Source organism: Pseudophryne corroboree, chromosome 3 (assembly GCF_028390025.1).
Source record: "Pseudophryne corroboree isolate aPseCor3 chromosome 3, aPseCor3.hap2, whole genome shotgun sequence".
NCBI lineage: Eukaryota > Metazoa > Chordata > Amphibia > Anura > Myobatrachidae > Pseudophryne > Pseudophryne corroboree.
This window is the reverse complement of record NC_086446.1, coordinates 125,073,189-125,361,546: the sequence shown is the minus strand read 5'-3', so window position 1 is coordinate 125,361,546 and position 288,358 is coordinate 125,073,189. Positions and strand designations below refer to the sequence as shown.

Here is a 288,358-nt window from a genome sequence, read left to right as displayed (position 1 = left end):
CAGACTGCTACAGTAAGCTACTATAGTAGTATGTATAAAGAAGAAAGAAAAAAAAAAACACGGGTAGGTGGTATACAATTATGGATGGACGAGCGACTGCCGACACAGAGGTAGCTACAGCCGTGGACTACCGTACTGTGTCTGCTGCTAATATAGACTGGATGATAAGGAGATGAAATTAATATATATATATATATATATATATATATATATAATATCACTAGTACTGCAGCCGGACAGGTATATATATTTATTATGTAATGACTGATGACGGACCTGCTGGACACTGTCAGCTCAGCAGCACCGCAGACTGCTACAGTAAGCTACTATAGTAGTATGTATAAAGAAGAAAAAAAAAAAAACCACGGGTAGGTGGTATACAATTATGGATGGACGAGCGACTGCCGACACAGAGGTAGCTACAGCCGTGGACTACCGTACTGTGTCTGCTGCTAATATAGACTGGATGATAATGAGATGAAATCAATATATATATATATAATATCACTAGTACTGCAGCCGGACAGGTATATATATTTATTATGTAATGACTGATGACGGACCTGCTGGACACAGTCAGCTCAGCAGCACCGCAGACTGCTACAGTAAGCTACTATAGTAGTATGTATAAAGAAGAAAGAAAAAAAAAAAACACGGGTAGGTGGTATACAATTATGGATGGACGAGCGACTGCCGACACAGAGGTAGCTACAGCCGTGGACTACCGTACTGTGTCTGCTGCTAATATAGACTGGATGATAATGAGATGAAATCAATATATATATATATATATATATATATATAATATCACTAGTACTGCAGCCGGACAGGTATATATATTTATTATGTAATGACTGATGACGGACCTGCTGGACACAGTCAGCTCAGCAGCACCGCAGACTGCTACAGTAAGCTACTATAGTAGTATGTATAAAGAAGAAAGAAAAGAAAAAAACCACGGGTAGGTGGTATACAATATTATATATATATTATATACAATTATATATATATATATATATATATTAAACTGGTGGTGACTGGTGGTCAGGTCACTGGTCACACTATCAGCAACTTGCAAGTAGTACTCCTAAGCAGACAATCACAATATATATTATACTGGTGGTCTGTGTGGTCACAATGGCAGTGTGGCACTCTGGCAGCAAAAGTGTGCACTGTACGTTATATGTACTCCTGAGTCCTGCTCTCAGACTCTAACTGCTCCCCACTGTCAGTGTCTCCCCCACAAGTCAGATAATATACAGTCAACACTATCTATCACTTCAGCAAGTAACTAGTACTCCTCCTAATGCTCCCCAAAATTACTACTGTGTCTCTCTCTACTGTCTCACTCTCTTCTCTATAAACGGAGAGGACGCCAGCCACGTCCTCTCCCTATGAATCTCAATGCACGTGTGAAAATGGCGGCGACGCGCGGCTCCTTATATAGAATCCGAGTCTCGCGATAGAATCCGAGCCTCGCGAGAATCCGACAGCGGGATGATGACGTTCGGGCGCGCTCGGGTTAACCGAGCAAGGCGGGAAGATCCGAGTCGCTCGGCCCCGTGTAAAAAAACCTGAAGTTCGGGCGGGTTCGGATTCCGAGGAACCGAACCCGCTCATCCCTAGCGATTACATCTCATATACGATGATCCATACTGAATAGGGTCCATAGAGCAGTACATTTTAATCTAAACATGCAGTTTTTTGTTAAAAAGAATAAAGGTATAAAAAAAAACACATATAAAATATAAGCATTCCACAAGATGGCGTGAATAAAGGTACAATTGCCGACTGTGCATGAGAAGAACCAATGTAAATTAGCTCTCTGTATAGATAGATAAAGAAATACCAGCGGGTGTCCCGGATCACAACCACGGCACAGCTCCCAGTCAGGCAATGTCTCCAGAATCCTTCACCATCTACCGTATAGTCCACACAAATGTCACCGCGTTTCAGTCACATTCTGGGATCTTTTTCAAGGCCAGTAATAGTGAAGAGTGATAGAGAGTGATGGAGAGTGATACAATGGAGAGAGAGAAAGTAGCAGCCAGTCAGCTCCCAAGTCCAACTGTCATTTTTTTCAAACACAGCATGTGACATGGTAGTTAGGAGCTGATTGCTGATTGGCTGCTTTTTCTCTCTCCATTTTATCACTCTCCAAGCGACGATGCATCTAGCCCAGTGTGCTATCCTCATCTTCTTCACAGAATTACATACCAAATCTAACCAATCATCTGTCAGTATAGGTCATTTCGCTATAACAACACACCTGCCTATACAGGGCTTCCTCTCAGTGTGGCACATCCCTGCACCAATCATGGCTACTTGATACTCTGTACAGTGCACCTGATTGGTTACCTTATACATCACATCTGGTCAGGGCACTTTTGCCAGGTTACCTTCTAAGTCCCAATACGTCATCTCCGGGACAGGGTCACGTTGCCAAGGAGTGGACATCTCTCAATGGCAGTGTTCTGTTTCCGGTTGTAGGGGACAACCGTCTCCAAGAGATCGTAATTATAGTTTCCATATCTATCTATCTATCTATCTATCTATCTATCTATCTATCTATCTGTCTGTCTGTCTGTCTGTCTGTCTGTCTGTCTGTCTGTCTGTCTGTCTGTCTGTCTATCTAACTATATCTATCTATATATCTATCTATATATATATATATATATATATATATATATATATATATCTGTCCGGCGCCTATTTTGGATTGAAAACAATGATCCTTTGGAAATACAGAAAAAGGCAGATAAGAAAAACTCCACCATGTAAAAGACTTTGATATTCTAATCTAAACATATTTAACAAGTTCCTAAAACAGTAGCATAAATAAACAATTGTAAAACGGAGATTCCCATTTATCTCCAGTGGCATCAGAAGGGGGGTGCGGCCCGTACCCGAGTGTCACCCTCAGAAGGGGTTACACCAAATGCAGGGGCGTTTTAAGAGAGGAGGAGGCCCGTGTTCAGCCTCCTCCGTTCGGGCCCCCTCCTCTCTGCCCGGAGCGCTGTAGAGTCTGAGCACTAGAGGGCTCAGACTTTACTGCGCATGTGCAGATCTCCGGGAAAATGTCGGGTGGCCATTTTCCCTGAGATTTCTCTACTGCGCATGTGCAGGTCTCCATGAAAATGGCCGCTGAGCCATTTTCACTGTGTTCTAACAGCGCTGCGGATGCCGGCGCTGAACTTCGGAGGGGTGAGTATTTTAAAAATGGGTGCAGTTTGTCCGGTGGGGCCCCCTCTGGACTCAGGGGCCCGTGTGCACCGCGCACACTGCACCCATTATAGAAATGCCGGCTTCTACATAGTGACAGGAACCAGGTGCTGCAGTGTAACATTCTCCTGCAGCACCCATCTCCTGTTATAGTGGAGGAGCCCATATCATATTTGTTGTGGCTTAGGCCAAAACAGAAAGAAAATTCCTTGTGTGGAGCACTCTGTTATGTTTTGTTAACGTAATGAAGTCATTTAAAATCTAACTTTTATTCTTAACTTCCTTTACAATTGGTGCGTGTATAATTTTAAGACAAATTCTATGTTATTAACTTATTATACCCCTATGCCAGTAAAAATAAATATAAATAATAGACGTGAAATTCGCCCTGGTACGGGTCGTTGGATAGACACAACTTAGGTCTACAGTCATTAGGTCGACCATGGAAGGTCGACACACATTATGTCGACATGGACAATAGGTCGACGTGATCATTCGGTCGACATGTACTAGGTCGACTGGTCAAAAGGTTGACATGGGTTTTTTGACTGTTTTTGGCGTCGTTTTCTTCGTAAAGTGACGGGGAACCCCAATTAGTGCACCGTGTCCCCTCGCATGGCTCGTTTTGCTCGCCATGCTTCAGGCAAGGTGCCTCGCTCAGCTACCGCTTCGCTCGGCACAGGTTACTGTTCCAATCGTAGTCCACACGGATCGTTAAGAATAAAAAAAATCCAAAAATGAATTAAAAAAAAACACCTCATGTCGACCTTTTGACCTGTCGACCTAGTACATGTCGACCAAATGACCGTGTCGACCATGTTGACCTAATGCATGTTGACCTTCAGTTGTCGACCTAATGACTGTCGACCTAACGACCGTATTCCATTCGTCCTGTGGTGAAAATATTAATGAGGGATTTTCATCCACTGTTGTATGGATTTGTTCTCAATTTTTAATTTCAAGACAATTTATTTTACCATAGTCATAATGGGGCTCATTCACAAATGGACTCATATTGGCCGCAGCTGCATCTGCTGTGTGTGTGTGGAACTAAGAGCCTCATTCAGCATGGTTCAGAAATGCATTGCATTTGCATTCTCCCGACCTGTGCCGCTACTGCGTATGCGCATCAGCTGCACTGCAACCGCAATATCATTGACAGTGGCAGGCGTTGGGTGAGTGGCGGTGTGGCATTGGGGGGGACGTTTCAGGAAAAACATAGGTGTGCCCTGAGCATTATTGGGGTGGCTGCTTGACATCATGCAGAGCCGCTCCGATATAAAAAATGGCAGCGGTGCGCAGGCAAGGGGCTACCCTTAAACTTGAGGGACAGCGATGCGGTCGCAACTGAATTGCAATTGCATCACTGGCGGCAATTAACATGCATGCTGGCTGCCGTGTGTGGTGCTAGGCAGCCCCCAGCATGTGATCGTCAGCAGTTGCAGTTTTGCTTTTTTATCAAAACTGCAACTCATGCTGAATCTCCTGTATAATTGCCCAGATCTGTGACTTTGTGCCTGTGTGTATAACGCTGGGCGTGGCTAGGAGCTCTCATTGGGTTAGTGGCAGATCTATCACACCCAGTCCACAGCTGATTGGGTGAGAAATGCCCTCCCACACAGGTTACATCCAATGGGAGGCTCTACTCTTTGCCTGCTGTGTTTTCACAGACCAGGATTAGCAATGGGACTGATGGAGCTGCAGCTCCAGCCCCACATCCCAAAATAGGCCCACTGCATCTGCAGCAACATACCCTCCAACAATTTACACATAAAAATGTATACAAATTCGAAAAGGGGGTGTGGCCACAGGTACAGCCGCGTGGCCACACCCCTTTTCCTATACTTTCAATGGAAGCTTGGAGAGTCAAAAATCGGTACAGACCATAAAAAAAAAGGTCCTGTACCTGCCAAAAAGGTGCAGCTGGAAAGTATGCCACTGCATATGCAGCAAGTCTCTGCGCTGCAGATAGGTGGAAAAAATCCTTTTACTGCACCGGCATCAACAATCCCCACTCCCTAGCCACAGTGCAGGTGGAACAAAAGCTGCTGCGGCCACCGGCATAGATGTGTATGAAAGCGGCGCAGCAGAAGGCTTTCATAGCCCTCCCTATGCCGCATACTGTCTGAGCCCCAGAGCCTTCTCTGCATGTGATGTTACAGAAGTGCCTCCCCGCCACAAACGCGCCCAGATCCCCAGAGGCCCTGACTCCGCAACACAGCACCTGGGCTGCCGGCCTGGAAGCCCCGAGATGGCTAATGTAATGGATAGAGTGGGTGATATCGCAGAGGCTAATGTCTGGACGCTGAATCAATGTAAAAGGTGACAGTGCTGTGCATTGCAGTGGGTGTGCAGTCTGGGCCGGTGCTAGGGTGTTCGGTGTCCCCCTGCAAACTATAAATTTGCACCCTTGCATACTTTACAAAGGCACAGCGCACATAATACCCCCTGTAGTAGAGACACTTACACAAGTAACGCCCCCTGTATCAGTGATGCTTACACACGTAACGCCCCCTGTACCACATGTAACGCCCCCCCCCTGTACCAGTGACGCTTACACACGTAACGACACCCTGTACCAGTGACGCTTACACACGTAACGCCCCCTGTACCAGTGATGCTTACACACATAATGCCCCCTGTACCAGTGACGCTTACACATGTAACGCCCCCTCTACCAGTGCCGCTTACACACGTAATGCTCCCTGTACCAGTGCCGCTTACACACGTAATGCCCCCTGTACCAGTGCCGCTTACACACGTAACTCCTACTGTACCAGTGCCGCTTACACACATTATGCCACAGTCACACATATACACACACAACAGACACATATATATATACAAACACACACACATACATACTGTACATATATTACACACATACACAGTCACACATATATACAGTATACACAGACACTACACACACACACACTCACTCTCTTTCCAGACACTTACCTAATGAAGTCCGGCTGGCCGAAGCTGTAGCAGCTGATCCACCTGCTGCAGCATGGTCCCATCTAGCGCCACCCCTTATTCCCATCTAGCTCCGCCCCCTTTGGCTCCCGCCTGGCCACTGAATGTCACACAGGGGAGCGGGGGGAGAGAGGAGGCTTTGTGCTACCGGCGCCGAGGGGGAGAGGAGGCTTTGTGCTGCTGGCGCCGCTGCATGTGTGACAGCAGACGGCAGCAGCAGCAGGGATGGCAGCAGCAGCTCAGCACAGGGATGCAGAGCAGGGAGAACATCTCTCCTTCCTGGTGCCTCCGACCCCTTAACCATTGCACGCCCTTTGTCCGTGCAATATTTAGCCACTCACACAATTATGATTGGAGGTAATACTCCATATAATAAAAATATTGCACGTCACAAGGGTGTGCAAGGGTTAAGGGGGCGTAGCCCCTTACGACTGTGTGAAGAGCGCCCGTAGGGCGCAATGAATCACCCAGTAATTTACTAAATGCGGATATATGTTTGCATGCCGATTTGTAAACATCTATGCCATCAAACTCACACATCAACTCGCCCTCTGTACATTTAGCCTAGTTAGAAATGTCCTGCTGCCAGCCAGTTATGCCTCAACTGAGTTGAGTACCACACCGAATAACCCATAAATGTATATGCATGGCTCCAACGCCTGCGCGGCGCAAAGATTCAGAGGAAGAAAAACCTGCCAGGCTCGTATGCAAATCTGCATCAGCTCCAGCGTACGTTTGCGCCTTCTCGGCCCAGATGGAAAATGCCTGTTGTGAAAAGAGCGAGTGTGGGGGGTTATTCTGACCCGATCGCTCGCTGCACTTGTTCACAGTGCAGCGATCAGGTCGGAACTGCGCATGCGCCGGTGCCGCAGTGCGCCGGTGCATGCCAGATGGCCGAAGGCCGTCATTCCATAGCAATCACCTCTGCCTGATTGACAGGCAGTCGCTGGGCGGGAGGGGGCAACACGGCGGTTGTTTTGGGGGCACAGTCCAGCCAACGCAGACCATGCAGGAAGCGGGCTGCAGCGACTGTGTGATGTCATACGCAGCCGCTGCGACCAGGGGCAGCGATGAGCAACTCCCGGTCAGCCGCAGGAGCTGCGCTGGCTGGGAGTTACTCAACAAGTACAAAAGCATCGCCACTGTGCGATGCTTCTGTACTTGTGCGGGGGGGGGAGGGGGGCGGACAGACATGCGGGGCGGGCTAGCCCTGTGCTGAGTGTCCCCCCGCATGTCTGGGAACATGATTGTAGCTGTGCTAAATTTAACTCGGAATGACCCCCATGGGTCGTTTTGTCGACGGTCGACAGTCAATAGGTCGACCACTGAAGGTCGACATGTACTAGGTCGACAGGTAAAAAAAAGTCGACATGAGCTTTTGGGCTGTTTTTGGTGTTGTTTTCTCCATAAAGTGACCACTGAAGGTCGACATGCATTAGGTCGACATGGTCAATAGGTCAACATGATGTCACAGTGATTGCAACTTCTGATTGGTCCTCCTGCTCACACCCCCTGTGCAGTGTCACACAGTCTCGGTTATCTGCTGACTGTGAGAAGAACGTTGAAGCCCCGAGAATATGACGCTGAAAGCATCGGCTCCCGGGCACTCTGAATAAAGCACATAGGGGGTCATTCCGAGTTGATCACTAGCAAGCTACTTTTAGCAGCTGTGCAAATGCATAGTCGCCGCCCACGGGGGAGTGTATTTTCGCTTTGCAAGTGTGCGAACGCCTGTGCAGCCGAGCTCTGCAAAAATAGTTTGTGCAGTTTCGGAGTAGCTCTGGACTTACTCAGCCCTTGCGATTACTTCAGTCATTTTGGTGCCGGAATTGACGTCAGACACCCACCCTCCAAACACCCGGACACGCCTGCGTTTTCCCTACCACTCCCAGAAAACGGTCAGTTAATACCCATAAACGCCCTCTTCCTGTCAATTTCCTTGCGATCGGCTGTGCAAATGGAATCTTTGTTAAATCCATCGCTCAGCAACGATCCGCTTTGTACCCGTACGACGCGCGTGCGCAGTGCAGTGCATGCGCAGTAGAAACCTGATCGCTGCGCTGCGAAAATCGTCAGCGAGCGATCAACTCGGAATGACCCCCATTGTGTATACTAACCGGTGGTATACATGCTTTCATTGACACACTCACAAACTGGAACTCCTTTGGCTAGTGGTTCACAAAAATGTTTTGAGTCATGACGCCCTAGAGCAGTGGTTCCCAAACTGTGTGCCGTGGCACCCAGGGGTGCCGCGGGACAGTTGCAGGGGTGCCTCAGGTTGGTGCTCCAGGACCAATTCAAACTATTTATTGTCAATGTAATAGGCAAAACTAGTGCTTGTGGCTGCCAATCATAAAATATGTGAACAAACAGAAGTGAATCTTGTCCTTTGCCACAGAACTGAACCTAAGGATGACATCTAAACATAATTTACTTAATTTAATATTTCTTTCTAAATTTCTCAATAAGAAATGTTTGGCCTAGGGGTGCCGTGAAAAAAAATCTGTTATTCTAGTGTGCCGTGATTCAAAAAAGTTTGGGAACCACTGCCCTAGAGTATTAGAATGTTTTCACGGCACCCCTACAACAAAAGTTTCTTAATGAGAAATTTAGTAAAAAAATAGGATTTTTATACCTACCGGTAAATCTTTTTCTCCTAGTCCGTAGAGGATGCTGGGGACTCCAAAAGGACCATGGGGTATAGACGGGATCCGCAGGAGCTTGGGCACACTATAAAGACTTAAACTGGGTGTGAACTGGCTCCTCCCTCTATGCCCCGCCTCCAGACCTCAGTTATAGGAACTGTGCCCAGGAGAGACGGACATTTCGAGGAAAGGATTTTTGTTTAAACTAAGGGCGAGAAACCAGGGCCGAAACTAGGATTTCTGTCACCCGAGCAAGGCAGTAATTTGGCGCCCCCCACCCCACCCCACCAAAATAAATTTTAAATAAAAACATAAATAAATAAAATAATACATACAAAACACAGAAAACCCCACAACTGTACACTTTGCCCTTTCTGACATCTTTCAACCATGAACGATGGCCCTTCTGACATAAATGTAATATCCATCCCTTAAAAATATTGAGTGAGGTTTCTTAAATAACACCATCAAATATCCAAATTGTTTTATTCAAATTACAATTATTGAAATAACATAATATTTATAATCAGTGGCGGTTGCAGTGCCGACCATATAATGCAGGGGGACAGTGGCGGAACTAGCGAGCGGTGGGCCCAGGTGCGACAAAATGCTTTGGGCCCCCCCACCCCACATCCCATCCAAGTCCACCCCCTCACCTCTGGAGAGGATCTGGTGAGGGAGACCTGTTCAGGGCCAGAGAAATGGATACCTAGCAACAGTGCCGTAACTAGACATTTTAGCACTGTGTGCAAGAAACGGCATCGGAGCCCCACCCCTGCATGCAAAACAGGGGCAGTGCGTGCCGTAGGCGCGCGCAAAAATACATAGTGGCGTGGCTTCGTGGGGAAGGGATGTGGCCACAAAATAATACCAATTCATAAAACGGGGCACAGTAGTCTCCATTCTTCAAATTACGCCGCACAGTAGCACCACTACACCAGGTAGAGACCCTTTTACACCTTACAGCGGACAGATTCCTCTTTTTACACATTACGGCAGACAGCGTCCCCTTTTTACACATTACGGCAGACAGCGTCCCCCTTTTTACACATTACGGCAGACAGCGTCCCCCTTTTTACACATTACGGCAGACAGCGTGCACCTTTTACACATAACGGCAGACAGCGTGCACCTTTTACACATAACGGCAGACAGCGTGCACCTTTTACACATAACGGCAGACAGCGTCTCCTTTTTACACATAACTGCAGACAGCGTGCCCTTGTTACACATAGCGGCAGACAGCGTACACTTTTTACACATAACGGCAGACAGCGTCCCCTTTTTACACATTACGGCAGACAGCGTGCCCTTGTTACACATTACGGCAGACAGCATCCCCCTTTTTACACATTACGGCAGGCAGATTCCCCCTTTTTACACATAGCGGCAGGCAGATTCCCCATTTTTACACATAGCGGCAGGCAGTCCCCCCTTTTTACACATTGCGGCAGGCAGATTCCCCCTTTTTACACATTGCGGCAGGCAGTCCCCCCTTTTTACACATTGCGGCAGGCAGATTCCCCCTTTTTATACATTGCGGCAGGCAGATTCACCCTTTTTACACATAGCGGCAGGCAGATTCCCCCTTTTTACACATTGCGGCAGGCAGATTCCCCAGTTTTACACATTGCGGCAGGCAGATTCCCCAGTTTTACACATTGCGGCAGGCAGATTCCCCAGTTTTACACATTGCGGCAGGCAGATTCCCCCTTTTTACACATTGCGGCAGGCAGATTCCCCCTTTTTACACATAGCGGCAGGCAGTCCCCCCTTTTTACACATAGCGGCAGGCAGTCCCCCATTTTTACATATAGCGGCAGGCAGTCCCCCATTTTTACACATAGCGGCAGGCAGTCCCCCATTTTTACACATAGCGGCAGGCAGTCCCAACAAAGAAAGAAAGAGACAGAAAGAAAGAAAGAAAGAAAGAAAGAAAGAAAGAAAGAAAGAAAGAAAGAAAGAAAGAAAGAAAGAAAGAAAGAAAGAATTATACTTACCCTCTCCGCTGGCTCAGGCTCCTCGGTGCAGCGTCAGACGATTCCCGGGCTGGAGAGAAGGAGGAGGACGGAGGTGAAGGAGGGAGCCGCAGCAGCGCTTTGTTACTGGTGGAGGCGCTGCTGCTGCTGCCCCTCTGCTTCACTATAGGCTGTTCTCGGAAGACAGCCTATAGTGAAGCAGAGGGGCAGCAGCAGCAGCGCCTCCACCAGTAACAAAGCGCTGCTGCGGTTCCCTCCTTCACCTCCCTCCTCCTCCTTCCCCCGTCCGTGCCGCTGCTCCTCTCCTCTCCGGGTGGCTGTGCGCTGCGGGCAGCGGTTGCCCGCAGCGCACAGCGGCATGTAATGAGTCGGTTTGACTCATTACATGCTTGGGCCCCTGGACAGAGGCGGGCCCCAGTGCAAAGCACTGCTTGCACTGCCGGTAGTTCCGCCTCTGCAGGGGGAACTGCTTAGCAGAAGTAAACATACATTCAAGCCACTACTGGTTACAATATAAAACACAGATGCACACAAAAATCAATTAAAGCTGTACTCTCCTAGCTTTTTTCGCAGCAAATATTTTTATAATGTCTTCATAGCAAAGATTGGAGGCTCTCTTGTGTTCAATTGAAATTATGCTGAGGTTTGTCAGCCTTTCCTGACCCATGGTATTCCTTAGGTAGGTTTTAATAAGTTTTAATTTACTAAAACTCCTTTCCCTGGAGGCGACAGAGACTGGAAGTGTTAGAAAAATTCGAAGTGCTGTAGTGATATTAGGATATGCCTCTTCAAGCCTATGTTTGTAGATAAGGGTCAAGATGGTCGCTGGAGGGGATGATTTCATCTTTTCGTCGACTTCCAATGCATGAAATTGAAAACTCTCGATTTCATAGAGGAACTCTTCTTCATTTATATCTTCCTTGTAAATTTGTGCCAGTTCCTTTGCTTGTGTTTTCAGATGCTTTGTTTCCGATTTCTGTAGTTCCATTCCATGTAGGAATCCAAATTTTTCATTGATTTTTTCTAGTGCTAGAAATCTCTTATTAAGTACACTTATTATTCGATCAATAATTTCCAATAGTGAGATCCTAAACAATTTTTCCTGTGAGATGTTAGATGCATCATCACCAGGAGTTTCACTTTCATCAAACATCCTCTTTTTCTTTCTTCTTCTTTTTTCTTTAAAATCAGTTGTAAGATTGTTAGTGTGTGCTATATCTTTAGCCTCAGTTATAGCTTCGGGCACAGCACTCTCTCTTGCTGACTGAATCAGGTTTATCAGCCCACGTATATTTCTTACTGCCTTGTCAACTGTTACATCATCTCTCTGTAGATACTGACTCACACGGTCAATCTTTCTTAGGATTCCATACCAGAAACAAGTGATGATGATAAATTCAAACTTGCTTATGTGTTTTAACAGAGAGTTTGCCTCTGACTTAGTTTCTGGAGAAGACAGAGGGTTGGTCCCCAATTCTTCCAGGGCCTTCATAACTTTATCTAAATGTTTGTATACTGCCTCAACAGCTTCCACCTTCGCTGACCATCTCGTCTTACTTTGTGATCTTAGTGAGGTTGGGACATGTTTCTTCAAAATTTCCCATCTTGAAGTTGATGCTGCAAAGTACAGATAGAGAGAGTGAAGTGTCCCAAAGAAAGTCTGTGCTTCAGGAGATATATCAGCAGCATGTACTCCTACTAAATTTAGTGAGGGTGCCGCACAAGGCACAAAATATGCCAAATCGTTTTCTTGGAGTATTCTTGCCTGGACGCCTTTATAAACTCCAGCCATGTTTGCTCCATTATCATATGACTGACCTCTGCAAAACTTCCTGTCTAAATCATCATTTTGGACTTTCTTGAGGATTTCTTCACTCAGACCCAGGCCTGTCTTGTTAGAAACTACAAAAAAAGTCAATAAAACTTTCTAAAATTTCTGGGCCATTTTCACTTACTTTGACATATCTAATTACCTCTGTCATTTGTTCAAGTTTGCTCACATCTGGAGTGCAATCAAACATGAGCGCAAAATATCTAGCTTCTTTTATTTCATTCAGTATATCTTGTCTTACTTTTCCTGCAATTATTTTAAGGAATTCATCTTGAATCGCTGAAGAAAAGTAGCTCACTTGGCCTTTCTTGTGCCGTTCTATGTGTTCACGCAAAGGAGCGTGGTAGTGTGATATAAGGTCTATGGTGTTTAGAAATTTGCCACTGTTGGGATTCCCAAAATCACTACTTTCTTGAGATCCTCTCAAGGGACTCCCCTGCTTGGCCAAGAACATAATAGCATCTATAATACAATGCAAAGAAAAACAATAGAGCTGGCGCTAGGTGTTTCTCCAATAATAAATAATTAAATAACTGTGGATGAATGTAAAATCACAATTTGGTTTATTAACTAAAAATCACGTACTAAAACCATGAATAAAAATTCACATATACACATGAAACTTAGGGCATAAATTGAGCTATGAATAAAATGAGAATGGCTGCTGATGAGTGTCCACAGAGGATCCCGGACTAAAACAATGGGCAAAGTTCCCTGGGGAAAAGAAATGAGTACAGCTGGTGTTACCCGTGACGACGGAGACTTCCAGAGGCTTGAAAAGTAACAGCAAGCAAGCTGTGCCATTTGTGTAGAAACTGGGTCTCTCCAATCGGTGCTGTAAAGTCAAAATCCCACAGAGAAAGTTCCAAGGCAGGTTTTCCAAGGCAGATTTTACAAGTCCATATCGGGATCCTTTAGAACGTGAAACACTTGTAGTAGTAGTAGCAGCTTTTACACTTAACGCGTTTCCCTAGGCTCGGTCACCTAGCTTCTGATGATAAAGGATCCAGATATGGACTTGTAAAATCTGCCTTGGAAAACCTGCCTTGGAACTTTCTCTGTGGGATTTTGACTTTACAGCACGATTGGAGAGACCCAGTTTCTACACAAATGGCACAGCTTGCTTGCTGTTACTTTTCAAGCCTCTGGAAGTCTCCGTCGTCACGGGTAACACCAGCTGTACTCATTTCTTTTCCACAGGGAACTTTGCCCATTGTTTTAGTCCGGGATCCTCTGTGGATACTCATCAGCAGCCATTCTCATTTTATTCATAGCTCAATTTATGCCCTAAGTTTCATGTGTATATGTGAATTTTTATTCATGGTTTTAGTACATGATGTTTAGTTAATAAACCAAATTGTGATTTTACATTCATCCACAGTTATTTAATTATTTATTCTTGGAGAAACACCTAGCGCCAGCTCTATTGTTTTTCTTTGTTAAAAATTCCCTTGGGACTGACAATCCCTTGCTGGCAGCTGTGACAGCGCGTCTGTCTCAGCTTTCTCTCTTTGATAATACAATGCAAGACTACTCGCCAATGTTTTTCTTCCTTAGCTATCTGGAGTTGCAGTTCTCTGTCTATACCACCAATTCCGAGGGAGGTTTCAAGAGTTTTCCAATTACAAAAACGTGATTTGTGATGTAGTGAGTTCTCGTGGTCTGGGATTTTGTCACTGAGCTTTCGCCACTGAGTTAAACCTTCCTCTTTAGCCAAATAGGGCAGTGTTGTCTCTGATGAAGCTTGTGAAAATAGCCTACATGGAATGCAGAACAAAGCATTTTTTGTTTGGCTATAACCTAGCCATGATCTGTTTACTTTTTGACCATTTGGTAGTTTTTTGAAAAACCACTCCTTTGTGAGATGTCTTCCGTCTCTCAAGCTTCTGCTTAGATCAGGATTATGTTGGGTCCCTGCTCTCATTCTTGTGATGAAACATCTCTCAGGATCAGAAATTCTACTTGGCCATGTACCTGGGTCATTGAAATCAAAAGCAAAATCCATGCAACTAACACCTTGTGTGCCTGCTGAGGTTCCAGAAATGGTGTCCTGGTTGTGAATGTCTGTAGAAATGGTACTGCTTGAAATATCTTCCTGCTGATCCCTAATCTTCTCTTGTGTCTTATCTGCCTCCAAATCACAGCTCTTTTCCATTTCACCTGAAAAAAACAAAATAATATAAAAATATAATATTTTACAACTTACTACTTCACCTGAAGCATTTTAATGTAGTCTTATTATAAATGCATATTTTTAATGTACCTTTGTTGGAGCTTTTGTCACTCAGCCATGATGACATCAAGGACGATGATCGTTGTGCTGCTTGTTCTCTTTCCTTTGCCTTCTTCCGGCACTCTGCTCCCGATGGTTTCTTTGACATCTTTGCAATCTTTTTTCAGTTTATGCAAATTAAAGTCCCTAATTTTTGTTTAAACCCACCCCCCATTCCTCCCTGCTAGGTACAGAGCAGGAGTATTTTCTTACCTAATGTATACGGTGGTTTCTCTGCAATGGGGAACCTGCGAATAAATGGATCCACAATAACTTCAGTCAGTATCCACTCATAAAGGTGATCACATGGTTTAGAAGAAGTCTGTTTATGTAGGAATATAACCAATGTCACCATCATACAACAGAAGTAATGTTTGTTTGTTTGTTTTCTTAATTTTATTTGAATTGGTGTCTTAATAAATATTATTGTGCCCCATCCCCTTCTTTCTACACTGTCTCACCCCAACAGTCTCATCCCACTGCATCTCTCCGTAACCTTAGCTTCCTCCCACCCAGTGTCTCTCCAGCAGCCTCAGCTTGCCTCCCCATCCTATGTCTTTCCATTGTCTCAGCACCAGAAGGCTAATCAAACATTGTTCTACTAAGCAGGACTGAAGTTTAACGGGAATGGGATCGCCCTGCACAATCTGTACTGCACGTTTAAATAAAAAATGACACTGTCTCCCCTCATTCACTGACTGCATTAAATATTAGTGTCCTCCCCTCACTGAATGCACCATTCCCCCCCATCCCCTGAGGGGAATGAGGCAGGGGTGTACTGTGTATTAGAGGGGATGGAGTGATCCGTCTATCTATCTATCTATCTATCTATCTAGTTGTAAATTATTCAGGCACTCATCCTCTTTGTGGTCAAGCAAGGATCGTTATATGTAGGTATACTCAGGTGCTTGTGGCATTTAGTGCTTTACTGAGCAGCTGCCTCATCCTCTATGTGGTATCTTACGTGCTAAGGTGCAGTCTCTACGGTATTGCGGCTGTACATGTGTTTGTAAATGAGGCGGAACTCACAAGTCTTTCAATACAAACATAAACATATATATATATAATAGATTGCAAGCTCGCAAGAGCAGGGCCTTCTTTTCTCATGTGCCTTTCCTTTTCTTATTTACACTATCTTATACTCCATACTCCCTTTGATGGCAACTAATCGCTGGTTTTCCATACCTGTCCAATATTGTCATGAACTGTAAGTGCTGTTTTCTTGTTTGCTCATTTGATTATTTACTGTGTAATGGGCGCTGCGGATTCATTGTGGTGCCATATAAATAAAGCATAATAATAATAAAATAATAATAATAATTTTAAATATATATATATATATATATATATATATATATATATAACAGCCTGACTCCTTTCCTTCTTTACTCGCCGTGAGTGCCGCCTCCATAGATGTTGTATATATATATATATATATATATATATATATGGGGAATAGTGGAAAATAGCGCCTACGTATACCTGGTCAGGCACCCTGGTATGAAAATACAAAAGGATTGATTTCTGATAGTCCTTTTTAGTGAACACGACACACCTCATACATAAGTGAGTGGCAGCTCTAAAACAGTATATAGGTAAAATTTAAGAAAATGGAGTAAAAAAAGCGCCTAACAGTGTCAGTCAGAGAAACCTTTGTGGGTTCAAACGTAGTGATAAATTTAAACAATAAGTTGTTGCTTATTGTTTAAATTATCACTACGTTTGAACCCACAAAGGTTTTTCTCACTGACACTATTAGGCGCTTTTTTTACTCCATTTTCTTATATATATATATATATATGTAACAAACAGCAGTAGGCGGCACTCACGGCTCGAAGAAGAAATAAAGGATTCCCTTTGAACGTGTCAACGTTTCAATGTTTATAATAAAACATTTTCGTCATTATAAACATTGAAATGTTGACACGTTCAAAGGGAATCCTGTATTTCTTCTTCGAGCCGTGAGTGCCGCTTACTGCTGTTTGTTGTATTTTTGGAGACTTTGCCTCCAATGGAGGGCACCGGCCATAACTGGATGTCTATTTCTACACTATATGGAGTGCCGCTGACTATGTATTGCTATATATATATATATATATATATATATATAGTCCTTGGTGTCCGTCACCCCTAAACAATGGTAGCAATGGCCCACGTGCCCTCTGTACTAAATAGTATATTGCCAGGTGTCACATCATATAAGCCAATGTTACGAGGCCCGTAGCCCAAAGGGGCAAAGGAGAGGCTACGGGCCCCGGAACATTGCTTGTTTGATGTGACACCTGACAATATACTTGTAACACTTCAAAAGACCTGCTTGAGTGCCGATATATTTATATATCTATATGTGTATAATATATATTTATATAAATATTATATATATATATATAGCAAGCGGATGGAGGCAGCACTCAGAGACTTTTCAATATTAAACGTGAACAAGTTTAATGGTGCATGTACGTTTCGGAGCCGTAGCCCCGTCGGCTCCGAAACGTAGATGCACCATTAAACTTGTTCACGTTTAATATTGAAAAGTCTCTGAGTGCCGCCTCCATCCGCTTGCTACATTGGGGGCTATTGTGTCCATGAGGAAGGCACCGTGAGCACATCAGCATTTGCAGCCGAGGGCCTGCTGGAGTGCCGGATCATTCAGTATGTATATATATATACATATGCATATACATATATACACATACAGTATAATATATATACATATATATACACATACTGTATATATAATATAAAATATATTTTATATATATATATATAATATATTAAAAAAAAAATATATATATATATATCAAGACAAAAGGGGGGGTAACCCTTAGCGCTGTGTGTATATAGAATGAGCTGCACACCAGAGTGAACCTCCTGTTAGATGAAGTCCAATATAAGGTATGAAAAAAAGGGGGGGGATCTGGGTGCGCTAAAATTGCACTGTCATCCACAACCATGAAAAATAGAAACAGTGATCCAGAAATTTGATATTTATTACATAAAAACAGGGGATTTTTCCCTTCACATAAAAACCGAATGGTTCTTGCAGGATTTTCAGACAATACAATTCATACCAATACACGATGAACAGTGTACATTCAATGTTAATAAAACATTATCAAACAGACTGTGTATGATGGTGGAAACAGTACTTGTGGAAATCCAACGCGTTTCGTCCCAATCAGGGACTTCTTCAGGGGTGTTTATCAAGTGCCAGACTTGTTTATAGAATATCCTGAAAGGACGTATATCGCATTAAAATTGATAAAACAGGTATAAACCCAGAATTGGTAAATGGCGGATAATCCGTCAATAGGTTTCCGTATTTAAAAACGGACCATATTTAACAGAACATGGAAAAATTACCAGCCATATAATCAAGATAAATATACTCTGGCTCTATGTGAAGAAGACTAACGCCCAACCTCAATTTAATATTTCTTCACAGTGAATGAAACTAGATGAGCATGTAGTGGTTCTCTCAAAGTCCAGAGTGTAACACTTCAAAAGACCTGCTTGAGTGCCGATATATTTATATATCTATATGTGTATAATATATATTTATATAAATATTATATATATATATAGCAAGCGGATGGAGGCAGCACTCAGAGACTTTTCAATATTAAACGTGAACAAGTTTAATGGTGCATGTACGTTTCGGAGCCGTAGCCCCGTCGGCTCCGAAACGTAGATGCACCATTAAACTTGTTCACGTTTAATATTGAAAAGTCTCTGAGTGCCGCCTCCATCCGCTTGCTACATTGGGGGCTATTGTGTCCATGAGGAAGGCACCGTGAGCACATCAGCATTTGAAGCCGAGGGCCTGCTGGAGTGCCGGATCATTCTGTATGTGTATATATATATATATGCATATACATATATACACATACAGTATAATATATATACATATATATACACATACTGTATATATAATATAAAATATATTTTATATATATATAGAATATATTTAAAAAAAAAAAATATATATATATATATATATATATATATATTAATGTGGGATACTGGTTTAAAAAAAATGTCACATGTCAGTGAGCCAGTCAGTGTATATTTATTAACTAAGTCCCCAGTGCTGTGTACTCTGCAGCCAGCAGTGGTCCACACTGTGGAGGTAGCCGCCCGCCCGCAGCACGCACCTACTTTTTTTGTGCGCATGCCATGTAGCCAGGATTTGCTATTTTAGCCGCGGCCGCCGGCGCCAGAGACTCCCGCCTCCAGCTCCATGCTCTCTCTAGCCGGGTGCGCGCGTCACGCCACATGCACGTGCGCGTGCGACGCCATGACGTCACACGCGCGATGTGCCTGCGCCCGCATCCCGGAACACAGAGGAGCCGCGTCTAGTGCTGCTGGCTCCCTACAGCAGGTCAGTAGCTGTCAGGGAGCTAGCGGAAGCTAGTATTCAATTCATACAGACGAACTGGGCTCATTAGTGCCGCCTACAGCCCAGCACCCGGGGCACGTGACCCCCTAGCCCCCCCCCCCCCCCCCCTAGTTTCGGCCCTGGAGAAACATACCAGCCCACACCACAACATACCGTACAACTGGAGTAGCATAAACCCAGATAACCGTATGAATTAACAACAGCAACAAGCTAAATAAACTAAAACACAACCCATGTGTAACAAATACAACCAGTAATACTACAACTGCAAGCAACAGTCCGCACTGGGATGGGCGCCCAGCATCCTCTACGGACTAGGAGCAGGGCCATTTCTAGCCAATTTGGTTCCCAGTGCGAGATTTAAATATGCGCCCCCCCATTCACATAAACAAAAAATGCGCCCCCCCCATAGATATAAAGAGGAAAAGCATGCGCGTGCTCCAGACAAGGGGCGTGGCCTCGTTAAAATGGGTGTGGCTTTGTTAAGGTGGGCGTGGTCTCATCTGATCTCATCATCACAGCCACCACAGGGTAAAAAAAAAAGTCCTCATTTTACACATTACAGCAGGCAAGCGACCCCATTTTACACAGCACGGCAGGCAAATGTCCCCATTTTACACAGTATGGCAGGCACGTACCCCCATTTTACACATTGCAACAGGCACGTGCCCCCATTTTACACAGTACAACAGGCAAGTGTCCCCATTTTACACAGCACAGCAGGCAAGTGTCCCCATTTTACACAGTACGGCAGGCACGTGCCCCCATTTTACACATTGCGGCAGGCACATGTTCCCATTTTACACATTGCGGCAGGCACGTGCCCCCATTTTACACATTACGGCAGGCACGTGCCCCCATTTTACACATTACGGCAGGCAAGTGTCCCCATTTTACACATTGCGGCAGGCACGTGCCCCCATTTTACACAGTGCAGCAGAAAAGTGTCCCCATTTTACATATTGCGGCAGGAAAGTGTCCCCATTTTACACATTGCGGCAGGCAAGAGTCCCCATTTTACACAGCACGGCAGGCAAATGTCCACATTTTACACAGTACGGCAGGCACGTGCCCCCATTTTACACATTGCGGCAGGCACATGTCCCCATTTTACACATTGCGACAGGCACGTGCCCCCATTTTACACAGTACAACAGGCAAGTGTCCCCATTTTACACAGCACGGCAGGCAAGTGTCCCCATTTTACACAGTACAACAGGCAAGTGTCCCCATTTTACACAGCACGGCAGGCAAGTGTCCCCATTTTACACAGTACGGCAGGCACGTGCCCCCATTTTACACATTGCGGCAGGCATATGTCCCCATTTTACACATTGCGGCAGGAAAGTGTCCCCATTTTACACATTGCGGCAGGCAAGAGTCCCCATTTTACACAGTACGGCAGGCAAGAGTCCCCATTTTACACATTGCGGCAGGCACGTCCCCCATTTCACACATTGCGGCAGGCACGTGTCCCAATTTTACACATTGCGGCAGGAAAGTGTCCCCATTCTATGCAGTACGGCAGGCAAGTGTTAAGTGGGGGGGGGGTGGAAGGGAGAGGGAGAGAGATGAACAACTTACATGTCTGGAAGATCTTCCCGCTCCTCGCGCTGGCTGCCGGTGCCTTCCCTTAACAGCTTGGCTCCCCTCCTCCCTTTTCCTGAGTACTCCTGCTCGGGGGGGCGGAGTTTCGTGGATTGACGCGGTTGCGTCGTGACTTCACAACGCAACCGCGTCATACCGCGAAACTCCGCCCCCCGAGCAGGAGTACTCGGGAAAAGGGAGGAGGGGGGAATCTGGGACCCGTAAAGTGCAGCGGCGGGCGCCCCGTACGGATGCACGGCTCGCCCGCTGCAAGAAACGGCACTGACTAAGAGAAAAGGATTTACCGGTAGGTATTAAAATCCTATTTTCTCTTACGTCCTAGAGGATACTGGGGACTCCAAAAGGACCATGGGGTCTATACCAAAGCTCCAGACCGGGCGGGAGAGTGCGGACGACTCTGCAGCACCGATTGAGCAAACATGAGGTCCTCATCAGCCAGGGTATCAAACTTGTAAAACTTAGCAAATGTGTTTGAACCCGACCACGTAGCTCAGGCATTCCCAACCACGGTCCTCAAGGCACACTAACAGTGCAGGTTTTAGTGATATCCAGGCTGCAGCACAGGTGACATAATTAGTAGCTCAGTTATTTTGATTTAACCATCTGTGCTGCAGCCTGGATATCACTAAAACCTGCACTGTTGGTGTGCCTTGAGGACCGTGGTTGGGAATGCCCGACGTAGCTGCTCGGCAAAGCTGAAGTGCCGAGACCCCTCGGGTAGCCGCCCAAGAAGAGCCCACCTTCCTAGTAGAATGGGCCTTTACCGACTTCGGCAATGGTATCCCAGCCGAAGAATGAGCCTGCTGAATCGTATTACAAATCCAGCAAGCAATAGTTTGTTGAGAAGCAGGATTTCCAATCTTGTCGGAAGCATACAGGACAAACAAAGCTTCTGTTTTCCTGGTACGAGCCGTTCTGGTGACATAAATTTTCAACGCTCTTACAACATCAAGAGACTTTGGAACCGCCACAGCATCCGTAGCCACAGGCACCACAATAGGTTGGTTAATGTGGAAAGAAGAAACCACCTTCGGCAGAAATTGTTGACGAGTCCTCAATTTCGCTCTATCAGAATGGAAAATCAAATACGGGCTTTTGTGAGACAAGGCCGCCAACTCTGACACTCGCCTGGCCGACGCCAGAGTCAAAAGCATGACCACTTTCCAAGTGAGGAACTTTAACTCAACCAAAGGTTCAAACCAGTGAGACATAAGGAACTGCAAGACCATTTCAAGATCCCACGGCGCCACCGGTGGCACAAATGGAAGGTGGATATGCAACACTCCCTTCACAAAAGTCTGAACCTCGGGAAGGACGGCCAATTCTTTCTGAAAGAAAATAGATAAAGCCGAGATCTGCACCTTTATGGAACCCAATTTCAGGCCTGCATCTACGCCAGCCTGTAAAAAATGGAGAAACCGACCCAAGTGAAACACCTCCGCCGGAGCTGCTTTGGTCTCACACCATGAAACATATTTCCTCCAAATACAGTGATAATGTTTTGCCGTAACCTCCTTCCTAGCTTTAAGGAGAGTGGGGATGACCTCCCCTGGGATACCCTTCCGAGCTAAGATTTGGCTCTCAACTTCCACGCCATCAAACGCATCCGCGGTAAGTCCGGAAACACAGGGTCCCTGCAACAACAGGTCCTCTCGTAGAGGAAGCGGCCAGGGATCTTCCACAAGTAATTCTTGAAGATCCGGATACCAGGCCCTCCGTGGAACAACGAGTATCGCCTGAACCCCTGTTCGTCGAACAATCCTCAGCACCTTCGGAATGAGAGGAAGTGGAGGGAACACATACACCGACTGAAACACCCACGGAGTCACTGGGGCATCCACTCCACTGGCTTGGGGGTCCCGTGACCTGGAACAATAGCTCGGAAGCTTTTTGTTGAGGCGAGACGCCATCATGTCTATCAGAGGAATTCCCCAACGCCTTGTCACTTCTGCAAATACCTCTTGATGAAGGGCCCACTCTCCCGGATGGAGATCGTGTCTGCTGAGGAAGTCTGCTTCCCAGTTGTCTACTCCCGGGAGGAAGACTGCTGACAGAGCGCTCACGTGCTGTTCCGCCCAGCGTAGGATTCTTGTGGCCTCCTCCATAGCCACCCTGCTCCTTGTTCCGCCTTGGCGGTTTACGTACGCCACTGCTGTTATGTTGTCCGACTGGATTAGGACAGGGAGACCCTGAAGAAGGTTCTTTGCTTGCAGCAGGCCGTTATGAATGGCTCTCAACTCGAGAACATTTATGTGGAGACAAGATTCCTGGCTTGACCATTTTCCCTGGAAATTTCTTCCTTGCGTGACTGCACCCCAGCCTCGGAGACTTGCATCCATTGTCAGGAGGATACACAAGGTGGAAAGCTGCTCAATCAGATTGTAATGTCACTCAGGTGCTAAAAGGGGAGGGGTAATTCTGTGTAGGAAAAAAACTGTGTTCCCTAATGCACACCGAGTGAATAATATTGCTATATAATAATGGTCAGATAATACGGAGATCTTAGTTGCGTATATCTGCAGATATAGGGTTAAGCCCCCAGGCCGATCGACAAGGCTTCTCCGTCACTGGGGGTCCCTAATACTAGGTATGGGCCCGGGGCGCAGGACCCCACAATGTCGGCACAGGTCGGCCACCCCAGGTCAGCACACAGGTGAAAATTAATAGGGGTTAATAAGAAGCACAGAAGTGCTATGTAAGTGGTGTGATTAAAATAATATATACAAAGTGATAGGAAAAATAATAAGTGTTAATAAAGTGTTAGGGTGTGCCGACCTGCAGCAGCCCACCCATACCGACACAGGGGCCACTGCACCCCACACCCACCCCATAAATAATTACATATATATATCTGGGTTAAATTCCCAGTGTAAGGCCACATGGTAATGGCACCTACAGCATCTGAGAGCCAGCTTACCAGGGGATACCCCTGGCTTCCCCTATGGCACTACTAGAGTCAGCAATCCCTCCTAATGCTGACCCATTTGTGCCTCTCTATATACAATACACAAGGTGGAAAGCTGCTCAATCAGATTGTAATGTCACTCAGGTGCTAAAAGGGGAGGGGTAATTCTGTGTAGGAAAAAAAAAACTGTGTTCCCTAATGCACACCGAGTGAATAATATTGCTATATAATAATGGTCAGATAATACGGAGATCTTAGTTGCGTATATCTGCAGATATAGGGTTAAGCCCCCAGGCCGATCGACAAGGCTTCTCCGTCACTGGGGGTCCCTAATACTAGGTATGGGCCCGGGGCGCAGGACCCCACAATGTCGGCACAGGTCGGCCACCCCAGGTCAGCACACAGGTGAAAATTAATAGGGGTTAATAAGAAGCACAAAAGTGCTATGTAAGTGGTGTGATTAAAATAATATATACAAAGTGATAGGAAAAATAATAAGTGTTAATAAAGTGTTAGGGTGTGCCGACCTGCAGCAGCCCACCCATACCAACACAGGGGCCACTGCACCCCACACCCACCCCATAAATAATTACATATATATATCTGGGTTAAATTCCCAGTGTAAGGCCACATGGTAATGGCACCTACAGCATCTGAGAGCCAGCTTACCTGGGGATACCCCTGGCTTCCCCTATGGCACTACTAGAGTCAGCAATCCCTTCTAATGCTGACCCATTTGTGCCTCTCTATATACAATACACAAGGTGGAAAGCTGCTCAATCAGATTGTAATGTCACTCAGGTGCTAAAAGGGGAGGGGTAATTCTGTGTAGGAAAAAAACTGTGTTCCCTAATGCACACCGAGTGAATAATATTGCTATATAATAATGGTCAGATAATACGGAGATCTTAGTTTGTATATATTATTTTAATCACACCACTTACATAGCACTTCTGTGCTTCTTATTAACCCCTATTAATTTTCACCTGTGTGCTGACCTGGGGTGGCCGACCTGTGCCGACATTGTGGGGTCCTGCGCCCCAGGCCCATACCTAGTATTAGGGACCCCCAGTGACGGAGAAGCCTTGTCGATCGGCCTGGGGGCTTAACCCTATATCTGCAGATATACGCAACTAAGATCTCCGTATTATCTGACCATTATTATATAGCAATATTATTCACTCGGTGTGCATTAGGGAACACAGTTTTTTTCCTACACAGAATTACCCCTCCCCTTTTAGCACCTGAGTGACATTACAATCTGATTGAGCAGCTTTCCACCTTGTGTATTGTATATAGAGAGGCACAAATGGGTCAGCATTAGGAGGGATTGCTGACTCTAGTAGTGCCATAGGGGAAGCCAGGGGTATCCCCAGGTAAGCTGGCTCTCAGATGCTGTAGGTGCCATTACCATGTGGCCTTACACTGGGAATTTAACCCAGATATATATATGTAATTATTTATGGGGTGGGTGTGGGGTGCAGTGGCCCCTGTGTCGGTATGGGTGGGCTGCTGCAGGTCGGCACACCCTAACACTTTATTAACACTTATTATTTTTCCTATCACTTTGTATATATTATTTTAATCACACCACTTACATAGCACTTCTGTGCTTCTTATTAACCCCTATTAATTTTCACCTGTGTGCTGACCTGGGGTGGCCGACCTGTGCCGACATTGTGGGGTCCTGCGCCCCGGGCCCATACCTAGTATTAGGGACCCCCAGTGACGGAGAAGCCTTGTCGATCGGCCTGGGGGCTTAACCCTATATCTGCAGATATACGCAACTAAGATCTCCGTATTATCTGACCATTATTATATAGCAATATTATTCACTCGGTGTGCATTAGGGAACACAGTTTTTTTCCTACACAGAATTACCCCTCCCCTTTTAGCACCTGAGTGACATTACAATCTGATTGAGCAGCTTTCCACCTTGTGTATTGTATATAGAGAGGCACAAATGGGTCAGCATTAGGAGGGATTGCTGACTCTAGTAGTGCCATAGGGGAAGCCAGGGGTATCCCCAGGTAAGCTGGCTCTCAGATGCTGTAGGTGCCATTACCATGTGGCCTTACACTGGGAATTTAACCCAGATATATATATGTAATTATTTATGGGGTGGGTGTGGGGTGCAGTGGCCCCTGTGTCGGTATGGGTGGGCTGCTGCAGGTCGGCACACCCTAACACTTTATTAACACTTATTATTTTTCCTATCACTTTGTATATATTATTTTAATCACACCACTTACATAGCACTTCTGTGCTTCTTATTAACCCCTATTAATTTTCACCTGTGTGCTGACCTGGGGTGGCCGACCTGTGCCGACATTGTGGGGTCCTGCGCCCCGGGCCCATACCTAGTATTAGGGACCCCCAGTGACGGAGAAGCCTTGTCGATCGGCCTGGGGGCTTAACCCTATATCTGCAGATATACGCAACTAAGATCTCCGTATTATCTGACCATTATTATATAGCAATATTATTCACTCGGTGTGCATTAGGGAACACAGTTTTTTTTTTCCTACACAGAATTACCCCTCCCCTTTTAGCACCTGAGTGACATTACAATCTGATTGAGCAGCTTTCCACCTTGTGTATTGTATATAGAGAGGCACAAATGGGTCAGCATTAGGAGGGATTGCTGACTCTAGTAGTGCCATAGGGGAAGCCAGGGGTATCCCCAGGTAAGCTGGCTCTCAGATGCTGTAGGTGCCATTACCATGTGGCCTTACACTGGGAATTTAACCCAGATATATATATGTAATTATTTATGGGGTGGGTGTGGGGTGCAGTGGCCCCTGTGTCGGTATGGGTGGGCTGCTGCAGGTCGGCACACCCTAACACTTTATTAACACTTATTATTTTTCCTATCACTTTGTATATATTATTTTAATCACACCACTTACATAGCACTTCTGTGCTTCTTATTAACGCCTATTAATTTTCACCTGTGTGCTGACCTGGGGTGGCCGACCTGTGCCGACATTGTGGGATCCTGCGCCCCGGGCCCATACCTAGTATTAGGGACCCCCAGTGACGGAGAAGCCTTGTCGATCGGCCTGGGGGCTTAACCCTATATCTGCAGATATACGCAACTAAGATCTCCGTATTATCTGACCATTATTATATAGCAATATTATTCACTCGGTGTGCATTAGGGAACACAGTTTTTTTCCTACACAGAATTACCCCTCCCCTTTTAGCACCTGAGTGACATTACAATCTGATTGAGCAGCTTTCCACCTTGTGTATTGTATATAGAGAGGCACAAATGGGTCAGCATTAGGAGGGATTGCTGACTCTAGTAGTGCCATAGGGGAAGCCAGGGGTATCCCCAGGTAAGCTGGCTCTCAGATGCTGTAGGTGCCATTACCATGTTGCCTTACATTGGGAATATAACCCAGATATATATATGTAATTATTTATGGGGTGGGTGTGGGGTGCAGTGGCCCCTGTGTCGGTATGGGTGGGCTGCTGCAGGTCGGCACACCCTAACACTTTATTAACACTTATTATTTTTCCTATCACTTTGTATATATTATTTTAATCACACCACTTACATAGCACTTCTGTGCTTCTTATTAACCCCTATTAATTTTCACCTGTGTGCTAACCTGGGGTGGCCGACCTGTGCCGACATTGTGGGGTCCTGCGCCCCGGGCCCATACCTAGTATTAGGGACCCCCAGTGACGGAGAAGCCTTGTCGATCGGCCTGGGGGCTTAACCCTATATCTGCAGATATACGCAACTAAGATCTCCGTATTATCTGACCATTATTATATAGCAATATTATTCACTCGGTGTGCATTAGGGAACACAGTTTTTTTCCTACACAGAATTACCCCTCCCCTTTTAGCACCTGAGTGACATTACAATCTGATTGAGCAGCTTTCCACCTTGTGTGTTGTATATAGAGAGGCACAAATGGGTCAGCATTAGGAGGGATTGCTGACTCTAGTAGTGCCATAGGGGAAGCCAGGGGTATCCCCAGGTAAGCTGGCTCTCAGATGCTGTAGGTGCCATTACCATGTGGCCTTACACTGGGAATTTAACCCAGATATATATATATATATGTAATTATTTATGGGGTGGGTGTGGGGTGCAGTGGCCCCTGTGTCGGTATGGGTGGGCTGCTGCAGGTCGGCACACCCTAACACTTTATTAACACTTATTATTTTTCCTATCACTTTGTATATATTATTTTAATCACACCACTTACATAGCACTTCTGTGCTTCTTATTAACCCCTATTAATTTTCACCTGTGTGCTGACCTGGGGTGGCCGACCTGTGCCGACATTGTGGGGTCCTGCGCCCCGGGCCCATACCTAGTATTAGGGACCCCCAGTGACGGAGAAGCCTTGTCGATCGGCCTGGGGGCTTAACCCTATATCTGCAGATATACGCAACTAAGATCTCCGTATTATCTGACCATTATTATATAGCAATATTATTCACTCGGTGTGCATTAGGGAACACAGTTTTTTTCCTACACAGAATTACCCCTCCCCTTTTAGCACCTGAGTGACATTACAATCTGATTGAGCAGCTTTCCACCTTGTGTATTGTATATAGAGAGGCACAAATGGGTCAGCATTAGGAGGGATTGCTGACTCTAGTAGTGCCATAGGGGAAGCCAGGGGTATCCCCAGGTAAGCTGGCTCTCAGATGCTGTAGGTGCCATTACCATGTGGCCTTACACTGGGAATTTAACCCAGATATATATATGTAATTATTTATGGGGTGGGTGTGGGGTGCAGTGGCCCCTGTGTCGGTATGGGTGGGCTGCTGCAGGTCGGCACACCCTAACACTTTATTAACACTTATTATTTTTCTATCACTTTGTATATATTATTTTAATCACACCACTTACATAGCACTTCTGTGCTTCTTATTAACCCCTATTAATTATCACCTGTGTGCTGACCTGGGGTGGCCGACCTGTGCCGACATTGTGGGGTCCTGCGCCCCGGGCCCATACCTAGTATTAGGGACCCCCAGTGACGGAGAAGCCTTGTCGATCGGCCTGGGGGCTTAACCCTATATCTGCAGATATACGCAACTAAGATCTCCGTATTATCTGACCATTATTATATAGCAATATTATTCACTCGGTGTGCATTAGGGAACACAGTTTTTTTCCTACACAGAATTACCCCTCCCCTTTTAGCACCTGAGTGACATTACAATCTGATTGAGCAGCTTTCCACCTTGTGTATTGTATATAGAGAGGCACAAATGGGTCAGCATTAGGAGGGATTGCTGACTCTAGTAGTGCCATAGGGGAAGCCAGGGGTATCCCCAGGTAAGCTGGCTCTCAGATGCTGTAGGTGCCATTACCATGTGGCCTTACACTGGGAATTTAACCCAGATATATATATGTAATTATTTATGGGGTGGGTGTGGGGTGCAGTGGCCCCTGTGTCAGTATGGGTGGGCTGCTGCAGGTCGGCACACCCTAACACTTTATTAACACTTATTATTTTTCCTATCACTTTGTATATATTATTTTAATCACACCACTTACATAGCACTTCTGTGCTTCTTATTAACCCCTATTAATTTTCACCTGTGTGCTGACCTGGGGTGGCCGACCTGTGCAGACATTGTGGGGTCCTGCGCCCCGGGCCCATACCTAGTATTAGGGACCCCCAGTGACGGAGAAGCCTTGTAGATCGGCCTGGGGGCTTAACCCTATATCTGCAGATATACGCAACTAAGATCTCCGTATTATCTGACCATTGTCAGGAGGACCCAGTCCTGGATTCTGAATCGGCGTCCCTCTAGAAGGTGAGAGCCTTGCAGCCACCACAGGAGAGAAATCCTGGCTCTGGAAGATAGAGTTATTTTCCAGTGCATGTGCAGGTGAGATCCGGACCATTTTTTCAGCAGATCCCACTGAAACACGCGGGCATGAAACCTGCCAAACGGAATGGCTTTGTAAGCCGCAACCATCTTCCCTAGTACCCGAGTGCATTGATGAATCGACACACTTGTCGGCCTCAGGAGCTCCCTGACCATGGTCTGGATTTCCAGAGCTTTGACCTCCAGTAGAAACACTCTCCGTGTCCAGGACCATGCCCAGGAAGGGCAGCCCGAGTGGCCGGGATCAACTGAGACTTTGGCAAATTTAGTATCCAACCGTGATGTCGCAGAACCGACAAAAGAGATCCACATTTCTTAACAACTACTCCTTGGACCTCGCCTTTAGCAGGAGATCGTCCAAGTACGGGATAATTGTGACCCCTTGCTTGCGCAGGAGGACCATCATCTCTGCCATAACCTTGGTGAAGACCCTCGGGCCGTGGAAAGCCCAAACGTCAATGCCTGAAATTGGTAATGACAATCCTTTACCGCGAACCTCAGGAAGGCTTGATGAGCAGGGAATATCGGGATGTGCAAGTAAGCATCCTTTATGTCGACTGACGCCATAAAATATCCCCCGTCGAGGCTGGAGATCACCGCTCGAAGAGACTCCATCTTGAACTTGAAAGTTTTCAAGTATGGATTGAGGGATTTTAGATTCAGAATCGGTCTGACCGAACCGTCCGGCTTCGGCACCACAAAGACGCTTGAATAGAACCCTTTCCCCCGATCTGACAGGGGAACCGGCACCACGACCCTCTGTTGACACAACTTTTGTATCTCATCTCTTACCACCCCTCTTTCGGGAAGAGAAGTTGGCAAGGCCGACACGAAAAACCGGTTGGGGGGCATCTCCTGAAACTCCAGCCTGTACACTTGGGACACTATGTCTAAGACCCAAGGATCCAGAGCCGAACGAACCCAGACCTGACTGAAGAATCGGAGACGGCCCCCCACTGGTAGGGACTCCCCCAGGGGAGCCCCAGCGTCATGCGGTGGACTTGGTAGAGGCAGGGGAGGACTTTTGGTCCTGGGTGCCCAGTACTGCAGGCGACTTCCTTCCCCTACTCCTACCCTTTGAAGCGAGGAAGGACGAGCCCTTACCTCTTTTGTATTTATTAGGCCGAAAGGACTGCATCTGCTGATGGGGTGCCTTCTGTTGTGTGGGAACATAAGGAAGAAAAGATGACTTACCCGCCGTAGTGGTCGACACCAGGTCAGCCAGGCCTTCACCGAACAAGACACTACCTTTAAAAGGAAGAGCTTCCATATTCTTCTTGGAGTCAGCATCAGCATTCCATTGGTGAATCCACAGCGCCCTCCTGGCCGAAATCGCCATGGCATTGGCTCTTGATCCCAAGAGACCAACATCCCTCGCCGCATCCTTTAGGTAATCTGCAGCGTCCTTAATATAACCAAGAGTCAGAAGAATATTATCTTTATCAAGAGCATGCATATCAGAAGCCAAATTTTCAGCCCACTTTGCAATAGCACTACTCACCCATACCGACGCCACAGCAGGTCTGAGCAATGCACCAGTATTGACGAAAATGGACTTCAAAGTCGTCTCCAGCTTGCGATCCGCCGGATCCTTGAGGGCAGCCGTGTCGGGAGACGGAAGCGCCACCTTCTTGGACAATCGGGATAGAGCCTTGTCCACATTTGGAGATGACTCCCATTTTACCCTATCGTCAGAGGGAAAAGGATATGCCATCAAAATTCGCTTGGGAATCTGCCACCTTTTTTCAGGCGACTCCCAAGCCTTTTCACAAAGCGCATTAATTTCATGAGAGGGGGGAAACTTTACCTCAGGTCTTTTCCCCTTAAATAAACAAACTCTTGTGCCAGGAACGGCAGGTTCCTCAGATATATGTAAAACATCTTTAATGGCTATAATCATGTACTGAATACTCTTGACAACCCGCGGATGCAAAGAAGCCTCATTTAAATCGCCATCGGAGTCAGAGTCTGTGACGGTACCTGTATCTGCCATCTGGTTAAAAGCACGTTTCTGTGACCCTGAGACTATTTGTACCTGAGACAATGCGTCCTCCACCGACTGTCTCCATGTTTGTGTCTGAGAATCAGATTTATCCAGTCTCTTTGACAATAAAGCCACATTTGTATTCAGTGTACTCAGCATAGTCATCCAATCAGCCGTCGGCTGTGCCGACAGACACATACTTAAATCTTTTTCTGCAGCCCCCATAACTTCCTCCGAGGAGGAACACCCAGGCTCAGACATGTCGACACCTCGTGCCGACACACTCACACTCACACAGTCCACAAACCCGGGGACAGACCCACAGAGAAGCCCTTAGGGAGAACACAGAGAGAGTATGCCAGCTCACACCCCCAGCGCCCATACACTAACCGAAGCCAGTAGTATGCTTAGCGCCGGCAAAATAAATTGAAAAACACCAATTTTATGTGTCCACCCCCCGTTTTTCCTCCCCATGTACTTGCGGGAGCTTGGAGGTCCGGGCAGCATCTCTGCATCGCTGTAGAGATAGGAGAAAATGGCGCTGGTGAGCAATGTGCAGCTAAGCCCCGCCCCCTTCCCGGCGCGCTGTAGCCCGCTAAAATTTGAATCTGAAAACTGGCGGGGGTACTCTATACAGTGATCGTACACTGTATAGCCCTTCTTTTGCCAGCCAAAACCTCGGTAACTGCTGCCCAGGGCGCTCCCCCCTAGCGCCCTGCACCCTGTGAGTGCCGTTGGTGATGTGTGTGGGAGCATGGAGCGCAGCGCTACTGCTGCACTGTACCTCCGTTACTGAAGTCTTCTGCCGTCACTGAAGTCTTCGGTTCTTCTAATACTCACCCGGCTTCTTTCTTCTGGCTTCTGTGAGGGGGTTGACGGCGCGGCTCCGGGAACAAGCAGCTAGGCGAACCAAGTGATCGAACCCTCTGGAGCTAATGGTGTCCAGTAGCCTAAGAAGCAGAGCCCTTGAACTAAGAAGAAGTAGGTCTGACTTCTCTCCCCTCAGTCCCACGATGCAGGGAGCCTGTAGCCAGCAGGTCTCCCTGAAAATAAAAAACCTAACAAAAAGTCTTTTAGAGAAACTCAGTAGAGCTCCCATAGTGTGTGTCCATTCACTCCTGGGCACAAAGTCTAACTGAGGTTTGTAGGAGGGGCATAGAGGGAGGAGCCAGTTCACACCCAGTTTAAGTCTTTATATTGTGCCCAAGCTCCTGCGGATCCCGTCTATACCCCATGGTCCTTTTGGAGTCCCCAGCATCCTCTAGGACTAAGAGAAATATAAAATTAAGTAAATTGTGTTTATATGGCATCCTTAGGGACAGTTGTGTGATGAGGGACAGGAATTGCTTCTGTTTGTCCACATATTTTATTTAATTTACTAAGATGGGATGTTGCCCATAGCAACCAATCAGATTCCAGGTACTATCATCTAGAAGGTGCTGGATAAATGAGAAGTAGAATCTGATTGGTTGCTATGGGCAACATCCCATCTTAAATAGAAGTCCCATCTTTGTAAATTTACCCTTATGACTGAAAAGGTTTTCACCTTGACAAGGGGCAAGTTAGTCCTGAAACGTTGGTCTATGTAAGTGACCTGTTTTCTACAAGCTTTTTTCAGTTGAGTGCCGCTGTCTGTTTGTTTGCTATTACGTTCTCCAGAGGGCTCCGAGACAGATATTTAAGTTTTTGGTAGAGTGGGGACCTTGATGAAGCCTGAGTGACGAAACGCGTTGGCCCAACCCTATTGACTTCTGACTAAGACATGAATATCTTTCTACTTGTCTTGTAGGAAAATTAATATTATTATTTTTTTATTATCCCCCTTTATGCTTTTATATCCATATGTATTGTTATAAATAAATAGTCATGTTTTATTGGATATCTGATCCGCTTTTTATTCTAAATAGAACTCCCATCTTAGTAAATTTACCCCATTGAGTGATACTGCATGTTTGTTTGGATGTTCCAAGTGGCAGAATCTGAATTTATGAGATTGGCTGCAGTGTTATTAATAAAAGTACAATATTTGTATGAGATATGATCTGTTTCTCGGCCAAAAACTGATTCGCAGAGAGAACTATGTGGACTGGTGTGTTTTCCTAATGGAGGATGAAACCATTTTTACAACTCTGGCCTTTTTCTTCTGATAGTTTCAATAGAACGTCCGATATATCGGCCAGTGTGTACCCAGCATAAGCAGGGTTGGAGTGGCCCACAGGGGTACAGGGAAAAGCCCCGGTGGGCCACACTATCTGTGGTCCCAAGCCTTCCTCTAGGTTCAGGTTCCAGATTTTGCACTTGAATTATATTTTATACATATGTTATATTATACTGCACATGACTATGGTGCATTTTCTACAGTGCATTGCTGTTATTAATCTGGTATATTATTATGCATGCACTAGCAGTATTTGCTATATATATATATATATATATATATATATATATATTTATCAAGGGGCCCAGCCCAAGCACTAATGGTTAGCCAAGCCTCTAAGCACCCCTACCACTGCAGTTTCCCGGTGGGCCCTTCATGTCCCAGTCCGACACTGAGCTTAAGAATCAGAACCTTATTGTTCTTTGTGCTGGCTTTTACTGCTGCTGTTAGTAATACATAATAAATCAGACTTTTTAAAATGCTTAATCAGCAGTTTTCACTTTGTATTAAGGGGAAATATGATCATTTAGTTTTGTCTTGGGCGCAGAGCAGGGCCACCAGTCTCTCTGCCCACTCTGCAGGGGGCCAGAGTCCCGGGCCCTGGTGATTAGTCATGGTTTCCCCTCCAGGGCTGATTTAACAACAGGGTAGGTGGAGCTGCAGCTCCAGCCCCCCATCAGAATAGGCCCACAGGATCTGTACTGCAGTGCAGGGAGAAAGACTTTTTCCTTTCACCCACCAACAGCATTCCAAAGCCCCGCCTATTCACCGTCCAGCTGCCCAAAGTATTTCCCATCACTCCCACGATCAGTCTAAGCCCCACCTCCCCCGATGCTGAATGAAGCTCCGCCCCTGGGCCATCCAAAGCTCTGTTCCTGGGTCGCCTGAAACTCCGCCTCCTGCCCATTCACCCCCCAACATCTCCTTCGGCAACTGAGTTGGCTGGCAGCAGCCAGGCACTGAATTATGGAAACAAATCAATGCTGCATGGAGAAGTGGTGCAGAGGCATACCTGCTTAGCAGAGGAGGGAACAGGTACAATAAGTTGCACTGTACTATGCAGCCCTGGTGATACTCCAGTATATAAATGTATTATGTAACTAGTCCATTTCCGTAACTTTATTCTCCCCACTGTCCTTAGTAATAGAGGTGACTGATGATGGTTCATGCAGGGTCCACAGATAAAGTGCATGGGGTCATGTTACCTGACTGGTAAACTGATATTATTTACTGAAAGCCAGTAGATGCTATATGTACAGCCAGCTAGACACTCATAAATGATGGGACTAGGCATACTCAAATTCTGTTATCCCTTCTTCCTTTAAGATTGTCTACTGTTTAGGTCTAATGTATACATAGCTGGCCCTAACCAATTTGATGCCCTAGACCAGTGGCTCTCAAACTTTTGTAAATCACGGAGCCTTAAACTAATGGAATTTTTCTCTAACGTCCTAGAAGATGCTGGGGACTCCGTAAGCACCATGGGGATAAACGGGCTGCGCAGGAGACATGGGCACTTTAAGAAAGACTTTGGATCTAGGTGTGCACTGGCTCCTCCCTCTATGCCCCTCCTCCAGACCTCAGTTTGATACTGTGCCCAGTGGAGACTGGGTGCTTTCAGAGAGCTCTCCTGAGTTTCCTGTCAGAAAGTATTTTAGTTAGGTTTTTTATTTTCAGGGAGCACTGCTGGCAACAGACTCCCTGCATCGAGGGACTGAGGAGAGAGAAACAGACCTACTTCTCTGAGTTTCAAGGCTCTGTTTCTTAGGCTACTGGACACCATTAGCTCCAGAGGGATAGGTACGCAGGATCTCACCCTCGCCGTCCGTCCCAGAGCCACGCCGCCGTCCTCCTCGCAGAGCCGGAAGATAGAAGCCGGGTGAGTATGAGAAGAAAAGAAGACTTCAGAGGCGGCAGAAGACATCTTGATCTTCATAGAGGTAATGCACAAGAGTGAAGCTGTGCGCCATTGCTCCCATTCACCTCACACACATCTGTCACTGTAAGGGTGCAGGGCGCAGGGGGGGCACCCTGGGCAGCAATATAAACCTCTCATGTGGCAAAAGTACATATATACATGTACAGCTGGGCACTGTACATGTATATAAAGAGCCCCCGCCATGTTTTTAAGAATTTTGAGCGGGACAGAAGCCCGCCGCCGAGGGGGCGGGGCTTCTCCCTCAGCACTCACCAGCGCCATTTTCTCCACAGCACAGCGCTGAGAGGAAGCTCCCCGGACTCTCACCTGCTTACTCACGGTGACAGAGGGTTTTCAAGAGGGGGGGGGGGCACATAATTGACGCATATACATACATTATTACTGGGTAAACATTCTGTGTTTTTCCTGGGTCATATAGCGCTGGGGTGTGTGCTGGCATACTCTCTCTCTGTCTCTCCAAAGGGCCTGGTGGGGAACCTGTCTTCAGAAAAGAGCTTCCCTGTGTGTGTGTGTGTGTGTGTGTGTGTGTGTGTGTGTGTGTGTGTGTGTGTGTGTGTGTGTGTGTGGTGTGTCGGTAAGCATGTGTCGACATGTCTGAGGTTGAAGGCTCACCTAAGGAGGAGGGGGAGTGTATGAATGTAAGGTCTCTGTCGGCAGCGCCGACACCTGACTGGATGGATATGTGGAATGTCTTAAGTGCTAATGTAAATTTCTCTAACGTCCTAAGTGGATGCTGGGGACCATGGGGTATAGCGGCTCCGCAGGAGACTGGGCACATCTAAAGAAAGCTTTAGGACTATCTGGTGTGCACTGGCTCCTCCCCCTATGACCCTCCTCCAAGCCTCAGTTAGATCTCTGTGCCCGAACGAGAAGGGTGCACACTAGGGGCTCTCCTGAGCTTCTTAGTGAAAGTTTTAGATTAGGTTTTTTATTTTCAGTGAGACCTGCTGGCAACAGGCTCACTGCATCGAGGGACTAAGGGGAGAAGAAGCGAACTCACCTGCGTGCAGAGTGGATTGGGCTTCTTAGGCTACTGGACATTAGCTCCAGAGGGACGATCACAGGCCCAGCTTGGATGGGTCCCAGAGCCGCGCCGCCGGCCCCCTTACAGAGCCAGAAGGCAGAAGAGGTCCGGAAAATCGGCGGCAGAAGACGTCCTGTCTTCAACAAGGTAGCGCACAGCACTGCAGCTGTGCGCCATTGCTCTCAGCACACTTCACACTTCGGTCACTGAGGGTGCAGGGCGCTGGGGGGGGGCGCCCTGAGACGCAATAAAAACACCTTGGATGGCAAAAAATGCATCACATATAGCTCCTGGGCTATATGGATGCATTTAACCCCTGCCAGAATACATAGAAAAACGGGTGATAAGGCCGCCGATAAGGGGGCGGAGCCTATCTCCTCAGCACACTGGCGCCATTTTCCCTCACAGCTCCGTTGGAGGGAAGCTCCCTGGCTCTCCCCTGCAGTCACTACACTACAGAAAGGGTTAAAAAAGAGAGGGGGGCACTAATTAGGCGCAGTATTAACTATACAGCAGCTATAAGGGGGAAAACACTTATATAAGGTTATCCCTGTATATATATAGCGCTCTGGTGTGTGCTGGCAAACTCTCCCTCTGTCTCCCCAAAGGGCTAGTGGGGTCCTGACCTCTATCAGAGCATTCCCTGTGTGTGTGTGCTGTATGTCGGTACTTTTGTGTCGACATGTATGAGGAGAAAAATGATGTGGAGACGGAGCAGATTGCCTGTAATAGTGATGTCACCCCCTAGGGGGTCGACACCTGAGTGGATGAACTGTTGGAAGGAATTACGTGACAGTGTCAGCTCTGTATAAAAGACAGTGGTTGACATGAGACAGCCGGCTACTCAGCTTGTGCCTGTCCAGACGTCTCATAGGCCGTCAGGGGCTCTAAAGCGCCCGTTACCTCAGATGGCAGATATAGACGCCGACACGGATACTGACTCCAGTGTCAACGGTGAAGAGACGAATGTGACTTCCAGTAGGGCCACACGTTACATGATTGAGGCAATGAAAAATGTTTTACACATTTCTGATAATACGAGTACCACCAAAAAAGGGGTATTATGTTCGGTGAGGAAAAACTACCTGTAGTTTTCCTGAATCTGAGAAATTAAATGAGGTGTGTGATGATGCGTGGGTTTCCCCCGATAACAACTGATAATTTCTAAAATGTTATTGGCATTATATCCTTTCCCGCCAGAGGTTAGGGTGCGTTGGGAAACACCCCCTAGGGTGGATAAAGCGCTCACACGCTTGTAAGGGCTCTACCTTCGCCTGAGATGGCCGCCCTTAAGGATCCTGCTGATAGAAAGCAGGAGGGTATCCTAAAAGGTATTTACACACATACTGGTGTTATACTGCGACCAGCAATCGCCTCAGCCTGGATGTGCAGTGCTGGGTTGGCGTGGTCGGATTCCCTGACTGAAAATATTGATACCCTAGATAGGGACAGTATATTTTTGCCTATAGAGCATTTAAAAGATGCATTTCTATATATGCGTGATGCATAGCGGAATATTTGCCGACTGGCATCAAGTCTAAGCGCGTTGTCCATTTCTACCAGTAGAGGGTTATGGACACGTCAGTGGTCAGGTGATGCGTATTCCAAACGGCATTTGGAAGTATTGCTTTATTAAGGGGAGGAGTTATTTGGGGTCGGTCTTTCAGACCTGGTGGCCACGGCAACAGCTGGGAATTCCACGTTTGTACCCCAGGTCGCCTCTCAACATGAGAAGACGCCGTATTATCAGGCGCAGTCTTTTCGTGGACAAGGTTCCTCATTTCTGCCCCGTGACAGAGGAAAAGGAAAAAGGCTGCAGAAATCAGCCAGTTCCCAGGAACAGAAACCCTCTCCCGCCTCTGCCAAGCCCTCAGTATACGCTGGGGCTTTACAAGCAGAATCAGGCACGGTGGGGGGCCCGTCTCAATGAATTTCAGCGCGCAGTGGGCTCACTCGCAAGTAGACCCCTGGATCCTTCAGGTGATATCTCAGGGGTACAAATTAGAATTCGAGACGTCTCCCCCTCGCCGTTTCCTAAAGTCGGCTTTACCGATGTCTCCTTCTGACAGGGAGACAGTTTTGGAAGCCATTCACAAGCTGTATTCCCAGCAGGTGATAATCAAGATACCCCTCCTGCAACAGGGAACGGGGTATTATTCCACACTGTTGTGGTACCGAAGCCGGACGGCTCGGTGAGACCGATTCTAAATCTAAAATCTTTGAACACTTACATACAGAGGTTCAAATTCAAGATTGAGTCACTCAGAGCAGTGATTGCGAACCTGGAAGAAGGGGACTACATGATGTCTCGGGACATCAAGGATGCTTACCTTCATGTCAAAATTTACCCTTCTCACCAAGGGTACCTCAGGTTTATGGTACAGAACTGTCACTATCAGTTCAGACGCTGCCGTATGGATGGTCCACGGCACCCCGGGTCTTTACCAAGGTAATGGCCGAAATGATGATATTCCTTCGAAGGAAGTGAATTTTAGTTATCCCTTACTTGGACAATTCCCTGATAAGGGTAAGATCCAGGGAACAGTTGGAGGTCGGTGTAGCACTATCTCAGGTAGTGTTGCGGCAGCACGATTGGATTCTCAATATTCCAAAATCGCACCTGGTTCCGACGACGTGTCTTCTGTTCCTAGGGATGATCCTGGACACAGTCCAGAAAAAGGTGTTTCTCCCGGAGGAGAAAGCCAGGGAGTTATCCGAGCTAGTCAGGAACCTCCTAAAACCGAGCCAAGTCTCAGTGCATCAATGCACAAGGGTTCTGGGTAAAATGGTGGCTTCCTACGAAGCAATCCCATTCGACAGATTCCACGCACCAGTGGGACCTGCTGGACAAATGGTCCGGGTCGCATCTTCAGATGCATCAGCGGATAACCCTGTCACCAAGGACAAGGGTGTCCCTCCTGTGGTGGTTGCAGAGTGCTCATCTTCTAGAGGGCCGCAGATTAGGCATTCAGGACTGGGTCCTGGTGACCACGGATGCCAGCCTGCGAGGCTGGGGAGCAGTCACACAGGGAAGGAATATCCAGGGCTTATGGTCAAGCCTGGAGACATCACTTCACATAAATATCCTGAAGCTAAGGGACATTTACAATGCTCTAAGCTTAGCAAGACCTCTGCTTCAAGGTCAGCCGGTGTTGATCCAGTCGGACAACATCACGGCAGTCACCCACGTAAACAGACAGGGTGGCACAAGAAGCAGGAGGGCAATGGCAGAAGCTGCAAGGATTCTTCGCTGGGCGGAAAATCATGTGATAGCACTGTCAGCAGTATTCATTCCGGGAGTGGACAACTGGGAAGCAGACTTCCTCAGCACGACCTCCACCCGGGAGAGTGGGGACTTCACCCAGAAGTCTTCCACATGATTAAAAACTCGACAGGTATTGCGCCAGGTCCAGGGACCCTCAGGCAATAAGCTGTAGACGCTCTGGTAACACCGTGGGTGTACCAGTCAGTGTATGTGTTCCCTCCTCTGCCTCTCATACCCAAGGTACTGAGATTGATAAGATGGAGAGGAGTAAGCTCTATATTCGTGGTTCCGGATTGGCCAAGAAGAACTTGGTAACCGGAACTTCAAGAGATGCTCACGGAAGATCCGTGGCCTCTACCTCTAAGAAGGGACCTGCTCCAGCAAGGACCCTGTCTGTTCCAAGACTTACCGCGGCTGCGTTTGACGGCATGGCGGTTGAACGCCGGATCCTGAAGGAAAAAAGGCATTCCGGATGAAGTCATCCCTATCCTGATCAAAGCCAGGAAGGATGTAACCGCAAAAACATTATCACTGCAATTGGCGAAAATATGTTGCGTGGTGCGAGGCCAGTAAGGCCCAACGGAGGAAATTCAACTGGGTCGATTCCTACATTTCCTGCAAACAGGAGTGTCTATGGGCCTGAAATTGGGGTCCATTAAGGTTCAAATTTCGGCCCTGTCAATTTTCTTCCAAAAAAGAACTAGCTTCAGTCCCTGAAGTTCAGACGTTTGTAAAAGGGGTACTGCATATACAGCCTCCTTTTGTGCCTCCAGTGGCACTTTGGGATCTCAATGTAGTTTTGGGTTCCAAAAGTCACATTGGTTTGAACCACTTAAATCTGTGGAGTTAAAATATCTCACATGAAAAGTGGTCATGCTGTTGGCCCTGGCCTGGGCCAGGCGCGTGTCAGAATTGGCGGCTTTATCCTGAAAAAGCCCTTATCTGATTTTCCATTCGGACAGGGCGGAATTGAGGGCTCGTCCTCAGTTTCTCCCCAAGGTGGTTTCAGCGTTTCACCTGAACCAACCTATTGGTGGTGCCTGCGGCTACTAGGGACTTGGAGGCCTCCAAGTTGCTAGACGTTGTCAGTGCCCTGAAAATATATGTTTCCAGGACGGCTGGGGTCAGGAAATCTGACTCGCTGTTTATCCTGTATGCACCCAACAAGCTGGGTGCTCCTGCTTCTAAGCAGACTATTGCTCGTTGGATTTGTAGTACAATTCAGCTTGCACATTCTGTGGCAGGCCTGCCACAGCCAAAAATCTGTAAATGCCCACTCCACAAGGAAGGTGGGCTCATCTTGGGCGGCTGCCCGAGGGGTCTCGGCTTTACAACTTTGCCGAGCAGCTACTTGGTCAGGAGCAAATACGTTTGTAAAATTCTACAAAATTGATATCCTGGCTGAGGAGGACCTGGAGTTCTCTCATTTGGTGCTGCAGAGTCATCCGCACTCTCCCGCCCGTTTGGGAGCTTTGGTATAATCCCCATGGTCCTTACGGAGTCCCCAGCATCCACTTAGTACGTTAGAGAAAATAAGAATTTACTTACCGATAATTCTATTTCTCATAGTCCGTAGTGGATGCTGGGCGCCCATCCCAAGTGCGGATTGTCTGCAATACTTGTACATAGTTATTGTTACAAAAATCGGGTTATTATTGTTGTGAGCCATCTTTCAGAGGCTCCTCTGTTATCATGCTGTTAACTGGGTTCAGATCAAAGGTTATACGGTGTGATTGGTGTGGCTGGTATGAGTCTTACCCGGGATTCAAAATCCTTCCTTATTGTGTACACTCGTCCGGGCACAGTATCCTAACTGAGGCTTGGAGGAGGGTCATAGGGGGAGGAGCCAGTGCACACCAGATAGTCCTAAAGCTTTCTTTAGATGTGCCCAGTCTCCTGCGGAGCCGCTATACCCCATGGTCCTTACGGAGTCCCCAGCATCCACTACGGACTATGAGAAATAGAATTATCGGTAAGTAAATTCTTATTTTATTGCACAAAAGATTAGACAAAGCTGAGGCTAGGGAACAGTCAGGGAGTCAAACCATGTCTGTCCCAATGTCGCCGGAACCTTCGGGGTCTCAGAAGCGCACACTATCCCAAATAGTTGACACAGATACCGACACGGATCAGACTCCAGTGTCGACTATGATGATGCAAAATTACAGCCAAAAGTGGCTAAATGTATTCGATATATGATTATTGCAATAAAAGAAGTTTTGCATATCACAGAGGAACCCCCTGTCCCTGACACGAGGGTACACATGTATAAAGGAAAGAAGCCTGAGGTCACCTTTCCATCCTCACATGAGCTGAACGAATTATGCGAAAAAGCTTGGGAAACTCCAGACAAAAAACTGCAGATTCCCAAAAGGATTCTTATGGCGTATCCTTTCCCGCCAAAGGACAGAATACGGTGGGAATCCTCCCCTAGGGTAGACAAAGCATTGACACGCTTATCAAAAAAGATAGCGCTGCCATCCCAAGATTCGGCTACCCTCAAGGATCCTGCTGACCGCAAGCAGGAGGTTACCTTGAAGTCCATTTACACACATTCTGGTACGATACTCAGACCGGCAATTGCGTCGGCCTGGGTTTGTAGTGCTGTAGCAGCATGGACAGATTCCTTATCAGCGGAAATTGAGACCCTAGATAAGGATACCATTTTAATGACCCTAGGGTTTATATATGAGGGATATATATGAGGGATGGTCTTATATATGAGGGATGCTCAAAGAGACATTAGTTTACTGGGTTCCAGAATAAACGCTATGTCTATTTCTGCTAGGCGAGTCTTATGGACCCGACAGTGGACAGGTGATGCCGACTCAAAGAGGCATATGGAGTTTTTACCTTACAAGGGTGAGGAATTATTTGGAGAAGGCCTCTCGGACCTCGTCTCCACAGCTACGGCAGGTAAATCGAATTTTTTGCCTTATGTTCCCTCACAACCTAAGAAAGCGCCTCATTATCAAATGCAGCCCTTTCGTTCAAATAAAAGCAAAAGAGTACGTGGATCGTCCTTTCTTGACAGAGGTAAGGGCAGAGGGAAAAATCTGCACAACACAGCTAGTTCCCAGGAACAGAAGTCCTCCCCGGCCTCTGCAAAATCCACCGCATGACGCTGGGGCTCCCCTGAGGGAGTCCGCTCCAGTGGGGGCACGTCTTCGACTTTTTAGCCACATCTGGTTTCACTCACAGGTGGATCCCTGGGCAATAGAAATTGTTTCTCAGGGATACAAGCTGGAATTCGAAGAGGTGCCCCCTCGCCGGTTTTTCAAATCGGCACTACCGACTTCTCCCCTAGAAAGGGAGATAGTGTTACATGCGATTCACAAATTGTGTCTTCAACAAGTGGTGGTCGAGGTTCCCCTGCTTCAAAGAGGGAAGGGATACTACTCAACTCTGTTTGTGGTCCCGAAACCGGACGGTTCGGTCAGACCCATTTTGAATTTAAAATCCCTGAACCTTTACTTAAAACGGTTCAAGTTCAAATGGAATCGCTCAGAGCGGTCATCGCCAGCCTGGAAGGGGGAGATTTTATGGTATCTCTGGACATAAAGGATGCATACCTGCATATTCCCATATATCCTCCTCATCAGGCGTACCTGAGATTTGCGGTACAGGATTGTCATTACCAATTTCAGACGTTGCCGTTTGGGCTTTCCACAGCCCCGAGGATTTTCACCAAGGTAATGGCGGAAATGATGGTGCTACTTGGACGATCTCCTCATAAAAGCGAGATCACGGGAGAAGTTGCTGAACAGTGTATCACTTTCACTGAAGGTGTTACAGCAACACGGCTGGATTCTCAATATTCCAAGTCGCAGCTGAATCCTACGTCTCGTTTGACCTTCTTGGGCATGATTCTGGACACAGACCAGAAAAGGGTTTTTCTTCCGTCAGAAAAAGCTCAAGAACTCATGACTCTGGTCAGGAACTTATTGAAGCCAAAACAGGTGTCAGTGCATCACTGCACTCAGTGGCGTAACTAGAAATTTTTCTCCCCCAAGCCAAAAAATTCTACGGCGCCCCCCCCCCCCCCCCCCATAATTGGCACTAGTAAAGGGACAAACATTCGGCGCGCTGCCAAAAAGGGGGCGTGGTTTCGTTTAAATGGGCGTGGCTTCGCATAAAGGGGCGTGGCATTGCAGGAAAAAACTACCTTATACCCCAGTTTTGCAACCTGCACGCCCAGACGTTAGCCACCACAGGAAAGAAAAATAATCCTGATTCATGCCCCTTACATTATTTGTCATTTTTCCTAATGCCCAGTAATGCCCAGTATACATTATGCCACATACTGCAAAGGCCCTCAGACATTATGCCACACACAATAATGCACACACCGTAATGCCCCCGACACATTATGCCACACACCGTAATGCCCCCGACACATTATGACAGGAATCGCAATGCCCGTTATACATTATGCTACACACTGCAATGCCCCTGATACATTATGACACACACTGCAATGAACCTGAGACATTATACCACATACCACAATGCCCATGATATAGTATACCACACACCGCAATGTCCGTCATACATTATGACACACACCGCAATGTCCGTGATACATTATGACACACACTGCAATGACCCTGAGACATTATACCACATACCACAATGCCCATGATATAGTATACCACACACCGCAATGTCCGTGATACATTATGCCACACACCGCAATGTCCGTGATACATTATGACACACACTGCAATGAACCTGAGACATTATACCACATACCACAATGCCCGTGATATAGTATACCATACACCGTAATGCCTGTGACACATACCGCAATGCCAGTTATACCCTATGCCACACACCGCAATTCCCGTTATACATTATGCTACACACTGCAATGCCCCTGATACATTATAACACATACAATGTCTGTGACACATTATGCCACACACCGTAATGCCTGTGACACATTATGCCACACACCGTAATGCCTGTGACACATGACAGGAATCACAATGCCCGTTATACATTATGCTACACACTGCAATGCCCCTGATAGATTATAGCACATACAATGTCTGTGACACATTATGCCACACACCGTAATGCCTGCGACACATTATGCCACACACCGTAATGCCTGTGACACATGACAGGAATCACAATGCCCGTTATACATTATGCTACACACTGCAATGCCCCTGATAGATTATAGCACATACAATGTCTGGGACACATTATGCCACACACCGTAATGCCTGTGACACAATATGCCACACACCGTAATGCCTGTGACACATGAAAGGAATCACAATGCCCGTTATACATTATGCTACACACTGCAATGCCCCTGATACATTATAACACATACAATGTCTGTGACACATTATGCCACACACCGTAATGCCTGTGACACATTATGCCATACACCGTAATGCCTGTGACACATGACAGGAATCACAATGCCCGTTATACATTATGCTACACACTGCAATGCCCCTGATAGATTATAGCACATACAATGTCTGTGACACATTATGCCACACACCGTAATGCCTGCGACACATTATGCCACACACCGTAATGCCTGTGACACATGACAGGAATCACAATGCCCGTTATACATTATGCTACACACTGCAATGCCCCTGATAGATTATAGCACATACAATGTCTGTGACACATTATGCCACACACCGTAATGCCTGTGACACATTATGCCACACACCGTAATGCCTGTGACACATGACAGGAATCACAATGCCCGTTATACATTATGCAACACACTGCAATGCCCCTGATAGATTATAGCACATACAATGCCTGTGACACATTATGCCACACACCGTAATGCCTGTGACACATTATGACACACACTGCAATGACCCTGAGACATTATACCACATACCACAATGCCCGTGATATAGTATACAACACACCGTAATGCCTGACACATTATGACACACACCGCAATGTCCATGATACATTATGCCACACACTGCAATGACCCTGAGACATTATACCACAATGCCCGTGATATAGTATACAACACACCGTAATGCCTGACACATTATGACACACACCGCAATGTCCGTGATACATTATGCACACACTGCAATGACCCTGAGACATTATACCACAATGCCCGTGATATAGTATACAACACACAGTAATGCCTGACACATACCGCAATGCCCGTTATACATTATGCCACACTGCAATGACCCTGAGACATTATACCACATACCACAATGCCCGTGATATAGTATACAGACACCGTAATGCCTGACACATTATGCCACACACCGCAATGCCCGTTATACATTGTGCCACACACTGCAATGACCCTGAGACATTATACCACATACTACAATGCCCGTGATATAATATACCATACACCGTAATGCCTGTGACACATACCGCAATGCCCGTTATACCCTATGCCACACTGCAATGCCCCTGAGACATTATACCACATACCACAATGCCCATGATATAGTTTGTCACACACCGTAATGCCTGTGACACATTCTGACACACACCGCAATGTCCGTGATACATTATGCCACACACCGTAATGCCCATTACACATTAAGTCCTACAGTAAGGCTTCTAATTACTTTTAAATTACCTGCTCGTTGCCAGGGGTTTCATGCTCTTGGTTCCATGCACGGTGCCAGGGGTTTTCATGCTCAGGGTGTCATGCTCGTTGCCAGGTGTTTCATGCACTCGGTGTCATGCTCGTTGCCAGGGGTTTCATGCACTGGGTGTCATGCTCGTTGCTAGGGGGTAGTGCTTGTTGCTAGGGCTGTGCTCCCAGTGCCACATATGTCCTCAGTGCCAGATATTCCCCCACGGTGCCAGGTACTCACATGCCCCCAGTGCCAAATATAGCCTCTCCCCCCAGTGCCACATATGCCCCCAGTGCCAGATATTCCCCCACAATGCCAGGTGCTCACGTGCCCCCAGTGCCAAATATAGCCCCCCCCCCATGTGCCAGGTACACATACAGTGCCATATATGCCCCCTCAGTGCCCCCCCAGAGCCATATATGCCCCCTCAGTGCCCCCCCAGTGCCATATATGCCCCCTCAGTGCCATATATGCCCCCTCAGTGCCCCCCAGTGCCATATATGCCCCCTCAGTGCCATATATGCCCCCCCAGTGCCATATATGCCCCCCCAGTGCCATATATGCCCCCTCAGTGCCATATATGCCCCCTCAGTGCCATATATGCCCCCTCGGTGCCCCCCGCAGTGCCATATATGCCCCCTCAGTGCCCCCCAGTGCCACATATGCCCCCTCAGTGCCCCCCCAGTGCCATATATGCCCCTCAGTGCCTCCCCAGTGCCATATATGCCCCCTCAGTGCCATATATGCCCTCTCAGTGCCCCCCCAGTGCCATATATGCCCCCTTAGTGCCCCCCCAGTGCCATATATGCACGCGATGGGGGGGGGGCAGTTGGAAGGCTCCTACACTCACTGCATAGCAGAGCAGTAGTGAATAGACGCTGTGCGCATGCGCACAGCGTCTATTCAGCGCAGACAGTGGGAGAGAGGGCATGCCAGCAGCTCACAGAGCGCTGGGCATGCCCCCTCAGTGACGAAAACGGGGGCATGGCCCGCGATCGCGGGTCCTCCCGCGAAGTCACGCCCCCTTTTCATAGACCACGCCCCCGACACGCCGGAGACTCAGAGGGACACGGGAGAGGCGCGCGCGGTGCCCTCCGTGTTCCTACTTCGCAGCGGGGGGCTAGTGACAACAGATTGACATGCGGACGCTCGTCCGCATGTCAATCTGCTCTAAATCAGTGGCGGCGCCCCCGCAGCCCCTCGCCCCCAAGCCACCGCGAGGGCTGCGGGGGCAGTAGTTATGCCACTGACTGCACTCGAGTCCTGGGAAAGATGGTGGCATCATACGAAGCCATCCCCTTCGGCAGGTTCCATGCGAGGACTTTCCAATGGGACCTACTGGACAAATGGTCCGGGTCACATCTACACATTCATCAGTGGATCACACCAGTGCCGTAACTAGGCATTTTAGCGCTGTGTGCAAGAAACGACAGTGGCGCCCCCCCCCCCCCCCCATGTAAGATAGGGGCAGAGCGCGGCGTAGGCGCGCAAAAAAATTCTAGGGGCGTGGCTTCACGGGGAAGGGGCGTGGCCACAAAATAATAGCAATTCATACTACGGTGCACAGTAGTCTACATTATTCAAATGACGCTGCACAGTAGCGCCACTACACCAGGTAGAGCCCCTTTTATACATTACAGCAGACAGTGTCCCCCTTTTTACACATTGCGGCAGCCAGTCCCCCTTTTTACACATTGCGGCAGATAGACCCTTTTTACACATTGCGGCAGCCAGTCCCCCTTTTTACACATTACAGCAGCCAGTCTCCCTTTTAACACATTGCGGCAGCCGGTCCTTCTTTTTACACATTGCGGCAGACAGCGTCCCTTTTTTACAATTACAGCAGACAGCGTCCCCGTTTTTACACATTACGGCAGACGGTGTCCCCCTTTATACACATTGCGGCAGCCAGTCCCCCTTTTTACACATTGCGGCAGCCAGTCCCATTTTACACATTGCGGCAGCCAGGACCCCATTTTACACATTGCGGCAGCCAGTCCCCATTTTTTACACATTGCGGCAGCCAGTCCCATTTTACACATTGCGGCAGCCAGCCCCTTTTTTTACACATTGCGGCAGCCATCCCCATTTTTTACACATTGCGGCAGCCATCCCCATTTTACACATTGCGGCAGCCAGGACCCCATTTTACACATTGCGGCAGCCAGTCCCCATTTTTTACACATTGCGGCAGCCAGTCCCATTTTTTACACATTGCGGCAGCCATCCCCATTTTTTACACATTGCGGCAGCCAGTACCATTTTTTACACATTGCGGCAGCCAGTCCCATTTTTTACACATTGCGGCAGCCAGTCCCATTTTTTACACATTGCGGCAGGCGGTGTCCGAGAGAGAGAGAGAGAGAGAGAGAGAGACAGAGACAGAGACAGAGACAGAGACAGAGAGAGAGAGAGAGGTGGGGGGGAATATACTTACCTTCTCCCCGCTGACAGGCTCCTCGTGCTGCTCCCTCGGTGGCGGCAGTGAGATGAGAAGGAGGAGGAGGGAGGGGGAGCAGGGAGCCACAGCAGCGCTATGTTATTGGTAGTAAGCGCCGCTGCAGCATCCCCCTCTCCTTCTGTATTGGCTGCCGGGCAGCCAATACGGAAGGAGAGGGGGATGCTGCAGCGGCGCTTACTACCAATAACATAGCGCTGCTGCGGCTCCCTGCTCCCCCTCCCTCCTCCTCCTTGTCCGCTGCCTCCGGCGCTGGTCTCTCTCCTCCAGCACGGCGCACACAGAGGCGGCATGTAATGAGTCAATTTGACTCATTACATGCCGCTGGCCGTGCGCCCCCAGGGCAACTGCGCTGTGTGCCAAGCCCCCTTGGCACACACGTAGTTACGGCTCTGGATCACACTGTCCCCCAGAGCCAGGGTATCTCTCCTGTGGTGGCTGCAGAGTGCTCACCTCCTAGAGGGCCGCAGGTTCGGCATTCCGGACTGGATCCTGGTGACCACGGACGTGAGCCTCCAAGGTTGGGGAGTAGTCACACAGGGAAGAAATTTCCAAGGTCTTTGGTCAAGTCAAGAGACTTGTCTCCACATCAACATCCTAGAACTGAGGGCCATATACAACGCCCTACGTCAAGTGGAGGCATTACTTCGTGACCAACCAGTTCTGATCCAGTCAGACAACGTCACCGCAGTAGCTCATGTAAACCGCCAAGGCGGCACAAGGAGCAGAGTGGTGATGGCGGAAGCCACCAGAATTCTTCGCTGGGCGGAGAATCATGAAAGCGCACTGTCAGCAGTGTTTATTCCGGGAGTGGACAACTGGGAAGCAGACTTCCTCAGCAGACACGACCTACATCCGGGAGAGTGGGGACTTCATCGGGAAATCTTCGCGTAGATTGCAAGTCAGTGGGGACTGCCCCAAATAGACATGATAGCGTCCCGTCTCAACAAAAAGCTATAAAGGTATTGCGCCAGGTCAAGAGACCCTCAGGAGGTAGCTGTGGACGCCCTAGTGACACCGTGGGTTTTCCGGTCAGTCTATGTATTTCCTCCTCTTCCTCTCATACCCAAGGTGTTGAGAATAATAAGAAAAAGAGGAGTGAGAACAATCCTCATTGTTCCAGATTGGCCACGAAGGACCTGGTATCCGGATCTGCAGGAGATGCTCACAGAAGATCCGTGGCCTCTTCCTCTAAGACAGGACCTGTTGCAACAGGGGCCCTGTCTGTACCAAGACTTACCGCGGCTGCGTTTGACGGCATGGCGGTTGAACGCCGGATCCTAGCGGAAAAACATATTCCAGATGAGGTCATTCCTACACTTATAAAGGCTAGGAAGGACGTGACATCAAAACATTATCACCGAATATGGCGAAAAAATGTTTCTTGGTGTGAGGCCAGGAATGCTCCTACGGAAGATTCCATCTGGGCCGTTTTCTTCACTTCCTACAAACTGGAGTGAATTTGGGCCTAAAATTAGGATCTATTAAGGTTCAGATTTCGGCCTTATCCATTTTCTTTCAAAAGGAATTGGCCTCTCTCCCAGAAGTACAGACGTTTGTGAAGGGAGTACTGCATATTCAGCCTCCTTTTGTACCTCCGGTGGCGCCCTGGGACCTTAACGTGGTGTTAAGTTTCCTTAAGTCACATTGGTTTGAACCACTTAAAACGGTGGAGTTGAAATATCTCACTTGGAAGGTGGTCATGTTGTTAGCCTTGGCTTCGGCTAGGCGAGTTTCGGAATTAGCGGCTTTATCACATAAAAGCCCCTATCTGGTTTTTCATACGGATAGGGCGGAATTGCGGAACCGTCCTCAATTCCTACCTAAAGTGGTCTCATCTTTTCATATGAACCAACCTATTGTCGTGCCTGTGGCTACGCGTGACTTGGAGGATTCCGAGTCCCTTGATGTGGTCAGGGCTTTGAAAATTTACGTGGCCAGAACGGCTAGAGTCAGGAAGACAGAAGCACTGTTTGTCCTGTATGCAGCCAACAAGGTTGGCGCTCCCGCTTCAAAGCAGACTATTGCTCTCTGGATCTGTAACACGATTCAGCAGGCGCATTCTACGGCAGGATTGCCGTTACCAAAATCGGTTAAGGCCCATTCCACTAGGAAGGTGGGCTCTTCTTGGGCGGCTGCCCGAGGGGTCTCGGCACTACAGCTGTGCCGAGCTGCTACTTGGTCGGGGTCAAACACCTTTGCAAAGTTCTATAAGTTTGATACCCTGGCTGAGGAGGACCTCCTTTTGCTCAATCGGTGCTGCAGAGTCATCCGCACTCTCACGCCCGTTTGGGAGCTTTGGTATAATCCCCATGGTCCTTACGGAGTCCCCAGCATCCTCTAGGACGTTAGAGAAAATAAGATTTTAAACCTATCGGTAAATCTTTTTATCGTAGTCCGTAGAGGATGCTGGGCACCCGTCCCAAGTGCGGAGTACTTCTGCAAGACTTGTATATAGTTATTGCTTACATAAGGGTTATGTTATAGTTTCATCGGTTTGGACCGATGCTATGTTGTTTTTTCATACTGTTAACTAGATAGTATATCACAAGTTATACGGTGTGATTGGTGTGGCTGGTATGAATCTTGCCCTTGGATTAACTAAAATCCTTTCCTCGTACTGTCCGTCTCCTCTGGTCACAGTTTCTCTAACTGAGGTCTGGAGGAGGGGCATAGAGGGAGGAGCCAGTGCACACCCAGATCCAAAGTCTTTCTTAAAGTGCCCATGTCTCCTGCGGAGCCCGTCTATCCCCATGGTCCTTACGGAGTCCCCAGCATCCTCTACGGACTACGAGAAAAAGATTTACCGGTAGGTTTAAAATCTTATTTTTTCAAGGCACCTCAGGGCCAAAAGTTTCTTATTGAGAAATATAGAAAGAAATATTAAATTAAGTAAATTGTGTTTATATGTCATCCTTTTGTTCAGTTGTGTGGTGAGGGACAAGATTTTCTTCTGTTTGTCCACATATTTTATGATTGGCAGCCACCAGAACTGGTTCTGCCTATTACATTGACCATAAATAATTTGAACTGGTCCTGGACCACCAATCCAAGGTGCCCCTGCAAGTGTTCCGAGGCACCCTAGTTTGAGAACAATGCCATAACTAAGTGTGTGCAAGCGGTGCTGACACATAGCGCAGTCGCCCTGAGAGCGCAACTGCCCGCATCCCCGTTCCAAGGGACCTAGAGTCCGCTCCATCCTGGCTCCCCCTCCGCTTCAGTAGCACGGAGCCATCACCTCACCCGGCCCCCGCCGTACCTGCTACTCTGCTTTCCCTTCCACAGCGGAGGCCTCACAAACATCTTCCTGCCTCGCAGCGTATCGCCCAATCAGTGATCAGGATGCAACACGTCCAACCAACTAGAATGCGCCACTGCTCTCAGCCAACCAATCATGCCGGAGAACAGACTGTCAATCAAATTAGCAGCCTGCAATATACAACATTAATTATCTTCCAACCCAACTCCTCCATCAGCCAATTAGTTGCTGTAGTAGCCCAGCTCAGTCAGTCGCTGTGTGTGATATAGTATATATATGGTACTGCTCACACTCTACCGCTGTCACTCACTGCAGCTCCGCTCCGCATCAATGAAAGCCCCAGGAGCTGTCAGCCACCGCCGCTAGTCCCACCACCCAGCTCCTATCAGAGTCAGACTAGCAGCTGGGAACCCCTGTTGTGTGTATAAACTAGTGATGTGCACCGGACATTTTTCGGGTTTTGTGTTTTGGTTTTGGATTCGGTTCCGCGGCCGTGTTTTGGATTCGGACGCGTTTTGGCAAAACCTCACCGAAATTTTTTTGTCGGATTCGGGTGTGTTTTGGATTTGGGTGTTTTTTTCAAAAAACCCTAAAAAACAGCTTAAATCATAGAATTTGGGGGTCATTTTGATCCCATAGTATTATTAACCTCAATAACCATAATTTCCACTCATTTCCAGTATATTCTGAACACCTCACACCTCACAATATTATTTTTAGTCCTAAAATTTGCACCGAGGTCGCTGGATGGCTAAGCTAAGCGACACAAGTGGCCGACACAAACACCTGGCCCATCTAGGAGTGGCACTGCAATGTCAGGCAGGATGGCACTTCAAAAAAATTGTCCCCAAACAGCACATGATGCAAAGAAAAAAAGAGGCGCACCAAGGTCGCTGTGTGACTAAGCTAAGCGACACAAGTGGCCGACACAAACACCTGGCCCATCTAGGAGTGGCACTACAGTGTCAGGCAGGATGGCACTTCAAAATAATTGTCCCCAAACAGCACGTGACATGATGCAAAGAAAAATTAAAGAAAAAAGAGGTGCAAGATGGAATTGTCCTTGGGCCCTCCCACCCACCCTTATGTTGTATAAACAGGACATGCACACTTTAACGAACCCATCATTTCAGCGACAGGGTCTGCCACACGACTGTGACTGAAATGACTGGTTGGTTTGGGCCCCCACCAAAAAAAGAAGCAATCAATCTCTCCTTGCACAAACTGGCTCTACAGAGGCAAGATGTCCACCTCATCATCATCCTCCGATTCCTCACCCCTTTCACTGTGTACATCCCCCTCCTCACAGATTATTAATTCGTCCCCACTGGAATCCGCCATCTCAGGTCCCTGTGTACTTTGTGGAGGCAATTGCTGCTGGTGAATGTCTCCACGGAGGAATTGATTATAATTCATTTTGATGAACATCATCTTCTCCACATTTTCTGGAAGTAACCTCGTACGCCGATTGCTGACAAGGTGAGCGGCTGCACTAAACACTCTTTCGGAGTACACACTGGAGGGAGGGCAACTTAGGTAGAATAAAGCCAGTTTGTGCAAGGGCCTCCAAATTGCCTCTTTTTCCTGCCAGTATACGTACGGACTGTCTGACGTGCCTACTTGGATGCGGTCACTCATATAATCCTCCACCATTCTTTCAATGGTGAGAGAATCATATGAAGTGACAGTAGACGACATGTCAGTAATCGTTGGCAGGTCCTTCAGTCCGGACCAGATGTCAGCACTCGCTCCAGACTGCCCTGCATCACCGCCAGCGGGTGGGCTCGGAATTCTTAGCCTTTTCCTCACACCCCCAGTTGCGGGAGAATGTGAAGGAGGAGATGTTGATGGGTCACGTTCCGCTTGACTTGACAATTTTCTCACCAGCAGGTCTTTGAACCTCTGCAGACTTGTGTCTGCCGGAAAGAGAGATACAATGTAGGTTTTAAATCTAGGATCGAGCACGGTGGCCAAAATGTAGTGCTCTGATTTCAACAGATTGACCACCCGTGAATCCTGGTTAAGCGAATTAAGGGCTCCATCCACAAGTCCCACATGCCTAGCGGAATCGCTCTGTTTTAGCTCCTCCTTCAATGTCTCCAGCTTCTTCTGCAAAAGCCTGATGAGGGGAATGACCTGACTCAGGCTGGCAGTGTCTGAACTGACTTCACGTGTGGCAAGTTCAAAGGGTTGCAGAACCTTGCACAACGTTGAAATCATTCTCCACTGCGCTTGAGTCAGGTGCATTCCCCCTCCTTTGCCTACATCGTGGCCAGATGTATAGGCTTGAATGGCCTTTTGCTGCTCCTCCATCCTCTGAAGCATATAGAGGGTTGAATTCCACCTCGTTACCACCTCTTGCTTCAGATGATGGCAGGGCAGGTTCAGGATTGTTTGGTGGTGCTCCAGTCTTCTGTACGCGGTGGCTGAATGCCGAAAGTGGCCACGCCCCTGTCGTTTTTTTAAATAATTCTGCACCACCAAATTCAATGTATGTGCAAAACATGGGACATGCTGGAAGTTGCCCAGATGTAATGCACGCACAATATTTCTGGCGTTGTCCGATGTCACAAATCCCCAGGAGAGTCCAATTGGGGTAAGCCATTCTGCGATGATCTTCCTCAGTTTCCGCAAGAGGTTGTCAGCTGTGTGCCTCTTCTGGAAAGCAGTGATACAAAGCGTAGCCTGCCTAGGAATGAGTTGGCGTTTGCGAGATGCTGCTACTGGTGCCGCCGCTGCTGTTCTTGCTGCGGGAGGCAATACATCTACCCTGTGGGCTGTCACAGTCATATAGTCCTGAGTCTGCCCTGCTCCACTTGTCCACATGTCCGTGGTTAAGTGGACACTGGGTACAACTGCATTTTTTAGGACACTGGTGAGTCTTTTTCTGAGGTCTGTGTACATTTTCGGTATCGCCTGCCTAGAGAAATGGAACCTAGATGGTATTTGGTACCGGGGACACAGTACCTCAATCAAGTCTCTAGTTGCCTCTGAATTAACGGTGGATACCGGAACCACGTTTCTCACCGCCCAGGCTGCCAAGGCCTCAGTTATCTGCTTTGCAGCAGGATGACTGCTGTGATATTTCATCTTCCTCGCAAAGGACTGTTGAACAGTCAATTGCTTACTGGAAGTAGTACAAGTGGTCTTCCGACTTCCCCGCTGGGATGATGATCGACTCCCAGCAGCTACAACAGCAGCGCCAGCAGCAGTAGGCGTTACACTCAAGGATGCATCGGAGGAATCCCAGGCAGGAGAGGACTCGTCAGACTTGCTAGTGACATGGCCTGCAGGACTATTGGCTTTCCTGGGTAAGGAGGAAATTGACACTGAGGGAGTTGGTGGTGTGGTTTGCAGGAGCTTGGTTACAAGAGGAAGGGATTTAGTGGTCAGTGGACTGCTTCCGCTGTCACCCAAAGTTTTTGAACTTGTCACTGACTTCTGAAGAATGCGCTGCAGGTGACGTATAAGAGAGGATGTTCCGAGGTGGTTAACGTCCTTACCCCTACTTATTACAGCTTGACAAAGGCAACACACGGCTTGACACCTGTTGTCTGCATTTGTGTTGAAATAATTCCACACCGAAGAGCTGATTTTTTTTGTATTTTGACCAGGCATGTCAATGGCCATATTCGTCCCACGGACAACAGGTGTCTCCACGGGTGCCTGACTTAAACAAACCACCTCACCATCAGAATCCTCCTTGTCAATTTCCTCCCCAGCGCCAGCAACACCCATATCCTCATCCTGGTGTACTTCAACAGTGACATCTTCAATTTGACTATCAGGAACTGGACTGCGGGTGCTCCTTCCAGCACTTGCAGGGGGCATGCAAATGGTGGAAGGCACAAGCTCTTCCCGTCCAGTGTTGGGAAGGTCAGGCATCGCAACCGACACAATTGGACTCTCCTTGGGGATTTGTGATTTAGAAGAACGCACAGATCTTTGCTGTGCTTTTGCCAGCTTAAGTCTTTTCATTTTTCTAGCGAGAGGATGAGTGCTTCCATCCTCATGTGAAGCTGAACCACTAGCCATGAAAATAGGCCAGGGCCTCAGCCGTTCCTTGCCACTCCGTGTCGTAAATGGCATATTGGCAAGTTTACGCTTCTCCTCAGACGCTTTTAATTTTGATTTTTGGGTCATTTTACTGAACTTTTGTTTTTTGGATTTTACATGCTCTCTACTATGACATTGGGAATCGGCCTTGGCAGACGACGTTGATGGCATTTCATCGTCTCGGCCATGACTAGTGGCAGCAGCTTCAGCACGAGGTGGAAGTGGATCTTGATCTTTCCCTATTTTTTTAACCTCCACATTTTTGTTCTCCATTTTTTAATGTGTGGAATTATATGCCAGTATCAATAGCAATGGCCTACTACTATATATACTGCGCACAACTAAAATGCACCACAGGTATAGAATGTAGATGGATAGTACACTTAATGACGACACAGAGGTAGGTACAGCAGTGGCCTTCCGTACCGTACTGCTATATATAGTATACTGGTGGTCACTGTGTCAGCAAACTGCAAAACTAAAATGCACCACAGGTATAGAATGTAGATGGATAGTACACTTAATGACGACACAGAGGTAGGTACAGCAGTGGCCTTCCGTACCGTACTGCTATATATAGTATACTGGTGGTCACTGTGTCAGCAAACTGCAAAACTAATATGCACCACAGGTATAGAATGTAGATGGATAGTACACTTAATGACGACACAGAGGTAGGTACAGCAGTGGCCTTCCGTACCGTACTGCTATATATAGTATACTGGTGGTCACTGTGTCAGCAAACTGCAAAACTAAAATGCACCACAGGTATAGAATGTAGATGGATAGTACACTTAATGACGACACAGAGGTAGGTACAGCAGTGGCCTTCCGTACCGTACTGCTATATATAGTATACTGGTGGTCACTGTGTCAGCAAACTGCAAAACTAAAATGAACCACAGGTATAGAATGTAGATGGATAGTATACTTAATGACGACACAGAGGTAGGTACAGCAGTGGCCTTCCGTACCGTACTGCTATATATTATATACTGGTGGTCACTGGTCAGCAAAACTCTGCACTGTACTCCTCCTATATAATATTAATTATACTGGTGGTCCCCAGTCCCCACAATAAAGCAGCACACTGAGCACAGATATGGAGTGTTTTTCAGGCACACAACGTATACTGGTGGTCACTGTCAGCAAAACTCTGCACTGTACTCCTGCTATATAATATACAGCTGCTCCCCAGTCCCCACAATTAAGCAGTGTGAGCACAGATATATATGCAGCACACTGAGCACAGATATGGAGCGTTATTTTTCAGGCAGACAACGTATACTGGTGGTCACTGTCAGCAAAACTCTGCACTGTACTCCTGCTATATAATACAGCTGCTCCCCTGTCCCCACAATTAAGCAGTGTGAGCACAGATATATGCAGCACACTGAGCACAGATATGGAGCGTTATTTTTCAGGCAGACAACGTATACTGGTGGTCACTGTCAGCAAAACTCTGCACTGTACTCCTCCTATATAATACTGCTGGTCCCCAGTCCCCACAATAAAGAAGTGTGAGCACAGATATATGTAGCACACTGAGCACAGATATGGAGCGTTATTTTTCAGGCAGAGAACGGATAACTGGTGGTCACTGATCAGCAAAACTCTGCACTGTACTCCTCCTATATAATACAGCTGCTCCCCAGTCCTCCCCACAATTAAGCAATAATGCACAATCAAGTTCAACATAAACGGAGAGGACGCCAGCCACGTCCTCTCCCTAACATTTCCAATGCACGAGTGAAAATGGCGGCGACGTGCGGCTGCTTATATAGAATTTGAATCTCGCGAGAATCCGACAGCGGGATGATGACGTTCGGGCGCGCTCGGGTTACCCGAGCCATACGGGAGAATCCGAGTATGGCTCGGACCCGTGTAAAAAGGGTGAAGTTCGGGGGGGGTTCGGTTACCGAGAAACCGAACCCGCTCATCACTAGTATAAACCAATGCCACATAAACAAGCAGTATATGCAGAGATCACTTTTAATTCCATCAGAGTGCAGCGTGAGCAGGACGGGCAGCCATGTGCGCTGCCGTCCCCTCCTCAGTCTGCTCGGGGCTTTCTCAGCGCCTAACAATTGGCATCCTCTGAAGGAATGCTGTGGGGGGAAAAAAGCGCCACATTTTAGCAATACATATGTAGCAGCAACAGCCACTAGATGGCACATCTAGTGGCTGTTGCTGCTACATATGTATTGCTAAAATAAGTTGCCATGCCTCCTATACATGCTGTATATCATCCAGGGCCTTAACTAGGTGGCACACAATGCATATGCCAGTCGCAATGTGTAAAAGGGGTACTCTACCTGCCATAATGTGTAAAAGGGAACTTTGCCGGCCGTAATGTGTAAAAAAGGGACTCTGCCTGCCGTAATGTGCAAAAAGGGGATCTCTATCTGCCGTAATGTGTAAAAAGGGTACTCTGCCTGCCTTTTATGTAAAAGGAGACTCTACCTGCCGTAAAGTGTAAAAGGGGACTTTGCCTACCGTAATGTGTAAAAAGGGACTCTGTCTGCCATAATGTCTAAAAAGGGGGACTCCACCTGCCGTAATGTGTAAAAGGGGCTCTACCTGGTGTAGTGGCGATACTGTGCGGCGTAATTTGAATAATGGAGACTACTGTGCAGCGTAATATGAATTTGTATTATTTTGTGGCCAGACCACTTCCCCATGAAGCCACACCCCTATATTTTTGGTGCGCGCCCATGGCGCACACTGGCCCTATTTTGAATAAGGCGGGGTGCCGATGCTGGTTCTTGCACACAGCGCTAAAATATCTAGTTAGGGCACTGTTTGAGAACCACTGCCCTAGGCAACAATTTGGCTGGTACCCCCTAGCACCGCCACTATTTCTGCCTCTGACGCATCACCCATCTTTGAGAACAGCACCCATAACCCAGCAGCACAGATCACAGCAGCAGCCAGCAACACCTATCACCCCTCACCCATAGCAATCCTCATTTTGATACCCTTACCAGCAAGAGTATTAGTGCCCCCACCCTCTTCATTTTTAATAGGTAGAGTGCGCACCGAAAGCCACACAATAGTAGCCACAATTCAAATTACACCACACAGTACTGCAAACTTATTCACATTATATCTCACAATACGTCACACCGTATTACTCCTTATTCACATTACACCATATCGCAACTTATTCACATTACACTACACCATATCACTCCTTATTCACTTTAAACTGCACCGTATGACTCCTTATTCGCATTACACTGCTCCATATCACTCCTTATTCACATTACACTAGACCATATCAATCCTTATTCACATTACACTACACCATATCACTCCTTATTCACATAACACTAGACTGTATCAATCCTTATTCACATTACACTACAACTTATCGCTCCTTATTCACATTACACTACACAGTATCACTCCTTAGTCACATTATACAACAACATATTGCTCCTTATTCACATTACACTACATCGTATCACTTCTTATTCACATAACACTGCACCGCATCACTCCTTATTCACATTGTACCGTATCACTCATTATTCACATTACATTGCACAATATTGCTCCTTATTCACATTGCACTGCACCATATCACTCCTTATTCACATTACACTATACCATAAGGTTCCTTATTCACAATATACTGCACCGTATCCCTCCTTAATCACATTACACTAGACCGTATTGCTGCTTATTCACATTACACTACACCGCATTGCTCCTTATTCACATTACACTACACCGTATTGCTCCTTATTCACATTACACTACACCGTATCACACCTTATTATCTTTAAACTGCACCGTATCACTCCTTATTCACATTACACTGCACCATATCACTCCTTAATCACATTACACTGCAACGTATCGCTCCATATTCACATTACACTACACTGTATCACTCCTTATTCATATTACACTACAACGTATCACTCCTAATTCACATTACACTACAACGTATTGCTCCTTATTCACATTACACTACACTGTATCACTTTTTATTCACATAACACTGCACCGTACCACTCCTTATTCACTTTGCACCGTATCACTCATTATTCACATTACACTGCACCGTATCTCTCCTTATTCACATTACACCGCACTATATTGCTCCTTATTCACATTACACTGCACCGTATCGCAACTTATTCACATTACACTATGCCATATCACTCTTTATTCACATTACACTACACCGTATCGCTCCTCACTCACATTACACTGCACAATATTGCTCCTAATTCACATTACACTGCACCGTATCACTCCTTATTCACATTACACTATACCATATGGCTCCTTATTCACATTACACTGCACTGTATCTCTCCTTAATCACATTACACTAGACCGTATTGCTGTTTATTGACATTACACTACACTTTATTGCTGCTTATCCACATTACACTACACCGTATTGCTCCTTATTCACATTACACCACACTGTATTGCTCCTTATTCACATAACACTGCACCGTATCGCTCCTTATTCACGTTACACCGTACCATATTACTCCTTATTCACATTACACTCCACTGTAACGCAACTTATTCACATTACCCTACACTGTATCACTCTTTATTCACATTACACTACACTGTATCGCTCCTTACTCATATTACACTGCACCATATTGCTCCTTATTCACATTAAACTGCATAATTTCACTCTTTATTCACATTACACTGCAGCATATCACTCCTTAATCACATTACACTAGACCATATTGCTGTTTATTCACATTACACTACACCGTATTGTTCCTTATTCACATTACACTACACTGTATTGTTCCTTATTCACATAACACTGCACTGTATTGCACACAGATGGTTCAGTACGGCCTATTCTAAACTTAAAGTCTTTGAACCCTTATCTCAGGGAGTTCAAATTCAAGATGGAATCTCTGAGAGCGGTCATCTCAGGACTGACGGAGGGGGAGTTCCTGGTGTCGCTGCACATCAAGGATGCTTACCTCCACATTCCCATTTGGTCGCTGCATCAGGCATATCTCAGGTTTGCACTGTTGGATGATCATTATCAGTTCCGGGCGCTGCCATTTGGCCTCTCCACAGCACAAAAGGATCTTCACCAAGGTGATGGCGGTGATGATGGTTCTCCTCCGCAAGCAGGGGGTGAACATAATTCCATATTCTGGACGATCTCCTGATCAAGGCTTCGTCCAGGGAGAGGTTGTTGCGATCCATCGCGCTCACAACACAGCTGCTCAGGAAGCACGGTTGGATCCTGAACCTTCCAAAGTCTCATCTGGAGCCGACAAGGAGGCTGTCTTTCCTGTGAATGAGCCTCGACACGGAAGTGCAGAGGGGTTTTCTCCCGGTGGAGAAAGCATTGGTGATTCAAACAATGGTCCAGGATGTCTTAAAGCCTACAAGGTATTGGTTCAACATTGCATCCGCCTTCTGGGGAAGATGGTTGCCGCCTACGAGGCTATGCAGTACGGCAGGTTTCATGCTCAACCTTTTCAGCTGGACCTGTTGTACCAGTGGTCGGGTTCTCACCTACACATGTACAAGAGGATACGCCTGTCTCTGAAAGCCAGGATTTCACTCCTTTGGGGGCTACTACTTCCGCACCTTCTGGAAGGCTGAAGGTTTGGAATTCAGGACTGGATCCTTTTAACCACAGATGCAAGTTTAAGAGATTGGGGAGCAGTCGCTCTTGGGGAAACCTTTCTGGGAAGGTGGTCGAATCAAGAATCCCTTCTCCCAATAAACATCCTGGAGCTAAGAGCCATGTACAACGCCCTTCTGCAAGCAGCACACCTTCTACAGGATCGGGCTGTTCAGGTGCAGTCGGACAACGTGACCACAGTGGCCTACATAAACCGACAAGGTGGAACGAAGAGCAGAACTGCCATGTCAGAGGTGTCAAGAATCCTCCTCTGGGCAGAAAGACACGCAGTGGCGATGTAAGCAATCTTCATTCCGGGAGTAGAAAACTGGGAAGCAGACTTCCTCAGCCGCCACGATCTCCATCCGGGAGAGTGGGGCCTCCACCCGGAGGTGTTCGAGGAGGTAACCAGTTGGTGGGGGGTTCCTCACATAGACATGATGGGCTTCCGCCTCAACAAGAAGCTGGGGAGGTGCTGTTCCAGGTCAAGAGACCCGCAGGAAGTGGAGGACGCATTGGTAACACTGTGGGTGTTCAAGTCAGTGTATGTGTTCCCTCCACTTCCTCTGATACCAAAGGTTCTTCAGCTGGTGAGAAGAACAAAGGTTCTGGCAATCCTCATTGCTCCGGACTGGCCAAGGAGGGCTTGGTACGTGGATCTGCTGGATCTTCTGTTCAAGGATCAAAGGCCCTTACCTCTTCGGGAGGATCTGCTACTGCAGGGGCCGTTCGCTAATCAAGACATACCACGGCTACATTTGACGGCATGGCGGTTGAACGCCAGATCTTAGCTCGGAAAGGTATCCCGAGTGAGGTTATTCCTACCCTGATACAGGCTAGAAAAGGGGTAACGTCTAAACATTACCATCGTATTTGGAAAAAATATGTTTCTTGGTGTGAATCCAAGAAATTTCCTGCGGTGGAGTTTCAACTTGGATGTTTGCTCCTTTTCCTGCAAGCAGGTGTGGATATGGGCCTAAGATTGGGCTCCATCAAGGTCCAAATCTCTGCTTTGTCAATCTTCTTCCAAAAACAATCGGCTGTCCTCCCTGAGGTTCAGACGTTTTTGAAAGGGGTTCTGCACATCCAGTCTCCCCTAGTGGCTCCAACGGCACCCTGGGATCTGGACGTGGTGCTGCAGTTCCTGCAATCTGCTTGGTTTGAGCCTCTGCTGGAGGCTGACATCAACTTTCTCACGTGGAAGGCGGTCACTTTGTTGGCCTTAGCTTCTGCTTGACGCGTGTCTGAATTGGGGGCTTTATCTTGTAAGAGTCCCTATCTGATCTTCCATGAAGATAGGGCGGAATTTAGGATTCGTCCACAGTTTCTACCTAAGGTTGTATCGGCTTTCCATATCCACCAGCCTATTGTGGTGCTGACTCCTCAATTGCTTCAAAGGCCTTGGATGTTGTGAGGGCTTTGAAGATTTATGTGAAGAGGACAGCTCGTCATCGAAAGACTGACCACTTGTTTGTCCGCTATGATCCCAAGAAAATTGGGTGTCCTGCTTCTAAGCAGTCGATTTCACGCTGGATCAGGTTCACCATCCAGCATGCATCCAGCATGTATATTCTACGGCAGAATTGCCGTGTCCAAAATCTGTAAAGGCCCATTCTACTCGTAAAGTGGGCTCTTCCTGGGCGGCTGCCCGGGGTGTCTCGGCTGTACTACTTTGCAGAGCTGCTACTTGGTCTGGATCAAACACATTTGCCAAGTTTTACAAGTTCGATACTTTGGCCTCTGATGACCTCAAGTTTGGTCAAGCAGTCTTGCAGGATCCTCCGCGCTCTCCCACCCGTACTGGGAGCTTTGGTACATCCCCATGGTACTAATATGGACCCCAGCATCCTCTAGGACGTAAGAGAAAATAGGATTTGAATTACCTACCTGTAAATCCTTTTCTCGTAGCCAGTAGAGGATGCTGGGCGCCCGCCCAGCGCTTCGTTTTCCTGCATTGGTTTTATAGTTCAGTACTGCCTGGTTCCTAGGTAAGTTCTGCGTTATTTACTGTTTCAGTACTGTTTCAGCTGTTGCTGAGTTGTTCTGGCATGTTGGCCGGATTTGAGTGTTGTGTGAGCTGGTATGAATCTCGCCACTATCTGTGTAATTCCTTCTCTCGAAGTATGTCGTCTCCTCGGGCATAGTTTCTAGACTGAGACTGGTAGGAGGGGCATAGAGGGAGGAGCCAACCCACACTATTAAACTCTTAAAGTGCCAATGGCTCCTGGTGGACCCGTCCATACCCCATGGTACCAATATGGACCCCAGCATCCTCTATGGACTACGAGAAAAGGATTTACCGGTAGGTAATTAAAATCCTATTATAACACTTTATTTTATTATTATTATTATTATTATTATTATTATCCTTTATTTATGTGGCGCCACACGGGTTCCGCAGCGCCCAGTTACAGAGTGCATAAACAAATAATCAAAACAGGAAAACAGCAACTTACAGTTGACGACAATATAGGACAAATACAGGGTAAATAAACATAGCTACATCAGCAGATGACACTGGAATAAGTATCAAGGTGGCAGAAGACTGCTGGATTTGGTGCAGTTGAAGATTATTAAAGTAAGAAAAAGGATAAGCACATGAGGGAAGAGGGCCCTACTCATGAGAGCTTACATTCTAAAGGGTGTAACTTTGACAGGGAAGGAGGGCCCCATCTCAGCTCTGTGCCCCATAGCAGCTGTACTCCCTGCACCTATGGTAGCTACGCCCTTGTATATAACACATGTAACTGTGACAGGGAAGGTGGGCCCCTCTCAGCTCTGAGCCCCATAGCAGCTGCACTCCCTGCACCTATGGTAGCTACGCCCTTGTATATAACACATGTAACTGTGACAGGGAAGGTGGGCCCCTCTCAGCTCTGAGCCCCATAGCAGCTGCACTCCCTGCACTTATGGTAGCTACGCTCTTGCCCTTGGTATCATCTTTGACTCCACTCTCCACATTCAGGTCATCTCTCAATATTGCTGCTTCCACCTCCCAAATAGGGAAATGGTGAATGCCGTACTGGATCAGCTCCCTGCAGCGACCTCTGCAACTGAGGAGCTGTGTAAGTGTGTCCCCATACGGGGGGTATGTCTGTAACAGCCTGTCACCTGGGAGGGAGAGGTCACTGCCAACTTCTCGTACGAAGATGCTGCTGCTCCCGGACTGATAGGAGGCTGTCAGCGCCGCTTCACGTGCTCTACCGAATATGGGCATGCTGCATATCATTTAAATCAGCATAGAGATGAGACTAAGATCCATTTTAATGGAAAAAGTAGCACATAAAGACGCTCTGTACTACTGAGTCATGCCACGGCATGGCATGACTAGAAGGGCTGTTTAATCTGACTGCAGGAAGGATGTAGTAGGACAAATCTGTAGGTGTTGGAACAGGGTGCAGACCACCTGAGCAAGCTTGTGTCTTATACCTGTGTACCATACTTGCCCAATCTTTCAGAACAGCCAGGAGGTGCCCGTTCCGGCACACGGAATGGCTATCTACGGTGATCTGCTGCCTAGTCCGGCACCCGGATTGGCTGTGTAATGTGGTCTGGATTTTGTGCACCTATTTCAAGCACCCGGAATGGCTATCTAAGGTGGTCTGCGGCCCATTCCGTCACCCGGAACAGCTATCTAAGGTGGTCTGCACTAGAGATGAGCGGGTTCGGTTCCTCGGAATCCGAACCCGCCCGAACTTCAGTTTTTTTTACACGGGTCCGAGCGACTCGGATCTTCCCGCCTTGCTCGGTTAACCCGAGCGCGCCCGAACGTCATCATCACGCTGTCGGATTCTCGCGAGGCTCGGATTCTATCGCGAGACTCGGATTCTATATAAGGAGCCGCGCGTCGCCGCCATTTTTCACACGTGCATTGAGATTCATAGGGAGAGGACGTGGCTGGCGTCCTCTCCGTTTATAGAGATTCGAGAAGAGAGTGAGACAGAGAGAGACACAGTAGTAATTTGGGGAGCATTAGGAGGAGTACTACTAGTACTTGCTGAAGTGATAGAGAGAGATAGTGTGACTGTATTATCTGACTTGTGGGGGAGACACTGACAGTGGGGAGCAGTTAGAGTCTGAGAGCAGGACTCAGGACTCAGGAGTACATATAACGTACAGTGCACACTTTTGCTGCCAGAGTGCCAGCCACACTGCCATTGTTTGTGACCACACTGACCACCAGTATAATATATATTGTGATTGTCTGCTTAGGACTCAGGAGTACTACTTGCAAGTTGCTGATAGTGTGACCAGTGACCTGACCACCAGTTTAATAATCACCACCAGTTTATGAGTTTAATATATATTATATATATATATATATAATTGTATATAATATATATATAATATTGTATACCACCTAGCACCTACCCGTGATTTTTTTTTTTCTTTCTTCTTTATACATACTACTATAGTAGCTTACTGTAGCAGTCTGCGGTGCTGCTGAGCTGACAGTGTCCAGCAGGTCCGTCATCAGTCATTACATAATAAATATATAATATATACCTGTCCGGCTGCAGTACTAGTGATATTATATATACATATATATTGATTTCATCTCATTATCATCCAATCTATATTATCAGCAGACACAGTACGTTAGTCCACGGCTGTAGCTACCTCTGTGTCGGCACTCGGCAGTCCATCCATAATTGTATACCACCTACCCGTGGTTGTTTTTTTTTTTTTTCTTCTTTATACATACTACTATAGTAGCTTACTGTAGCAGTCTGCGGTGCTGCTGAGCTGACAGTGTCCAGCAGGTCCGTCATCAGTCATTACATAATAAATATATAATATATACCTGTCCGGCTGCAGTACTAGTGATATTATATATACATATATATTGATTTCATCTCATTATCATCCAGTCTATATTATCAGCAGACACAGTACGTTAGTCCACGGCTGTAGCTACCTCTATGTCGGCACTCGGCAGTCCATCCATAATTGTATACCACCTACCCGTGGTTGTTTTTTTTTTCTTTCTTCTTTATACATACTACTATAGTAGCTTACTGTAGCAGTCTGCGGTGCTGCTGAGCTGACAGTGTCCAGCAGGTCCGTCATCAGTCATTACATAATAAATATATAATATATACCTGTCCGGCTGCAGTACTAGTGATATTATATATACATATATATTGATTTCATCTCATTATCATCCAGTCTATATTAGCAGCAGACACAGTACGGTAGTCCACGGCTGTAGCTACCTCTGTGTCGGCACTCGGCAGTCCATCCATAATTGTATACCACCTACCCGTGGTTGTTTTTTTTTCCTTTCTTCTTTATACATACTACTATAGTAGCTTACTGTAGCAGTCTGCGGTGCTGCTGAGCTGACAGTGTCCAGCAGGTCCGTCATCAGTCATTACATAATAAATATATAATATATACCTGTCCGGCTGCAGTACTAGTGATATTATATATACATATATATTGATTTCATCTCATTATCATCCAGTCTATATTAGCAGCAGACACAGTACGGTAGTCCACGGCTGTAGCTACCTCTGTGTCGGCACTCTGCAGTCCATCCATAAGTATACTAGTATCCATCCATCTCCATTGTTTACCTGAGGTGCCTTTTAGTTGTGCCTATTAAAATATGGAGAACAAAAATGTTGAGGTTCCAAAATTAGGGAAAGATCAAGATCCACTTCCACCTCGTGCTGAAGCTGCTGCCACTAGTCATGGCCGAGACGATGAAATGCCAGCAACGTCGTCTGCCAAGGCCGATGCCCAATGTCATAGTACAGAGCATGTAAAATCCAAAACACCAAATATCAGTAAAAAAAGGACTCCAAAACCTAAAATAAAATTGTCGGAGGAGAAGCGTAAACTTGCCAATATGCCATTTACCACACGGAGTGGCAAGGAACGGCTGAGGCCCTGGCCTATGTTCATGGCTAGTGGTTCAGCTTCACATGAGGATGGAAGCACTCAGCCTCTCGCTAGAAAAATGAAAAGACTCAAGCTGGCAAAAGCACAGCAAAGAACTGTGCGTTCTTCGAAATCACAAATCCACAAGGAGAGTCCAATTGTGTCGGTTGCGATGCCTGACCTTCCCAACACTGGACGTGAAGAGCATGCGCCTTCCACCATTTGCACGCCCCCTGCAAGTGCTGGAAGGAGCACCCGCAGTCCAGTTCCTGATAGTCAGATTGAAGATGTCAGTGTTGAAGTACACCAGGATGAGGAGGATATGGGTGTTGCTGGCGCTGGGGAGGAAATTGACCAGGAGGATTCTGATGGTGAGGTGGTTTGTTTAAGTCAGGCACCCGGGGAGACACCTGTTGTCCGTGGGAGGAATATGGCCATTGACATGCCTGGTGAAAATACCAAAAAAATCAGCTCTTCGGTGTGGAAGTATTTCAACAGAAATGCGGACAACAGGTGTCAAGCCGTGTGTTGCCTTTGTCAAGCTGTAATAAGTAGGGGTAAGGACGTTAACCACCTCGGAACATCCTCCCTTATACGTCACCTGCAGCGCATTCATAATAAGTCAGTGACAAGTTCAAAAACTTTGGGTGACAGCGGAAGCAGTCCACTGACCAGTAAATCCCTTCCTCTTGTAACCAAGCTCACGCAAACCACCCCACCAACTCCCTCAGTGTCAATTTCCTCCTTACCCAGGAATGCCAATAGTCCTGCAGGCCATGTCACTGGCAATTCTGACGAGTCCTCTCCTGCCTGGGATTCCTCCGATGCATCCTTGAGTGTAATGCCTACTGCTGCTGGCGCTGCTGTTGTTGCTGCTGGGAGTCGATCGTCATCCCAGAGGGGAAGTCGTAAGCCCACTTGTACTACTTCCAGTAAGCAATTGACTGTCCAACAGTCCTTTGCGAGGAAGATGAAATATCACAGCAGTCATCCTGCTGCAAAGCGGATAACTGAGGCCTTGACAACTATGTTGGTGTTAGACGTGCGTCCGGTATCCGCCGTTAGTTCACAGGGAACTAGACAATTTATTGAGGCAGTGTTCCACCGTTACCAAATACCATCTAGGTTCCACTTCTCTAGGCAGGCGATACCGAGAATGTACACGGACGTCAGAAAAAGACTCACCAGTGTCCTAAAAAATGCAGTTGTACCCAATGTCCACTTAACCACGGACATGTGGACAAGTGGAGCAGGGCAGGGTCAGGACTATATGACTGTGACAGCCCACTGGGTAGATGTATGGACTCCCGCCGCAAGAACAGCAGCGGCGGCACCAGTAGCAGCATCTCGCAAACGCCAACTCTTTCCTAGGCAGGCTACGCTTTGTATCACCGCTTTCCAGAATACGCACACAGCTGAAAACCTCTTACGGCAACTGAGGAAGATCATCGCGGAATGGCTTACCCCAATTGGACTCTCCTGTGGATTTGTGGCATCGGACAACGCCAGCAATATTGTGTGTGCATTAAATATGGGCAAATTCCAGCACGTCCCATGTTTTGCACATACCTTGAATTTGGTGGTGCAGAATTTTTTAAAAAACGACAGGGGTGTGCAAGAGATGCTGTCGGTGGCCAGAAGAATTGCGGGACACTTTCGGCGTACAGGCACCACGTACAGAAGACTGGAGCACCACCAAAAACAACTGAACCTGCCCTGCCATCATCTGAAGCAAGAAGTGGCAACGAGGTGGAATTCAACCCTCTATATGCTTCAGAGGTTGGAGGAGCAGCAAAAGGCCATTCAAGCCTATACAATTCAGCACGATATAGGAGGTGGAATGCACCTGTCTCAAGCGCAGTGGAGAATGATTTCAACATTGTGCAAGGTTCTGATGCCCTTTGAACTTGCCACACGTGAAGACAGTTCAGACACTGCCAGCCTGAGTCAGGTCATTCCCCTCATCAGGCTTTTGCAGAAGAAGCTGGAGACATTGAAGGAGGAGCTAACACAGAGCGATTCCGCTAGGCATGTGGGACTTGTGGATGGAGCCCTTAATTCGCTTAACAAGGATTCACGGGTGGTCAATCTGTTGAAATCAGAGCACTACATTTTGGCCACCATGCTCGATCCTAGATTTAAAGCCTACCTTGGATCTCTCTTTCCGGCAGACACAAGTCTGCTGGGGTTCAAAGACCTGCTGGTGAGAAAATTGTCAAGTCAAGCGGAACGCGACCTGTCAACATCTCCTCCTTCACATTCTCCCGCAACTGGGGGTGCGAGGAAAAGGCTCAGAATTCCGAGCCCACCCGCTGGCGGTGATGCAGGGCAGTCTGGAGCGACTGCTGATGCTGACATCTGGTCCGGACTGAAGGACCTGACAACGATTACGGACATGTCGTCTACTGTCACTGCATATGATTCTCTCACCATTGAAAGAATGGTGGAGGATTATATGAGTGACCGCATCCAAGTAGGCACGTCACACAGTCCGTACTTATACTGGCAGGAAAAAGAGGCAATTTGGAGGCCCTTGCACAAACTGGCTTTATTCTACCTAAGTTGCCCTCCCACAAGTGTGTACTCCGAAAGAGTGTTTAGTGCCGCCGCTCACCTTGTCAGCAATCGGCGTACGAGGTTACATCCAGAAAATGTGGAGAAGATGATGTTCATTAAAATGAATTATAATCAATTCCTCCGTGGAGACATTGACCAGCAGCAATTGCCTCCACAAAGTACACAGGGAGCTGAGATGGTGGATTCCAGTGGGGACGAATTGATAATCTGTGAGGAGGGGGATGTACCCGGTGATATATCGGAGGATGATGATGAGGTGGACATCTTGCCTCTGTAGAGCCAGTTTGTGCAAGGAGAGATTAATTGCTTCTTTTTAGGTGGGGGTCCAAACCAACCCGTCATTTCAGTCACAGTCGTGTGGCAGACCCTGTCACTGAAATGATGGGTTGGTTAAAGTGTGCATGTCCTGTTTATACAACATAAGGGTGGGTGGGAGGGCCCAAGGACAATTCCATCTTGCACCTCTTTTTTCTTTAATTTTTCTTTGCGTCATGTGCTGTTTGGGGAGTGTTTTTTGGAAGGGCCATCCTGCGTGACACTGCAGTGCCACTCCTAGATGGGCCCGGTGTTTGTGTCGGCCACTAGGGTCGCTTATCTTACTCACACAGCTACCTCATTGCGCCTCTTTTTTTCTTTGCGTCATGTGCTGTTTGGGGAGGGTTTTTTGGAAGGGCCATCCTGCGTGACACTGCAGTGCCACTCCTAGATGGGCCAGGTGTTTGTGTCGGCCACTAGGGTCGCTTATCTTACTCACACAGCTACCTCATTGCGCCTCTTTTTTTCTTTGCGTCATGTGCTGTTTGGGGAGGGTTTTTTGGAAGGGACATCCTGCGTGACACTGCAGTGCCACTCCTAGATGGGCCCGGTGTTTGTGTCGGCCACTAGGGTCGCTTATCTTACTCACACAGCTACCTCATTGCGCCTCTTTTTTTCTTTGCGTCATGTGCTGTTTGGGGAGGGTTTTTTGGAAGGGACATCCTGCGTGACACTGCAGTGCCACTCCTAGATGGGCCCGGTGTTTGTGTCGGCCACTAGGGTCGCTTATCTTACTCACACAGCTACCTCATTGCGCCTCTTTTTTTCTTTGCGTCATGTGCTGTTTGGGGAGGGTTTTTTGGAAGGGACATCCTGCGTGACACTGCAGTGCCACTCCTAGATGGGCCCGGTGTTTGTGTCGGCCACTAGGGTCGCTTATCTTACTCACACAGCTACCTCATTGCACCTCTTTTTTTCTTTGCGTCATGTGCTGTTTGGGGAGGGTTTTTTGGAAGGGACATCCTGCGTGACACTGCAGTGCCACTCCTAGATGGGCCCGGTGTTTGTGTCGGCCACTAGGGTCGCTTATCTTACTCACACAGCTACCTCATTGCGCCTCTTTTTTTCTTTGCGTCATGTGCTGTTTGGGGAGGGTTTTTTGGAAGGGACATCCTGCGTGACACTGCAGTGCCACTCCTAGATGGGCCCGGTGTTTGTGTCGGCCACTAGGGTCGCTTATCTTACTCACACAGCTACCTCATTGCGCCTCTTTTTTTCTTTGCGTCATGTGCTGTTTGGGGAGGGTTTTTTGGAAGGGCCATCCTGCGTGACACTGCAGTGCCACTCCTAGATGGGCCAGGTGTTTGTGTCGGCCACTAGGGTCGCTTATCTTACTCACACAGCTACCTCATTGCGCCTCTTTTTTTCTTTGCGTCATGTGCTGTTTGGGGAGTGTTTTTTGGAAGGGCCATCCTGCGTGACACTGCAGTGCCACTCCTAGATGGGCCAGGTGTTTGTGTCGGCCACTAGGGTCGCTTAGCTTAGTCATCCAGCGACCTCGGTGCAAATTTTAGGACTAAAAATAATATTGTGAGGTGTGAGGTATTCAGAATAGACTGAAAATGAGTGGAAATTATGGTTTTTGAGGTTAATAATACTTTGGGATCAAAATGACCCCCAAATTCTATGATTTAAGCTGTTTTTTAGTGTTTTTTGAAAAAAACACCCGAATCCAAAACACACCCGAATCCGACAAAAAAAATTCGGTGAGGTTTTGCCAAAACGCGGTCGAACCCAAAACACGGCCGCGGAACCGAACCCAAAACCAAAACACAAAACCCGAAAAATTTCAAGTGCACATCTCTAGTCTGCACCCTATTCTGGCACACGGAATGGCTATCTACGGTGATCTGCTGCCTGTTCCAGCACTCAGTATAGCTGTGTAATGTGGTTTGAGTGTTCTGCAACCCGTTCTGGTACCCGGAAAGGCTATCTAAGGTGATCTGCGCCCTGTTCCGACACCCGGAATGCTATCGACGGTGATCTGCTGCCTGTTCCGGCACCTGGAATGGCTGTGTAATGTGGTCTGCATTTTCTGCACCCAGTAACGGCACCCGGAACGGCTATCTAATGTGGTCTGCGCCCCATTCCAGCACCCGGAATGCCTATTTATAGTGGTCTGCAGCCTGTTCCAGCTGTGAAAGGTGGTCTTTGTGTTCTGCACCTCCTTCCATCACACGGAACGGCTATCTAAGGTGGTCTGTGGCACGTTCCGGCACTCGGAACTGCTATCTAAGGTGGAATGCGCCAAGTTCCGGCACCCGGAATGGGTATCTAAGGCAGGGACGTGCAGTCAGGGGAGGCAGGGGAGGCAGTGCCTCCCCTGTAATTCATGATTAAAATAATACAAAGAAGATACTTATGACACATATTCTGTGTCATAAGCATCTGTTTTAGCCTCTATATTATTGTAATCATTTTTAGCTTTTTAAAAAAAGTTTTAATAGTGTTTTGGAGGCACCGGGAGCGGTGCCTCCCCATGTCAGTAGTAAAGGAGCGGAAGCGGGGGGCGGGGCCTAACATCGGGCAGTAAAAGCCCATTCAAAAAATCAATGAAAGCGGCACTAGTACTAGTGCCACTTTGACAGGGGCGTGCTTTCATCCCATATGAAAGCACGCCCCTGTCAATAAGAAAGAAGTGATTGGGCAGTGGCAGCTTTGGGGGAGACACCAAGGCAGGTGTCCACCCTGTCATCTTTTTTTTTTCCCCTTACCATATGCAGGAACCGTCCCCGCCTGCCCGCCCGCCAGCCCTCCGGTCCATTCCGCAGGCCGTCCCGTGCACTGTCCTGATAAAGCCTAAATATTTATCTTATTTAAAATACTCTAAAAGGTTAAAGAACACAGTACGCAATTGACGTATGGAATACCGTAAGAGTACGCACGTAGCGTAACAAACGCTTAGCCGTGGTCGAGACGCACGAGCGGCACGTTCGCTCACGGCTTAGAGCGTACAGGCAAGCACGCTATAGGCTGCCGACTAACGTAATGATACGCTATCAGCGTAGCGGACGCTCGAGACCACGAGGAGATCACGAGCGGCGCAGACGCTCCCAGTGTTAAACCTTTATAACTATACCATAAACAATGTACTTATACTGTAAACCCTTGTGCAGTGATAAGGTGTAAATGCAACACAGTGTAACCTTGTTAGTTTAAAAGCTGTATGAGCGTATGTGACGCTCAGAGAACCCCTTAGCAATATAATAAACACTCAAATACCGGTCTAAGGGTCTAACGCCTTTTAAGGAAATGAATGAACGTTCAATCGCAAAAGAATAATACACTACCAAAATAACATAGAATATCTAACCAAGTAACTACACATACAATACAATAAAGATACAATTACTTTTAAAGGGGGAAGGAGAGAGAGAGAGAGAGAGAGAGAGAGAAAGGGCCATATTCAATTAGCAGTGATAACGGACTTTTCACATGAAAAGTCCGGTTTTCGGGTGAAAAACCGGACTTTTCACGTAAAATGCAATTACAGCCTATTCAATTATCCTGGAAAATTTATCGGTGATCATGTTTTCACTAATTTCACTTCACCTTCTCTGAAGCAGGTGAAAAGTTGGGAAAAGTCACTATTTTAAGGTAAAAATGTTTGGATATGGTACAGAACTCCTGGGACACCCCCCTTTATGACTAATTAGGCACGTTGAAGTTTTTAATTATTTTTAATTGGCCAATAATGACATGTCATTTTTGGGGTGAAAAAGTAAAAAGTGATGGAAATTGGGGTTCAAGGTATGGGACAGGTATATTGGGGTGCTTTATGAGTGGGACAGGTGTTTTTTAGGCTTGCAGATGGGAGTAATCGGTCTGTTTCCACTTTTTTTTAAAGTACCCTAAAATGACCCAAATATATACTTATACCCATTTTCATGTACCCAAAATTTAATGAGAGCATTTATTTTGGTCAAAAAAACTTGCTTTCTATAATTTTTTTGCATTTAAAAAAAAATGCATATAACCGCCATTTCACACAATTTAAGTCCCCAAAAACTCTCTAATGTGATCTCTAATACACTTCTCTTCTGTTTTCCTATGTTAGTTTAGCATTTTTTGGGGTACAGGCTGATTTCCCCATTTTCACCTGCACTTTTCACTGCAAGAATTTTCACGTGAAACCCGGTCGGAATTGAATAGGTCGAAAAATGGAGCGTTTTCGCGGCAATTTTCGGCCGATTGCCGCGAAAAATTGCCGCGAATTTGCGAAAAATTGAAAAACAGCGTTTTCGCAGCAATTTTCGGACGATTGCCGCGAAAAATTTTCGGGCTAAAAATTGCCGCGATTTTGCGGATAATTGAATACCCTAGAAAGTGAGAGAGAACGAGAGAGAATGGCTTATAACAATGAAGACAATATGATTGCAGAGAAACTTACGCACAAAGGGAAACAATCGCATGCGCCTTCTGGATATCCAGCTCCCGATTATCAGTGATGAGAACCATTGAAGAGAATAGGAAGCTGGCCCAGATCGGCTTGTCCTTTTATACACTACACACAATACAGTACAATGGTCCCTATATTCTTATTGTTCATTGGACACAGGAATTCGTCTTCGCATTATAACAAAAGGTCATAGGTTGATTCATACAGGTGGGCTGTGACTATTCCTAACTGCTCAGGTGGGTGGGAAACTGGGTTTCCCGCCGCATGGGTAATAAAGTGCAAATACAGTAAATGTTCATAAACTTCTTATGTCCATAACTATTCGCACGAGCGATTAATCCGCTTCAAACCAACACCGGAATATTGCTAATTAAATACTCTTCCGATGGATACTAAACACCACTGTATAACCCCTGTCTGACCCTTCGTATCAAACAAAGAGGGATCTCTTTGTCTATGAACATGCTACATTAACTAAACTTTCAGATTCTATCAAAGGGACCATGATCTACAAAATACATTATATGGTTAAAATATGTTACGATTGAGTCGCCCGCTAGATGAACATAAACTCTACCGTAAATGCGCATACCGCGCGCCTGCGGGTGCACGCAACTGAGAGTATGCACACGCACGGGAGGGCTCATGCACACGCAGCAGGCACTCGCATGAGGTGCATATATGGCAGTGTGTAGCGTGATATTTTTCTGACTTTGACAGTCCATACGCGAACGCAGGGGGGGGTTCGAGTACCTAGAACCCCCCCCCCCTGGCAGTCGATCCGGAGCTCCGCCTCGCCTGCGGCTCAGGCTGGTGCGTAGAGGGAGCAGCTCTTCTCAGGCTGCTCTTGTAGCGTGCGGTGAGAGGTGCTGGCTGGTGCAGCAACATTAGCAACACTATAACAACAGTATAGCATCACTCCCGGCCAGCGGACAGGCACAGACTCCGTGGAGCAGGGCAAGCAGGTGAGACATATGCTGGGGGGCAGGCGCCGGTACTCTTGTAATAGGTAAAAGTTTGACCAGGGGGAATGACAGTACACATGTGCTGTCCGTCTATGAAGGAGGAATGATGCTGCTACGCTGTCTGTGGGGAGGGGAGAATGTTGGAGCTCATTGTGATGTCTGTCTGTTGGGGGGGGGGGTATATTGCTGCTGTGTCTGTTTATGGAGGGTAGGGGGGTTGCTGTGGGGAGCAATGGTGCTGTGTCTGTTTATGGGGGGAAGGGGGGTTGCTGGGGGGAGCGATGGTGCTGTGTCTGTTTATGGAGGGAATGGCATACCCTCCAACTGTACCTTTTTAATAGGTAGTACCTTTTTTAAATGGTCTGTACCTATTTTTGGCTCTCCAAACTTCCATTGAAAGTATAGGAAAAGGGGGCGTGGTCACGCCCCCCCTTTTCCCTTGGCCACACCCCCTTTTCTAATTTGTACCGATTTTTATGTGTACAATGTTGGAGGGTTTGGAAGGGTGGTTGCTGGGGGGAGCAATGGTGCTGTGTCTGTTTATGAAGGGAAGGGGGGGTTGCTGGGGGGAACGATGGTGCTGTGTCTGTTTATGGAGGGAAGGGGGGGTTGCTGGGGGGAGCAATGGTGCTGTGTCTGTTTATGAAGGGAAGGGGGGGTTGCTGGGGGGAACGATGGTGCTGTGTCTGTTTATGGAGGGAAGGGGGGGTTGCTGGGGGGAGCAATGGTGCTGTGTCTGTTTATGGAGGGAAGGGAGGTTGCTGGGGGGAGCGATGGTGCTGTGTCCGTTTATGGAGGGAAGGGGGGGTTGCTGGGGGGAGCGATGGTGCTGTGTCTGTTTATGGAGGGAAGGGGGGGTTGCTGGGGGGAACGATGGTGCTGTGTCTGTTTATGGAGGGAAGGGAGGTTGCTGGGGGGAGCGATGGTGCTGTGTCCGTTTATGGAGGGAAGGGGGGGTTGCTGGGGGGAGCGATGGTGCTGTGTCTGTTTATGGAGGGAAGGGGGGGGTGCTGGGGGGGAACGATGGTGCTTTGTCTGTTTATGGAGGGAAGGGAGGGTTGCTGGGGGGAGCGATGGTGCTGTGTCTGTTTATGGAGGGTAGGGGGGTGGTTACTGGGGGAACGATGGTGCTGTGTCTGTTTATGGAGGGAAGGGGGGGTTGCTGGGGGGAGCAATGGTGCTGTGTCTGTTTATGGAGGGAATGGGGGGGTTGCTGGGGGGAACGATGGTGCTGTGTCTGTTTATGAAATGAAGGGGAGGTTGTTGGGGGGAACGATGGTGCTATGTCTGTTTATGAAATGAAGGGGAGGTTGCTGGGGGGAACGATGGTGCTGTGTCTGTTTATGGAGGGAAGGGGAGGTTGCTGGGGGGAACGATGGTGCGGTGTCTGTTTATGGAGGGAAGGGGGGGTTGCTGGGAGGAACGATGGTGCTGTGTCTGTTTATGGAGGGAATGGCATACCCTCCAACTGTACCTTTTTAATAGGTACAGTACCTTTTTTTAATGGTCTGTACCTATTTTTGGCTCTCCAAACTTCCATTGAGAGTATAGGAAAAGGGGCGTGGTCACGCCCCCTTTTCTGTGGCCACACCCCTTTTCTAATTTGCACCAATTTTTACGTGTACAATGTTGGCACCCCCTTTTCTAATTTGTACCGATTTTTATGTGTACAATGGCCCTCATTCCGAGTTGTTCGCTCGGTATTTTTCATCGCATCGCAGTGAGAATTCTCTTAGTGCGCATGCGTAATGTTCGCACTGCGCATGCGTCAAGTAACTTTACTAAGAAGAAAGTAATTTTACTCACGGCTTTTTCGTCGCTCCGGAGAACGCATTGTGATTGACAGGAAATGGGTGTTACTGGGCGGATGTACGGCGTTTTAGGGGCGTGTGGCAGGAAACGCTACCGTTTCCGGAAAAAACGCAGGCGTGTCTGGAGAAACGGTGGGAGTGCTTGGGCGAACGCTGGGTGTGTTTATGACGTCAGCCGGGACCGAAAAGCACTGAATTGATCGCACAGGCAGAGTAAGTCTGGAGTTACTCAGAAACTGCTAACTCGGTTTTGATCGCAATATTGCGAATACATCGGTCGCACATTTAAGATGTTTAGATTCACTCCCAGTAGGCGGCGGCTTAGCGTGTGTAACTCTGCTATAATCGCCTTGCGAGCGAACAACTCGGAATGAGGGCCCATGTTGGAGAGTATGGAAGGGGGGGTTGCTGGGGGGAGCAATGGTGCTGTGTCTGTTTATGAAGGGAAGGGGGGGTTGCTGGGGGGAACGATGGTGCTGTGTCTGTTTATGGAGGGAAGGAGGGGTTGCTGGGGGGGAGCAATGGTGCTGTGTCTGTTTATGGAGGGAAGGGGGGGTTGCTGGGGGGAACGATGGTGCTGTGTCTGTTTATGGAGGGAAGGGGGGGGTTGCTGGGGGGAGCGATGGTGCTGTGTCTGTTTATGGAGGGAAGGGGGGTTGCTGGGGGGGGAACGATGGTGCTGTGTCTGTTTATGGAGGGAAGGGAGGGTTGCTGGGGGGAGCGATGGTGCTGTGTCTGTTTATGGAGGGTAGGGGGGGTTGCTGGGGGAACAATGGTGCTGTGTCTGTTTATGGAGGGAAGGGGGGGTTGCTGGGGCGAGCAATGGTGCTGTGTCTGTTTATGGAGGGAAGGGGGGGGTTGCTGGGGGGAACGATGGTGCTGTGTCTGTTTATGAAATGAAGGGGAGGTTGTTGGGGGGAACGATGGTGCTATGTCTGTTTATGAAATGAAGGGGAGGTTGCTGGGGGGAACGATGGTGCGGTGTCTGTTTATGGAGGGAAGGGGGGGTTGCTGGGGGAAACGATGGTGCTGTGTCTGTTTATGGAGGGAAGGGGGGGTTGCTGGAGGGAACGATGGTGCTGTGTCTGTTTATGGAGGGAAGGGGGGGTTGCTGGAGGGAACGATGGTGCTGTGTCTGTTTATGGAGGTAAGGGGGGGTTGCTGGGGGGAACGATGGTGCTGTGTCTGTTTATGGAGGGAAGGGGGGAGTTGCTGGGGGGAACGATGGTGCTGTGTCTGTTTATGGAGGGAAGTGGGGTTGCTGGGGTGAACGATGGTGCTGTGTCTGTTTATGAAATGAAGGGGAGGTTGCTGGGGTGAATGATGGTGCTATGTCTGTTTATGAAATGAAGGGGAGGTTGCTGGGGGGAACGATGGTGCGGTGTCTGTTTATGGAGGGAAGGGGGGGTTGCTGGGAGGAACGATGGTGCTGTGTCTGTTCATGGAGAGAAGGGGTTTGCTGGGAGGTATGATGATGCTGTGGCCGTCTGTCTATGGGGGGAGGGAATGATGGTGCTGTGATGTCTGTCTGTCTATGGCGGGCGGTTGCTGGGGGGGGAATGATGTGCCTGTGCTGTCACACAATTGAATAGCAGGTTGCACTCATTGCAGGAATAATCAGGCAACAAACGAAGGGTTCATCAACGTTTCAATGTTATTCAGTTCAACATTTCATCAAAGTGAAATGTGAACAAGGATTTACCTATATATACTCTATTCAGACTGTCCATGGCGCCATCTGCTCACAGGTTCCTGGCGTAGAATGACATCACATGGGGAGGCCACAATCAGCATCACGGAGGGAGCTGGACCACCTAATGTTAAATTGAATAAAATTGAAATGTCGGTGAACTCTGATTATTCGTGCAGTGATTTCCGCCTGCTATTTAATTGTATATTCTGGAGTCGCCACGCTGGAGTTATTAATGATGGCATCTGCACTTACATTATATTATATACTGAGAGAAGTGCTACTTCATAAGGAGATAAGGAGATATACACACACACACACACACACACACACACACACACACACACACACACACACACACACACATCAGATAAGAGCTACTGTACTTGGCCCATCTAGTCGGCTCATGCACACACCTGCACACTAGGGTTATTTGTCTTATTGGGAGCCAATTAACCTACCAGTATATTTTTGCAGCCAGAGAGCCCCCAGTCCCAGAGTCGGCCCGAGCCACTATGCTGATATACGGACCTGCTGAAAGGCAAGAGGTGAGCGGGGAAGGGGATGGGAAGGAGACCGGCTGTGCCTGTGCCGCTGGGATGCGATGGGAGGGGGAAGCAGAGGGGGCTGCTTATGCCGCTGAGACGGGTCATCACCTGTGACTGCGAGGGGGGGGGGGGGTCTGCCTGTGTAGTGTGAGGCATTCCCTGTGACTTGTGGGGGTAGTAGGCTATCTGTGCTGCTGGGATGCCCCCTATGATGGGATGGGGGGGTTGTTTGAGGACCCTGGTTGTAGTGTACCCTGTCACCCACTATCTCCCTGTCACCCTCTATCTCCCTGTCACCCTGACCATGTCACCCACTACCTCCATGACCCACTATCTCCCTGTCACCCTTACCATGTCACCCACTATCTCCCTGTCACCTCTATCTCCCCGTCTCCCTGACCATGTCATCCACTACCTCCATCACCCACTATCTCCATGTCACCCTGTCCCAGTCACCCACTATCTCCGGGGGGGGGAATCATCAGCAAGAATATTGCCAAGGGCATCAAAATAGTCGGGCCGACTCTGCCCAGTCCTGTACCTTGCGCCCACCTCATTTTCAATAAATGTCTCTGGCCTACTCTGCCAGGCTCCGTGGAAGCCCTATACAACAAAATTGCATTCATGACCTCCTTCCACTCCCTCCCCAGTCCCAAAGACTAGTTTTTATTTTAATTTATACAAATTTACAATATATTAGCTACCTGCTCATCACAAGTTTGATGAGCAGACAGGCTGCAGGCATTGGCGGCGGTGGCATCGGACTGGTACTGTATGCGAATTAGTGGCAGGGGACCGGGGCATTTGATGGTGGGTGATTTTGTAATCCATTGGTGGGGGTGGTGTCCATTAGTGGCAGGGGTAGCGGGCATCAGGGAAGGTGACAGTAGCAGACATCAGCTAAGGGGCAGTAGTGAGCATTGGCTCGGCGGCGGTAGGGATCATCGGCGGGACTCGGCGGACATTATGGCTGTAGTGCCTCACCAGCCACTGACCTCACCGCATGCCACTGATCTAAGGTGGTCTGCATCCTGTTTCGGCACCCGGAACGGTTGTCTTAGATGGTTTGAGCCCTGTTCCGACACCTGGAACAGGTATCTAAGGTGGTCTGCGCCCTATTCCGGCACCCCTAACAGCTATCTAAGGTTGTCTGGGTGTCCTGCACACCACTGCGACACCTGAAACAGCAATCTAAGGTGGTCTGCATCCTGTTCTGACTCCCGGGGCAGTTGTCTAAGATGGTCTGCGCCTTGTTCCGGCACCCGGAACAGGTATCTAAGTTGGTCTGCACCCTATTCCGGCACTCTGAACAGCTATCTAAGTTTGTCTGGGTGTCCTGCACACCATTCCAGCACATGAAACAGCTATCTAAGGTGGGCTGCATCCTGTTCCAGCACCCGGAACGGTTCTCTATGATGGTTTGAGCCCTGTTCCTGCACCCAGAACAGGTATCTAAGGTTGTCTGGGTGTCCTGCACACCATTCCGGCACCTGAAACAGCAATCTAAGGTGTTCTGCATCCTATTCCGGCACCCAGAACGGTTGTCTAGGGTGGTCTGCGCCCTGTTCTGACACCCGGAACAGGTATCTAAGGTGGTCTGCACCCTATTTCGGCACTCTGACCAGCTACAGTATGTAAGAATTTCTGGGTGTCCTGCACACCATTCCGGCACCTGAAACAGCAACCTAGGGTGGTCTGCATCCTGTTCCGGCACCCGGAACGGTTGTCTAAGGTGGTCTGTACCCTGTTCAGGAACACAGAACGGGTATCTATGGTGGTCTGTGCCCTATTCTGGCACTCTGACCAGCTATGTAAGAATTTCTGGGTGTCCTGCACACCATTCCAGCACCTGAAACAGCAACCTAAGGTGGTCTGCATCCTGTTCCGGCACCCAGAATTGTTGTCTAAGCTGGTCTGTGCCCTGTTCCGGCAACCGGAACAGGTATCTAAGGTGGTCTGCACCCTATTTCAGCACCTTGAACAGCTATCTAAGGTTGTCTGGGTGTCCTGCACACCATTCCGGCACATGAAACAGCTATTTAAGGTGGTATGCATCCTGTTCCGGCACCCGGAACGGTTGTCTAAGGTGGTCTGCGCCGTGTTCCGGCACCCGGAATGCTATCTACGGTGATCTGCTGCATGGTTCGGCACCCGGAATGGCTGTTTAATGTGGTCTGGATGTCCTGCACCCCGTTCCGGTACACTAAATAGCTATCTAATGTGGTCTGCGTCCCGTTCCGGCACCCGGAACGGCTATCTAAGGTGGACGGCGCCACGTTCCGGCACCCGGAATGCTATTTATGGTGATCTGCTGCCTGGTCCGGCACCCGGAATGGATGTGAAATGTGGTCTGGATGTCCTGCACCCCGTTCCGGTACATGAAATAGCTATCTAATGTAGTCTGTGTCCCGTTCTGGCACCCGGAATGGCTATCTAAGGTGGACTGTGCCCCGTTCCGGCACTCGGAATGCTATCTACGGTGATCTGTTGCCTGGTCCGGCACCCAGAACGGCTATCTAAGGTGGACTGCTCTCCATTCCGGCACCCGGAATGCTATCTACGGTGATCTGCTGCCTGGTTCGGCACCCGGAATGGATGCGTAATGTGGCGTGGGTATTCTACACCCCGTTCCGGCACCCGGAATGGCAATCTAATGTGGTCTGCGCCTCGTTCTGGCACCCGGAAAGGCTATCTAAGGTGGACTGCGCTCCGTATCGGCACCTGTAATGCTATCTACGGTGATCTGCTGCCTGGTCCGGCACCCGGAATGGCTGTGTAATGTGGTCTGGATGTCCTGCACCCCGTTCCGGTACACGAAATAGCTATCTAATGTGGTCTGCGTCCCGTTCCGGCACCCGGAATGGCTATCTAAGGTGGACTGTGCCCCGTTCCGGCACCCGGAATACTATCTACGGTGATCTGTTGCCTGGTCCGGCACCCGGAACGGCTATCTAAAGTGGCCTGCGCCCAATTCCGGCACATGGAATGGCTATCTACGGTGATCTGCTGCCTGTTTTGGCACCCGAAATGGCTGTGTAAAGGGTTTGGGTATTCTACACCTCGTTCCGGTACCCGGAATGGCTATCTAATATGACCTGCACCTCGTTCTGGCACCCTGAATGGCTGTGTAATGTGGTCTGGGTATTCTACACCCTGTTCCGGCACCCGGGATGCTAACTATGGTGATCTGCTGCCTGGTCCGGCACCCGGAATGGCTGCGTAATGTGGCGTGGGTATTCTACACCCCGTTCCGGTACCCGAAATGGCAATCTAATGTGGTCTGCGCCTCGTTCTGGCACCCGGAACGACTATTTAAGGTGGACTGTGCCCCGTTCCGGCACCCAGAGTGCAATCTACGGTGATCTGCTGCCTGGTCCGGCACCCGGAATGGCTGTGTACTGTGGTCTGGGTGTTCTGCACCTCTTTCCTGCACCCGTAACTGCTATCTAAGGTGGCCTGCTGCCCATTCCGGCACCCGGTACGGCTATCTAAGGTGGTCTCTCTGCCCTATTCTGGCAACCGGAAAGTGCTCCCACTTTTCTGGGTTTTTTAATGGTCCCCTCCTCTCCTGTCTATTTTTTGGTTACAGTGCCAACCCCTGTACCTCTGCCACGGACCCCTTGCCTCCATCTCTCAAAATCTTGCAGCCTTCTGTCTTCTCCCGGCTCTTTTGTCAGGCAGCATTGTGTCTTCATTATAGCAGATGCACGACGCTGCCGGGAGCCAGGAACTGTTGCTGCTATATCACTGCTTATTTCTGCAGGGGCAACGGCAATACACCACTGGCTAGTATGTGGGACATACGAGGGGACAATGTGGCCAGTGGCCAGCTCCGACCATGTAAGCAAGCCCGCCAACTGACTCCTCTAGCACATACCCCACATTTATTACGCCCCTAATTGCTGTAGGCTGTGGGGGCTATTCAGAGTTGGTCGCAGAATTTTTTCACACGCAGCAAAATCTGCGACCATAGACTTACATGTTGGGGGCTGCCCAGCATAGGGCAAGGCCGCCCAGCATAAGTGGCGCCAAACTGCGATGAGCTCGCAATTTAATTGTGAACGCATCGATTAGAGGCCGACCCCTGCTTGTGCAGCCTGGCTGCGTAGACAGGGGCACCGCAACCATTTTTCCATAAGCAGGAAATGCAGGCAACATCATAGACCTGCCCCCAAAACGTCCATGACACACCTGCGTTTCCCGATGTCCTCTCCCCCAATGCTGTGTCGCTGCCCATCAATCACCTAGTGTTCGCATCCTTCTGAGTGAAGGGTTGCGCACGCGCATTTTGTCTGTTGTGTATGCGCAGACCCTATGGACACGGCTGCAGCATGCGAATGAAGCGACTGCGCCCATCTCTGTGTAAGGCCCAGTGATCAGTCATAGCGGCCCGGGGGGGAGTGGGGGGGACCACATCCTGGTGACCCCCGTGCTATAATGGAAGTAAAAAAAAAACAAAAAACTTTCTAAACGAAATGGGGGTGGGGCGACTACATGTACCTGCGTGCCCCCCTCCCCCTTCAATGGGCAAGGGGTAATTCATAATTTAACATATATCATACTGTATTTCAGACAGTACATGCACCCCCCCCCCATATGCAGCAAGTGGCTAAATATGATCTGTATGCAGCACAGCACCAGTATCTCCACGTGCAGCTCCCCCCTCCCTCCCTCTGTCCGGGCAGGCAGCAGCAGCGGGGTAGGAGGCTGTAATGTCTCCCCGCACACAGCAGCGCACGGACCCGTCCGCCCGTCCGCTGTGTGCAGGGCTAACAGTCTCCCGGGATCAGCAGCCGCAGCTTCGTGAGGGGAGTCGGCTCTAAGCTCTCGCTCTTGTCTCCCCGCTGACAGCCTGTCAGACACGCCACCCGGACGGACACACGCATACAAAACTCCTCAGCGGCAGGGGTCGCTGCAAGGAGCGGTTCTCGTCCGGCATTCCGGAATCTGGTCCGGTCCGGCTTTCACCGAATCCCAAGGTAATGTGAATATGTGAATATTGCATCCAATGCATGTCATGGTCTGTGTTTACCCATGTTTTTCTGCTGTTCTGTGTATGTCACCCAGTGTCCTCTGTCCTGTATGTTAGTCTGTGTGCTCTGTCCTGTCTGCTGTCCTGCATGTCATTTTGTCATTCTGTGTGCTTTGTTCTGTCTGCTGTCCTGCATGTCGCATCCAGCGCATGGGTCATTTGTCATGCATGTGGCCTCCTATGCATGGGTGTTCTCTGCATGTAGCTTCCTGTGCATGGGTCTTCTGTGCATGTGGCATCCTGTGCATGGGTCTTCTGTGCATGTGGCATCCTGTGCATGGGTCTTCTGTGCATGTGGCATCCTGTGCATGGGTCTTCTGTCCTGCATGTGGCATCCTGTGCATGGGTCTTCAGTCCTGCATGTGGCATCCTGTGCATGGGTCTTCTGTCCTGCATGTGGCATCCTGTGCATGGGTCTTCTGTCCTGCATGTGGCATCCTGTGCATGGGTCTTCTGTCCTGCATGTGGCATCCTGTGCATGGGTCTTCTGTCCTGCATGTGGCATCCTGTGCATGGGTCTTCTGTCCTGCATGTGGCATCCTGTGCATGGGTCTTCTGTCCTGCATGTGGCATCCTGTGCATGGGTCTTCTGTCCTGCATGTGGCATCCTGTGCATGGGCCTTCTGTCCTGCATGTGGCATCCTGTGCACGGGTCTTCTGTCCTGCATGTGGCATCCTGTGCACGGGTCTTCTGTCCTGCATGTGGCATCCTGTGCACGGGTCTTCTGTCCTGCATGTGGCATCCTGTGCATGGGTCTTCTGTCCTGCATGTGGCATCCTGTGCATGGGTCTTCTGTCCTGCATGTGGCATCCTGTGCATGGGTCTTCTGTCCTGCATGTGGCATCCTGTGCATGGGTCTTCTGTCCTGCATGTGGCATCCTGTGCATGGGTCTTCTGTCCTGCATGTGGCATCCTGTGCATGGGTCTTCTGTCCTGCATGTGGCATCCTGTGCATGGGTCTTCTGTCCTGCATGTGGCATCCTGTGCATGGGTCTTCTGTCCTGCATGTGGCCTCCTGTGCATGGGTCTTCTGTCCTGCATGTGGCATCCTGTGCATGGGTCTTCTGTCCTGCATGTGGCCTCCTGTGCATGGGTCTTCTGTCCTGCATGTGGCATCCTGTGCATGGGTCTTCTGTCCTGCATGTGGCCTCCTGTGCATGGGTCTTCTGTCCTGCATGTGGCATCCTGTGCATGGGTCTTCTGTCCTGCATGTGGCATCCTGTGCATGGGTCTTCTGTCCTGCATGTGGCATCCTGTGCATGGGTCTTCTGTCCTGCATGTGGCATCCTGTGCATGGGTCTTCTGTCCTGCATGTGGCATCCTGTGCTTGGATGTTCTGTGCATGTAGCATCCTGTGAATACTATCCTATTCTCACACCAGCGATCAGGTCTGAATTAGGCCCCTTATCTGCTCCCTTGTTGGGCTGCAGTTTGACATGAATATATAGGGAGTTATTCAGTAAGGATTGCAGATTCTGTTAAAAATCTATTGCCTGATGAGTGGCCTGGCCAGCAGCTGTGACTGCTATTTAATTGTGGTCGCAGCAACTGTGGATGACACCCTGCAGCCACAGCTAGGCTGCATATGCAGGCGGACGCCACCATTTTTACCATCGGCAGCTGTGTGTGATGTCACACAGGCTCCCAAAAATGCCAACGACCGCTCCATTTTCCTCGCACCGCCCCCGCTACAGTCCGTCGCCACCAACCCTGCAAACACCTCTGCCTGTCAATCAGGCATTTGCGTTTGCACCCACTGCGAGCCGAACGCATTCGGCGGCCACGCACACGCAGGGCGGTACCTGCGCATGAGCACTGGTACCTCCGATGGGGTTATTGTGATCGATGCATCCTGAATAACCCCCTTATAGTCATGAGATATATCCAATAGGAGAATCTGCTCTTTGCCTTACTAGGAACTTTAATAAAGCCTCTGCTCTGAACTATGCCTCCTCTTATCTGGCATCTGTTTGGTAAATCAATAATTTTAATGCTGAGCTTATCCATTCTTCTATACTGCTTTCAGCTTACTGTTTTTCAGTTAGTAACAGTGACAGGACCCTTTTACTGTCTTTCATAGGGGGCTATTTACTAAGCATTGGACGGAGATGAAGTACCAGCCTGTTAGCTCCTGAGATGTCACCGTACCCTCCAACATTTTACACATAAAAATCAGTACAAAGTAGGAAAGGGGGCGTGGCCGTGGGTATACTTTCAATGTAAGTTTGGAGAGCCAAAAATCGGTACAGACCATAAAAAAAGGTACTGTACCTGCCAAAAAGGTACAGCTGGAGGGTATGTGTCACAGGTTGTATTTGAAAAGTGACAGGAGCTGGTTGGTTGGGACTTGACTGTAACAGGCTCTAATAGGAAGGTATAGTGAAGGATGTCATAGTGCTTCTGCTTTATTACTGAGGTAATTTTGTACATAACAAGTCCTGGCAGATAGTGTGTGGTGTTATGCTGCTAGTGCACAATCTCATGATGCCTGTCACTATCTGGGGCCTATTTCTCAACAAGTTTTATCATATGCAACGAGTTTTAAAACTCACTACGTATGATAAAATAAGAATTTACTTACCGATAATTCTATTTCTCGGAGTCCGTAGTGGATGCTGGGGTTCCTGAAAGGACCATGGGGAATAGCGGCTCCGCAGGAGACAGGGCACAAAAAAGTAAAGCTTTTACCAGATCAGGTGGTGTGCACTGGCTCCTCCCCCTATGACCCTCCTCCAGACTCCAGTTAGGTACTGTGCCCGGACGAGCGTACACAATAAGGGAGGCAATTTGAATCCCGGGTAAGACTCATACCAGCCACACCAATCACACCGTACAACTTGTGATCTAAACCCAGTTAACAGTATGATAACAGAAAGAGCCTCTTAAAGATGGCTCCTTAACAATATAACCCGAATTTGTTAACAATAACTATGTACAGTATTGCAGATAATCCGCACTTGGGATGGGCGCCCAGCATCCACTACGGACTCCGAGAAATAGAATTATCGGTAAGTAAATTCTTATTTTCTCTATCGTCCTAAGTGGATGCTGGGGTTCCTGAAAGGACCATGGGGATTATACCAAAGCTCCCAAACGGGCGGGAGAGTGCGGATGACTCTGCAGCACCGAATGAGAGAATTCCAAGTCCTCTTTTGCCAGGGTATCAAATTTGTAGAATTTTACAAACGTGTTTTCCCCCGACCACGTAGCTGCTCGGCAGAATTGTAATGCCGAGACCCCTCGGGCAGCCGCCCAAGATGAGCCCACCTTCCTTGTGGAATGGGCCTTAACAGATTTAGGCTGTGGCAGGCCTGCCACAGAATGAGCAAGTTGAATTGTGTTACAAATCCAACGAGCAATCGTCTGCTTAGAAGCAGGGGCACCCAACTTGTTGGGTGCATATAGTATCAACAGCGAGTCAGATTTTCTGACTTCAGCCGTCCTTGAAATGTATATTTTTAAGGCTCTGACAACGTCCAACAACTTGGAGTCCTCCAAGTCGCCAGTGGCCGCAGGCACCACAATAGGTTGGTTCAGGTGAAACGCTGATACCACCTTAGGGAGAAAATGCGGACGAGTCCTCAGTTCTGCCCTATCCGAATGGAAGATTAGATAAGGGCTTTTATAAGATAAAGCCGCCAATTCAGATACTCTCCTGGCGGAAGCCAGGGCCAGTAACATAGTCACTTTCCATGTGAGATATTTAAAATCCACCTTTTTCAATGGTTCAAACCAATGGGATTTGAGGAAATCTAAAACTACATTTAGATCCCACGGTGCCACCGGAGGCAACACAGGAGGCTGTATATGCAGTACTCCTTTAACAAAAGTCTGTACCTCAGGAACTGAGGCCAATTCTTTTTGGAAGAATATTGACAGGGCCGAAATTTGAACCTTAATAGATCTCAATTTGAGACCCATAGACAATCCTGATTGTAGGAAATGTAGGAAACGACCCAGTTGAAATTCCTCCGTCGGAACACTCCGATCCTCGCACCACGCGACATATTTTCGCCAAATGCGGTGATAATGTTTCGCGGTGACTTCCTTCCTTGCCTTAATCAAGGTAGGAATGACTTCTTCTGGAATGCCTTTCCCTTTTAGGATCTGGCGTTCAACCGCCATGCCGTCAAACGCAGCCGCGGTAAGTCTTGAAAGAGACAGGGACCCTGTTGTAGCAGGTCCCTTCTCAGAAGTAGAGGGCACGGGTCGTCCGTGACCAACTCTTGAAGTTCCGGGTACCAAGTCCTTCTTGGCCAATCCGGAGCCACTAGTATTGTTCTTACTCCTCTTCACCGTATAATCTTCAATACCTTTGGTATGAGAGGCAGAGGAGGAAACACATATACTGATTTGTACACCCAAGGTGTTACCAGTGCGTCCACAGCTATTGCCTGTGGATCTCTTGACCTGGCGCAATACTTGTCCAGTTTCTTGTTGAGGCAAGACGCCATCATGTCTACCATTGGTCTTTCCCAACAGTTTATTAGCATGTGGAAGACTTCTGGATGAAGACCCCACTCTCCCGGGTGAATATCGTGTCTGCTGAGGAAGTCTGCTTCCCAGTTGTCCACGCCCGGGAAGAACACTGCTGACAGTGCTATTACGTGATTTTCCGCCCAGCGAAGAATCTTGGCAGCTTCTGCCATTGCACTCCTGCTTCTTGTGCCGCCCTGTCTGTTTACATGGGCGACCGCCGTGATGTTGTCCGACTGAATCAACACCGGTTTTCCTTGCAGGAGTGGTTCCGCCTGGCTTAGAGCATTTTAGATTGCTCTTAGTACCAGAATGTTTATGTGAAGAGACTTTTCCAGGTTCGTCCATACCCCCTGGAAGTTTCTTCCTTGTGTGACTGCTCCCCAGCCTCTCAGGCTGGCGTCCGTGGTCACCAGGATCAAATCCTGTATGCCGAATCTGCGGCCCTCCAATAGATGAGCCTTTTGCAACCACCACAGAAGATATACCCTTGTCCTTGGCGACAGGGTTATTCGCAGGTGCATCTGAGGATGCGACCCTGACCATTTGTCCAACAGATCCCTTTGGAAAATTCTTGCATGGAATCTGCCGAATGGAATTGCTTCGTAAAAAGCCACCATTTTTCCCAGGACTCTTGTGCATTGATGTACAGACACCTTTCCTGGTTTTAGGAGGTTCCTGACAGGTCGGATAACTCCTTGGCTTTTTCCTCGGGAAGAAAAACCTTTTTCTGAACCGTGTCCAGAATCATCCCTAGGAACAGCAGACGTATCGTCGGAAAACAGCTGCGATTCTTGGAATATTTAGAATCCAGTCGTGCCGTCGAAGAACTACTTTAGATAGTGCTCTTCCGACCTCCAACTGTTCTCTGGAACTTGCCCTTTTTAGGTCGTGCAAGTAAGGGATAATTTAGATGCCTTTTTTCTTTGAAGAAACATCTTTTCGGCCATTACCTTGGTAAAAAGGCCCGGGGTGCCGTGGATAATTCAAACGGCATCGTCTGAAACTGATATTGACAGTTCTGTACCACGAACCAGAGGTACCCTTGATGAGAAGGACAAAATTTGGACATGGAGGTAATCCTTGATGTCCAGGGACACCATATAGTCCCCTTTTTTCCGGTTCGCTATCACTGCTCTGAGTGACTTTATCTCGATTTGAACCTTTTATGTAAGTGTTCAAAACATTTTAGATTTAGACTATGTGTCACCAAGCCGTCTGGCTTCAGTACCACCATATAGTGTGGAAAAATAATACCCTTTTCCTTGTCGTAGGAGGGGTACTTTGATTATCACCTGCTGGATATACAGCTTGTGAATTGTTTCCAATGCTGCCTCCCTGTCGGAGGGAGCCGTTGGTAAAGCAGACTTCAGGAACCTGCGAGGAGAAGATGTCTCGACTCTCCAATCTTTACCCCTGGGATAATACTCGTACGATCTAGGGGTCAACTTGCGAGTGATCCCACTGCGCCCTGAGACTCTTGAGACTACCCCCCCACCTTGAGTCCGCTTGCACGGCCCCAGCGTCATGCTGAGGACTTGGCAGACGCGGTGGAGGGCTTCTTTTCCTGGGAAAGGGCTGCCTGCTGCAGTCTACTTCCCTTACCTCTATGTCTGGGCAGATATGACTGGCCTTTTGCCTGCATGCCCTCATGGGAAAGGAAAGATTGAGGCTGAAAAGACGGTGTCTTTTTTAGCTGAGATGTAACTTGGGGTAAAAAAGGTTGGATTTCCCAGCTGTTGCTGTGGTCCCCAGGTCCGATGGACCGACCCCCAAATAACTCCTTCCCTTTATACAGCAATACTTCCATCTGCCGTATGGGATCTGTATCACCTGACCACTGTCGTGTCCCTGACATCTTCTGGGAGATATGGACAACGCACTTATCTTGATGCCAGAGAGCAAATATCCCTCTGTGCATCTCACATACATATATATAGAATGCATCCTATTAAATGCTCTACATGAATAAAATATTTTCAGTCAGGGAATCCGACCAAGCCAACCCAGCACTGCATCTCCAGGCTGATGGCGATCGCTGGTCGCAGTATAACCACCGTATGTGTGTATATACTTTTTAGGATATTTTTCCAGCTTCCTATCAGCTGGCTCCTTGAGGGCGGCCGTATCTGGAGACGGTAACGCCACTTGATAAGCGTGTGAGCGCTTTTATCTGATTCAGGAAAAACTACAGGTAGTTTTTTCACTCCCACATAATACCCTTTCTTGTGGTACTTGTAGTATCAGAAACACGTAACACCTCCTTCATTGCCCTTAACGTGTGGCCCTAATGAGAAATACGTTTGTTTATTCACCGTCGACACTGTATTCAGTGTCCGTGTCTGTGTCTGTGTCGACCGACTGAGGTAAATGTTTTTAAAACCCCTGACGGTGTTTCTGAGACGCCTGGACCGGTCCTAATAGATTGTCGGCCGTCTCATGTCGTCAACCGACCTTGCAGCGTGTTGACATTCTCACGTAATTCTCTAAATAAGCCATCCATTCCGGTGTCGACTCCCTAGAGAGTGACATCACCATTACAGGCAATTTCTCCGCCTCCTCACCAACATCGTCCTCATACATGTCGACACACACGTACCGACACATAGCACACACACCGGGAATGCTCTGACAGAGGACAGGACCCACTAGCCCTTTGGGGAGACAGAGGGAGAGTCTGCCAGCACACACCAAAAACGCTATAATTATATAGGGACAACCTTATATAAGTGTTTCTCCCTTATAGCATCTTTTATATATATACAATATCGCCAAAATCAGTGCCCCCCCTCTCTGTTTTAACCCTGTTTCTGTAGTGCAGTGCAGGGGAGAGCCTGGGAGCCTTCTCTCCAGCTTTTCTGTGAGAGAAAATGGCGCTGTGTGCTGAGGAGATAGGCCCCGCCCCTTTTTCGGCGGGCTCGTCTCCCGCTATTTTTGAAGTTAGGCAGGGGTTAAATATCTCCATATAGCCTCTGTGGGCTATATGTGAGGTATTTTTTGCCTCTAATAAGGTTTTTATTTGCCTCTCAGAGCGCCCCCCCCAGCGCTCTGCACCCTCAGTGACTGTTGTGTGAAGTGTGCTGAGAGGAAAATGGCGCACAGCTGCAGTGCTGTGCGCTACCTTTATGAAGACTCAGGAGTCTTCAGCCGCCGATTTTGGACCTCTTCTCTCTTCAGCGTCTGCAAGGGGGCCGGCGGCGCGGCTCCGGTGACCATCCAGGCTGTACCTGTGATCGTCCCTCTGGAGCTAGTGTCCAGTAGCCAAGCAGCAAATCCACTCTGCACGCAGGTGAGTTCACTACTTCTCCCCTAAGTCCCTCGTTGCAGTGATCCTGTTGCCAGCAGGACTCACTGTAAAGTAAAAAACCTAAGCTAAACTTTCTCTAAGCAGCTCTTTAGGAGAGCCACCTAGATTGCACCCTTCTCGTTCGGGCACAAAATCTAACTGGAGTCTGGAGGAGGGTCATAGGGGGAGGAGCCAGTGCACACCACCTGATCTGGTAAAAGCTTTACTTTTTTGTGCCCTGTCTCCTGCGGAGCCGCTATTCCCCATGGTCCTTTCAGGAACCCCAGCATCCACTTAGGACGATAGAGAAATGGTGCTCCAGCCAATCAGCTCCTACCTGACATGTGTTTGAAAAATGACAGTTAGGAGCTAATTGGCTGGAGCACCATTTATCATACTCAACGAGTTTTAAAACGTGTTGCATATGAGAAAACTTGTTGATAAATGGTTCCCTAGAGTCTGTGTATTATCTGTCTTTGCAGTAAATGATGTATTTTGATATTACTGTATCTCTAGGACCCATAAGATCCAGCTGTCTTCATGCTTTCCCAGGCCCTCTCCAATAGCAGTGCTGCCTGGTTACACCGTCCCCCCCGAATATTTACTAGGAGGCGTTCAGTGTCACAGATTCCAGCCTTTAAGCAGAGCCTGTCTGTCCACCCCTCAGACTCCAGCGCTGACTCAAGAGGGGGCAGCTCGCAGACCGAAGTGCCGAAGGAGGGTTTGCCTGCCTGGCCAGACTCTCTTCACTTTCCGGCAGACAGGGAAAACTGAGTGCAGCCAGGAGCTGAGGTAACTGCCCTACTCTTGCAGACCTGTCACTCCTCCCTATATCTCTCTTCTCTCCTGTCCTGAGTGCAGGAGTGCTTATATAGAGTCCCCTGTTAGCCCTGGAAGTGTCCAATCAATCACATACTGCACTCAGACTTTCCAAGAGATCCCAGACTTTTAAAATCATTAACCCATTCTAACCCCATGTTGTTCACTGTGAAAAATACCTTAAACATCAAATATATTACACATTCTGTAAACACTTATTTCTCATACGTCCTAGAGGATGCTGGGGACTCCGTAAGGACCATGGGGTATAGACGGATCCGCAGGAGCTTGGGCACACTATAAAGACTTGAACTGGGTGTGAACTGGCTCCTCCCTCTATGCTCCTCCTCCAGACCTCAGTTAGACTTTGTGCCCAGGAGAGACTGGACACACACTAGGGGAGCTCTCCTGAGTTTCTCTAAAAGACTTTATGTTAGGTTTTTTATTTTCAGGCAGACCTGCTGGCTGCAGGCTCCCTGCATCGTGGGACTGAGGGGAGAGAAGCAGGACCTACTTCTTCTTAGTTCAAGGGCTCTGCTTCTCGGTTACTGGACACCATTAGCTCCAGAGGGTTCGATCACTTGGTGCGCCTAGCTGCTTGTTCCCGGAGCCACGCCGTCACCCCCCTCACAGAAGCCAGAAGAAAGAAGCCGGGTGACTATGTGAAGAACAGAAGACTTCAGTGACGGCAGAAGACTTCAGTAACGGAGGTACAGCGGTCGCGCTGCGCTCCTTGCTCCCACAATCCAACGGCACTCACAGGGTGCAGGGCGCTGGGGGGGGGGGGGCGCCCTGGGCAGCATATTACTGATTTCTTATTGAGGCTGGCATAAAAGCGTTTCAGTGCCTGGGCACTGTGTCTCATACCCCCGCCAGCATATCACAGCGCGCTGCGCGCCATTGTTCCCCCGCCGCCGGCTCCCACGGGTGCAGGGCGCTGGGGGGGAGTGCCCTGGGCAGCATTCTACAGTTCTTGGTTTCTGGGCTGTGAGACGTTACACTGGCAGTGCCGGGGCTCCGTGGCCCGGACCCCCGCCAGCATGTTATAGCGCACTGCGCGCCATTTCTCCCCCGCCGCCGGCTCCCACGGGTGCAGGGCGCTGGGGGGGGGGAGCGCCCTGGGCAACATATTATGGCACTTTTTGAGCTTAAACTGGCGGTGCCGGGGCTCCGTGTCCCGGACCACCGCCAGCATGTTGTAGCGCGATGCGCGCCATTTCTCCCCGCCGCTGGCTTCCATGGGTGCAGGGCGCCGGGGGGGGGGAGCACCCTGTGCGGAATTTGTTTCTTATGGTATATAGTGTCTTTACACTATATACGGTGCCAGACTGGCTTGTGTATTTATATATATATATATATATATGTATAATGTTTATACTATTATGAGCGGGCTTAAGCGCGCCGGGAAGAGGCGGAGCTTAGCCATCACGAAGGAGTCAGCGCCAATTTCCTCCGGTCCCCGACAAGACTTACTGTATAGTAGGAAGATGGGGGGGGGCACAGTGGTTTTTTAATGCTATATGGGTGTCCTTTAGCATTATGTTGATAATGGTCGCACAATCCTTGTTGTAATACATCAATTCACTGTTTCCCGGTTTGTACCCACTATTGGTTGGTCGACAGGTGTGAGGGTTTTGTCACAAACTACTGTGGGGATAACGGTCGGCTTCGCCGGCGCTTGGCGGTACTTGATTCGGAAAATTGAGTATTAGCAAATTGGTGTTTGTGTGCTTAAAACAGTAAACACGATAGGCGAGAGACACTTGTTTGTGGATGCCCTGTCGGCATCAACGGTATTTCCTGGGTAAAGATGTTATCATGCGGTTATTGCCTGGTACAGGTTGAGTATCCCTTATCCAAAATGCTTGGGAGCAGAGGAATTTTGGATATCGGATTGTTCCGTATTTTGGAATAATTGCATACCATAATGAGATATTATGGTGATGGGACCTAAATCTAAGCACAGAATGCATTTATGTTACATATAAACCTTATACACCCAGCCTGACAGTGACGTGCGGTGAGGTCCGGGCCTGGGGAGGCACTGCAGCTAAACACCCCCCCCCCCCTACCCGGAAAAAAAAAGTGCAGTCCCCCCACACCACTAAAACCAGCACCAGGCAGAACCAGCCAGGGAGGATAATGCCATAGCAGGGGAGACACTCAGTGTGGGGTCCCCCTGCCATTAAACACCCCCCAAACCAGTCAGCCCAGGGCTGGAATTCCTCGGAAAGTGGGACCCCCAAAAAATCTAAACGGGGTCCCCCCTCCCGAGCAACAACCAGCACTGGGCTGATAGCCCAGTGCTATGCCCCGCACCCCTGGTGGCGGTGGGTGCGGGGTTCATTGTATGCTAATTCTGTTCTTTACAGGTGGCCTACAGATCCCAGCAAGCCTGCCCCAGCATGCTGGCACTTGGAGAACCACAAGTGCCAGCATGCCCGGACATAAAGGGCCCGCTGGCACCTGTAGTCCACCTGCAAAGAATAGTAATATTGTTCTTGTAAGGATTATATCTCTGAACCACCTCGATTTGATGACCCCTTAGGTACCCGGAGAGTATCTCTTAACACAAAGAGTAAGCACGCAGCTGTAGTTAAGAATCACTCTGTTTATTGATTGTTTAACATTGGTATAAAAAGAGAACACATAAGGGTGTAACTGACAAGTGTAAAAGAGCTCATTGGCTTAGGGGTGGTGCTTGGGTGGGGTACGTGTGGGTGGTTGCATACTTGGCATAACATAATTGGATATAGCAGTTGCTAAGCAGATGTTATATACATTGCATCAGACGGAACTTCATATACGGGTTTTCTGCAAGCGTCTCAAGCATCTATGAAAGTTTGTAACACAGGATATTTAGTAACACACAGAAGTAATAGAAACAGGTTTGATCTGGTATGGAACTGTCCTTGAAGATAAGACACAAACAAGCCTTGTATTGTATGAACAGATAAGGGTATCCTGTAGAGAGTGCGTACGTGTCTATTCAAGCACATAACAGTTCATATAGCATGTTTAACCCTTCAATCCCCTCTTAGAATCATATATTTATATAACATGATTCTTTACATGGAGCTTTTTATTTCTATATTCAGTTAGGTATTGCTTATAGGCTGCAGGGGAGTTAGGAGGGATTGTAAGGACGGCTTCATACATAAGCGAGTTTTCAATACCTTTTGTGGCGAGTTTTCTGCAGCAGGGTATAATGCAAAAGAAAACAACACAAAAAATTGCTATCACAATCAATATGTAGATTCCTAGTTGAACAAGACCCTGTTTCCAATTTTCAAACCAACCAAAGTATTGGCTCCATGGGTTATCAATACCTGAATTCTTTTTTTTAGCTCTATGGATAAATTCTCTAGTTTGTTTATAGCAAGAGTGATTTTACCATTAGGGCCAGTGTTATCAGGTATGTAGGTACAACATCCTTCTACCTTACCTATATAAACACAAGTACCACCTTTCTCGGCTAACATCATATCAAGGGCCATTCTATTTTGGGATGTCATCTGGGAAGTGGCTTCCAGTTGCTCAGCTATACCTTTAAGGGCATCCTTGGTATCATTAACAAATCTCTGTTGGTTATAATAAATATAGTTAATCCAAGCAACATTTTTGTTCACAGTAATTATAGGGATCAGTGATTCAAAGCCTGCAGCTACTTCATCTCTAGCTTTAAACTCGTCTGGGACCCCTCTTGGGACCCCTATGGCATCAATATATACATGTGGATCAAAACTACCTCCTGGGAGTTCCCGCTTCTTTCTATTAGTGGGGACATCGGGGGGAGGTTTAGGTTGATCGTCTGGGAGAATGTGAAGTGGCATTATTATTTTGGCTAGGGCACATTCACCTTTCCAGGGTGTATCTAACTTGGTTCTAAGTTTCATATCTCCACATATGTAATAAATGTCACCTAATGATTTAGTTTGGTTAACTAGGACAGTGGTTCTTGTTTCTGCACAATATCCTGGTGGGAAGGTTTTCAAATCTTTTCCTGAGGTAGCATTAGATACATAACAAGTGTAATTACCGGGGTATATGGTTATGGTATTACCTGGGTTAGGGTTTTTTGACAGTATGGGGTATTCCTTTTTCCACATTTCACATTGGCTGTCATTGGTTTTGGTGCCGTTGTAAAGGCTGAAAAAACAACTTTCCTGCTCTAGGGGTATATTAAGGGGCACTGTGCCTAGGTGAGGCCTAGATCTGCCACAAACATAGCAGTTACTTTTATTATGTTTATTGGCGCTATATTTCATCCATTCTAACCAGAAATTGATGTCAGAGAAACCAGTTTCAATAGCTAGGATGTCTTCAAAGGTGGGATTGTTAATGGCTATCATATCCTTGAAGGTAGCTATATGAGGCCTTAGGGGTTTACCTTGGGGGATAGCCTTAGACTGATACGCTGGATTGTTAAACATGTCCCATAAATGAAAGCTTTGCCTTTCGCTATAGTACCCTGTTCCCCACCATGAATCAGTAACACAAATATAAACTGTCTCAGATATTCCTGATTTTCTTTTTTTTGTGTATAGAGTGTTTTGCTTCAGCAAGCTTGGAGAACAGAAAGTAATCTAAGACATAGGTGGCTACGTGTGTGTTGGAGGAGTTATACCATAAGGTGGTCACCCCTTCCTTTTGTGAGATGTTAACCTCAGTTCTACAGGGAAGTGTTAGGACTGTGATGAGGGTTAGGATAACACATGCCCAGCGGGGTCCGTGGTTCACAATCATCTTCTCCATGTGTGAGGTCATCTTGGTTGGAGGTCAGGGCTGTCTGCCCCCGTTAGTACCTCTCCTGGACTTGCTTCGCGGTTTGGGCTGGGTATCTTCTTTACTCGGGATGCATGGATCCAGGTGGGCCCCTCCTCAGTAAGGACAGCTGTTCTGGTCACTGCTACAACGTCTGTCTCTGGACCATAGGCAAAATCTCCTGGACCTTTGTTCCTGGGGAGCACTTTCACAATGACCTTGTCTCCGACCTGGAAAGGATGTGCTGGTTCCTGTGGGTTAGAAGGATTTTTACAAGCAACCTTATGTTCAATCTCATCTAGTTTTGTTATGAGGGACCTGACGTATTCTTCCCTTATGAGCTCTAAGTCTCCTTCCTGTACTACTAATGGTTTCTTAGCCCAGGGTGTGGGGAAGGGTCTTCCCATGAGTATTTCAAAAGGTGAATAACCTAGGGTTTTCTGGGGAGTTATTCTGATTTCTGCTAGTATGATAGGGAGGGCTTGCTTGAGGTATACATGGTTTCCCCTCTTTGCAGATTAATCCTGTTTTAGGATTCTTCTGCATTATTGGAAACAACCAATCAGCTAAATCTTTGGGGGAGGCAGAAACTTGGAGTTCAGTAAATAGATACTGATCATCTATCATGGGTGGGGTTATGACGGCCATGGCTTGGTATGTGGAGTCATTTGGTCTAGCACAAGAGCCGTCAACAGAAACATGGTCAGAGCCAGGAACAGGTATGGGGGACATGTCCAGTCTGGGAGATGTCTCAGTCTCTATGGTCAGACAGCAGTCATGGTCGTCGGGCAAGTCATCTTGGGGACCTTTGAGACCAAGAAGAGCGTTTAGAATAGGGGCAGGACCTGAAGTTGTATTAGCATACTTGATGGTGAGGGAGGGATTTCCCAGCAATTGTACTTCATAGCCACTAAGGCGTTGGGCAGACATGTGTTGTGTATGTAATCCTTTAAGAATGGCCAAAACATCATGGGTTGTGTGAAGTACAGTGGTGTGTCCTAGGGTGAGTGTAGTTGCCATTTCAGCTACCATTGCACAGGCCGCTAGTGCCCGAAGACAGGCAGGCATACCTTGGACCGACACAGGCATTACTTTGGAAAAGAATGCCACGGGGCGCAGCTTGCCTCCATGAAATTGAGTCAGTACCCCCGCCATGGTTTTACAGTTGTCCCTTGCATATAAATGAAACGGCAGTACATAGTTTGGGAGGCCCAGTGCCGGACTTTTTACCAACATACATTTTAGACTTTCATATGCAGTTAACATTTCTTGTGACCATTGAATCTGTTTAGGTTTGTCATTGAGAGTGGCTTGTCTCAAGATATTGTCATAGTAGGAACAATCAGATATCCACTGTCTGCAATAATTCATGCCCAGAAAGGATAGCATTTCCTTCTGAGTAGTTGGGGTGACCAGGCCCAATACAGACTGAATGCGTTGTGGACTGATTTTCCTTTCTCCCTCTGTGAGTACAAAACCCAAATAATCGACATGCTTTTTACACCATTGCATTTTCTGTTTTAGACACATTCACAGAGCCAGTTTAACAGTGATATACCATCCTCTCGGCAGGCCTCCTCCGTTTGACTACAGAGAAGCAGATCATCTGCATACTGTAGCAGGACAGAACCATAGGGGGGGTGCCAGGGAACTGCTTGCCCTCAAAAGAAAAAGCAAAAAGTAATTGTGTCTGAGGGTCCACTGGTATGCTGAAAAATGCATTTTTTAAATCAATTACTGAGAAAAATGCAGCGTGTACAGGGATGGCTGAGATGAGTGAGTTTACATCAGGTACAATAGGTGCAATGGGAACAATTAGCTGATTAATTGCCCTAAGATCTTGTACAAACCTTATAGTCCCATCTGATTTAGCTACAGGGTTAACTGGTGTGCAGTATGGGGATACTACATGTTTGAGAATGCCTTGCTTTAAGAATTGCTCTACCATGGGCTTTAGACCATCCATTTTTTCTTTAGACAATGGATATTGTTTCTGGTAAACGGGGTGTACATCAGGTTTCAGTGTGGCCTTGTAGGGGGTACAAGATATCAGGCCTGTGTCGAAGGGACCTTCTGCCCACACAAGGGGGTCTATTGTATCTAGTTCAGTGGTCTCAGTGAGCACGGGGAAGTGTGGTGAGGTTATGTCCATACCCCCACCAGTAGGGGTGATGGTTATCTGTAGTTCAGTAAGGAGGTCTCCTCCCAGCAAGTTAACTGGACAGTCAGGTATGACAGTGAAATGAGTGAGTCCCTATGTAATGTCCCCGTGGTGTGTCAATAGGGATAGGTACAGTGGAGTAAGCTTTTGTGGGTATCCCATTGATTCTCATTGAAGGAGCGGACTTTCTCAGGGGCCCATGGTACTGGTCCCTGCACAGAACACTGGTGGTGGCCCCGCTGTCAATCAGGAATGGGACACTTGTTCCATTGACACCTAGATTGATCATTGGGGGTTCCTTCCAGTGTTCTGTGAGCTGCATGAAAGTCGGGACACCCTCCTCCGGGCCCCGTCAGCGGGGCTGTCCCTACCAGTCAATCTGGAACCTTGGGGGGTCCCTGGGAACGTTGCTAAGGGGGGCAGATTCAGTTGATGGCTGCCTAGGTTTGTTAAGGGGGTAGGGGCAGTCCCTAGCCCAGTGTCCATCCTTGCCACAGTTAAAGCAGGATGTATGTCATCTGTTTGGAGGTGCAGGGGGACCCCTATTATGTGGGGTGTCCCGCTGGGGGCGAGGGTTCCTGTGTTGCCTCCGGAGGTTCTGAAAACTGTGGGTCAGTACGTTTTGAGTAGTCTTTTTAATGTCAAAACAGCCTGCTGCTTCCTTCTCATATAAATGTTTACTGAATTCCTCAATGTTGTCTGAGGTCCAACTAGAAACACTTTGTTTTACTGTCAAGGTCACAGAAGGCAGCAGGTTGTTTATAAATGTGGAAATAAGTAAGCTGTCAGTATTTACTAGGGTGAGACCTGCTTCCTCTGACCAGCATTTTTTTTAGATCTCTTCCAGAATTCAGTCACATTCTCACTAGGTTTCTGTTTGCAAGCTACTGCTAGGGACGAGCGGGTTTTAAACACTGCGTCCAGATGTTCACTCAGTTCATCCCACTAAATTGTCTAGCCAGGGGTTAACAAGGTAGTAATTTGTAGGGGAGACACGAGCAACATATTCCTTGCAGGTCTCTCCCGGGAGGGGAGGGGGGTATTCAGTCTCTTTACTCTGATCTGATCCCATATTACCAATAAGTAACTAACGTGTCTAAACTGAATTAATAACAATCTTTATCATAAAAAAAAAACATAGATTGTTCCAAACACAGTGTCATATAGTGCGTGTACACTTACCACCCACGCAATATATTTCTAAAAGAATTCACAAATAACAGGGAAGGGGAACAATAGTCTATGTATGCATTCAGCTGATCTGATCATAGATCATTGGTAACATGTGGGAGTGCATATTCCCTACACAAACTACCGGGAACAGAAAACAACAACAGTACAACTTGTGATACCAAATGTACGTACACTTACCACCCGTACAATTAATATCTCTGCAATCGTGGACAATGTTATTTGTTACAAATCAACTTTCAAATGTACTTAAAATCACTGTAAACAACAATGTCCTCTGGCACTCAGCGTCCGTGCACTTACCACCCGTTCACTGAGTGTCCTTAATAAAAAAATTACAATATGAGTACTTATAAGACAGACATACAAATATTTAGGTGATCAAATCGAGGAGGCGTTGTTATTTGGACCCCTGGTCCATCTATGGTATCCCGGATACCTGTGCCTTTATTATATGGACCCCTGGTCCTTCTATGGTATCCCTGATACCTGTTTTATGACGCCTTAAATACGTGGACCCCTGGTCCTTCTATGGTATCCCTGATACCTGTTTATGACGCCTTAAAAAAAATCCTTTACATAAAACTACGTAACATTAAGTCCCGGACTTAAATATTACCTTGTCACGTGTTCCCGGAACACGGAGTGAGTTCAGATCCAGTAGATGGTCGCAATCCCTTAGCGGACAAGACAGACAACAAAATTCTCTATCCTACCGATCAGGGGACGATCAGCTGGATCCCGGACGAGCCCCCAGACTGTAAGGATTATATCTCTGAACCACCTCGATTTGATGACCCCTTAGGTACCCGGAGAGTAACTCTTAACACAAAGAGTAAGCACGCAGCTGTAGTTAAGAATCACTCTGTTTATTGATTGTTTAACATTGGTATAAAAAGAGAACACATAAGGGTGTAACTGACAAGTGTAAAAGAGCTCATTGGCTTAGGGGTGGTGCTTGGGTGGGGTACGTGTGGGTGGTTGCATACTTGGCATAACATAATTGGATATAGCACCTGTAGTCCACCTGTAAAGAAAATATTGAAAAAAAACAAGACACATTCTTTAAAAAAATCCTTTATTAAACTGGGTCTTCACCTGGGGGCGGCGGCCTTTAAGCTCTTTTGCATGGCCGCCGCCTTCCCAGGGCTTCCGGCATCTTCACCTGGGGGGGCGCCACCTCCCCAGGGCTTCTGGGGTCTTCCTCCGGCGTCTTCACCTGGTGTGCGGCGGCTGCTAAGCTCTTTTGCATAGCCGCCGCACATCCAGGACTTCCACGACGTCTTCACCTGGGAGGCGGCGGCCTTTAAGCTCTTTTGCATGGCCGCCGCCTTCCCAGGACTTCCAGCATCTTCACCTGGTGGGCGGCGGCTGCTAAGCTCTTTTGCATAGCCGCCGCCCATCCAGGACTTCCACGGCGTCTTCAGGAGCTCTTCTCCGCTCCTCCTCCGCCGTCGGACTGACAGCCGCTGCCTCGCGCTGACTTATATAAGTCAGCGGGAGGGGGCGGGGCGATGACGCGGCGAGCCATGATTGGCTCGCGGCGGCCATCTTGAATTTAAAAAATGACGCTGAGGCGCCATTTTTGAAATGGGTACCGCTTCCGCTGCCAAACTCTGCACAAGGGGTCTGAATGCCGCGTCCCGCCGCCGCTACCGCCGCTCGCCTCTCTGCCGCCAGCACCTCCGCTGCCCGGCCCGCCGCATCCCGCATCTCCGCCGCCCGCACCTCCGCAGGTACCGACGCCCACACAGTGATTGACAGCGGATCCAGTGACGGATCCGCTGGCCAATCACTGTGCCTTCACTCACAGGGACGTGCTTTCATAGGATGAAAGCACGTCCCTGTAGGAAAGCGGCACCACTAATGGTGCCGCTTTCCCATGTTATTTCAATGGGCTTTTCCTGCCCATTGCTAGGCCCCGCCCGCGCCCACCCCCGCTCCCCATACCTTTCCTAATCACTACGGGAGGCACCACGATCGGTGCCTCCCAAACTGATTTTCACATAGGTATAATAATAAAGAAGATACTTATGTGTCATAAGTATCTTCTTTGTATTATTTTACTCATTAATGACAGGGGAGGCACTGCCTCCCCTGCCTCCCCTGACTGCACGTCCCTGCAGCCTGAAGGTAATTTTAGCCAATATTTTTTATAACTTTGTGCATTAAACAAAGTGTGTGTACATTCACACAATTAATTTATGTTTCATATACACCTTATACACACAGCCTGCAGGTCATTTAATACAATATTTTTAATAACTTTGAGTATTAAATAGGGATGAGCTGGTTCGGTTCCTCGGAATCCGAACCCGCCCGAACTTCATGTTTTTTTACACGGGTCCGAGCGACTCGGATCTTCCCGCCTTGCTCGGTTAACCCGAGCGCGCCCGAACGTCATCATCCCGCTGTCGGATTCTCGCGAGGCTCGGATTCTATCGCGAGACTCGGATTCTATATAAGGAGCAGCGCGTCGCCGCCATTTTCACACGTGCATTGAGATTCATAGGGAGAGGACGTGGCTGGCGTCCTCTCCGTTTATAGAGAAGAGAGTGAGACAGTAGAGAGAGACACAGTAGTAATTTTGGGGAGCATTAGGAGGAGTACTAGTTACTTGCTGAAGTGATAGATAGTGTGACTGTATATTATCTGACTTGTGGGGGAGACACTGACAGTGGGGAGCAGTTAGAGTCTGAGAGCAGGACTCGGGAGTACATATAACGTACAGTGCACACTTTTGCTGCCAGAGTGCCACACTGCCATTGTGACCACACTGACCACCAGTATAATATATATTGTGATTGTCTGCTTAGGAGTACTACTTGCAAGTTGCTGATAGTGTGACCAGTGACCTGACCACCAGTCACCACCAGTTTAATATATATATATATATATATAATTGTATATAATATATATATAATATTGTATACCACCTACCCGTGGTTTTTTTTTTTTTCTTTCTTCTTTATACATACTACTATAGTAGCTTACTGTAGCAGTCTGCGGTGCTGCTGAGCTGACTGTGTCCAGCAGGTCCGTCATCAGTCATTACATAATAAATATATATACCTGTCCGGCTGCAGTACTAGTGATATTATATATATATATATTGATTTCATCTCATTATCATCCAGTCTATATTAGCAGCAGACACAGTACGGTAGTCCACGGCTGTAGCTACCTCTGTGTCGGCAGTCGCTCGTCCATCCATAATTGTATACCACCTACCCGTGGTTTTTTTTTTTTTTCTTTCTTCTTTATACATACTACTATAGTAGCTTACTGTAGCAGTCTGCGGTGCTGCTGAGCTGACTGTGTCCAGCAGGTCCGTCATCAGTCATTACATAATAAATATATCTACCTGTCCGGCTGCAGTACTAGTGTGATATAATATATATTGATTTCATCTCATTATCATCCAGTCTATATTAGCAGCAGACACAGTGCGGTAGTCCACGGCTGTAGCTACCTCTGTGTCGGCAGTCGCTCGTCCATCCATAATTGTATACCACCTACCCGTGTTTTTTTTTTTCTTTCTTCTTTATACATACTACTATAGTAGCTTACTGTAGCAGTCTGCGGTGCTGCTGAGCTGACTGTGTCCAGCAGGTCCGTCATCAGTCATTACATAATAAATATATCTACCTGTCCGGCTGCAGTACTAGTGTGATATAATGTATATTGATTTCATCGCATTATCATCCAGTCTATATTAGCAGCAGACACAGTACGGTAGTCCACGGCTGTAGCTACCTCTGTGTCGGCAGTCGCTCGTCCATCCATAAGTATACTAGTATCCATCCATCTCCATTGTTTACCTGAGGTGCCTTTTAGTTGTGCCTATTAAAATATGGAGAACAAAAATGTTGAGGTTCCAAAATTAGGGAAAGATCAAGATCCACTTCCACCTCGTGCTGAAGCTGCTGCCACTAGTCATGGCCGAGACGATGAAATGCCAGCAACGTCGTCTGCCAAGGCCGATTCCCAATGTCATAGTACAGAGCATGTAAAATCCAAAACACCAAATATCAGTAAAAAAAGGACTCCAAAATCTAAAATAAAATTGTCGGAGGAGAAGCGTAAACTTGCCAATATGCCATTTACCACACGGAGTGGCAAGGAACGGCTGAGGCCCTGGCTTATGTTCATGGCTAGTGGTTCAGCTTCACATGAGGATGGAAGCACTCAGCCTCTCGCTAGAAAAATGAAAAGACTCAAGCTGGCAAAAGCACCGCAAAGAACTGTGCGTTCTTCGAAATCCCAAATCCACAAGGAGAGTCCAATTGTGTCGGTTGCGATGCCTGACCTTCCCAACACTGGACGTGAAGAGCATGCGCCTTCCACCATTTGCACGCCCCCTGCAAGTGCTGGAAGGAGCACCCGCAGTCCAGTTCCTGATAGTCAGATTGAAGATGTCAGTGTTGAAGTACACCAGGATGAGGAGGATATGGGTGTTGCTGGCGCTGGGGAGGAAATTGACAAGGAGGATTCTGATGGTGAGGTGGTTTGTTTAAGTCAGGCACCCGGGGAGACACCTGTTGTCCGTGGGAGGAATATGGCCGTTGACATGCCTGGTGAAAATACCAAAAAAATCAGCTCTTCGGTGTGGAAGTATTTCAACAGAAATGCGGACAACATTTGTCAAGCCGTGTGTTGCCTTTGTCAAGCTTTAATAAGTAGGGGTAAGGACGTTAACCACCTCGGAACATCCTCCCTTATACGTCACCTGCAGCGCATTCATAATAAGTCAGTGACAAGTTCAAAAACTTTGGGCGACAGCGGAAGCAGTCCACTGACCAGTAAATCCCTTCCTCTTGTAACCAAGCTCACGCAAACCACCCCACCAACTCCCTCAGTGTCAATTTCCTCCTTCCCCAGGAATGCCAATAGTCCTGCAGGCCATGTCACTGGCAATTCTGACGATTCCTCTCCTGCCTGGGATTCCTCCGATGCATCCTTGCGTGTAACGCCTACTGCTGCTGGCGCTGCTGTTGTTGCTGCTGGGAGTCGATGGTCATCCCAGAGGGGAAATCGTAAGACCACTTTTACTACTTCCACCAAGCAATTGACTGTCCAACAGTCCTTTGCGAGGAAGATGAAATATCACAGCAGTCATCCTGCTGCAAAGCGGATAACTGAGGCCTTGGCATCCTGGGTGGTGAGAAACGTGGTTCCGGTATCCATCATTACTGCAGAGCCAACTAGAGACTTGTTGGAGGTACTGTGTCCCCGGTACCAAATACCATCTAGGTTCCATTTCTCTAGGCAGGCGATACCGAAAATGTACACAGACCTCAGAAAAAGAGTCACCAGTGTCCTAAAAAATGCAGCTGTACCCAATGTCCACTTAACCACGGACATGTGGACAAGTGGAGCAGGGCAGGGTCAGGACTATATGACTGTGACAGCCCACTGGGTAGATGTATGGACTCCCACCGCAAGAACAGCAGCGGCGGCACCAGTAGCAGCATCTCGCAAACGCCAACTCTTTCCTAGGCAGGCTACGCTTTGTATCACCGGTTTCCAGAATACGCACACAGCTGAAAACCTCTTACGGCAACTGAGGAAGATCATCGCGGAATGGCTTACCCCAATTGGACTCTCCTGTGGATTTGTGGCATCGGACAACGCCAGCAATATTGTGTGTGCATTAAATCTGGGCAAATTCCAGCACGTCCCATGTTTTGCACATACCTTGAATTTGGTGGTGCAGAATTTTTGAAAAAACGACAGGGGCGTGCAAGAGATGCTGTCGGTGGCCAGAAGAATTGCGGGACACTTTCGGCGTACAGGCACCACGTACAGAAGACTGGAGCAACACCAAAAACGCCTGAACCTGCCCTGCCATCATCTGAAGCAAGAAGTGGTAACGAGGTGGAATTCAACCCTATATATGCTTCAGAGGTTGGAGGAGCAGCAAAAGGCCATTCAAGCCTATACAATTCAGCACGATATAGGAGGTGGAATGCACCTGTCTCAAGCGCAGTGGAGAATGATTTCAACGTTGTGCAAGGTTCTGCTGCCCTTTGAACTTGCCACACGTGAAGTCAGTTCAGACACTGCCAGCCTGAGTCAGGTCATTCCCCTCATCAGGCTTTTGCAGAAGAAGCTGGAGACATTGAAGGAGGAGCTAACACGGAGCGATTCCGCTAGGCATGTGGGACTTGTGGATGGAGCCCTTAATTCGCTTAACAAGGATTCACGGGTGGTCAATCTGTTGAAATCAGAGCACTACATTTTGGCCACCGTGCTCGATCCTAGATTTAAAACCAACCTTGGATCTCTCTTTCCGGCAGACACAAGTCTGCTGGGGTTCAAAGACCTGCTGGTGAGAAAATTGTCAAGTCAAGCGGAACGCGACCTGTCAACATCTCCTCCTTCACATTCTCCCGCAACTGGGGGTGCGAGGAAAAGGCTCAGAATTCCGAGCCCACCCGCTGGCGGTGATGCAGGGCAGTCTGGAGCGACTGCTGATGCTGACATCTGGTCCGGACTGAAGGACCTGTCAACGATTACGGACATGTCGTCTACTGTCACTGCATATGATTCTCTCCCCATTGAAAGAATGGTGGAGGATTATATGAGTGACCGCATCCAAGTAGGCACGTCACACAGTCCGTACTTATACTGGCAGGAAAAAGAGGCAATTTGGAGGCCCTTGCACAAACTGGCTTTATTCTACCTAAGTTGCCCTCCCACAAGTGTGTACTCCGAAAGAGTGTTTAGTGCCGCCGCTCACCTTGTCAGCAATTGGCGTACGAGGTTACTTCCAGAAAATGTGGAGAAGATGATGTTCATTAAAATGAATTATAATCAATTCCTCCGTGGAGACATTGACCAGCAGCAATTGCCTCCACAAAGTACACAGGGAGCTGAGATGGTGGATTCCAGTGGGGACGAATTGATAATCTGTGAGGAGGGGGATGTACACGGTGATATATCGGAGGATGATGATGAGGTGGACATCTTGCCTCTGTAGAGCCAGTTTGTGCAAGGAGAGATTAATTGCTTCTTTTTCGGTGGGGGTCCAAACCAACCCGTCATTTGGAGAGAGAATTGACTGCATAGGAGAGGAATGAGTTAAACATCCTGTGAGGGGTGGACCTGACTGTGAGGAAGTACAGCCCTTAGGAAAAGGGGAGGGTTAGGATATATATGGCCAGGAGTGGCCATTTTGGGTCTCTTTGATAGTGATTTGTCTTGGGGTAAGTGCTGCTGTGCAGAGAATTTTTATTACCCCTTTTTCAAATTTGCTTTAAGTTAATTGATAGTGATTTGCCTTGTGAATGGGTGAGTCCTGCAGTGCAGAACTTTCCCATTTTCAATAGTCTTGACTTAATTTAATATTTCTTGGTCTGTTTATGCCCCTCTCTGCATACGAGATCTGCCCTGCTTAGGAATGGCTTCCCAACCCCGGCGTTCCGCCGGGACACCAGGCCGTTGTCGGGCATCAGGCGCTGGGTCTGGGCCGGAGGATGGCCTAGCTGGCCCTGGGGACGGCGTCCCGTCCCCTGGGACCTTCAGCGGATCTGACAGCGGGCCGGAGCAGAGTGCGGGATGGGGGGAGACTCAGGGTCGGGCGCGCCGCGATGGGCGCGCGTTGCGATGGGAGCCGATCCATCCTGCAGTCTCTTCCCCCTCGCCACAACCGCAAATCAGCGCCGGCCGAGGGGGGACATATAGGCGGGAGACGACGGTGACCAAGGCTGCAGCGGAGAATGTGGCGCCGGGAAGAGACGGGGTGCGCGCGCCCGCGCTCGCCACAGGCGGCGCAGTTTGCGCGCACATGTGCGCGCAGCGGCGCCGCTGGTCTCCCTTGCTCAATCCCCAACAGCCGGGGAGCGGGGGAGAAGAAGGGGCAGAGAGCGGTGCAGGAGCAGCAGTGCTGCTCAGGGCCAGGAAGCGCGGTGGCTGAGCCGTTAGCTTAGTGGGTAGCATCTGGATTGTAACCAGGATGTCCTAGGTTCAATCCCCACTATGGGTTGTAACTAAACGCTGCGGCACCCTCCCCGCAAACGGAAGGAGCTCCGGCCTGAGGGGGGAGGGTGCGCGCGGCGAGAGGGATAGCGAACGCGGCGCTGGCTCCGGCTGGCTGGCCAGCGGAGTAGGCGCTGTATCGCGGGGGTCAGGGCCGCTGGCGGGTAAAGGCGCTGCCATTCCCCTCCGAGGCAAGCTGGGCGCAGGGCGTTGGGGTCACAGTTGACGCCAATCAAGTGCCCAGCGAGCAGGCGTACGAACACGCCGGCTGGGGAGCCCGCGGGGGGGGGGATGCTGAGTTTTTTTGGGGGGGCCAGGACCCCTCCGGAACTTTGGCGTCAGCCCTGGCCGCGTTGGTGGCTACGTTGGGGCCGCGGCCTCTTCCCCGGAAGTGTCTAGCGCTTCCGGAGTGCAGGCAGTGGCAGGCGGGTCCGGTTCAAAGACGGTTCCGTCAGCGCAGCGGGTTGCGTGGGCTTGCAGGGAGATCGGTGAGGCCGTAGCGCATTTGGAGCGTGGTTCCGAGCGGGACGAGCAAGGGAGCGCTAGGAGGACGCCTCCCTCCCAGTTACTGGGCGTGCGCTGCGAATTTTGGTCTGGGTCGTTCTCTCCGTCATTTTCTGCAGGTGCTTACGGAGCCGAGGAAATGGAAGGAAGCGAAAACGATGACGTGGCGTTCGACACGCCGGAGGATTCTAGGTCCGAGCAGTCGGAGGCGTCAGGTGAGTCGGACCAGTAGGGGTCGGGCTCCAGCACGCGCTCCAGTTCTTGCAGCTCGTCTTCGTCGTCGCAGGCGCCCGTGTCAGTAGTACGACTAAGGCGAAGAAGCGTGCGACTACATTCGCCATGAAGGCGGCGGGGCAGCAGGTGTGGCGGAAGAAGCGTAGGCGGGTTAGCAGGGACGCTCGCAGGGCCAAGAAGCGACGCGTTCTGCCCGGGGTAGTCCGCTGCGAGTATACTGCTGTTATGCGGGGGATAGGAGACAGCTGCCGTGGGAAGATTCGCAGGGGGGACTACGTCTACGTGTTCGTCATGACAAAAGACGCGGAGAAGGACTTTAAGTCGGCGGCAGCAAAGGAGGGAATCGGGGCCGAGGCCTTCCGTACCTTCGATAACTGGCTGGCTGGCTTTTGGGTCTTCGCGGCTTGTTACCTAGAAGATAGGCCGGACGAGCACAGGCATAGCATTGGGACCTGCACCTCATGGCGTAGATATGATAAAGAGTTCCGGGAGAAGCAGGACGGGATATAGGTCATGGACTTTGGGTTTAAGGACGTAGAAGTCTGGCTCAAGGTCACTCGGGCTTCGCAGCAGGGTAAAGAGCCCCGGAACGCGGAGGGCGGACGGGCACCGCGCAGGGTCGTCCGCCCATGTGCACGGCGCGGACGGCGGGTCGGCCAAGCCAGGTTGGTCGGCCGTCCGGGCAGGGGGGCAGCCCGCAACGAAAGGAAAATGTTTCGCGTTTAACAGCGCGACATGTTCCTACGGCAAGCAGTGTCGATTCCGGCACGCGTGCCTCCATTGCGGGGGTTCCCACCCGGCCTCATCCTGCTTCAAGAGTAGTCGGCAGGGCCCCCGTGCTAAGCAATCTTACACAAGAGCGGCATCCGGCGGGAGCGCTCCACAGGGCGCCAACGCCAATTAGGTTGGATACTATGGGTAGATGGTTGTATTGGTATCCAAATAGGGCGGATGCCATGTTTTTATATTCAGGTTTTCGTTGGTTTCCGCTTGCCTGTTGCGAGCGATGTTACGGTTCGGGCCCAGAGAAACCTCCAGTCTCTTGGGCATTGCCTTTAGTGCTGCGGGAAAAGGTCGATAAAGAGGTCAGGCTGGGCAGGACGGAGGGGCCGTTTTCAGCACCCCCAGTGGAGGTCCTGGTCATCTCCCCGGTGGGGGTGGTCCCCAAGAAAACGCCCGTTTCTTTTCGCCTGATTCAACATCTTTCCTACCCAGCGGGGTCGTCGGTCAACGACGCCATACCTCCGGCACAATGCTCGGTAGTGTATCAGTCGTTTGACGAGGCGCTTGATCTGTTCCGCAGCTATGGCACTGGGGCCCTCATGGCAAAGATTGATGTGGAATCCGCTTTTAGGTTGCTGCCCCTCCATCCGGACTCATTCCGCTTTATGGGCTTCCGGATTGGATCGGAATACTTCATCGACAAATGTTTGCCGATGGGATGTTCCGTTTCATGCTCGTATTTCGAACGTTTTAGCACCTTCCTGCATTGGTGCGTGGAATCTTCGTCGGGTGGTCACGGGGTTGCCCACTACCTCGATGATTTCCTCTGTACGGGACCGGCGGATTCGCCGTGATGCGGCAACTTGTTTTTCAGTATACGAGCATTGTTTTTGTCACTTCGGAGTGCCAGTGGCCGAGGACAAAACGGAGGGGCCGGTGTCTTGCCTGTCATTTCTGGGAATCGAGATCGACACGGTGGCGGGCGCGTGTCGCCTACCTTTGGACAAAGTGGCTAAGCTTCGCGACGCCATTGGCCGTTTCATGGGTTCACGCAAGGTTAAGCTGCGGCAGGCGCAATCCTTGCTGGGTATGTTTAACTTTGCGTGTCGGGTCATCCCGATGGGCAGGGTTTTCTGCCGGAAGCTTGAAAGAGCGACCGCGGGGTGTGCCAGACCGCACCACTTTGAACGCTTGTCCGGTGAGATAAAAAGGGATCTGGCCGTATGGGCCTCGTTCCTGGAGGATTTCAACGGTGTACGCATATGGCAGGCCCCAACGGTCGACAGCGCTAGATTGCAGCTGTTTACCGACGCGGCGGGAGCCTCCGGTTTTGGTTGCTATCTAGAGGGATCTTGGTGCGCTGCATCATGGCCGGCGGAATGGCATAAAGCGGGCTTGACTAAGGACCTTCTGCTCCTGGAACTTTTCCCCATCATGGTTGCGCTGGAAATCTGGGGCGAGCGGCTAGCACATCGCAGCATCTTGTTCAGATGTGACAATCTGGGCGTGGTGCACGCGATTAACAACCAAAGGGCAAAATCGCTGGTGGTGCGAAGGGTACTAGGGCAGTTGCTGTTGAATTGCCTGCGCAGGAACGTGTGGTTTCGCGCGCAACACGTGCCTGGTCTGGAGAATGGGGTCGCTGACGCACTTTCACGAGGGCAATGGGATAGGTTTTGCTTGTTGGCTCCCGAGGCCGACGAAAGGAGTTTTCATTGTCCCAGTTATGTCTGGCAGGTCATCGGGCCGGACTGGAAGGTCTAGCACTGCGATCGGTCGCGCCATCCACGCTAAAGCTTACGACCAAGCCTGGAGCGAATGGGAAGAATTTGCTAGAGGACGGAAGCAACGAGGTAAGAGCGGGCATCGGATGATGCGGTTTTTTATTTGGCAGCTTTATGTGTCGGGCAGGTCTAGAGCGGTGGTTTCCCGGTACTTGGCTGGCATTGCGTTCTTCTGCAGAATTAAGGGCATTCCCGATGTGACGAAAAGTGGGATTCTGCTTAGGGCGATGAAAGGATGGGCGCGCGTTGCGCCTACGCCGCCTCCTGCCATTGATGCGGCTTTGCTGCCGGGCATTATCAGGTCGGTCGGAGCCATCGCATCATCTATGTTGGAATCGCTGCTTTTTAGATTGGCGTTCTCCATGGCTTACCACGGTGCCTTTAGGATATCGGAGTTGGTAGCGCCTTCTAAGCAAACGGATTCGCGCTTGCTAGTGGGGGACGTGGTGGTGAGTGAGAGGTCCTTGCTGTGCAGATTGCGACGCTCTAAGACGGACCAAGTGGGGAGAGGCCGATGGGTCACCTTGGTTTCGGCACTTGAGGAGAGCATATGCCCAGCATATGCCCAGTGCGGTTGGCAGTGCAATATGAGGCAGTAAAGCCTGATTGTCGGGGGTCGTGGTTGCTGCACTATGACGGGCTGCCAGTAACGAAGTTTCAATTTCGGTGGATGATGGGTCGCTGTCTGACGAGCTTGGGCCTTTCCCCCTCCCACTTCGGTACACACTCCTTCCGCATAGGGGCTGCGACGGCGGCTGCGGGTCTTTCAGGGTCGCAAATCCAGGCGGTGGGACGATGGAAGTCGTCCTGTTATAAGCGATACATTCGCCCCGTCGCCTGAGATATTTTGCTCAGGCGTAGTTTGTCTTATTTAGATTAGTGTAAGATCATGTTTGCCTTGTGTTTATGCATATGTTATGTTTGCTGTACGTTGGTTTGTTTACCCGTGTGTGATCCTACTCAGGGATTAGCCACTCGCCGCTGCTGGCGTGAGCCGGCAGCGGGGGTCTGGAGTTATTTTGCGATTTTTGCCTGACTTGACGGACTGAATTCTAATCATTAATTCGGCTGATCTGTTCTAATATAAGTCCCTCAGCAGGTTTTATGCTTTCACCTCCAGCTGAGTTACTTCATGTGTTACCCCCTTTTTTATACCCCCCCCCCCTCTTTAATTTAGTTTTGTTTTGTTTTGCCTTCCCCTTCGTGTGTCAATGTTTTGCTTCAAATCAGCTAGAAGCTCGTGAGATCGGCTAGGCCGTGACTGCTGCGACATTTGGAAGCAATAAAAATTTTTCTTTTTGGCCGATCCTTCAGGTTAACGCAATTACAAGTTATGGCGTAGAATTCTAGTAACAAATTTTACCCCTTTTTCCTCCTCTTCAGGTTGTGTTGCTGATGGCTTGCCCGTTTGGGTGGTCGGCCACTCATATGTCTTTTGGGCAGCAAGGTTTTTGGCCTCTGATAGGGCTCAGAGGTTTCCTGGAGGTCAGGGAATCAGATGGCTTGGTTGGCGAGGAATGATGTGGAAAGATCTGATGAGTAGACTAGTCAGTCAGGCCAGGAAGCATGGAGTTCCCAAGGTTTTGGTTGTCCATTTAGGTGGCAACGACCTAGGGAAGAGGACTTCCTTGGAGTTACGGTGGGCCATGATACAAGATCTGGCAAGGGTGGCCGCAGCATGGACCAATTGCATATTGGTATTTTCCCTGATGGTGCCAAGGTTGAGTTGGCAAGGTGTGGAGGACGGACGCGTAATAGATGAGGCCAGGATAAAGGTGAATGGGGCGGTGGCGAAGTGGGTCTTGGCCCACGGAGGTAAAGTGGTTCGCCACCCTAGGATTCGGTTCCGAGACAGACACCTTTTTCGGCCTGATGGTGTACATCTATCCAATGAGGGGATGATGTTTTTCCTGGAGGATCTGTTCCTAGTGTTGCAGGAGTTAGGGTAGGTTATGGTGGCGGTGCGAGGACTCTGGGATGGAGTCCGTCGCTTTTGGCGGAAAAGAACGGCAGTTTGTTAGTTGTATGGTTTTTATAGGTAGTAAGTTTCAGTGCTATATGGTTTAGGTGCACTCACCTCCATCGACTAAATGGCCGCTCGACCACCCATCCGGGAGGCAGCGGCAGGGCACCCAGGAGCGGTGGGAAGTCACTGTGGGGGTTGTGTTGACACCTATTACCGATTTTGATAGGGTGCTGGACGGTTTCGGTCAGTTTACCATTTTAAGTTTACCAATAGTTTAATAGAGCCGTTCTTTTTTCTGCCACCATTATGCCGGCTGATTCGGCATCTTAACAAACTTTTCCCAATTACAGGTTTTGCTATGGTTAGGGTCAAATAAATAGCTAGCAATTTTTCTGCCAAAATCAAGTCTCCGTGTCTTTATTTACTGGTATAAGAGGTAACTAAGGTTTACTTGAATAAAGGGGGTCCACCAAATGTCACTAGGATGTTTACAGTCACAGTCGTGTGGCAGACCCTGTCACTGAAATGATGGGTTGGTTAAAGTGTGCATGTCCTGTTTATACAACATAAGGGTGGGTGGGAGGGCCCAAGGACAATTCCATCTTGCACCTCTTTTTTCTTTAATTTTTCTTTGCGTCATGTGCTGTTTGGGGAGTGTTTTTTGGAAGGGCCATCCTGCGTGACACTGCAGTGCCACTCCTAGATGGGCCAGGTGTTTGTGTCGGCCACTAGGGTCGCTTATCTTACTCACACAGCTACCTCATTGCGCCTCTTTTTTTCTTTGCGTCATGTGCTGTTTGGGGAGTGTTTTTTGGAAGGGCCATCCTGCGTGACACTGCAGTGCCACTCCTAGATGGGCCAGGTGTTTGTGTCGGCCACTAGGGTCGCTTATCTTACTCACACAGCTACCTCATTGCGCCTCTTTTTTTCTTTGCGTCATGTGCTGTTTGGGGAGTGTTTTTTGGAAGGGCCATCCTGCGTGACACTGCAGTGCCACTCCTAGATGGGCCAGGTGTTTGTGTCGGCCACTAGGGTCGCTTATCTTACTCACACAGCTACCTCATTGCGCCTCTTTTTTTCTTTGCGTCATGTGCTGTTTGGGGAGTGTTTTTTGGAAGGGCCATCCTGCGTGACACTGCAGTGCCACTCCTAGATGGGCCCGGTGTTTGTGTCGGCCACTAGGGTCGCTTATCTTACTCACACAGCTACCTCATTGCGCCTCTTTTTTTCTTTGCGTCATGTGCTGTTTGGGGAGTGTTTTTTGGAAGGGACATCCTGCGTGACACTGCAGTGCCACTCCTAGATGGGCCCGGTGTTTGTGTCGGCCACTAGGGTCGCTTATCTTACTCACACAGCTACCTCATTGCGCCTCTTTTTTTCTTTGCGTCATGTGCTGTTTGGGGAGTGTTTTTTTGAAAGGGCCATCCTGCGTGACACTGCAGTGCCACTCCTAGATGGGCCCGGTGTTTGTGTCGGCCACTAGGGTCGCTTATCTTACTCACACAGTGTCAGGAATCGACTTACCAGGCTGTCATCCGTCCGCCGCTGCGGACTCCGTCCTGGCTCCCTGCGGTCACCGGTCGCCTATGCCCCTGCCATGGGTCATCATCTGGATCCTGGGGGTACTGCTGAGACAGCAGGCGTGTAGCGCGCCGCGTCCCCGCTGGGCCGCGGCGTGGGCGCCGCCATGACAGTCTGCAATAGCCAGTATGCTGCGGCCAATCCGGTGCGTGGCCGCACCCACCTTTCCTGCACTCATCCAATCCCTGCGTACCATGGGGTATATAGGAGGCTACAGGTACAGCTCACAGGCATCCTGGACTTTGTGTCTATCTGCGACCTACATGAAAGGATCGGTTCCTGTCTCTCCTGAGTTCCTGGTTCTCTGCTAAGAACATTATACTCCTGGTTACTCTGCATTCTCCCGTGGAACTTCAAGGCTCAGCAATACCTGCAACCTGCATAAGGCTTCACACTCATCACCACCTTGTGTGCTTCAGCCTGCAGTTGAAGACAAACTCCAGGTGCGTTCATTTCCTCCACCTGTGACACAGCTTGCTGCTGCCAGTGCCCATCACCTGCACTGTGAGTCGGTCTCCTGCTTATGCTCAGGTTTGCCATATCATCTACTGCCTAGTTTCCCGTTTTAACCCTGCACTGGTTTCCAAGCCAGAACCATTCCATAAGACATTCTGCTCTTCTGATTTATATTCTGGATATTATTTCTCAAATTCATTTATCATTCATTTGCCATAGACTTTCAGATTCATTACTGAGTGATTGACTTTTTTCACCTGTTATTATTATTTCTGCTGCAATAACTGTTATACATCTGCCTAATAAAAATACCTTTGCGCTCATGCGCAGGAACGTTATTCAACCTCCTCGTTTCCTTCCTTCCACCTCCACTGACCCACTAGCGCCCCCTCCGGGGACACAGACCGAACACAATCTGACAGTAAGTCCAGGAACGATGGACTCGGATGGTGGACGGAGTGTGGGGTCAGAGGCCTTGCAAGATCTGGTCTCCCGTCTGGATGGTCAAGAGGTTGCGCAGCAGCAGATGCTTCACTTTCTACAAGGGATGTCTTCCCGATTGGATACACTGCAGCAATCCCTGCCTAGTGTACTTTCACCTACTGTTCCAGTTACTCCAGCACCTGCCAGTGCTGTAAATTCTTCTACGTCGGCTGCATCAGTTCCAGTATCACGCCTGCACCTGCCCGTGCCGAGCAAATATGATGGCAGTCCTAAACTATGTCGCGGCTTTCTCAATCAGTGTGAAATACAGTTTGAGTTATTGCCACATAACTTTCCCACACCAAGGTCCAAGGTTGCCTACATCATTTCCTTACTCTCTGGTTCTGCTCTGAGTTGGGTGTCTCCTCTGTGGGAACGTGCTGACCCTCTGATCAATAACTACTCAGACTTCGTGTCAACATTTAGACGGATCTTTGACGAACCTGGTCGAGCAACATCAGCTTCGGCAGACCTGATCCAACTTCGTCAAGGTAACCGAAGCATGGGACAATATGTCATCCAGTTCCAGACGTTGGCTGCAGAGATCCAGTGGAACAACCAAGCTCTGGTAGCAGCCTTCTGGCACGGACTTTCGGATCGGATCAAGGACGAATTGACAACCCGTGACATTCCTGTTCAACTGCCTGATTTGATCTCCCTATGTATTAAGCTGGACTCTCGCATCCGCGAACGCAATAATGAACGCGCTCGGAGTGAGTCTCGCAGACCAAGGTACATACCTCCTGTACAGTTCCAGTCTCCCTCTTCTGACGAGCCTATGCAGATTAATAGGTCCCGCCTATCTCCTGAAGAGCGGGCAAGAAGAATACGGGAGAGGCTCTGCCTGTACTGTGCTGCTGCGGGTCATCAAATTAACTCCTGCACGATGCGTTCGGGAAACGCCAGATCCTGACTTGTAAGGGAGGAGTCAAGTTAGGATCTCTCAGTCAAGCTCCTTCCCAACAAGACCTCATTCTTCCAGTGACGCTAGAAACCTTCGTTGGGCTCCAGTCTGCGTCAGCATTAGTGGACTGCGGTGCTGCAGGAAATTTTATCACCCAAGCTGCCGTAAATAAATTTCGTCTGTCTACCTGTGAACTTTCTTGTCCTGTATACATTACTGCTGTGAATGGTAGTAGAATCTCTAAGGGGAACATTTCACATCAAACTACCCCAGTGGTTCTGGGAGTTGGATTTCTTCATTCAGAACTGATCAAGTTCCTGGTCATCCCTCAGGCCACCCAGGAGATTGTCTTGGGCATGCCTTGGCTCCAGCTACATAACCCACAGTTCAACTGGACAACGTTGCAGCTTACCTCATGGGGTTCACATTGTCACCAATCCTGCTTAGCCCAAGTGTGTCCCATTAAATCAACCGAAGTAAAGTCACAGCTAAGTCTTCCAGCAGTTTATCAAGACTTCGCAGACGTCTTCTGTGAAAAGGCTGCTGATATTCTGCCGCCCCATAGGGAATGGGATTGTCCCATCGATCTCCTTCCTGGCAAGAAGCCACCTAGGGGGCGCACCTACCCTTTATCTGTTCCTGAAACAGAGGCGATGAGTAATTACATCAGAGAGAATCTCCAGAAAGGATTCATCCGTCCGTCATCATCACCCGCTGGTGCAGGTTTCTTCTTTGTCAAAAAGAAGGATGGAGGACTGCGTCCATGCATTGACTATCGGGGTCTCAATGACATTACCATCAAAAATAGTTATCCTTTACCACTCATTACCGAACTTTTTGATAGAGTTAAGGGGGCCCGCATTTTCACCAAGTTAGATCTCCGCGGTGCCTATAATCTCATCAGAATCCGGAGTGGTGACGAGTGGAAAACAGCTTTCAACACTCGAGATGGCCATTATGAATACCTGGTAATGCCATTTGGGTTGAGTAATGCTCCAGCGGTATTCCAACACTTTGTGAATGAAATTTTTCGAGATGTGCTGTATAAATACCTCGTTGTCTACCTAGATGATATTCTTATCTTTTCTCAAGACCTTCCATCTCATCGCCTACAAGTCTGTGAAGTTCTCAGACGTCTTCGTGAGAATCGTCTCTACGGGAAACTATCTAAATGCACCTTTGAAGTTCCCTCTATACCCTTTCTGGGTTATATAATCTCCGGATCGGATCTTCAGATGGACCCGACGAAATTGGAAGCCATTGCCAACTGGTCCATTCCAACTTCCCTCAAAGCTATCCAGCGGTTCCTGGGTTTCGCCAACTACTATAGAAAATTTATTCGAGGATTCTCCACTCTCATCGCTCCTATTACCAACCTGACTCGGGAAGGGGCAGATCATTCCAACTGGTCAGAAGAAGCCTTGGCAGCCTTCCGGAAAATCAAGCTAGCCTTTATGTCTGCTCCAGTGCTGTCACAGCCAGATGTCGACAGACCATTCGAGTTGGAGGTAGACGCCTCTACAGTTGGGGTAGGTGCTGTTCTCTCCCAGAAGGGATCTGATGGGAAAGTCCACCCGTGTGGATTTTATTCTCGCAAGTTTCTTCCTGCAGAAGCTAACTACTCCGTGGGAGATCAAGAGTTACTAGCAATCAAGCTGGCTCTCGAGGAATGGAGATATCTCCTAGAAGGGGCCAAACATCCGTTTAACATCTTCACGGATCATAAGAACTTGCTTTATTTAAAAGCAGCCCAGTGCCTTAACCCTCGCCAGTCCAGGTGGGCTATGTTTTTCTCACGTTTTAATTTTAAGCTTCATTTCCGCCCAGGTTCACAGAATGTGAAAGCCGATGCATTATCCCGATCCATGGAATCTGAAGAAGGAACATCTGACTCTGTGCCACATTCCATCCTGAGTCCCGTGGTTTTCGCTGCCTCTCAAGTCTCCCCAGCTCCTCCTCCTGGTAAGACTTTTGTTTCCTCAGAGCTCCGTCCCAAGTTGCTATCTTGGGCCCATCAGTCCAAGTTCACTGGTCATCCTGGTGTCCTGAAGACATTCAAGTTCCTTTCCGCATCATATTGGTGGCCAAAGATGAAAATGGACATCCAGGATTTCGTGGCATCCTGTCCTAAATGTGTGCAGCACAAGACTCCTCGTCAGTCACCAGCAGGTCAGTTACAACCCTTGTCTGTCCCTAGTCGTCCTTGGTCTCATCTGTCCATGGATTTTATCACTGACCTTCCATCTTCTCAGGGACATAATACCATTTGGGTTGTAGTGGACAGATTCACCAAGATGGCTCATTTCGTTCCCCTCCAGGGTCTCCCTTCTGCCCCGAAACTTGCCCAAATCTTCATACAGGAGATTTTCCGCTTACATGGTTTACCCTCTGAAATAATATCTGATCGGGGGGTACAGTTTGTAGCGAGGTTTTGGAGGGCCCTCTGTTCTGCCATGCAGGTAAAATTGAAATTCTCGTCATCATACCATCCTCAGACGAATGGGCAGACAGAGAGAGTCAATCAAGAACTTGAGACTTTTTTAAGGTTATATGTGTCATCTTCCCAGGATGATTGGTTCAATCTGCTCCCGTGGGCCGAGTTTGCCCATAACTTTCGATATCATACTGCCACTGATACGACACCATTCTTTGCAGTTTATGGGCAACATCCCCGTGTACCTGAATTCCAAGAGCTTCCTCATATGGATGTTCCAGCTGCCACTTCTGCACTAACTCAGTTTTCAACCATTTGGAAAAAGATTCACGTTTCCCTCAAAAAAGCCTCCAGTCGATATAAGATCTTTGCCGACCGCAAGAGACGTGCGGTTCCCTATTTGAAATCTGGGGATCGAGTTTGGTTATCAACCCGCAACCTTCGTCTCAGGGTTCCTTCCATGAAGTTTGCACCACGCTTCATTGGTCCTTACCCTATTGAGAGTGTCATCAACCCAGTAGCTTACAAGTTGAAATTACCATCTTCACTTCGTATACCTAATGCCTTTCACATTTCTCTCCTCAGACCTTTAGTTCTAAACCGCTTTCAGAATACTCTTCCAGCAGGTCCCAAGATCCGAACTCAGCGGGGCGTGGAATTTGAGATCAACAAGATTCTGGACTCCCGTTGCCGGTATGGACGTCTCCAATACCTGGTCGATTGGTGCGGTTATGGCCCAGAGGAGAGAAGCTGGGTGAATTCCTCTGATGTCCATGCTCCTAGGTTGGTCCGTGTTTTCCACAGCACTCATCCCTCCAAACCACGTGGGTGTTCGGTGTCCACCCCTAAAGGAGGGGGTACTGTCAGGAATCGACTTACCAGGCTGTCATCCGTCCGCCGCTGCGGACTCCGTCCTGGCTCCCTGCGGTCACCGGTCGCCTATGCCCCTGCCATGGGTCATCATCTGGATCCTGGGGGTCCTGCTGAGACAGCAGGCGTGTAGCGCGCCGCGTCCCCGCTGGGCCGCGGCGTGGGCGCCGCCATGACAGTCTGCAATAGCCAGTATGCTGCGGCCAATCCGGTGCGTGGCCGCACCCACCTTTCCTGCACTCATCCAATCCCTGCGTACCATGGGGTATATAGGAGGCTACAGGTACAGCTCACAGGCATCCTGGACTTTGTGTCTATCTGCGACCTACATGAAAGGATCGGTTCCTGTCTCTCCTGAGTTCCTGGTTCTCTGCTAAGAACATTATACTCCTGGTTACTCTGCATTCTCCCGTGGAACTTCAAGGCTCAGCAATACCTGCAACCTGCATAAGGCTTCACACTCATCACCACCTTGTGTGCTTCAGCCTGCAGTTGAAGACAAACTCCAGGTGCGTTCATTTCCTCCACCTGTGACACAGCTTGCTGCTGCCAGTGCCCATCACCTGCACTGTGAGTCGGTCTCCTGCTTATGCTCAGGTTTGCCATATCATCTACTGCCTAGTTTCCCGTTTTAACCCTGCACTGGTTTCCAAGCCAGAACCATTCCATAAGACATTCTGCTCTTCTGATTTATATTCTGGATATTATTTCTCAAATTCATTTATCATTCATTTGCCATAGACTTTCAGATTCATTACTGAGTGATTGACTTTTTTCACCTGTTATTATTATTTCTGCTGCAATAACTGTTATACATCTGCCTAATAAAAATACCTTTGCGCTCATGCGCAGGAACGTTATTCAACCTCCTCGTTTCCTTCCTTCCACCTCCACTGACCCACTAGCGCCCCCTCCGGGGACACAGACCGAACACAATCTGACACACAGCTACCTCATTGCGCCTCTTTTTTTCTTTGCGTCATGTGCTGTTTGGGGAGTGTTTTTTGGAAGGGCCATCCTGCGTGACACTGCAGTGCCACTCCTAGATGGGCCCGGTGTTTGTGTCGGCCACTAGGGTCGCTTATCTTACTCACACAGCTACCTCATTGCGCCTCTTTTTTTCTTTGCGTCATGTGCTGTTTGGGGAGTGTTTTTTGGAAGGGACATCCTGCGTGACACTGCAGTGCCACTCCTAGATGGGCCCGGTGTTTGTGTCGGCCACTAGGGTCGCTTATCTTACTCACACAGCTACCTCATTGCGCCTCTTTTTTTCTTTGCGTCATGTGCTGTTTGGGGAGTGTTTTTTTGAAAGGGCCATCCTGCGTGACACTGCAGTGCCACTCCTAGATGGGCCCGGTGTTTGTGTCGGCCACTAGGGTCGCTTATCTTACTCACACAGCTACCTCATTGTGCCTCTTTTTTTCTTTGCGTCATGTGCTGTATGGGGAGTGTTTTTTGGAAGGGCCATCCTGCGTGACACTGCAGTGCCACTCCTAGATGGGCCCGGTGTTTGTGTCGGCCACTAGGGTCGCTTATCTTACTCACACAGCTACCTCATTGCGCCTCTTTTTTTCTTTGCGTCATGTGCTGTTTGGGGAGTGTTTTTTGGAAGGGCCATCCTGCGTGACACTGCAGTGCCACTCCTAGATGGGCCAGGTGTTTGTGTCGGCCACTAGGGTCGCTTATCTTACTCACACAGCTACCTCATTGCGCCTCTTTTTTTCTTTGCGTCATGTGCTGTTTGGGAAGTGTTTTTTGGAAGGGCCATCCTGCGTGACACTGCAGTGCCACTCCTAGATGGGCCCGGTGTTTGTGTCGGCCACTAGGGTCGCTTATCTTACTCACACAGCTACCTCGGTGCAAATTTTAGGACTAAAAATAATATTGTGAGGTGTGAGGTATTCAGAATAGACTGAAAATGAGTGGAAATTATGGTTTTTGAGGTTAATAATACTTTGGGATCAAAATGACCCCCAAATTCTATGATTTAAGCTGTTTTTTAGGGTTTTTTGAAAAAAACACCCGAATCCAAAACACACCCGAATCCGACAAAAAAAATTCGGTGAGGTTTTGCCAAAACGCGGTCGAACCCAAAACACGGCCGCGGAACCGAACCCAAAACCAAAACACAAAACCCGAAAAATTTCAAGTGCACATCTCTAGTATTAAACAAAATTTGTGTACATTGACCCATCAAAAAACAAAGGTTTCACTATCTCAGTCTCACTCAAAAAAGTCCGTATTTCGGAATATTCCGTATTTCGGAATATTTGGATATGGGATACTCAACCTGTACCTGTGTATATATATATATATATATATATATATATCTGTAAAGGTATATGTGGGGGGAGTGTTATCAAAATTGTATTTGTATGCTTCCCTCAGACCCCCCGGGGTTCCGTGATTATTATTATTATTTGCCCACTTAATATTCCTTGCTGGCGACATTTGCTAAGTTTCTGTCGACCATAACGTTCCTGGTAGATCCACATCGGGGGCATGTCAGTACATGGTCATACACATTCGCAACACATTACTGTCACTAGGGACCTGACAGGTCTGGACAATCCACTTACGTATAGGTTATGTCTATATGTGTATATATGTAGATATAAGTTCTATATGTATGGTTAGGATATATGTGTTTTATTGTGTATTACATGAGGTATATCCATGAATGCTGAAATAATGGTATTCTTATCATGTGCTGGTCGCTCTGTTGATTAAGCTCTAGATTGGCCGTGACAAGTTGGTTTCGATCCTCTCAAGGAGTCCGAATATTTCCCTGACGTCCTTAGTGGATGCTGGGACTCCGTAAGGACCATGGGGATTAGCGGCTCCGCAGGAGACTGGGCACAACTAAAGAAAGCTTTAGGACTACCTGGTGTGCACTGGCTCCTCCCACTAAGACCCTCCTCCAGACCTCAGTTAGATTCTTGTGCCCGGCTGAGCTGGATGCACACTAGGGGCTCTCCTGAGCTCCTAGAAAGAAAGTATATTTTAGGTTTTTTATTTTACAGTGAGATCTGCTGGCAACAGACTCACTGCAGCGATGGAAATAAGGGGAGAAGAAGCGAACCTACCTAACTGGTGGTAGCTTGGGCTTCTTAGGCTACTGGACACCATTAGCTCCAGAGGGATCGACCGCATGGAACCGGCCATTGATGTTCGGTCCCGGAGCCGCGCCGCCGGCCCCCTTACAGAGCCAGAAGCAAGAAGAGTCCGGAAAATCGGCGGCAGAAGACATCAGTCTTAACCAAGGTAGCGCACAGCACTGCAGCTGTGCGCCATTGCTCCTCATACACACTTCAAACTCCGGTCACTGAGGGTGCAGGGCGCTGGGGGGGGGGGGGGGGGGCGCCCTGAGCAGCAATAAAACACCTTGGCTGGCAAATATATCACAATATATAGCCCCAGAGGCTATATATGTGATAAATACCCCTGCCAGAATCCATAAAAAAGCGGGAGAAAAGTCTGCGGAAAAAGGGGCGGAGCTATCTCCCTCAGCACACTGGCGCCATTTTCTCTTCACAGTGCAGCTGGAAGACAGCTCCCCAGGCTCTCCCCTGTAGTTTTCAGGCTCAAAGGGTTGAAAAAAGAGGGGGGGCACTAAATTTAGGCGCAATATTGTTTATACAAGCAGCTATTGGGGGAAAAATCACTCAGTTATAGTGTTAATCCCTGCATTATATAGCGCTCTGGTGTGTGCTGGCATACTCTCTCTCTGTCTCCCCAAAGGACTTTGTGGGGTCCCGTCCTCAGTCAGAGCATTCCCTGTGTGTGTGCTGTGTGTCGGTACGGCTGTGTCGACATGTGGGATTAGGAAGGTTACATGGAGGTGGAGCAGAGGCCGATAAATGGGATGTCGCCCCCTGTGGGGCCGACACCAGAGTGGATGGATAGGTGGAAGGTATTAACCGACAATGTCAACTCCTTACATAGAAGGCTGGATGACGTAAAACAGCTGTGGGACAGCCGGCTTCTCAGCCCGCGCCTGCCCAGGCGTCTCAAAGGCCATCAGGGGCTCAAAAAAGCGCCCGTTACCTCAGATGGCAGACACAGATGTCGACACGGAGTCTGACTCCAGTGTCGACGAGGTTGAGACATATACACAATCCACTAGGAACATCCGTTACATGATCTCGGCAATGAAAAATGTGTTACGCATTTCTGACATGAACCCAAGTACCACATAAAAGGGGTTTTATTTTTGGGGAGAAAAAGCAGTCAGTGTTTTGTTCCCCCATCAAATGAATGAATGAAGTGTGTAAAGTAGCGTGGGTTCCCCCGATAAGAAACTGGTAATTTCTAAAAAGTTACTGATGGCGTACCCTTTCCCGCCAGAGGATAGGTCACGTTGGGAGATATCCCTTAGGGTGGATAAGGCGCTCACACGTTTGTCAAAAAAGGTGGCACTGCCGTCTAAGGATACGGCCACCTTGAAGGAGCCTGCTGATAAAAAGCAGGAGGCTATCCTGAAGTCTGTATATACACACTCAGGTTATATACTGAGACCTGCAATTGCCTCAGCATAAATAGTGCTGCTGCAGCGTGGTCTGATACCCAGTCAGATAATATTAATACTCTAAGACAGGGATAATAGTTTGCTAACATAGAGCATATTAAAGACGTCGTCTTAGATATAAAGGATACACAGAGGGATATTTGCCGGCTGGCATCCAGAATTAATGCAATGTCCATTCTGCCAGGAGGGTATTAGAAACCCGGCAGTGGACAGGTGATGTTGCCTATAAAAGGCACATGGAGATTCTGCCTTATAAGGGTGAGGAATTGTTTGGGGATTGTCTCTGGGACCTCGTATCCACAGCAACAGCTGGGAAGAAATTTTTTTACCTCAGGTTTCCTCACAGCCTAAGAAAGCACTGTATTTTCAGGTACAGTCCTTTCGGCTTCAGAAAAGCAAGCGGGTCAAAGGCGCTTCCTTTCTGCACAGAGACAAGGGAAGAAGGAAAAAGCTGCACCAGCAGCCAGTTCCCAGGATCAGAAATCTTCCCCCACTTCCTCTGAGTCCACCGCATGACGTTGGGGCTCCACAGGTGGAGACAGGTGCGGTAGGGGCGCGTCTCGGGAACTTCAGGGACCGGTGGGCTTGCCCACAGGTGGATCCCTAGGTTCTGTAAATAGTATCACAGGGATACAGGCTGGAGTTCGAGGCGACTCCCCCTCGCCGTTACCTCACATCAGCCTTGCCTGCTGCCCTCGGAGAAAGGTAGTACTGGCGGCAATTCACAAGCTGTACTTCCAGCAGGTGAAATCAAGGTACCCCTCCTTCAACAAGGCCGGGGTTACTATTCCAAAATGTTGTGGTACCGAAGCCAGACGGTTCGGTGAGACCCATTCTAAAATTGAAAGCCTTGAACACTTATATACGAAGGTTCAAGTTCAAAATGGAATCGCTCAGGGCGATTATTGCAAGCCTGGAGAATTTTATGGTATCACTGGACATCAAGGATGCTTACCTGCATGTCCCTATTTACCCTCTTCACCAGGAGTACCTCAAAATTGTGGTACAGGATTGTCATTGCCAATTCCAGACGTTGCCGTTGGTCTGTCCCCGGCACAGAGGTATTTACCAAGGTAATGGACGAAATAATTATCCCGTACTTGGACGATCTCCTTATAAAGGCGAGGTCCAGGGAGCAGTTGTTCGGCGGAGTAGCACTATCTCGGGAAGTGCTACAACAGCACGGCTGGATTCTGAATATTCCAAAGTCGCAGCTGGTTCCTACGACGCGTCTACTGTTCCTGGGTATGGTTCTGGACACAGAACAGGGAAAAAAGGGTTTCTCCCGGAGGAGAAGTCCAAGGAGTTGTCGTCTCTAGACAGAGACCTCCTAATACGTATACAGGTGTCGGTGCATCAATGCACGCGAGCCCTGGGAAGGATGGTAGCTTCTTACGAAGAAATTCCATTCGCCAGGTCCCATGCAAGGATTTTCCAGTGGGATCTGTTGGACAAGTGGTCCGGGTCGCATCTTCAGATGCATCGGCGGATAACCCTGTCTCCAAGGGCCAGGGTGTCGCTGTTGTGGTGGCTGCAGAGTGCTCATCTTCTAGGGGGCCGCAGATTTGGCATACAGGACTGGGTCCTGGTGACCATGGATGCCAGCCTTCGAGGCTGGGGGGCAGTCACACAGGGAAGAAACTTCCAAGGCTATGGGAAAGTCAGGAGACTTCCCTACACATAAATATTCTGGAACTAAGGGCCATTTACAATGCCCTAAGTCAGGCTAGACCCCTGCTTCAACACCGGCCGGTGCTGATCCAGTCAGACAACATCACGGCGGTCGCTCATGTAAACCGACAGGGCGGCACAAGAAGCATGATGGCGATGGCAGAAGCCACAAGGATTCTCCGATGGGCGGAAAATCATGTGTTAGCACTGTCAGCAGTGTTCATTCCCGGAGTGGACAACTGAGAAGCAGACTTTCTCAGAAGACACGACCTCCACCCGGGAGAGTGGGGACTTCATCCAGAAGTTTTCCAAGTGATTGTACACCGTTGGGAAAGGCCACAGGTGGACATGATGGCGTCCCGCCTCAACAAAAAGCTACAAAGATATTGCGCCAGGTCAAGGGACCCTCAGGCGATAGCTGTGGACGCTCTGGTAACACCGTGGGTGTACCAGTCGGTGTATGTGTTCCCTTCTCTGCCTCTCTTACCCAGGGTAATGAGAATAATAAGAAGGAGAGGAGTAAGAACTATACTCATTGTTCCGGGTTGGCCAAGAAGAGCTTGGTAACCAGAACTCCAAGAAATGATCTCAGAGGACCCATGGCCTCTGCCGCTCAGACAGGACCTGCTGCAGCAGGGGGCCTGTCTGTTCCAAGACGTACCGCGGCTGCGTTTGACGGCATGATGGTTGAACGCCGGATCCTGAAGGAAAAGGGCATTCCGGAGGAAGTTATCCCTACGCTATTTAAAGCTAGGAAAGAAGTGAACGCAAACCATTATCACCGCATATGGTGGAAATATGTTGCGTGCTGTGAGGCCAGGAAGGCCCCAAAGGAGAAATTTCAGCTAGGTCGATTTCTGCACTTCCTACAGTCAGAGGTGACTATGGGACTAAAATTGGGTTCCATGAAGGTCCAGATTTCGGCTCTATCGATTTTCTCCCAAAATAGAACTGGCTTCACTGCCTGAAGTTCGGACTTTTGTTAAGGGAGTGCTGCATAGTCAGCCCCCGTTTGTGCCTCAAGTGGCACCGTGGGATCTCAACGTGGTGTTGGATTTCCTGAAGTCGCATTGGGTTGAGCCACTTAAATCCGTGGAGCTACAATACCTCACGTGGAAAGTGGTCATGCTGTGGGCCGTGGCGTCGGCCAGGCGTGTATCAGAATTGGCGGCTTTGTCATACAAAAGCCCTTATCTGTATTTTATATGGATAAGGCGGAATTGAGGACTCGTTCCCAATTCCTTCCTAAGGTGGTATCAGTTTTTCATGTGAACCAACCTATTGTGGTGCCTGCGGCTACTTGGGACTTGGAGGATTCCAAGTTACTGGACGTAGTCAGGGCCCTGAAAAGTATATGTTTCCAGGATGGCTGGAGTCAGGAAAACTGACTCGCTATTTATCCTGTATGCACCCAACAAGCTGGGTGCTCCTGCTTCTAAGCAGACTATTGCTCGCTGGATCTGTAGCACGATTCAACTTGCACATGCTGCGGCTGGACTGCCGCACCCTAAATCTGTAAAAGCCCATTCCACGAGGAAAGTGGGCTCTTCTTGGGCGGCTGCCCGAGGGGTCTCGGCTTTACAACTTTGCCGAGCTGTTACTTGGTCGGGTTCAAACATTTTTGCAACAGTCTACAAGTTTGATACCCTGGCTGAGGAGGACCTAGAGTTTGCTCATTCGGTGCTGCAGAGTCATCCGCACTCTCCCGCCCGTTTGGGAGCTTTGGTATAATCCCCATGGTCCTTACGGAGTCCCAGCATCCACTTAGGACGTCAGAGAAAATAAGATTTTACTCACCGGTAAATCTATTTCTCGTAGTCCGTAGTGGATGCTGGGCGCCCATCCCAAGTGCGGATTGTCTGCAATACTTGTTTATAGTTATTGCCTAACTAAAGGGTTATTGTTGAGCCATCTGTTGAGAGGCTCAGTTATATTTCATACTGTTAACTGGGTATAGTATCACGAGTTATACGGTGTGATTGGTGTGGCTGGTATGAGTCTTACCCGGGATTCAAAATCCTTCCTATTTGTGTCAGCTCTTCCGGGCACAGTATCCTAACTGAGGTCTGGAGGAGGGTCTTAGTGGGAGGAGCCAGTGCACACCAGGTGGTCCTAAAGCTTTCTTTAGTTGTGCCCAGTCTCCTGCGGAGCCGCTAATCCCCATGATCCTTACGGAGTCCCAGCATCCACTACGGACTACGAGAAATAGATTTACCGGTGAGTAAAATCTTATTTATTCTCTTCACAACGCGGAGAGAAAATTATGACAGTCAACTGCTGGTCGACGCAGAGCCGGTCGCAAAGGATCATACACAGGCAGCTAAGTGAATTATTATTTCTATACTTTGTCCTTATTTGCACTGTATGCACTTGAGGGAGTGTTGTATTCGGGTAGGATCCTACCCAGAGTGGGTAGGCTTGCCTATGTTTATTCTGCCTTATAACATTACAGCAGGCTGCCACGTGACAGCAGGAGGTGTGACCGGAAAATGCGGAGGATGTCTCCGGGAGATGCTGGTGGGAGTTATACAGCTGTTTGGTGTGGCCTCTGTTCAGTCGATATCGGCGGATTCCACTGGTAAGTTTAACTTCGTGAGTTAGCCTCCTTCACAACGGTTGGTGACGCATTCTTTTGTGGGATGCAGTCGTTTTAACCGGTTCGATAACGTTCTTTTTTCCTTTTCTGTGCAGACAGTGGAAGGTGAAAAGGTAAGAGTTCTGCAGCCTTGTTAGGTTCGCAGAAGTGGATGTCGTTTTCTGTTTTCACTACATCCACCACTTGTCGCTGAGTCTATCTGGCTGGTCCCACTCCGGTGACCACTTGTCTACTAATTTTCCGTTAGTCCAGGAATAGACTAGGACCTGTGAGTTATTTATAGAAGCCAAAGGGGGACATTCTGAGTTACGGTTGTTTCCCCTTACTGTTTTTTCTAATAGATCTGGCCATTCCCCTCTGGAAGGGGAGGTAGTACGCGACGCCATACAGAGGTGCGTCAGGTTCAGGACATTGTCTGGTTGTCCCTGTATAAAGGTGCAAATCGTTGTTTCTCTCTGACTGTTCTTCAACACAGGGATTGGCTGTTGTTCCCAACGACGCAGATGTCAAAAGTGGGTTTCGGAGTAGATACTGACCGGTTAAGGTTAGGTATTTTTCCTGTGGAAAGAGGTCTGAGGGTCCAGAGTTGGATCGGCTTTGAGGTGACACCTCATCAATATGTTCCGTTAATAAGACAGATGGGTGCGGCCTAAGAGGCCTTTTTCGGTCAGCAGGTCTAATACCAGAGTGGTTTTCGTGGGACCAGTTGGAAATGTGGTCCGGGTCTCACCTGCGCATGCACCGGAATATAATCCAAACGGACAGGACATCGCTCCCGTGGTGTCTGCTCGGTTCTTTCCTTCTAGAGGAATGAAGGTTCGGGATCCAGGTTTAGATCCTGGTGTCCGTGCATACAGATCTCCGAAGCTGGGGAGCAGTCCTTTGCAAGGGACGTATTTCCCGTGGATAAGGTCAAGTTGGGAAACTTGTCTGCTGTAAGCTTTCTTGAACTAAGAGCTATTTCGACAAACGTATTCTTCGTGTTCTGCCGTGTTAGTTCTGCCAGACGACTTGTCAGCAGTGGCGTAAGTAAGCCGCTATGGCGGAACAAGGAGCAAAGCGGCAATGGCAGAAGATGCACAGTTTGCAGTTGAGTGGGAAGTCTGGTAAACGCTATTTCTCTAACGTCCTAGTGGATGCTGGGGACTCCGTAAGGACCATGGGGAATAGACGGGCTCCGCAGGAGACATGGGCACTTTAAGAAAGAATTTAGATTTTGGTGTGCTCTGGCTCCTCCCTCTATGTCCCTCCTCCAGACCTCAATTTGAATCTGCGCCCGGACGAGCTGGGTGCTGTTCAGTGAGCTCTCCTGAGCTTGCTGTAAGAAAGTATTTTGTTAGGTTTTTTATTTTCAGGGAGCTCTGCTGGCAACAGACTCCCTGCATCGTGGGACAGAGGGGAGAGAAGCAGCCCTACTCTCTGAAGATAGGTCCTGCTTCTTAGGCTACTGGACACCATTAGCTCCAGAGGGATCGTACACAGGATCTCACCCTCGTCGTCCGATCCCAGAGCCGCGCCGCCGTCCCCCTCGCAGAGGCGGAAGACAGAAGCCGGGTGAGCATAAGAAGCAAGAAGACTTCGAAATCGGCGGCAGAAGACTCCAGTCTTCACTGAGGTAGCGCACAGCACTGCAGCTGTGCGCCATTGCTCCCACACACACCTCACATACTCCGGTCACTGTAAGGGTGCAGGGCGCAGAGGGGGGGCGCCCTGGGCAGCAATTGGGACCTCTTTGGCAAAAGTTTAGCATATATACAGTTGGGCACTGTATATATGTATGAGCCCCCGCCGAGAAAATGTATATTTAAGCGGGACAGAAGCCGCCGTCGAGGGGGCGGGGCTTCTTCCTCGGCACTCACCAGCGCCATGTTTTTCTCCACAGCACCGCTGAGAGGAAGCTCCCCAGCCTCTCCCCTGCAGATACATGGTAGAAGAGGGTAAAAAGAGAGGAGGGGCACATAATTAGGCGCAAAAATCATTATAAACAGCAGCTACTGGGTTAACATTAAGTTACTGTGTTATTCCTGGGTTAATAGCTCTGGGGTGTGTGCTGGATTACTCTCTCTCTGTCTCTCCAAAGGGCCTTGTGGGGGAATTGTCTTCAGATGAGCATTCCCTGAGTGTGTGGTGTGTCGGTACGTGTGTGTCGACATGTCTGAGGTAAAAGGCTCCCCTAAGGAGGAGATGGAGCAAATATGTGTGTGAGGGGTGTCTCCGTCGACAACGCCGACACCTGTTTGGATATGTGTAATTAAGTGCTAAGGTGAATTTATTGCACAAAAGATTAGAGAACAGACAGGGAATCTACCCATGTCTGTCCCTATGTCGCAGAGACCTTCAGAGTCTCTCAATGCTCACTATCCAAAATAATAGACACTGATATCGACACGGAGTCTGACTCCAGTGTCGACTATGATGATGCAAAGTTACAGCCAAAATGGCAGGAAAGTATTCAATATATGATTATTGTAATAAAAGATGATTTGCATATCACTGATGACTCATCTGTCCCTGACACAAGGGTACACATGTTTAAGGGGAAGAAAGCTGAGGTAAATTTCCCTCCTCTCATGATGAAAAAGAGCGGGAATCTCCAGACAAGAGACTGCAGTTTCCCACAAAGAATTCTCAGGTAGTATCCTTCCCCTACTAGGGCCAGGATACGATGGGAATCTTCCCCTAGGGTGTCACGTTTGCCCAAAAGGTAGCCCTGACTTAACAGCTATCCTCAGGGATTCTGCAGATAGCGTGCACATTCTGGTACACTACTCAGACCGGCGATTGTGTCGGCATGGGTTTATAGCGCTGTAGCAGCGTGGACAGGTACCTTATCAGCAAAGATTGAGACCCTAGTATGTATATATATATATATATATAGATATATATAGATATATATATTAAAGATGCTGTCTTAAGATATATATATAAAAACATGCCCAAAAAGGCATTAGTCTACTGGGTTCTAGAGTCAACGCTATGTCGATTTCTGCTTGACGTGTCCTGTAGCTATGCAATGGACAGGTGATGCCGACTTAAGAGGCATATGGAAGGCTGAGGATTGTGTGGAGAAGGGATCTCGGACTTGATCTCCACAGCTATGGCTGGTAATTCTGATCTTTTGCTTTATATTCCTGCACAGCCTAGGAAAGCACGACATTATTAAATGCAGCCTTTCGATCACAAAGAAACAAGAAAGTCCGAGGTACGTCCTTTCTTGGCAGAGGCAGGGGCAGAGGAAAGAAGCTGCACAACACAGCTAGTTCCCAGGAACAGAAGTCCTACCCGGCCTCTACAAGATCCACTGCATGTCGCTGGGGCTCCACAGGCGGAGCTAGGCCCGGTGGGGGCACGTCTTCGTAATTTCAGCCACAAGTGGGTTCACTCCCTGTTGGATCCCTGGGCAATATCGTGTCTCAGGGATACAAGCTGGACTTTGAGGAGATGCCCCCTCACCGACGGCCCTGCCGGCTTCCCCCCACGAGAGGGAAATAGTGTTAACTGCAATTCACAAATTGTATCTTCAACAGGTGGTGGTCAAGGTTCCCCTCCTTTAACAAGGAGGGGGTTATTATTCGACCATGTTGTAGTCCCGAAACTGGACGGTTCGGTCAGATCCATATTGAATTTAAAGTCCCTGAACATATACCTGAAAGGGTTCAAGTTCAAAATGGAATCGCTAAGAGCGGTCATAGCAAGCCTGAAAGGGGGAGATTTTATGGTGTCTCTGGACATAAAGGATGCATACCTTCATGTCCCCGTTTATCCACCTCATCAGGCGTACCTCAGATTTGCGGTACAGGATTGTCATTACCAATTTCAGACGTTGCCGTTTAGTCTCTCCACGGCCCTGAGAATCTTCACCAAGGTAATGGCGGAAATGATGGTGCTCCTGCGGAAGCAAGGTGTCACAATTATCCCGTACTGTGACGATCTCCTCATAAAAGCGAGATCAAGAGAGCAGTTGCTGAAAAGCGTATCACTTTCTCTGGAAGTGTAACGACAACACGGCTGGATTCTAAATATTCCAAAGTCGCAGTTGGTTCCTATGGCTCATCTGCCTTTCCTAGGCATGATTCTAGACAAAAGGGTTTATCTCCCGATAGAGAGAGCTCAGGAGCTCATGACACTGGTCAGGAACCTATTAAAACCAAAACAGGTGTCAGTGCATCACTGCACTCGAGTCCTGGGAAGGATGGTGGCATCATACGAGGCCATTCCCTTCGGCAGGTTCCATGCGAGGACCTTTCAATGGGACTTACTGGACAAGTGGTCCGGATCACATCTTCAGATGCATCGGTTAATCACCCTATCCCCCAGGGCCAGGGCGTCTCTCCTGTGGTGGCTGCAGAGTGCTTATCTTCTCGAGGGCCGCAGATTCGGCATTCAGGACTGGATCCTGGTGACCACGGATGCAAGCCTCCGACGGTGGGGAGCAGTCACACAGGGAAAAAAGTTCCAAGCTCTGTGGCTAAGTCAGGAGACTTGCCTTCACATCAACATCCTGGAACTAAGGGCCGTATACAACGCCCTACGTCAAGCGGAGACCCTGCTTCGCGACCAACTGGTTCTGATTCAGTCAGAAGCCACCAGAATTCTTCGCTGGGCGGAGAATCACGTAAGCGCACTGTCAGCAGTGTTCATCCCGGGTGTGGACAACTGGGAAGCAGATTTCCTCAGCAGGCACGACCTCCACCCGGGAGAGTGGGGACTTCATCAAGAAGTCTTCACGCAGATTGCCAGTCGGTGGGAACTGCCACAGGTGGATATGGTGGCATCCCGCCTCAACAAAAAGCTACAGACGGAATTGCGCCGGGTCATGAGACCCTCAGGCGATAGCTGTGGACGCACTGGTGACACCGTGGGTGTTCCAGCCGGTCTATTTATTTCCTCCTCTTCCTCTCATACCCAAGGTGCTGAGGATAATAAGAAAAAGATGAGTGAGAACAATCCTCATTGTTCCAGATTGGCCACGAAGGACCTGGTATCCAGATCTGCAAGAAATGCTCACAGAGGACCCGTGGCCTCTTCCTCTAAGACAGGACCTGTTGCAACAGGGGTCCTGTCTGTTCCAAGACTTACCGCGGCTGCGTTTGACGGCATGGCGGTTGAACGCCGGATCCTAGCAGAAAAGGGCATTCAGGACGAGGTCATTCCTACGCTGATAAAGGCTAGGAAGGACGTGACAGCTAAACATTATCACCGTATATGGCGAAAATATGTCTCTTGGTGTGAGGCCAGGAATGCTCCTACAGAGGAATTCCAGCTGGACCGTTTCCTTCACTTCCTACAGTCAGGAGTGAATTTGGGCCTAAAATTGGGTTCCATTAAGGTCCAGTTTTCATCCCTATCCATTTTCTTTCGAAAAGAGTTGGCTTCTCTACCAGAAGTTCAGACGTTTGTAAGGGAGTGCTGCATATTCAGCCTCCTTTTGTGCCTCCAGTGGCACCTTGGGATCTTAACATGGTGTTAAGTTTCCTGAAATCACACTGGTTTGAACCACTTAAAATGGTGGAGTTAAAATATCTCACGTGGAAAGTGGTCATGCTATTAGCCTTGGCTTCGGCTAGGCGTGTGTCAGAATTAGCGGCTTAGTCACATAAAAGCCCCTATCTGGTTTTCCATATGGATAGAGCAGAATTGCGGACCCGTCCACAATTTCTGTCAAAAGTGGTCTCATCTTTTCATATGAACCAACCTATTGTGGTGCCTGTGGCTACTCGTGACTTGGAGGATTCCGAGTTACTGGATGTGGTCAGGGCTTTGAAGGTTTATGTAGCCAGAACGGCTAGAGTCAGGAAAACGGAGTCACTGTTTCTCCTGTATGCATCCAACAAGCTGGGTGCTCCTGCTTCAAAGCAAACTATTGCTCGCTGGATCTGTAACACGATTCAGCAGGCTCATTCTGCAGCTGGATTGCCGCTGCCAAAATCAGTTAAAGCCCATTCCACTAGGAAGGTGGGCTCTTCTTGGGCGGCTGCCCGAGGGGTCTCGGCATTACAACTATGCCGAGCTGCTACTTGGTCAGGTTCAAACACTTTTGCAAAGTTCTACAAGTTTGATACCCTGGCTGAGGAGGACCTATTGTTTGCTCAATAGGTGCTGCAGAGTCATCCGCACTCTCCCGCCCGTTTGAGAGCTTTGGTATAATCCCCATGGTCCTTACGAAGTCCCCAGCATCCACTAGGACGTTACAGAAAATAAGATTTTACTTACCGGTAAATCTATTTCTCGTAGTCCGTAGTGGATGCTGGGCGCCCGTCCCAAGTGCGGACTTTTTCTGCAATACTTGTATATAGTTATTGCTGCAATAAGGGCTATGTTATTGTTGCATCAGGGTTGAACTGATGCTCTGTTGTTGTTCATACTGTTGACTGGGTAAGTTTATCACAAGTTATACGGTGTGATTGGTGTGGCTGGTATGAGTCTTGCCCTGGATTTCCAAAATCCTTTCCGTGTACTGTCAGCTCTTCCAGGCACAGTTTCTCTAACTGAGGTCTGGAGGAGGGACATAGAGGGAGGAGCCAGAGCACACCAGAATCTAAATTCTTTCTTAAAGTGCCCATGTCTCCTGCGGAGCCCGTCTATTCCCCATGGTCCTTACGGAGTCCCCAGCATCCACTACGGACTACGAGAAATAAATTTACCGGTAAGTAAAATCTTATTTTTAGCAGTCTTCATTCCGGAGGTAAACAACGGAGAAATAGATTTCCTCTGCTGACGCGATATCCAGCCGGGAAAAATTCAGTCATCATCGAGAAGCTTTCCCAGACGTGACAAGTCTTTGAGGAGTGTCGCAGTTGGACATGTGGGCGTCTCGCCTCAACGAGAGGCCTCAAGGAGATTGTTCCAGGTCCAGGGACTCTCAAGATATAGCAGTGGACATCCTCGTGTCTCCGTGGGTGTTTTTAGTCAGTCTAAGTGACCTCTCAGCTTTCACTTTTCTGACGGTGGTAAGCGTAAGATAATAGAAGGTTCCGGGGATCCTCTTGAATCCGGTCTAGCCAGCGAGGGTTGGCAATCCAGTTTCATGGTTTCCTCATAGAAGATTACTGCCCTCTTCCTCTACGTGAGGTAATGTTACAACAAGATCAAGGTGTGTATCAGGACTTCCCGCGACTGCGTCTGATGCGGGGGCGGTTGAATGCCATATCCTAAGCAAACGGGTGTTCCCAGTGAAGTTGTTTCCTCAATTCTTCAGGCTAGGAAAGAACTAAAGGCAAAGCGTTACCACCGTAGTTGGAGTAATTGTGTGTCTCGGTGTGTATCCAGGAAGGCTCCTATGGAGGACTCTCAGCTAGGGCATGCTTATCCATACTTTACAAGCCGGTGTGGAGGCAAACCTAATAATTTTCTTTACAAAATTTCTCTCTTGGAAAGTGGTCATGCTATTGGCTTTGACGCCCGCAAGGCAGGTGTCGGAAGTGGTGGTTTTGTCTCACAAGAGCCTTGTTTGATCTTTCAGGTGCATGGAGAGGAATTGAGTACTCGGTTGGTAGTTTTACCAAGAGTGGCTTCTAGGTTTCACAGAAATCGGCCTATTTTGATGCCGGTGGTTACTTAGGCATTAGCTGATTCAAATTCCCTCGATCTAGCCAGGGATTTGGGTATGTAGGTCGTAAATTTGGTTCAGTTTGGAGAAACAGAGGCTCTGTTTGTCTGGTATGTTCCCAGCATGGTTTGGGAGACTGCGTTATGCAGTCTGTTACACGCTGAATCTGTGATGCGGTTTGGCATGTTCGTTCTACGGTTGAATTGCCGTCACAGAAGTCGGTGGAGGTCCATTTTTTTGGGAAGATGGGTTTTTCTTGGGCGGATGCCCAAGGAGTCTCGGCGGTTCAACTTTGCCGGGCGGATTCTTGGTCGGGATCAAGCGCTTTTGCTCTGCTCTACAAGTTTGATACTCTGATTTTTGGCGACCTTATGTTTGCTCATTCGGTGCTGCAGAGTCGTCCGCACTCTCCCGCCCGTTTTGGAGCTTTGGTATAAACCCCATGGTCCTTACGGAGTCCGCAGCATCCTCTAGGACGTATGAGAAAATAGGATTTTAGTACCTACCGGTAAATCCTTTTCTCTTAGTCCGTAGAGGATGCTGGGCGCCCGTCCCAGTGGGTACTGTGTCTGCAGTTATTACTTTTGGGTACACCCTGGTGGTGTGTCTTCTCTGCCTGGCGGTTGCTACCGTTGTTCATGACATGGCATGCCGGGTCTTATTTTTGCTTATGTGGACACACGGTTTGTGTTACATATTCTTTCAGTATGTGGCTGTGTTTTGTTCATACCGTTGGCTGGTATTCTACTGAATGCCACGTTCTACGGTGTGTTTAAGGTGTGAGCTGGTATGACACTCACCGTGTTATAACAATAAATTCTTTCCTCGAAATGTCCATCTCTCCTGGGCACAGTTTTCTAACTGAGGTCTGGAGGAGGGGCATAGAGGGAGGAGCCAGTTCACACCCAGTTCAAGTCTTTATAGTGTGCCCAAGCTCCTGCGGATCCGTCTATACCCCATGGTCCTTACGGAGTCCCCAGCATCCTCGACGGACTAAGAGAAAAGGATTTACCGGTAGGTACTAAAATCCTATTTTCTATCCTATGCTGATTTAAATTAGCCCCCACCTGTATAACTATAACCAAGGCTTACACAAAGAAAATTCTGGTGATTATTATACAATAGGGCATTCTAGTACAATTCTAGTGACCTGTATACAATACAGGGAGCATTCAAGTGATTCATATAGAATATAGAGAGGGGTGGTTTAAGAAATGAGAGGGCCCATGTTCAGCTTCCATGTGAACCCCTACTCCCTGACGACGCACACGGAGTACAGCCACAGTAGATTCTGACTTTGTGCCAAAGTCTACTGTCCATGAGTAGGTCTCCGGGAGTGTGGCGCAGGAACCATGGGGGTCATTCCGAGTTGATCGTAGCTGTGCTAAGTTTAGCACAGCTTCGATCGTTAACTCAGAAATGCGGGGGGACGCCCAGCACAGGGCTAGTCTGCCCCGGATGTCAGTGCCGGTTCCCCCGCACAAATACAAAAGCATCGCACAGAGGCGATGCCTTTGTATTTGAGGAGTAACTCCCGGCCAGCGCAGCTCATGCGGCTGGCTGGGAGTTGCTGGTCACTCCCGCTGGCCGCAGCGGCTGCGTCGGATGTCACGCAGTTGCCGCGGCCCGCCCCCCCAACGGTCCGGCCACGCCTGCGTTGGCCGGACCGCTCCCCCTAAACGGCAGCTTAACGCCGCCGTTCAGCCCCCTCCCGCCTAGCGACTGCCTCTGTCTCAGAGGCGATCGCTAGGTAACGAAAACTGCCATGCGCTGGCGCACTGCGGCACCGGCGCATGCGCAGTTCCGACCCGATCGCTGCGCTGTGACAAACTGCAGCGAGCGATCGGGTCGGAATGACCCCTCATGTATCTTGGGGATTTCTCTAATGTGCATTCACAAATCACTGGGAAAATGGCCTCTGCAGCCAGAGCCGGTGCTAGGCTATTCGGCGCCCTCCTGCAAACTTTAAATTTGTGCCCTCCCACACTTTACTAAAGGTCAGCTCGCAGCTAAGGTGCAATGCCCACAGCAGCAGCGCCGCCTACACACACAATGCCACAGCAGCACCGCCGGCGCCTACACACGCAATGCCCACAGCAGCAGCGCCGCCTACACACACACTGCCCACAGCAGCAGCACCACCTACACACACAATGCCCACAGCAGCAGCACCGCCTACGCACACAATGTCCACAGCAGCAGCGCTGCCTACACCCACAATACCCACAGCAGCAGCACCGCCTACGCACAAAATGCCCACAGCAGCAGCGCCGGCTACACACACAAGGCCCACAGCAGCAGCTCCGCCTACACACACAATGCCCACAGCAGCAGCGCCGCCTACACACACAATGCCCACAGCAGCAGTGCCGCCTACACACACAATGCCCACAGCAGCAGCACCGCCTACACACACAATGCACACAGGAGTAGCACCGCCTACACACACAATGCCCACAGCAGCAGCGCCGCCTACACACACAATGCCCACAGCAGTGCCTACACACACAATGTCCACAGCAGCAGCGCTGCCTACACACACAATGCCCACAGCAGTTGAGCTGCCTACACACAGTGCCCACAGCAGCAGCGCCGCCTACACACACAATGTCCACAGCAGCAGCGCCGGCTACACCCACAATACCAACAGCAGCAGCACCGCCTACACACACAATGCCCACAGCAGCAGGGCCGGCTACACCCACAATACCCACAGCAGCAGCACCGCCTACGCACACAATGTCCACAGCAGCAGCGCCGGCTACACACACAATACCCACAGCAGCAGCACCACCTACGCACACAATGCCCACAGCAGCAGCAGCACCACCTACACACACAAGGCCCACAGCAGCAGCGCCTCCTACACACACAATGCCCACAGCAGCAGCACCGCCTACGCACACAATGTCCACAGCAGCAGCGCCGCCTACACACACAATGCCCACAGCAGCAGCGCCTCCTACACACACAATGCCCACAGCAGCAGCACCGCCTACACACACAAGGTCCACAGCAGCAGCTCCGCCTACACACACAATGCCCACAGCAGCAGCGCCTCCTACACACACAATGCCCACAGCAGCAGCGCCGCCTACACACACACTGCCCACAGCAACAGCACCACCTACACACACAATGCCCACAGCAGCATCACCGCCTACGCACACAATGTCCACAGCAGCAGCGCCGCCTACACCCACAATACCCACAGCAGCAGCACCGCCTACGCACACAATACCCACAGCAGCAGCGCCGGCTACACACACAAGGTCCACAGCAGCAGCTCCGCCTACACACACAATGCCCACAGCAGCAGCGCCGCCTACACACACAATGCCCACAGCAGCAGCGCCGCCTACACACACAATGCCCACAGCAGCAGCGCCGCCTACACACACACTGCCCACAGCAGCAGCACCACCTACACACACAAGGTCCACAGCAGCAGCGCCGGCTAAACACACAATGCCCACAGCAGCAGCGACTTAGCAGCAGCGCCGACTACACACACAATGCCCACAGCAGCAGCACCGCCTACACAGGCAATGCCCAGAGCAGCAGCACCGCCAACACACACAATACGCACAGCAGCTGAGCCGCCTACACACAGTGCCCACAGCAGCAGCGCCGCCTACACCCACAATACCCACAGCAGCAGCATCAGCTACACACACAATGCCCACAGCAGCTGAGCCGCCTACACACAGTGCCCACAGAAGCAGCGCCGCCTACACCCACAATACCCACAGCAGCAGCATCGGCTACACACACAATGCCCACAGCAGCAGCGCCGCCTACACACACAATGTCCACAGCAGCAGCACCGCCTACACACATAATGCCCACAGCAGCAGCACCGCCTACGCACACAATACCCAAAGCAGCTGAGCCGCCTACACACAGTGCCCACAGCAGCAGCGCCGCCTACACCCACAATACCCACAGCAGCTGCATCAGCTACACACACAATGACCACAGCAGCAGCGCCGGCTACACACACAATACCCACAGCAGCTGAGCCGCCTACACACATAATGCCCTCAGGAGCAGCGCCGCCTACACACACAATGACCACAGCAGCAGCATCGGCTACACACACAATGCCCACAGCAGCTGAGCCGCCTACACACAGTGCCCACAGAAGGAGCGCCGCCTACACCCACAATACCCACAGCAGCAGCATTGGCTACACACACAATGCCCACAGCAGCAGCGCCGGCTACACACACAATGCCCACAGCAGCAGCACCGCCTACACACACAAGGTCCACAGCAGCAGCGCCGTCTACACACACAATGCCCACAGCAGCAGCACCGCCTACACACACAATACCCACAGCAGCAGCATTGGCTACACACACAATACCCACAGCAGCTGAGCCGCCTACACACAGTGCCCACAGCAGCAGCGCCACCTACACCCACAATACCCACAGCAGCAGCATCGGCTACACACATAATGCCCACAGCAGCAGCACCGACTATACACAAAATGCCCACAGTACTGGTGCCACACACACACATACATCAGTGCAAGCCTACACACACACACACCGCTCCGCCCACTTACTCTCCCACCAGGTAACAGCAGATCATCATTCTGTTACATGCAGCCCTGGCCTGGTCCCGTCCGTGTAGCTCCGCCCCCTCAGGTCCATGTAGCTCCGCCCCTATAAGTCCATGTAGCTCCGTCCCCTGATACTGCCTGGCTCTGCCCACTTTTCAGCCCGTTATTGTTCTCATTGCGAGGGCGAGGATGCAGAGCAGGGAGAGCGCCTCTCCATCCTGGCGCCTACCTGCTCTGCATCCCTTTGCTGAGCGGGTTGTGCCGAAACTGTCTGCAGCACTTTCTAGTAGATTGCTGTTGAGAACCGGCTGATGAATTGTATGGGTGCAGGAAGTGCACTGTGAGTTCCCTCAACTTAGGGCCACTGCACATCATGTACCCATTACAGATATGCCAATGAATACAGTATATAGAATACATAGACTAGATGGGTTGTGTATGTATGACTGGCGGTCAGTAGGCCGGCGGTCACCATACCGATGCCAGGATCCTGGCTTCAAGATGGCCGGTGGGGGGGGGGGGGGGGGCGAGTGTAACGACAACTACAACACGACTAGATACAGTGCAGAGAAGCATTTAAATAGCTGATATACAGTGATAGTTATGGTATGCCGGCCGCCGGGATCCCAGCAGTCAGCATACCGACACAGGGATCCCGGCTGCCAGAATGTCAGCAGTGGGCGAGCACAACGAAGCCTCTTGCGGGCTCACTGTGCTCTCCATGCTGCAGGCTCGGTGGCTCGCTGCGCTCACCACTATTCCTGCTCTATGGGTGTCATGGAGACTCGCGAGTGGGAATAGTCCCTGTAAGTTGGTATTCCGGCTGTTGGCATTTCAAGCGGTCGGGATTCCGGCGTCGGTATCCTGACTGCCGGGAATACAGTAGAGAGAGCATTTTTATAAACAGTATACAATAGACAGAACATTTTAATGACCTCTGTACAATACAGAGAACATTATCATGATCACTATTCAAAACACAATACTAGTAGCTATTATTTCTCTGACGTCCTAGTGGATGCTGGGAACTCCGAAAGGGCCATGGGGAACAGCGGCTCCGCAGGAGACTGGGCACAAAAAGTAAAAGCTTTAGACTAGCTGGTGTGCACTGGCTCCTCCCCCTATGACCCTCCTCCAAGCCTCAGTTAGATTTTTGTGCCCGAACGAGAAGGGTGCGAGCTAGGTGGCTCTCCTGAGCTGCTTAGAAGTAAAAGTTTAAATAGGTTTTTTATTTTCAGTGAGTCCTGCTGGCAACAGGCTCACTGCATCGTGGGACTAAGGGGAGAAGAAGCGAACTCACCTGACTGCAGAGTGGATTGGGCTTCTTGGCTACTGGACATTAGCTCCAGAGGGACGATCACAGGTTCAGCCTGGATGGGTCCCGGAGCCGCGCCGCCGGCCCCCTTACAGAGCCAGAAGAGCGAAGAGGTCCGGAGAAAGCGGCGGCAGAAGACGTTCCTGTCTTCAAATAAGGTAGCGCACAGCACTGCAGCTGTGCGCCATTGCTCTCAGCACACTTCACACTCCGGTCACTGAGGGTGCAGGGCGCTGGGGGGGAGCGCCCTGAGACGCAATAAAAACGATATAAAAACCTTATATGGCTAAAAAAAAATGCATCACATATAGCTCCTGGGCTATATGGATGCATTTATCCCCTGCCAGTTTCCTGAAAAAAGCGGGAGAAAAGGCCGCCGTGAAGGGGGCGGAGCCTTTCTCCTCAGCACACAAGCGCCATTTTCTTTCACAGCTCCGCTGGAAGGACGGCTCCCTGACTCTCCCCTGCAGTCCTGCACTACAGAAACAGGGTAAAACAGAGAGGGGGGCACTATTGGCAGCTAATATATAAATACAGCAGCTATAACAGGGAGTAACACTTATATAAGGTTATCCCTGTATATATATATAGCGCTCTGGTGTGTGCTGGCAAACTCTCCCTCTGTCTCCCCAAAGGGCTAGTGGGGTCCTGTCCTCTATCAGAGCATTCCCTGTGTGTGTGCTGGGTGTCGGTACGATTGTGTCGACATGTATGAGGAGGAAAATGATGTGGAAGCAGAGCAATTGCCTGTGTTAGTGATGTCACCCCCTAGGGAGTCGACACCTGACTGGATGGTAGTAATTAAAGAATTACGTGACAATGTCAGCACTTTGCAAAAAACTGTTGACGACATGAGACAGCCGACAAATCAATTAGTGCCTGTTCAGGCGTCTCAGACACCGTCAGGGGCGCTAAAACGCCCGTTACCTCAGATGGTCAACACAGACCCTGACACGGATACTGAATCCAGTGTCGACGGTGACGAGACAAACGTAATGTCCAGTAGGGCCACACGTTACATGATCACGGCAATGAAGGAGGCATTGAACATTTCTGACACTACAAGTACCACAAAAAAGGGTATTATGTGGGGTGTGAAAAAACTACCAGTGGTTTTTCCTGAGTCAGATGAATTAAATGAGGTGTGTGATAAAGCGTGGGTTTCCCCCGATAAAAAACTGCTGATTTCTAATAAATTATTGGCACTATACCCTTTCCCGCCAGAGGTTAGGGCACGTTGGGAAACACCCCCTAGGGTAGATAAGGCGCTCACACGCTTATCAAAACAAGTGGCGTTACCGTCTCCTGATACGGCCGCTCTCAAGGAACCAGCTGATAGAAGGCTGGAAAATATCTTAAAAGGTATATACCGGTGTTATACTGCGACCAGCGATCGCCTCAGCCTGGATGTGCAGCGCTGGAGTGGCTTGGTCGGATTCCCTGACTGAAAATATTGATACCCTGGATAGGGACAGTATATTATTAACTATAGAGCATTTAAAGGATGCATTACTATATATGCGAGATGCACAGAGGGATATTTGCACCCTGGCATCTAGAGTAAGTGCGATGTCCATTTCTGCCAGAAGAACGTTATGGACGCGACAGTGGTCAGGTGATGCGGATTCCAAACGACATATGGAAGTATTGCCGTATAAAGGGGAGGAGTTATTTGGGGTCGGTCTATCGGACCTGGTGGCCACAGCAACGGCTGGAAAATCCACCTTTTTACCCCAGGTCACCTCTCAGCAGAAAAAGACACCATCTTTTCAAACCCAGTCCTTTCGTCCCTATAAGGGCAAGAGGGAAAAAGGCCGCTCGTTCCTGCCCCGGGGCAGAGGAAAGGGAAAAAGACTGCACCATGCAGCCTCTTCCCAGGAGCAGAAGCCCTCCCCCGCTTCTGCCAAGTCCTCAGCATGACGCTGGGGCTCTGCAAGCAGACTCGGGCACGGTGGGGGGCCGTCTCAAGAATTTCAGCGCGCAGTGGGCTCACTCGCAAGTGGACCCCTGGATACTGCAGGTAGTATCACAGGGGTACAAATTGGAATTCGAGACGTCTCCCCCTCGCCGGTTCCTGAAGTCTGCTCTAACAACGTCTCCCTCCGACAGGGAGGCAGTATTGGAAGCTATTCACAAGCTGTATTCCCAGCAGGTGATAATCAAGGTACCCCTCCTACAACAGGGAAAGGGGTATTATTCCACGCTGTTTGTGGTACCGAAGCCGGACGGCTCGGTGAGACCAATTTTAAATCTAAAATCTTTGAACACTTACTTGAAAAGGTTCAAATTCAAGATGGAGTCACTCAGAGCAGTGATAGCGAACCTGGAAGAAGGGGACTATATGGTATCTCTAGACATCAAGGATGCTTATCTCCATGTCCCAATCTACCCTTCTCACCAAGGGTACCTCAGGTTTGTGATACAAAACTGTCATTATCAGTTTCAGACGCTGCCGTTTGGATTGTCCACGGCACCACGGGTCTTTACCAAGGTAATGGCCGAAATGATGATTCTTCTTCGAAGAAAAGGCGTATTAATTATCCCTTACTTGGACGATCTCCTGATAAGGGCAAGGTCCAGGGAACAGTTAGAGGTCGGAGTAGCACTATCTCAGGTAGTGCTACGTCAGCACGGGTGGATTCTAAATATCCCAAAATCACAGCTGATTCCAACAACACGTCTACTGTTCCTAGGGATGATTCTGGACACAGTCCAGAAAAAGGTGTTTCTCCCGGAGGAGAAGGCCAGGGAGTTATCCGAGCTAGTCAGGAACCTCCTAAAACCAGGACAAGTGTCAGTGCATCAGTGCACGAGAGTCCTGGGAAAAATGGTGGCTTCTTACGAAGCGATTCCATTCGGAAGATTCCATGCAAGAACTTTTCAGTGGGATCTGCTGGACAAATGGTCCGGATCGCATCTTCAGATGCATCAGCGGATAACCCTATCTCCAAGGACAAGGGTATCTCTCCTGTGGTGGTTACAGAAGGCTCATCTTCTAGAGGGCCGCAGATTCGGCATTCAGGATTGGATGCTGGTAACCACGGATGCCAGCCTGAGAGGCTGGGGAGCAGTCACACAGGGAAGAAATTTCCAGGGCTTGTGGTCAAGCATGGAAACGTCTCTTCACATAAATATCCTAGAGCTAAGGGCCATTTACAATGCCCTAAGTCAAGCAAGGCCTCTGCTTCAGGGTCAACCGGTATTGATCCAGTCGGACAACATCACGGCTGTCGCCCACGTAAACAGACAGGGCGGCACAAGAAGCAGGAGGGCAATGGCAGAAGCTGCAAGGATTCTCCGCTGGGCGGAAAATCATGTGATAGCACTGTCAGCAGTGTTCATTCCGGGAGTGGACAACTGGGAAGCAGACTTCCTCAGCAGACACGACCTCCACCCGGGGGAGTGGGGACTTCATCCAGAAGTCTTCCAAGTGATTGTAAATCGTTGGGAAAAACCAAAGGTGGACATGATGGCGTCCCGTCTCAACAAGAAACTGGACAGATATTGCGCCAGGTCAAGGGACCCTCAGGCAATAGCGGTGGACGCTCTGGTAACTCCGTGGGTGTTCCAGTCGGTATATGTGTTCCCTCCTCTTCCTCTCATACCAAAAGTACTGAGAATCATAAGAAGGAGGGAAGTAAGAACGATACTTGTGGCTCCGGATTGGCCAAGAAGAACTTGGTACCCGGAGCTGCAAGAGATGCTCACGGAGGACCCGTGGCCTCTACCTCTAAGGAAGGACCTGCTCCAGCAGGGACCTTGTCTGTTCCAAGACTTACCGCGGCTGCGTTTGACGGCATGATGGTTGAACGCCGGATCCTGAAGGAAAAAGGCATTCCAGATGAAGTCATCCCTACCCTGATCAAGGCCAGGAAGGATGTAACTGCAAAACATTATCATCGCATTTGGCGAAAATATGTTGCGTGGTGTGAGGCCAAGAAGGCCCCTACGGAGGAATTTCAACTGGGTCGTTTCCTACATTTCCTGCAAGCAGGATTGTCTATGGGCCTAAAATTAGGATCCATTAAGGTTCAAATTTCGGCCCTGTCGATCTTCTTCCAGAAAGAACTGGCTTCAGTGCCTGAAGTTCAGACGTTTGTCAAAGGGGTACTGCATATACAGCCTCCTTTTGTGCCTCCAGTGGCACCTTGGGATCTCAATGTAGTTTTAGGGTTCCTAAAATCACATTGGTTTGAACCACTTGCCACAGTGGATTTGAAATATCTCACATGGAAAGTGGTAATGCTGTTGGCCCTGGCTTCAGCCAGGCGCGTATCAGAATTGGCGGCTTTATCCTATAAAAGCCCTTACCTGATATTTCATTCGGATAGGGCGGAATTGAGGACTCGTCCTCAATTTCTCCCTAAGGTGGTTTCAGCGTTTCACATGAATCAACCTATTGTGGTACCTGTGGCTACTAGGGACTTGGAGGACTCCAAGTTGCTGGACGTAGTCAGGGCCCTGAAAATATATGTTTCCAGGACGGCTGGAGTCTGAAAATCTGACTCGCTGTTTATACTGTATGCACCCAACAAGCTGGGTGCTCCTGCTTCTAAGCAGACGATTGCTCGTTGGATTTGTAGTACAATTCAACTTGCACATTCTGTGGCAGGCCTGCCACAGCCAAAATCTGTAAAAGCCCATTCCACAAGGAAGGTGGGCTCATCTTGGGCTGCTGCCCGAGGGGTCTCGGCTTTACAACTTTGCCGAGCAGCTACTTGGTCAGAGGCAAACACGTTTGCTAAATTCTACAAATTTGATACCCTGGCTGAGGAGGACCTGGAGTTCTCTCATTCGGTGCTGCAGAGTCATCCGCACTCTCCCGCCCGTTTGGGAGCTTTGGTATAATCCCCATGGTCCTTACGGAGTTCCCAGCATCCACTAGGACGTCAGAGAAGATAAGAATTTACTTACCGATAATTCTATTTCTCATGGTCCGTAGTGGATGCTGGGCGCCCATCCCAAGTGCGGATTGTCTGCAATACTTGTATATAGTTATTGTTACAAACAAATCGGGTTGTTTATTGTTGGAAGCCATCTTTTCAGAGGCTCCTACGGTTATCATACTGTTAACTGGGTTCATATCACGAGTTGTACGGTGTGATTGGTGTGGCTGGTATGAGTCTTACCCGGGATTCAAGATCCTTCCTTATTATGTACGCTCGTCCGGGCACAGTATCTTAACTGAGGCTTGGAGGAGGGTCATAGGGGGAGGAGCCAGTGCACACCAGCTAGTCTAAAGCTTTTACTTTTTGTGCCCAGTCTCCTGCGGAGCCGCTATTCCCCATGGTCCTTACGGAGTTCCCAGCATCCACTACGGACTATGAGAAATAGAATTATCGGTAAGTAAATTCTTATTTTTTTTGCCATCCTTGCTGAGATCTGGTGACCCCCAAGTCTCTGGTGGTTCTATAATGCAGGTTCCAAACAGCATTGTTGGTTTTGTATGCAGCACCCTAAATTTCTCTGGTGTTAGAGTGCAAGTCTAGGTAACTTCTGATGACTTTTTAATACAGGACACCCCAAATCTCATGTGACTTTACCAACCGAAGTGGGCGATTTGTGTGGTTTGATCATACCTCCCAACTTTGTGCTGAGCCAGGGAGGGACTACATCGCACGCCGGAGGCGCTCACCCTAAATCAGGGGGCGTGGTCTATTGGAAAGGGGCGTGGCCTTGTGGTAAGTGCCGCGGTTGCAAGCCACGTTCTCATCATTATCGGGGCATGGACAGCGCTAAGAGCTTCTGGTCATGCCTCCTGTCCCTCTCTGCCTGGATTAGACGACGTGCGCATGCGTGCAGCATCTATTCACCGCTTCTCTGTTCAGAGCAGCGAGTGATATGGTGGATCTCCCAACTCCCCCCCACCGTGGGACACTGCGTCCCGCGGGTAGGCTAGCAGGAAAGACTGTGAAAAACGGGACTGTCCCGCCAAAATCGGGACAGTTGGGAGTTATGGTTTGATGATGCAATTTGTGCTGAATCACAACATTGTGCACCCCACCTCCTTACATTCCTTAGCAGAGTGCGGGGCTATGATGAGGAATTTGTGGCACCACGTCCACATGACCCCATACCTGACATCCCACTCCCCCGGAAGACATCCAGGTTGTCAGTAAGCATGACTGTACACCACACTTATGATTGCCTTATAAGCAGATTCCCCTCCACCCCGCACATGTCACAGACACTACAGTAGATCTCATATGATAATGAAGTACTTCTCCTGCAGTCTGATACTGGCCCTTGGTGTACAGGAGAAGAAACTGTGCTAGGAAGCCGCTGTCATACCCATTAGACTGCTCACAGCAGTTCCAGCCATTTACCAGTCAGTGCTTTTGCAGATCTTAAAGACTCTGATATTTGTGTGTGCAGGTGGAACAAATGGAATGATTGCATTGTCTCCAACAAAGTGTTGTAAGTGCAAAGGATTACACATACTCAGTGGGGCAGATGTATTAAGCCTGGAGAAGTGATAAAGCAGTGATAAGTGCAAGGTGATAACGCACAAGCCAATCAGCTCCAATCAGGGACGTATCTACCCATTGGCCAGGATGGTAATCAGCAGGTGCACCAGCCAAGCAGGGGGCGCCGCCCGACGGTGCCACCCTCGGCCAATGGGTTTAATCCCTTAAGCCGTAGTGTCTGGCAATACCTGCTGTGCCGAGCTGCCTGTGCATTGCCTGGAATGGAGGGTGGAGGATCGCTCAGCAGGCAGGAGCTGGTCCCAATGTCTGGCACCGCAATGCAGTACAGGGAAGAAACTGAAAACAAACTACAACTCCCAGCAACCCTTGCTGTCAGGAGCTCCCAGCGGCAAGGGCTTCTGGGTGATGTAGTTTATTTTCCGTTTCTTCACGTAGATTGGTGCGATGCCGGACACTGGTGCCAGCTCCTGCCTGCAGAGCAATCCTCCGCCCTCCATCTCAGGCAGCTCGGCACAGCAGGTATTGCCAGACACTATGGCTGTCTGCTGGGATGTTGTGCAGTGGGGTCTAGGCTATGTGCTCTGTGACTATGTGCTGTGTGGGGAGGCTATGTATGTGCTGGGAGTGGGGGAGACTACTACTACCATGTGCTAAGGGTGGATGTGGCCGGAGAGACCCCCCAGCCCACGTGGACAATGGCGGCCGCGGCACTGAAGGGGTTAACCCTCCGTGCCCGGCACCATATTCAGGGACACTGGGCGCTTGGCGCCAATTTTAAAATGTTGTGGGCGCTAGGCGCCGTGGGTTTAAAATGTTTTTATATTGCATTTTTTAAAAATGTGCCGAGGTCCCGGAACTCTCCGGCGACCACGGCAGTGAGGGAGACCCCCCCGGCGTGCTGACCTGTGTGTGCATGCCGGGGGAGAAGGGAGAGGCGCTGTGTGTGTGCTGAGGTCCGGGAGCTCCGCTCCCGGCACCTCAGCGTTAGGGACAGAAGAGACGCTGCAGCCGGGAGATCAGCTCCCGCTGCAGCGCGCTCTGTGGGTGCCTCTGCTGGGGGCCGGGAGCTCTGCTCCCGGCGCCTCAGCACGCTGGAGGTAACCAGCCGTCCCGGGCTGCTGGGCGGCAGGGGGGGGGGGGGTGCGCCGCAGCCCAAATCACCGCCGGGCGCTGCGGCAAGGCCACATAGTTCAGCGCCGCACACAGGGGACCGGGCTAGCTGGCTCCCTGCGCGGCGAGGGCACCAGAGTGCGCCGCTCATGGGAGACCGAGCTAGCCAGCTCCATAGCGGCGTGGGATGATCAGGCTGGTGAGTGCTGGGGTCCTGGAGCTACGCTCCCGGCACCTCAGTGCTGCAAAGGGCACAGAGCCACGCGGCTGGGACAAGCATCCTGAGCATCCGGGCTTCCGATCAGGGGGATGCGCCGCACCGTGCGGCGAGGCCACCAAATTAGTCCCGCACTGGAGGGACAGGGAGAGCCAGCTCCCTGGATCCCAGTGGCAGGCATTACAGGCAGGCTGGAGGATGGGGGAAGCCAGCCCCATACCTCCAGCACTGAGAGAGAGAGCCCTAGCAGCCAGGCTGCAGGGCTAGGGGAGCCCAGCGCAGTATTTAAACCAAAACATTGTTTTTAAATGTAAATATAAAAATATATTGTGTTATGAGGCACTGCAGTGCCTGAGTATGTGGAGCCTGTGTAGGGCACAGGACGTGTTTAAATGTAATGTATTTAAGATAAAATTGCACTTACTTGGTTGTGTGTCCCAGGAGGGGGGAATCCATGGCTGTGCAGGCTGATGGATTCTCCCATGTCACAACTGAGGGTTTAGGCTGACAGGAGGAAGCCTCAGTTGTAGGGGCTGAAATGAAATTAAACCTGGGAGGTTTAATCAGACCCCTGGACATGTAAGTGTAGAAGGATTACCCGAAGGTGTGACCATGACAACCAGGTCAACCAGGACAACCAATAAAAGCTTTATTAACAAACTCTGTGTAGGAACAACAGTTTTCACAGTTGGTAATGAGCAGTGACAAATAATACAGTTCCTGGATCACTATAACCATGGGAGGTATCACAGAGCACTGGTAGGTTGAGGAACAGATGTTAAAGTCCTTTGATGGAATAACCTTACCAGGCCTGGCTGTAGTAGTGAAGGTAGCCGAGGAACACGCCAGTAGGTGTATTAGATGAAGCTGGTAACTTGAATAGACTGTTGTAGATACTGGATGGAACCAGCCAGGTGGTAGAGACACGGAGTGGACGCTGAATGGAATCAGCCAGGTGATGAAGACACGGAGTGGATGCTGGATGGAACCAGCCTGGTGATGAAGACACGGAGTGGATGCTGGATGGAACCAGCCAGGTGATGTAGACATGGAGTGGATACTGTAAGATGCTAGGGAGCGTGGAAAAAGAAGAGTTGAAAAGAGGTTAACGGTGGTTTGTGGATCCTGCTGGTAAGTAGGGATCCGCTGGAACAACACCGGCACTTTAAGGAAGCTGGATACTGCTGGAAGCTGACCGCTGGAAGCAGATGGGTTAATAGCTGGAAACTGGAATAGCCACGGAAGACTGCAGAGTCAGGCTGCACCGCAGGATGGAAGGCAGGTGCGGGTCTCTTAGTGGATGCTGGAGACAGGAGCTGGAACCTGGAGAAACAACCACAGGAGAGAGAGACTGGAACTAGGTTTGACAACCAAAGCACTGACCATTTCTTGGTTCAGACACAGGATACTTATACCTGCTGCAGGGCAGGCATTGGCTGACCAATCATGCAGATTCTACAGCGCAGCAGATTGGTGGAGATTGAACATGTGACTGGAACCAACATGGCTGCGCCCATGTTAGTACTTGGAGGGAAGGTTGGTTTGGAAAACCATGTGGAAACACAGCAGCAATGGCGGCGGCGGCCGCGGAGGACAGGAGACGCCAGACTGACAACTGCACACTGAGACACATGGATGACAGCGGAGGCCGCGGCAGGCATGAGACACCACTCTGACAACCTGCATACTGGAACACAGGAACGGTGGCGGGGGCCGCGGAAGACGGGAGACGCCATACAGGATTCAAACATGGCGCCGCTATGACAGCGTCTCAGAGTGACAGGAGGGATATGCAGAGTGTAGACACAGATGAGATCCGGCCCTGGGATGCTGAGCAAGCTTCAGGAGACATCTAAAAGGCAAGTAATGGCGTCCAGATACCTGGATCGTGACATCCCAGACCTTTTCCCCCAAAACGGAATGCTTTCCCTTCCAGCCTCAAACTTGAAAGTGGCTTTGGGAGAGAGAGGAGAAGCTCAGCTTTGAAACAAGCTGAGTGGTTTTCTGGAGCTCCATAGGGATCAACCGTAATGGCCAGGAAACCCTGACCAGGGATCTAGGCTGCCCAGCTCTGGAGCCCGAATCCAGGCTGCAGATGGTGAGCTAGGTCCCGGGCAGGTTTCTGGAAGTCAGTTTAGGCGGGAAAATTTCCCCCAACCTAGACTGAACGGCACCGGGGCGTATCCTGATCCTCCAGGATGGGACGGTCAAAGGAGAGTGACCACTCCCCACTGTCCATAGAGGACAATGGTAGCTGTGCATGTGACCAAGTCATGGACAGCCCATGGGTAAACATTGATTGGTTGTAAAACACAGGGCGGACTTACCCCCTGTGGTACTGTGTATTGGAGTTGGATAAAAGGAGGGCAGTTGCCCCATGAAAAGTGTATTATACCATTTTCTTTCTGCTGTAAGATCTTGAGGTATTGCTGAGTTCTTTTCAGAACTATTTGTTGGCATTAAAACATCATCTGCCTCAAGGAGATTGCGTCATCTTGTGACCTACAGGGCTATGCGAAACCTAGCCCCGTTCTCCGGCTGTCCAGGGTGAACCAGCGTCTCCAAGTTCCGCCTTCCACCAGCTACCGGTAGAGGCCTAGTCAGGTGACTAGTGGGGATTCGTCAACACCACACAGGTGTGGTAAGGCGGCGTGTCGGCACATACAGAGCAGAACCGTGGTTCAAAACGCCACGGCAGGTTAGGAGTTTGGTGGTGGCAGCATAAACCCGCCCACAGCGCAGTGGGTGGAGTCAGTAACAGGCGGTTACTGACGGTAAGCAAAATCTCCTATGTGGCCAGGTCCCGTGTGACCTGAATATCCATTCTGTGTACTGGGGACGGCACGCAAAAGCGGTGAGGGCTTTTCGTACGGGACCGTCCGGTCACAGCGGACTACAGCTATGTGCTGGGAAGGGGATGGGGACTATGGCTATGTGCAGGGAGTGGAACTCTGGCTATCTCTTCTGGCAGGGAACTATTGTTATGTGATGGGAGGGGGGTGGGGACTACTGTATGACTGTTTTGGGAGAGGTGGAGACTACGGCTATGTGTTGGAGGGACTACGGCTATTGCTTGGGGCTATGGCTATTTACTGGGAGGGGGCTATGGCTATGTGCTGGGAGAGGTATGGGGACTATGATTATATGACTCTGGGGGCTTATCTGGAAATGTGGGGGCATATGTGTATCTAGCACCGTGGGGGTATATCTAGCACCGTGGGGGCATATCTAGCACTATGAGGGCATATCTAGCACCATAGGGGCATGTGTATCTGGCACTGTGGGGGCATATCGGGCACAGTGGGGGCATGTGTGTATCTGGCACTGTGGGGGAATGTGTGTATACGGCACTGTGGGGTATATGTGTATCTGGCATTGTGGGGGCATACAGTATGTGTATCTGGGGGGCACTATTGGGGTCATATGTGTATCACACCCACATTTTCATTGGTCACGCCCCATGTGGCATGTGGCCAAACCCTTTGGCGCACGCACACAGTACCACTAAGGATTATTTTCTACTTGCACCACTGGGTAGTGCGCTGCACTGCACTTTTTTGCACTACTATTTGATTATACTACCTGGTCTTGGGTGGCATTGCCTTCTCAGCCAGGACAGGCACTGCTGATGTCTTCTCAGTGTTATAGGAATTACTGTGTGGGCATAATGTGTAAAGGAAACTTCTACTGTGTGGGCATGATGTGTATAATTACTGTGTAGCGTAATATGAATTGGGGGATCTATTGTATGGTCATGCCCCTTTCTCACAAGATCATGTTCCTTTTTTGCACATGCACCTTCCTTATTTCAAATATGGGGGGTGCCAGTCCCTTACTTTGCCAGGGGCACCCGGACCCCTAGATACACCCCAGGCTCCAATATGCACATTTACAGTTAGAAGCTGATTGGCTTGTGCGTTATCACCTTGCACTTATCACTGCTTTATCACTTCTTTATCACTTCTCAAGACTTAAAACACCTTCCCCACTATTTGCTACCATTACCTATCCTTGCCTTTATCTCAAAAGCACATTTCGTTGTTCATTCGTTGTAATTCTTTAAATGTAACGTGCTGTATTTGGTTTATAGAATGCTTTACCTGACCTGTTCCTCAAAGCTGGCCACTCTGAGAAGACTCCTAGTCAGCAGCTTTCCAGAGTCACTGAAGGTAACATAAAGCTACAGGTTCCTACAGCTGAATTACATGTATAGTAAAACTGGGTACACACTGGGCCTAATTTAGAGTTGATTGCAGCAGCAAATTTGTTAACAGCTGGGCAAAACTATGGGCGTAATTCAGACCTGGTCGCACGCAGGCTTTTTTTTGCACTGCTGCGACCAGGTAATTGCTGCCTACAGGGGAGGGGGTAATCGCTGTGCAGGGGTATAATCGGCTGTGCAGTGAGCTGCACAAACAAAAGTTTGTGCAGTTTCTGCACAGCCCGGGACTTAGCCACTGCGACGGTCCGGGATGGTGCTGACGTTAGGAATCCTGCTCCCATACGGCAGTGCACACCTGCGTTTTTCCGGACAATCCCTGGAAACGGTGAGTTGCTGCCCACGAACGCCTTCTGCATACCCTCCAACATGACCCGCCCCACTAGGTACAAAATGCTCTGTTTCTGGACTTCCCTCTTAATTTATTATTGCCATCACCTGTGAAGAAACAGCTTTCTTATCATTGAACTAGTTCAACACAGGTGATGGAAATCATAAATTAAGAGGGAAGTCCAGGAACAGAGCATTTTGTACCTAGTGGGGCGGGTCATGTTGGAGGGTCTGCTTCTGCCCATACTTGCCTACCTGACCCTCTCCATGAGGGAGAAAATGCTCTGTTCCTGGACTTTCCTGGTAATGTATGATTGCCATCACCTGTGGTGAAACACCTTTCTTATCAATTAACTAGCTCACCACAGGTGATGGCAATCATACATTACCAGGAAAGTCCAGGAACAGAGTATTTTCTCCCTCATGGAGAGGGTCAGGTAGGCAAGTATTCTTCTGCCTGTCAATCTTCTTGTGATCGCCGGTGCGATCGCTTTCTTCGTTAGTTCTGTCGCTGCCCGGCGATCCCTGTCCCCGGCGGCCGACGCGCCTGCGCATTGCGGTTCATACGCATGCGCTGTTCAGACCTGATCGCACGGCTGCGAGAAAAGGCAGCGTGCGATGGGGTCTAAATGACCCCCCATGTGCACTGCAGGGGGGGCAGATGTAACATGTGCAGAGAGAGTTAGATTTGGGTGGGGTGTGTTCAAACTGAAATCTAAATTGCAGTGTAAAAAGAAAGCAGCCAATACTTTCTCTGCACAGAAACAATATAACCAACCCAAATCTAACTCTCTCTGCACATGTTATATCTGCCCCCCCCCCTTTCCATGTAGTGCACATGGTTTAGCCCAACTGCTAACAAATTTGCTGCTGCGGTCAACTCGCTAAATTGGAGGGTGTTGTGAACTAATGGTCCTCATATCGAGTTGTTCGCTCGCTAGCTGCTTTTAGCAGCATTGCACATGCTAGGACGCCGCCCTCTGGGAGTGTATCTTAGCATAGCAGAATTGCGAACGAAAGATTAGCAGAACTGCTACTAAATAATTCTTTGCAGTTTCTGAGTAGCTTCAGACCTACTCACAGATTGCGATCAGCTCAGTCCGTTTAGTTCCTGGTTTGACGTCACAACCATGCCCTGCGTTCGGCCAGTCACTCCCCCGTTTCTCCAGACACTCCCGCGTATTTCCCTGACACGCCTGCGTTTTTTAGCACACTCCCGGAAAACGCTCAGTTACCACCCAGAAACGCCCCTTTCCTGTCAATCATTCACCGATCAGCAGAGCGACTGAAAAGCGCCGCAGGATCCACAGCAAAACTGCTACGTTTTTAGCGCATTGCATTTAGCAGCAAATCGCAACATAGTGAAAATCGGCAACGAGCGAACAACTCAGAATGACCCCCAAAGTACGACTGATCTTAATCTCTATCATCCGATTGTATGTACAGCGCATCCAATGGGATGATGCCACGGATGATTCGGTTTTGTTACATGGATGGATGTAACAATATATTACTTTGTCGATGATGCATTATGTAGTGATATACCGTTACATCATATTGCCACGGCGCTGGGTCACACAGTCGTTCAGATGTGCATCATCCACCTTATTTATGAAATTTGGCTCTTATGAGAAGGTGTGAAGAATTAGGAACATCTGATGACTTTGTAGCCCTGCTCTCATTTGAATTTGTCATGGAACTATCAGGAGGGTTAGAATACAAGAATACCAAGGGGGGTATCAAATTAGCCCCGATAAGCGGGCACGAGACCCAGTTTATCGGGGATTTCACATACGTCCTAGAGGATGCTGGGGACACCATTAGAACCATGGGGTATAGACGGGATCCGCAGGAGACATGGGCACTTTAAGACTTTGAAAGGGGTGTGAACTGGCTCCTCCCGCTATGCCCCTCCTCCAGACTTCAGTTTTAGAATTGTGCCCAGTGAGACTGGACGCACTAAAGGGAGCTCTAATGAGTTTCTCTGTAAAGACTTTTTGTTAGGTTTTTTATTTTCAGGGAGGCTGCTGGCAACAGTCTCCCTGCTTCGTGGGACTTAGGGGAGAGAAGTATGACCCACTTCCAGTGAGTTCAAGGGCTCTGCTTCTGGCTACAGGACACCATTAGCTCCTGAGGGTTTGATCGCTGAGTACGCTCAGATGCTCGCTCTCACAGCCTGCCGTCACCCCCTTTCAGAGCCAGAATTTAGAAGACAGGTGAGTAACCGAAGAAAAGAAGACTTCTCTTCAGTGACGGCATTTGCAGAGGTACCGCGCAGCGGGCAGACGCTGCGCGCCAAGCTCCCACTCCCACAGCACTGTAGGGTGCAGGGGGGGGGGGGTGCCCTGGGCAGCTGAAAACAATCCTCATAAGCACACTGGCAAGAGGGGACATTAGTGCCTTGGCACTGTCCCAACCCCCGCCAGTATAAATATTGAAAAAATCAGGACAGAAGCGCGCCATGATGGGGGCGGAGCTTCTTCCTCACAGCTCATGGCGCCATTTCCTCTCCACAAGCTGCAGAGACGCTGGTCCTCCACACACACTGGCAAGTACATGGGGTGCAAAACGGAGGGGGGAGGCATATAAGTGGTGCAATATATATACATATATATATGTGATAAAAGCGCTATAGGTCTGAGGCATTGTCTTGAAAATTTCAGACCCGTTTTTTCAGCGCAGGGTTGTGGGCTGACAAATTCCCTCTGTGTCTCTCTGACAGACTTTACTGTGGAAAAACATGTTTTTTGTGGAACCGCACTAGTTAAACAATATTACTAACGTACCAAAATAAATGTTAACAATGACATACCAATATACATGCAGTTATTAAGTAGATCTAGAACTGCTAATGATTGGCGGTGCTCCCAGGAATTTTGTAGGTTATACTACAATTGGAAAGGACAAGAGGGAAAGACAAAAAACCCTTGTTTGGGAGCACTCATTTGAAAAAATAAGGATAATATGTATAGTGAAAAGATATTAAGACATAACCTTTATTTTAATCCTTGAATAAAAAGAAAGAAATGTTGGACAAAAAATTAGGACTCGTGTGTATAAAAATCTTGTTTAACCTTTTTAGCAAATGAGGTACAAGATGATAAAGATGGTGAAAATATCAGTGGAGTAGTAAGGGATACCAAATTGTCTCATTGAGATACAGGGTATCCAGAAAATCACTGTACTAGCCTGAATTATGGATATCACTGATGAAGGCAGTATAGGCAAAATTCTGAATTGGGTCAAGATAAATCTCAAGGGGAATGCGAAAAGGGTGGAGCAAGGAATGTGATCAAACTTCCCTTAGTGGAAGGGGGAGAGGTTGTTAGGGGATTAAATGTGGTGGGGTGAGTAACACTGGGCCCACTGCACCTGGTATTCTCAGGAGGTTTCCCGTCCTGGTACTGGCCAGGCCATACCTATTTGGCTTCCGAGATCAAATGGAATCGGGCGTATTCGGGGTAGTAAGGCAGTGGGCCGTTATCAATAAAGAAATGGAAAAAGAGAGGGAGAAACACTTCTATTTTCTGTGCTCTAATGAGTCAATACCATGATGGTCTGAGACAGTTTTTCCAGATTAGAGAGTGTGTATGGGGGTTTATAGGATGTAAGTTTCTCCCTTAAAAATGGCCCACTGCACCTGGTATTCTCAGGAGGTTCCCCTTCCAAATACTGACCAGGCCATACCTGCTTAGCTTCCGAGATTGGACAGGATCGGGCGTATTCAGGGTAGTATGGCCGTGGGCCGCCAATAAGGGGGAACAGAGGGTCACACTCTCCTTACTGTATTTCACATAACTCAGCACAAAAATGGTATGGAGTGGTATTTTCAGAAAAGAGTATTAAGGAGAAAACATTTTTTTGAGTGGGGAACAGAAAAAAAAATTATTATTAAAAGGGGGGGGGGGGGGAATGCACAGTAATGGGTGTGCAGGGTTATTTGCTAAATAGGAGAAACCCACAATACAATTTTATGAGCTCAAGGCTGGCTCACAGAAAATTTTAAACACAGAATGTGCAGTATTGCTTGTTCCAAGTGCAGGGTTGTTTGCTGAGTGGGGAAGATCCACAATGCAAATTATGAGCTCAAGGCTGGCTCACATAATTTTTAAACACCAAATGTGCAAAATTACTTGCTTCTAGGAGAACAAAAATAAGTAAAGTAAATAAATATAGATTTAAGAGCTCAGGGCTGGCTCACAAATAAATACATAGTTGCATCCTCTTGAGGACTGACATGACAAATGCAGAATAATAGAGAGTCTTTTGCACTTAGATGCTGCTATTCATAAAGACCAAAAAAATAGAAAAGTACAAAAAAGTAATAATGATACACTAATGTGCAAAGTAAATGGCAAGGCTATAATTGATATCCATAAAGGCATAGGCGGGGAAGTAAATAAGATGAAATAAACAATCCTATTAGTTCTATTTAAACTGCTCGTTTTGCTATATAATTTTAGCTGCAGAGAGCAGGTTGTATAGAGGGGGGGAGAGAAAGTGAATCAAGTCCTGGGTAATCTACGGTGTATTACCGCGGCCGCAATACGTGCGGCCAGTGTTCTCCAGGGATCCCCCGATGTTCACCCGCTGACAGTGAGGGACGCGGTCGCCCGCCCGCTTCCGGACTGGGCGTTGCCGCGATGACGTCACCAAAGGACGTCTTTCTCGACGTACGTTTCACCTGGGTGGGCTTGGTCAAGAGAGCCTTCATCAGTGATATCCATAATTCAGGCTAGTACAGTGATTTTCTGGATACCCTGTATCTCAATGAGACAATTTGGTATCCCTTACTACTCCACTGATATTTTCACCATCTTTATCATCTTGTACCTCATTTGCTAAAAAGGTTAAACAAGATTTTTATACACACGAGTCCTAATTTTTTGTCCAACATTTCTTTCTTTTTATTAAAATAAAGGTTATGTCTTAATATCTTTTCACTATACATATTATCCTTATTTTTTCAAATGAGTGCTCCCAAACAAGGGTTTTTTGTCTTTCCCTCTTGTCCTTTCCAATTGTAGACTTTACTGTGGGTCTGTCCCCTATATGCCCAGTGTGTCTGTGGGTGTTTGGTGCACGAGTGTTGACATGTCTGAGGCTGAAGGCTCTTCCCAGGAGGAGGCTGTATTAGGGACGCAGACGGCTACGGGGGTGACCCTGTCGGCACCGCCGACACCTGATTGGGTAAATGTGTTGAACGCCTTGAATGCTAATGTGGCTCTTATTAGTAAGAGGTTAGATAAGTCTGAGTTGCAGACCCAGGCATGGAAGAAATCTGTGGAAGATATGTTTATTCCAAAGTCAGGTCCCATCAGGGTCACAAAAACGTACGTTGGCCCAATTGACAGACACTGATACCAACACGGACACTGATTCCAGTGTCGACTATAGCGAATCCAGGTTGGCAAAGAGCATTCAGTACATGATTGTGGCAGTTAAAGATGTGTTACATATCACTGAGGACCCAGCTATTCCTGATAAAAGGGTCTGTATGTATAAAGAAAGGAAACCTGAGATAATGTTCCCTCCCTCTCATGAACTGAACACGCTATTTGAAAAAGTTTGGGAAGGTCCTGACAGAAAGTTTCAGATTCCCAAAAGAATTATGGCAGCTTATCCGTTTCCCTCGACGGATAGGGAAAAGTGGGAGTCACCCCCCACTGTGGATAAGGCCTTGTCTTGTTTGTCTAAGAAGGTGGCTCTCCCGTCACCTGACACGGCGGCCCTTAAGGATCCTGCGGATCGTAAACAAGAAACTACGTTGAAGTCCATTTATGTGACCACGGGTACACTACTCCGACCTGTCATTGCGTCTGCGTGGGTAAGTAGTGCTATCGAAAAGTGGGCAGATAACTTGTCATCTGATATAGATACCCTAGATAGGGATAGCATCCTCTTGTCGCTGGGTTATATCAAGGACGCTGCAGCATACCTTAAGGAAGCTGCGAGAGATATTGGTCTTTTGGGATCAAAGCCCAATGCCATGGCTGTCTCAGCTAGGCGTGCGTTGTGGATTCACCAATGGAATGTTGATGCTGACTCCAAGAAAAGTCTGGAATCTCTACCATATAAAGGTAAGGCCTTATTTGGAGACGGCCTTGATGATTTGGTGTCTACGGTTACTGCGGGTAAGTCATCCTTTTTACCTTATGTTCCTCCACAACAAAAGAAAACGCACCATTATCAGATGCAGTCCTTTCGGGCCAATAAATTCAGAAAGGGCCGGGGTTCTTCCTTCCTTGCTACTAGAGGAAGGGGAAGAGGTAAACGATCTCCAGCCTTGTCAGGCTCCAAGGAGCAGAAGTCCTCCCAGGCTTCTACCAATTCCACCGCATGACGTTGGGGCACCTATGCGGGAGTCCGCTCCGGTGGGGGCCTGTCTAAAACTATTCAGTCAGTATTGGGTTCGTTTGAACCTAGACCCTTGGATTTTACAAATAGTATCCCAAGGGTACAAGCTGGAGTTTCAAGACGTCCCCCCTCACCGTTTTTTCAAATCGGCCTTACCAGCTTCTCTTCCCGACAGGGAGGTAGTTTGCGACGCAATACAAAAATTGTGTCAAAATCAAGTTATCATCAAGGTTCCCCAGTCACTACAGGGAGAAGGTTTTTATTCGAGCCTGTTTGTGGTCCCGAAGCCGGACGGCTCGGTCAGACCAATCCTAAACCTGAAATCCCTGAATTCCTACCTAAAGAGATTCAAATTCAAGATGGAGTCTCTCCGAGCAGTGATCTCCAGTCTGGAGGAAGGGGATTTTATGGTGTCAGTGGACATAAAAGATGCCTACTTACATGTTCCCATTTATCCTCGGCATCAGGCTTACCTGAGATTTGCAATTCAGGATTGTCATTACCAGTTTCAAACGTTGCCGTTTGGTCTATCCACAGCTCCGAGGATTTTCACCAAAGTAATGGCGGAAATTATGGTTCTCCTTCGCAAGCAATGAGTCACAATTATCCCATACTTGGACGATCTCCTGATAAAGGCGAGATCCAGGGACCAGTTGATCCAAAACGTTGCACTCTCCATGACAGTTCTTCAACAACATGGTTGGCTCCTAAACTTGCCAAAATCACAGTTGATTCCGACGACGTGGTTGTCGTTTTTGGGAATGATATTGGACACAGAATTACAGAGAGTCTTTCTTCCTGTGGAAAAAGCTCTGGAACTTTAGAGTCTGATCAAACAAATTCTGAAACCAACAAGAGTGTCAATCCATCAATGCATTCGGTTGCTGGGAAAGATGGTTGCGGCCTACGAGGCCATTCAGTTTGGCAGGTTCCATGCCAGAGTGTTCCAGTGGGACCTGTTGGACAAGTAGTCTGAGTCCCATCTACACATGCACCAGAGGATAATCCTGTCTTCCAAGACCAGGGTATCACTCCTATGGTGGCTGCACAGCTCTCACCTCCTAGAGGGGCGCAGGTTCGGGAAACAGGACTGGATCCTAGTGACCACGGATGCAAGCCTCCGAGGCTGGGGGCCAGTCACAGTGGGAGAAAACTTCCAAGGAAGATGGTCAAGTCAGGAAACTTGTTTCCACATAAATGTTCTGGAGCTAAGGGCCATTTACAACAGCTTACTACAAGCGGGACATCTTCTTCGAGATCTGCCTGTACTGATCCAGTCGAACAATGTAACAGAGGTAGCGTACATAAACCGTCAGGGCGGAACGAAAAGCAGAGCGGCGATGGCAGAAGCCACAAGGATTTTCCGCTGGGCGGAAAAGTATACAAGCGCTCTGCCAGCAATCTTCATTCCAGGAGTGGACAACTGGGAAGCAGACTTCCTCAGCAGACACGATCTCCATCCAGGAGAGTGGGGCCTCCACCAAGAAGTCTTCGCAGAGGTGACAGGTCGTTGGGGAATTCCTCAAGTAGACATGATGGCTTCTCGTCTCAACAAGAAGCTTCAGAGATATTGTTCCAGGTCAAGGGACCCTCAAGCGATTGCAGTGGATGCTCTCGTGACACCGTGGGTGTTTCAGTCGGTGTATGTATTCCCTCTACTTCCTCTCATTCCAAAAGTTCTAAAGATCATAAGAAGAACAAAGATCCGAGCGATCCTCATTGTTCCAGACAGGCCAAGGAGGGCTTGGTATCCAGATCTTCAGGAATTACTCATAGGAGATCCCTGGCCTCTACCTCAGTGCGAGGACCTGTTACAACAGGGGCCGTGCGTGTATCAGGATTTACCGCGACTACATTTGACGGTGTGGCAGTTGAACGCAAAATCCTAGCCCGTAAGGGTATTCCCAGTGAAGTCATTCCCACACTTTTTCAGGCTAGAAAAGAGGTAACGTCTATATATTACCACCGTATTTGGAAAAAATATGTGTCTTGGTGTGCATCCAAGAAGCCTCCTACGGAAGAGTTTCACCTAGGACAGTTTCTCCATTTTCTACAAGCAGGTGTGGATGCGGGCCTAAAATTGGGCTCAATCAAGGTTCAGATTTCAGCCTTATCGATTTTCTTTCAGAAACAATTAGCCTCCCTTCCAGAAGTTCAGACTTTCGTGAAGGGTGTATTGCACATCCAACCTCCATTTGTGCCTCCAGTGGCACCATGGGATCTTAATGTGGTGTTGCAGTTTCTTCAATCACATTGGTTTGAACCTTTACGGAAAGTGGAGTTAAAATTCCTCACTTGGAAAGTGGTCATCCTGTTGGCCTTGGCATCTGCAAGGCGGGTGTCTGAGTTGGCGGCCTTGTCTCACAAGAGCCCTCATTTGATCTTCCATGAAGATAGAGCTGAATTGAGGACACGTCAGCAATTTTTTCCGAAGGTGGTTTCCTCTTTCCACATAAACCAACCTATCGTGGTACCTGTGGCTACTGACGCCTTCGTTGAGTCAAAATCTCTGGATGTGGGCCCTCATTCCGAGTTGTTCGCTCGCTAGCTGCTTTTAGCAGCTTTGCACACGCTAAGCTGCCGCCTACTGGGAGTGAATATTAGCTGTGCAGAATTGCGAACGAAAGGTTCGCAGAATTGCGAATAGAATAGCGATTAGAAATTTCTTTGCAGTTTCTGAGTAGCTCGAGACTTACGCTGCCACTGCGATCAGTTCAGTCAGTTTCGTTCCTGGTTTTACGTCACAAACACACCCAGCGTTCGCCCAGACACTCCCCCGTTTCTCCAGACACTCCTGCGCTTTTTCCAGAAATGCCAGCGTTTTTTCACACACACCCAGAAAACGGTCAGTTTCGGCCCAGAAACACCCACTTCCTGTCAATCACACTACAATCACCAGAACGATGAAAATTCTACGTTACGCTGTGAGTAAAATACCAAACTTTTGTGCTAATTTACTTGGCGCAGACGCACTGTGAACATTGCGCATGCACAGTTTGCGACTTATCGCACCGATGCGAAGAAAAAGAACGAGCGAACAACTCGGAATGAGGGCCGTGGTCAGAGCTTTGAAGATTTATGTCGCCAGAATGGCTCAGATTAGGAAAACAGAAGCTCTGTTTGTCCTGTATGCTCCCAACAAGGTTGGATGTCCTGCTTCTAAGCAGACCATTGCACGCTGGATCTGTAACAAGATTCAGCTGGCCCATACCACGGCTGGGTTGCCATTACCAGTATCAGTGAAGGCCTATTCCACTAGGAAGGTGGGCTCATCCTGGGCGGCTGCCCGGGGGGGTCTCCGCATTGCAACTTTGCCGAGCAGCTACTTGGTCGGGGTCAAACACTTTTGCAAAGTTCTACAAGTTTGACACCTTGACCGATGAAGACCTTAAGTTCGGTCAATCGGTGCTGCAATGTCATCCGCACTCTCCCGCCCGTTCTAGAGCTTTGGTATAACCCCATGGTTCTAATGGTGTCCCCAGCATCCTCTAGGACGTATGAGAAAATAGGATTTTAATACCTACCGCTAAATCCTTTTCTCTTAGTCCATAGAGGATGCTGTGCGCCCGTCCCAGTGCGTACTGTATCTGCAGTTAATAGTTATGGTTACACATATGTTGTGTTACATTTATTGTTAGCCTGTTGCTGCAATTGTTCATGCCGTTGGCCTGTGTTCTGTTGAATGCCACGTTGTGTGGCATGGTTGAGGTGTGAGCTGGTATGAATCTCACCTTAGTTTAACAATAAATCCTTTCCTCGAAATGTCCGTCTCCCTGGGCACAGTTCCTATAACTGGAGTCTGGAGGAGGGGCATAGAGGGAGGAGCCAGTTCACACCCCTCTCAAAGTCTTAAAGTGCCCATGTCTCCTGCGGATCCCGTCTATACCCCATGGTTCTAATGGTGTCCCCAGCATCCTCTACGGACTAAAAGAAAAGGATTTACCAGTAGGTATTAAAATACTATTTTTGTTTCACCTACCTCAGGCAGGCGAAGCAATATCCCCAGACACAGCCCCGTTTTTGTGCGAAAACGGGACTGCTTCATCCGAAAACAACACAGGTGTCACGGAACCTGTGTGTTTTCGGGAGATCAGCTTTTTTTTACGGGCGATTCATACTGGATAGCCTGTAAAAATTAAATTGGTGAAACATTGGGGAAAAAAAGTCTCAAAAACGTCCGTTTTCTGGAACCGATTTTTTACCGGGGATAATTGAATATCCCCACCAAATTGTAATCTTGGGGGAAGATTTAAAATGGGAATTATTGCCTGTAATACCTGCTATATACAATACATGAGTTATTATTTTATACTGTTGTATGCGATAAATTGGCATCATTCAGCAGACATTCCACTTTACATCAACATAAGGGTTTGATATTAAAAAATAAACCTCTCTGAGTATTTTGGGACTCAGGGAAAGGCACATGCAAGAAAAAGCAGGTTTACAAGTGGTTGTTTAATTGGACATGCGTGAAGCAGTAAACTGGTAACACTTTGGATATATCTAACCCTAGGGGTATGTGTAGAATCCTGTAGAGTAGGACCATTTTATCTTATATCTATTAATAATACTCAGATTTGTTTTATTATATTTGGGAGGATGGCACTTGTGCACAAGAGAGCAAAGACTCTGGCACAGTTCCAGAGTCTTTGCCATCACTGCACGGTGGCATCTTCTCAGACATGTCACTGGGAAGATGGCGCCACAGTGGAAGAAGGACCAGCTTGACAGAACAATGTAACTTTACTCTGGGTGCAGGGTGTGCGGTGCGTGGTCTTTCTTGACTCAGGGACCGGTGTGCACTATACACCCTGCAGCCATTATAAATACGCCTATGGTATATAATAATATAGCAAAATGTATCCTATCTGAAAATGTTCTCACCGTGTCTATTACACAGGTGTGCGGGGCTTTGCATCATGTGATCCACGATAACCCTTTCAGGCTACAGGTTCTGGTGGATCAGTGGCCAGAGTTCACTTCTGTCATATGTCACCCCCCACTAGAGGTAAGTTGAAAAAAAAAAGGAAGCGGTGTGTAGCAATGGTTTGTTAAATAGTAGCATCCTGTAGGGATGGCCATTGAGTGATTTACTATTGATCATCTCCATCAATGGCGTCGTCTGTACTTTACATCTATGGAGGGAAAAAAATTGGGGGTCATTCCGAGTTGTTCGCTCGTTGCCGATTTTCGCTATGCTGCGATTTGTTGCAAAATGCGCATGTGCAATTTGCTGTGGATCCTGCGGCACTTTTCAGTCGCTCTGCTGATCGGTGAGTGATTGACAGGAAATGGTCGTTTCTGGGTGGTAACTGAGCGTTTTCCGTGAGTGTGCTAAAAAACGCAGGCGTGTCAGGGAAAAACGTGGGAGTGTCTGGAGAAACGGGGGAGTGGATGGCTGAACGCAGGGCGTATATGTGACGTCAAACCAGGAACTAAATGGACTGAGCTGATCGAAATCTGTGAGTAGGTCTGGAGCTACTCAGAAACTGCAAGGAATTATTTATTAGCAATTCTGCTAATCTTTCATTCGCTATTCTGCTAAGCTAAGATACACTCACAGAGGGCGGCGGCCTAGCGTGTGCAATGCTGCTAAAAGCAGCTAGCAAGCGAACAACTCGGAATGAGGGCCATTGATTCAAAACATCAATGGTTTGAACCACTGATGCAAATTATTATTGTTGCACACAGGAAAGCAGTAAGCCAATCATGGAAAGGGTGGGGCTAAGTGGCACGCTTTGGAATTAGCACTAAGGGGGTAATTCCAAGTTGATCGCAGCAGGATTTTTGTTAGCAATTGGGCAAAACCATGTGCACTGCAGGGGGGTCAGATATAACATGTGCAGAGAGAGATAGATTTGGGTGGGGTGTGTTCAATCTGAAATCTAATTTGCAGTGTAAAAATAAAGCAGCCAGTATTTACCCTGCACAGAAACAAAATAACCCACCCAAATCTAACTCTTTATGCACATGTTATATCTGCCTCCCCTGCAGTGCACATGGTTTTGCCCAATTGCTAAAAAAAATCCTGCTGCGATCAACTTGGAATTACCCCCTAACTACAGTGCAACAGAGAAACAGCGAACTTCCGCCATAGGTGGTCATTCCGAGTTGTTCGCTATTTTTTTCGTTCGCACAAGGGCCCTCATTCCGAGTTGTTCGCTCGCAAGCTGCTTTTAGCAGCTTTGCACACGCTAAGCCGCCGCCTACTGGGAGTGAATCTTAGCATAGTAAAATTGCGAACGAAAGATTCGCAATATTGCGAAAAGACATCTCTGTGCAGTTTCTGAGTAGCTCGAGACTTACTCTGCCAGTGCGATCAGTTCAGTGCTTGTCGTTCCTGGTTTGACATCACAAACACACCCAGCGTTCGCCCAGACACTCCTCCGTTTCTCCAGCCACTCCCGCGTTTTTCCCAGAAACGGTAGCGTTTTTTCACACACTCCCATAAAACGGCCATTTTCTGCCCAGAAACACCCACTTCCTGTCAATCATACTACGATCACCAGAACGAAGAAAAAAAACTCGTAATGCCGTGAGTAACATTCCTAACTGCATAGCAAATTTACTTGGCGCAGTCGCACTGCGGACATTGCGCATGCGCGTTAGCGACTAATCGCTCCGTTGCGAGAAAAAAATAAAGAGCGAACAACTCGGAATGACCCCCAAGGTATGAGCAAAATTGTGAACATGTTGCAAAATAGCGAATATCCGCCTCCAACGTATTTTTGCTAATTCGTCCGCAGTATTACACAAAGTGGGCGTACGCCAAATGACATCGCTGCAATGCGAAACCATCGCATTAACACAAACCTCATCGTAAAAATACTAAGTTTTCGTAGATTTACACATTCTTCTTGAAAGTGCACACTTTTGCGGAAAAACGCACAACAATGGGGTTTTTTTTCTATTAAGTGAAATTACACCTTTCAGTTTAAAGTCCACAAACCCTCCGCAATTACGAATCCAATAAGTGTAATGAATGACAATGGTCCTGACCAATTAAGTCTTCAAAGAATACCAGAAGAACACTTTGTAGGCATAATTGGCCATAAACATTGATCTGGTAAAATTACAAATATAGATATGGGAAATGTGCCTGGTCTAATGCAAATGTTTGAAGTATTGTGTAGATGTGTAGTGTGTGAATAAATGTGTTTACATGTATTTATAATCCATAACCTCCTAACAGGTTTTTTTTGGTAAAATTATTGTTGGTGTATTTTTTTGAAATTATTCTAAAGTAAGATGTGTGAACTGTTTTAGGTCACCAATTTCTGCACGCCAATGTGCTGTTCCTTTATAGCATAAATAAACACAACATCCGCTTAACTTAAACAATTTTTGTATTTATTTATTTATTTATTTTTCAGATATTAAACTGTTAACCAAATAAAAATTTAAAACTTAAAAAAATGTCTCGATTGCCTCTATATCGGCAATTACTGCCCTCAAATGGCCGTTTAGGCGCTGGAAAAGTGCCGGCAAACTGTTGGGATCGCCAACTGCAGCATCTGAAAAGAAGAGTCAAAGAAAACATTACTAACTTACTCACATTACCTATTATACAAGCAAGGCAGAAAGCACACTTTAATGCCAAAGTGACTACATCATGGCTGTTTTAAGGATAAATCAGTAGCAGAACAACACACAAGCCTGCTCAGCAATGTTTTTTTTTTTTTAAAGAAAGTGTACCACACCATGGGGTACATTTACTACTATAGGAGTTCTATTTAAGATGGGACATTGACCATAGCAACCAATCAAATTCTACATATTATCTTGTAGAAGGGGTCAAAAAAATTACAAGTATAATCTTATTGGTTGCTATGGGCAACATCCCATCTTAAAGAGAACTACCATCTTAGTAAATGTAACACCATGTTGGCATTCATTCACATCTGGAGTGAAGCCAACTTATCTTTTTTGGGGTTGGCCCTGCATCATCACATTGCATATCAACATCTTCAGAAGGACAACATATCCTAGCATGCCCACACTCCCTGAAAGCCTGCCTTACTAAATAAGGTCAAACAGGTTTTGATAAATCAAATAAGCATTTTGTGAGTGTAACTTTCACAGCACAAATCATTGTGTCGTTAGGCTGGCTAACAAAGTGAAGCATGCGAGTTGAAAGTGCAAATATTATGAATTCCCAGGCACAAGTGTAAAAGACCAACAACATACTAAACTCCACTCAGGTCTAACTGTTTCACTGACAACCTAGCACATATAAACCCTGTTGTCCTGGCAACCCTGTCGACCTAATGAGTGTCGACCTAGAGTGGACAGACAAAACATTGCACACATAGACACTGTACATCTAATGATACTCACATAAATGTAAACGCAACATCTAGACCATGAAGAAGAACACAAACATTTTACCTTGGCCCAAGATTGCCCACAGTACAACACTGCATGTTTTGTAATTGTAAGTGTAAGTAGGTAACCAATACATTTTAAATGTTTTAAAACTTACTCGCATCTGCCACATGCGGACTCCCCGGAATATCCGCAGGGGCTTCTTCGGCCCATTCACTGGGTGGGGAAGGCGGCTGGATGTGGGAAGGCGGCTGGATGGGGGAAGGAGGCTGGATGGGGGAAGGAGGAGGGATTGGGGAAGGAGGAGGGATTGGGGACCTGCTTTCAGAGGGTGGGTCTGATTGAGAGGGGGGGGGGCGGAGAGGGTGTTTGGGCAACAGAGGGGGAGGGGGCCAGAGAGGGGGTCTGGGAAAGAGAGGGGGAGATGGCCAGAGTGGTAGTTTGGCCGCCTTCAGAGGGGGACAGAGATGGGTATTGGTAAAGAGAGGGGGAGGGGGGCTGAGAAGGGGACTGGGAAGGAGAAGGGGATTGGGTGACAGAAGGGGAGGGGGGCTCAGAAGGGGACTGGGAAGGAGAAGGGGATTGGATGAAAGAAGGGGAGGGGGGCTGAGAAGGGGACTGGGAAGGAGAAGGGGATTGGGTGACAGAAGGGGAGGGGGGCTGAGAAGGGGACTGGGAAGGAGAAGGGGATTGGGTGACAGAAGGGGAGGGGGGCTGAGAAGGGGATTGGGAAGGAGAAGGGGATTGGGCAACAGAAGTGGAGGGGGGCTCAGAAGGTGCTTGCTCGGGGCTCCCAGCAGCAGCTTGCCGTTGTGGTGGTCCTAGAATGACATATGTAATATTTAGGTTGTAGCATGACAAATTTTAACAACACCATTTTTCTATTACACTGTTCTGTCCCATGTTAAAGACACAGGGGTAACATTAATAGGTTTTTCTAATTTTAAAACTGGTGATGTTGGCCATAGCAACCAATCAGATTATACCTAACATTTATTAAGCTGCTTCTAGAATCTAATAGATTGAATCTGATTGGTTGCTATAGGCAACATCACCAGTTCTAAAAACCTCCCACCTTATTAAAATTACCCCACTGAGCAAGTTATTGGGTTCAGTTGACAGCCTGTGTAGCAACTCTGTACAACAACATGCACTTTTTCAGAAGCACCTTGATACACAGTCAGTACTGCTTGCCCTAACCACACACACTGTGTCATGTTTATTCTATAATAGTTCATTGTCAGTGTGCAAATTTTCACACTATCACTTAGTGAAAATATGCAAAGTTTCTGCTAATAATCTCAGTGTTATGTAATGTAATAAACTTACTGCGCCTACGTAAATCCCGGATTTGTTGGCGGAGTTCCGCCAACAGGTCCGGCGTCCGCCTGCTGTGGATGCGGGATCTCAATAAGCGGCGGACCCCCGCGTAGGCCTCGCGCTTTACCCTATTTGGGACAAAGGGCCCTGCGCGGCCTACGCGGCGGTCAATCACCGCTACCAGGACGCGCAGCTCGCGGCGCGTGAAAGCTGCTGCGCGCATCATGGCAATGGCGTTTTCCATATATGGGCTTATATTTATAGTGTGTGGTTGCATGTGATTGGTTGGAAATGTATGGTGTCATCTGTAATAAACTTTATTGATATGTGTACATTGATGTGCAGGACAGTTTGTACAGTTCTCATGGGCGGAGATTCGCACCCGCGGACACACACAAACACACACACACACATATCATTCAGATATGGCTTCAAATCATAAACTTATTAGTCTTCACATATATATAAAATTTAAACATTTTTTAAAATTAAATACCATTTTATACAACAATCTTACACAACATACATGAAAAGGAGAACATTACATAAAAAACTGTACTGAAACAATATAAAATACTCTCTAAACTCACTCAGAAATGTGCTCTCAGAAATGTCCACCTTGCTTCAGTAATTTTCAGCATACACGCACACAGGCTGCATGCAGGGCGCTTATGTAGCCAGTGCAACAATTAGTGGACCAATTTGCATAATATACACCTGCGCGGAATTCCGCACCGGAAAACACACGCAGCTATAAATAGCTAAACACTCGTGCATACACACATGCCACCAGCAACATGGCTACTCGTGAGCAGACGGAAGCAGAGATGGATGAGGTGCAGAAACAGATGGCAGCTTTAGCACATAGAAGCTTAGCACTGCGGAGGCAGATGCTTGAGTTTTGCAATGCTGACTCTGAAATAGCATGACCCAGTACTATACAAACTCCTTCTTCTGATACCCAGGAGTTAGGAGTGAATCCCCTGCCAGACCTAGCTAGTGGGGAAACTGAGGGTGATTCCGGACTAGCAGCTCAAACACAAACTACACAAGCAGCTAGTGAAGAGGAAGATGGTGAGGAAGGTCAGGACGATAGCTCACAGGCTACTTCCAAAAAAAAGAAGACAGCCCGCCCTCACTAAGAGGGAGTTACGGATTTTGGCCACACAGGCCATGCAAAAAATACATCGGGGACCCAAAAACATGGGTGCTGCAACCAAAGACAGAATTTGAAGGGACATCACTGATTCTGTTAATGAAGTCGGCTCAATAGTCCGCACCTCGCAGGAAGTTCGAAGACGGTAAGTGTATATTCCCAGTCCATTTTTTGTGCCAAGTATTCTTAAAAAGTTACTTAGATGTGATGTTGCCTATAGCAACCAAATGCATAACATGTGTACTATATATTAAAGCAGGTTTTCATAATTTAACACTACCTTGCCCCTATTTTTCACCACAAATGTAGTTGGGCCGACTTCAAATCCCACCTGATGGCAAGAGGTCTGCGGAGTGGAATGCCTCGAGGGCAACAGGGGGAGGTCCTGCTGCCACTGTGGAATACACAGATCTTGAGGAGATAGCTATGGACTGTGTGAGCTACGAGGAGGGGGTTGGGGTGTCTTATATGGACACGGACCTGCCTGAAATACTCCATGCACATGACTTGCCAGGTAAGTTTACAAACATATTTGTATTGTTACATTTTTTTGGATACAAAAGTCTCATATTGTTTTTTACTACTCTTTTTCCACTCATTCTTCTATTTGCTTTGCACATAACACAGCACAGGGGGGTGAGCAGGTAGAGTCACAGGATGGTTATGTGGCTGAGGCTGAGGTGGAGGGACCTAGTGTGTCTGGCAGTGTGGGACCACAAATCCCACCCATCCAGATTCCAGCTGGCCCACCCCCACCCAACCCTCTGCTATCCCGGAAATCCTGACTGAAATAGCCAGGTATGGTGAGAGCCTGAATGCTTTTCAGGACAGGATGCTCCGGGAGGTAAGCCAGATACCTGTCCGGCTCACTGAGCACAGAACCAGTGTGGAGCAAGGTGTAGCTCAACTCTGCCAAGGTCTGGCAGAGATCAGGCAGGGCCAAGATCAACTCGCCTCCTCCTTCCATGAACTTGCAAATTCGATTCGGCAAGGGCTCCAGGACATCGCTGTCTCCCTTGCCCACAGTGGCAGAGAGCCAGCCACATCGGCTCCCTCCCCTCCCCCTGCCCGGGAAGAACATCCCACTGGGCAGGGCCCTCGAAGGTCGCTCCGCAGACCAAGCCAAGAAGAACATCATCAGGCGGGAAAAAAAAAGAGAAAGTGATGTCTCTCCAGATGGGCAGCACCCATGTTTTACATGTTGCCTCGATGTATTTTTTTATTTTGGCTTGTGTGGCCAGAATGTAGAACTCCCTCAAAGTGAAAGGTTTTCTTTAAATTGTAGCCTGTGAGTTATTTGTGCCTACACCTGAGCCATCTTCCTCTTCCTAGTGTGCTGTGTATGTTTGTGTTTGTGTGTTTGTTCCGGAATCTACCTCAGTTCCCCTAAAAGTTTAGTCTGGCTGGGGGTTCACTTATTTAATAGAAAACATCATATTTTGTCAGAAGAAGGGGTTACCATAGTACTGGGTTCTGCTATGTGCATTTGGCCAATGCCATCTGCTTGCTGCTATGTCCATCTCTGTATGTGATGCTCATTTGTAGCCATGTTGTGTTGGTGATTTTGTTCTTTTTTTAAAGTAAAAAAAAATTACTTTACAATTGTTTGTGTGTTTTATTAAAGGTTATGCACTCAGGAAAACTGTGCCCTGTAAACTTGAACATGGCATATTGACATTTGTGGAACAAGGGAACAATCAGAATATTAAGACCAACATTGCATAGTGTAATTTTAAATCTGTATGCCTTGCACAACACTTAATTGGCAATATAAAAAACCCCAAAACAAAAAAAAACTTGGGTTACTAGGGGCAACATGCCATAGTATTAGATATGGACACATATTCCCCCCAAAAAACAACACAAACATATTAAGTCACATTAAATGTAGGCTACATTATGGTGCTCATGTTATTTGGTATGTACAAAGGAATATGTCTATGTCGAGAAGATTTAGCTGATGTAGTTTATAAGTTTGTTTAGTCACATTTGAGATTATTAAACAAATAATTAAAACATGCATTTAACATCAGTTAATTTTTATTTGTACAAAAAATACAGTGCATTATTTGTGTGTCATATTTATTTGTGGTAACAATACAAATATTAAGTGGCCATATAATTGCTGTTTGTTTTATTTTGTAAGAGCAGTGTTTGGCGAGTAAATGCTCAACAGGTGAATTCAGTTGCTAATTAATTGCTAATTAGAGCAGACACACACTTGTAACAGTACTTCGCAAGTGCTGAGTAGCTGCAGACTTAAGGGCCCTACTCACTGGCCGACCCGCCGCCGAGCTGCCCGACGGCGGATACGGCCGACGAGCGACCCGGCGGCGGGGGGGCAGTGACGGGGGGAGTGAAGTTTCTTCACTCCCCCCGTCACGCGGCTGCATTGAAGTGCAGGCAAATATGGACGAGATCGTCCATATTGGCCTGCATGCACAGCCGACGGGAGACCAGCGATGAACGAGCGCGGGGCCGCGCATCGTTCATCGCAGGAGTCTCCACACTGAAAGATCTGAACGAGTTCTCGTTCATTTATGAACGAGATCGTTCATATCTTTCAAAAAATCGGCCAGTGTGTAGGGCCCTTTACTCTTCGGCTGCGTCAAGATAGCGAACATTTGTTATGTACTTTTAACATAGGATACGCATTTTTACCAAAAACACGACTACTGCTGGATGCATACTCCCACACTAGCCGCCCACTTTCACGCCCATTTCGTAGGATTGCGAAGCCGTGCCTCTGCCACGCCTCCGTCACTCCCTGTTTTCGTTTGTGTATTACGAGCAAATTTTCTTATAGCAATTATGCACAAGTGTCGTATCGCTAGCTTTGCGCATACGTATTTCCGCTTTTGCGCTTGCGCAGTTTGAGTTTCTTTTGCCGTTTGCGATGCGATGATCTGCTGCGAACAACTCGGAATGAGGGCCATAGATGGCAAAATCAGCTGCCATTGTTGGCAGTCAGTCACGGCTCTAGAGGTGGGGATGCAGCTCAGTCCAAAATTCAAACTACAAAATACCACACCTACTGCCACTCCAACCGCTGCCGAACAGCCGGGACTTACTGGCAGTTGGTGTGGCTCCCCTATTTAAATGTTGCACTGCAGCCCCACCAATATACCCGCCACTGGTGGCAATCTATGAATGGATGCTAACCATCAATTGGTGCTGAACCCTTCTGGGTCCTTTCCACTTCCCTACTGATGTAACCTTGGGCTTGGCTGAAAGTCATGATTACAAAAAAATCGTATCACCAAGCCTTTAATCCTACGGGCCTGATTCAGCTGTGGATGCAAACCACACACAAGTTTGGGACTCCAGGTCGACACACCCTAGGTCGACATCAATTGGTCGACACACCTTAGGTCAACACCTGGAATAGGTCGACATGTAAAAAGGTCGACATGAGGTTTTTTATGTTTTTTTGGTGTTTTGTTCGTAGAGTGGCCGGAAACCGCAATTAGTGCACCATGTCCCCTCGCCATGCTTCAGGTAAGGTGCCTCGCTCCACTACCGCTGCGCTCGGCACAGGTTAACGTTCCCAATTGTAGTCCACGTGGATCGTAAAGTATGAAAAAGTTAAAAAAATTTACAAAAAATTTGAAAAACTCATGTCGACCCATTTCCATATCGACCTTGTTCATGTCGACCTTTTGTCCATGTCAACCTACTTCAGGTGTCGACCTAAGGTGTGTTGACCAAATGGTGTCGACCTAAGGTGTGTTGACCTTTTTGGTGTCGACCTGGAGTCCGGATACCCCACACACAGTGCCAATGTTTCTGCAGTTGCAGTTGGGCGATTATCCGCTATTGCACATGTGTGAATTACCCTGGAAACCCTACAGTGCATGCATTACCTTGAGTGTACACACAAATATGCTATTGTGTACTGGAGAGCTGGTATCAGAACCGAAGAGGCAAAGTGATGGGCTTTTCTGGATGGTGTCTTGTAGTGGCCTGAAGGGAATACAAAAAAATCTATCTTGTGGGCATGTCCAAAAGGTGGACTGTCTGGCCACCCAGCGGTGGGCATGGGTGCAGAAGATTGGTGTGTAATTCTGACGCATGCTAGTACACAAGGGGAAGGTTGAATCTGTCATTTGTAGAGATGAGTGGGTTCGGTTCTCCGAGATCCGAACCCCCCCGAACTTCACCTATTTTACACGGTTCCGAGGTAGCCTCGGATCTTCCCGCCTTGCTCAGTTAACCCGAACGAGGCCGAACGTCATCATCCCGCTATCGGATTCTCGCGAGATTCGTATTCTATATAAAGAGCCGCGCGTCGCCGCCATTTTCACTCGTGCATTGGAGATTGAACGGAGAGGACGTGGTTGCGTTCTCTCCCTGAAAAGCTCTGTAACAGTGTGCTGCAAATATCTGTGCTCAGTGTGCTGCAAATATCTGTGCTCAGTGTGCTGAAAATATCTACGTTCTCTGCCTGAAAACGCTCCATATCTGTGCTCAGTGTGCTGCAAATATCTGTGCTCAGTGTGCTTTATTGTGGGGACTGGGGACCACCAGTATAATAGTAGTACAGTACAGTAGGCCATTGCTGTATTTTGAAGCTCTGTGTCACTGCAAGTATCCATTCCATATCTGTGCTGCATTTTTGTGAGCAGTATATACAGTATTACAGTGCATCATTTTGGTGACCAACAGTATATAGTTGTACAGTAGGCCATTGCTGTATCTTGCAGCTCTGTGTCACTGCAAGTATCTATTCCATATCTGTGCTGCATTTTTGTGAGCAGTATATATAGTATTACAGTGCAGCATTTTGGTGACCAACAGCATATAGTTGTACAGTAGGCCATTGCTGTATCTTGCAGCTCTGTGTCACTGCAAGTATCCATTCCATATCTGTGCTGCATTATTGTGAGCAGTATATATAGTAGAGATGAGCGCCTGAAATTTTTCGGGTTTTGTGTTTTGGTTTTGGGTTCGGTTCCGCGGCCGTGTTTTGGGTTCGAACGCGTTTTGGCAAAACCTCACCGAATTTTTTTTGTCGGATTCGGGTGTGTTTTGGATTCGGGTGTTTTTTTCAAAAAACACTAAAAAACAGCTTAAATCATAGAATTTGGGGGTCATTTTGATCCCAAAGTATTATTAACCTCAAAAACCATAATTTACACTCATTTTCAGTCTATTCTGAATACCTCACACCTCACAATATTATTTTTAGTCCTAAAATTTGCACAGAGGTCGCTGTGTGAGTAAGATAAGCGACCCTAGTGGCCGACACAAACACCGGGCCCATCTAGGAGTGGCACTGCAGTGTCACGCAGGATGTCCCTTCCAAAAAACCCTCCCCAAACAGCACATGACGCAAAGAAAAAAAGAGGCGCAATGAGGTAGCTGTGTGAGTTAGATTAGCGACCCTAGTGGCCGACACAAACACCGGGCCCATCTAGGAGTGGCACTGCAGTGTCATGCAGGATGGCCCTTCCAAAAAACCCTCCCCAAACAGCACATGACGCAAAGAAAAAAAGAGGCGCAATGAGGTAGCTGTGTGAGTAAGATTAGCGACCCTAGTGGCCGACACAAACACCGGGCCCATCTAGGAGTGGCACTGCAGTGTCACGCAGGATGTCCCTTCCAAAAAACCCTCCCCAAACAGCACATGACGCAAAGAAAAAAAGAGGCGCAATGAGGTAGCTGTGTGAGTAAGATTAGCGACCCTAGTGGCCGACACAAACACCGGGCCCATCTAGGAGTGGCACTGCAGTGTCACGCAGGATGTCCCTTCCAAAAAACCCTCCCCAAACAGCACATGACGCAAAGAAAAAAAGAGGCGCAATGAGGTAGCTGACTGTGTGAGTAAGATTAGCGACCCTAGTGGCCGACACAAACACCGGGCCCATTTAGGAGTGGCACTGCAGTGTCACGCAGGATGTCCCTTCCAAAAAACCCTCCCCAATCAGCACATGATGCAAAGAAAAAGAAAAGAAAAAAGAGGTGCAAGATGGAATTGTCCTTGGGCCCTCCCTCCCACCCTTATGTTGTATAAACAAAACAGGACATGCACACTTTAACCAACCCATCATTTCAGTGACAGGGTCTGCCGCACGACTGTGACTGATATGACGGGTTGGTTTGGACCCCCCCCAAAAAAGAAGCAATTAATCTCTCCTTGCACAAACTGGCTCTACAGAGGCAAGATGTCCACCTCATCATCACCCTCCGATATATCACCGTGTACATCCCCCTCCTCACAGATTATCAATTCGTCCCCACTGGAATCCACCATCTCAGCTCCCTGTGTACTTTGTGGAGGCAATTGCTGCTGGTCAATGTCTCCGCGGAGGAATTGATTATAATTCATTTTAATGAACATCATCTTCTCCACATTTTCTGGATGTAACCTCGTACGCCGATTGCTGACAAGGTGAGCGGCGGCACTAAACACTCTTTCGGAGTACACACTTGTGGGAGGGCAACTTAGGTAGAATAAAGCCAGTTTGTGCAAGGGCCTCCAAATTGCCTCTTTTTCCTGCCAGTATAAGTACGGACTGTGTGACGTGCCTACTTGGATGCGGTCACTCATATAATCCTCCACCATTCTATCAATGTTGAGAGAATCATATGCAGCGACAGTAGACGACATGTCCGTAATCGTTGTCAGGTCCTTCAGTCCGGACCAGATGTCAGCATCAGCAGTCGCTCCAGACTGCCCTGCATCACCGCCAGCGGGTGGGCTCGGAATTCTGAGCCTTTTCCTCGCACCCCCAGTTGCGGGATAATGTGAAGGAGGAGATGTTGACAGGTCGCGTTCCGCTTGACTTGACAATTTTGTCACCAGCAGGTCTTTCAACCCCAGCAGACTTGTGTCTGCCGGAAAGAGAGATCCAAGGTATGCTTTAAATCTAGGATCGAGCACGGTGGCCAAAATGTAGTGCTCTGATTTCAACAGATTGACCACCCGTGAATCCTTGTTAAGCGAATTAAGGGCTCCATCCACAAGTCCCACATGCCTAGCGGAATCGCTCCGTGTTAGCTCCTCCTTCAATGTCTCCAGCTTCTTCTGCAAAAGCCTGATGAGGGGAATGACCTGACTCAGGCTGGCAGTGTCTGAACTGACTTCACGTGTGGCAAGTTCAAAGGGCATCAGAACCTTGCACAACGTTGAAATCATTCTCCACTGCGCCTGAGACAGGTGCATTCCACCTACTATATCGTGCTCAATTGTATAGGCTTGAATGGCCTTTTGCTGCTCCTCCAACCTCTGAAGCATATAGAGGGTTGAATTCAACCTCGTTACCACTTCTTGCTTCAGATGATGGCAGGGCAGGTTCAGTAGTTTTTGGTGGTGCTCCAGTCTTCTGTACGTGGTGCCTGTACGCCGAAAGTGTCCCGCAATTCTTCTGGCCACCGACAGCATCTCTTGCACGCCCCTGTCGTTTTTTAAAAAATTCTGCACCACCAAATTCAAGGTATGTGCAAAACATGGGACGTGCTGGAATTTGCCCATATTTAATGCACACACAATATTGCTGGCGTTGTCCGATGCCACAAATCCACAGGAGAGTCCAATTGGGGTAAGCCATTCCGCGATGATCTTCCTCAGTTGCCGTAAGAGGTTTTCAGCTGTGTGCGTATTCTGGAAAGCGGTGATACAAAGCGTAGCCTGCCTAGGAAAGAGTTGGCGTTTGCGAGATGCTGCTACTGGTGCCGCCGCTGCTGTTCTTGCGGCGGGAGTCCATACATCTACCCAGTGGGCTGTCACAGTCATATAGTCCTGACCCTGCCCTGCTCCACTTGTCCACATGTCCGTGGTTAAGTGGACATTGGGTACAACTGCATTTTTTAGGACACTGGTGAGTCTTTTTCTGACGTCCGTGTACATTCTCGGTATCGCCTGCCTAGAGAAGTGGAACCTAGATGGTATTTGGTAACGGGGGCACACTGCCTCAATAAATTGTCTAGTTCCCTGTGAACTAACGGCGGATACCGGACGCACGTCTAACACCAACATAGTTGTCAAGGCCTCAGTTATCCGCTTTGCAGCAGGATGACTGCTGTGATATTTCATCTTCCTCGCAAAGGACTGTTGAACAGTCAATTGCTTACTGGAAGTAGTACAAGTGGGCTTAAGACTTCCCCTCTGGGATGACCATCGACTCCCAGCAGCAACAACAGCAGCGCCAGCAGCAGTAGGCGTTACACGCAAGGATGCATCGGAGGAATCCCAGGCAGGAGAGGAATCGTCAGAATTGCCAGTGACATGGCCTGCAGGACTATTGGCATTCCTGGGGAAGGAGGAAATTGACACTGAGGGAGTTGGTGGGGTGGTTTGCGTGAGCTTGGTTACAAGAGGAAGGGATTTACTGGTCAGTGGACTGCTTCCGCTGTCACCCAAAGTTTTTGAACTTGTCACTGACTTATTATGAATGCGCTGCAGGTGACGTATAAGGGAGGATGTTCCGAGGTGGTTAACGTCCTTACCCCTACTTATTACAGCTTGACAAAGGGAACACACGGCTTGACACCTGTTGTCCGCATTTCTGGTGAAATACCTCCACACCGAAGAGCTGATTTTTTTGGTATTTTCACCTGGCATGTCAACGGCCATATTCCTCCCACGGACAACAGGTGTCTCCCCGGGTGCCTGACTTAAACAAACCACCTCACCATCAGAATCCTCCTGGTCAATTTCCTCCCCAGCGCCAGCAACACCCATATCCTCCTCATCCTGGTGTACTTCAACACTGACATCTTCAATCTGACTATCAGGAACTGGACTGCGGGTGCTCCTTCCAGCACTTGCAGGGGGCGTGCAAATGGTGGAAGGCGCATGCTCTTCACGTCCAGTGTTGGGAAGGTCAGGCATCGCAACCGACACAATTGGACTCTCCTTGTGGATTTGGGATTTCGAAGAATGCACAGTTCTTTGCTGTGCTGCTTTTGCCAGCTTGAGTCTTTTCATTTTTCTAGCGAGAGGCTGAGTGCTTCCATCCTCATGTGAAGCTGAACCACTAGCCATGAACATAGGCCAGGGCCTCAGCCGTTCCTTGCCACTCCGTGTCGTAAATGGCATATTGGCAAGTTTACGCTTCTCCTCCGACAATTTTATTTTAGGTTTTGGAGTCCTTTTTTTTCTGATATTTGGTGTTTTGGATTTGACATGCTCTGTACTATGACATTGGGCATCGGCCTTGGCAGACGACGTTGCTGGCATTTCATCGTCTCGGCCATGACTAGTGGCAGCAGCTTCAGCACGAGGTGGAAGTGGATCTTGATCTTTCCCTAATTTTGGAACCTCAACATTTTTGTTCTCCATATTTTAATAGGCACAACTAAAAGGCACCTCAGGTAAACAATGGAGATGGATACTAGTATACAATTATGGACTGCCTGCCGAGTTCAGACACAGAGGTAGCCACAGCCGTGAACTACCGTACTGTACTGTGTCTGCTGCTAATATAGACTGGTTGATAAAGAGATGTCTATGTAACTATGTATGTATAAAGAAGAAAGAAAAAAAAACCACGGTTAGGTGGTATACAATTATGGACGGACTGCCTGCCGAGTGCAGACACAGAGGTAGCCACAGCCGTGAACTACCATACTGTACTGTGTCTGCTGCTAATATAGACTGGTTGATAAAGAGATGTCTATGTAACTATGTATGTATAAAGAAGAAAGAAAAAAAAACCACGGTTAGGTGGTATACAATTATGGACGGACTGCCTGCCGAGTGCAGACACAGAGGTAGCCACAGCCGTGAACTACCGTACTGTACTGTGTCTGCTGCTAATATAGACTGGTTGATAAAGAGATGTCGTAGTAGTATGTATGTATAAAGAAGAAAAAAAAACCACGGTTAGGTGGTATATACAATTATGGACGGGCTGCCGAGTGCCGACACAGAGGTAGCCACAGCCGTGAACTACCGCACTGTACTGTGTCTGCTGCTAATATATAGACTGGTTGATAAAGAGATAGTATACTCGTAACTAGTATGTATGTATAAAGAAAGAAAAAAAAACCACGGTTAGGTGGTATATACAATTATGGACGGGCTGCCGAGTGCCGACACAGAGGTAGCCACAGCCGTGAACTACCGCACTGTACTGTGTCTGCTGCTAATATAGACTGGTTGATAAAGAGATAGTATACTCGTAACTAGTATGTATGTATAAAGAAAGAAAAAAAAACCACGGTTAGGTGGTATATACAATTATGGACGGGCTGCCGAGTGCCGACACAGAGGTAGCCACAGCCGTGAACTACCGCACTGTACTGTGTCTGCTGCTAATATAGACTGGTTGATAAAGAGATAGTATACTCGTAACTAGTATGACTATAAAGAAAGAAAAAAAAACCACGGTTAGGTGGTATATACAATTATGGACGGGCTGCCGAGTGCCGACACAGAGGTAGCCACAGCCGTGAACTACCGCACTGTACTGTGTCTGCTGCGAATATATAGACTGGTTGATAAAGAGATAGTATACTCGTAACTAGTATGTATGTATAAAGAAAGAAAAAAAAACCACGGTTAGGTGGTATATACAATTATGGACGGGCTGCCGAGTGCCGACACAGAGGTAGCCACAGCCGTGAACTACCGCACTGTACTGTGTCTGCTGCTAATATAGACTGGTTGATAAAGAGATAGTATACTCGTAACTAGTATGTATGTATAAAGAAAGAAAAAAAAACCACGGTTAGGTGGTATATACAATTATGGACGGGCTGCCGAGTGCCGACACAGAGGTAGCCACAGCCGTGAACTACCGCACTGTACTGTGTCTGCTGCTAATATATAGACTGGTTAATAAAGAGATAGTATACTCGTAACTAGTATGTATGTATAAAGAAAGAAAAAAAAACCACGGTTAGGTGGTATATACAATTATGGACGGGCTGCCGAGTGCCGACACAGAGGTAGCCACAGCCGTGAACTACCGCACTGTACTGTGTCTGCTGCTAATATATAGACTGGTTGATAAAGAGATAGTATACTCGTAACTAGTATGTATGTATAAAGAAAGAAAAAAAAACCACGGTTAGGTGGTATATACAATTATGGACGGGCTGCCGAGTGCCGACACAGAGGTAGCCACAGCCGTGAACTACCGCACTGTACTGTGTCTGCTGCTAATATAGACTGGTTGATAAAGAGATAGTATACTCGTAACTAGTATGTATGTATAAAGAAAGAAAAAAAAACCACGGTTAGGTGGTATATACAATTATGGACGGGCTGCCGAGTGCCGACACAGAGGTAGCCACAGCCATGAACTACCGCACTGTACTGTGTCTGCTGCTAATATATAGACTGGTTGATAAAGAGATAGTATACTCGTAACTAGTATGTATGTATAAAGAAAGAAAAAAAAACCACGGTTAGGTGGTATATACAATTATGGACGGGCTGCCGAGTGCCGACACAGAGGTAGCCACAGCCGTGAACTACCGCACTGTACTGTGTCTGCTGCTAATATATAGACTGGTTGATAAAGAGATAGTATACTCGTAACTAGTATGTATGTATAAAGAAAGAAAAAAAAACCACGGTTAGGTGGTATATACAATTATGGACGGGCTGCCGAGTGCCGACACAGAGGTAGCCACAGCCGTGAACTACCGCACTGTACTGTGTCTGCTGCTAATATAGACTGGTTGATAAAGAGATAGTATACTCGTAACTAGTATGTATGTATAAAGAAAGAAAAAAAAACCACGGTTAGGTGGTATATACAATTATGGACGGGCTGCCGAGTGCCGACACAGAGGTAGCCACAGCCGTGAACTACCGCACTGTACTGTGTCTGCTGCTAATATAGACTGGTTGATAAAGAGATAGTATACTCGTAACTAGTATGACTATAAAGAAAGAAAAAAAAACCACGGTTAGGTGGTATATACAATTATGGACGGGCTGCCGAGTGCCGACACAGAGGTAGCCACAGCCGTGAACTACCGCACTGTACTGTGTCTGCTGCTAATATAGACTGGTTGATAAAGAGATAGTATACTACTAATATTATATATACTGGTGGTCAGGTCACTGGTCACTAGTCACACTGGCAGTGGCACTCCTGCAGCAAAAGTGTGCACTGTTTAATTTTAATATAATATTATGTACTCCTGGCTCCTGCTATAACCTATAACTGGCACTGCAGTGCTCCCCAGTCTCCCCCACAATTATAAGCTGTGTGAGCTGAGCACAGTCAGATATATATATACATTGATGCAGCACACTGGGCTGAGCAGTGCACACAGATATGGTATGTGACTGAGTCACTGTGTGTATCGTTTTTTTCAGGCAGAGAACGGATATATTAAATAAAACAAACAACTGCACTGTCTGGTGGTCACTGTGGTCGTCAGTCACTAAACTCTGCACTCTCTTCTACAGTATCACAGCCTCAGGTCAATCTCTCTCTCTCTCAACCCTAATCTAAATGGAGAGGACGCCAGCCACGTCCTCTCCCTATCAATCTCAATGCACGTGTGAAAATGGCGGCGACGCGCGGCTCCTTATATAGAATCCGAGTCTCGCGAGAATCCGACAGCGTCATGATGACGTTCGGGCGCGCTCGGGTTAACCGAGCAAGGCGGGAGGATCCGAGTCTGCTCGGACCCGTGAAAAAAACATGAAGTTCGTGCGGGTTCGGATTCAGAGAAACCGAACCCGCTCATCTCTAATATATAGTATTACAGTGAAGCATTTTGGTGACCAACAGTATATAGTTGTACAGTAGGCCATTACTATACCTTGCAGCTCTGTGTCACTGCAAGTATCCATTCCATATCTGTGCTGCATTATTGTGAGTAGTATATAGTATTACAGTGCAGCATTTTGGTGACCAACAGTATACATATATAGTACAGTACAGTAGGCCATTGTTATTGATATATTACTGGCATATAATTCCACACATTAAAAAATGAAGAACAAAAATGTGGAGGGTAAAATAGGGAAAGATCAAGATCCACTTCTACCTCGTGCTGAAGCTGCTGCCACTAGTCATGGCCAAGACGATGAAATGCCATCAACGTCGTCTGCCAAGGCTGATGCCCAATGTCATAGTAGAGAGCATGTAAAATCCAAAAAACTAAAGTTCAGTAAAATGACCCAAAAATCTAAATTAAAAGCGCCTGAGGAGAAGCGTTAAATTGCCAATATGCCATTTACAACACAGAGTGGCAAGGAACGGCTGAGGCCCTGGCCTATGTTCATGGCTAGTGGTCATGAGGATGGAAGCACTCATCCTCCCGCTAGAAAACTGAAAAGAGTTAAGATGGCAAAAGCACAGCAAAGAACTATGCGTTCTTCTAAATCACAAATCCCCAAGGAGAGTCCAATTGTGTTGGTTGTGATGCCTGACCTTCTCAACACTGGACGGGAAGAGGTGGTGCCTTCCACCATTTGCACGCCCCCTGCAAGTGCGGGAAGGAGCACCCACAGTCCAGTTCCTGATAGTCAAATTGAAGATGTCACTGTTGAAGTACACCAGGATGAGGATATGGGTGTTGCTGGCGCTGAGAAGGAAATTGACAAGGAGGATTCTAATGGTGAGGTGGTTTGTTTAAGTCAGGCACCCGGGGAGACACCTGTTGTCCGTGGGAAGAATATGGCCATTGACATGCCTGGTCAAATTACAAAAAAAATCACCTCTTTGGTGTGGAATTATTTTAACAGAAATGCGGACAACAGGTGTCAAGCCGTGTGTTGCCTTTGTCAAGCTGTAATAAGTAGGGGTAAGGACGTTAACCACCTAGGAACATCCTCCCTTATACGTCACCTGGAGCGCATTCATCAGAAGTCATTGACAAGTTCAAAAACTTTGGGTGACAGCGGAAGCAGTCCACTGACAACTAAATCCCTTCCTCTTGTACCCAAGCTCCTGCAAACCACACCACCAACTCCCTCAGTGTCAATTTCCTCCTTAGACAGGAACGCCAATAGTGCTGCAGGCCATGTCACTGGCAATTCTGACGAGTTCTCTCCTAACTGGGATTCCTCCAATTGATCCTTGAGTGTAACGCCTACTGCTGCTGGCGCTGCTGTTGTTGCTGCTGGGAGTCGATCGTCATCCCGGAGGGGAAGTCGGAAGACCACTTGTACTACTTTCAGTAAGCAATTGACTGTCCAACAGTCCTTTGCGAGGAAGATGAAATATCACAGCAGTCATCCTGCTGCAAAGCGGATAACACAGGTCTTGGCAGCTGTGTTGGTGTTAAACGTGTGTCTGGTATCCACCGTTAATTCATAGGAAATTAGAGAATTGCTTGAGGCACTGTGTTCTCGGTACCAAATACCATCTAGGTTCCACTTCTCTAGGCAGGCGATACCGATAATGTACACAGACGTCAGAAAAAGAGTCACCAGTGTCCTAAAAAATGCAGTTGTACCTAATGTCCACTTAACCACGGACATGTGGACAAGTGGAGCAGGGCAGACTCAGGACTATATGACTGTGACAGCCCACTGGGTAGATGTATTGCCTCCCGCAGCAAGAACAGCAGTGGCGGCACCAGTAGCAGCATCTCGCAAACACCAACTCGTTCCTAGGCAGGCTACGCTTTGTATCACCGCTTTCCATAAGAGGCACACAGCTGACAACCTCTTACGGAAACTGAGGAACATCATCGCAGAATGGCTTACCCCAATTGGACTCTCCTGGGGATTTGTGACATAAGACAACGCCACCAATATTGTGCGTGCATTACATGTGGGCAAATTCCAGCACGTCCCATGTTTTGCACATACATTGAATTTGGTGGTGCAGAATTTTTTAAAAAACGACAGGGGCGTGCAAGAGATGCTATCGGTGGCCCGAAGAATTGCGGGCCACTTTCGGCATTCAGCCACCGCGTGCCGAAGACTGGAGCACCAGCAAACACTCCTGAACCTGCTCCACCATCAACTGAAGCAAGAGGTGGTAACGAGGTGGAATTCAACCCTCTATATGCTTCAGAGGATGGAGGAGCAGCAAAAGGCCATTCAAGCCTATACATCTGCCTATGATATAGGCAAAGAAGGGGGAATGCACCTGGCTCAAGCTCAGTGGAGAATGATTTCAACGTTGTGCAAGGTTCTGCAACCCTTTGAACTTGCCACACGTGAAGTCAGTTCAGATACTGCCAGCCTGAGTCAGGTCATTCCCCTGATCAGGCTTTTGCAGAAGCAGCTGGAGACATTGAAGGAGGAGCTAAAATGGAGCGATTCTGCTAGGCATGTGGGACTTGTGGATAAAGCCCTTAATTTGCTTAACCAGGATTCACGGGTGGTCAATCTGTTGAAATCAGAGCACTACATTTTGGCTACCGTGTTCGATCCTAGGTTTAAAGCCTACGTTGTATCTCTCTTTCTGGCAGACACAAGTCTGCACATGTTCAAAGACCTGCTGGTGAGACACTTGTCAAGTCAAGCGGAACGTGACCCGTCAACAGCTCCTCCTTCACATTCTCCCACAACTGGGGCTGCGAGGAAAAGGCTAAGAATTCCGAGCCCACCCGCTGGCGGTGATGCAGGGCAGTCTGGAGCGATTGCTGACATCTGGTCCGGACTGAAGGACCTGCCAACGATTACTGACATGTCGGCTACTGTCACTGCATATGATTCTGTCACCATTGAAAGAATGGTGGAGGATTATATGAGTGACCGCATCCAAGTAGGCACGTATACTGGCAGAAAAAAGAGGCAATTTGGAGGCCCTTGCACATACTGGCTTTATTTCTCTGACGTCCTAAGTGGATGCTGGGACTCCGTAAGGACCATGGGGATTAGCGGCTCCGCAGGAGACTGGGCACAACTAAAGAAAGCTTTAGGACTACCTGGTGTGCACTGGCTCCTCCCACTAAGACCCTCCTCCAGACCTCAGTTAGATTCTTGTGCCCGGCTGAGATAGATGCACACTAGGGGCTCTCCTGAGCTCCTAGAAAGAAAGTATATTTTAGGTTTTTTTTTTTACAGTGAGATCTGCTGGCAACAGACTCACTGCAGCGAGGGACTAAGGGGAGAAGAAGCGAACCTACCTAACTGGTGGTAGCTTGGGCTTCTTAGGCTACTGGACACCATTAGCTCCAGAGGGATCGACCGCATGGAACCGGCCATTGATGTTCAGTCCCGGAGCCGCGCCGCCGGCCCCCTTACAGAGCCAGAAGCAAGAAGAGTCTGGAAAATCGGCGGCAGAAGACATCAGTCTTCACCAAGGTAGCACACAGCACTGCAGCTGTGCGCCATTGCTCCTCATACACACTTCACACTCCGGTCACTGAGGGTGCAGGGTGCTGGGGGGGGCGCCCTGAGCAGCAATAAAAACACCTTGGCTGGCAAATATATCACAATATATAGCCCCAGAGGCTATATATGTGATAAATACCCCTGCCAGAATTCATTAAAAAGCGGGAGAAAAGTCTGCGAAAAAGGGGCGGAGCTATCTCCCTCAGCACACTGGCGCCATTTTCTCTTCACAGTGCAGCTGGAAGACAGCTCCTCAGGCTCTCCCCTGTAGTTTTTAGGCTCAACGGGTTAAAAAGAGAGGGGGGGCACTAAATTTAGGCGCAATATTGTTTATACAAGCATCTATTGGGGGAAAAAGCACTCAGTTATAGTGTTAATCCCTGCATTATATAGCGCTCTGGTGTGTGCTGGCATACTCTCTCTCTGTCTCCTCAAAGGACTTTGTGGGGTCCTGTCCTCAGTCAGAGCATTCCCTGTGTGTGTGCTGTGTGTCGGTACGGCTGTGTCGACATGTGGGATGAGGAAGGTTACGTGGAGGTGGAGCAGAGGCCGATAAATGGGATGTCGCCCCCTGTGGGGCCGACACCAGAGTGGATGGATAGGTGGAAGGTATTAACCGACAATGTCAACTCCTTACATAGAAGGCTGGATGACGTAAAACAGCTGTGGGACAGCCGGCTTCTCAGCCCGCGCCTGCCCAGGCGTCTCAAAGGCCATCAGGGGCTCAAAAAAGCGCCCGTTACCTCAGATGGCAGACACAGATGTCGACACGGAGTCTGACTCCAGTGTCGACGAGGTTGAGACATATACACAATCCACTAGGAACATCCGTTACATGATCTCGGCAATGAAAAATGTGTTACGCATTTCTGACATGAACCCAAGTACCACATAAAAGGGGTTTTATTTTTGGGGAGAAAAAGCAGCCAGTGTTTTGTTCCCCCATCAGATGAATGAATGAAGTGTGTAAAGTAGCGTGGGTTCCACCGATATGAAACTGGTAATTTCTAAAAAGTTACTGATGGCGTACCCTTTCCCGCCAGAGGATAGGTCACGTTGGGAGATATCCCTTAGGGTGGATAAGGCGCTCACACGTTTGTCAAAAAAAGGTGGCACTGCCGTCTTAGGATACGGCCACCTTGAAGGAGCCTGCATATAAAAAGCAGGAGCCTATCCTGAAGTCTGTATATACACACTCAGGTTATATACTGAGACCTGCAATTGCCTCAACATAAATAGTGCTGCTGCAGCGTGGTCTGATACCCAGTCAGATAATATTAATACTCTAAGACATAATAGTTTGCTAACATAGAGCATATAAAAGACGTCGTCTTAGATATAAAGGATGCACAGAGAGATATTTGCCGGCTGGCATCCAAAAATTAATGCAATGTTCATTCTGCTAGGAAGGTATTAGAAACCCGGCAGTGGACAGGTGATACTGCCTATAAAAGGCACATGGTGATTCTGCCTTATAAGGGTGAGGAATTGTTTGGGGATGGTCTCTGGGACCTCGTATCCACAGCAACAGCTGGGAAGAAAAATTTTTACCTCAGGTTTCCTCACAGCCTAAGAAAGCACTGTATTTTCAGGTACAGTCCTTTCGGCTTCAGAAAAGCAAGCGGGTAAAAGGCGCTTCCTTTTCTGCACAGAGACAAGGGAAGAAGGAAAAAGCTGCACCAGCAGCCAGTTCCCAGGATCAAAAATCTTCCCCCGCTTCCTCTGAGTCCACCGCATGACGTTGGGACTCCACAGGTGGAGACAGGTGCGGTAGGGGCGCGTCTCGGGAACTTCAGGGACCAGTGGGCTTGCCGTTACTTCACATCAGCCTTGCCTGCTGCCCTCGGAGAAGGGTAGTACTGGCGGCAATTCACAAGCTGTACTTCCAGCAGGTGAAATCAAGGTACCCCTCCTTCAACAAGGCCGGGGTTACTATTCCAAAAATGTTGTGGTACCGAAACCAGACAGTTCGGTGAGACCCATTCTAAAATTGAAAGCCTTGAACACTTATATACGAAGGTTCAAGTTCAAAATGGAATCGCTCAGGGCGATTATTGCAAGCCTGGAGAATTTCATGGTATCACTGGACATCAAGGATGCTTACCTGCATGTCCCTATTTACCCTCTTCACCAGGAGTACCTCAAAATTGTGGTACAGGATTGTCATTACCAATTCCAGACGTTGCCGTTGGTCTGTCCCCGGCACCGAGGTATTTACCAAGGTAATGGCCGAAATAATTATCCCGTACTTGGACGATCTCCTTATAAAGGCGAGGTCCAGGGAGCAGTTGTTCGGCGGAGTAGCACTATCTCGGGAAGTGCTACAACAGCACGGCTGGATTCTGAATATTCCAAAGTCGCAGCTGGTTCCTACGACGCGTCTACTGTTCCTGGGTATGGTTCTGGACACAGAACAGGATAAAAAGGGTTTCTCCCGGAGGAGAAGTCCAAGGAGTTCTCGTCTCTAGACAGAGACCTCCTAATACGTATACAGGTGTCGGTGCATCAATGCACGCGAGCCCTGGGAAGGATGGTAGCTTCTTACGAAGAAATTTCATTCGCCAGGTCCCATGCAAGGATTTTCCAGTGGGATCTGTTGGACAAGTGGTCCGGGTCGCATCTTCAGATGCATCGGCGGATAACCCTGTCTCCAAGAGCCAGGGTGTCGCGGTTGTGGTGGCTGCAGAGTGCTCATCTTCTAGGGGGCCGCAGATTCGGCATACAGGACTGGGTCCTGGTGACCACGGAGGCCAGCCTTCGAGGCTGGGGGGCAGTCACACAGGGAAGAAACTTCCAAGGCTATGGAAAAGTCAGGAGACTTCCCTACACATAAATATTCTGGAACTAAGGGCCATTTACAATGCCCTAAGTCAGGCTAGACCCTGCTTCAACACCGGCCGGTGCTGATCCAGTCAGACAACATCACGGCGGTCGCTCATGTAAACCGTCAGGGCGGCACAAGAAGCAGGATGGCGATGGCAGAAGCCACAAGGATTCTCCGATGGGCGGAAAATCATGTGTTAGCACTGTCAGCAGTGTTCATTCCCGGAGTGGACAACTGAGAAGCAGACTTTCTCAGAAGACACGACCTCCATCCGGGAGAGTGGGGACTTCATCCAGAAGTTTCCAAATGATTGTACACCGTTGGGAAAGGCCACAGGTGGACATGATGGCGTCCCGCCTCAACAAAAAGCTACAAAGATATTGCGCCAGGTCAAGGGACCCTCAGGCGATAGCTGTGGACGCTCTGGTAACACCGTGGGTGTACCAGTCGGTGTATGTGTTCCCTTCTCTGCCTCTCTTACCCAGGGTAATGAGAATAATAAGAAGGAGAGGAGTAAGAACTATACTCATTGTTCCGGGTTGGCCAAGAAGAGCTTGGTAACCAGAACTCCAAGAAATTATCTCAGAGGACCCATGGCCTCTGCCGCTCAGACAGGACCTGCTGCAGCAGGGGGCCTGTCTGTTCCAAGATGTACAGCGGCTGCGTTTGACGGCATTGCGGTTGAACGCCGGATCCTGAAGGAAAAGGGCATTCCGGAGGAAGTTATCCCTACGCTATTTAAAGCTAGGAAAGAAGTGAACGCAAACCATTATCACCGCATATGGTGGAAATATGTTGCGTGCTGTGAGGCCAGGAAGGCCCCAAAGGAGAAATTTCAGCTAGGTCGATTTTTGCACTTCCTACAGTCAGAGGTGACTATGGGCCTAAAATTGGGTTCCATGAAGGTCCAGATTTCGGCTCTATCGATTTTCTTCCAAAATAGAACTGGCTTCACTGCCTGAAGTTCGGACTTTTGTTAAGGGAGTGCTGCATAGTCAGCCCCCGTTTGTGCCTCAAGTGGCACCGTGGGATCACAACGTGGTGTTGGATTTCCTGAAGTCGCATTGGGTTGAGCCACTTAAATCCGTGGAGCTACAATACCTCACGTGGAAAGTGGTCATGCTGTGGGCCGGGGCATCGGCCAGGCGTGTATCAGAATTGGCGGCTTTGTCATACAAAAGCCCTTATCTGTATTTTATATGGATAAGGCGGAATTGAGGACTCGTTCCCAATTCCTTCCTAAGGTGGTATCAGTTTTTCATGTGAACCAACCTATTGTGGTGCCTGCGGCTACTTGGGACTTGGAGGATTCCAAGTTACTGGATGTAGTCAGGGCCCTGAAAAGTATATGTTTCCAGGACGGCTGGAGTCAGGAAAACTGACTCGCTATTTATCCTGTATGCACCCAACAAGCTGGGTGCTCCTGCTTCTAAGCAGACTATTGCTCGCTGGATCTGTAGCACGATTCAACTTGCACATGCTGCGGCTGGACTGCCGCACCCTAAATCTGTAAAAGCCCATTCCACGAGGAAAGTGGGCTCTTCTTGGGCGGCTGCCCGAGGGGTCTCGGCTTTACAACTTTGCCGAGCTGTTACTTGGTCGGGTTCAAACATTTTTGCAACAGTCTACAAGTTTGATACCCTGGCTGAGAAGGACCTAGAGTTTGCTCATTCGGTGCTGCAGAGTCATCCGCACTCTCCCGTCCGTTTGGGAGCTTTGGTATAATCCCCATGGTCCTTACGGAGTCCCAGCATCCACTTAGGATGTCAGAGAAAATAAGATTTTACTCACCGGTAAATCTATTTCTCGTAGTCCGTAGTGGATGCTGGGCGCCCATCCCAAGTGCGGATTGTCTGCAATACTTGTTTATAGTTATTGCCTAACTAAAGGGTTATTGTTGAGCCATCTGTTGAGAGGCTCAGTTATATTTCATACTGTTAACTGGGTATAGTATCACGAGTTATACGGTGTGATTGGTGTGGCTGGTATGAGTCTTACCCGGGATTCAAAATCCTTCCTATTTGTGTCAGCTCTTCCGGGCACAGTATCCTAACTGAGGTCTGGAGGAGGGTCTTAGTGGGAGGAGCCAGTGCACACCAGGTAGTCCTAAAGCTTTCTTTAGTTGTGCCCAGTCTCCTGCGGAGCCGCTAATCCCCATGGTCCTTACGGACTCCCAGCATCCACTACGGACTACGAGAAATAGATTTACCGGTGAGTAAAATCTTATTTTTACCTAAGTTGCCCCCCCTCCAGTGTGTACTCCGAAAGAGTGTTTAGTGCAGCCGGTCACCTAGTCAGCAATCGGCGTACGAGGTTACTTCCAGAAAATGTGAAGAAGATGATGTTCATCAAAATGAATTATAATCATTTCCTCCGTGGAGACATTCAACAGCAATTGCCTCCAGAAAGTACACAGGGACCTGAGATGGTGGATTCCAGTGGGGACGAATTAATACTCTGTGAGGAGGGGAATGTACACAGTGAAAGGGGTGATGAATTGGACGATGAGGAGGAGGTGGACAGGTGATGAATTGGACGATGAGGAGGAGGTGGACATCTTGCCTCTGTAGAGCCAGTTTGTGCAAGGAGAGATTGATTGCTTCTTTTTTGGTGGGGGCCCAAACCAGCCAGTCATTTCAGCCACAGTCGTGTGGCAGACCCTGTGGCTGAAATGATGGGTTTGTTAAAGTGTGCATGTCCTGTTTATACAACATAAGGGTGGGTGGGAGGGCCCAAGGACAATTCCATCTTGCACCTCTTTTTTTTATTTATTTATCTCTGCATCATGTGATGTTTGGGGCTAATTTTTATAAGTGCCATCCTGTCTGACACTGCAGTGCCACTCCTAGATGGGCCAGGTGTTTGTGCCACCCTCTTGGGTCGCTTAGCTTAGTCATCCAGCGACCTCGGTGAAAATTTTAGGACTAAAAATAGTATTGTGGAAATGAGTGGAAATTATGGTTATTGAGGTTAATAATACTATGGGATCAAAATTACCCCCAAATTGTATGATTTAAGCTGTTTTTGAGGGTTTTTTTTTTAAAAAAACACCCGAATCCAAAACACACCCGAATCCGACAAAAAAATTTCATGGAGGTTTTGCCAAAACGCGTCCGAATCCAAAACACGGCTGTGGAACTGAATCCAAAACCAAAACCACAACTGTAACAAACACAAAATTTACCACATTCTTAATTGTGACTTTAAGGAATGTTATTGTGAAGGAAACTTAAATCATTATAAATAAATAGGCCCCTTTGGGACTGATGTACTAAGTCTTGGAGAGAGATAAAGTGGAGAGAGACAAACTACCAACCAATCAGCACCTAACTATCATTTTTCAAACACAGCCTGTAACATGGCAGTTAGGAGCTGACTGGCTGCGACTTTACCTCTCCACTTTATCACTCTCAAAGCTTCCAACTGTTTCTGGAAACTTGTTATCAGAAAGTGAGTTCAAACTGGGATTTTTGCTCCAATTAACCAAAGATGCAGAGTTACTGTAACAGTACAGATCCGGATTAAGAATCCATAGAGCCATAGGAAAGTAATCGGTTTAGAATCTCCTACTCCAATGTATCCATACCACTTACTGTATGTCATCATGCAACAATAACAGAGATGTTCTACTGCTGTGCATTACTAATAGAATATTGCAGAAGTACAGTATTTGAGTGCTACTACTGGTGGATAGCCTGCAGACAGTCTTCTGGTCCGGCTTGACAGATCACATATACACAGTGGAACTAGGACTGCTATGGGCTGATAGTCCCAATTAGAACAAATGCATATTTAAAGGAATATGCTACAGTATATCCATCCTGAGAAAGAGATAGAGGAAGGAGGGTTGTGGCAGTATATGTATCAATGCACTCCTTGGTAAATAATCTAAAGCCACATACACATGGTGCGATCTAACTTCCGATATGGACTATATAGTCCATATCTGTAGAAAACATAGCACATATTGCACCGTGGGGGTCATTCAGAGTTGATCACACTTAGCAACTTTTTGCTGCTCGTGCGATCAACTTGGCGTCACCTATGGGGTAGTGTATTTTAGCATAGCAGGGCTACGTTCGCTTGTGCAGCCCTGCTATGCTAAAAAACTTTCCTGCAAGACAAGACCAGCCCTGCAGCTACTTATACAGTGCGACGGATCCAGCGATGAATGTCCCGGCTGTGGCGTTAGACATCCGGCCTCCAAACGCCTGGACACGCCTGCGTTCGCCTTACCACGCCCGGGAAACGGTGAGTAGACGCCCCGATCCTCCTTCCCGCTGTCAGTCGGTCCTGGCATCGTTGCCCGACATCTGCCGTCGCTGGGCAAAGATGCGCGTGCGCATTGCGGATGCCGCGCAGCTGCAGTCCCAATCCGTTCGCACCACAGCGAAGAACCGCTGCGTACGAACGGGTCGGAATGACCCCCCATGTGTACACAGCTTGCGATGCTAATGCGCGCTCCCGCAGGGTAGGTATCGCAAGAAAAAATAGACTGTGCAGATCAATTTTGACTAGAAAGTAGAGATGTGCACTTGAAATTTTTCGGGTTTTGTGTTTTGGTTTTGGGTTCGGTTCCGCGGCCGTGTTTTGGGTTCGACCGCGTTTTGGCAAAACCTCACCGAATTTTTTTTGTCGGATTCGGGTGTGTTTTGGATTCGGGTGTTTTTTTTTAAAAAACACTAAAAAACAGCTTAAATCATAGAATTTGGGGGTCATTTTGATCCCAAAGTATTATTAACCTCAAAAACCATAATTCCACTAATTTTCAGTCTATTCTGAATACCTCACACCTCACAATATTATTTTTAGTCCTAAAATTTGCACCTAGGTCGCTGGATGACTAAGCTAAGCGACCCTAGTGGCCGACACAAACACCGTGCCCATCTAGGAGTGGCACTGCAGTGTCACGCAGGATGGCCCTTCCAAAAAACACTCCCCAAACAGCACATGACGCAAAGAAAAAAAGAGGTGCAATGAGGTAGCTGTGTGAGTAAGATAAGCGACCCTAGTGGCCGACACAAACACCGGGCCCATCTAGGAGTGGCACTGCAGTGTCACGCAGGATGGCCCTTCCAAAAAACCCTCCCCAAACAGCACATGACGCAAAGAAAAAAAGAGGCGCAATGAGGTAGCTGTGTGAGTAAGATAAGCGACCCTAGTGGCCGACACAAACACCGTGCCCATCTAGGAGTGGCACTGCAGTGTCACGCAGGATGGCCCTTCCAAAAAACACTCCCCAAACAGCACATGACGCAAAGAAAAAAAGAGGTGCAATGAGGTAGCTGTGTGAGTAAGATAAGCGACCCTAGTGGCCGACACAAACACCGGGCCCATCTAGGAGTGGCACTGCAGTGTCACGCAGGATGGCCCTTCCAAAAAACCCTCCCCAAACAGCACATGACGCAAAGAAAAAAAGAGGCGCAATGAGGTAGCTGTGTGAGTAAGATAAGCGACCCTAGTGGCCGACACAAACACCGTGCCCATCTAGGAGTGGCACTGCAGTGTCACGCAGGATGGCCCTTCCAAAAAACCCTCCCCAAACAGCACATGACGCAAAGAAAAAAAGAGGCGCAATGAGGTAGCTGTGTGAGTAAGATAAGCGACCCTAGTGGCCGACACAAACACCGGGCCCATCTAGGAGTGGCACTGCAGTGTCACGCAGGATGGCCCTTCCAAAAAACCCTCCCCAAACAGCACATGACGCAAAGAAAAAAAGAGGCGCAATGAGGTAGCTGTGTGAGTAAGATAAGCGACCCTAGTGGCCGACACAAACACCGTGCCCATCTAGGAGTGGCACTGCAGTGTCACGCAGGATGGTCCTTCCAAAAAACCCTCCCCAAACAGCACATGACGCAAAGAAAAAAAGAGGCGCAATGAGGTAGCTGTGTGAGTAAGATAAGCGACCCTAGTGGCCGACACAAACACCGTGCCCATCTAGGAGTGGCACTGCAGTGTCACGCAGGATGGCCCTTCCAAAAAACACTCCCCAAACAGCACATGACGCAAAGAAAAAAAGAGGCGCAATGAGGTAGCTGTGTGAGTAAGATAAGCGACCCTAGTGGCCGACACAAACACCGGGCCCATCTAGGAGTGGCACTGCAGTGTCACGCAGGATGGCCCTTCCAAAAAACCCTCCCCAAACAGCACATGACGCAAAGAAAAAAAGAGGCGTAATGAGGTAGCTGTGTGAGTAAGATAAGCGACCCTAGCGGCCGACACAAACACCGTGCCCATCTAGGAGTGGCACTGCAGTGTCACGCAGGATGGCCCTTCCAAAAAACCCTCCCCAAACAGCACATGACGCAAAGAAAAAAAGAGGTGCAATGAGGTAGCTGTGTGAGTAAGATAAGCGACCCTAGTGGCCGACACAAACACCGGGCCCATCTAGGAGTGGCACTGCAGTGTCACGCAGGATGGCCCTTCCAAAAAACCCTCCCCAAACAGCACATGACGCAAAGAAAAAAAGAGGCGCAATGAGGTAGCTGTGTGAGTAAGATAAGCGACCCTAGTGGCCGACACAAACACCGTGCCCATCTAGGAGTGGCACTGCAGTGTCACGCAGGATGGCCCTTCCAAAAAACCCTCCCCAAACAGCACATGACGCAAAGAAAAAAAGAGGCGCAATGAGGTAGCTGTGTGAGTAAGATAAGCGACCCTAGTGGCCGACACAAACACCGGGCCCATCTAGGAGTGGCACTGCAGTGTCACGCAGGATGGCCCTTCCAAAAAACCCTCCCCAAACAGCACATGACGCAAAGAAAAAAAGAGGCGCAATGAGGTAGCTGTGTGAGTAAGATAAGCGACCCTAGTGGCCGACACAAACACCGTGCCCATCTAGGAGTGGCACTGCAGTGTCACGCAGGATGGTCCTTCCAAAAAACCCTCCCCAAACAGCACATGACGCAAAGAAAAAAAGAGGCGCAATGAGGTAGCTGTGTGAGTAAGATAAGCGACCCTAGTGGCCGACACAAACACCGTGCCCATCTAGGAGTGGCACTGCAGTGTCACGCAGGATGGCCCTTCCAAAAAACCCTCCCCAAACAGCACATGACGCAAAGAAAAAAAGAGGCGCAATGAGGTAGCTGTGTGAGTAAGATAAGCGACCCTAGTGGCCGACACAAACACCGGGCCCATCTAGGAGTGGCACTGCAGTGTCACGCAGGATGGCCCTTCCAAAAAAACCCTCCCCAAACAGCACATGACGCAAAGAAAAAAAGAGGCGCAATGAGGTAGCTGTGTGAGTAAGATAAGCGACCCTAGTGGCCGACACAAACACCGTGCCCATCTAGGAGTGGCACTGCAGTGTCACGCAGGATGGTCCTTCCAAAAAACCCTCCCCAAACAGCACATGACGCAAAGAAAAAAAGAGGCGCAATGAGGTAGCTGTGTGAGTAAGATAAGCGACCCTAGTGGCCGACACAAACACCGTGCCCATCTAGGAGTGGCACTGCAGTGTCACGCAGGATGGCCCTTCCAAAAAACCCTCCCCAAACAGCACATGACGCAAAGAAAAAAAGAGGCGCAATGAGGTAGCTGTGTGAGTAAGATAAGCGACCCTAGTGGCCGACACAAACACCGGGCCCATCTAGGAGTGGCACTGCAGTGTCACGCAGGATGGCCCTTCCAAAAAACATTCCACAAACAGCACATGACGCAAAGAAAAATTAAAGAAAAAAGAGGTGCAAGATGGAATTGTCCTTGGGCCCTCCCACCCACCCTTATGTTGTATAAACAGGACATGCACACTTTAACCAACCCATCATTTCAGTGACAGGGTCTGCCACACGACTGTGACTGAAATGACGGGTTGGTTTGGACCCCCACCAAAAAAGAAGCAATTAATCTCTCCTTGCACAAACTGGCTCTACAGAGGCAAGATGTCCACCTCATCATCATCCTCCGATATATCACCGTGTACATCCCCCTCCTCACAGATTATCAATTCGTCCCCACTGGAATCCACCATCTCAGCTCCCTGTGTACTTTGTGGAGGCAATTGCTGCTGGTCAATGTCTCCACGGAGGAATTGATTATAATTCATTTTAATGAACATCATCTTCTTCACATTTTCTGTATGTAACCTCGTACGCCGATTGCTGACAAGGTGAGCGGCGGCACTAAACACTCTTTCGGAGTACACACTTGTGGGAGGGCAACTTAGGTAGAATAAAGCCAGTTTGTGCAAGGGCCTCCAAATTGCCTCTTTTTCCTGCCAGTATAAGTACGGACTGTGTGACGTGCCTACTTGGATGCGGTCACTCATATAATCCTCCACCATTCTTTCAATGGTGAGAGAATCATATGCAGTGACAGTAGACGACATGTCCGTAATCGTTGTCAGGTCCTTCAGTCCGGACCAGATGTCAGCATCAGCAGTCGCTCCAGACTGCCCTGCATCACCGCCAGCGGGTGGGCTCGGAATTCTGAGCCTTTTCCTCGCACCCCCAGTTGCGGGAGAATGTGAAGGAGGAGATGTTGACAGGTCGCGTTCCGCTTGACTTGACAATTTTGTCACCAGCAGGTCTTTGAACCCCAGCAGACTTGTGTCTGCCGGAAAGAGAGATCCAAGGTAGGCTTTAAATCTAGGATCGAGCACGGTGGCCAAAATGTAGTGCTCTGATTTCAACAGATTGACCACCCGTGAATCCTTGTTAAGCGAATTAAGGGCTCCATCCACAAGTCCCACATGCCTAGCGGAATCGCTCCGTGTTAGCTCCTCCTTCAATGTCTCCAGCTTCTTCTGCAAAAGCCTGATGAGGGGAATGACCTGACTCAGGCTGGCAGTGTCTGAACTGACTTCACGTGTGGCAAGTTCAAAGGGCATCAGAACCTTGCACAACGTTGAAATCATTCTCCACTGCGCTTGAGACAGGTGCATTCCACCTCCTATATCGTGCTCAATTGTATAGGCTTGAATGGCCTTTTGCTGCTCCTCCAACCTCTGAAGCATATAGAGGGTTGAATTCCACCTCGTTACCACTTCTTGCTTCAGATGATGGCAGGGCAGGTTCAGTAGTTTTTGGTGGTGCTCCAGTCTTCTGTACGTGGTGCCTGTACGCCGAAAGTGTCCCGCAATTCTTCTGGCCACCGACAGCATCTCTTGCACGCCCCTGTCGTTTTTTAAAAAATTCTGCACCACCAAATTCAAGGTATGTGCAAAACATGGGACGTGCTGGAATTTGCCCATATTTAATGCACACACAATATTGCTGGCGTTGTCCGATGCCACAAATCCACAGGAGAGTCCAATTGGGGTAAGCCATTCCGCGATGATCTTCCTCAGTTGCCGTAAGAGGTTTTCAGCTGTGTGCGTATTCTGGAAAGCGGTGATACAAAGCGTAGCCTGCCTAGGAAAGAGTTGGCGTTTGCGAGATGCTGCTACTGGTGCCGCCGCTGCTGTTCTTGCGGCGGGAGTCCATACATCTACCCAGTGGGCTGTCACAGTCATATAGTCCTGACCCTGCCCTGCTCCACTTGTCCACATGTCCGTGGTTAAGTGGACATTGGGTACAACTGCATTTTTTAGGACACTGGTGAGTCTTTTTCTGACGTCCGTGTACATTCTCGGTATCGCCTGCCTAGAGAAGTGGAACCTAGATGGTATTTGGTAACGGGGGCACACTGCCTCAATAAATTGTCTAGTTCCCTGTGAACTAACGGCGGATACCGGATGCACGTCTAACACCAACATAGTTGTCAAGGCCTCAGTTATCCGCTTTGCAGCAGGATGACTGCTGTGATATTTCATCTTCCTCGCAAAGGACTGTTGGACAGTCAATTGCTTACTGGAAGTAGTACAAGTGGGCTTACGACTTCCCCTCTGGGATGACGATCGACTCCCAGCAGCAACAACAGCAGCGCCAGCAGCAGTAGGCATTACACTCAAGGATGCATCGGAGGAATCCCAGGCAGGAGAGGACTCGTCAGAATTGCCAGTGACATGGCCTGCAGGACTATTGGCATTCCTGGGTAAGGAGGAAATTGACACTGAGGGAGTTGGTGGGGTGGTTTGCGTGAGCTTGGTTACAAGAGGAAGGGATTTACTGGTCAGTGGACTGCTTCCGCTGTCACCCAAAGTTTTTGAACTTGTCACTGACTTATTATGAATGCGCTGCAGGTGACGTATAAGGGAGGATGTTCCGAGGTGGTTAACGTCCTTACCCCTACTTATTACAGCTTGACAAAGGCAACACACGGCTTGACAAATGTTGTCCGCATTTCTGGTGAAATACTTCCACACCGAAGAGCTGATTTTTTTTGTATTTTGACCAGGCATGTCAATGGCCCTATTCCTCCCACGGACAACAGGTGTCTCCCCGGGTGCCTGACTTAAACAAACCACCTCACCATCAGAATCCTCCTGGTCAATTTCCTCCCCAGCGCCAGCAACACCCATATCCTCCTCATCCTGGTGTACTTCAACACTGACATCTTCAATCTGACTATCAGGAACTGGACTGCGGGTGCTCCTTCCAGCACTTGCAGGGGGCGTGCAAATGGTGGAAGGCGCATGCTCTTCACGTCCAGTGTTGGGAAGGTCAGGCATCGCAACCGACACAATTGGACTCTCCTTGTGGATTTGGGATTTCGAAGAACGCACAGTTCTTTGCGGTGCTTTTGCCAGCTTGAGTCTTTTCAGTTTTCTAGCGAGAGGCTGAGTGCTTCCATCCTCATGTGAAGCTGAACCACTAGCCATGAACATAGGCCAGGGCCTCAGCCGTTCCTTGCCACTCCGTGTGGTAAATGGCATATTGGCAAGTTTACGCTTCTCCTCCGACAATTTTATTTTAGGTTTTGGAGTCCTTTTTTTACTGATATTTGGTGTTTTGGATTTGACATGCTCTGTACTATGACATTGGGCATCGGCCTTGGCAGACGACGTTGCTGGCATTTCATCGTCTCGGCCATGACTAGTGGCAGCAGCTTCAGCACGAGGTGGAAGTGGATCTTGATCTTTCCCTAATTTTGGAACCTCAACATTTTTGTTCTCCATATTTTAATAGGCACAACTAAAAGGCACCTCAGGTAAACAATGGAGATGGATGGATACTAGTATACTTATGGATGGACTGCCGAGTGCCGACACAGAGGTAGCTACAGCCGTGGACTACCGTACTGAGGCCCTCATTCCGAGTTGTTCGCTCGGTATTTTTCATCGCATCGCAGTGAAAATCCGCTTAGTACGCATGCGCAATGTTCGCACTGCGACTGCGCCAAGTAACTTTACTATGAAGAAAGTATTTTTACTCACGGCTTTTTCTTCGCTCCGGCGATCGTAATGTGATTGACAGGAAATGGGTGTTACTGGGCGGATACACGGCGTTTCAGGGGCGTGTGGCTGAAAACGCTACCGTTTCCGGAAAAAACGCAGGAGTGGCCGGGGAAACGGTGGGAGTGCCTGGGCGAACGCTGGGTGTGTTTGTGACGTCAACCAGGAACGACAAGCACTGAAATGATCGCACAGGCAGAGTAAGTCTGGAGCTACTCTGAAACTGCTAACTCGTTTGTAATCGCAATATTGCGCGTACGTCGGTCGCAATTTTAAGAAGCTAAGATTCACTCCCAGTAGGCGGCGGCTTAGCGTGTGTAACTCTGCTACATTCGCCTTGCGAGCGAACAACTCGGAATGAGGGCCTGTGTCTGCTGCTAATATAGACTGGATGATAATGAGATGAAATCAATATATATATATGTATGTATATATAATATCACTAGTACTGCACCCGGACAGGTAGATAATATATTTATTAGGTAATGATGACTGATGACGGACCTGCTGGACACTGTCAGCTCAGCAGCACCGCAGACTGCTACAGTAAGCTACTATACTATAGTAGTATGTACAAAGAAGAAAGAAAAAAAAAACCACGGGTAGGTGGTATACAATTATGGATGGACTGCCGAGTGCCGACACAGAGGTAGCTACAGCCGTGGACTAACGTACTGTGTCTGCTGCTAATATAGACTGGATGATTGATAATGAGATGAAATCAATATATATATATGTATGCATATATAATATCACTAGTACTGCAGCCGGACAGGTAGATAATATATTTATTAGGTAATGATGACTGATGACGGACCTGCTGGACACTGTCAGCTCAGCAGCACCGCAGACTGCTACAGTAAGCTACTATACTATAGTAGTATGTACAAAGAAGAAAGAAAAAAAAAAACCACGGGTAGGTGGTATACAATTATGGATGGACTGCCGAGTGCCGACACAGAGGTAGCTACAGCCGTGGACTAACGTACTGTGTCTGCTGCTAATATAGACTGGATGATTGATAATGAGATGAAATCAATATATATATGTATGTATATATAATATCACTAGTACTGCAGCCCGACAGGTAGATAATATATTTATTAGGTAATGATGACTGATGACGGACCTGCTGGACACTGTCAGCTCAGCAGCACCGCAGACTGCTACAGTAAGCTACTATACTCTATAGTAGTATGTACAAAGAAGAAAGAAAAAAAAAACCACGGGTAGGTGGTATACAATTATGGATGGACTGCCGAGTGCCGACACAGAGGTAGCTACAGCCGTGGACTACCGTACTGTGTCTGCTGCTAATATAGACTGGACGATAATGAGATGAAATCAATATATATATATGTATGTATATATAATATCACTAGTACTGCAGCCGGACAGGTAGATAATAAATTTATTAGGTAATGATGACTGATGACGGACCTGCTGGACACTGTCAGCTCAGCAGCACCGCAGACTGCTACAGTAAGCTACTATACTCTATAGTAGTATGTACAAAGAAGAAAGAAAAAAAAAACCACGGGTAGGTGGTATACAATTATGGATGGACTGCCGAGTGCCGACACAGAGGTAGCTACAGCCGTGGACTAACGTACTGTGTCTGCTGCTAATATAGACTGGATGATTGATAATGAGATGAAATCAATATATATATATGTATGTATATATAATATCACTAGTACTGCAGCCGGACAGGTAGATAATATATTTATTAGGTAATGATGACTGATGACGGACCTGCTGGACACTGTCAGCTCAGCAGCACCGCAGACTGCTACAGTAAGCTACTATACTATAGTAGTATGTACAAAGAAGAAAGAAAAAAAAAAACCACGGGTAGGTGGTATACAATTATGGATGGACTGCCGAGTGCCGACACAGAGGTAGCTACAGCCGTGGACTAACATACTGTGTCTGCTGCTAATATAGACTGGATGATTGATAATGAGATGAAATCAATATATATATGTATGTATATATAATATCACTAGTACTGCAGCCGGACAGGTAGATAATATATTTATTAGGTAATGATGACTGATGACGGACCTGCTGGACACTGTCAGCTCAGCAGCACCGCAGACTGCTACAGTAAGCTACTATACTCTATAGTAGTATGTACAAAGAAGAAAGAAAAATAAAAAAACACGGGTAGGTGGTATACAATTATGGATGGACTGCCGAGTGCCGACACAGAGGTAGCTACAGCCGTGGACTAACGTACTGTGTCTGCTGCTAATATAGAGTCTAGTCTGGATGATAAATTATTGATAATGAGATGAAATCAATATAATATCACTAGTACTGCAGCCGGACAGGTACTATATATATTTATTATGTAATGACTGATGACGGACCTGCTGGACACTGTCAGGTCAGCACAGCACTGCAGACTGCTACAGTAAGCTACTATAGTAGTATGTATAAAGAAGAATGAAAAAAAAAAAAAAAACACGGGTAGGTGGTATACAATATTATATATATATATATTATATACAATTATATATATATATATTAAACTGGTGGTGATTGATTATTAAACTGGTGGTCACTTCAGGTCACGTTGCAACTTGCAACTAGTACTCCGAGGCCTAAGCAGACAATCACAAAATATATTATTATACTGGTGGTCAGTGTGGTCACAACAATGGCAGTGTGGCACTGACTCTGGCAGCAAAAGTGTGCACTGTACGTTATATGTACTCCTGAGTCCTGCTCTCAGACTCTAACTGCTCCCCACTGTCAGTGTCTCCCCCACAAGTCAGATAATACACTTACAGTCACACTATCTATTATCTAATCTAGTATAAATATCACTTCAGCAAGTAGTATAGTAGTATACAGTATAGTAGTACTCCTCCTAATAATGCTCCCCAAAATACTGTGTCTCTCTCTTCTCTAAACGGAGAGGACGCCAGCCACGTTCTCTCCCTATGACTCTCAATGCACGTGTGAAAATGGCGGCGACGCGCGGCTCCTTATATAGAATCCGAGTCTCGCGATAGAATCCGAGCCTCGCGAGAATCCGACAGCGTGATGATGACGTTCGGGCGCGCTCGGGTTAGCCGAGCAAGGCGGGAAGATCCGAGCCTGCTCGGACCCGTGTAAAAAACCTGAAGTTCGGGCGGGTTCGGATTCAGAGGAACCGAACCCGCTCATCTCTACTAGAAAGTGTACAATCTAGTTTCTAGCATAGTCAGAATTGTACATAGCCAAAATCGCACCGTGTGTACAGTCAATGTCGGGGGTTCTGGGCTCTGGGGAGTTCAAGGGAAACCGCACAAAAGGCATTTAGAATCGCACCATGTGTTTACACTTTACATTTGGTAAGCTTGCAGTATGCTAAATAACCTTCTGTCTTCTGTACAATTTTGTAAAGATTTTTATTGTTTTTCTACATCATTTTGCATTAATGTCCGCAGGACACAAACATCAGCTTGGAACATTAAGTTAAAAGCGTCAATGTTGAAGAAACATTGGACTTCTGCTATGGATGAGGGGATTGGCAGGGGCTAAACCAACATCGCCTTTGAAACTAAAACATCAATGTTTGCTAGCCATCGATGGTTGCTGGATAACCCAACTCACAGTCATAGAGTAGGGATAGCCATCGGAAGGCATCAAATAAATGCCTAACAATGTCATGTCACCATTTTCTAAACTATTCGATGGTTTGAGCCAAAGGACATTATTCAGAGATTAAAGATCGCTGCATACACAGCCAGATTTGCGTTCATCCCCTCACATGCCTGGGGCTGGCCAGCATGTGTGAGGCCACCTCTCGATGCGTCTGCAATTAGATTGCGGATGCATCGTAACTAAGGTTGACCCCTGGCAGCGCAGCCTGTTTGTGCTGTCAGACGGTCTGCCACCATTTGTTTTGGGAGAGGTTGTGTGTGATGTCACACAGCCACCCCGAAAAGGTCCTGGCCTGTCCCCGTTGGGAAAGCTCCGCCCCCCCAATGCCACGACAGTGCTCTCCCTATGGGCCTGCTGTCAATCACACTGCGGCCGCAACGTGTAAGGTCACGCACGCGCAGACCACCTGGATGCTCCCTCTGTGTGCAAATGTGCGGCTGTGTCCAAGTCTTAATAACCCCCTAAATGCGCAATTGAGAGAGGTAACTTGCACTTGCTCAAAGTAGAACTGGCACTAAGATAGTGTTTAACCTTGTGGTGTATTACTGTATATCACCAAACATTGGGAAAACACATCAGAATGAAATAAGCCGTGGTGGTAACTATCGATTCGAACCGTCTCTAAGACAGAGCAGGAGGAAGGACTATCCCCCGCTCATCTTTCAGTAGAGATGTGCGCAGAGCCTTATGTTTTGGTTCTAATTTCAAGTGTTTTAGTTCGGAATTCATATTCAAAATCCGAATCTTGGTTTTTGGATTATTTGAAAATGCATAATAACTAGACGTGTGCCGGACCATTCTTGCTGGATTTGGATTTGGCTCTGATTCGTCGTCCGGCTGTGGATTTGAATTTGCCGAACGGCAGTGACAAAAATTTACAAAAAAAGCTAAGATCCCATAATTTGTGCCTTTGTTCCTAGAATATAATTAAACTCAATAACATTCATTTCCAGTCAATTTTGACCACCACAAAGCTGGCTGGTTACTTAGCGGAAGAGCAGCGGCACAAGCACATGGCAGTTTATAGCACATCTATGACACCTTGCCACAGCGTACTGGGGTACAGTGCACAGAACAGTGCAAACAATCAATCTATTTCTTTTTTCTTTTTTGAACTTGCAGCTCAGTTAAAACTGCGTGCAGGGCCGGCGCTACCACTAGGCAGCTTTAGGCAGCTGCCTATGGGCGGAGACCACTGGAGGGCGGCACTGCACTGCACAGTGAATGAAACAACGAATGACCGATTTTTATTTTTTTTAAACACAGTCCGTAGCTCCAGCTGCGTTATGGCCCGTCTGCAGCAGCTGCCTCCTCCTTACATGTACAGTGACAGTGGAAGGCTGGCGGCTGGCTGCATGTAAAGGACGCTGAAGCAGGAGTGCACCGCGCAGCTCCTCTCAGGAAGCCGAGTTCTCAGCATGGGGAGGTAAACTAGACACTATCGGATTTGAGGTGAGGAGCATGGAGTGACCAAGGAGGGCCAGTGCACGCCGGGACCAGTGCCGGAACCTGACACAGCAATACAGGCAAACACCCAATGGGCTGTCTGCATGTAGTTTTTCAGGGTCTTATTTAAAAAAAAAAGAAAGCTGTCTTTTATTTCTCACAATGACCTGGTAGCGTCTAGTTTATGACCTGTGGGAGAGGGGAAATCAGGTGCATTCCGGAGCCCTCTGCTACAATTCATTCTAAGGCAGCAGCAGCTGCACAATTCCATATACGTCAAAGGTTTGGCACTCGGCGTAATAAACACAGTAGACAGATTACAACAACGTTTCAGTGCTTTACCACTATCCTCAGGTTACCTTGTAATCTGTCTACTGCGTTTATTACGCTGAGTATATATACTGTACACAGATCCGGCGCTTTCCTTAGGCAGCTTTAAGCAGCGGCCCCTGATGGGGCAGACCCACTCTCCTCTCCCTATCCGAGGAGGATGACAATGGCTGTGAAACTTGTAGGAAGCCAACTTTACATCTGGGGGACTGGACAGTTGGTATTGGGGTGTGTGTGGGGAAGGGAGGGGGGGCGGAGAAGGAGGGGGTGGGGGGTGGCAGTAAGCAGATGGTTTGCCTAGGGTGCTCAGAAGCCTTGCACCGGCCCTGACTGCGTGGAGTCACAGAGCTTATAGATGCTTGTCAACAAAGCCAGATAGGATGACAATTGGCCTCGACGTGGGATGAGTCTTGTGGGAAAACCCTAAAATCATATAATTTTTGCAATCCAAAACCCAAAATTCAGATTTAAAAGCCCAAGTCCGAACCACGGGACTTGGTATGGACTAGATCTCCTTGGGAGATCTAGAACCGGGTTTTGGTGTGGTTAGAATACACAAAATTTCGGTGGATTTGCACAAGGCAGTATCGTAGTTATCATTTATTTGCAAAGTGAATGACAAGTAGTGATTGGGGGAGGGAACACGGCTGGTTACAAAAATGCAGGCATGTTACCACCACTCTCTGGGCATGTCTGAGGGGGAGATGTACTAAGCAGTGAAAAGAGTGGAAAAGTGAGCCAGTGGAGAAGTTGCCCATGGCAACCAATCAGCTGCTCTGTATAATTTTATAGTATGCAAATTATAAATGTTACTTCAATGCTGATTAGTTGCCATGGGCAACTTCTCCACTGGCTCACTTCTCCACTCTTTTCACTGCTTAGTACATCTCCCCCTTAGTCAGCAACTGCGATTCATTTGCAGCTGCATTGGTCCCGGCATCTTAGTTGAGACGGACATTCTGAGACACCACAGGGTTGCACGGGTTGCTCAGAAGTTAGCAATACGGCCTATGTTCCCAGTGTTGTGTCTTTTGTATGGTTTCAGATGCCGGCGGTGAGCATCTCTGTATACAAGACAGCAGCTGAGTCATTAGGGGTTGGTATTGGGAGACCGGCAGCTGGTGATCCAGGAGGTTAGTATACCGACCCTGAGATTCCGGCCGCAGAATACCGGTGGGGGGACGAGAGCAACGACGCTCCTTGCGGGCTCGGTTGCTCACCACAGGTTCTATTCCCGCTCTATGGGTGTCGTGGTATGCTGACTGTTGGGCTTTATCCCGCTCGAGATTCCGGCATCGGAAGAGTGTCTTCGCCCAGAGCCGGCCACAGGCATAGGTAAACTAGGCAATTGCCTAGGGCATTTGATATGCCTAGGGGCATCAACAGCTTCTGCTGATTAAAAGGATATGCGGCATGCCTATATTCTGTGTGTAGCATTTCATATGCAGATACAGCCACAGTCTCACACAGTATATAGGCATGCTGCATATCATTTTAATCAGCAGAATCTGCTTGTGCATCCTAGCCACATAGCAATGCAAATCAGATGCATTTTCATTAAAAAAAGGTGCCCGACGTTAGCATTGAGGCAAGATTTATGAGGACACATCTGTATCCAAGCAGAGGCAGAGGTCACAGTCAGAGCCGGTGCTACCCGCTCAGCAAGGAGATGCAGTGCAGGGAGGCGCCGTGCCGAAGGGAGGCGCCGTCCTGCTCTGCAACCCCGCTGATGCTGGCAGCGTGTAGCGCGGCTCTCTCCCCCCATCCTTCCCTAGAGAGCGGCCTCAGGCCGACGGGTATCATTTTGGGGGCGTGGCCTAATCGCGGGAGGCGTGGCTACGCCCCCTTGTGAAAAAAAAGTTTTTTTTTTATAACTTTGGCGTGCCGAGTAGGGTGTAGGGGGGGCGGGAGGAGAAGGAGGGAGGAGAGAGGAGAGGAGTCCTGAGCCCTGAGCCAATTTGAGGGGGGAGTGTGATCACTTTCCCCCACTACCCAAATAGGCATTGGCTCAGCAGTAGCAGCAGCCTCACAGCAGCACAGCACACTGCAGCATATGCTGTGCTGCCAAGATGCGTGCTTATGCTGCGGTCCAGTAAGGAGGGAGGGGGTAGGGAGTGCGGTGGACCAGGGCCCCACCGGGCCCTCCATCAGTCCGTGGCCCGAGAAATTAGTACCCATTCCCTCCCTCTCGGCATAACTGCCGACATCCTACAGAGCCGCTGCTGCGGGGGTAACGGCGCCTCCGAGAGACATGAGGAGAAAGCAGAGGAGGAGCAGCGCCGGAGTCGGGGACCTCCTGCAGGTACTGGGGCTGTGCTGTGGAGGGAATGAAGGATGTACCTGGCATAATATGTATAATAGGCTCTACCTGGCCGCATGTGTATAAGGTGCTCTCCTGTGTGGGTACTACTGTGCGGTGTAATGTGACTAACGGACACTACTGTGCAGTGTAATGTGACTGACGGACACTACTGTGCGGTGTAATATGACTAACGGACACTACTGTGCGGTGTAATGTGACTGGCGGTCACTACTGTGCGGTGTAATGTGACTGACGGACACTACTGTGCGGTGTAATGTGACTGACGGACACTACTGTGTGGTGTAATGTGACTGACGGACACTACTGTGCAGTGTAATGTGAATAACGGACGCTACTGTGCGGTATTATGTGAATAACGGACACTACTGTGCGGTGTAATGTGAATAACGGACACTACTGTGCGGTGTAATATGAATAACGGACACTACTGTGTGGTGTAATGTGACTGACGGACACTACTGTGCGGTATTATGTGAATAACGGACGCTACTGTGCGATGTAATGTGACTAACGGACACTACTGTGCGGTATTATGTGAATAACGGACGCTACTGTGCGATGTAATGTGACTAACGGACACTACTGTGCAGTGTAATGAGGCTGACGGACACTACTGTGCAGTTTAATGTGACTAACGGACAAATGTAACTGACGGACAGTACTGTGCAGTGTAATGGGACTAACCTACACTACTGTGCAGTGTAATGTGACTGACGGACACTACTGTGCAGTGTAATGTGACAAACAGACAGTACTGTGCAGTGTAATGTGACAAACGGACAGTACTGTGCAGTGTAATGTGACAAACGGACACTACTGTGCAGTGTAATGTGACTAACGGACACTACTGTGCAGTGTAATGTGACTAACCGACACTACTATGCTGTGTAATGTGACTAGCGAACACTACTGTGCAGTGTAATGTGACTAAAGGGCATACTATGCGGTGTAACGTGACGAGCGAACAACACTGAGCAGTGTAATGTGACTAGCGAACACTACTATGGGGTGTAATGTGACTAACGGACACTACTGTGCAGTGTAATGTGACTAATGGACACTACTATGAGGTGTAATGTGACTAGCGAACACTATTGTGCAGTGTAATGTGAATTGGTACTATTCTGTGGCCCCTATATTTTTGGCGCTTCCCCCTGCTGGGGGAAGCTGCATGTGTAGAAGGGTGCTCTACCTGGAATAATGTGTGACTGGCTCTACCTGGTGCAATATGTAAAAGGGGGCTGTATCTGGCGTAATGTATATAAGGGGCACTACCTGGCGTAATGTATATAAGTGGTAATACTGTGTGGCGTAATTTTGAATATTGTTGACTACTGTGTGTCATAATTATTTTACGCCCCTATATTTTATGTAATTTTTTTTATGACCCTATATTTATGGATCTTGAGGGGGGCACCAAAATGTCTAGTTACAGATCTGAGGATGAGATCGGTCACATTTGTATTTGTAGAAAGGCGCAAAATTGATAGTTTGCAGGAGGGCGCCGAACACCCTAGCACCGGCCCTGGTCACAGTGTTAGTGGAAGTGTGCTGTGTGCATGTGAGTAGGTTGGTTGTGCAGTAGTGTTCAGAATATGTGTAAGAAGCATTATGTGTGTCATGTAAAAAATGCATTAATAATGTGCAGCATATGTGTAAGGGGCACTATGTGTGTCATTATGTGTATAAGGGCTTTAATAATGTGCAGCATATGTGTAAGGGACATTATGTGTAAAAGGACATTAATAAAGGTTGTCATAATGCATAAGGTGAATTATGTTTATAAGGACATTAATAATGTGTCTCATGTGTAAGGGGCATTACTCTGTTGCAGTATGTGTACAAGGTGCTCTACTATGTGGCATTGCATATAGAATGGGCACTACTGTATCATCTAATGTGAATAAAGAGCAATAGGGTGTGGTGTAATGTGAATAAGGAGCAATTCAGTGTGATGTATTATGAATAAGGGGCTCTACTGTGAGGAGTAACGTTTATAAGGTAAAGTGATACTACTGTGGGATGTAATATGAATTATGGACACTATTGCATGATCAAATGTGACTAAAGTTGCATTACTGTGTGGCGTAATTGGAATTTGGGTTACAATTGTGTGGCCATGCCCCTTGCCAGCAAAAACACACCCCTTTTTGGTCTGTGTGCCAAATGTGCGAACTGTTCCTATTTAAAATATAGGGGGTACAAACACCAAAATAAGGACTGCTATGGGTGATGGGTGATGGTGCTGGGAAAGAGGTGCAAGGACAGAGGTGGAACCAGCGGTGGTGCTAGGTGGCACCAGCCAAAATCTTGCCTAGGGCATCATATTGGCTAGGGCCGGCTCAGTCTTCGCCGGTCACATAACAGCTTCCTGTCATTAGATTATTTTTGCAAGTCCACTGGATCTGAAATTGCAGCTGTACCTCTGAATCAGTACCAGTATCACATATGTCATTCTCAGCTTTTTTACTTATATAAGATACTGTCCTAAATATGTGGGAGGAGCTTCAGTTGTTATAGTGGAGTGGGGTCAGGTGGTAAAATTTACTTTTTTAATAGAACTGAGGTGGAAAGTCAGACTCAACAATATACAATGGCTGCATGGTTTATAGACTTTTATTTGGGACTATAATGGCCTTTAAAAACTTTATCCCTTCCTAGGAAATGACAGATCCCTTGGATCCTTACACCAATACATACTTTCTCTTCAGTAAAGACCCACACAGTCTGCACCAGATGCTGCAAGATCCCCAGACTGTAAACTGGAAGCAGAAGTTACAGATACAAGGTGAGTAGGGCACAGAGGGAAATACAATTAAAATAACTTTTGGCTTCAAAACGTCATTGCTCCTGGTACAGAAAAAAAAATTACTATAGGTAGATAGTTGTTTGCTAACAAAGAAATGTCATCAGTCAATTGCGAGTTCTTAAAAAGCCTCCAATTCATACTTACTTTCTTTATGTACCTCTGGGAGATACCTTCTGGGAGGTCCAAGTAAACCGATTCACTACGAAACACGTCAGTTTCATTTATGCCAATTTCTGCTTTTTTTTCTAAAAGGTTGTGTTATCTTATCTGTTTATGAATTTCTTTATTTTTTCTTCAATTTCCACTCATTTGCCTCAGGTTCCACTCTCCCTGACAGTAGCTGATTTTATTTGCTCAATTAAACTATGACCAATTTGTACTTTTTCCTCTCTGTCTCTTACAGGACACTCATAGAATACAACACACTACTGTATATAAGTGTAAATATAAAGTAGTACTTTCAGCCCTCGAGGAGCAGCTTAGTACAGAGGTTCTCAAACGCGGTCCTCAAGTCACCCCAGTGGTCCATGTTTTAAGTTTATCCATGCTTGGCCAAAGGTGACTTAATTAGCACCTCTGTCAATTTGATTTAACCATCTGTGCTGAGCCATGGATATACCTAAAACCTGGACCATTGGGGTGCCTTGAGGACCACGTTTGAGAACCTCTGGCTTAGTACAAATTGTTTTTTGGGATTTGCATGATCTTACAAAGAACATGACAAGCATTATTAAATTCATAAAATTAAAACCAATAAAAAGACCCCCAAAGGATATAGGGGGTAATTCCAAGTTGATCGCAGCAGGAACTTTGTTAGCAGTTGGGCAAAACCATGTGCACTGCAGGGGAGGCAGCTATAACATGTGCAGAGAGAGTTAGATTTGGGTGTGGTGTGTTCAATCTGCAATCTAAATTGCAGTGTAAAAATAAAGCAGCCAGTATTTACCCTGCACAGAAACAAAATAACCCACCCAAATCTAACTCTTTCTGCACATGTTATATCTGCCCCACCTGCAGTGCACATGGTTTTGCCTAACTGCTAACAAAGTTCCTGCTGTGATCAACTCGAAATTACCCCCATAGAAAGATGCTCACACCTGTAGAGTTTTATCAATTCAACTAAACTGAGCAATAATTGTACCATGTGTGAACAAAGGATACCTGTCCAAATGGACCAGATCTGATTTTTTTAATGGTGAAAAACTGTGTCATGCAATACTTACCAACCCTCCATACAGTATGTGTGAAATAATCATTCAGCCTGTAGAGGGATGTAGAAGGTATGCATTGTAGTCTGGCCATTGAGTGCACAATACACTTATTCAAATAACTTTTACTTAACATGTAGAAGTGGGTTCATATTACCATAACCTAGTAGTTATTTCTATCTAAAAAACCTATTGTCACCTCTCTTCTGGAGCAGGGCCATCTTTTCGCATGGGCTCAATGGGCAGTTGCCCAACCGCCCCAGGAGTATGAGTCCTAGGCTGATAGCTGATGGTCCCCTTTTTCCAGGGGTAAAAGATTTTTGAAAATCGACCAAGGGGAACTGGAGATATATAGCTTCAAAGCAGTAGTCCCCATACAAGCCTGTTAATTGCTCTTTCCAGCCAGATATCTCGGGTTCTGTCTGACTTAGAGTTTTTCTGAGGATATACCCCAAAAGCTCATCTCTTTCAGTGGATACTGGCAGCTTGTCTCCACTATTCCCAGAACCAGAAATATCAGCTTTTCAGCAGCTGGTCCCTGCTCCTGCTCCACACGCCAGGCATACATTTTTATATTTTCGTTGGTGGATTGCTCCGGCTCCTGAACTCTAATCCCCAAGTCCCCAGTACCACCTGAAAGGTGGGACTCTCTAGTGTTCTGTCCTATTGAAAGCTAAGAAATATATTTCCAGAAACTGGAGATATCTGCAGTCAAGCAAGATGCCCCTCCCACCAGAAAATGCTGAATATTTAACCCACTCTACTATCCATTCCTCCCCTGCACATTAAACACCCCCTACCACCGTGGAAGTCATGTACCAGGGCCACTTAATTCAGCCCAGTGCCCCATCTACAGTTTATAGTGTCCTCCATCCCGCCCCAGTAAAGGAGTAATTAGCAGATATTACTGCTCCAGGACCTACATGCTGAGAGGAAAATAGAACACCCCTACCACCTGCGAGACATCAAAGCTGCCACTGATAGCACCCCTCACCCCTACTGCTTGAGGATGGGTAGGGGCCCCAGTGCATTGCTTTGCCCAGGAGCCTACTCTGTTGTTAAGACGGCCCTGTTCTGGAGTGCTGTTTCAGCTGCTGAACCAGGAGCTTCACTCATCTATCAGCAAGTTAGGGGCCAAGGCTGGCTTATATATATTTTTTTTTGGCAGGCTCACAGAGTTGCAAAGTTCACAGAGTCTAGAAGGTTCAATCCCAGCATGGCCAGTCCTTCAGAAGTCGTAATGCTTAGACAGTACTGTCCATACGTCCCATGGTGGGATGTTGTCTCCATTTACCCCTGACATGGTTTTAACAAGTTGGGAGGTAGATCAGGTCCAGGATGTCTAACAGGCTAATGTGGTAAAACAAATATTGCCTCTACATTCTTGCCATGGCCATTAAAATGCAGTTCCCAGAAAATGAACTACTAATAACTATATTTGTGACAATGGGCTTTACAGCAAGGGGTATGGGGTGGGCTCTAGTAATTGATTGCTATAAGATGAGGAGTTTCCACCAGTAGAGGGTCATTCCATGCACGCTTGGGTGCAGGAAGCTACAGGACAGTATACCTGAGCTGTCTGGGCTCCGGATCTGATGTTAGAACTCAACAAAATGAAGGCTTTTGGAACCTGAGGAATAAGAAGAAAAGAATAAATATGGTTGAGTGTCAAACGTAACTTTCAGTATGGCTGCCATAAAATAACGGGACAAAGAAGCAATGCCTGCAGTGCTGTTGAACCTGCGTGAGAAGAGGAAAAGAACAGACAGTTTGTACTGAGAGCACCAGCAACATTTATCAGAGATAAAGTTGCAATAATGGCACAATGTGTGTTTTAGGCACAGATGCAGCCTTTTTGTTTGCACTACACTGTGGGGCCTAATACTCTCCTCATCCTTATTCCTTGTCATATACATTTAATAATGCTGTTACCCAAGAGACTATTCTGATCCTTTTCTGTCAACATTTTGACTGTGTCTAGATTTTAACTGTCGACTAATGACCCTGTCAACCTGAAGTCTCTGGACCAGATGTACAAATGCCCCCTACACACTCGGCGATCGGCCGCCGAGCTGCCCAATGTCGGAAAATGCCGACCCGGTGGCGGGGGAGGTGAAGTTTCTTCACTCCCCCCGTCACCGGGCTCCATAGCAGTGCATGCTAATATGGAAGAGATTGTCCATATTGGCCTGCATGCATAAGCGGCCAGGCACCATCGTTGGTGCCTACACACTGAACGATATGAGCGAGTTCTCATTCATTAATGAACGAGAACGTTCATATCGTTCAGTTAGATCTTCAAGTGTGTATGGCCCTTAAGCCTTGAAGAGTGATAAATTTCATAGTGATAAAGTATCAACCAACCAGCTCCTATCATTTTTCAAACCCATCCTGTAACATGTCAGTTAGAAGCTGATTGGCTGGTATTCCGTGAAATGTATCACTTTTCGAGGCTTAGTACATCTTACCCTATGTTGACTTTTTCTTGTTGACATTTTGACCATATAAAAGAGGTAGGGAAAGGGGTTTAGACTTCTGCACAAGTTGGTATCAAATTTCCATTATTAAGTTCACCAGTTTTCTATGTTGCTAAATAGTGGAATCCACAAAAGAAGGGGGGCTGCCCAAGACAATGACATTGGAGATCAAAACATGATAGGACAGGATTGTCTTTTTTGTTGGTGCACTTTAAAAGAAGAAAGTATATATTTTAATATAGACCTTATTTTACTTAAAATGTAACTTTTATTTCAGTAAAATAAAAACATTTTTATATATTATATATATAATATATATTATTTCATTGAAATAAAAGTTACATATTAAGTAAAATAAGGTCTACATTGAAAAATATACTTTCTTGTGTTTAAGTGCACCAACAAAAAAAAACAATCCTGTCCTTTCGTGTTTTGATCTCCAACATTATGACAGTCAACATTTTGGTGTCAACCTATGACTACATCCCATTTTTGGTGTGTGATGAATCCCCAGTTATCCTCGCATTGGGCATGTTAACCACCACATTGTACTCATAATAGCAATAATATTGGCACTACAGGCCTATTATCTAGATGATAACATGTATTATACTGTAGCAATAAACCTCAATGAGGTAATGTCATATGTAGGGTGCAAAACCTAGCAGATAATATTGAGCGGCTTTCTCACAGGATATGACCTGGATTGAACAAGGGTGTGTCCAGAGCAGTTTCTTGTGGCGGGCGAGGCGTGCATACGCACGGGGTGCCCACCGCGACTCTTGGTGGCTCAGTTTGTGCTCCTTACCATCATTACTACTCCGCTCGGGGGGCGGAGTTTCATACAATGACACGTTTGCATCGTGACGTCACGTCACAAATGCATCATTACACGAAACTCCACCCCCGAGCGGAGTACTGTTGACGGGAAGGAGGGGGAGCCGGGACACGGCGGGCAAGCTAGGAGGAGGGAGAGATGGGCCGAAGAGCGGTAAGCGGGATGGAAGAGGACCTCTGGCCGGCAGATGCCACTGCAAACGTAAGCATAACACACTCTTTCTCTCTCTCTCTCTCTCTCTCTCTTTGTAGAAGGACTCTGCCTGCTATAATGTGTAAAATGGGGACTCTTGCCCATCGTAATGTGTACAATGAGGACTCTTGTCTGCCATAATGTTTAAAATGGGGACTCTGCCTGTCGTAATGTGTAAAATGGGGACTCTTGCCTGCCGTAATGTTTAAAATGGGAACTCTACCTGTCGTAATGTGTAAAATGGGGACTCTTGCCTGCCGTAATGTGTAAAATGGGTACTCTTGCCTGCCGTAATGTGTAAAATGGGGACTCTTGCCTGCCGTAATGTGTAAAATGGGGACTCTTGCCTGCCGTAATGTGTAAAATGGGGACTCTTGCCTGCCGTAATGTATAAAATGGGGACTCTTGCCTGCCGTAATGTGTAAAATGGGGACTCTTGCCTGCCGTAATGTGTAAACTGGGAACTCTTGCCTGCCGTAATGTTTAAAATGGGAACTCTGCCTGTCGTAATGTGTAAAATGGGGACTCTTGCCTGCCATAATGTGTAAAATGGGGACTCTTGCCTGCCATAATGTGTAAAATGGGGACTCTTGCCTGCCGTAATGTGTAAAATGGGGACTCTTGCCTGTCGTAATGTGTAAAATGTTTCAGTGTTTCTCGACCCCAGTGTAACCAAAAATGGGGGTGTCATGCTCCTGCGGACGTCATACTGAAGGCGGGTGCACAAAAATTTTGGGCGCGCGTATGATACTGGCTCTTTGGCTTGACTTCACATATTTTTAGGCTCTTTGCGTCTGACTGGTTGGCCACCCCTGCTGTAGGGCATAATGTATTAAGGGCATTGGGTGTGTGGCATAATATGGTGCAGGGGGCATTACTGTGTGGGGCTTAATATAATGGAATTATTATTTTTTTCTACGGTGGCCGTGATCTGTTGGTGCAGGGTCAAAAACTGGGGTGTAAGGTAGTCTTTTCAGGTAAGGCCACGCCCATTGCAGCGAGGCCAAACTCATTTAACGAGGCCGTGGGCGCACAGGCAGATTTTAATTTTTTTGTATCTATGAAGGGGGGGGCACTTTTTTTATGTCAATGGGGGGGGGGAGGGGGCAGCGCATTTTTATATCTCGCACTGGGAGCCAAATTGGCTACAAACAGCCCTGGGTGTGGCTTGGGCAAATTCCGGAGCCTGGCTAATTTTACCACCTACCACCACAGTTATCTATCACTGCAGCTTCCTATTCCATGTCAGTTACTGTGAGTGGTCAAGTTGTCATCAGGCAGAATTTAGAATGTTCATGTTGTCAGATTTACTGCTACAGTGAGGAGATGTTCATGAAATATTATATCTGCCCACAGTTTCGGACTGGGGCATGTAGGGCTCTCCGGGGGAATGCAGTGGTAGGGGCCAATGTTAGGGGTGTGGTCAGTCTGCAGAGGGGGTGTGGCCTGCCACCTCATTGGTTTGACTGACCATTAGAGAGTGCAACGTCTGGGCCCCTTCATAAATATAAATATATACAGTAAATTCAGCTGCTGCAAGCATGATAATGTTCCAGATTAATAACAGATTAATAACAGCAATGCACAGTAGAAAATACACCCTAGTACAGTATAAGGTAACATATGTATGATGTATAATTCAAGTGCACAGTCTGGAACCTGATCCTTAGAGCAGGAGGTTGGGCCCCAGGCAGTGGGGCCCACCGGTGGTTTCCCCTGTACCCCTGTGGGCCAGTCCAAACCTGTCTGCCCAATGCCGATAAACTGAGTACTAAAATTCCTCAGCCAATAGCAGCAGAGGGTTAGATGAGTAGATAGATGACGATAAAGACCACCACCTCACCAATCTTCATAGACTTCAGGTATCAGGCTATATATACTGCAAATCTTAATCACCAAGGGCATATTTATATTTTGTTTTGTTTAAAATGTTGCCTAATGCTATCATGGCTGCTTTCAATCAAGGATATAAAAGGCCTAGGGGCTGATTCAGGTCGCATCGCAAACACAATGCGCCCGCAATCATGATGCGACCGCAAAATCAGCGACGGGACCCACGCACGCATGCACAGGTCCTGTCCTGCACATGTGCCCGTGTTTAATATGGGTGACCCGCAGTAATTCCGAACGCTTCTGCCTGATTGACAGGCAGAGTCGTTCACGGGGCAGCAACGCTCCATTTTCTAGGCGGAAATGAAGCATTGTGGGGGCTTCGCTTCGCTTAACTAACAGGATGTGGAAGCGTGAACCGGGGGAGGGGGTGTCATCTGCATTTTCTGGAAGGCTCCGCTCCAAACAAAAAAATGGTTACGGGTCTCCTGCCCTTGCAGCCAGGCTACGCTGGCAGTAGGCATCCACAATTTCAGCGATCACACTGTAATTGCGGCGCTATCGTAATTTCAGCGTGATCGCAATAGGTGGGCGGTGGGCTGCATGCTGGGCGGCCCACAACATGCGATTTAAAGCATGGCAAATTCTGCAAAAAAGCTGAATTTGCAATCCTTACTGAATAACCCCCCTAGTTGGGTGTGGCTCACAAGGCAGCTCTTGTATAGGCGTTACACTGTACTTGAGATGTGAGTGAGCTTATCTGCAATGTAATGGCATGTTGGGCATATACATACCTCCCAACTTTTAAGCATGGTATATCTAGTCGCGGTCGAAAATGGGGTGTGACCTCAGGAGGAGTGGGTGGGGCCACATATGGAGGGGGCATGGTCTAGTGCCGTAACCCCCCGTTTTCGGCATTTTGGGCAGCTGGGCAGCCCCCGGCACTGACACTATGCACTGACAGATGTCGTGTGCATGCGCACGGCATCTATTCAGTGATCGCCGGCTGCTTTGCTGAGCAGCGATGATCACTGGCTCTCCCAATCTGCCCCTCCTGCCCATGGGACACTGTGACCCGTGGGAGGGACAGTGTCCAATTAGTGGGACTGTCCCATTGTATTCGGGACAGTTGAGAGGTATGCATATATGCTAGTTTGGGGACTTGCAGAGAACTGGGGTCCCCTGACAACGTGCTGCAAACTTAAATGTTTTGAGCAAAATCTGAACAAAATCCCCAAGCTTTAATTGGCTAAATACACACAGATTTGCGGCATATTACTGTTAGCGCTGATAGCAAAGACTTTCTCCAGTATTTCTATTGATGATTTACTAATATACTGTCCCTGTCATAGGTTGCCAGCCACAGTTGGGGAAGGTGCTTCAAGAGATCAGTCGCACTTCTGGAAGTGAAATACATACAACAAGTAACCTGTTATACATGAGGGATGGGATGGAGGAAGAGGAACTGAAAGACTGCCCAATAAGGTACAATTAAAAACTTGCAAGACCATACTAGTGTATGGAGACCATACTAGAAGTGGAGTGTGGTATTGTGCAGTCTCCAACAACATGGCATCTCAAGGGTTGCTTCATTTTCCTTACCAAGATGACTGCCGATATTATAACTGTGCATGTGCTGCACATCTTGTTACTGTGTACAGCTCCTGAGACCTGAAACAAGTACCCGCATATGACTGCTGTTCCAGTGCCTGCACCGTGACTGCAATACCAGAGATAGTCATTGGCTGGTGAGCTGCGTATTTGGTCAGACTCCCCTTTCATCCTTTAATTACACTACATGATGAGCTATCAGGATCACCAAGAGATTTGTCGGGCCCAAGTACTAGATCAAAGAAGGGCGTAATAACATATGTGGATGCATTACCACACCACATTATGAATACTGGAACCACTGCAGAGGCTGTGCATTGTTGTAGTGGGCATGGACAAGCCATCCTGTGTTGTGACCATGCCTTCCAGGATGATTCATGCCTCCTTAGAGAGTGGGTACTTTGTGGGCCAATTTGTTGGTATGTCATGCAGTAAAACAGTGGGGCAGATTTATCAAAGATTGGAGAGAGAAATAAAGTGAAAAGAGATAAAGTAGCAGATGACGTTAAACTGGTCCAACTTGGCTCTTATCATCATCAAAATAAAAAAAAACTTGCACCAGATCTACTGGACACATAAAGATGTGCCTCAAAAATACTGGATGCTGAATTTCCAAAGAAGAAGAGGAAGGGAGTTTGAACTTATAGAAAAAGAGACCAGATGATGACCGATTAGAGACAGGGGATGGCATAACTGTAAAAGTAGAGAGTAAGAGGTTTCTGTTGAAGGTCTTGGTCAGTTTATAGTTGAGATGAGATGCACTCCTTATTCTTGGCCAGTCAGTGCTTGTCGGCAACAAGCTTGCTGTTCATTTCATAGAGCGCTGCATCCAGCATTTCCCCAATATATGTATCAGAAACAAGGAGTGGATCGGCCTATTGCCTGGTCAGCGACAGACCACTCTACAGAGATCCGCATGGGCTATACTGAACCAGCCTACAGGAATGTGAGGATTGCACGTACAATCATTCTCAAGCTTTCTGCTGGCAATCACAAGAGAGGGGCACCCATCTATCTTCATGCTGTGTCTGATAATAAGAGAAGCTGCAATTAAAAAGGCGGGATTCCTACTAACTGGTACTGTAGATGGTTACAGTGTAGCTTCCAGCAACGGATTCAGTATGATATCCCGGCTGTCGGGATCCCGACAGCTGGAATACCGGCGGCAAGCGCAGCATGTACCCTCACAGGCTTGCTGCGCTCGCCACGCTTCAGTCCCGGAGGCGACCTTCGGCTGCCACAGGGGTATATATATTCCCATTAGGGTGGTGGCGTGGACCACCACCCAAGTCGGGATTCCTGGAGGTGGTCTGGTTTGTGACTGCCGGTATTTCACTGGGTATTAGAATTCTGGCGTCAGTATCCTGACCGCCAGGATCCCGGCATCCGGCAACTTGAATGCCTACCCCAGCAACATATATTAAATGCTAAATACTAGAAACATATTTAAATCTTTTGAATACAAATGCAAAATCATTACCCTAAATAGTTTTTTTTCTGCAAAATCAGGTGATCAGCTGACCTATAGGCTCTGAAATTGCAGAAAGTGGTGCATTTTGATACAAGTCTTTCTACTTTCTATGCCACTGTCAGTAATATTTACAGGGGTTGTCTCTTTTATTAATATCGAATGTGATTGTTAAAATGTGGGTGCACTGCGGGGGTGGTATGGCGGAGTAATAGGGGTTGGATTTGTTGGATCCCGGCTTGTAAGTGGCCAGCGGGAGGGGGGGGGGGGGGGAGCACAATGAAGCCCCTTGTGAGCTCCCTGTGCTCACCATAGGTTCTATTCCTACTCTATGGTATGGGGTATATTCAATAAGAGTCGGGTCCATTCGGACATGCAGTTGTCGGAATGGACCTGACAAACTCTATTCAAAAGAGCGGCCAAATCCGAAAGTGGTGGGGTAGCAGAGAGCGGCGGGCGGAGCAGTGTGAGGTGGCCGGCGTGGGGAGCAGCGTGAGGCGGTCCGCGGGGGAGCTTCCAGCGGCGGACGGAGCTGGCAGCGGGAGTGATGTCTGCGGCAGCGGGGGAGGCACTACAGGTACTACTCTCATCCCTGTAGCCCGCCGCACCGCTCCCCATCTCCTCACCTGAATCCGACTTGTTTTCAAGTCGGATTGAGTTTGTCAGAAAGGGGGCCAAAACCTGTCGGATTTGTCCCCGTTTCCGACAGCAGCAGGTGGATCGGATGGTATTCCGCTGATCCACCTGCTTTCTGACAGCATTCCGACAAGCCCCTATTGAATAGGTCGGAACCCCTTCCGACCTATTCCATTCGGAAACTGCCGTCTTTCTGACAAGACGGCAGTTTCCGACTCTTACTAAATACAGCCCTATCGGTGTCGTGGACATCCACCAGTGGGAAAAGTCCCTGTTGGTCCGCATGCCAACTGGCGGGATATTCAGAGTTCGGGATCCTGGCGTCACCCGCATCCCAGTAACAGTACATACCAGTGGATCTTCTGAAATACAAGGCAGTCCAATACTTAACCAGTGGAGTGGTTTATTTAGAAGTAATGTGAAGCTGTACTAACAGTTAAGCATGTAACAGAGGTTACAAAGGGGGAGATGTATCAAACAGTAAAAGTGGAGAAATGAGCTAGTAGAAACATTGCCCATGGCTGAAAACCCTGTGACCATTTTTTAAAAATTGGATATCGGGGGCATGCATACCTGTGGTGATGCAATATTGGGAGCAAGTTAAGCAAGGTTTTTTACCTCACTAAACCTTGCTCCCAGTTGAATTCCCCCCTTACTGTACTTCATGGTAATTGTAGAGTTTATCAAAATGATTTTGATTCTAAGTATTTTTAGTCCATAGAGTGTGCATCTGCATTTTCATATTTGATAAGCTCCTTGTTTTACATGAATATAACATTGCAAATATTTGGAACTTATAACTATTAGACTTAAATTTGAAACTTGTTGGATAAACTATTGTTTTCATTCACGGTTAAAAGTATCATGTAATAAATGTCAGCGTGAGCATTTTTAAATAAGTAAATAAGTAGTTTTAATCGTGACTGGCAGCGGCTATAGGGGGTAATTCTGAGTTGATCGCAGCAGGATTTTTGTTAGCAGTTGGGCAAAACCAAGGCCCTCATTCCGAGTTGTTCGCTCGCTAGCTGCTTTTAGCAGCATTGCACACGCTAAGCCGCCGCCCTCTGGGAGTGTATCTTAGCATAGCAGAATTGCGTACGAAAGATTAGCAGAATTGCGAATAGAAATTTCTTAGCAGTTTCTGAGTAGCTCCAGACTTACTCCTACACTGCGGTCAGTTCAGTCAGTTTCGTTCCTGGTTTGACGTCATAAACACACCCAGCGTTCGGCCAGACACTCCCCCGTTTCTCCAGTCACTCCCGCGTTTTTCCCTGAAACGCCTGCCTTTTTTCGCACACTCCCAGAAAACGGCCAGTTTCCGCCCAGAAACACCCACTTCCTGTCAATCACACTACGATCAGCAGAACGATGAAAAAACTTTGTTACGCCGTGAGTAAAATACCAAACTTTTGAGCTAATTTACTTGGCGCAGGCGCACTGCGTACATTGCGCATGCGCAGTTTGCGACTAATCGCTCCGTAGCGAAAAAAAAATAACCAGCGAACAACTCGGAATGACCCCCCATGTGCACTGCAGGGGAGGCAGATATAACATGCGCAGAGAGAGTTAGATTTGGGTGTGGTGTGTTCAATCTGCAATCTAAATTGCAGTGTAAAAATAAAGCAGCCAGTATTTACCCTGCACAGAAACAAAATAGCCCACCCAAATCTAACTCTCTCTGCACATGTTATATCTGCCTCCCCTGCAGTGCACATGGTTTTGCCCAACTGCTAACAAAAATCCTGTTGCGATCAACTCAGAATTACCCCCATAGTGTCAGTCTTTAGGTATGGATCTACTGTGACACCTATCTGTAATAAAGAAATGTAAACAGTTCCCCAAATGTAGACTCTTAGGAATCTACCACCTGTAACCAGCATCGGACTGTCTACATCATGGGGGTCATTCCGAGTTGTTCGCTCGTTGCCGATTTTCGCAACGGAGCAATTAAGGTAAAAATGCGCATGCGCATGGTACGCAGTGCGCATGCGCTAAGTAATGTAGCACAAAACTTAGTAGATTTACTCACGTCCGAACGAAGAATTTTCATCGTTGAAGTGATCGGAGTGTGATTGACAGGAAGTGGGTGTTTCTGGGCGGAAACTGACCGTTTTCTGGGAGTGTGCGGAAAAACGCAGGAGTGCCGGGATAAAACGCAGGAGTGGCTGGAGAAACGGGGGAGTGGCTGGCCGAACGCAGGGCGTGTTTGTGACGTCAAACCAGGAACGAAATGGGCTGAGCTGTTTGCAGTGTAGGAGTAAGTCTCAAGCTACTCAGAAACTGCTAAGAATTATTTATTCGCAATTCTGCTAATCTTTCGTTCGCAATTCTGCTAAGCGAAGATACACTCCCAGGGGGCGGCGGCCTAGCGTGTGCAATGCTGCTAAAAGCAGCTAGCGAGCGAACAACTCGGAATGAGGGCCCATGGGTCTTCAACCATTGGCTCTCCAGCTGCTGCAAAACTACACATCCCATAATGCCCTGCCACAGTTTGCTATTTAGTCATGGTAAAACTGAAGGCAGGGCATGCTGGGATGTGTAGTTCCACAGCAGCTGGAGGGCCACAGGTTGAAGACCCAAGGTCTACACAATGGTAAACCAATAAAGTGATTAAAAACAAGGGCAAGATTAACAATGGAGTGGGTGGAGCTACAACTTCAAGACTCCATTTAAAATTAGGCCCATCATCACAACAGCAAGATGATCATCAACCAACATGGTCGGCCATAAATTATAAGTATGAATATTGTATTTCTATTTTCCTCACAAAATAATGCAGTTTTTCTACGTTTACATATTTAGGAGGACACAGTGGGCCTAATTCAGACCTGGTCGCAAGCAGGTGTTTTTTGCACTGCTGCGACAAGGTAGTCGCCGCCTACAGGGGAGGGGGAAATCGCTGTGCAGGGGTGCGAATCCACATGCAGAGAGCTGCACAAACAAAGTTTGTGCAGTCTCTGCACAGTTCAGGACTTACTCAGCCGCTGCGATGATCCGGCCAGGAGCTGACGTCAGAAACCCTCCCTTCAAATGGCTGGACATGCCTGCGTTTCTTCGGACACTCCCTGGTAATGGTCAGTTGACACCCACAAACAGCCTCTTCTTGTCAATCTTCTTGCAATCGCCGGTGCGATCGCTTTCTTCGGTAAGTCCGTCGCTCTCCAGTGTTCCCCGTCGCTGGGGGGACCTTGCGCCTGTGCTTTGCGGTGGATACGCATGCGCAGTTCGGACCCGATCGCTGCTGTGCGAAAACGCACAGCAGCAATCGGGTCTGAATGACCCCCAGAGTCTGATAGTGTAGGGTGTGTACACGCCCACATGGTACTGGCCACACTCACAGAACACTGGCCACACCTCCTCAGTTTCTCACAATAGGACCTTGTTAAGAGTATGGGAGAACATGCCTTTAAGAGTGAACTTTTCTGCCTTACTTCATGGTGGAGGGCAGTAGCACTGGTGATATAGTAAGCCCTAAGCTGTCTCACTTCTCCCCCATGCAGTCTGAGACTTACCGGCTGTCGATGGGGGTAGCCATCGCTGAGGAGTGCCCACACCGTGAGAAGAAAGACTCATCATCACCAGCACACACGGACTGGGGCTTTAATTTGGCTATCCCTTTTGCGTGGGAGAGGGGGAGTGGACACGTCTCATTTGGACGCGTTTGCAAGCATGTCCCAGTCTAAGTGCAATATTCAATTGAAGTCGGACGTTCCGACAGAGTGGAAAGCTGGCAATTCCCACTGATGATCTGAACTTTCCGACACTTCAATATTCAATTGAAGTGCCGGTTTTCTGCCCTGTCGGAAATTCCGACAAGTCGAAAAACACATGAATGAGCGTAATCTCTGTATGCCGGCCGAGCAGGGTGCCAGGAGGCAGAGCTCCTTGACCAGGCCTTTTCATGGCCCATCTGTCCATCGGTCCTCCTGGCATGTGTCAGAAGAGCCAGTTGGCCGCTGCGGGTGTGATCATCAGCATGTCCACATTCGCATGAACACGACTCTACCTGCACTTTGCCTATGAGAGAACGCCCCTTCCTGTCAGGTTGTAAGGCTTCATGTGCGCTGGTCTGCATTGCCGCATATACTCTAAGTGCGTTTGCTTTGTGTAGTTGAATGTGCAGTGCAAATGCAAACAAGATATGCTACACAAACATTTTTATCCTAGAACTTCAGTATAGGATTAGACATAGCCCATAGCAACATTTTTAAAGGGCTCCCTCCCTAATGCTTTAGAGAAACACCCCTCCAGGGCTGTTTCTAGCCTATTTGGCTCCCAGTGCAAGATTTAAAAATGCTCACCCCCCCCCCCCCCCCCTTTGACATAAAAAAAAATGCGTCCCCCTCACACCTAGCAAGTGGGCGTGGTCTCATTTGAATGGGTGTGGCCTCGTCTGAAAAGACTACCTCACACCCCAGTTTTTTAATTCAATACTTTTTTTTTATAAATTTTCTGTTTTTCATTAAACAAAGGGGGTAATTCCAAGTTGACCGCAGCAGGAAATTTTTTAGCAGTGGGGCAAAACCATGTGCACTGCAGGGGGGACAGATATAACATATAACATGTGCAGATAGAGTTAGATTTGGGTGTGGTGTGTTCAATCTGCAATCTAATTTGCAGTGTAAAAAAAAGCAGCCAGTATTTACCCTGCACAGAAATAAAATAACCCACCCAAATCTAACTCTTTCTGCACATGTTACATCTGCCTCCCCTGCAATGCACATGGTTTTGCCCAACTGCTAAAAAATGTCCTGCTGCGATCAACTTGGAATTACCCCCAAAATACAAGAAAAAACAACAACACAACCCACAACAGATGCCCAACCCAGGGAATACGCAGATTCCCAAGTCCAGTAGGGACCATTTATCACAGTTATCATAGTAAACCGGTGCAGGCTTAAATTCCGAAACATAGATTAAAAGTTAGAATCACATGTTAACAAGGAGCGTATGGATCAATGTAAGCTGTACATAGACATCTATGGCACCACATCATAAATATTGAACCAATCACAGAGCTAAAGCATTGGCACGGGAACGGGAATGGCTGACCGCGGGCGCCAGGGGACAACATAAGCAAAAAGAGGCATTGCACCCGATGCAGATCTAAAGTCACACACCCACTCTAATCCCCAGTTGCATATCTAGACGCACCGGGTCCCAGAAAGCGGGGACTCAAGCCATCGACTCCACAGGTCCTGATATTTTTTCTCCGCTTTTCTAGCTAGGTATACATATTTCTCATGAGAGACCGTATCATTTACAAGTGAGACCCAGGATCGTAGTGTGGGCGCATCCTTGGCTAGCCAAAGCCTAGCGATACACACCTTGGCCAGGCCACACAGATTAATTACATATCGTTTGGCAGGGGGGTCCAGGGCATCCTCCTCCACAGCAGATAACACACATACCTGTTGACACCAGGGCATCAATAACACCCGACCAGAATACGGCTACCCTGGGACATAACCAGATAATGTGCCAAAAGTCTGCATCCAGATTATCGCAGTTAGGACATCTAGAGTGGGCAGCCCCTATATGTCGCAAACGCACTGGTGTCATATATACTCTGTGTATTATAAACAGTTGGATTTGTTGATATCTAGTGGTGGTAGTGGATAATCGTGGAGAACATAAAGCACCGTCCCAGATCTCATCAGAAATGGCACCCAAGTCAGATTCCCACTTGTTCCTGAGAAGGGACAACGGGTCAGAATAGTGAGATCGAAGCATGCTTGCATAAATGTTAGACACCAGATGTCCGCTTCCCAGGGACTGCAGGAGAGACTTGACCGGGGAGTCAGCAATCATTGGAGAAGTATCGGGAAATTGTGCGTTAAGCGCATGTCTCAGCTGCAGGTATCGGTAGAAATGTGAAGAGGGTATACCGTAATCCTGTTGAAGCTGCAGGAAGGACCTCAGTATACCATCGTTATATAAGTGACCCAGGGACGTCACTCCCCATCTCCCCCACACCACCCCAGTCCGCAGCGAAGCCAATTCTGGGAAGCCAAGGGCATTGTCCAGAGGAGTATCTGGGTCAATACCCTGGCCTAATAGGATAACATGTACCTGTTTCCATATGAGGACGGCCTGTTTTATTATAGGGATCTTGGACAAGTTAGGGTTCCCACAAAGAAGCATCTGTAATGGAGAGCCGGCAGGGTAGACCTGGAAAAGCATTTGTGAGTGTATAGTGAGAGCATCCGGGGCATTCACCCACACCCATATATGTGCCAACTGCGCTGCATAATAGTAAAATCTAAATATAGGGAGAGCTAAGCCTCCCAACACTTTCGGCCTGGACAGAACGTCAAGTCTCAACCGTGCTCTCCTGCTGGCCCATATTAAAGAAGAAAGCAAACTGTCAATCTGTCGAAATGTCTTCAAGTTAATATATATAGGGTATTGCTGGAGGACATAAAGGAGTTTAGACAAGTATACCATTTTTACCAAATTGACCCTGCCAGTAACAGTCAGGGGCAGAGACCCCCAAAACTTGACCTTCGAGCGGAGATACCCCATCAGCGGCATGACATTAAGGGAAACATAGGTACGAGGGTCGTTCGATACCCATATACCCAGGTATTTGAAAGAATCTACCCATTTAAGGGGGGTTTGAATCACTGGGGCCTCCGAAACCGGGCCTCTAAGCGGAGTAATGGTGGATTCATCCCAGTTAATTTTGAGCCCAGAGAAACGTCCATAGTCAGTTATTAAGTCAAGAAGTTTAGGTAAGGAGGAAACGGAATCGTCCACAAAGAGCAACAGGTCATCAGCGTATAACGCTATCCTGTCCTCCCTTGCGCCTACCCTAATACCCACAACATCTTGAGTTGCCCTAATCAAACATGCCAGTGGCTCAATAGCAATGGCAAACAGAGTCGGAGACAGAGGGCAGCCCTGCCTCGTTCCCCTGGATAGGGGGAAGGAGTCCGAAACAAACCCGTTCACCGAGACTCTGGCCATGGGCTGAAAGTATAACAATTTAACATAATTGATAAAGTTGGGGCCCACACCAAACCTACTCATAGCTTCCCAGAGGAAGGCCCACTCCACCGAATCAAAGGCCTTTGCGGCATCTAAGGAGGCTATAACGGCAGAGCGGTCCTCCTCCCGAGAAGCCTGAAAATGAGTAAACAGGCGCCTCAAATTCACAGCAGTGGACTTGCCAGGCATGAAGCCCGTTTGGTCTGGGTGAATAATTTGGGAGATAACCCGGCCAAGTCTGGAAGCTAGAACCTTGGCCAAGATTTTAATATCCGTGGGCAACAGGGAAATAGGACGGTAGGATTCAACCCTCCTGGGGTCTTTATCTGGCTTGGGAATCACTATAATCAAAGCCTCCACCATAGACGGGGGGAGCGCACTTTGGGCAAAAATTTCACTGAACAACTCAAGCAACTGAGGGGCAAAGAAATTTATATATTTCTTATACAGTTCTGATGGGATGCCATCAAGGCCAGGGGCCTTACCATCGGGGGGATGCAGAGATCGCAGTCTCAATCTCCTCCACCAACAAAGGAGCGTCTAGAAGGGCCCTGGCCTCACTGGAGATGCGGGGCAAGTGGACTCCATCCAAGTAGTCACACAGTTCTAGTGGGGAACACGTCAACTTAGAACTATATAATGCCTGATAGTATGAGACAAATTCCGCCACGATCTGGGGGGTGCGGTCCAGCACAGACCCAGCTGAATCCAAAATCTCCACAACAGTATGAGAGGAACGGTCACCCCTTGCAAGATTGGCCAAATAAGAACCTGGTCTATCCCCAGTAGCATACTGGACATGCGAGGAGAAGAGAAGTCTATGCTGGGTTTTCCCCCCCAGGTAATCCTTCCATTCACCCTGCGCATGATGCCACACCAGCTTGGAAGCATCCAAGCCATCCCTCACATACGTCACCTCTGAAGCAACAACCCGAGCCTCCAATTCAGACTCTTGTTTCTTAAAGGAGGATTTAAGACTCCCCACCCGTTTAATCAATGTTCCTCTCAAGAAAGCCTTGAAAGTGTCCCATAGCAGAGACACATCCGAGGTGTCACCATGCATAACAAAGAATTCCGACCAGCTAGCCTCCAAATCGTATCCCTCACCCATATGCGTCAGCCAGAAGGGATTAAATTTCCACACTGCTTGGCCTCGCTGACAGTTTAAGTCAATATGTAACGATATAGGGGAGTGATCCGAGATACCCCTAGTCTCATATTTGACATTCTGAACGTTGGGCAAAAGCTCTCGGGACAGATGAGCCAAATCTATCCTAGAGAAGGAAGAGTGAGAGCGTGAAAAACATGAGTATTGCCTCAAATCTGGATTCTTCAATCTCCAGGGGTCGATCAGACCCAACTCCGACACAGTGTCTGCAAACGGGGAACGTCTGGGCTGCGGGTTGGCGGACGCCCCGGACAACCTATCCAACTCGTGATTTAAAACGTTGTTAAAGTCCCCCATACAGATAACGGCTATGTCAGGGGAAGCAGCCATAAAGGCAGACGCCTTTTTAAGGACGTCATGCGAATATGGAGGGGGTACATACACAGCCAGCAATAACAAGGGGACGGAGTTAATTCTGCACTTGAGAAATACATATCTACCCCATTAATCCGTTTGCACAGAATCAAGCGCAAAGGGAACAGACTTCCTAATTAGGATCGACACTCCCCGGGATGCTGCAGTATGCATAGAATGGTAAACCCAGCCCACCCAAGGTTTTTTAAGGGACATAATCTTAGTACCCAATAAGTGGGTTTCCATCAGGCAAATTATATCCGAAGCATAAAACTTAATCTGTCGAAGGATCAAGGGCCCTCATTCCGAGTTGTTCGCTCGCATGCTGCTTTTAGCAGCTTTGCACATGCTAAGCCGCCGCCTACTGGGAGTGAATCTTAGCTTATCAAAATTGCGAACGAAAGATTAGCAGAATTGCGAATAGACACTTCTTAGCAGTTTCTGAGTAGCTCCACACTTACTCTGCATCTGCGATCAGTTCAGTCAGTTTCGTTCCTGGTTTGACGTCACAAACACACCCAGCGTTCGCCCAGGCACTCCCCCGTTTCTCCGGCCACTCCCGCGTTTTTCCCAGAAACGGTAGCGTTTTTTCACACACTCCCATAAAACGGCCAGTTTCTGCCCAGAAACACCCTCTTCCTGTCAATCACATTACGATCACCAGAACGAAGAAAAAACCTCGTAATGCCGTGAGTAAAATACCTAACTGCATAGCAAATTTACGTGGCGCAGTCACACTGCGGACATTGCGAATGCGCATTAGCAACTAATCGCTCCGTTGCGACAAAAAAATGACGAGCGAACAACTCGGAATGACCACCAAGGAGCGCTTAACTTTGTCATTGATCCCCCGCACGTTCCACGACAGAAACTTAACCAACGCCATAACAAGGCGTCGTTGTAATATTGCATTGCGCCCGCGGCCAGCCACCGCCAGTGAATATCAAAGAAGATACACCCGCAGTTGGTTGCAACATAGACATAGCGGAAATAAGCACATTGCATAGCAAAAAATGAAAACACTTCAATACTAACAGTCTAAAATAACCCCCACCCCCACCCCGTATACCACCTAAAACTAGCAGCATACCTGGTTCCCTAACAACAAAACACCCTAAGTACTAACACCACACCTAAGGCAAAGAGCACCGTAACATACTCCGCCAGTACTTTTCTGTTTACTAAAGCATTTCCATAGTGTCCCTTTTAGTATCTTCATGCTTCTGTATTTTATGAAAATGTACTTCATTATTTTCTGTACTATATTATGCTATGTATCTGTTAAGCGCCTTGAGTCCTATTGGAGAAAGAGCGCTATATAAATAAAATTATTATTATTATTATTATTATTATAGTACAACTAAGGTCAAATTCCTATATCCACTAAGGGGGCCAAGAATATAATGACCATGAGACAGGAGAATCCCCCAGCTAAACTCAAAACAAAACCAATCCCCCCCAGACCATTACCCCCACCCCAACTGAGTAACCGTTTACCCCTTAAAGACTATATGGCAGAGCGAACACCGAGAGCACAAGGCCCAAAATCAGCGTAGAGGCAACATCTAACAGTCGCCCGTCTCCACAGAGCTACCCCCTCCCAACAACATAGCAGCACATCACAAACAGTAGCATATTGACTAGCTGAGAAATCAGATACAGGAGTGCAATCAGCGGCCATCGCTCCCCAAATCGGAAAGCGTCTATCCAGCCAAACTGACATCTAGCAGGGAGTCATAAAAAACATACATCCCTCCCAAGACGATATAACAATAACATAGCAGGCAGAAAAGAAGCAGTATACAACATGCAAGTAGAGAAATCAAATGCATAAGTTCAATCCACAGCCAACGCCCGCCGTGCCGGAAAGCGTCCGTCTAGCCACATTGATGCTTCACGAGGGGTCGTGAAAAATTTTGTTTCTCCATCCGAGACCACCCACAGTTTAGACGGAAAGAGCATGGCATAGGGAATATTCAGTTCACGCAGCCTGCGTTTCACAGGGACAAACTGAGCTCTATCCTTCTGGACGTCAACAGCAAAATCCGGAAAAACTGAAACTGGGGAACCGTTCCACTTAAGGGGACCCTTGGTGCGGGCCAGCCTCAGAATCACATCTCTATCCCGGTAATGAAGGAGTTTGGCAATAAACGTACGGGGAGGTGCCCCTGGAGGTAATGGACACATCGGGACCCTATGGGCACGTTCCACTGCGAAGTGTGAGGTGAACTCCTCCGCTCCAAACACATCCAACAGCCAACGTTCAAGAAATTTTTCAGGGGAGGCACCCTCTTCTTTCTCCGGGAGTCCAACGAAACGGACATTATTTCGCCGCAATCTCCCCTCCATATCCGTCATCTTTTTATGTACCTCTGCATCTGAGACTCCAGAGCAGATGTGCGTCTACCGAGAGGCGTAACCGTGTCTTCCAGTATGGAGGTGCGCGTCTCAACCTCACCGACCCTCTCTCGCACCCGCTGAAGGTTTTACCATTATAACCGGGCGGGCGGCAGGAGGCAAGAGTTATATTAAATAGTATATCAAGAACTGTCCAGGGACGGCCAATGAATACCTCAATGTAGTATATCAGAATTGTCCAGTCGCTGCCTGCGGGTAAGTATAGTATACCAAAACTGACCAGTGGCCGTGTATAATATCGGAAGTATCAGCCTGTCAGCACAGAATAAATAAATAAATGCAACAGGATATAAAAATCTTTCCTCCCCTCTCAGCATATGGGGCACATGCGGCATAGAACTGGATCCAATGAACTGAGTTGAAATATGTGCTGGGGGGACACAGGATGGTGATTCAGGATAAAATAGCCGGAGAGACACACAGCCTGTGTGCTACTCCATGTCCGCCGAAGCCACGCCCCCACACCCCAGTTTTTGATCCTGCTCCAACAGATCATGGCCACCATAGGGAAAAAAAAAATTCTACCATAGTAAGCCCCACACAGTAATGCCCCCTGCACCATATTATGCCACACACTGCAATGCCCTTGATACATTAAATCCCCACATTACGGCAGGCAGAGTCCCCATTTTACACATTACGGCAGGCAAGAGTCCCTACTTTACACATTACGTCAGGCAAGTGTCCCCATTTTCCACATTACGGCAGGCAAGAGTCCCTACTTTACACATTACGTCAGGCAAGTGTCCACATTACGGCAGGCAAGTGTCCCCATTTTCCACATTACGGCAGGCAAGCGTCCCCATTTTTCACATTATGGCAGGCAAGAGTCCCCATTTTATACATTACGTCAGGCAAGAGTCCCCATTTTACACATTACGGCAGGCAATGTCCCCTTTTTACACATTATGGCTGGTGTCCCCATTTTACACATTATGGCAGGTGTCCCCATTTTATACATTATGGCAGGCAAGAGAGAGAGAGTACACTTACAAGAAAGAGACAGAGAGAGAGAGAGTATACTTATAGAGGCGATTCCCGCTCTTCGGCCCGCCTCCCCAGTCGCTCCTTGCGCCGGCCACCTCTCCCTCTTCGTAACTTGGCTCCCCCTGCTCCTCAGTACCCCGCTCGGGGGGCGGAGTTTCGCGGAATGACGCGGTTGCGTTGTGACGTCACAACGCAACCGCATCATTCCGCAAAACTCTGCCCCCCGAGTGGGGTACTGAGGAGCAGGGGGGAGGGGGAAGCAGGAAGCCACAGTCAGTGCCGTAGTTGTTTACCAAGTCAGTGCCGCGGCGGGCACCCCGTGCGGTTGCACGGCTTGCCCGCCCCATGAAACGACACTGTGCCGCTCCATGTCAGCTTTTCATTGTATGCCCCATAGTAATGCCCTAGTTAGTTTTATGCCCCATAGCAGATACTAGTTGATGTTATGGACCATAATAGTGCCTTAGTTCACTGTATGCCACATTGTAGTGCTGCCAGTACACATCAGACCTGTTCGCACCAGCAAATTTGTTAGCTATTGGGCAAAACAATGTGTACTGCAGGGGGGTGTTAACCCATTAGCTAACAAATTTCCTGCTGCGAACAGATCTGAATTAGGCCCAGTGTCTCCAATTCACATTATGCCACATAGTGTCCCTAGTACACCCCCATACCACATTTTAGGGGCCACGGTTATTTTTATGCCACATTACAGAGCACCATTTCATATTATGCCACACTGTAGTTCCCACAGTTCATGCAGTGTAGCATTACAGTACACGAAGTTCAAATGCAATATTATTGTTCCTCCAGTACATATTGTGCCATTTGAAAGTGCCCCTGTTCATATTATATAACATTATAGTGTCATCCAGTTCAGAGTATACCACAATGCAGTGCATATTAGTCTACTTTACATGCCCCCTTTATCATTATGACATCCAGAACACACATCATTAACTGAAAAAGGAATGTCACCTCATTTAGGCCTGGCAATAGGTCAGACCCAATTGCTTGCCATAGATATATAGAAAACATAATCAATTAAAGCTCCAGGTAGTAAACAGCCATTGACCACGGTCCCAGTCTGTTTACACATTTTTTCAAATTGCTTGCCGGCAGTTTTTGAGACTCGGTAAACAACTACAGTATCTAATAGAGATGAGCGGGTTCGGTTCCTCGGAATCCGAACCCGCCCGAACTTCAGGTTTTTTTACACGGGTCCGAGCGACTCGGATCTTCCCGCCTTGCTCGGTTAACCCGAGCGCACCCGAACGTCATCATCCCGCTGTCGGATTCTCGCGAGGCTCGGATTCTATCGCAAGACTCGGATTCTATATAAGGAGCCGCGCGTCGCCGCCATTTTCACACGTGCATTGAGATTGATAGGGAGAGGACGTGGCTGGCGTCCTCTCCATTTATAGAGAAGAGAGTGAGACTAGAGTAGAGAGAGACACAGTATTTACTTTAGTAATTTTGGGGAGCATTAGGAGGAGTACTACTACTTGCTGAAGTGATAGTGTGACTGTATATCTGACTTGTGGGGGAGACAGTGGGGAGCAGTTAGAGTCTGAGAGCAGGAGTACATATTTTAACGTACAGTGCACACTTTTGCTGCCAGAGTGCCACACTGCCATTGTGACCACACTGACCACCAGTATATATTGTGATTGTCTGCTTAGGAGTACTACTTGCAAGTTGCTGATAGTGTGACTAGAGATGAGCGGGTTCGGTTTCTTTGAATCCGAACCCGCACGAACTTCACTTTTTTTTCCACGGGTCCGAGCGACTCGGATCTTCCCGCCTTGCTCGGTTAACCCGAGCGCGCCCGAACGTCATCATGACGCTGTCGGATTCTCGCGAGGCTCGGATTCTATCGCGAGACTCGGATTCTATATAAGGAGCCGCGCGTCGCCGCCATTTTCACTCGTGCATTGAGATTGATAGGGAGAGGACGTGTCTGGCGTCCTCTCCATTAGAATAGAGATAGATAGATTAGATAGAGAGAGATTGTGCAGAGTCGCAGACAGAGTTAGTTTACCACAGTCAGTGACCAGTGCAGTTGCTAGTTAACTTTTATTTAATATAATATATCCGTTCACTTCTCTCTGCTATATCCGTTCTCTGCCTGAAAAAAAAAACGATACACAGCACAGTCAGTCACACAGTGTGACTCAGTCTGTGTGCACTCAGCTCAGCCCAGTGTGCTGCACAGTCATCAATGTATAAATTAAAAGCTTATAATTAATTGTGGGGGAGACTGGGGAGCACTGCAGGTTGTTAGCAGGAGCCAGGAGTACAATTATATTAATTAACAGTGCACACTTTTGCTGCAGGAGTGGTGACCAGTGCCTGACCACCAGTATAGTATTGTTGTATACTACTAATATCTCTTTAAATATCAACCAGTCTATATTAGCAGCAGACACAGTACAGTGCGGTAGTTCACGGCTGTGGCTACCTCTGTGTCGGCACACGGCAGGCAGTCCGTCCGACCAGAATTGTATTATTTATTATTATATACCTACCACCTAACCGTGGTTTTTTTTTCATTCTTTATACCGTCATAGTGTCATCCTAATTGTTACGAGTATACTACTATCTCTTTATCAACCAGTGTACAGTGCGGTAGTTCACGGCTGTGGCTACCTCTGTGTCGGCACACGGCAGGCAGTCCGTCCGACCAGAATTGTATTATTTATTATTATATACCTACCACCTAACCGTGGTTTTTTTTTTCATTCTTTATACCGTCATAGTGTCATCCTAATTGTTACGAGTATACTACTATCTCTTTATCAACCAGTGTACAGTGCGGTAGTTCACGGCTGTGGCTACCTCTGTGTCGGCACACGGCAGGCAGTCCGTCCGACCAGAATTGTATTATTTATTATTATATACCTACCACCTAACCGTGGTTTTTTTTTCATTCTTTATACCGTCATAGTGTCATCCTAATTGTTACGAGTATACTACTATCTCTTTATCAACCAGTGTACAGTGCGGTAGTTCACGGCTGTGGCTACCTCTGTGTCGGCAGTCGGCAGGCAGTCCGTCCATCCATAATTGTATTATTATTATAATATATACCACCTAACTGTGGTTTTTTTTGCATTCTTTATACCGTCGTCATAGTGTCATACTAGTTGTTACGAGTATACTACTATCTCTTTATCAACCAGTGTACAGTGCGGTAGTTCACGGCTGTGGCTACCTCTGTGTCGGCAGTCGGCAGGCAGTCCGTCCATCCATAATTGTATTATTATTATAATATATACCACCTAACCGTGGTTTTTTTTTCATTCTTTATACCGTCATAGTGTCATACTAGTTGTTACGAGTATACTACTATCTCTTTATCAACCAGTGTACAGTGCGGTAGTTCACGGCTGTGGCTACCTCTGTGTCGGCAGTCGGCAGGCAGTCCGTCCATCCATAATTGTATTATTATTATAATATATACCACCTAACCGTGGTTTTTTTTTCATTCTTTATACCGTCATAGTGTCATACTAGTTGTTACGAGTATACTACTATCTCTTTATCAACCAGTGTACAGTGCGGTAGTTCACGGCTGTGGCTACCTCTGTGTCGGCAGTCGGCAGGCAGTCCGTCCATCCATAATTGTATTATTATTATAATATATACCACCTAACCGTGGTTTTTTTTTCATTCTTTATACCGTCGTCATAGTGTCATACTAGTTGTTACGAGTATACTACTATCTCTTTATCAACCAGTGTACAGTGCGGTAGTTCACGGCTGTGGCTACCTCTGTGTCGGCAGTCGGCAGGCAGTCCGTCCATCCATAATTGTATTATTATTATAATATATACCACCTAACCGTGGTTTTTTTTTCATTCTTTATACCGTCGTCATAGTGTCATACTAGTTGTTACGAGTATACTACTATCTCTTTATCAACCAGTGTACAGTGCGGTAGTTCACGGCTGTGGCTACCTCTGTGTCGGCAGTCGGCAGGCAGTCCGTCCATCCATAATTGTATTATTATTATAATATATACCACCTAACCGTGGTTTTTTTATACCACCTAACCGTGGCAGTCCGTCCATAATTGTATACTAGTATCCAATCCATCCATCTCCATTGTTTACCTGAGGTGCCTTTTAGTTCTGCCTATAAAATATGGAGAACAAAAAAGTTGAGGTTCCAAAATTAGGGAAAGATCAAGATCCACTTCCACCTCGTGCTGAAGCTGCTGCCACTAGTCATGGCCGAGACGATGAAATGCCAGCAACGTCGTCTGCCAAGGCCGATGCCCAATGTCATAGTACAGAGCATGTCAAATCCAAAACACCAAATATCAGAAAAAAAAGGACTCCAAAACCTAAAATAAAATTGTCGGAGGAGAAGCGTAAACTTGCCAATATGCCATTTACCACACGGAGTGGCAAGGAACGGCTGAGGCCCTGGCCTATGTTCATGGCTAGTGGTTCAGCTTCACATGAGGATGGAAGCACTCAGCCTCTCGCTAGAAAACTGAAAAGACTCAAGCTGGCAAAAGCACCGCAAAGAACTGTGCGTTCTTTGAAATCCCAAATCCACAAGGAGAGTCCAATTGTGTCGTTTGCGATGCCTGACCTTCCCAACACTGGACGTGAAGAGCATGCGCCTTCCACTATTTGCATGCCCCCTGCAAGTGCTGGAAGGAGCACCCGCAGTCCAGTTCCTGATAGTCAGATTGAAGATGTCAGTGTTGAAGTACACCAGGATGAGGAGGATATGGGTGTTGCTGGCGCTGGGGAGGAAATTGACCAGGAGGATTCTGATGGTGAGGTGGTTTGTTTAAGTCAGGCACCCGGGGAGACACCTGTTGTCCGTGGGAGGAATATGGCCGTTGACATGCCAGGTGAAAATACCAAAAAAATCAGCTCTTCGGTGTGGAGGTATTTCACCAGAAATGCGGACAACAGGTGTCAAGCCGTGTGTTCCCTTTGTCAAGCTGTAATAAGTAGGGGTAAGGACGTTAACCACCTCGGAACATCCTCCCTTATACGTCACCTGCAGCGCATTCATAATAAGTCAGTGACAAGTTCAAAAACTTTGGGTGACAGCGGAAGCAGTCCACTGACCAGTAAATCCCTTCCTCTTGTAACCAAGCTCACGCAAACCACCCCACCAACTCCCTCAGTGTCAATTTCCTCCTTCCCCAGGAATGCCAATAGTCCTGCAGGCCATGTCACTGGCAAGTCTGACGAGTCCTCTCCTGCCTGGGATTCCTCCGATGCATCCTTGCGTGTAACGCCTACTGCTGCTGGCGCTGCTGTTGTTGCCGCTGGGAGTCGATGGTCATCCCAGAGGGGAAGTCGTAAGCCCACTTGTACTACTTCCAGTAAGCAATTGACTGTTCAACAGTCCTTTGCGAGGAAGATGAAATATCACAGCAGTCATCCTACTGCAAAGCGGATAACTGAGTCCTTGACAACTATGTTGGTGTTAGACGTGCGTCCGGTATCCGCCGTTAGTTCACAGGGAACTAGACAATTTATTGAGGCAGTGTGCCCCCGTTACCAAATACCATCTAGGTTCCACTTCTCTAGGCAGGCGATACCGAGAATGTACACGGACGTCAGAAAAAGACTCACCAGTGTCCTAAAAAATGCAGTTGTACCCAATGTCCACTTAACCACGGACATGTGGACAAGTGGAGCAGGGCAGGGTCAGGACTATATGACTGTGACAGCCCACTGGGTAGATGTATGGACTCCCGCCGCAAGAACAGCAGCGGCGGCACCAGTAGCAGCATCTCGCAAACGCCAACTCTTTCCTAGGCAGGCTACGCTTTGTATCACCGCTTTCCAGAATACGCACACAGCTGAAAACCTCTTACGGCAACTGAGGAAGATCATCGCGGAATGGCTTACCCCAATTGGACTCTCCTGTGGATTTGTGGCATCGGACAACGCCAGCAATATTGTGTGTGCATTAAATATGGGCAAATTCCAGCACGTCCCATGTTTTGCACATACCTTGAATTTGGTGGTGCAGAATTTTTTAAAAAACGACAGGGGCGTGCAAGAGATGCTGTCGGTGGCCAGAAAAATTGCGGGACACTTTCGGCGTACAGGCACCACGTACAGAAGACTGGAGCACCACCAAAAACTACTGAACCTGCCCTGCCATCATCTGAAGCAAGAAGTGGTAACGAGGTGGAATTCAACCCTCTATATGCTTCAGAGGTTGGAGGAGCAGCAAAAGGCCATTCAAGCCTATACAATTGAGCACGATATAGGAGATGGAATGCACCTGTCTCAAGTGCAGTGGAGAATGATTTCAACGTTGTGCAAGGTTCTGATGCCCTTTGAACTTGCCACACGTGAAGTCAGTTCAGACACTGCCAGCCTGAGTCAGGTCATTCCCCTCATCAGGCTTTTGCAGAAGAAGCTGGAGGCATTGAAGAAGGAGCTAACACGGAGCGATTCCGCTAGGCATGTGGGACTTGTGGATGCAGCCCTTAATTCGCTTAACAAGGATTCACGGGTGGTCAATCTGTTGAAATCAGAGCACTACATTTTGGCCACCGTGCTCGATCCTAGATTTAAAGCCTACCTTGGATCTCTCTTTCCGGCAGACACAGGTCTGCTGGGGTTGAAAGACCTGCTGGTGACAAAATTGTCAAGTCAAGCGGAACGCGACCTGTCAACATCTCCTCCTTCACATTCTCCCGCAACTGGGGGTGCGAGGAAAAGGCTCAGAATTCCGAGCCCACCCGCTGGCGGTGATGCAGGGCAGTCTGGAGCGACTGCTGATGCTGACATCTGGTCCGGACTGAAGGACCTGACAACGATTACGGACATGTCGTCTACTGTCACTGCATATGATTCTCTCAACATTGATAGAATGGTGGAGGATTATATGAGTGACCGCATCCAAGTAGGCACGTCACACAGTCCGTACTTATACTGGCAGGAAAAAGAGGCAATTTGGAGGCCCTTGCACAAACTGGCTTTATTCTACCTAAGTTGCCCTCCCACAAGTGTGTACTCCGAAAGAGTGTTTAGTGCCGCCGCTCACCTTGTCAGCAATCGGCGTACGAGGTTACATCCAGAAAATGTGGAGAAGATGATGTTCATTAAAATGAATTATAATCAATTCCTCCGCGGAGACATTGACCAGCAGCAATTGCCTCCACAAAGTACACAGGGAGCTGAGATGGTGGATTCCAGTGGGGACGAATTGATAATCTGTGAGGAGGGGGATGTACACGGTGATATATCGGAGGGTGAAGATGAGGTGGACATCTTGCCTCTGTAGAGCCAGTTTGTGCAAGGAGAGATTAATTGCTTCTTTTTTGGGGGGGGTCCAAACCAACCCGTCATATCAGTCACAGTCGTGTGGCAGACCCTGTCACTGAAATGATGGGTTGGTTAAAGTGTGCATGTCCTGTTTTGTTTATACAACATAAGGGTGGGTGGGAGGGCCCAAGGATAATTCCATCTTGCACCTCTTTTTTCTTTTCTTTTTCTTTGCATCATGTGCTGATTGGGGAGGGTTTTTTGGAAGGGACATCCTGCGTGACACTGCAGTGCCACTCCTAGATGGGCCCGGTGTTTGTGTCGGCCACTAGGGTCGCTAATCTTACTCACACAGCTACCTCATTGCGCCTCTTTTTTTCTTTGCGTCATGTGCTGTTTGGGGAGGGTTTTTTGGAAGGGACATCCTGCGTGACACTGCAGTGCCACTCCTAGATGTGCCCGGTGTTTGTGTCGGCCACTAGGGTCGCTAATCTTACTCACACAGTCAGCTACCTCATTGCGCCTCTTTTTTTCTTTGCGTCATGTGCTGTTTGGGGAGGGTTTTTTGGAAGGGCCATCCTGCGTGACACTGCAGTGCCACTCCTAGATGGGCCCGGTGTTTGTGTCGGCCACTAGGGTCGCTTATCTTACTCACACAGCGACCTCGGTGCAAATTTTAGGACTAAAAATAATATTGTGAGGTGTGATGTGTTCAGAATAGGCTGAAAATGAGTGTAAATTATGTTTTTTGAGGTTAATAATACTTTGGGATCAAAATTACCCCCAAATTCTATGATTTAAGCTGTTTTTTAGGGTTTTTTTAAAAAAACACCCGAATCCAAAACACACCCGAATCCGACAAAAAAAATTCGGTGAGGTTTTGCCAAAACGCGGTCGAACCCAAAACACGGCCGCGGAACCGAACCCAAAACCAAAACACAAAACCCGAAAAATTTCCGGCGCTCATCTCTAAGTGTGACCAGTGACCTGACCACCAGTTTAATTAATCACCACCAGTTTAATATATATATATATATATATATATATAATTGTATATAATATATATATAATTGTATACCACCTACGCGTGTTTTTTTTTTTCTTTCTTCTTGATACATACTACTATAGTAGCTTACTGTAGCAGTCTGCGGTGCTGCTGAGCTGACAGTGTCCAGCAGGTCCGTCATCAGTCATTACATAATAAATATATATACCTGTCCGGCTGCAGTACTAGTGATATTATATATATATATATTAATTTCATCTCATTATCATCCAGTCTATATTAGCAGCAGACACAGTACGGTAGTCCACGGCTGTAGCTACCTCTGTGTCGGCAGTCGCTCGTCCATCCATAATTGTATACCACCTACCCGTGTTTTTTTTTTTTTCTTTCTTCTTGATACATACTACTATAGTAGCTTACTGTAGCAGTCTGCGGTGCTGCTGAGCTGACAGTGTCCAGCAGGTCCGTCATCAGTCATTACATAATAAATATATATACCTGTCCGGCTGCAGTACTAGTGATATTATATATATATATATATTAATTTCATCTCATTATCATCCAGTCTATATTAGCAGCAGACACAGTACGGTAGTCCACGGCTGTAGCTACCTCTGTGTCGGCAGTCGCTCGTCCATCCATAATTGTATACCACCTACCCGTGGTTTTTTTTTTTTTCTTTCTTCTTGATACATACTACTATAGTAGCTTACTGTAGCAGTCTGCGGTGCTGCTGAGCTGACAGTGTCCAGCAGGTCCGTCATCAGTCATTAAATAATAAATATATATACCTGTCCGGCTGCAGTACTAGTGATATTATATATATATATATATATTAATTTCATCTCATTATCATCCAGTCTATATTAGCAGCAGACACAGTACGGTAGTCCACGGCTGTAGCTACCTCTGTGTCGGCAGTCGCTTGTCCATCCATAAGTATACTAGTATCCATCCATCTCCATTGTTTACCTGAGGTGCCTTTTAGTTGTGCCTATTAAAATATGGAGAACAAAAATGTTGAGGTTCCAAAATTAGGGAAAGATCAAGATCCACTTCCACCTCGTGCTGAAGCTGCTGCCACTAGTCATGGCCGAGACGATGAAATGCCAGCAACGTCGTCTGCCAAGGCCGATGCCCAATGTCATAGTACAGAGCATGTAAAATCCAAAACACCAAATATCAGTAAAAAAAGGACTCCAAAATCTAAAATAAAATTGTCGGAGGAGAAGCGTAAACTTGCCAATATGCCATTTACCACACGGAGTGGCAAGGAACGGCTGAGGCCCTGGCCTATGTTCATGGCTAGTGGTTCAGCTTCACATGAGGATGGAAGCACTCAGCCTCTCGCTAGAAAAATGAAAAGACTCAAGCTGGCAAAAGCACAGCAAAGAACTGTGCGTTCTTCCAAATCCACAAGGAGAGTCCAATTGTGTCGGTTGCGATGCCTGACCTTCCCAACACTGGACGTGAAGAGCATGCGCCTTCCACCATTTGCACGCCCCCTGCAAGTGCTGGAAGGAGCACCCGCAGTCCAGTTCCTGATAGTCAGATTGAAGATGTCAGTGTTGAAGTACACCAGGATGAGGAGGATATGGGTGTTGCTGGCGCTGGGGAGGAAATTGACAAGGAGGATTCTGATGGTGAGGTGGTTTGTTTAAGTCAGGCACCCGGGGAGACACCTGTTGTCCGTGGGAGGAATAGGGCCGTTGACATGCCTGGTGAAAATACCAAAAAAATCAGCTCTTCGGTGTGGAAGTATTTCAACAGAAATGCGGACAACATGTGTCAAGCCGTGTGTTGCCTTTGTCAAGCTGTAATAAGTAGGGGTAAGGACGTTAACCACCTCGGAACATCCTCCCTTATACGTCACCTGCAGCGCATTCATAATAAGTCAGTGACAAGTTCAAAAACTTTGGGCGACAGCGGAAGCAGTCCACTGACCAGTAAATCCCTTCCTCTTGTAACCAAGCTCACGCAAACCACCCCACCAACTCCCTCAGTGTCAATTTCCTCCTTCCCCAGGAATGCCAATAGTCCTGCAGGCCATGTCACTGGCAATTCTGACGAGTCCTCTCCTGCCTGGGATTCCTCCGATGCATCCTTGCGTGTAACGCCTACTGCTGCTGACGCTGCTGTTGTTGCTGCTGGGAGTCGATGGTCATCCCAGAGGGGAAGTCGTAAGCCCACTTTTACTACTTCCACCAAGCAATTGACTGTCCAACAGTCCTTTGCGAGGAAGATTAAATATCACAGCAGTCATCCTGTTGCAAAGCGGATAACTGAGGCCTTGACAACTATGTTGGTGTTAGACGTGCGTCCGGTATCCGCCATTAGTTCACAGGGAACTAGACAATTTCTTGAGGTAGTGTGCCCCCGTTACCAAATACCATCTAGGTTCCACTTCTCTAGGCGTACCCAATGTCCACTTAACCACGGACATGTGGACAAGTGGAGCAGGGCAGGGTCAGGACTATATGACTGTGACAGCCCACTGGGTAGATGTATGGACTCCCGCCGCAAGAACAGCAGCGGCGGCACCAGTAGCAGCATCTCGCAAACGCCAACTCTTTCCTAGGCAGGCTACGCTTTGTATCACCGGTTTCCAGAATACGCACACAGCTGAAAACCTCTTACGGCAACTGAGGAAGATCATCGCGGAATGGCTTACCCCAATTGGACTCTCCTGTGGATTTGTGGCATCGGACAACGCCAGCAATATTGTGTGTGCATTAAATATGGGCAAATTCCAGCACGTCCCATGTTTTGCACATACCTTGAATTTGGTGGTGCAGAATTTTTTAAAAAACGACAGGGGCGTGCAAGAGATGCTGTCGGTGGCCAGAAGAATTGCGGGACACTTTCGGCGTACAGGCACCACGTACAGAAGACTGGAGCACCACCAAAAACGCCTGAACCTGCCCTGCCATCATCTGAAGCAAGAAGTGGTAACGAGGTGGAATTCAACCCTATATATGCTTCAGAGGTTGGAGGAGCATCAAAAGGCCATTCAAGCCTATACAATTGAGCACGATATAGGAGGTGGAATGTACCTGTCTCAAGCGCAGTGGAGAATGATTTCAACGTTGTGCAAGGTTCTGCAACCTTTTGAACTTGCCACACGTGAAGTCAGTTCAGACACTGCCAGCCTGAGTCAGGTCATTCCCCTCATCAGGCTTTTGCAGAAGAAGCTGGAGGCATTGAAGGAGGAGCTAAAAGGGAGCGATTCCACTAGGCATGTGGGACTTGTGGATGGAGCCCTTAATTCGCTTAACAAGGATTCACGGGTGGTCAATCTGTTGAAATCAGAGCACTACATTTTGGCCACCGTGCTCGATCCTAGATTTAAAACCTACCTTGGATCTCTCTTTCCGGCAGACACAAGTCTGCTGGGGTTCAAAGACCTGCTGGTGACAAAATTGTCAAGTCAAGCGGAACGCGACCTGTCAACATCTCCTCCTTCACATTCTCCCGCAACTGGGGGTGCGAGGAAAAGGCTCAGAATTCCGAGCCCACCCGCTGGCGGTGATGCAGGGCAGTCTGGAGCGACTGCTGATGCTGACATCTGGTCCGGACTGAAGGACCTGACAACGATTACGGACATGTCGTCTACTGTCACTGCATATGATTCTGTCACCATTGAAAGAATGGTGGAGGATTATATGAGTGACCGCATCCAAGTAGGCACGTCAGACAGTCCGTACTTATACTGGCAGGAAAAAGAGGCAATTTGGAGGCCCTTGCACAAACTGGCATTATTCTACCTAAGTTGCCCTCCCACAAGTGTGTACTCCGAAAGAGTGTTTAGTGCCGCCGCTCACCTTGTCAGCAATCGGCGTACGAGGTTACTTCCAGAAAATGTGGAGAAGATGATGTTCATTAAAATGAATTATAATCAATTCCTCCGTGGAGACATTGACCAGCAGCAATTGCCTCCACAAAGTACACAGGGAGCTGAGATGGTGGATTCCAGTGGGGACGAATTGATAATCTGTGAGGAGCGGGATGTACACGGTGATATATAGGAGGATGATGATGAGGTGGACATCTTGCCTCTGTAGAGCCAGTTTGTGCAAGGAGAGATTAATTGCTTCTTTTTCGGTGGGGGTCCAAACCAACCCGTCATTTCAGTCACAGTCGTGTGGCAGACCCTGTCACTGAAATGATGGGTTGGTTAAAGTGTGCATGTCCTGTTTATACAACATAAGGGTGGGTGGGAGGGCCCAAGGACAATTCCATCTTGCACCTCTTTTTTCTTTCATTTTTATTTGCGTCATGTGCTGTTTGGGGAGTGTTTTTTGGAAGGGCCATCCTGCGTGACACTGCAGTGCCACTCCTAGATGGGCCAGGTGTTTGTGTCGGCCACTAGGGTCGCTTAGCGTACTCACACAGCTACCTCATTGCGCCTCTTTTTTTTCTTCTTTGCGTCATGTGCTGTTTGGGGAGTGTTTTTTGGAAGGGCCATCCTGCGTGACACTGCAGTGCCACTCCTAGATGGGCCAGGTGTTTGTGTCGGCCACTAGGGTCGCTTATCTTACTCACACAGCTACCTCATTGCGCCTCTTTTTTTCTTTGCGTCATGTGCTGTTTGGGGAGTGTTTTTTGGAATGGCCATCCTGCGTGACACTGCAGTGCCACTCCTAGATGGGCCAGGTGTTTGTGTCGGCCACTAGGGTCGCTTATCTTACTCATACAGCTACCTCATTGCGCCTCTTTTTTTCTTTGCGTCATGTGCTGTTTGGGGAGTGTTTTTTGGAAGGGCCATCCTGCGTGACACTGCAGTGCCACTCCTAGATGGGCCAGGTGTTTGTGTCGGCCACTAGGGTCGCTTAGCTTACTCACACAGCTACCTCATTGCGCCTCTTTTTTTCTTTGCGTCATGTGCTGTTTGGGGAGTGTTTTTTGGAAGGGCCATCCTGCGTGACACTGCAGTGCCACTCCTAGATGGGCCAGGTGTTTGTGTCGGCCACTAGGGTCGCTTAGCTTAGTCATCCAGCGACCTCGGTGCAAATTTTAGGACTAAAAATAATATTGTGAGGTGTGAGGTATTCAGAATAGACTGAAAATGAGTAGAAATTATGGTTTTTGAGGTTAATAATACTTTGGGATCAAAATGACCCCAAAATTCTATGATTTAAGCTGTTTTTTAGTGTTTTTTGAAAAAAACACCCGAATCCAAAACACACCCGAATCCGACAAAAAAAATTCGGTGAGGTTTTGCCAAAACGCGGTCGAACCCAAAACACGGCCGCGGAACCGAACCCAAAACCAAAACACAAAACCCGAAAAATTTCAAGTGCACATCTCTAGTATCTAACCTGCGTCCAAGTCCCCTAAGACTCTGGGCCCCATAACAATGGCACATCATACAATAACTATATCTATGCCCATGTCTTTATGATAGCAGTACTTCTCTCTCAATTCAAGTTTCTGTTGTTATTATTATTTCTCTTACGTCCTAGAGGATACTGGGGTTCCATTTAGTACCATGGGGTGTAGACGGGTCCACTAGGAGCCATGGGCATTTTAAGAATTTGATAGTGTGGGCTGGCTCCTCTCTCTATGCCCCTCATACCAGACTCAGTTTAGAACATGTGCACGGAGGAGCCGGTCACGCTGAAGGAAGCTCCTGAAGAATTTACTGCAATTATTTTATATGTTTGAATATAAAAGAATAAAAAGGGAAAAGGTTCAAGCAATACTCATTGCTCCGGACTTGCCAAGAAGGGCCTGGTACGCAGACCTTCTGGAGATGCTCCTCGAAGATCCGTGGCCTCTACCTCTTTGCAAGGATCTTCTGCAACAGGGTCCGTTCGTCTATCAGGACTTACTGCGGCTACGTTTGATGGCATGGAAGTTGAACGGGTGATTCTAGCCAGAAGAGGGATCCGTAACAAACTTATCCCGACTATGATCCAAGCCAGGAAGGGGGTTATGTTTAAACATTATCACCATATATGAAAGAAATACGTCTCTTGGTGCGATAGCAGAACTTATTCTGCGGTGGAATTTCACCTGGGATGTTTCCTGCTTTTTCTGCAGGAAGGTGTGGATGTGAGCCTAAGTCTGGGCTCCATAAAAGTCCAGATTTCATCCTTGTCCATTTTCTTTCAGAAACAATTGGCTTCTCTCCCTGAGGTCCAGACATTTTTGAAAGGGGTTCTGCGCATCCAACCTCCCTTTGTGCCTCCCACGGCGCCTTGGGATCTCAATTTGGTGCTGCAGTTCCTACAATCTGACTGGTTTGAACTGTTACAGGAGGTGGATGTAAAATATCTTACATGGAAGACCGTCACACTGTTGGCCTTGGCTTCAGCAAGACGTGTGTCGGAGCTGGGGGCTTTGTCTCGCAAGAGCCCCTATTTAATTTTCCAGGAGGACAGAGCTGAACTCAGAACTTGTCAGCAATTTCTTCCGAAAGTGGTGTCTGCGTTTCACATCAACCAACCTATTGTGGTTCCGGTTATCACTGACACTTCCGCTACTTCAAAGTCTTTGAATGTTGTGAGAGCTTTGAAGGTATACGTAAAGAGGACGTCACAGGAAATCCGACTCGCTGTTCGTTCTATATGATCCCAATAAAATTGTGTATCCTGCTTCAAAGCAGACAATTGCATGCTGGATCAGGCTCACTATCCAGCATACTTATTCCACGGCAGGTTTGCCGGTTCCAAGATCTGTATAGGCCCAGTCTACTAGGTCGGTGGGTTCTTCCTGGGTGGCTGCCCAGGGTGTCTCGGCTTTACAGCTCTGCCGAGCGGCTACTTGGTCTGTTTCGAACATGTTTGCTAAGTTCTACAAGTTCGATACTTTGGCCTCTGTGGACCTTCAGTTTGATCAATAAGTTCTGCAGGAACCTCAGCACTCTCCCACCCGGTTTGGGAGCTTTGGTACATCCCCATAGTACTAAATGGAACCTTAGTATCCTCTAGGACGTAAGAGAAAATAGGATTTTAATTACCTACCGGTAAATCCTTTTCTCGTAGTCCATAGAGTATACTGGGCGCCCGCACGGTGCTTCGTTCTTCCTGCACTGTTACTTGGTTAAGTATTGTTGGTTCAGCTGTTGCTGTTCCTGTTTAAAGTTGGGTTAGCATAGCTTTCCTCTGTGTGTGCTGGTTCGGAATCTCACCACTATCTTTATCTTTTCTTCTCTCAAAGTATGTCCGTCTCCTCGGCACAGTTTCCTAGACTGGGTCTGGTAAGAGGGGCATAGAGGGAGGAGCCAGCCCACACTATCAAATTCTTAAAGTGCCCATGGCTCCTAGTGGACCCGTCTATACCTCATAGTACTAAATGGAACCCCAGTATCCTCTACGGACTACGAGAAAAGGATTTACCGGTAGGTAATTAAAATCCTATTTTTTCCAGTGTGTAGCTAATAACAATACTACGGGAGTAATTCAGAGATGGCGTTTGGGGTTGGCAATGGAGCAGCAAACAGTCAGTGTTCTAGAAAATGGGGACCTGTCTGCCCTGTGTTCTGGGCGTGCTGAAGCCGGCATCCTTGGACACAGCATCACAGGCTTCAGCAGTGTGATAACCTGAAGATTGCTCAGATGTTCAGTGGTCACGCAGTTGAGCCGATGTTTGGGCCTCAGACTCAGCAGCAGATCACAGAAGCCAACAGTGGCCATTTTTAACTCCTATGGCTTTTGCATATTTTTGCACCGCAGCTGTATTAGGGCCCTCATTCCGAGTCGTTCGCTCTGTATTTTTCATCGCATCGCAGTGAAAATTCGCTTAGTACGCATGCGCAATATTCGCACTGCGACTGCGCCAAGTAATTTTACAATGAAGATAGTATTTTTACTCACGGCTTTTTCATCGCTCCGGCGATCGTAGTGTGATTGACAGGAAATGGGTGTTACTGGGCGGAAACACGGCGTTTTAGGGGCGTGTGGATGAAAACGCTACCGTTTCCGGAAAAAACGCAGGAGTGGCCGGAGAAACGGGGGAGTGTCTGGGCGAACGCTGGGTGTGTTTGTGACGTCAAACCAGGAACGACAAGCACTGAACTGATCGCAGATGCCGAGTAAGTCTGAAGCTACTCTGAAACTGCTAAGAAGTTTGTTATCGCAATATTGCGAATACATCGTTCGCAATTTTAAGAAGCTAAGATTCACTCCCAGTAGGCGGCGGCTTAGCGTGTGTAACTCTGCTAAAATCGCCTTGCGACCGATCAACTCGGAATGAGGGCCTATGTCTTTAAATCGGTCGACATGTATTAGGTCGACATGGTCACTAGGTTGACATGGCAAAGGTCAACATGAGTTTTTCGCCTTTTTTTCTTAATTTTTTGAACTTTTTGTACTTTACAATCCACGTGGACTACGAATGGCAATAGTAACCTGTGCCGAGCGCATCGGTAGCAGAGCGAGGCACCTTGTTTGAAGCATGGCGTTCAAAGCGAGCCATGGGACGTCACTTCACTAAGAAAACTAAACCATTTAAAAAAAACAACTAATGTCGACCTTTTTCCATGTCGACCTAATGCCCATGTCGATCTATTTCAGGTGTCAACCTAGTCACTGTCGACCAATAGTGGTCGACCTACTGACTGTTGACCTAGTTACTGTCAACCCAATAATCCTACGCTCTCAAATTAGTATATCCCTGCTCACTATTAATTTAATTTCCCTTTGTTTTATCTCTGTGTTTCCGCAGTGAGTTGCAGTTCTCTACACTCCACCCTGATGAAGCACATTATGTTAATGCAGCCTGGGCATTTGGTGGCAATGAACGCAGTGAACGCTATGTGGAACGATGCATCCAGGTGTTCCCTAATGTGTGTGCCAGAAAAGGAGGCGTGGGGCCACCTGTTGCCTGGGCACTTAGTGAGCAGTCTTCAGAGCTGCGTATGGGATACACAGACAGACTCTACAGAAATCGAGGAATGTCTCGTACCATGATAGCCAGGCTTTCTACTATGCTGTATTCCATAGGAGCCCCACTTTACTGCCACGTGGCTCCAGACAATAAGAGTAGTCAAACGGCTACTCTGGCAACAGGACTCCAAGTAGTGGGCAGATGGCAGCAGTGGGAATTCCAGCCGTTGTGACATTGATCCTGGTTCTTTATATTTCTTATCAAATACCTCTGACCCTTTATTAAGAAGTATGATAGGAAACAGATTTCTTTGTTTAAAGTGGTTTACAATAAACATATATCTTATTAAATGTATAGGGTGCATACTGTATAAAGTACAGCCCACATTGAGCAGAGGGAAGTGGGCTGAAAAGTGGGTAACAGCAGCAGCTGGTCCTCTGTTGGTTCCTGTGTGACAAATGGGCACAGGTTACAGCCACATCCATGATTGCAGTGTGGATCAACTAAGAATGTCGGCACGGTCATAATGGGGCAGATGTATTAAGCCTGGAGAAGTGATAAACCAGTGATAAGTGCAAGGTGATAACACTCCAGCCAATCAGCTCCAATATGTATATTTACAGTTAGGAGCTGATTGGCTAGTGCGTTATCACCTTGCACTTATCACTGCTTTATCACTTCTCCAGGCTTAATACATCTGCCCCAGTGTTGACATTTCCCCATTCAGAATGTCTGTACTAATGAAATGTCAATACTGTATGGTCAGAATATCGGCAATGTTTTTGCAAGTAAGTCTATCCCTAACGCTAATGGTCAACATTTCTCAGAAGTCAACATGTGAAATGTCAATATTTTAACAATTCTGCCAACATTATGAATGTCAACAGAGTTTGCAGCCTGGTGAATGCATACTATAGACTGAGTGTAGCAATGAGCCCCCCTGACTCGAGAGAGATGTATATGACTGTGTATGCCCTCTCGGTCTATCTTCAGTGATCTGGAGACTGGAGTACATACTTCACTGACCCTATGGATCTAGTTCTTCATCATCACCATCCATCGGTCTGTACAGTGCTGTATATTTGGTATAAAATATTATGTAGGAAAACAAATCATATATATAAATAGAACACACAGTCAGTGCAGACATGAGACATAAGGTAGGGAGGGCAATGCGACTGAAAGTACAGGGGGAGATGGGAGGAACAGGGGAAGGACGGGGAGAATCATATCATATTGAGGACACTGTAGAGACAGAAATATATAGACAATGGGATGATAATAGGTGCAATAAATCAGAAGTGGCAGCAGACAAACAAATTAGAACTTTCACCTACTTTCTCTAACGTCCTAGAGGATGCTGGGACTCCGCAAGGACCATGGGGATAGACGGGCTCCGCAGGAGACATGGGCACTTTAGGAAAGACTTTGACTCTGGGTGTGCACTGGCTCCTCCCTCTATGCCCCTCCTCCAGACCTCAGTTTGATACTATGCCCAGAGGAGCTGGGTGCATTTCAGGAGCTCTCCTGAGTTTCCTGTAAGAAAGCATTTTTGTTAGGTTTTTTATTTTCAGGGAGCCTGCTGGCAACAGACTCCCTGCATCGAGGGACTGAGGAGTGATAATGTCAATTATTATCTTAAAACACAAAGCTATACCACTAGACTCTCTATCACCGTGGAGCCGCTATGGCCGCTAGACTAATTACACACACTATGTACTAAGTACGCTATTTGCGTACTGAGTACCGTATTGATACGCACTTAGCGTATCAGACGCGTGCCGTGGGCACAACGCACACGCGGTGCGTACGCACACCAATTGATATACTGTAAACCTTATTAATAACACAATTCAATGATATGCTGATACTTTAAACCTTAGCAGTCAAGTACTGCAACGATGTAATACCTTTAAACCTTAAGTAGCGCAGGTGGTATAAAGTACCCGCAGTGCGTACACCTTAACAATGTTTATGAACCTTATACCGATTAATACGCTCTAAAGCCCTTTGCAGGAAAGTGAAAACACAACACCGGTTTGTGGTAAACCACTGGGCTCTAACACCACAGTGGATTATTCAGAGAAAAGGGTAAACAGATAAAAGTTATACACTACAGACTAACAAGGAAATCTAAACAGAATAATTGAGAATAATGGCTACAGAGAATATACATACGTGGGGAATCGTTCGCAAGCGCGTCCTGGACCAGTCCTCCGCTATCAGGTAGAAAGCGTTCAGAGTCTTCTGACCGGCCAGGAAACCGTGGTCTTTTTATACACAACATGCATACACAATACAATGGTCACTGTAATCTCATTGTTCATTGGACACAGGGATGTGTCCCTACATTACAGCAAAGGTCATAGGTGGATTTGAAAAGGTAGGCGATGTCTTTTCCCAACTGCTCTTGTGGGTGGTATCCTCTGGATTCCCGCCGCATGTGTAATTTACAGCAAATACAGTTAATGTTCATATTCTACTTTTGTACATAACTATACGCAGGAGCAAGCGATCTTTTCCTAACTAACACCGGAATGTTACCCTTAAAATACCCTACAGCTGGATACCAGACATCACCTTCCAACCTTCATCTGACCCTTCCTATCATGCAAAGACGAATCTCTCTGTCCAGGAACTGTTTAAACTAATAATACTCGCTGACATGGTCTAGGGGAACTATATCTACAATATACGCTATATGGGTTAAATATGCAATGTTCTAATAACACGCTACGCGCTCACAAACTCCGCCGTAAATACACATATCCCGCGCAGGATCGCCAGAGCGACTCTTACGCAAATTGCGGATATGTGCACATAAGGAGGACTGAGTGCACGAGCAGCGGGCATGTGCATAGGGTTAGTACAAGGCATATGTATTACAATATTTTTCGACTTTGACAGTCCACCCTTTGGCAGTCAACAATAACTGCCACTATCTAAACATTAAGCAGAAAAATATACAATACAATCTCTATAAATGATTGGGTGGTAGGAGGAGAGGAGTAGGCGGGAAATGTATGACCTAGTGGGATAGTAAAAGCATGTATGTATGAATTTCATGTCTGAGGGGCATGTATCATCGTGCCGTACATGTTCTAGATAAGCTTCGAGGTATTGCGAAGTATACATTAAATCCTTCTTATCCCGTATTAAGGGTCTGTAAGTGGGCCAACAAATACTACCGAGCTCTTTTCGGCTTCTTGTTACAACAAATGGGGTGCACATTTAGTTGAGGATTCATGGAGGGGGAAAAACATGTGAATGCTAATATGTGGACATATATATCACCTGTCGACTATGTGTGTCACTACCTGAAGGTTGTAGAGATGAAGATAAGAATCATATCACAAATACATTCACATAATAATGTGTGCAATCGTCCTTGGGTGTTGATTGAAGTCTTGTCCGGATGGATGTATCCTTGCTGTGGGTGGTAATCAAAGTCTTTCAAGTGTCCATAAAAAAAGTCTGTCACGATCCGGGTATCTGGACGCCATTACCTGCCGTTTAGGTGTCTTCTGAGACTGGCCCAGCGTTCCAAATCCGGATCTCATCTGTGTCAACACTCTGCACATCCCTCCTGTCATTCTGAGACACTACCACAGCGGCGCCATGTTTGAATCCAACATGGCGTCTCCCGTCCTCCGTGGCCTCCGCCGCCGTTACTGTGTTATTGCTGCAGGTTCTCAGAATCATGTATCATGCCTGCCGCGGCCTCTGCTGCCCTCCAGGTGTCTCAGCATGTAGCTGTCGTCTGGCGTCTCCTGTCCTCCGCGGCCGGCGCCGCCATTATCACTATGTTTGCACATTTCATTACAAACCAGTTTTCCCTCCAGGTTCCAGCATGGGCGCAGCCATGTTGGATTTGATCACATGCTCCAATTCCTCCAATCCACCATCTCTGGAATCTGCATAATTGCCTAGCCAATGCCTGCATAGCAGCAGGTATAAGAATCCTGTGTCTAGGCCAGATAGATGTCAGTGCTTTGAGTGTCATACCTTGTTCCAGTCTCTCTCTCCTGTGGTTTGTTTCTCCAGGTTCCAGCTCCTGTCTCCAGCATCCACAAAGAGACCCGCACCTGCTTTCCATCCTGCGGTGCAGCCTGACTCTGCAATCCTCTGTGACTGATCCAGCTTTCAGCTATTACTTTGTTTGCTTCCAGCTTCCAAGCTTTCAGCTATTAACCCATCTGTTTCCAGCAACCTGCTTCCAACAGAATTCAACCTCCTTAAAGAGCCGGTGTTCTCCCAGCGGATTTCTACTTACCAGCAGTATCCACTACCACCGGTAACCACTCTTCATTTCATCTGTTTCCACGCACCCTAGCATCTTTCAGTTTTAACTCCGTATCTCCACCATCTGGCTGGTTCCGTCCAGTGACTCCTTCAGTGCATTCCAGTTACCAGCATCATCTTATACACCTACTGGCGTGTTCCTCGGTTGTCTCCACTACTACAGCCTGGCCTGGTAAGGTTATTCTACCCAAGGACTATAACATCTGTTCTGCAACCTACCAGTGCCCTGTTATACCTTCTATGGTTTAGTGATCCAGGAACTGTATTATCTGCCACTGCTAATACTGACTGTGAACACTGTTGTGATTATACGGAGTCTGTTTAATAAACTTTCATTTGACTTTTAACTTGCTTGTTATGGTCACACCTTCGGGTTTCCTTCCACACTTACATGTCCAGGGGTCTGATTAAACCATCTAAGTTTAACTTCATTCCAGCTCCTACAACTGAGGCTTCCTCCCGTCAGCTTAAACCCTCAGTTGTGACAGTAAGCACTGACCATATGAATCCAGCCGGAGACCAGGATCAAGCGGCTAGACCTATGCAAGAACTGGCAGCCAGACTCGAACATCAGGAGGCTGCACAAGGTCACATCATCCGCTGTCTCCAGGATCTCTCTACTCGGCTGGATGGGATTCAGACGACCCTCTGTGGACCTGGCACGTCTGGTGCGTCCACCACAGTGACTCCAGCTGTAACCCCACCCACCTTGCCCATTTCCATACCACGTCTTCATCTTCCAACGCCAGCAAAATTTGACGGATCTCCAAGGTTCTGCAGGGGATTTCTCAACCAATGCGAAATCCATTTTGAGCTTCAATCTGGCAACTTCCCCAGTGACCGTACCAAAGTTGCTTATATTATTTCTCTCCTCAGTGGCTCAGCCCTTGATTGGGCATCACCGTTATGGGAGAAGTCTGATCCCCTGCTGTCCTCCTATACTGACTTTGTAGCATCATTCAGGCGCATCTTCGACGAGCCGGGCCGGGTTTCCTCTGCTTCATCTGAGATTCTCCGTCTACGCCAGGGAACACGTACTGTGGGACAGTATCTTATACAGTTCAAAATCCTGGCATCTGAACTGGCCTGGAACGACGAGGCCCTGTATGCTACATTCTGGCATGGCTTATCAGAACGCATTAAAGACGAGTTAGCTACCAGAGACTTGCCTTCTAAGTTGGATGAGCTAATTTCACTATGCACGAAGGTTGATCTACGGTTCAGAGAAAGAGCAACCGAGCGAGGAAGATCATCCGTTCCTAAATCTTCTGCTCCTCCTCCTCGTCAACCATCTCCATCCAAGGATGAGCCTATGCAAATTGGTCGTTCCCGTCTATCTCCCGCTAAGCGCCGAAGACGCCTCTCCGAGTCTCTATGTCTCTACTGTGCAGCTCCGTCGCACACTATCAACGCCTGTCCCAAACGTTCGGGAAACTCCAGATCCTAGCTCGCCAAGGAGAGGGCCGGCTAGGAGTAATGATCTCCTCTCCATCTCCTCATGATTGTAACCTCCCAGTGTCGCTCCAAATTGCTCAACGTTACAGGAACGTCATTGCCCTCCTTGATTCCGGAGCAGCTGGGAATTTCATAACCGAAGCTTATGTTAAACGGTGGTCCCTACCCACCGAGAGACTGTCCTCGTCCATCTCTTTGACTGCCGTGGATGGCAGCAAGATTTTTGATGCAGTCATTTCCTTAAGGACTCTTCCAGTTCGTCTGAGAGTGGGAGTTCTTCATTCTGAGTATATTTCTTTTCTAGTGATTCCAAGAGCCACACATCCAGTGGTTTTAGGCCTTCCATGGCTCCGTCTCCACAACCCATCGATTGACTGGACGACTACGCAAATACTGGCATGGGGTCCCTCCTGTGCTGAGACTTGTTTAGCCAAAGTTCTTCCTGTTTGTTCTTCCTTCCCCAGGTCATTTGATGTTCCGCCTCCTCCATATCAAGACTTCACGGACGTGTTCAGTAAAGCCTCTGCTGATATCCTTCCTCCTCATAGAGAATGGGACTGCCCAATCGACCTCATTCCAGGGAAGGTTCCACCGCGAGGCCGAACTTATCCGTTGTCTCTGCCTGAGACACACTCCATGGAAGAGTACATCAAAGAGAACCTGGCGAAGGGTTTCATCCGACCATCTTCTTCTCCAGCCGGCGCAGGCTTCTTCTTCGTTAAGAAGAAAGACGGTGGTCTGCGTCCGTGCATCGACTACAGAGGTCTGAACGACATTACCGTCAAGAACCGATACCCTTTACCCCTGGTTACCGAGCTCTTTGATAGAGTTAGTGGTGCAACCATTTTTACAAAGCTGGACTTGAGGGGTGCCTACAATCTCATCCGAATCCGTGAGGGTGACAAGTGGAAGACCGCCTTTAACACCCGTGACGGACATTATGAGTACCTCGTCATGCCCTTCGGATTGAGCAACGCTCCAGCAGTCTTCCAGCACTTCGTGAATGAGATCTTCAGGGACATCTTGTACCGCCATGTCGTGGTTTATCTAGATGACATCCTCATCTTTGCTAATAATCTCGAAGATCATCGTTTCTGGGTAAAAGAGGTTCTTTCCCGTCTCCGTGTCAATCACCTCTATTGTAAATTGGAGAAGTGTGTGTTTGAAGTTAAAACCATTCCGTTTCTAGGTTACATTGTGTCCGGTTCCGGACTAGAGATGGATCCTGAGAAACTCCAAGCAATCCAGAATTGGCCTATACCCTTAACCCTCAAGGGGGTCCAGAGGTTCTTAGGGTTCGCCAATTATTATAGAAAATTTATACGAGACTTTTCCACCATCGTGGCGCCTATCACTGCATTAACCAAGAAAGGTGCTAATCCGTCCAAGTGGTCCGAGGAAGCTACGCAGGCCTTTCACCTTCTGAAGCAACGGTTCATCTCTGCACCAGTTCTGAAACAGCCCGACGCCGACTCTCCTTTTATCTTAGAGGTAGATGCCTCCTCCGTTGGAGTAGGAGCAGTGTTATCCCAGAGGGCCAAAGATGGACATCTACATCCTTGCAGTTTCTTCTCCCGGAAGTTCTCCCCAGCTGAGCGCAACTATGCCATTGGCGATCAGGAGTTGCTGGCCATCAAGCTCGCTCTGGAGGAGTGGAGATACCTGTTGGAGGGAGCTTCCCACTCAATCACCATACTTACCGACCACAAAAATCTTTTATATCTCAAAGGCGCACAATGTCTGAATCCTCGTCAGGCCAGATGGGCACTTTTCTTCTCTAGGTTTGACTTTAAACTCCAGTTCTGTCCGGGTTCTCAGAATTGTAAGGCCGATGCCCTTTCCCGCTCATGGGAGCAAGAAAATGAGTCCGAGTCTGCAGACAAGCATCCTATTATTAATCCGTTGGCATTCTCCACGGTAGGTATGGACTCTACGCCTCCACCAGGGAAAAGTTTTGTTAAGCCAGTTCTAAGGAAGAAGCTCATGCATTGGGCCCATGCTTCCCGTTTTGCTGGACATACAGGCATTCAGAAAACCCTTGAATTTATTTCTAGGTCCTACTGCTGGCCAACTCTGAAGAAGGACGTTATGGAATTTATTGCCTCCTGCCCAAAGTGTGCCCAACACAAAGTCTCCCGCCAGTCACCTGCGGGGCAACTGGTTCCATTATCTGTTCCCCGTCGACCATGGACCCATTTGTCGATGGACTTTGTTTCCGATCTACCTATCTGCAACAAGTTTAATACCATCTGGGTGGTAGTTGACCGGTTCACCAAGATGGCACATTTCATCCCTCTCACCGGTCTTCCGTCAGCTTCCAAGTTGGCTCAAGTATTTATACAAGAGATCTTCCGACTTCACGGTCTTCCTGAAGAGATCATCTCGGATCGTGGAGTACAATTTGTAGCCAAATTTTGGCTAAGTTTGTGTCAAGCCCTCCAAGTCAAGTTAAAGTTTTCCACAGCTTACCATCCTCAGACCAATGGTCAAACCGAGAGGGTGAATCAGGACTTGGAGGCCTTCCTCCGTATATATGTGTCTTCCTCTCAAGATGACTGGGTTCAACTCCTTCCTTGGGCCTAGTTCAGCCACAACAATCAATACCATTCCTCATCTTCTTCTACACCATTCTTCATTAATTATGGATTCCACCCTAAAGTCCCAGAATTCCAACCGCTTCCCGCAACTTCTGTTCCAGCAGTGGATGTCACCTTGCGTCAGTTTTTAAATAACTGGAGGAACGTCCGCGCAGCCCTGCTTAAAGCCTCATCCAGGTATAAGAAGTTTGCCGATAGGAAGCGTAGAGCGGTTCCTGCTCTCAAGGTGGGTGATCGTGTGTGGTCGTCCACGAAGAATTTGAGGTTGAGAGTTCCCAGCATGAAATTTGCACCTCGCTACATCGGTCCCTTCAAGATTGAACAAGTCATCAATCCTGTTGCCTACAGATTACAGTTACCACCCTTCTTGAAAATAGCCAGGACATTTCATGTTTCCTTGTTGAAACCGCTGATCCTAAATCGGTTTCATTCCGCACTTCCTCCAGCTCCCAAAGTTCAGACTCAACGGGGAGTCGAGTACGAGGTGGCCAAGATTTTGGACTCACGTTTCCGTTACGGTCAGTTACAGTATCTCATTGACTGGAAGGGCTATGGTCCTGAAGAACGCTCTTGGACCAATGCCTCAGACGTCCATGCTCCTTCCTTGGTCCGAAATTTCCACTCAAAGTTTCCTTTAAAGCCTAAGAAGTGTCCTGGGGCCACTCCTAAAGGGGGGGGTGCTGTCACGATCCGGGTATCTGGACGCCATTACCTGCCGTTTAGGTGTCTTCTGAGACTGGCCCAGCGTTCCAAATCCGGATCTCATCTGTGTCAACACTCTGCACATCCCTCCTGTCATTCTGAGACACTACCACAGCGGCGCCATGTTTGAATCCAACATGGCGTCTCCCGTCCTCCGCGGCCTCCGCCGCCGTTACTGTGTTATTGCTGCAGGTTCTCAGAATCATGTATCATGCCTGCCGCGGCCTCTGCTGCCCTCCAGGTGTCTCAGCATGTAGCTGTTGTCTGGCGTCTCCTGTCCTCCGCGGCCGGCGCCGCCATTATCACTATGTTTGCACATTTCATTACAAACCAGTTTTCCCTCCAGGTTCCAGCATGGGCGCAGCCATGTTGGATTTGATCACATGCTCCAATTCCTCCAATCCACCATCTCTGGAATCTGCATAATTGCCTAGCCAATGCCTGCATAGCAGCAGGTATAAGAATCCTGTGTCTAGGCCAGATAGATGTCAGTGCTTTGAATGTCATACCTTGTTCCAGTCTCTCTCTCCTGTGGTTTGTTTCTCCAGGTTCCAGCTCCTGTCTCCAGCATCCACAAAGAGACCCGCACCTGCTTTCCATCCTGCGGTGCAGCCTGACTCTGCAATCCTCTGTGACTGCTCCAGCTTTCAGCTATTACTTCGTTTGCTTCCAGCTTCCAAGCTTTCAGCTATTAACCCATCTGTTTCCAGCAACCTGCTTCCAACAGAATTCAACCTCCTTAAAGAGCCGGTGTTCTCCCAGCGGATTTCTACTTACCAGCAGTATCCACTACCACCGGTAACCACTCTTCATTTCATCTGTTTCCACGCACCCTAGCATCTTTCAGTTTTAACTCCGTATCTCCACCATCTGGCTGGTTCCGTCCAGTGACTCCTTCAGTGCATTCCAGTTACCAGCATCATCTTATACACCTACTGGCGTGTTCCTCGGTTGTCTCCACTACTACAGCCTGGCCTGGTAAGGTTATTCTACCCAAGGACTATAACATCTGTTCTGCAACCTACCAGTGCCCTGTTATACCTTCTATGGTTTAGTGATCCAGGAACTGTATTATCTGCCACTGCTAATACTGACTGTGAACACTGTTGTGATTATACGGAGTCTGTTTAATAAACTTTCATTTGACTTTTAACTTGCTTGTCATGGTCATACCTTCGGGTTTCCTTCCACACTTACATGTCCAGGGGTCTGATTAAACCATCTAAGTTTAACTTCATTCCAGCCCCTACAACTGAGGCTTCCTCCCGTCAGCTTAAACCCTCAGTTGTGACAAAGTCTTTAAAAGTCTTTAGAGTGTCTATCAAAGTCTTTACAATGTCCATCAAAGTCTGTAGAATGTCCATCAAAGCCTGTAGAATGTCCATCAAAGTCTTCTTCCGAATGGATGTATTTTTGCTTGGGAGAAAAACAAAGGAGAAACGGGTGAAAGAAACGGACCGTGGAATCACGTCTTATCACAACATTGTCTCAATTGATGGGTCATAAATTAAATCAGTTGTTGTAACCATGCCCCCGCTCCTCAAACTCATCACTTTGGTACTGTGCTTGCACTGCATTAAAATCCGAACACATCTAAATATCAAACCAATCATTATGACAACTCCCAGGATACAAAGGAGAAACTTTCCTACATTCACGATAACATTTTGAGCCCATTCTCCTAAACCTGAGAACCAATTGCGTGGGTTCAACCATGAAACCCAGCTGGTCAGTTCATTACTCACAGCAGTCAGGGTAAGGTTGTGTCTCCTTCGGAACTCCCATTTCAATTGCAAGATATTGTCCATCTTTTGATCTATGACCTCGGTTGGGTCATCAGTGCTGTTTGTAATATACGTGCAGCACTTCACACCATACTGAGTTGTTAGGGTGACACAGTACCCGCCTGTCACCGCTGTGATGTAATTGAGAACCATCCTGTGCTGGATCAGTTCCGTTTTGTAAGCTTGCAATTCCCTCCCAGTATACCTGAAAGTGTCATCATACATCTCGGTGATATTGTCTATCAGGTTCGCTAGCGCATGAATATACCTAAAATTTATAATTCCTCTGGCGGTACGGGTGATATCTAACGCGAGTAGGAATTGAATCCCGGTGGATTCGTGGATCAAATCAGAGGCTGCGTGCTCTGTCCTATCTATAAGGTGTCTCTTAACGATGTGTTCATAGTGAGTGTGAGTGTAAGGGGCTTGAGCATTGCGGTGAACGTCTTTCATCTTATTATGGGTAATGGTCATTACTTCTGGCAACACTCTTCCAATGTAACACAATCCCTCTGAGTTTGGGGCAAGCCACTTATACGCCTTCCTCCCGCATATGAAATATGCATCATCGGGGAGAACATATGGGACAGAATATGACATTACCATATTGCAAACCTTCCAGGTGAAAAATCCTATCCCTAACTCTCTCATCTGTTCAGTACACGTATCAGGCTGTATGATATGCGCACAGTACCCTGGAGATACTTCTCCAACCCGCATGGTCTTGCTTCCTTGAGTATACCTATACCGAAAATACCTTCCACCGTTGGCTATTTGGCGTATAAGTTCAGGGTCTACGGGCATCCTATCGGCTCTGTGTGAAAATGCCATGGTTTGGTTATTCCATGTCACTTCCCAATTTCCCGGCTTTCGGGGATTGGAAATGTTGAAACATACTAAGGATCTATCCACATGATATTGGTGGAGCTTCAAACTAGGAGGCCTAGAAATATTAAATTTCTTGTCCACCGGTCTCCCACCCCTTAATTCAAGTACGTTATCTAGTGTTAAAGGGTACGGTACTAATCCTGACTTGCTCTGACCTTGAGGTACTTGTGAGCACACCCAGCATTCTGCACAAGGAAATAAGGAATCCCTTCTGCGCTCATCCAACAACAATGAACAATAATAAAGTAAATTATGGGTTCTCAATTGATCAGTCTATGACTCAGTTCTAGTCTCTGCTTCAGTTCTTTTTCAAAGCGGAAGTGCTAGGTGTAGGGAGACTCGATGCGTACCGTACTCACATAGAGTCGTGGTATGTCCCGCGTATAAAGGTATCTTTGATCTCTTAATTCTTTTTTCTTCTCCGAGGTGGAAAATTCTTATCCTCGCAGTTTGGAAAAAGAAAAATGGGACAAAGGAGCAACTGATAGTGTAGTAGGTTCGTACAAACAGGAGATCACTGGATACAGATAAGTGATGGAGTATATTCAACGTGGCTCTAGGGGTAGTGATCCGGAATTTTCATCCTTTCTATAGGTGATGGTATAGAAATGGAAGTGCTCAGAATGAGTGGTTATTTAACGCGTACCTTACTCACGTTAAATCAGGGTTAATCTTGCATGTAAAGGTATCTTTGATCCTTCATTGTTCGTCCTTCTTCTTCCTTCCTCACAGAGATAGTGCTGGATCGGGGTTGTTTTCTCAGCGAAAAACAGAAGAGAACAGATGATGGTGTAGTACGTACGTAACGACACGTGGTCATGTGACTGTTATAGCAATAAGTGACCTTTATGCTAAACTGATGATCAGGTGCGTACCACACTCACATCCATACGAGGAAGGCAAAAGTACATCAAGGTATCTTTCCCTTGGACTGGAATTTTTCATTAATACAGTTGTATCACTCAGAGTCACTCACACCAGAACGGGACACAGGATAAATGAGAAATGGGCGTACCCAACTCACACTCAAAGGTGTTGAGATCTGTATATAAGGGTATCTTTGGGATGGTCCTAGAAGTCCTGGATCCCCAATTCCACTCCTCTCATGGGTGGCGGTGTACGTATGGGGAGGAAAGCCGAGTGTCAATAATTCACAAATGGAGTATTAACACACCAAAAAATTTATTGAACACAAACAAAAGGGAAAAACTGGCAAAAAAACAGTGGTCAAAACAGGGGAGGCGTTAGCAAGGATGGGTGCAAGATATAAAAAGAGTCCGCATTATCCTCACCTTAGCTAGTACCGTCCTGATTGATCACTGGTAGTCCTGGCCCTCACACCAACGCGTTTCGACATAGAAGTCTTTTTCAAGGCCTTGACCTTGAAAAAGACTTCTATGTCGAAACGCGTTGGTGTGAGGGCCAGGACTACCAGTGATCAATCAGGACGGTACTAGCTAAGGTGAGGATAATCCAGACTCTTTTTACATCTTGCACCCATCCTTGCTAACGCCTCCCCTGTTTTGACCACTGTTTTTTTGCCAGTTTTTCCCTTTTGTTTGTGTTCAATAAATTTTTTGGTGTGTTAATACTCCATTTGTGAATTATTGACACTCGGCTTTCCTCCCCATACGTACACCGCCACCCATGAGAGGAGTGGAATTGGGGATCCAGGACTTCTAGGACCATCCCAAAGATACCCTTATATACAGATCTCAACACCTTTGAGTGTGAGTTGGGTACGCCCATTTCTCATTTATCCTGTGTCCCGTTCTGGTGTGAGTGACTCTGAGTGATACAACTGTATTAATGAAAAATTCCAGTCCAAGGGAAAGATACCTTGATGTACTTTTGCCTTCATCGTATGGATGTGAGTGTGGTACGCACCTGATCATCAGTTTAGCATAAAGGTCACTTATTGCTATAACAGTCACATGACCACGTGTCGTTACGTACGTACTACACCATCATCTGTTCTCTTCTGTTTTTCGCTGAGAAAACAACCCCGATCCAGCACTATCTCTGTGAGGAAGGAAGAATAAGAAGGACGAACAACGAAGGATCAAAGATACCTTTACATGCAAGATTAACCCTGATTTAACGTGAGTAAGGTACGCGTTAAATCACCACTCATTCCGAGCACTTCCATTTCTATACCATCACCTATAGAAAGGATGAAAATTCCGGATCACTACCCCTAGAGCCACGTTGAATATACTCCATCACTTATCTGTATCCAGTGATCTCCTGTTTGTACGAACCTACTACACTATCAGTTGCTCCTTTGTCCCATTTTTCTTTTTCCAAACTGCGAGGATAAGAATTTTCCACCTCGGAGAAGAAAAAAGAATTAAGAGATCAAAGATACCTTTATACGCGGGACATACCACGACTCTATGTGAGTACGGTACGCATCGAGTCTCCCTACACCTAGCACTTCCGCTTTGAAAAAGAACTGAAGCAGAGACTAGAACTGAGTCATAGACTGATCAATTGAGAACCCATAATTTACTTTATTATTGTTCATTGTTGTTGGATGAGCGCAGAAGGGATTCCTTATTTCCTTGTGCAGTATTGTTCCAGGGTGATTGAGTGATCACCCGTTGGTGTCCCCACTGCAGCTCTCTGAGGCGCAGCAGTCCTCTATCATCCTCTCTTTTAGATACACCCAGCATTCTGTTTGGTTTAAAACCTTACCCACTAATGAGTGATAGTCACTCAATGGATGACGGTCCATGTTGATATTAAGGCTGGACTGACATCTCTGGATGCACCCGTCCTCAACTATGTTTTCACAATTTCTACAGATACAATTTTCTTCAGCCAATAACCCTTCACAATGTCTCCTAGTGTCATGACTACCAGATCGTTTTCTGATACTCGCCTTTGCTCGGTGAATGTGTTGCTCTTGGAATTCTACAAATCCGTCCTTGCCATCAGAACCCATTCCAGATCCTTTCTCGACCTCTCTGGTACTCTCACCGAAATAGACTGCTCTGGTCAACAACAGGGTCAACAGGAAAACCCGGAACGCAGTCTCTTGGGGTAAGTCCATCTTGCAGGAGGAGAAAAAGAGTGGTAATGGGAGGTAAAGAAAATAATAGAAAGGAAAGAAAACTGGTGCGACAACTGCCTCTGGTCTTGTAGTTCTCTGTGCTCAGATGCCATGACAACAGTCCTGCCTCTCAACCTCCCCGGAACAGGCACTCCAGTGATACGGTTTCCTCTACACTCTGCTCTTTGTCACGGGCTTTCTCTGGGTCAGCGACCTTCTTACAGTGGGACAAGTGGACCCAAGTCTCTCTTTCGGCAACCTTCAATGCTGTCGTGCTGGTTAGTAAGACTTGGTACGGTCCTTCCCACCGGTCAATAAGGCAACCTGAGCGTAGAAAATTTTGAATCATTACATAATCCCCAGGTTCAATGTCATGACAATTACTGTCTGGCAGGTCAGGAATCACCAGCTTTAGATTGCTGTTTTGATTCCACAACTGCTTGCACATCTTAACCAAATACTTTACAGTCACTTCATTATTGCATTTCAAATCATCCTGGGGGTCAATCATTACATGGGGTTGTCGACCAAAAAGAATCTCAAAGGGTGATAGGTTAAAGGGGGACCTGGGAGTGGTTCTGATGCTGTACAATACAAGTGGCAAAGCTTCTGGCCACAACAATCCAGTTTCAGCCATCACTTTGCTCAGCTTGTTCTTAATAGTGCTGTTTACTCTTTCCACTTTCGCACTCGCCTGTGGGCGGTACGGAGTATGCAGCTTACTATTAATTCCCATTAATTTGCACATTACCTGAAAGACTTCACCTGTAAAATGGGTACCCCTATCACTTTCAATTATCCTAGGGATACCATATCTGCACAAAAATTCCTGCACGATCTTCTTTGCAGTGAACGTAGCAGTATTTGTGGCAGCGGGGGAACGCTTCTACCCAATTTGAAAACACATCAATACAAACCAACACATATTTTAAATTTCTGCAGGGTGGCAACTGTATGAAATCAATTTGTATTACTTGAAAAGGGACGTCTGTTGGCGGGATATGGGATGGTTCTGTTGGTATCGACTTTCCAATATTCTTCCTCAAGCAGGTAAGACATGTCATTGCCCTTTTTCCCGCATGAGAAGAGAATCCTGGTGCACACCAGTAGGCTCTTACCAGCTTACACATTCCCTCTTTGCCTAGATGAGTCAGACCATGTGCCGCCTCAGCTAAACTTGGAAGGTATGCTCTGGGAGCTACTGGCTTACCCTGTCCAGAGTCCTGAGGACTCCTGGCAATATCCTTTTGACCTCCAGACTGCCTTTTCCTGTGGAGAACACATATTTTGCATTTCACTTTACTTTTGTGTGTTGACGGTATTGAATACCATCAGTTGTGTGATGTCTGTCTGTGTGGGGGTGCTGGCTGCTGATTTAGCAGCTTCGTCTGCCCGGCTGTTACCAAGTGACACTGGGTCTTGGCTGTACGTGTGGGCTTTACACTTGATAACAGCCACTCTGTCAGGTTCCTGTATCGCTGCTAGAAGTCTTTTGATGTGGGTCGCATGCGCCACGGGTGTGCCAACTGCCGTCATGAAATTTCTGAGGCGCCATAGGGCCCCGAAATCATGCACTACTCCAAAGGCATACCTAGAATCCGTGTAGATATTGGCTGACTTACCCTTAGCCAATTCACACGCTCTGGTTAGGGCGACCAGCTCTGCAACTTGTGCTGAGTGAGGTGGGCCCAGGGGTTTCGCTTCTATGATACCTTTGTCATCTACGACTGTGTATCCAGTACACAAGTCTCCCAAGTCCATCTGTCTGTGGCAACTACCGTCAGTGTAAAAAGTCAAATCTACGCCTTTCAGTGGGTTGTCACTAATGTCGGGCCTTGCAGTGAAAGTTTGGTACAAATATTCCATACAATCATGTGTGTCAGTGTCTGTACTAAATCCTCCTTCACCATCACTCTCATCCCCCACCCTTTGTGCCTGTACAGGCACACCTGGGAGATACGTTGCAGGATTTAATGTGCTGCATCTCCTTATAGTGATGTTTACAGAGGCCATTAGTGCTAATTCCCACCTTGTAAACCGTGCAGATGAGACGTGTCTGGTTTGGGCAGAATTCAGTAAGGCTGACACTGCATGAGGTGTATGGATGGTCAGGTTGTGTCCTAACACTACATCTTCGCTTTTACTCACTAGCAATGCTATCGCTGCAACACTTCGCAAGCATGTGGGGAGAGACCGCGCTACGGTGTCCAATTGTGCACTGTAGTAAGCTACCGGCCTGCTGGCATCACCATGTCTCTGGGTCAAAACACCTGCCGCACACCCGGCACTCTCCGTACCGTATAATTCAAAGGGTTTCCCATAATCTGGCATACCTAATGCAGGTGCCTGTGATAGGCACTGCTTGAGTCTCTCAAATGCCAGTTCGGACTCATCTGTATGCGAAATCCGATCTGGTTTGTTTGACGAGACCATCTCTTGTAAGGGTAAGGCCAGTATGGAGAACCCTGGGATCCAGTTTCGGCAATACCCACACATTCCTAGGAAAGTGCGGATCTGTTGCTGGGTTTGTGGCAGAGTCATGTCGCGAATCGCCTGTATTCTATCAGCGGTGAGGTGTCTCAGTCCTTGGGTTAAGCAATGTCCCAAATATTTCACTTTGGTCTGGCACAACTGCAACTTATCCTTTGAAACCTTGTGTCCCGTATTAGAAAGGTGAAACAGAAGCTGTTTTGTGTCTTTCAAGGAAGATTCAAGTGAATCAGAACACAGCAGTAAGTCATCTACATACTGTATTAATACTGATCCGCTCTCAGGTTGAAAGGATTATAAACAGTCATGCAAAGCCTGGGAGAAAATACTTGGGCTGTCAATGAAACCTTGGGGAGACGAGTCCATGTATGTGAATGCAAACAGGTATTGGCTGTCAGGGTGCAGGGGCACCGAGAAGAACGCGGAGCAGAGGTCAATAACAGTGAAAAATTTCGCAGTAGAAGGAATTTGCATAAGGATGACAGCTGGATTTGGCACTACGGGGAATTGGCTCTCAACTATTTTGTTTATCCCCCTTAGATCCTGCACTAGCCTGTATCCCCCCACTCTTTTTCACAGGGAAGATGGGACTATTGGCAGTGCTGGGCATCCTAACTAGAATGCCCTGTTGCAGCAAGCGCTCTATGACTGGGTACACTCCTAACTCCACCTCTGGCTTCAGAGGATACTGTGGGATTTTTGGAGCTATCCTACCATCTTTTACTTGAACTACTACAGGAGCTACATTTGCCATCAATCCAGTGTCTTGTCCATCTTTGGTCCAGAGGGACTACGGTATCTGGGAGATCATTTCCTCTACCTTGGATGGACACCTGTCTATAACCGCAGTGTGTGACATTAACCTTTGTGGGGAGTCTAGCATATCCTGCACTTCCTGAACGTGATTCTCAGGTATATCTCCGAAAACACCTTCAGGAGTACAATATATGACACACTCCATCTTGCACAGTAAATCTCTCCCAAGTAGATTAGTCGGAGCCGATGCAGCTAGCAAAAAGGAGTGCTTGGTCTGCAAAGGCCCTATTGTAATCTCTGCTGGTTTACTTAAAGGGTAGTGTTGTACTATTCCTGTTACTCCCATTGCTGGGATTGTTTTACCCGTGGTTTTCATACCTACCGTTGAATTTAACACTGACTTGGCCGCCCCCGTATCTATAAGGAAAGGTAATGATCTACCAGCTACCTCAACTGTAACCTCAGGTTCACTACCTAGGCTAGCAATCAAATTCACTGGCTGCAGACTACAGGTGTGGCCTAACCCCTATTGTATATTGTGACCCTCCCGCAGCGCGCTGGCAGCTACAATATGTGACTGGGGTAGCTGAGAATTTTCAGAGGTCTGCCAGTCCCTCCTAGGTGGGTACCTCCTTGTTTCCCTTGCATGCGGCTCATAACTCCTCCTATGCGATCCCTGGTCCCAATTACGTGTATCATAATGTGGTTCATATCCTGGTCTAGGGGGTCGGTATACCTTATGTGTGTCCTTATACCTACAAATCCGTGCAAAATGTCCTTCCCTCTGGCAGTTATAACATACTACTACATGCGACTTACCATCAGGGGCCTGGGTTTTTGGCTGATGCGGCTTTGTTGTAAGGGCTTTTATACTTACTGTCATCAGCTTATCCCCCTGTGACTCCCTGTGTTTAATGATGTTCCGATCGTGCTCAATAGCGGACTCTCTTAAGGCAGCCACCGAGATACCTCTCCAGTTAGGTTGAGTGGTTTGTACCCTGGTTCTCAACGCTTCCTTTAACCCGTACATTAATACGGACACAGCTACCTCCCTATGATGTACATTATCCTTAATGTCTTCGATCCCAGTATATCTAGCCATTTCCTGCAGTGCTCTATGGAAATATTCAGATGCAGTTTCACCTTCTTTTTGTCTAATAGAAAAGATTTTATTCCATTTGACAACAGTAGGGAAATATACTCCTAGTTGCAGATTGATCTGTTTTACATTCTCCTGATTGTATTCATCAGTGAGAGGTACTTCTGCGTCTAATTTACAGTCAGCAATGAATTTTACGGGGTCAATATTGGAGGGTAAACAGGCCCTTAGCACTGTCCGCCAATCTTTGTTTGTAGGTTCGGTGGCGTTACCTAATTCTCTAATAAACCTCTGGCATCCGACTAGATCTTTTCTGGGATTGGGAAATTCAGACATAATTGTTCTCAATTCTGCCCGGGACCAGGGACAATGCATAGCAATGTTTCTGATGGGAGTGACTCCCTGTGCGTCAGTCTTCCCATTGGGGACTGCGATCACCCTGACAGGATTTAGTTCAATTACATCATTTTGTGTTGACTCTACAATGTGAGGTGCAAATGTCTCTGCATAATGTACAGTACCGTACTTACCTGTGGACACGACCTAACCTGTCCCTCCACTAGGGGCCTTTGCTACTGCTCTTACTGGTTGGGCCGTGCCCACTTGAGTATCTTGTATGGTGGCTGCTAGAGAGAGTGCCGATATCGTGCTGGGCTCATCTTCTTGGTCGCAGTCCTGAGGGAAGTTTAAGATGGGATACAACTTGCACGGGTTAGCATTAGTATTAATACATTTATCTTCTTTACTCTTATCATATACCAGTATGCCATTCTCTGTAGCCACTTTCTCCCCTGTAATGTACGGTGGTGGTGGTGCAGTTGCAATCAGTTTCCTGCTAGGGTTGGAACTAGCTGTTTGAGCTAATCCCCTCTGCGTATCACTCTCTTGTTGCCATAAATGTAAACAGTTTGAGTGTCTTATCCTTTCTTTTCGGGATTTTAACAGACATATCCTAATCCTTAAATTCTGCAACACCTCTGGATTAAAACTGCCCACCCTAGGGAATGGTTCCCTATCTCATTCAGTCATACGTTCCCATTCACTGCATAAAACCTCTGTGTGAGATCCATATTTCTCACACATTATGTACCTCGCTGACCCTTTAGGCCGCGGTATTTCAACCTGAACCCTGGTTGATCGTCCCTTACTTGAGCAACTGGCCCCCATATTTGCAGGTACAGGTTGAGTATCCCTTATCCAAAATGCTTGGGACCAGAGGTATTTTGGATATCGGATTTTTCCGTATTTTGGAATAATTGCATACCATAATGAGATATCATGGTGTTAGGGTCTCCTGCCCTGTGCTGCCACGTCGTCATGGCAACCGGGAGACAAGTGCTAGCGGAGTAACCTGAGCGCAGCTGATACTCCGGTTCGGGTCTTTTGCTGTGCAGTGGTTACAGGCATGGGATCCGGTGCTGGTTTTTGTGCTCACAGTCTGTGAGGTCTGAGGGGGGCGTGGACAGCACCTGCTTTATAAGGCCTCTTCTCAGATTAAGCAGATGCTGCTGAATCTTTGTTGGTTAGTCAGTTCCTGAAAGTTAGCCAGTACTGTGTAGCTTTGTATTTTGTTATTGCTTACTGCAAATAGGCCTGGGCATTTGGTACTACACTCTGCCAATCCAGACCTAGCAGTAAGACTGGAGTCAGTCGTTTAGCCTGCTGAGGTTCTTTTGCTATTCTGTGAACCCAGCAGGTTTGTGGCTGTACTTTCAGACCTGCCTGCATAATCCTCTCTCACTGTGCAGGGCGTCCATGTGTCAGTTTAGTGGCAGTAAGCTGAACCTGGGCCCTGCAAGTGAGAATTAGGATTGTGGAGACTCTCCTTGTGTCTATTATTCCATCTCTGACCAAGGAGTTTACTGCCACACCCGTTGGTAACCCTTTAGGGTTTCGCTGTTGCCCTTAGCAACAGCATTTCGGGTTCTCTACGTATTAAAACACAACATCTTGCTTTTTCCATCTGAGCATTTCTAATACTAGGGAGACACCCAGTTTCTTAGCCTCTGGGCTTCTCTGTTCACTCTGTGTTGGTTTTGTTACCCTATCACCTTCTGTGTACGTTATGTCATATTTCCCAGTCTGTCTGTGAGTTCATTTGTTTTGCATCCCTCTCTGTTCAGACACCAGTACATTCCTGCAGGCACTGGTGTGTATAACAGTTCAAACACCAGTACATTCCTGCAGGCACTGGTGTGCATAACATATTCAGCAGCCCAATACTCCTGTTGAAATTTTGTGGGAATATGGAGCATACCCCTCAAAATACGTTGCAACAGGTGGTCGATCAGGTGCAGGTCCTGACTCGTCAATTTAATGATTTAATGATGATGCACACCTCCCAGGCCGCTGGCGGAGCTCCCGCAGCAGCAGCACCTTCAGGGGTTAAGGAGCCGAAAGTAAATCTTCCGGATCGTTTTTCTGGAGATCGCTCGCAGTTCTTTTGTTTCAAGGAGAGCTGCAAGTTATATTTCCAGCTTAGGCCTCAGTCTTCTGGGTCAGAGATTCAGCGGGTGGGCATAGTGATTTCCTTGCTACAAAGAGACCCACAGGTCTGGGCATATGGGTTGCAGCCTGACTGTCCGTCGCTTAAAAGTGTTGATGCTTTTTTTACGGCACTGGGCATGTTGTATGATGACCCTGACAAGACGGCCTCAGCCGAGGCTCAGATTTCGATCCTTAAGCAAGGGCGAAGGCCAGTTGAGGTTTACTGTACGGAGTTTCGGAGGTTGGCCCATGATACCCAGTGGAATGACCCAGCCCTGAGACACCAGTACCGAAGAGGTCTTTCTAACCAGATAAAATACCAACTGGTACAATATCCCTTGCCTGATAGCTTGGATCAGCTCATGCAGTTATCCATCCGGGTGGATAGACGGCTGAGAGAGCGTAGGCTTGAAAGGGAGACCGAGGTTTCCTTCTTTCCCAAGGGAACCTCAGACTCTGAGGAATTTTCCGAGGAGCCTATGCAGATTGGGGCTACCCGCCTCTCCTCGCGTGAGAAGACGCGGAGGAGACAGCAGGGGTTGTGTTTGTACTGTGGGAATAAGGGTCATGTGGTAGTATCATGCCCAGAAAAGCCGGAAAACTTCAGGGCCTGAGGGTGATGGGAAATATCCTGTCATGCCAGAAGTCAGAATTTCCCAAGAAGACTTTTATCATTCCGGTGACCTTGAAGATCCTCGGTCAAACTGTCAAGACTGAGGCCTTTGTGGACAGTGGGGCCGACGGGGTTTTTATGGACCGCCAATTCGCCCTGAAACACTCTGTTTCCTTAGTACCCTTGGCGTCGGAAATTGAGATTTGTGGGTTAAACGGGGAACCATTATCCCAGGGTAAAATTACCTCTTGCACTAGCCAGATTTCTTTGTTTATTGGAGCCACACACTCTGAGAAATTGTCCTTTTATGTGACTGTCTGTACTTTTGCCCCATTGGTGTTGGGGTTACCCTGGTTAAGGGCCCACAATCCTCAATTTGACTGGGTCTCTGGGGAGATTCTTAGTTGGGGTACTGATTGTTTCAGGAGTTGCTTGAGCCTTCCAGTCAGGCTCTCGCAGCTAAGTTTGCCAGGATTGCCAGGGTGTTATGCAGATTTTGCGGACGTGTTCTCCAAAAAAGTTGCAGAGGTACTACCTCCCCATCGCCCCTATGACTGTGCCATTGATTTGTTGCCGAATGCTAAGCTTCCCAAGAGCAGGTTGTACTCCCTGTCACGTCCTGAGACTCAGGCTATGGCAGAGTACATTCAGGAGAACTTGGCTAAAGGATTTATCAGACCTTCACAGTCTCCAGTTGGGTCGGGGTTCTTCTTCGTGGGTAAAAAGGACGGTTCATTGCGACCCTGCATCGACTTCAGGGAATTGAACCGTATCACGATTAAAAACTCATACCCACTGCCTCTCATTTCGGTCTTGTTTGACCAGCTTCGTACAGCCACCATTTTTTCTAAGATTGACCTACGCGGTGCGTACAATCTAATCCGAATAAGAGAGGGGGATGAATGGAAGACTGCCTTTAATACCCACTCAGGGCATTATGAATATTTGGTAATGCCTTTTGGGCTCTGTAATGCCCCGGCAGTCTTCCAGGATTTCATGAACGATGTGCTCAGGGAATATTTGGATAGATTCTTAGTTGTATACTTAGATGACATCCTAATCTTCTCCCATTCCCTGGAGGAACATCGGAAGCATGTACGCTTAGTCCTCCAGAAACTCAGAGACCACCGGCTTGGGGCGAAGCTGGAGAAGTGCGAATTTGAAGTTCAGCAAATCGCATTTCTAGGATATATTATCTCCCCAGAAGGTTTCCAAATGGAGGGTTCCAAGGTACAGGCAGTCCTGGATTGGGTGCAGCCCACTAGTTTGAAGGCGCTTCAGCGTTTCCTGGGCTTTGCAAATTTTTATAGACGATTTATCGCTGGATTTTCGTCTATAGTGGCGCCCTTGGTGGCACTCACTAAGAAAGGGGCGGATGTTGCTCACTGGTCTCGTGAGGCCAAAGCGGCTTTTGCCCGTCTCAAAAGGGCATTTGTCTCGGCCAAGGTGCTGCGACACCCAGATCCAGAGCGTCCTTTTGTGGTGGAGGTGGATGCCTCTGAGATGGGTATTGGGGCAGTGCTCTCTCAGATGGGAGTGTCTGATAATCGCCTTCATCCCTGTGCTTACTTTTCCCGTAAATTTTCGCCTGCCGAGATGAATTATGACGTGGGTAACCGGGAATTGTTGGCTATTAAGGATGCACTCGAGGAGTGGAGACACTGGCTTGAGGGGGCTAAGTTTGTGGTCTCAATTCTCACCGACCATAAGAATTTGGCATATTTAGAGTCAGCGAAGCGTCTCAATGCCAGGCAGGCACGATGGGCTTTGTTTTTTGCTCGCTTTAATTTTTTGATAACATATCGCCCTGGGTCAAAAAACATCAAGGCTGATGCGCTCTCGCTGAGTTTTGCTCCAATCCAGGAGACCACCGAGGAGCCGTTGCCCATTGTGTCCCCATCATGTATTAAAGTGGGCATTACCCAGGACCTCTTGTCATTAGTCCTTAGAGCACAGGAGCAGGCTCCTCCAGACCTTCCGGTAGGTCTTTTGTTTGTGCCTCCTAGGTTAAGACAGCGAGTGTTCCTGGAATTCCATGCCAAGAAGTCGGCAGGTCACCCGGGTATTGCCAGAACTCGGGAGTTGCTATCTAGGGCGGTGTGGTGGCCCTCGGTGGCTAAGGATGTGGATCAGTGGGTTCGGGCATGTGACATCTGTGCCCGAAATAAGACTCCTAGAGGGGTTCCTGTTGGCCCATTACATCCACTCTCTATTCCATCTAAGCCATGGACCCACATTTCAATGGATTTTGTTGTGGACTTGCCCAAATCCTCTGGGATGACAGCCATCTGGGTTGTCGGTGACAGGTTTTCGAAGATGGCGCACTTCGTTCCACTGGTTGGGCTGCCATCGGCCAGACGCCTGTCTGAATTATTTATGCTGCATGTTGTGCGCCTCCACGGGTTGCCACTTGATGTGGTCTCTGACCGCGGATCCCAGTTTGTGGCCAAATTCTGGAGGGCATTTTGTTCCGATCTCCAGATTTCTGTCAGCTTGTCGTCAGGCTACCATCCGCAGTCTAATGGGCAGACTGAAAGGGTGAACCAGACCTTGGAGCAGTTCCTCAGGTGTTATGTCTCCAAGTGTCAGACTGACTGGGTTGCTCACTGTCAATGGCGGAGTTTGCCTATAACAACGCGGCTCACTCTGCTACAGGGATCTCTCCCTTCCTTTGTGTGTATGGGCATCATCCTAAGGCCAATTCTTTTGACCCCCTGGACTCCACGCCTGGTGGTTCCTCTGTCGTTTCGGTCCTTAGAGGTATTTGGAGGAAAGTGAAGAAAGCCCTTGTGTCTGTGTCATTAGTGACCAAAAGGGTTTTTGATAAGCGGAAAAGACCCTGCAGCTTCAAATTAGGAGACTTCGTCTGGTTGTCTACCAAGAATTTGAAGTTGAAACAGCCATCTCATAAGTTAGGCCCCCGGTTCATCGGCCCTTATAAGATCACCAGGGTTATCAATCCGGTGGCATTTCAGTTAGATCTGCCCCGTTCTTTGGGTATCAATAAAACATTTCATTGTTCCCTTTTAAAACGGGCGATTAGTAATCCTTCTTCCAGAGGAAGACCTTCCCCTCTTCTGATACGTGGCCAGAGGGAGTTTGTTGTTGAAAGGATTCTTGACTCCAAGATGGTTCGGGGTCGGCTGTCATTTTTGGTGCACTGGAAGGGGAATGGCCCGGAGGAGCGGTCGTGGGTGCGCAGTTGTGATCTTCATGCCCCCAGACTGATACGCTCTTTCTTCTCGCAGTTCCCCGATAAACCCGGTGGTAGGGGTTCTTTGACCCCTCGTCAGAGGGGGGGTACTGTTAGGGTCTCCTGCCCTGTGCTGCCACGTCGTCATGGCAACCGGGAGACAAGTGCTAGCGGAGTAACCTGAGCGCAGCTGATACTCCGGTTCGGGTCTTTTGCTGTGCAGTGGTTACAGGCATGGGATCCGGTGCTGGTTTTTGTGCTCACTGTCTGTGAGGTCTGAGGGGGGCGTGGACAGCACCTGCTTTATAAGGCCTCTTCTCAGATTAAGCAGATGCTGCTGAATCTTTGTTGGTTAGTCAGTTCCTGAAAGTTAGCCAGTACTGTGTAGCTTTGTATTTTGTTATTGCTTACTGCAAATAGGCCTGGGCATTTGGTACTACACTCTGCCAATCCAGACCTAGCAGTAAGACTGGAGTCAGTCGTTTAGCCTGCTGAGGTTCTTTTGCTATTCTGTGAACCCAGCAGGTTTGTGGCTGTACTTTCAGACCTGCCTGCATAATCCTCTCTCACTGTGCAGGGCGTCCATGTGTCAGTTTAGTGGCAGTAAGCTGAACCTGGGCCCTGCAAGTGAGAATTAGGATTGTGGAGACTCTCCTTGTGTCTATTATTCCATCTCTGACCAAGGAGTTTACTGCCACACCCGTTGGTAACCCTTTAGGGTTTTGCTGTTGCCCTTAGCAACAGCATTTCGGGTTCTCTACGTATTAAAACACAACATCTTGCTTTTTCCATCTGAGCATTTCTAATACTAGGGAGACACCCAGTTTCTTAGCCTCTGGGCTTCTCTGTTCACTCTGTGTTGGTTTTGTTACCCTATCACCTTCTGTGTACGTTATGTCATATTTCCCAGTCTGTCTGTGAGTTCATTTGTTTTGCATCCCTCTCTGTTCAGACACCAGTACATTCCTGCAGGCACTGGTGTGTATAACAGTTCAAACACCAGTACATTCCTGCAGGCACTGGTGTGCATAACACATGGTGATGTGACCTAAATCTAAGCACAGAATATATTTATGATCCATATACCCCTTATACACACAGCCTGAAGGTCATTTTAGCCAATATTTTTTATAACTTTGTACATTAAACAAAGTGTGTGTACATTCACACAATTCATTTATGTTTCATATACACCTTATACACACAGCCTGAAGGCCATTTAATACATTATTTTTAATAACTTTGTGTTTTAAACAAAGTTTGTGTACATTGAGTCATCAAAAAACAAAGATTTCACTATCTCACTCTCACTCAAAAAAGTCCGTATTTCGGAATATTCCGTATTTCGGAATATTTGGATATGGGATACTCAACCTGTATTACTCTCTTGGCTATTCCTGCAAAAACCAAATTACTCAATATAAGGCAACGGTGAAAGTTCAACGAGTGCTCTCACCCACTCTCGCCCACGTTGGCCAATACACCTACACACTGTCCGCAGTGCTGGTCGTACCCAACCTAGGGCCCTGCGTAACCTCTATTTACTGGAAATATCTGGGAATGACTTACCCTAACCAGATTATATTAGTCGTTGGAGATTTCCTGAGTGACCAGCGAAACTCCCTTAAAATAAAAAACTGTTACACAAATCACATTGCGTGTACAATTAGCGTCTATGATCCCGTGATTGTACGCAAATGGCGTAATGGGTATCAAGTTGAACTAACTATTGCACACACTAACGCGTGGTACAATCGCACTGCGTATAAGTAACTGTTACTTATCCGCCGTACGACCAACGGAATCGATTGTTTAGGCTGCGAAACCTCAGCCGGAGCGTATCCTAAAAAAACGGGCCTATATGGGTATCTCGCCAACCCCCGGGGCTGCGATATCTCTCTGCTGACCTCTCAGGCCGCAGTATTCAGAGCTTCACTGACCTGCTGGTCTGTGGTAAACTTGCTACCTTGCTCCTTTGTACTCTTATCAATGTTAACGTGAGCAAGCCAATCTCACGCCACCAAGTGTCCACTCCACTGGTGTACTCTCCTACGGGATCCTGAATTCCCTTGGGTCCAAAACCTTTATTGTTTGCACACTCACACTCGTTTAATCATATATACCTTTTGGTTTTTCTGTACAGAAAATTAACTTTCATTCAGGAAAACAGAATAACTCCAGAGGTGATACAGTAAGTAAGGTATTTAAACTAAATATTGGACACTGATCAATTTGTGCTATTATCGCGTGGCTACCGTATCGCCTAACCTGAAACAATGCTATTGTGTGGTTTGTATATAGTGGGCGTACCTGTACGCACGTTGCGTAAAATACGCCACGTGTGTAGGCCTTTACGTTGCGTACTCAGTCTTGAACGTTTTTCCGAAACACGTGTACAAAGGCCGTACACGTCCGCAGTAATACACTTCTATAAATGTAAGCGATATTTAACTATAATCGCTTACCAAACACCACACAGTATCTCCTGTATAAACCTTTATAACTAGGCCAGGCTGCGTGTGTGTTTAACACGTACTCCCTTAAATATTACTCTATATTTTTAACTAAATAGCAACAAATTTCTCAGCACGGATCAAAATGGATCTAATAATCAATTCTAATGGCAACAAGCGAGTAGATATGCAAAATACACAAATAAAATACAGGTGTGTGCGTGTGTTGCGTGCGCAGTTGGCACCAAACAGAAATTTCAGAGATTTTAAAAATAGCTTTACGTTCTTACCTTTCGGATCCCACCAGCATCCCTACAAACCATGCGGAGCAGACGCTTATCTAATCAGCACCAGTGTATCCACCGACCAAGAGAAGGCTAACAGGGGATACCTTTATACCTTTCCGCCCTTTGCTGATAGATAAAGTCTGCCTTGTCCTGCTAGGCTGCGGATATGAGGAGGACCGGACGAGCTCCCAATTGATAATGTCAATTATTATCTTAAAACACAAAGCTATACCACTAGACTCTCTATCACCGTGGAGCCGCTATGGCCGCTAGACTAATTACACACACTACGTACTAAGTACGCTATTTGCGTACTAAGTACCGTATTGATACGCACTTAGCTTATCAGACGCCGTGCCGTGTGCACAACACACACGCGGCGCGTACGCACACCAATTGATATACTGTAAACCTTATTAATAACATAATTCAATGATATGCTTATACTTTAAACCTTAGCAGTCAAGTACTGCAACGATGTAATACCTTTAAACCTTAAGTAGCGCAGGCGGTATAAAGTACCCGCAGTGCGTACTGATAAAGCTAAATATTTATCGTATATAATACCCTTTATGAGGTCTAAGAACACTGTACGCTATTTATGTATGAAGTACCGTAAGGGTACGCTAGTTGCGTAACAATCGCTTTGCCGTGATCGAGACGCTCAAGCGTCACGTTCACTCACGGCCAAGAGATCACAGGCAGGCACGTTATTGGCTGTTAACTAAAGTAATGATTCGCTATAGCGTAGCGAATGCTCGGGACCACGAGGAGATCACCAGCGGAGCTGACGCTCACTATATTAAACCTTTGTATCTAAACCATAAACAGTGTATTGTGCAGTAAAACCTTAGTGTAATGTTAGAGAGTAAATGCAACACAGTATAACCTTATTACCTTAAAAGCTGTTCGAGCGTCACCGACGCTCTGAGAATACTTAATACTATAAGAAACACACAGATACCGTGCTCAGGGTCCAACGCCTAAAATATATATTATGAATGCTATACTTGCAAAAGAGTTAAACACAATACAAGTCATACACTACAATATAACATAGACTACCTAACCAGATAACTACACAGGAAATACAATACAATACAATTTAAGGGAAAATGAGTGAGAAGGAGAGAGAGAGAGAGAAATTGAGAGAGATTGGCCCACAATAACAAGAAGATCAATATAGTTGCGGAGAAACACTTACGCACAAGGGGAAACGATCGCATGCGCCTCGATATCCAGCTCCCGATTATCAGCAATGAGAACCGTTGAAGAGAGTGAACTGGATATGGTCGGCCTGCCTATTTATGCCCCACACACAATGCAATTCAATGGTCCCTACAATCTTATTGTTCATTGGACACAGGAATTCGACTTCGCATTATAACAAAAGGTCATAGGTTGATTCATACAGGTGGGTTGTGACTGTTTCCAACTGTTCAGGTGGGTGGGATACTGAGTTTCCCGCCGCATGACTAAATAAGAACAAATAATAGTAAATGGACATAAACTTCTTATGTCCATAACTATTCGCACGAGCGATTAATCTGCTCCAAACCAACACCGGAATATTGCTATTTAATTACTCTTCCGATGGGTACCAAACACCACTGTATGACCCCTGTTAGACCCTTCGTACAATACAAAGAGGGATCTCTCTGTTCAGGAACATGCTATGTTAACTAAACTTTCAGAATCTATCAAAGGGACCATGATCTACAAAATACATTATTACTGAAAATATGTAACGATTGAGTCGCACGCTACGATCACATAAACTCTACCGTAAATACGCATACCGTGCGCCTGCGGGTGCCCGCGACTGTGAGTATGCGCACGTACGGGAGAGCGTACGCATGCGCAGCGCGGACCAGAATGAGGTGCAAATATGGCAGTGTGTATAGAGATATTTTTCTGACTTTGACAGTCCACCCTTTGGCAGTCAACAATAACTGCCACCTTCTAAAACATTTCAAAAGAGAAAAATATATGTCAGGGGTTAATACATTTACATGGTTGGGTAGGGGAGGAGAGGAGATGGTAGGAAAAGGGTATGACCTAGTGAGATAGCAGAAGCATGTGTGTATGAATCCGTGCTTGGGGGTCATGTATCATCGTGCCGTACGTGTTTTAAATCAAGCTTCGAGGTATTGCGAAGTATACATGTGAATTCCTTCTTATCCCGTGGTACGGGTCTGTGGATGGGCTGTCAAACTTTACCGAGCTCTTTTTGGCCTTGGTTGTAACAAAATGGGGGAGCACATTTTAGTTGATGATACATGAATGGGGGAGATATGTGATTGCTGATATCTGTGCCTGTATTCCCTATCGACTATGTGTGTCATTACCTGAGGGTTGTAGAAATGAAGAAAAGACATAATTACGGTAAATGCGGTGGTATTCTATGTCAGGTAAATGTACAGTCGTCGATTGAGGTCTTGTTTGGTGTCTGTTGAATGCAGTCTTCTTTGTGCTTTTGCCCATAAGGTGCGAGCAAAAGCTGTCAATGTGAATAGATTTACAAAAGTGTTGGGCTAGCGTAATTTTAAAATTTCTAGGGAAACTGGGGATCCATGGCATAGTTCATCAAAAATCTGTGTATCAGGTTGTCAAACTTCTTCTTTAATCCCTCTGTTGTCTGTATATCGGCTCATCAAATTCCTCGTCCAAGTGGGTCTTGTTACCTTGGAGAAAACGGAAAAACAGGTGAAAGAAACGGACCGTAGAAATCGCATTTTCATCACATCATTGTTTCTACATTTGGGTCATAAATCAAGTCCAGGTTAATTACAGTTTCCTCACTCCTTAAACTCATTACCCTAGTACGATGATTGCACTTCATTAAAGCCTGACCGCATCTAAATATCAATCCAATCGATATGACAACACCTAAGATACATAGGAGAAACTTCCCAACATCCATTATGACTCCTTGAGCCAAGTCTCCTAAACCAGAAAACCAATTTCGCGGGTTCAACCATGACACCCAACCAGTCAGCTCATTACCTACAGCAGCAAGAGTGAGATTGTGTCTCCTGCGAAATTCCCACTTCAATTGGAGAATATCGTCCATCTTTTGGTCTATGACCTCGACCGGATCCTCGGTGCTATTCGTAATATATGTGCAACATTTCACGCCGTATTGTGTTGCCAGTGTGACACAATATCCGCCTGTCACTGCTGTGAGGTAATTGAGAACCATTCTATGCTGTACCAGTTCTGTTTTGTAAGCCTGAAGTTCTCTTCCAGTATACCTAAACGTGTCATCATACATTTCAGTGATATTATCTAACAAATTGGCGAGCGCAGAAATGTATTTATAATTCAGCACTCCTCTAGCGGTGCGGGTGAAATCTAACGCGATTAAGAATTGAATCCCGGTGGATTCACTTATCAGATCAGAGGCCGGATGCTCTGTCTTCTCTATCAGGTGCCTTTTAACAACGTGCTCGTAATGGGTGTGAGTATAAGGAGCTTGGGCACCACGGTGTATGTCTTTCATTTTGTCATGTGATACAGTCATTACTTCAGGCAGTACTTTTCCAATATAACACAATCCTTCAGAGTTTGGGGCAAGCCACTTGTACGCCTTTCTCCCGCATATGAAATATGCATCATCGGGGAGAACATATGGGACGGAGTAGGACATAACCATATTACACACCTTCCATGTGAAATCTCCTAACCCTAATTCTTCCATCTGCTTAGTACACGTATCAGGTTGTACGATATGTGCACAGTATCCTGGTGATACCTCTCCAACTTTAGTAATCCTATTTCCTAAGGTATACCTATACCGGAAAGATTTTCCTCTACTGGCTATGTGGCGTACAAGCTCTGTATCTGTAGGCATTCTATCTGCTCTATGCGAAAAGGTCATGGTGTGGTTACTCCATGACACTTCCCAATTTCCCGGCTTTCGGGGATTGGAGATGTTGAAACATAATAGGGACCTATCCACATGGTATTGGTGGAGCTTCAAACTAGGAGGGCTGGAGATATTAAACCTCTGGTCCACCGGTCTCCCACCATTTAACTCAAGTACCTTCTCTATCGTTAAAGGAAATGGTACTAGCCCTGATTTGCTATGACCCTGAGGTACTTGAGAGCATACCCAACAATCTGTTTTGTTTAACACATTACCCACTAAGGAGTGATAGTCACTCAATGGATGCCGGTCCATATGGATATTAAAACTGGATTGGCATTTCTTAATGCACCCATCCTCAATGACATTGTTACAGAGCCTACAGATACAGTTTTCTTCAGCTAACAATCCTTCACAATTCCTTCTATGGTCAATGCTATCGGATCGTTTTCTGATACTCGCCTTTGCTTGTTGATTATGTTGTTCTCGGAAAACTACGCCTCCATCTTTATCATCAGAACCCATTCCAGAACCTCTCTCGACCTCCATGGTACTCTCGCCGGAACAGACTGCTCCGGTCAACATCATGGTCAACAGGAAAATCCGGATCACAGTCTCTTGGGGCAAGTCCATCTTATAGGAGGAGACGAAGAAAAATGAGAGGGGGAAAAAATAATTGAGGGAGATGGGATGGGAAATTGGAGAAAAACAATAAAAGGGAACAGGGGATCGACAACTGCTTTTGGTCTTGTGATTTTCAATGCTCAGGTGCCGCCTCAGTCCTCCTGGAACAGACACTCTAGTGATACAACCTCTACCGTCTGTTCCTTATCACAGGACTTCTCTGGATCAACGACCTTTTTACAGTGGGACGAATGAACCCAAGTCTCTCTCTCAGCAACCTTCAATGCTGTAGTGCTAGTCAATAAGACCTGGTATGGTCCTTCCCATCTGTCAATAAGGCAACCTGAGCGTAGAAAATTCCGTATCATTACATAATCCCCAGGTTCAATGTCATGACAATTACTATCTGGTAAATCAGGAATCACTAACTTCAGATTATCATTTTGATTCCTCAACTGTTTACTCATGTTAATCAAGTATTTTACAGTTACTTCATTGTTACACTTCAAATCATCCTGAGGGTTAATCATAACATGCGGTTGTCGACCAAACAAGATTTCAAAGGGAGACAGATTAAGAGGGGACCTGGGAGTGGTTCTGATGCTGTACAGTACAATGGGTAAAGCTTCTGGCCATGTCAATCCTGTCTCTGCCATCACTTTACTCAGTTTATTTTTAATAGTGCTGTTCACTCTTTCCACTTTCGCACTCGCCTGTGGACGGTATGGAGTATGCAGCTTGCTATCAATTCCCATCAATTTACACATTCCTTGAAAGACATCACCTGTAAAATGGGTACCCCTATCACTTTCGATAATTCTAGGGATACCATATCTACATACAAATTCCTGCACAATTTTCTTAGCAGTAAACATAGCGGTATTTGTGGCCGCCGGAAATGCTTCGACCCAATTTGAGAAAACATCTATACAAACAAGTACATATTTCAAATTTCGACAAAGGGGTAATTGAATGAAGTCAATCTGTATTACCTGGAAAGGGCCGCCGGCAGGTGGGATATGGGATGGTTCTGTAGGTATTGCCTTTCCAATATTCTTTCTCAAACAGGTAAGGCACGACATGGCTCTTTTACTCGCATGAGAGGAGAATCCTGGGGCGCACCAATATGCTCTTACCAACTTGCACATCCCTTCCTTGCCTAGATGAGTCAGCCCGTGAGCTGCCTCAGCCAAACATGGAAGGTATGTTCTGGGGGCCACCGGTTTACCTTGTCCATCCGTCCAGAGTCCTGAGGACTCCTGGCCATATCCCTTTGCCTTCCAGACTGCCTTTTCCTGTGTGGAACACAAATTTTGCATCTCACACAACTTCTGTGTGTTGATGGTATTAAATACCATCAGTTGTGTGGTGTCTGTCTGTCTGGGGGTAGCAGCTGCTAACTTAGCTGCTTCGTCTGCTCGGCTGTTACCAAGCGATACTGGGTCTTGGCTATATGTATGTGCTTTACATTTGATAACAGCCACTCTGTCGGGTTCCTGTATCGCTGTTAGAAGCCTTTTTATGTGAGCTGCATGCGCTACCGGTGTACCAGCTGCCGTCATGAAATTTCTGAGGCGCCATAGGGCTCCGAAATCATGGACTACCCCGAATGCGTATCTAGAATCGGTGTAGATATTGGCTGATTTGCCCTTAGCCAATTCACATGCTCTGGTTAGGGCGACCAGTTCAGCAACCTGGGCTGAGTGAGGTGGGCCTAGCGGTTCCGCTTCTATGGTGCCTTGGTCATCTACGACTGCGTATCCAGTACACAAGTCTCCCGAGTCTGACTGTCTATGACAACTACCGTCCGTGTAGAATGTAAGTTCTGCATCTTCCAGTGGGTTGTCACTGATGTCAGGCCTTGCGGTAAAATTTTGGGTCAAATATTCTATACAATCATGAGTATCTTCCTTTGTATTAAATCCTCCTTCCCCAGTACTCTCATCCTCC

The 288,358-nt window shown here is 47.8% G+C and overlaps 1 protein-coding gene and 2 pseudogenes across 1 annotated transcript; 1 reads left to right on the top strand and 2 right to left on the bottom strand.

Annotated features, from left to right (window-relative positions):
- Positions 1-93,693: 93,693 nt before the first annotated feature.
- Positions 93,694-254,105, top strand: LOC135057536 (glycine N-acyltransferase-like). Its single transcript, XM_063963384.1, has 6 exons — positions 93,694-93,866; positions 156,003-156,081; positions 167,722-167,829; positions 214,340-214,466; positions 222,385-222,517; positions 253,594-254,105. The coding sequence occupies exons 2-6, from the start codon at positions 156,004-156,006 to the stop codon at positions 253,985-253,987; spliced, it is 840 nt and encodes a 279-aa protein (XP_063819454.1). The 5' UTR covers positions 93,694-93,866; position 156,003; the 3' UTR covers positions 253,988-254,105.
- LOC134897771 (5S ribosomal RNA) lies at positions 159,822-159,939 on the bottom strand (annotated as a pseudogene).
- LOC134896826 (5S ribosomal RNA) lies at positions 160,090-160,207 on the bottom strand (annotated as a pseudogene).
- Positions 254,106-288,358: the final 34,253 nt, after the last annotated feature.

Bases quoted from the DNA above. Each gene is read 5' to 3' on its own strand.
- LOC135057536 (XM_063963384.1), top strand. From the start codon at position 156,004: ATGCTTTACCTGACCTGTTCCTCAAAGCTGGCCACTCTGAGAAGACTC. The intron at 214,467-222,384 runs GTGAGTAGGGCA...TCCCTGTCATAG, and splicing joins GCAGAAGTTACAGATACAAG to GTTGCCAGCCACAGTTGGGG. The intron at 222,518-253,593 runs GTACAATTAAAA...GTGTTTCCGCAG, and splicing joins CTGAAAGACTGCCCAATAAG to TGAGTTGCAGTTCTCTACAC.